General features: G+C 37.7%; 6 protein-coding genes across 8 annotated transcripts; 3 read left to right on the forward strand and 3 right to left on the reverse strand.

Moving 5' to 3' along the window:
- Positions 1-57,866: 57,866 nt before the first annotated feature.
- On the reverse strand, positions 57,867-61,736 carry FGF20 (fibroblast growth factor 20). Its single transcript, XM_062493528.1, is given in 5 exon segments — positions 57,867-58,186; positions 58,892-58,995; positions 61,202-61,517; positions 61,519-61,635; positions 61,638-61,736. Coding segments are annotated over 5 exon segments (882 nt in total). The 3' UTR covers positions 57,867-57,940.
- Positions 61,737-67,112: 5,376 nt separating this feature from the next.
- On the forward strand, positions 67,113-117,135 carry MICU3 (mitochondrial calcium uptake family member 3). Its single transcript, XM_062493529.1, has 14 exons — positions 67,113-67,397; positions 79,648-79,801; positions 83,440-83,471; positions 84,296-84,374; positions 87,774-87,821; positions 89,143-89,225; positions 93,024-93,095; positions 94,476-94,514; positions 96,865-96,960; positions 101,962-102,062; positions 103,585-103,756; positions 107,889-107,997; positions 108,909-109,066; positions 117,025-117,135. The coding sequence occupies exons 1-14, from the start codon at positions 67,113-67,115 to the stop codon at positions 117,133-117,135; spliced, it is 1,539 nt and encodes a 512-aa protein (XP_062349513.1).
- A 9,112-nt stretch (positions 117,136-126,247) lies between these two features.
- ZDHHC2 (zinc finger DHHC-type palmitoyltransferase 2) lies at positions 126,248-155,400 on the forward strand. Its single transcript, XM_062493530.1, has 12 exons — positions 126,248-126,410; positions 136,830-136,856; positions 139,844-139,938; positions 142,793-142,913; positions 143,834-143,903; positions 145,572-145,604; positions 150,420-150,540; positions 151,274-151,406; positions 153,352-153,478; positions 153,646-153,738; positions 154,800-154,909; positions 155,360-155,400. The coding sequence occupies exons 1-12, from the start codon at positions 126,248-126,250 to the stop codon at positions 155,398-155,400; spliced, it is 1,134 nt and encodes a 377-aa protein (XP_062349514.1).
- Positions 155,401-166,337: 10,937 nt separating this feature from the next.
- On the reverse strand, positions 166,338-188,994 carry CNOT7 (CCR4-NOT transcription complex subunit 7). Of its 3 annotated transcripts, none has more exons than XM_062492814.1 (7): positions 188,936-188,994; positions 188,154-188,360; positions 187,707-187,900; positions 184,568-184,729; positions 178,789-178,933; positions 170,800-170,910; positions 166,338-168,038 (listed from the first exon to the last, which is right to left on the reverse strand). In XM_062492814.1, the coding sequence occupies exons 2-7, from the start codon at positions 188,268-188,270 to the stop codon at positions 167,910-167,912; spliced, it is 858 nt and encodes a 285-aa protein (XP_062348798.1). In that variant the 5' UTR covers positions 188,271-188,360; positions 188,936-188,994; the 3' UTR covers positions 166,338-167,909. The 3 variants fall into 3 exon arrangements, with proteins under 3 accessions (XP_062348798.1, XP_062348799.1, XP_062348800.1); XM_062492815.1 differs by lacking the exon at positions 188,936-188,994 and adding an exon at positions 188,755-188,792; XM_062492816.1 differs by lacking the exons at positions 166,338-168,038; positions 170,800-170,910; positions 188,936-188,994 and adding an exon at positions 176,995-178,450 and having other exon boundaries at positions 188,154-188,844.
- Positions 188,995-189,323: 329 nt separating this feature from the next.
- Positions 189,324-203,504, forward strand: VPS37A (VPS37A subunit of ESCRT-I). The gene is made up of 12 exons (XM_062493531.1): positions 189,324-189,448; positions 192,905-192,979; positions 193,958-194,072; positions 194,922-195,022; positions 195,935-196,151; positions 197,118-197,188; positions 199,273-199,400; positions 199,490-199,548; positions 199,640-199,708; positions 201,648-201,791; positions 202,525-202,605; positions 202,800-203,504. The coding sequence occupies exons 1-11, from the start codon at positions 189,324-189,326 to the stop codon at positions 202,603-202,605; spliced, it is 1,185 nt and encodes a 394-aa protein (XP_062349515.1). The 3' UTR covers positions 202,800-203,504.
- A 7,593-nt stretch (positions 203,505-211,097) lies between these two features.
- On the reverse strand, positions 211,098-242,920 carry MTMR7 (myotubularin related protein 7). The gene is given in 16 exon segments (XM_062493532.1): positions 211,098-211,454; positions 211,894-212,020; positions 213,621-213,761; positions 214,912-215,112; positions 216,767-216,816; positions 217,624-217,749; positions 219,756-219,865; positions 224,589-224,721; positions 229,182-229,316; positions 232,090-232,218; positions 233,796-233,953; positions 237,512-237,674; positions 239,212-239,334; positions 242,467-242,470; positions 242,870-242,893; positions 242,895-242,920. Coding segments are annotated over 16 exon segments (2,007 nt in total).
- Positions 242,921-288,358: the final 45,438 nt, after the last annotated feature.

A 288,358-nucleotide genomic window follows, 5' to 3' on the forward strand; every position in this document is an offset into this window, starting at 1 on the left:
GAGTGATTCCAGCCACAAGCAGCCCCTGTGGCTCAAATCACTCATATATTATTTAGTTTGATAAGAAGGGGCATTTAGTTGTTTCTAAATAGAATGTTATTGTTGCAGAGCTAGCAAGAACAGTTACATTCTGTTAAAGAAGAATCTCCATTTATATGCACGTGTCTAGTCTCACATTAAGAAGAAGCTAGACAGATGCTTGCACAAATTAATTCTCTGTACTTGATTTTTCAGTGTGAAATATAAAACATGCTTGGAATCCCTGCGTTCTTAAAATTAGTAAACTAGGTTTGTGTGGGTCCTGATGCTGTTGTCATAAAAGCCCACTTCCACTTGATTAAAATGGGATTTACAGACATTTGGGGAGGAAGGGAGCTCAACACCTTTGCTAGTGATAGAATAGCAAAAGGGACAGACAGACTTCTAGGACTCAGTTAGGTGCCTAAACTAATACAGAATGGGTACATGTTAAGAGCCACAGGTTACAGAAACTAAAATACAGCAAAAGACTCCATTAGTTGCAGCTGTGGACAGAGTAAGGTCAGTACCAAGATATTGTCTACGTCAGTAGTAAAAAGGAACAGTTTAACTATGCCTGATACAGATGTGTCCTGCCTAGGGTGGGAAATTTTGGAGCTATCACCAATCAAAATATAATTACTTTTCCCACTATCATCAGATATTTTGCCCAAAAGCCTAAATAGAGTCAATAAAGGTATGATGTCCAATGTCATTCAACCTCCTACTTTCTTCAAACTCTGCCCAAAAATTGGAGCCCTGCTTTTTTATTATTCTGTCAGAATATTCTGTCATTCAACTAAATGCTGGAATTTGGAGATGACACAGAATAACTGAGATGTGTGCTGCTCTGAAGCACAGAAGTTATATTAATCACAGAGCATGTAGAATATCTGCCACCTGATACAAGCATATAATAAAACAATTAGTTTTCTAAGATGTATTTTAGTTTAACACTACAGGAAGACTCAAGAAGGAATACCCTTTTGGTTATAGTTCACATATCTATCTATATATATCAATATATATATCTACATATATATATAGTTCACATATATGTGAGATCATAAATCCCTGAAACAGGTATTGCCAGGGCTGAAGAAAAGGGTCAAAATCCCTTCACAAATACAAAGCAGATAACAGTAACAGAAACTTTCATCTCTCCTGTTACTTCTGGAAAAAGCCACAAACACCATTATTAACTGGAAGGGAATGTAACATTTTGACTGTGAACTAGCAAACCAGGCAGAATTCAGAGTCAGGGGACTTGGAACAAGTAAACCGAATCCAGCATGTTTTGGCTTTTAGAATCAACTTCACCTGCACTCCTTGAGCAAGGGTTTTCTAGCCATTCTGTTCTTCTGATGGTAAACACTACTAATCAAACAATAAACAAACTCTTTAGTTAATAGTAGTAGTTAAATAAAAAAAAAATCAACAATTCCAGTAAAAAGTGCAATGCACTTTGTATACTAAAGAAAATCCCTGCTCACCTAACATTTCAAGCTACTGATTAAAGTGAGATAACTCACCATTTATTGATCTGATAAATCAGGTGGTGTACTGTTGATGTTTGTACAATATTTCAACTTTCAATAGCCCTTTTAACCTAATTTATACAGTGTGGGCAGCCATTCTTCAGTATGAAATAATCTTTTAAACCAAATTGGGATTTAGAAAATATAAGGCATTTTCTTATACAACTCGGTGTTTGGCCACCATTTGATGCTTTGGACATTCCCCAAACAATTAATGACGAACAGTGACATTAAAGATTAAATAATATTTGCCATTTTACTTTCCTTAAAAAATTTGAGAAAATTCCCCCTGTGCAGGTTGTTTACTTTTGTAAAACTTCAACTGTATCAGTTAAAGCCAACCAATCATGATAACATAACAATGCTTTTCTCTTTCTCCCATCTCTCCACACACACACACATATATTTAAAGTCAATTATGTATTTTTCTTATACTTAAAATTCTATGTATCTCAAACAGATTACATTTTTTTCAGATAATCTGTCACCTATGAACTTTATCACAAATACTCCAACTTTCACGGAAGTGTCCCATATGCCACTCAAATCTCTCTAGTCATCTTGATGAAAATTCACACCCATTTTGCCCATTTAGAAGACCAGAGGAATCATTTGGATCATCCATAAAACACACTTGGTAACATTTAGCTGCTACAGGCAGTACCAGAAAGCTATGAAGACAGCCAAATAAACCAGCTTATATATAACAAAGTAGCATTGAATCAGGTAAATATCCCATTCTTGCTGACTATGAAATAGAGACAAATGAAAAATGAGACCAAGGAAGTGAAACAGATTTTTACTCTGTACTGAACAAGGTAAAAGTCCTGATAAAAGTTGCCCCACGTTGCCAGTAGGAAATGTAGATGTTGTGTTGTCTTTTTCTGCATTTCAGATTTATGATTTCATGTCAGAATATTGCAATTCCAACACTCTTAAAAACCAATTACATGTTTAGACAGGCCTGCACTATGTTAGAAAAAGATTGTGTGCACAAACCAACATTATTGACATAGTATAGAAAACATGAAATTTTATTTAATGCAGCCTGCAAGTTATATAAATTTTTGTTGATTTTAAGTTTGTACATGACTTTTTATTTTATCAGTTAAAATATTTTCTGATGAGACCATGTGCTACCTTTAGATCAACCACTTTAATATACTGATTTACATTAATCTGCAGCGAGGTGTACCATAGGAAAAACAGATATAATCCCATGATATAGTAGGTCTGTTGTATCCTTGACTAGCCCTGATGCAAGGCATTTCCTCATGATGTGTAGACAGCTCTGGACTTTTAAAGGGAAGACACCCTTCAACAAGGGCAGATCGAGTCACAAGAATGTGACTACAGCTATCTGCAAACCTAAATGCCATTTTCTATCCTTTCATTTTCACTGAAGCTTTGAAGTAAATACGAAAAGAGCCAGAACTGAGCAAATTACCTGAGGACTGAAACATTTTTGACATAAGTCTCAAATGCAGTTCAAGCCTTTTATACTTGTTCTTCGTTGTTCTAGTTTTGTTTCATCTCAGAATGTGAGTGATGGCAGTGATGATGGAAAGATTGGACAGCTGGCCCCTATTCCCTGTGTTGGATACAGATAGAAACACTGTGAGATGCCCTCTTTCAGGAGCCTCAGAGCCTGTTCAGCAGAAACATTTAACTATTTCTTTCTGAAGGAACTGTGCAACAGGAAGGATCCATTTCACATCCACTACTTCAGCAGATTCTTTATGCTAAAAGATTTCCTCTCTAAGTGAAAAGGCTGTAATTTCAAACCCAATTGCAAGTAATGTGCCAAACCTGCTGTGCCAACATGAAAAAATCTCAAATCCCCTTACTGCCATAAGTCCCAGTAAGAAGTTGCCCATTAACTTCTGCTTTGACCCATTCACAGAACACAGGAAAACGGTTATATTTTTAAAATTGTGCACTTAGTCTAGGACAATGAAATTTGAAATGAAATCTGACTTAGAAGTCAAAGCAATTACTTATTCCAAGTATCATCCTCTAGAAAGCTGTTTTTAATGAATTCTGTCTCTCTCTATCCAAATAATAGTTGCCCCTATCAGACTACTTTACCAGTCTGTGTTTTGCTTCAGTTACCACCAACCATATGTCCTATGGCATAAGAATAAGGACTCCGTCACAAGGAGGATGGAACCAAGACTGGACTCTCATATTTTCTGCCTCAGCATCTTTAAAATACATAGAGAAAAGTAATTGGTCTAAGAAACCAATATATATCTCTCCATTCCATCACTTACAGTTGAAGCAAGAAAAAGACCCTATTCACACTCCTGCTGGCACAGGCAAAATAGAGGAATACACTGAAAATTTATGATAATTTTTAATAACATTTTGACTCATACATAGACCATCACAATTTAGGGTTTTTAATACTACCTATAAAATGCGAGCAAATATATAACACTTGATGAATAGGGGAGTGTTTTTTCAACACTCTTGGTAATTGTGCATCCTTCTGGAATAATAAGGCACAATTATTAGATACATTATTGCTTGCCATGCTAGATGTAGCAAGAATGGAGATGTACCACCAGACAAGGCCCCTAAAAGAAGCAGGACAGTGCCCTCACTGTCAGGAAACAGTCCCAGGACCTGAGCAGGGTTTGGGTTGTAACTATCATTTCACAGGTGAAAATAAGACAGGTAACAGAGATGTTAAGTACTGATAAAAAACAAGAAATACCCGCAATATTATCTCCTTTTCTTATTAAAGTAATACTGGATAATAAGAATTCTCAAAAAAAAAAAAAAAATAAAAAAACTGCAGCAACTATTCCAATAATAATGTTAGGAAGTTGTGACACATTTCTCTCCTGCTTCCCATTTTTAATGTGGCTTCTGAAACCAAAAAGGCAGATGCATTATATTCAGCCTCAGTGTGCTAGCAAACAACATCCAGAGCTTAAGAACAGATAATATATAAAACAGCAGTGACAAACAGAAACTTAAAAGGAAACAGGGTAAAAATCATGACTATACACAGAGGCCTCTTGCACAGCTGGCATCTAAGAGCCAGACTCAAACTTTGAAAAAGAATGCAATCCAAATTCCTTCTTTTCACCGTGATGCCAGCACCTGACATGGTAAACTTCCAGAGATTGTGATCAGTTCTTTTATTCTTGCAGCACATTAATCTTACTTCAGAAATTGTGTGACTTTTTGGGTTATTTTGAAAATCAGAGAAGGAGAAGGAGAAGGAGAAGGAGAAGGAGAAGGAGAAGGAGAAGGAGAAGGAGAAGGAGAAGGAGAAGGAGAAGGAGAAGGAGAAGGAGAAGGAGAAGGAGAAGGAGAAGGAGGAGGAGGAAGTCCTGCTCCAAGGAATGTACAGTCTCCATACAAATGTAAGGACAGGAAATATGTAAAATGCCAGATTAGAGGACTACACTGACCTAGGAAATAAAGGAATTTTATCACTTGAAGAAGCAGAATAAGAGATATAAAGGCAGATGTACTGCTTGTGCCAGATTCCCTGGGATATCCAAATTGAATTTCATTTTACTTGTGTAAATCATAATCTTAACTAGATGATAATTTCTTCATACTCTGTTGTTTCTAACTGGGTTTTCCACTGAAAAATATTAAAGCGGACTGTTCTATTATTAATTTTCATAACATTTGCATTTATAGCTTCATAATGTGTCAGAGAACTTTACCAAATTAAGTTTAGCTTATCTGTAAAATCTGAAGCATAAACATGTTAAATCATGGAGTCATAGGACAGCGTGGGTCAAAGGATACATTTAAAGGTCATTTAGTCCAATCCCCCTGCAATGACCAGGGACATCTTTAACTAGATCAGGTTGTTCCAAATCTCATCCAAGCTGACCTGGAATCTTTCCAAGGATGCAACACCTCTGGTCAACGTGTTCCACAGCTTCACCACTCTCATTGTACAAATCTTTTTCCTTATATCTAATCTTATCATCCCTCTTTTAGTTTAAAATCATCACCCTTTTTCCTATTGCAGCAGGCAATACTAAAATAATTTCTTATAAGCTCCTTTAAGTACTCCAAAGCCTTCTCTTCTCCAGAGGTTATCCAGCCCTTTGATCACCTTCATGGCCCTCCTTTGGACCCACATGAGCAGGACTCCAGAGCCAAACACGGTATTTCAGAGCAGAGAGGGAGAATCCCCTCTCAACCTGCTGGCCATGCTTTTGCTGCAGCCCAGGGTAAGGCTGGCTCTGCAGGCTGGGAGTGCACACAACCAGCTCATGTCCACTTTTTCACCCACTGGTACCCCACGTGCTTCTCCACAGAGCTCCTCGCAATACTAATTTCATGAGTGCTATACAGTGGAAATTAGAACCCAATTTTCCTAATTTTTGATCCTGGGATCTCAGTTCAAAAGTAGGCAATTCTGAACAAGCAGGATTTGGAAAAATTAATAGGAAAAATAATGCAACATCTGTTTGGAATTCGGACTGAGAGAATTGTTCAGCTGATAATATTAGATGCTATTTTCTCCATTCTATTCAAAGAACCGTGGCTACATAACACAATTTAGTTACTTACATGCCAAGAAAAGGCCTTTAGGTTATAATTTTTCAGATTTGCTATAGCAAATTGAGACACATCTTCTAGAGAATTGTGGATGTCTTAGTTTACCAGAGATTGCAACTCCTCTTTATGTTAAAGTTTCATCATGAGAAAAAGGCAGTAGATATGTGTTTGATCAAATTGCCTAGAGCAAAATGGACTTTCAAATATTGCTTCAAGAAATAATCACACAAAAGCCCTTTCTAGAAATGTAGGAATCTCAGCAACTGAGGACCAGATTTCAAAAATAAATTACCCCCCAAAACCAGGAAGTCGATTTTTCCTTATAAGAAGCCATACAGGGCAGAGAAAAAAGAAAAGGAAGGAAATGAAAGGATGGAGACTTACTGATAACTTATTGTGGGAAACAGAAATACTTTGTTGATTTCAGAAAGGCAGGTGGATGAAGATTTGGCAAACTCTGTTTTTTTAACTCAAGAACATTTCTTTGTCATGTTCTTTTTTTTGGCAGGGATTGAGTTAATTTTCTTTCTAGTATCTGGCAAAGGGTGTGTTTTGGGTTTAGGATGAGAAAAATATTGATAACACATTGATATTTCAATTTTTGCCAAGTAGTGCCTGTACAAGTCAAGAATTTGTAAGTGTCTCATGCTCTGAGGAGGTGTACAAGAAGCCATGAAACAGCACAGCCAGGACAGGTGACCCAAATTACCCAAAGGGGTAATTCCAAAGAGCAGAACAGAATGGATAGTGATTCCCAAATGAGGGGTGTTTGCTACTGCTCAGGATGGAGAGAAAATAAGTTACTTAAAAGGGCATAAACACAGAATTCATTCTTTCCTTCACCCCCCACAATGGTTCTGTGTCTTCCTTCAAATCCAAACACATCTACTAGAGGCAGAAACCACTCATGATTTTGCCACATCTCTTCTGTGACAATGGCTATACCCAGAAGAAAGTTACATGGAGAATATAACCCAGGCACAAAGAAAGAGAAGAGAAAATATCTACATGCTATGGCATTTTAGGGCATATACCTAGGACTTTCTTAACAAACCTAAAAGGGCAACTCATCATTGTCACAGCAGCTCCTTTTCATCAATGAAACAAAGCAGTTAATTTCTGCCATGGATTCTAGCTGCATTCTGATTTACTGAATTAGCAGCACAGTAGGTTCAATAATTCCTGGCAAGCCAAGCAGGATAAAGAAAAGTCCAGGCTTATCATTCATCTTATACAAAAATACAGCAAAGCCAGCTCCAGAGCATTTCTCCATATTGAGTGGTCTTAAACCTGTTATGTTTAAACCACCTTATTTTAAGTACAAATGCAGTTTTGAAGATATCATACGTGGACTATAAAAATTAAGGAAGAATGCTATAAGTGATCTTATGAATTGTAGATCTATTCTAGACAACTGTATCTGCTCTTAGTCCAGAGATATTTTGTGTGAAATGAAATATCTTGCTTAGAAATGACCCATGCTTAAAGGTATTTAACAATAGAGAGCTCTATAATATTAAATCCAGATACTTTTCTATCCATTTTTAATTCCATATGAACACTGAAAATAGCTGTTAACAGTCATTTTGGGCAAATTTTTATTTTTTCTGATTTTAGCATCCACATTTCTTTCACCTAACATTTTAGCAGAGACTAATCACTGACAACCCTATAGTTTCTTTCACTTTCTGTTCCAACTTTTCTGGCAAGAAACTAAACCTCTTTAGTTCTTTTTCCTTGCTTTATTATTGTGCACAAGTCCTCATGCCCTCCATCATTAAGTTATTTTAGCTGCCTGCTTTTGATAACTTGATTTCACTTTCTAATTTTTTTTGCCATACCATATTATTCCTAGCATTTAGTGTCACTTATTGTGATACATCTAGTAACAAAATATTTAACTTAAACACACTGAGAAATTAGATATATTCCTGACCTTTTAATTTTTCATATTATCAAAATATTTACTGATGGCTTGCAGTAGAGGATTATAGAAAACACAGTTAGATCTTCATTCACGTGTAAGTAGCACTTAGCATTTCTTATGCAAGTTGTACTGTATAAATCAGATTTGCATTTTATCAGTTAAGGCTCATCTGCTTATACTTCCCATGCTACATACTGTCAAGTATTCAACAAATGCTAAAGATGGCCAAAATGGTTAATGATAAATGCTAGCACAGGGAAAAAAATAATTGAGCAGATAATTTGTTGTTACCAGAGGGTGACCAGAGTACAGGGTTTTGTTCCAAATTCTCCATGCATTCTCTTTTTCTAGTCATGCCATAACCACTTTTGTTTGTCTAGTCTGCCAGACTGTTAGAGCTAAAATGCTGAAGTCGGTAGTATGATAAAGTTGAATTGCTATCTATAGTCTTTTACTCAATTACTTGAAAGATGACGTTTATAAAATAGATTTACACTTGGTAAATTGTATATTTTAGAGCATGTGCCATAAAACAGATGGGTCTGACTGGCACAGTTACATTTAGTGACAGTGAAGCATATGGTAAATCACTCAAACAGTGGCAACTCAGTCAATTCAATTAACCAGGGCCCTGTTAAACCTTTTCAGACTCAAATTAGTATTGCTATCATTTCCATTAGCATTTGTAGCTAAATGCCAGATCTTCTGTTACATTTTCATGCCCTTGAAAGTTAAACTGCATTTATGGCCAAAACTCCGAATGTAAATTTAAACATTCAAGGATTTGCTCAGTCAGTAGCTCTAATTTGATAAGCATTTCTCCTTCAAGCTCTATCCTGAACTTAGAGAGCTTCAGCTGTAAATTCCTGTTAAACTGACTCTACATGTTTCAAACACAGGCTTGGAAATCACCCTTATTTTAATGGATATCCTTTATTTGAAACCTGACGTTTACTGAATAAGAATTTGCTTCTAATAGCTCAGTGCATTTGTCAAGCAAAGTCATGCAAATATTTTTGCTGTTCCTTCCCATTCAGCTTTGGCAGCTTTGTCTCCATCTGTGGCTGGAGGGAGCAGAGTGCCTTCTGCAGCCTCTGTGGGTGCTTATTTCTGCTGCTCTCCAAGTGGCATTATAAACAACTAGGCTACATTTGTCCAGACCATCTCACTGATTCAGATGAAAATTAACCTGGCAACAACAATAATAAAACAATAGGTTTCAGACATCCTCTAACTGCAAGTAGGCAGGACAGGCATGTGCAGCTTAGGGAGAAGAAGGGGGTGAGTCATTTCAATGGCAGATTGCAACGTGCCAGCTGAATCCATACCTCAGTAGGTAGATACATGTGTAAGATTTTAACATCAGCACTGACTGAAGTGCTAGCCTCTGAAATTAAGTGCCATCCTATCATTTTACACCTACATCCTCTTGCTTATTGAAATACACTTAGTAACCATTGTTAGAATTGACTTGGATCATAGCTATTAAAAATTAACAATGGATTTCCTCAAAAGTACAATCTGAATTGATAACTTCAAAAAATATTCAAAAAATGTTATGCTTATATTTGAAAAATATAGAAATAAATAAAAAATATGAGACATTTGAGGATTCCTAAAGATAAAAATCCAGTTGACTTCATTAGCATGCCTCATCTTAATTTTGTCAGGATTTCAGTTATGCAGACAAAAAAATAAAATATATTTCTTAATATGTTATTTCATTACAAGTGACCTCATTCTCCTGTCTTTAATGCACACTATCATTGCTGTTGGCTTTCAACATATTTGAAACAAGTAGATCATCTGCTGACATCTCCCTTTTGCTTTCACACTTAATAGAAAAGTAAGGTACCAGCTCTCATCCTTCATGTAACATAACACCCCAACTCAAAATTTATACTACTCTAACAGTTTGATTCCCCTCTAAAGCAGGACAAATACTGCTCATTATGTTTTGCAGGTGGAAAAGCCAATGTCTCTGCTTCTGTCGCCCTTGTCTTGCTATGCAGGGTGTAAAAGTTGCTACAATAGCATCTGGAATTACCTGGTCAGTAAAGAGTACAATGTAATAGGCACAAGGTTGAAAGGGTTCAAATTTTCAATAGAAGATAACTAGAATATTTATCAGTATCCATATAATTGAGATTTTTTTGGTGTTATATTTCCCTTTCCTTCAGTACAAGTGATTAAGTCCAACGCAAGAATCTGGCTCAGAGAACAGCTGCTTCTTGTGCAAACAAAACAAGACCATAAAAATTCAAGAAACGTATGCTGTCTAAAGGTATCTAAATAGCATCAAAAGTATATTTATACAGATATATATAAAAAACATGCTATCAATCTTAGAAGAGCTGTTTATCACTGCAGGAGTCCACAACATGAAACAAGCACCAATATAATTTCACCACAGGAGAGTATCATTTTACCACCACACTTGAGGAATTGTGGCTCACATGAGGAATAATACAAATTCGTCCATTGATGGAATAAATATTGTCATGTCAGAAGAAGTTCAAACATAACCTGGAGGGTCTGTGTGCTTTTCAAAATTCTAGCTGTACTTCTGAAGTAAAATAAGCAAAATTTTTGATATTGTATTAAAATTGAGTCATATCATGAAAAGTACTGCTTCATATTGGTGAGAGTTACATCAAAAACTGAATTCCCTCTTTGTAAAATAAAATTAATTTAAATGTAGCTTCAAATACACAAAAGAAACCATGTACACTTTTGAGCAGAAGTTCAAATATTGTTTATCTCAATATAAACTAGTAAAAAAAGTTCAGGAAATAAGTCCAGTATCAGAAAACTAGTGATATTAGGAAAGTTGGAAACTAAGGCCCAAAAAGGAAGCTTTTATAATTCTGCACTTACAAAATCTGCCTTGACAAGCAAAAATAATAATACATATGAACCCAGTAAAAGCAGATGTACATTCACTGCACATACTAAGAGTATGACAAAAAAAATTTGGAAACGTGTGAATTGCTTCATTCATCTACTATGATAACTCTGAAACCTATCTGTAGTAATCTAAAGATACCATCTTTAGATGGAACCTGCACCTTATACAAAGCTTAATATCATTAATTCTTCCTTAAGAGAGGTGTCCTAAACACAAAAATTATTTATTATCTTAACAGAATTATCAGTTTAATTTATTTTAAAATCCTAAATGCCAGTCGGAAATTAGTGGGGTTTTTCCCTCCTTTTGCCCTCCAGGCTTTCAAAACATTAACTCTTTTTTTTTTTTTTTTTTTTTTGGTCAGATAAAACTATTTAAGTACTTGAAAGTTCAGAATGAGTCTTACAAAATAAAATAAACAGACATCAAATAAGTAATGTAAGGGCTACTCTAAATGTCCTATTTTGTGTTTCATTTCAAAACCTCTGGTTTTCTCTATTTTTCCTAAAATTGATGTAAAATTTCCAGATTTTTTTATAATATGTATTTATAGTTAAATCCATGATCCTAATAATGATATTGAATCCAACACAGAGAACTCGCATGCCTTTTACCAGTCACCAACATTAACTATACAACACTAACATCAATAATAATTTATATTCTTTGACTTGCAAGGTATAATAGTGCTGTAAAAATAAGAATGATAGTGGTAACTGTTGTATTGCAACAATATTGTAAAAATGCAGGTTTATTGTAAAGCTCAGGCTTTGAATCTTTGTGACAATTACTTTGTCTTTAAGAACCTTACAACAAATGGGCATTTTGTTCAATTTAAAATTAAAATTACCATTACAGGGAAGCATTAACAGCTAAGAAAGGATGGGATATAGCTAACAGGTTCATTAAATTTGGAACTTTTAGTCTTGCTATCTCAAAAACAAAAAAAAAAAAAAAAAGCCAAAAAAGCAAGGTACTGAGAAGGAAACTTTGTCAGTAACTGGTCTAACAACATTACCTGGCATGGCAGGAAATCAGCATGTGGCAACAAGCCAACTTCTAAAGCTTTCATCAGCTGTTTTAATCACCAAAGATTATTATTCCAACTTTAAGAAGCTTATGTGATTTATCTTCATGGGTCTGACAAAAGAAAGTCAGCAGTCATTCCAAGAGAGGCACTACTATTGTGCTCTGTGATATTTTAGACTTTCAGGAAGTAGTACAATGTACATGATACATTCTGTGTAATCCTTGCATTCCTGATTGTATAAGACTCAAGAGAAAAGCTGTATGTGATGATGATCACATATTTAAGTGGGAAATTGAACATTATGAAGGACCAGTGTTCCTCACATTCCTTCAATAAAATAATTACACACTATTAAAATACAGAAGAATCTATGACTATGAAAGAAGAATGTTCATTCTTCCTCTTAGAAACATTACCACAAAGTCATGTTTTCTTAGACTTACATGTTTTCAGTAGACTGTTTTGAAAGGAGTACTGTAAAGAAGTAATTTTTAGGAAGCTTGTAAGAGAAATAATTGATGTACTTTTGGTAAAAACTACATTAGACTATGTGAAGAAAGCTTTCACTCCTACCGCTATTTTTATAGCAACCACAGACACAACTTTCAAGTACATTGTAAAATCTGTAATTCAGTGACCATGCAAAGCCATCTGGCCATTACTGCAAAATTCCTATACCTCTACTACCAGAATACTGACTTTGATAGTAATGCTCTTTAGGGTGTAGGTCCACCTTCACAACCTAGAAAACAGACTACTCTTGCATCATGCCTTGTCAGATCAAATAGCTGACTGAACCACAGAGCAAAGGGACCGCACACAAAGAGCTGCCTGTCAACACCTTGCCCCTTTTAAGCTGAAGTGTCTGCAGATAAAACTCCTGTCATTCATAACTGAGAAAACAGCATACAGTAAAAACAAAAATCATATCAGACCATTGACACTCTGTCTGTTTAACAGAGTAACAGCATGAACAGGAACAGCTTAACTGGGACTACATGACAGTCAGAGTAATATCTGCATTTTAAACCAAATTATTTGGCCTTTCCCCCTTTATTTCAACTTCACACTTTTTCATCCTTGCTTGCCCTACTCTGTTTACCTCCATCCCAAATTCATTTTATTTCATTACAACTGTTACTCCCCACAAAAAACCTCTGGGCTGATGTTTCCTACCATCATACTGCTCCATGTCTTCACCCATTATTACTGGTTCTAAATCAGCCTACATCTTTGTTCCAGCAGAAATTGCAGGACAGTGAGAGGAAGTGGAAACTGAGTGTGTTTAGATGTTTTGCATTTGAAAAACACTGCTGCAATTCATATCTATTGTACAGATTTACTGTTGCCTGTCTTTGGGATTGTTGAAATAATTCTTCTCCTCTGTACAGTTCCTCTTTTATCTTTGGTTTAATCCACTCTCATAAGGTGTTGGGACACTTCTCATACACAGGAGCCCAGCTCCAAAACTGATGGCTCTCTCATTTTTCACCTGTTTTATAGACAGGAATACAACCCCCTTTGCAGCAATTGCAATCTAAAGTGAAACTGTATATAAAGATGTGCCAACAGGCAGAAGCCAAGAAGGCAATTAAAACGCTTCATCTCAACTTCTTTTGAATTGTTTGGCAGGAATGTTGTGGACACTGTAGTCACCAAAATCAAGTGACAGCTGTATCACAAAAATATCTGCATGTACACCCTAAAAAACATTTAAAAAAAAAAAAAAGAAAGGAAATTTGTGGACCAAATTTCTAAATCTCTTTAGTAAAGAGTTAACCAGTAAAGAGCTTTTCACGAGAAAGCACAACCTATTCATAGTTAAATTTTGGTAAATCTAACATAAAATCACTACCTTACCTGAAATTGTTCAGAATTCACAGAATCTGGCATAATTAGTTGCTATGCATTTTCCTGAAAACCTTCCAACAGATTTAAACTTCAGCTTCAAATTACAAAAAGTAAACTACTGGGAAAAAAGATATATGAAACTGAACAGGAAATTTGCTTGCTATTTTTCTCCCAACCATTATTGTTACTACATTTGCATGTCTCATGGACATGGGGAAAATAAAACAATGGCAAACCTGACTACATCTGCAGTGAATGGCAAGTGCAAATGTCAGACCCTCACCAGGATTTGCAGTTTAGTGTCTAATTGGCATTCACAATCCCTTTATGTCACCTTGTTCCACTACAGCAGTGAGGAAGTCTGAAATAGAGCTACAGCTTAATTATATATTTCTGATTTTAAAAAAATTACTGGCTTCTAATTAATACGAGAGTAAATAACATTTATCCTGTGTGCTATTTTTAAATTATGTAAGGTCTACAACTACAGAATTTAGTTGTACCAACATATTGTTAACATACTTTGTTTCATAGAATTTACTTGAGATAGTCTGAGTTGAAAAAGCACAAATTCACCTATAAATGGAATTATAATTTGTATTTTCAGGATATTTGAACATAAAAATTTCTCATATACACCAGTGTATGACACACTGTTTTCTCTGCCTTTGCATCAGATTTCTCACAATCAAAATCATCTAGGATTTCCATTAAACATGTACATGTTTTTAAAGGAGCCTAATCTTACTTCAGTTTGAAGTAGATAGAGTTAGACATTAAAGTCTGCATGAATAGTCCATTTCCTATTAGGACTCATGCAAGCTACCTGTCCTCTGTGGCTCCAATTTTGCAGCTGTCATCTTTCCCAGCATTTGGGCGATGAAGGAATCTTTTGTTCTACTGAAAAGTGGTGCATTGTTCTCTGCTCAGGTGCCCAGAATAAAACGTATAAGGCAATACAACAAGCTTCTCTCCAGACTGGCTTGAAGTTGGATTTTTTCTTTCCCGTATGCAAGATTTTGCACTGAATGAAATTTTCTTTGTTCAGGTGAAGAAGAATTGCAACTTCATATTTAAGGTCTTGAAAACAACATAGGTTTCAAAATATATTTTAATGGCATTAAGTGTGTAAGCCATACCTAGTCCCTTCACATACATAACAGTAAATTTAATGGTTTTGCTTTCTGCATTTAAACAAAGATATCCAGGTAGTTTCCAAACTTTTCCAAAGCACTATTCATCTGCTTTTCTTTATTCTAGTACCTAATGAGAAATCCCAACAGTGCCCTTGGCTTGATCCCTCTTAACTGCTGCAGAAAAGGCCTTCACAATTACTTTTGCCTATTTCATATACTCTTGATATGTCTCGTTACAAGATGGGCTGCCTCATCACCTCTAATTCATATGGGCTGTGGAAGAAATTCCCTGTGAAACACATTTTGTTATTAATTTCTCTACAAAGCAGGCAGAACCCTCTAGAAAGAGACAAAGATTTCTCTACTCTGAAGAACAACTCTCTTCACTCTCAAGGGAAAGAAAACATCAAACTGCAGGTATAAGAAATGAATCAATGAGAGCTCAAGAGGTGAGAATCTGTAACTCAAAAACAGTGAGTCTGCACTGGCATATTTGCATATTGCCTTTCCTTATGGATGCCCTTTCAATGTAAATCTCTTCATTCTCCTCAGTTAATATGCTTTTATTTGCCCCAGAATTCTCTCGGACCACATAAAATGGATCATTTTAGGTGAACTAGGATATGTGCACCTTGATAATGCCAACAAAAACTTAAGTCAGAGAGGTCCAACTACTAATTGGTGTAGAGACACGGGGACCAGAGTAGACCTGGTGCAAAATAAAACATCCAAAACATGCACAACATGGTTTGTGGGTGCTCAGAAATGATTGGTTTTCTTTCTAGAACTGTTTCTGCTTTGCTGCTTATTAGTCCAGACATAGAGTGAGAGAAGCAGGCAACAAATAGGCCTTACTAGAACAAGTGTACTTGCTGGACAGCAAAAAGTGTTGCACATCATTTGATGAAACAATAAATGTCACGCAACTGACTGAAGTGGAAATCCATTACCTGCCAGAAATGCAGTTATCAGGAAAAGAGTTAAGGATAAGCTACCTTTGCTTTTAGTCTGTCTGGGTGTCCCTTTCTACTGAAAGACTCAGTTATTCTTGTTGTCATTTTAATTAAAAATGGCCCTTGTGAAAAAACTTAGAGGCTTTTGAAATCGGGAACTCACTATAAAGCAAAGATCTATGTACCCTCATCTCAGAGTCTTACACGACCACAGGACTCATTAGAGAAGCACTGCCATGGGATTATTGCATCAACCTGAAACAGCCCTCAAAACTCGAGGGACATGTCCCACACTGCAGAAAGAAGGCAAAAGGAGCACAAAGCATGCAAATAAGAGATGCATACAGTATTAAGCTCTTTAATTTTACACCCTTATGAGCTCCACCCATGCAGGTGCATATGCTCTGAATTAAAGAGTACATAATGTAAAAGCACTTGTGATGTAAGATCTGGTTAAATACTAACTATCACTTGGGTTCCTAAATACTAAATAGAATTAAATAAATCATGTTTAATGCAATATGTTCTGAATATAATACTAACCTCTGTGTCAGGATAATGTGGTGATGTGTTCTTAAATGTTACTGCATGCATTTCTTAGCTGCAGGCTGAACATACGTTCCTGCTCATCACTGCTCTGCCTATTTTGTATCAGAGCATGGTACAATGCAGGGTGTGTAATGCTATCAGCTCAGAACAGCAGTGTACTCAAACTGACCTCAGTCATGTGGGAAACAGAAGGTAGATACAGGTCATTAGGTAGTTTAGTCTAGCACTTACTGCTAGCAATATTTAGTATTTGATTATGTTCATCCTGGCAGGCTAGAGAGGCTATAAAATGTGGTTATGGTGAAACCACTTTTGGAAGATGCTTTCTGAATTTATGATCATTATGTTTATTTACCAGCAAATATAGATACAATTTATAAAACTTTCACAGCTCTGTGAAGCAATAAATGGCTTCTGCGTCTGTTACATTAATTAAAGTCCTTAGATAGCAGTAGCTGCTCAAACTCTGCTGCAGAGTCCTCTGTGGCACATTTCAGTAACAGACTCAGTGAAGAACCTTCTTCTGTTATCCTACAGTGATCATGTAGTTAGAGGTACAATGGTTTTGCTTGCAGGGTATTTATTTCCCATCCTCTTCCTGTTGTTTTCCAAAAAACTGATTACCCATGCAAACTGCAATATATTTTTCCTCCTTGGCTGCTGCTGTTTTTTCCCAGCTTGGAAACTGCTTATTTCTGGATTTGCTTACTTTTGAATTCTGGCTTACAGGTGCTCAGAAGGTTTTCTATAGCAATTAGTGGATTTATCTTTTAACTCATTTAATGCTAACACTAACTAACCATTCTTATGATTTGCCACATTATGTATTTCAGATCATGAATTTTGTAAAGTTCATTAAAATATTGGAAACACAAAGCTGGTAAGATCAGCCACAACCATACGTGGGAATGGTACGTGGAAGAAAAATTCTCCTTCAGCTGTACAGAAAGATAATAATCTGCTAACAGAATTTAGGAGAAAACTTCCAGTAAACACAGGCTTTTAGTAATCCTGCCTGATAGTGTCTCTTTTGTAATCCACCATCGGAATGGGTGAAGCAGGTCCTAATGGAGCCTTTCCCCCTGCCATCTGCCTGTTACATATCTACAGGGTGAAATCAGACTGGTTAGGCTGTCACCTCTGGCTCATGCCATTTCCACTCCAGATCTAGTGAGTGAAATTCAGAGAAATTAATTTGTCTTCTGCTGATTAGTCTCTGGTGTGAGGTATGAGAAAAGCAATCGCTCTTCTTCCAGTCTTGGCTGTCAGAGAGGGCAGATTCAGACTCCCTGAAATCCAATCTCATGGCCACCAGAAGGGGTATTGCTGCTCCTCATTTCTGTCTCCACTTGTGTGCTCCAGCCCATTCCTTTGCATTAGTGACTCTGTGGTTTCAGGGTGTCTCAGCTCAACTGACTGATATGGTAGAAACCAACTGATAAATTTCATAAACTGATAAATCAACAACTGGAACAAACAACTGTAAAAATTGGCTTTCTGTCAGCAAGTTAACTAATTCATCCTATGAACATGACTCCAATAAATTGATTCGTATTGATACAGATACAGCAAACATGAAAGATATGCCCTTTTGAAACTGCTGTAGAGAGTGAGGTGCGAACATGCAGCTAGCAACAAGGAAAAGGCACCTGTTTGGAAGAATAGCAGATAATTAATTGATATTTGAAGATACTTCAGGACGATTTTTGTTAAAAGTTGCCAGTACAATGAACTTACATTCTCAGTTTGCAAGGAAATGGAAATAAAATATTTATTATCTTTCTGCTTAGATAATGAATTTCAGTAAAAATTGTAAGGTAATATGAAAAAATCTTTTTAAAATTGTTTTTACTTTAACTGGTGATGGCTACAAGTGTTACTCTTGTCATTTCTTAGGGTGCTTGTGGCAACTTTGAGTAAGTATGGCACTGTTGATGTTTGAAAGGAAGCTCTGTTCATCTAACCATTCCAAGAAATTTATTAAGTGCTAAATATACATGGAAAGGTAGCTGCTATAAAATTCAGGAAATTACCACAGTTTGTTATTATGGAGACTGACTATTCATTAATATTTTGCATCTTGTCTTTCAAAATTTGAATTTTCCAAAAGAGATACAACATTTTGCACTCATAAAACACATTTCCAAACAAATTATCGGTCTATTTTTTATCTCTTGATGTGTTCAAGTTATTTTTCTGCATATTACTTATTAGTTATTTATTTAATATTTTGGAGGGAGGACTGCAACATTGCTTTAAATTTAGTTTGTAATCACAGAAAATACTGTTTGCATGAACAGCAGTGAAAAATCTTGGCACTTTTTCTGCAAAGATTTGAATTATCAAGAAGTGACTAACTTTGTCCAACTAGACACAAATATCAGCCTTCAATATAAAATCAATACAACAGGAATGAGATGAGAAATACATAACTTAGACCAAATCTGTAGTTGAATTAGTTCTTTTGCAAGCATCTGCCCATATTTGCCACTAAAATACTGATGAAAAACAGCCTTCCTAGGACAATTAGTACTCTTCAAGAGCATTTTTTAGCAAAAAGACCAGAACTGGGGTATGTACTACATTAATATTCTCATTTTAGCAATATATAAAAAACTCATTTTTAGTCTTATTTATTTCCCACATAAATTTATTCTTTTCCACTAGCTGCTGCAAGTCATCCCAATTTTGGCATTTATGAGGAATTTAAGGACAGTGGTGTGTCTGCAAACATTCAGCTTTTTCTCTGCACTAGTCAAATACGTTGAAAAAGTTACTTCTGTGATAATCAATGCATCTGCATGACACAGGTTTGTACTTCTTTTAAAAAGCAAATAGATGGCAAGAAATGCAAACAGATTAAATGGATTCTCTTTACAACATGCCATGAATCAGAAAGCAAGTCAGCCATAAAATTTGCTCCATTACATATACCACCTAAACATATTTCCATTATGGTCTGTGATTATTGTTTTGCCCTTCACACTGAAACTCCATTTGACGTGATGGAGATTTTAAGTCATTTCAACATGGGATTTAGACAGAAAATTTTAATAGTGTTACTGTTACCTCTACTCACTATAATTTTTAACTCACAATTTCTGTGCTTTACAAGCACATCTCATAGTAGCAGTCTGTCTTGACTCATCCTTATAGCCTAACATGGCACTGAACAACGTTTGACAAGATGGTAACTGAATATTTAAAGGTCAAAAAGTAAGTACTTCAGAATATTAATTTCCACTAGAAAGTATGTCTATTTTTAAAATCAAAGCATAGGTCTTTTTCAGCTACTCTTTCTTTCTATTGAGAAAAAAATATTTTAAAATTTTTATTTTTATTTATTAAAAGCCACAAATCCTAATTTCTTGAACATCTGCCTTCATAGGAATATAATCCTATAAATAACTCCCCTGGAAAGACAGTGACAATTTTAGTCCACAGTATTTGTGATTTTTTTTCTACAAAATTAAAGCCAGGGGAAACAGCAATATTGAAATGCAGAAACGCCAGTTCAATTAGACTGTTCTTATATACAGAGAAGCTTTCTGTTATAATAAAATTAGGTAACAATATTACATCATTTTACAGAAAAATAATGTCACATTACAGCCCAAGAAAGAAGTAAAAAGGAGAGAAAGGTTGGCTTCTGGTTAATTGTATCCTGGCCACATTTTCTAGCTTTATCTCTAAATATATAATTTGAAAATATTTCTGATTAGACCCATGGGCAAAAGCACATTTCTTTCATCTCCTGCACAGCCACATGAACATCATTCTGCATTTTGCAATCTTCACGTGAAACAGTTCGGTCTTCTAGGCTAAAAGGCTCAAAAATATCCAGAAGTGTGTGCATCAATCTCTTTACCTTGATCTGCAGGAGAAAGAAAACTACAAAGAAAAGCTTTGTAAGAAAATCTACATTCACATGCTCAATACAGAGAAGAAACAATATATGCTGACCACTTTATTTCTTTCATTCATTTTATTATCAAACTGGGCTTTTAATTCACATGCAATCTTCTGGACTAAACATTCACCTTATTTCAACTTTCATGACCAATCACTTTTCTATGAGAAGTGGCTTACAGGAAAGGAAATACTACTGAAATGCTAATCATCTGGCTAAGAACTAATGTTTTACACCTCCTTCCTTTGAAGAGAAATATATGCAAATCTACTGAAGACTTACAGTTGTCAATGAAAGAGTTTTGAGGTTAATAAGCTTTTTTGTAACCCTATCAACTTGCAATTCACCTCCATTTCAAATGCTGGCAGGTAATTTTTGTGCATCTCAACAGTTTTGCACTGCCAGGGCTTTAGTTTAAGCTCCTGTATTTTCTAAGTGGCTAACCATCCTTCTTTGATCTCTGTGAGGCCCTGCCAGGTGGAAGTTTTCTTAAATCCTTGAGCATATTTGGGCTCTGTTTGTCTTCACAGCAACTTCAGCAGTAAGTGTACACATGCATCCCCTTTTTTCACAGAAATAATTGCAGAGTTAAAGGTAAAAGTAGGAAAACATATAGCTTACCTCTCCTATGTAATGTAACACTTGTCATAAAGAAAATGTTAATCCTTCTTGCAAAAATATAAAAATTGCCTTCATTCACAAACACTCAAGAAAATAGCATTACTTTTATTATTGTAGTAATAACAAAAAGAAAGAAGTCTAACTTTATTTCTTTTTCTAAGCTCCAGAAATTCTACCAGAGAAAACAACTATGCTGATTCGGAGGCTTTTCAGGTTAGGAGCTCTTACTCTTTTTTGTGCAATAATATTGGAAATGCAAGGCAGCATTAAAGAGTTTGTGTATTAATTCTAGGATTACAGCTTACAGTCTACTGTATTTCTACTTTATTATTGCCATTGAAAAGTGTTTTTCCCCTCAAGATGTAGGAGGTTTTCTCATTCTGTTTTCTGGTGGTACTTTTTACATGCACTACTATCACGTGGATAAATACTTTCAACCAGGTTTCTGCAGTATATTTCTGCAGATTGGCTTTCATTTTGTAGTGTCACTGTGTTCTTATATTTTCTCACTTTTCTATTACCCTTCTCCAAGTTTTCACATTTCATTGAACAACAATAAAGAGTAACAGATTCATACAGGACAGGAAAGAGATTGCAGTGTAATTTCCAATTTACGTGATGACGCTTTTCCAAATTTCTGCCTTTAAAAGATATGGCCACAGTGACCAAACCAGAGGAACTATCTAATCTGATTTCCTCTCTAAAGCTGACAGCTAACAGCTGCTTAACAAGAATATAAAAGTGTGGATACTTATAGAATAACTTGCGCAGAGAAAATCTCAACACCGTGTTCATGAATATGTATAAGAATCCACCTGGAGAAGTTTCTGGATAAGCAAATTACAGAATACTTCAGATTTACAGTGACAGACAAACCTTTTTCCATCACCTCAGAGATTTGCCTTCATTTGAAACAATGGTTCTGTTGCTGAACTCAAATATAAAATAAAATTACTCTCTGACACATAACTTTTCATCTGTCAGATACAAGAGTACCTAATTAAACTGAAATCAGCTGTTACTTCAAATTCTACCTTTCATTCTCAATTTCCACTCCACAAATAGGAAAGCAGCCATGGATTTAAAATAATTCTCCAGAGATAAATGCGCAATCCAGGTATTTTTTCCTCTCTTTCAGAAGAACGTGCCTATGAGAAATATTTAGTGGTTCTTTAGCACTCTTTAATTATGCAAGATAATATTTGTGTAGAAAATTGAGCCCTTATTTGGTTGAATTTTTCCATGAGACTTGGCTGAGGAGTGTACTGATTCTGGCTAAGATGAAATTGATTTTTTTCATAGCAGTCCATATGGTGCTGTGTTTGTATTGATTATTGCCTGCTGCAATAGGATAATTGCAAATTGTTAAGGATACACCCTATACATTCTGATCTCTATCAGTTATAGTTTGCAGGCTGAGCTTTATAAAACAGAATTTACAATGAAGATATCATCATAGGAGTAGTTACAAATATACTTCTACACAAGCAGTGTTCATCACTGAGCAGAGTCCAAATAACTTATTCTGACCTTCTGATTTAGATGCTGCATAAAAAGGTAATGCTGCTTACCATGGCAAAGAATATTGACATATGGTCAAAAGTACTGAAAATTGCAACATCTATGCTGCTGTAAAAAGAAAAGCTGCCTTTTCTTTTAGTAGCTAATGGTATTTCTGTGGATTATACACTACAACTTTGTTTTCCTATCCTAGAGAAACATTCATGAACATACCAGAAGCTCCAAAGTTAATTGTCTACAATAATAGGCAAAATCTAAATCTCTTTCAAACACATTTTTCCTGCATTTTCCCTGTTTCTAAATATTATGGTCATTTTTACTAATGTTCTCTGCCTAGGTCTGTTCAAAACACTGATTTTTATGCATGCTGTTTAATTTCCTTTTCATTTCCTTTGGCTTGCTAATTTCTACATATGATTTTTTCAAACCTTGCCTCTCTATTTCTCTTACTAAAATCCGTGGGAGCTTTTGCAGAAAAAGAAAGTGAAGGTTAATTGGTATGATTCCATTTCCTGGGCAGCTCTTCCATTTCACCAGGAAATGACCAGGGCTTATGCAACAAAAGCCAGGTAAGAACTGTTATTCCGTTTCAGAAGGAATGTCATTTGTACACCGTGAACCAAGTCAAAAGGTTTACATTCATTTTCTTCATTAGTAAAATGATTCATGCTACTCTATTATTCTACTGGTATTCACATACCATTTTCACACCCTTACATGACCACCATCTCTCTAATCGCTGCAGAATAGAAGCTGTCCTGCAAACTCAGGAAAGGAGCTCCCTGCACTCACCCAGCTACAGAGGAGACCAGTCAGGGAGCTGGAGGCTAACGCTGGTGCCAGTAACCCAGAAGGAAAGGGAGTGAGCTTCATCCCTGCCCCCAGCTCCCCTCCTCATGTCTGCACAGGACCAGGAGCCAGCTCCAGGGCACAGTGCTGGCAGCTGCTGCCTCCAGGACAGGGAGCTGGGGCGCGTCACGGAACCTGGCTGGCAGGGAAGTGCCCGGCCAGATGCCCAGATAGGAGCAGGGCAGCTGGAGGTGTCCCAGCCATGGGCACGGGTGATCTCAGGTGCCCAGCCAGGCCATGCTGGGATGTTGATCCACAGGTGGGACCACCTGTCAGGACCCATGGCTGGGCAGGGCAGGGCTGCGGGGTGCTGGAGACAGGGAGCTGGCCAAGCAAAGAGGTTGATGTGTTTCTTCACGGAATCTAAGTGCCAGAGAAATTTTTCTGCAAATCACAGGATGCAAATCCCCAGAAGTGAAGCAGGACAGCTCGGGCCATGGATATACACGCATTACTTCTAGGTGCTCAGTGTGGGGATTGCCTCCACAGCCAAGCCATGGGGGAGCCAGCACTGCACCTGTGTGTCATTCAGCTGCCTAGTGAAGTCGATTTTTACAGCGGAATACAACTTTTCATTTAACATGGATTTATTACTCTGTTAAGCATTATTATTTTTTTTTCTAATTTTGAGCTGTGATACGATCTCCTCACATTTTTCCCATGCCTGTTGCTTAGTTTTGGAATACTTACATTGAAAAGATGTCAGATACGTTGTTTTATTCAAGAGTTGTTGAAGGGCAGAAAGTAGGATTAAATAGGGGACATACCATTCAGTTTTAAAAATGGAAAACGTTTAAACTCAGCAAACACTGTGTTTAACAGAACAATAAGATAGACCTACACATTTTTTCTCTTCAATCAAACATCACTTGTACTGTGTCTATCTCACAACTGAAGTTTCACCCAGTTTTCTTTCACCAGAGGCTGAGCAGAATCCTCAAAGGTTCTTTTTCTTTTGGAGAAGAGTTTCATGGCTGCAGTTAATATTTTTATTAAATAAATAGACAAAAATATATATCAATAAATAGTTTAATCAATACAAAGATATCATTATTGAAGAGAAATTCTAGAATTTACTGAGATATTTTCCACAAGGTGTCTGTTACTTAATTAAAAAGTTTTGCAATTTTCTGTATGACCTCCAGGTATAGCATTTCCACAGTTCATGAACAGTATCTAGCTCTTACCACTAATAACTCTATGCAAAATACAACTTATAGTTTTAAGTTCCACCCAAACACTCTCAATGACTTCAAAAATATTTGTATAGGGTTAATATTAAGATGGAATCTGGCCTTATATCTATAAAAAAACTACTAATTTCAGGGCATTTTACTAGAGATGAGTTTAACTAAACCCTGTCCAGGGTCTTTTTGTCTTTTCAGGAAAATGATCTATTGAAGCAACAGCATCAAAGTACATTCATGGAATTTATATTTCTCTTGTGAATATATTGCTCATTCTTAATTTTTGAAAGCAATACTACAGTGCCTTTATTAATAATTTAATGCCAGTTTTCAAATGTAGATAAACAGCTTACCTGAGATCCTCAAAATTTTTCCTGATGTTTCCAGTTTTCATCATACAATATCTTGTGAGTCTGGAGAATGACAGATGTAAGCTTATTTTTCCTAATTAATTTCATGAATACTCATGGTGCAGATACAACAGTTTAATAACTGTACAGTAACAAAAAATCAAGCAATATGTGTACCTTTTTGTTGACTAATGACAGCTTTAAGGGTTTTTTTCAGTTAATAGTGATGGCAACATTAAGAACAGAGCTGCTTTTTGGTTTGTTTGATTTTTGATCAGTGAAACTTATATAAGATGTTTTAAAATTCCCTAATATGCTGGATGTTCATTGAAAAATACTTAGGAATACATTCATCTTTACCCATACAACTGTATCTCAAGAGAGAGAATACTTCTGTGATGTTTTATGCTAAAACGTAGTTTCACAGGTGAGGTGACTACTTGCCCATATACTAGCATTCAGAATTCTCAGTCTACCTATTGAGTTGGATCCTTCATCAAATCAAACAGTGAATCAAAATTTATTGTTTGTAGAATAAAATGAGTCTTTAATCCCCTGAAAATTCATGTCTAAATTTTTTATTTGTTCATTAATATAACAAGGTACTGCTAACCTCAATATGATCATGATACAGATGGAAAAAAGCTGGATCATAGCTGAACAGATGAAACATCCTTGGTGAAGTTCTTTTTAAATGACATTCAGATACCCATAACAGAACTTGCCAATGGATTTCCCCTGTTTGTAAAGAGTGGTGTGTAGGCATAGCTGTTCGCCAGATCACACCAAAGAAAATCATAATCTAATCCACAAGAAAGATATATAGGCTTGAAAATTATTATTAGCAATTTTAGTATTTTTCCACTGTAATATTGTAATTGTGTTACAGTTGCAATAGTGTAGCACAAAGCCAGACACTGTTCTGGACGAGCCCAGTTACAACTTGTGAATTACTCTGGATAAACATAATGTACAGAATTTTTCCTGCTCTAGATGTCTGGTTTGGTTATTTTCCTTTTTTTTTTTTTCTCAATTGGGGTGAAATTGAAGAAGCTTGACAAAGTTACTTTGTCATAGGCATTATTACAGCTTTTGAGAAATCTTTTAAATACAGAGTTCTGAATTCGTACTACCTAAGAACCCCTTGTTATGTCTCATTTGCAGTCCTACTATCTTCTATATACAGAAAATACTGATTTGACTACAAGAGTCAGTATTTGGGAAAACGACTTCATGAAACTGAAATGAAGTGTTATGTGTGTATCAGTGAAGTCATGATGGTATTAATGAGGGAGAATTGCAAGCACAATTTCATACTGTAATACTATTATTCAACTCACACAGCCAGAAGTGAGGTATTTCTCTAGAATAGAATTTTTATCATGTTCTGATTTGTGACAGTTGTATTACTGAGAGTAATGTCAATACTCAAGAGATCATCCCAGTAGTTTCCTGAGAATTCACATTTTTATTGAACTTGTGATTAAGAGATTTGTTTCCATGTACTTCAGCAGAAATGTTAGTGCTTCTGAGTGAGGGAAGTTTTCTTCAATATCAAGGATGCAACTGACAAGAATGGGAAGAGAAGAGGAAAGAGAGACATAACTTTAATGAGCAAGTGACTGTCGCTTTCCCTAGACATAAATCTCTGTCTTGCCTGAGTCATTTCCTGTCACTTTTGAGCTAAAGGTGGAAATAATGGAAATTAACTAAGAGGCCTTTCATCTTTTTATTCACACAGTCTCAAATTAGGACTTTTTGCTGTTATTTTTACATTAACTCTGTAGATTATTTACCTCCTTTCCCTTTGGGTCTGTTCTGCGAATGGTCGACAAAGAAAGCAAGTCAGCCAAAGTTTCTATTCTTTTAACTTGGAAAATGACCCTGTGTTCTGCAGAACTCTTGAGAGTAGAAAGTAGAGAAATCTGTGGGAAGAGCTAGGTTTAGATCAGTTTAACTGATTAAGAAAATAGAAGGCAAGTTAAGAGTTAGAAAGATTCCCCATCAAAGAACAGCAAGTTCCCTAAAAAGATATAGGCAGTTCTGCTGCTTACCCATAAAATAGCAGGGAACCAAAGGGGTGTTCCCAGGGTCATGATAGTACTATTGATTCTTGGTGGTTGTTATTTTGTATTTTCTTGGTAGCAGTTTCTGTAATAAGTATAAGTAATAAGTAATTATCTCAAGAGAACTAAAGCTGAGAGTTGCTATGTAAAATAGAGTTCTGAGAACTCATCAAAATAGAAAAGCCAAAACACATGATAACTGGAGCATAGACCTGTCTAGCTTGGGAATGTATTGAGCACTGGGGTAAGCTAAACTTCAGAACAAGCACACAGATCCACATTCTTCTTCCAGGCTGAATATTGCTTACATGTTGGGGCATGCTTTCATTTACCCCGGAGCTATGATTGTCCAGATGTCCAGGTCAGGCACAGTTTAGAGTATTCTGTAAGTCCTGTTTAGGAGCATAATTGTGGTTTCATTAGTGAAATTCAGAAGATAGAGTGGTGTATCTCATCTAAATTTAGGGTGTGGACACCTTTCACATAAAAAATAGTGCACCGAGCTCTCAAAATTTGCAATGGATTTTTTCTAGAAGAAGACACTTTCACAATTGTAGCTGTCACATATAATAAATCCTTTCATTGCTTGTTTCTTGTAATTGAGCTTGAAAAAAAAAAACAAAAAAGAAGTCCACTATTTTCTCCAATTTTCAATTCCCTTTATAGCACAATATGCAAATAGTTTTATTGAAGGAGGGTGTGTCAAAAATATTAATTGAATTAATACATTTTAAATTTTATACAAAAATAGTAAAGTGTTGTGTTATTTTAGGAGCATTCACACTAGATTGTACAACATATATAAGAGTTCTAGTCAACCACTTTGATTTTAGTGGCCATTTGTTTTCATAACACAAATATTTGTGTATTCAATGAATTAATCTCATACCTGAAAAGCAGCACCGGCTTGAATATTCTATGATAATGCAAATACCAGATGAAATATGATAGGAATGAATAATAACGGTGACTGGGTCATGAAAGTAGTTAAATGATGGCTCTGAAATACTGTCGAGCAGATTTGTCATACCCTCACTAGAATACAAAAACCAATTTCATTTAACCTGACATAACTTCTGTTTATAGACAGGGTTTAATTTTTTCCTTAATGGTTTCAGGTTTAATAAGCTGTCTTTTTCTTAATGACCTTAGGAAAGCCAACCAAGAGCCAGCAGTTCCACATTATAACATCTCTGGTTTACTTAAAGCCTGAACACTGTGCAGATAGCTGCAGTAATGGCTATCTCAGCTGACCTACCAGTAACCCCTGTTTTGACCTGTGGGAATCACCCTCTCTCTAGAGGGCAAGAAGTTATTTCAATTATGGGACTCACTGATCCTTCTGTTTCAGTGGAAAAGTTTTAGGTAGAAAACATTTCTGAGGCTTTCCTGCCTTTTTTAAATGCTTATTTTCTCTCAAGTTTTCATTATGACACTACAAACAAGGTTAATTGTCCTTCCCTCAGGAAAAAAACCTGCAAAAATAATGTAACAATTCAAGACCTCAAATTTGAAAATTGATTTTTTCAATTTTCAGAAGTAGAAGGGAAAACAATTGCAATGTTTGCCATAATTGCCCACAGAGCTCTACTAGTTGACCAGCTCGGGAAATCCTGTATCTTGTTGTTCACAGTACTGATTGTCACTATATATTAAAGACCATGTAAATGTCTTCTTACAAAAGGCACAAGATTCCTTACTGTGTCAAGAACATTCCCATTTGCTGCAGTGTCTTTTTATTCAAAACAAACTGGCAGTCAAACAAGATCAACAATGTTATTAAGGTAAATATAACACATAAATATACCTTAACAGGTAAAGGTACCTAAAAGTTTTAACATCATTTATCCCTACTGCTTCCAAAGGCAGTTATTGATAGGTACATTTATGTATCTGACACAATTCCTTTTTCAGAATGATGACAGAGTTTGCCCTAAAACTGATACATTTACAAAATTCCTGATTTATACTTAATAGATCTTTGTGGGGCAAGGATGGAGAGAGGTTTTTGCAAAGACAAATTTGGAGCACAGTGTATCTGACCCCTAAGAATTTGACTTGTGTGGCTCAAAAAGACAATATATTTATTAAACGAGTAGTTTAATAGATAGTATTTTTTCAGAGCATACAATAGAACACCTTACAATAAAATCTTTTATGGAAAATGTGTTTAACAAGGAGGAAATCATATTCCCATACATATAGTACACTAATCCCTATTCTGGGGGTATATAAACCTGCTCTTGGAATTATTAAGTAAGAAGTAAGTTTTCTTTAAAAAGACATATTTTTAATAAATAAATTAAAGCTCATCTGTAGTTATTAGTGTTATAATTTTACCTTGGCAAAATATTATTCCTCTTTTATTTTCCTTTCATGGCATTATACTTTATGCAACAGTAAAGAAGAAGCAATTGAACATGAGGTATGTCAGCACTCAGTGCAAAAGCTCTGTGTTTAGCTGGTATTTTCTACTTCTCAGTTCTTTAAGTTACAACTTAAACTTATTTCATTTTTACTGACTAAAACCATCAGAACTTAGTCGTATTAGTGGCTCTAAATTAGGTCTGCCACTATAGAAGGAGTTTATATACAATTTAAATTTCTTTACCCTTGAATGTGTTTAAAGAAATTAAATAGGATACATAGAGAATCAAACAAAAATTCGTAATTTCAGATTACAATTTATTTCTTCTGGATGAACTCAGTCCATAAGGTTGCTATGTGGAGGGATGGGAGGAATATGCCAAATACAAAATGGAATTTATTGTACAAGTATAAGAAAAAACATCGAGAAAATATTAGTGCTTGTCCAGCTCAGAGTAGAGTGCAATTTTTCCTGTTGTTTTCTTTTTTCCCCTAAACGTTAAATAACTACATGCAATACTGTGGTTTATAGTCTTTTATGAAATTTCTTTTATGCTGTGGGGCATATCCTTTATATCAAATTTTTACATTTAATCATCAGCATATCATGCTTATACACCCTACTATTTAACAGCTCTAAGTGTCTACCTACTCGCAATGAGAGTAATGCCAGAGATTATCTCTGATCTGCATAGAAATATTCTGATATTAAAACTGATAAAACCAAAACCTCAGGCACTTGGCTGTGTGTGCTGCTTGTTGCCTGCTGTATTGAGTACACACAGAGGAGGTGGCAGGAGGCAGAAATAAGGGTGAGGTAGAAACAGGAGGGAAGATGAGGCAGGGGTTCTAAATCTGCCACTTTCTTACACCAGTTCTATTCCTGTGCCACAGCAGCTGCATTTTAGAGTACGCTGAGGAATTTCAGTACCAAGCCCAAGCTGCTTATGCTTCTTTGCTTCAAGGTCCTGCAGACTCACCCTTCAAAATAATATTTCATTTTCTCTTAAGCACAGTGGCATTTCCTACTTGTGTAGCAAACACTTTTAAAAGCTGACAAAGACTGCTCATTCCACTAAACTCCTGCTTTCACTGAGGATTCCTGTGAGACAGACTGTCATCTAACATGTACTTTTGACAATAATTCCTTTATTTTAAAGATAATGCCTTCCACACCAAAAACATGTTGTGACAAAAAGGACAATTAGTTGGTCTCTTCCTTACCACAGAAATAAAGAACTAGCACAAAGCCAGATGAATGGCTTGGGTTTTTTTCTGTAGCAAGCTGAGCATATATTCTTGCTTTTCTTAATAGAACCTGACATTATAACACTTTTTCTCTTGATTTCTCCATGATAATTAATTATCCTAATACAGAAAGTGTTTTATACATGAATACAGCAGGCACAACTTTTAGCTATAAACCAAGACTAAGGTTTACTTTTTCTCCTTTTCTAGTATCAAAGGTATTTAGGGTGCTTTTTTTTTGCTTCAAATTGATTAGACCATCACCAAAGTGACTGTGACTCATGTCTTTCTTGCCCTTACCTTGATTGATTATTTATGTGATGAAATTCCCCATATTTCCCACTATGTGGCATCAAATTTTTTTAGTGCCCAAAACAATATGTGTAATAAACCATTTTGGAAAGCATTTAATAGAAAACACATTTTAGGACAATCAAATCTTTAAATCTGCCTTTTCTTCCTCAAATTTCTGCAGAACCTAGGAAATGGGAGACCACAGGAAATTTCAGAGAGTCCTTAGGGAGTATCATTTTATGTTCATTGGTCCTCAATTCAGCAATGACAGCATAGTTTCTTCTGTCTCCAGGGAGTTTTCTAGGAAATTTTATTCCTTTGGTATCTGTGCTTCTGGTCCTGTTTTCAGCTGGGACATGAGTGTAGACCTAATCTTAGGTTCTGTTTTGTAGGAGCTGGTTGTCTACCACTGTCACATTGCTCTATCAAGATATCAATAAATTTGTCCCAGGTTATTAAGGCCCTAGAGAGGCCCTGTATCCCCCTGCAAATCACATCAATATTCATAGAATCCATAGGTAGTGTTTAATTACTTAATTAAAGAAGAGGACTTTCACCATGTAAACCTGATATATCACAAAACATGAAATTATTCAGGTGTCTTCTTACCTATGCAGACTAGAGAAAAGAAAATTAGAAAGTAGATTGTCTAGTAAAACAAATTATTGCTTTGATTTAAAAATACCATACTTTATGTGACTTATTTTTCCTAATGTAAAACTTCTGTGTTTAATCTCTCTTTTAACAATTCAACAGCCATAGCAGATTAATTGACCTTACTTGGATAACAATTCTTTTGCTAACAGAACATGTCCTACCATTTGTGATTTGAATAGAAAATCAAAGCCAGTACACATGTATTTCATCCAGTAAACATGACATTCCAGAATGTGAATGGGAACAATATGGGCAAATTCCTGCTTTGAAGTCAGCAGTAATCTCCAATAGACCTAAGCAGGCCACATTTCACTTGATGAGTTCTACAATCTGTCTCTAAATATGGCTGTAAAATCTGAAAGTAAATAATCGACAAGGCAGGTTAAGTTAGAATGACTTGACAAGTGTGAAAAGCATTAGAAATTCGTATAGCTGTCTCAATGTTTCCAGTGAATTTGTGTTTCATGATTGATAGACATTTAAAATTAATTAAAATAAATGCGAACTCAACCATTATAAGAAAGCAGACAAGCCACATGGAGAGAGCATATCCCACTTCATGATCTCGAAAAAGGATATTCATGCCTTTTTAAACAGTAGAGAATCCAGTCTTCAGTCAAAAATAGTGGATTTTTTGGTGTCTAATAAATTAATTCTCAAGAAAACAAGATGCTCAGAGCCTCTCTTATTTTTCATTCTCTTCCTAATCTTCTCCCTCCATCCTCAACTCTGTTCTGCATTTCCCTTTCCAATGTGATTTTTTAATGACTAGGAACATTTTCTATTAAATTTTCTTTTTCTGTAGGAGGTGAATTATTATAGCCTTTCCATCTTCTGTCTGGAAACCTGCTTTCATGAAAATTCATAGATCTTTTACACCTCTAAACCAGATTCAAAATTGTTTGAAATATATTAGGGTCTTTCAGTACACTCAGTGGTATTTACCCACAAATGCATACCTATATTAAGTTTGCAATCATTTATGTAGCAATGAAGGCTATCAAACATATTGGGGAATTTTTTTTTAATGTTATCATTTTCTGCAGATATGTAAATCTCATTGAAGTGCCTCAAAGAAATAGCAAGCATTTCCAGTATGTATTACAAGATGACTGCCAAGAATAATTTGAAGCGATCAACCACAAAAAACAATCGTTAGAAACAACATAAAGTTAAATACATTAGGCCTCTACTTTCAGAATTTACATTATAAAAATATGGGGTCTTACTCTGTTGTGGGCTGAAAACCTAGCAATGAAAACTTACTGTACTGGGTCCTGTGTATCTCACTGATTCATGAGATAGCCAAATAACTGCCTGTTTCCCACTTCTCATTGATTTTTTCCTCTATATTTTCCTTCAGATGTTTGAGTGTTTATAAACTACCAGCAGACATTCTTTAGAAAATTAAAAATTTTGAGGGTTTCTACTAAAACTTAAAGCTGGAGGCAGAGACTTGTAACACAGGAATAAACAGAAAAATCATCATTTTCATTTGGGTCAAAACTTTACATACCTTAGAGGAATTTGGATATTTAAGGATATAAAGAGAGTCTGTTGGACTGAAATACATCAAAAACTTTAAAAGATGTAAGGACCACAAACTTTTATTATTCTGATAAGCACAAAAAATACCCCCAGCATTTCAAAGTTCTCTGAATTCTGTCATTTTGGCTGGTTTGGGAGTTTATTTAAAAGTTTAGGACAAAGTGAAATACAAATTCTACAGGTCTGGTGTCTATTTAGCTGTTTACTGGAGTCTTATTTTAGGGCAAATACGCTCCAGGTGCTTCTGTTCTGCTCTCTGTCTACTCTCTGTTACCAGAATGTGACTGAAGTGAGTAGCAGCATTTAAAGTCTTTAACCTTTAGACAGTCCTAAAAGCATTCCACATCCTCCTGAACATCACATAAGCCAATGGGGTGTTATATGCACTGCACCTATAGCCACATCTGATTCCCAACATGCAAACCCTCACTTGGAGGCTTTGATAGACTGTTAGAAATTACAAGGAAAACAATATAAATGCTGCACATAGATTAGCAGATCATTATTAGCCCTTTCCACACTAAAAGCTGAAACCTCCTTGATCCTAGACTATAAAAAGCCTTCTGAAGCATTTTGAGTTTCTCTTTGATTCTTGGCCCAAGCTTTAATTTTCTCACAGAGCTGCAGCTCTGGGTTTCATTAGGGATATCATCTCAAATTCCTTTGTGCCTCTACTTGTTTGGAAGTGTTACTTGCACCCTCATCTTGGCTTGCTTCCCTACCTATATAAAAAGTTAACTGATTATATCAAAATGGTTTAAACCATGCCTGCTAATGAGAATTCTTTATTTTTTTGCAGCCAACTTGGCCTTATCACTAACTTGTAGTATTAAAAAAAGCTTTTCAGCTCTCTCAAAACAATGGATTTGTTATCTTGTTCTTCTCAAATTCTGTATAAGTATTTATATTTATGCTTCATTTTCAGATAGTTTATTTCTTTATGGAAGTTTATTTTCCTCTTTCCAACATTTTCAACAAAAATGTTATTTCTTATTTATATTTAATATGAACTCCATCTGCACATTTAAACCAAGAAGATTTCTGCTTTGCAAATGTGCACCAATCACTCCAAAATACAATGCATTAGCATCTGTAAATCAGTGTGAATAAATACATGAATGGAAAGTCTCACTTGCAAACTATTATTTAGCAATTTCTTATAACCACATGGTAAGCATATAATAACACCACTGTATATAGAGGGGTCAAAGTGGACAAAACCTAGATATCTTTCCAGGTTCTAGAAAGACTCAGAAGGGGAAGGAAAGAAAAACACAGGAACACGAGAGTCACTAGCAATAGCAAGGAGATGGAGATGTTTTTCTGATGCTAAATTGGATCTTGAACGTGAAAGCCTGACAGAACAGGAAAATTTACAATGATCAGAACAATGGGATGAGAAAAAAAGTTCATTGTAATAATAATAATGATGAAATTACTGTTTGTTTGACATAACAGCATTATGGATCCCAGATACCATGTCAGTGAAATACAGCCCTAGAGACACTTTTTATTTTATTCTAAAAATTTTTAATGAATTCTTCGACTGTGAAGTTACATAACTCATTAAAACATACTGGCTGTTATGGACTGAGCAAATGTAATGAGACAAAAGTTATTTTTTTAGTCAACTAGTCTCATAAAAGTATCATTGTTCAATCTAAGGTTTGGATTTGAAGCTACTTTATATCTCTTGTCAGACTTTCGTTAGTCTTTCTTAGCATGAGCTGTTTGGGGAAGCTTTCATCTGCAACAGCACAGCCTTTTCTGAGAATGATACTTTGGCTCTTAAAAAAATCTTCCACTGAAAATCTCCATGCTTTTATCATCAAGAGTAGAAATCTAATAGTTGTCTAGGCAGTGTCCATGATGTGACATATACTGCCTTCTGTCTCTGAAAAATTCCCTTCATTTTGGTTGAATTATAAGCCTTTCAAAGACTGCTGTTTACGCCTGGTCAGTCAAGCTTTCCATGATTCCTCCTGCCCTGAGCACACTGTTGCCATGAGATGCAAAGGTGTAACAGGACTTCTTTATGATTGCTCCAGCTAATAGCTAAATTCTGTGACACAGGACCCTGGAGCTGAAAGCAAAATGTCCATTTCTCCTATCCCCAAGTACCCTTCAGCTGGCTCCCACACAATGCAAGAGGAGAGGACACCACCTATCTTGAACACAGGAGAGTGGCAAGCGTGGAGATGCAGCTTGCAAGTCAGCAGAAGAGTGAGGAAGGCGCTGCAGAGTTAGAGAAATATGGGAGCCACAGAAGAGGCTCCAGAAAACACAAATCTCTGGATTTCAGAAAGATGCTAAAAAGCCAGGATGCTGAGAAAGACACATATAGAGGAGGAACATGAGGAAAACCTAATTTCTTTCATCAGAAAGCATGAATTAAAAGAGGAGGGATTTCAAGAAAATGAAGAACACTAATTCAGTTGAATCCCATGTTGAAGCCCATGACTCTTAAGAGAAGGTATGGAATATGATATCTTATAATTCATTTTATCTCTGTGGTGAGGTTCAACAAAAAACCTATGCATAGGTCATATCTCACTTAAAATCTACTATGAGCACTTCAGTGTGCCAGTAATGATTCATTAGCACAAACTCAGGTTTTGCACGATGCAGTTAGATACCCAATGAAAAATCCCAGTGACACATCTAGTTTTGTGATAGTTTGCAAATATAGTTGGTGAGCACTGCAATTATGTACATATTGCTTCCAAAAACTCAGATATTCTTAAAAGAATCGTTCTTCAAGTCTTATTTTTGGCACATAAAAATGGACACGGTAAATTTGGCTTTAATCTCTTTGTGTTTCAGTTCCATAGCTGCAAAAATGGGACACTCATAATACATTTTCAAGGGGAAAACAAAGATAGGTCTAGGAGCAGCCATGAAGCAATTAGCTGATGTGATAAGAGAACCAAAGAAATTCCCAGGAAAAGAAATTAATAATTCTGCAGTCAGTCAAGATTTTGGATGATGTAGCATAAATAAGGCCTGAGGCTAAACCACATAGTGAACAAGATAAAAAGAAATGTTGGATAACTATTACTCACTCTATAAGCCAGAGATCTCCTGGGAGAAAAGCTGTGTGTTACTGTGTAATTAAAGATTATATCATAACACATATGCACAAGGGGATTAAATAATAAGGTTGAGTGGGAAATGTTCATTCCTGTCTGTCCTTCTTTCCTGACTTTTAAAATTTCAGATCTACTACTTCAAATGCCATGTTAGAATAAAGAAACATTTGCAAATGTTTTATAAGGATAGTGAAGGGAACTTTTATTTAAGTATTGAAATTAATATTAGCATTGTAAGCAAGAACTGTTTAGTTATACATTTTTAAAAGACAAAGTAATATTATTCCAAAAAAAAAAAAAAACAAAAAAACCACTGAACAGTCAGAACAGTCATATATAGCTGAAGTTGCCTGCTTCTGCTTCAATATCATATTGAAATTCCACGTTGCATGTATTTCTCTTCTCCATGATGTTTGGTGAAGGAATTGCAAAACACATCAAACCATAAGTCACTGAGAAACCTGCTGCTCACCAGCATTCTTAGATAGCTGGAATTCTATCAAATCCTCTTTACCCTCTGTGTTTTCTTACCATTTGCTCTTTGATCTTCTCAGTCCGGTGGAATCCAGATAAACTTTCTGAGCATTTTCTTGGCTTTCAGATACGTTGCCACTATCATCTTTATAATGAATATCAGATTACACACATGAAAATCTGCAGAAAACTTTTCCAATCCGTCTGCACCTCTTTATTACCGGCATAGAAGTAGCTCTTGGACCAAGACAAATACAATATAAACCATATACTGAAAATCCAAGCACAGTTATTTAAATGATATTAGGATAACACCTTGCTTTGCAAAAACTTAATTATTTCACTACATTATTCAAAATTAAACAAAATTGGATTCCCTCTGAATATAAACTTAAGCTTCATTCATGTTGAAAACAAGAAATAGGGAATATCTATTCTCTAATGAGAGCCTTCTTGTGTCAATAATGTGAGTGATGCACTACTACTTATAAACTCTTCATCTCAAAAAAAATCACCAAATTATAGAATGGTCTGGGTTGGAAGGACCATGAAGATCATCTATTTCCAACTCACTGTTGTGGGCAGGAACACTTTCCACCAGATGAGGTTGTTCAGAGCTCCAGTCAACCTTGCCTGGAACACTTCCAGGGATGGGACCTTCACAACTTCTCTGGGCAACCTGGTCCAGTGCCTCACCACCCTCAGAGTGAAGAATTTTTACCTAAGCCAGTTATCCTCCTCTTTTTGCCAAGGCATGTATTGATTCAGACAACCCAACAGCTGGTTTAATGTTAGCGTGCAATGCAAATGTGAGTCCAGGTCTGGGATACCATCAACTGAATCAGAAATGTTGCTGTCCTGTGACACAGAAGGTTGAAGCATTTAAGTTCCTACTCTCAGATTGATTCCTTAGAATGTGTGAATGGGTGTATCTCTCCTAAGAGATGTTATTCTGGACCAGGTACCATGTGCCTGTGTGCTTCTAACTACAAGTTAAGTTGGAAATTTGTTATGTTGCGGCAATGTCAAATACATAAAGATATGCTGTGGCAAATTGGACAAAATTGAATTATATTTCTACACCTGAACCAAGTAAAACTTGGCTTAAGCACATGACCTAATAGGTTAATATCTATGAACACAAAACCAATACTTTCTCAGGAAGGCAGAAAATTCATTCTCACCCTTGGCTTTGGGAAAACCAGGTACATTCTTCCTTTAGTAAGCTGGATCAAAATAATTCATTTGGGAGAATTTTAAACAAATCTTATTTGTTGTTTTCTCTTCATTAAGCCTTCAGTTACTGCATAGTTTTTCTCTGCCTCTTAAGTCCTTTCCTTCTTTTAACAAATTAACTCCTCTTGCATGATTGGTAGCCATAAATAATATCTCACTTGTAGAGGGTAGATGCTGGCTGGATGCCAGGCACCCATCAAAGCCAATCACACACTTCCTCAGCTGGACAGTGGAGATAAAATATAATTAAGGTTTCATGAGTTAAGCAACAGGAAAAATCACTCACCAAATACCACCATGGCAAAAAGGGATAAAATTAGAGATATTAATTGAATTTATTACTAACAAAATCAGAGCAGGATAATGAGAATTAAAATACAACCTTCAAAACACCTTACCCCACCTCTTTTTGCTTCCCAACTCCACCTCCTCCTTCTAGCAGTGAAGGGAGACAGGGAATGGTAGTTGTGGTCAGTTCCTCACACATTGTTTCTCCTGCTGCTAAGGGAGAGAAGTCCTTCCTCTGCTCCAGCATGGGGTCCCTCCATGAGCTTCTCCAACATGGGTCTATCCCATGGGCAACAGTCCTCCCAAAACTGCTGCAGCGTGGGTCACTTTTCCATGGAGTGCAGTCCTCCCCAGAAAGGCTGTTCCAGTGTGGGGTTCCCTCTCTCCACAGGTCTCCCACGGGGTCACAGCCTCCTCTCAGGCATTCCCCTGCTCTGGTGTGGGTCTCTGCATCCCCTGGACACCCATGGGCTGCAGGTTCACAGTTTGATTCACCATGGTCTGCACCAGGGGCTGCAGGGGGATCTCAGCTCTGGCACCAGGAGCCCCTCCTGCCCCTCCTTCTCCACTGACTTGGTGTCTGCAGAGCTGTTCCTCTCACTTATTCTCACCCCACCCTTCTCTAGCTGCAATTACATCTGTGGAAAAACATTATTTTCTTCTTCTTAAACATGTTATCACAATGGCATTACTACCATTTCCAATTGGCCCAGCCTTGACCAGCACCCAGGGACTGGCTCTGCTGGACATGGAGGAAGCTTCCACCAGCTGGTGGAAGAAGCCACCCCTGTAGCACCCCCCCAACCAAAACTTAGCCATGCAGGAAGGAAGAAGGTAGTTTCTGAGGATTTGGGTAGGGTAACCATACATTTGAATGTTTCTTAAAGCTTTCCTAAGTGAAATGTTTTTCATTCTTTGATATTTGATTTTTGAAGAAATAATGTTTAAAAATTATTGTTGTACCTTAATATTTTTCTTCCTATGTGGATAAGCAAAGATTAAATTAGTAACCCTCAGACCACTTTAAAACTACACAAATTTTACTTTCTGCTATTTTTTCAATCCTGAATTTCCTATTATTTTCAAATACTGACTTTTCTCCACTCTTTAAATCCACTCTCTCTTTCTTCTTAGCTCTTTCACAACTTCAGCAATTCAGAAAGTATTCCTAAATGTTCAAGATCAAAAATAATCAACATATTTTTAGAATTTTTGTTACCAAATTAACAAGTCTAATAAAATTGAAATATTTGTGTCTGTCAACACAAAAAAACAGGTCTATTCTAACACTAAAGAGTACACCCCTTTCAGCACCTGAACTCAGTCTTAAATTTTTTTCTAATGCATTTTGCTGAAAGTTAATGAAGTAATTCTGTCAGTCATGTTCAGACATGAAAGTGATTCAAAATACAACATTTGCAACTTTCAGTTTAGGTTTCACAGGGCAATAAACTAGTTTCCTAATATATAGAACAATTGTTCAACTTGCCTGATTATCTGAGGAGAGGGATGATTCCCAAATGGACTGCTAAAACAGACATTAAACTGGCAGCTGGTTATCATTACCAAAATGAATAATGAAGTAGCACTGACATCTGGATGAGTTCTAGGCAGGCACTGATGTATCAAGATAATTTCTTTGTTTTAAAGACTGATCCTTTCAGTGTCACAGATACGATAAAATGCATCTTCACTAAACCTGTGAAGTGTGTTATGGAAACAAAGAATTACAGCAACTGCTAAAAAAATTTAAGGGAACTGAATCATAAATAAAATTTCCTCTCTCCATGTCCAAGCCAATTATTGGCATGATGAGATAATGCAGTAAATATCCCAATAAAATGACAGAAAGTCAAGTTTAACCCCTCTAAGTGCTTTGAGCATATGACAGAGCTGATAAAATCTTCCATATACAAAGTAACTTCTGGTGTGATGATTTGTCAAGACTACATAATTGATTTTCAAGGAGCAAATGCATTGCTTTATAGATTTCCAGTAAGATATATGACACAGTTTTCAATTTGGTTCAGTGATACACAGAATTGTAGAAAGTGACCTCACATAAGAATATTTTCATGTGTTTTGCAGTAACAGTGTAGAAACACACAGATACCATGGATTTCTTTTATTATTGTTAAATGCATCAATACATTATCTTTGCATACATTTGAAACAGCATTTGATGAGTAAAAAAAAAGGCAAAGCCAGTTGTGTGAACTAGTTCTCAAAACCTTGTTCTGTTTTACTCCAAGCATTATTTGGGATTTAAGAAGGGAAATGTATCTGGGTGTTAACAAATAGAGTAGATCACAATAAAGCATCTGTATTTTCTTCTCGCTGCTAAAACATAGATGTGTGTATGTAATACAATTTTCTATATATACATACATACATTATATATAGATAGGTGTAATTACTGCTTAACATTTTGAAAGGTTTTGATGGCTGTCTGAGGTCAAAATAAACCAGCTATCTGAAATTACTCAGAAAAAAGAGGACTCCATAATTTTCAAAGAGGCAGATTGATATTTTTACTCCTAGTGTCTAGAGAAAGAGTGAACCAGTTCCCCACTTCTCATACTGCTGTATCATCCAGGAATATGAGGATGCTGTCCTGAAAACCATTTCCACACCAAGCCAATAACTATAGTACAAATTGGAAAGTTTTTGTAGAACTCAGTTTAGGAACAAGTGTGGAAGGGTATGCTCTTACCTTCTAACAATTTAAATTATCAGACTAGTTCAAGCAACTTCAGGGAAAGACCTAAGGAAAAGTAAACATGTCTTAAACTTACTCTAAGTTTTTCCATGCAAAACAAAGTCAGTCATGAGCAACAACTGCATGAGAAATCAACTATTCTAAATTAGTTTGACACTCTTGCTGATTAAGTTTTATAATTTTTCAGAAGGCCTTATTATACATTCCTCATCACTTTACAAAAGTTAGAACAGTGGTAGGTTTTGTACATATAAACCTTAAGAGTTACATGGATAGGAAAAAGAAATTACTGTGCAGATTCTATTGACATTGAAGGCCCAATCTTCATATGAAGACATAAAAAAAGTCTTTTGCATATGTAACGGATTTTCAAGTTACACGAGCTTTTTATATCTTTCATTATTTATTCTTTAACATCGCACATAGAATTCAATTAGAAGTAAACTTTTATCATGTAGCCAAAATGTTTTTCATTTTGCCAGCACATCTATCAGGTTTATAAGCTAAGATATATAAAGTAGGCATTAAATGAATGCATTTTTGGGACACATTTTTCTGCTTAGTTATCATTAATTGCAGATTTCATTAATTGTCACCTTGCTATTCTTTACTTCTTATTGGTTGTTGTGGTATAGGGGATGATCTGCAATAACATAAACTATCAATTAAAAAAACCCCTCCTCCTCTTAGATTGATAGACATAGCTGTGCTAGTCTTTTTAAACTTAAGACCAGTGAGAAATAAATTCTGTTTTATCCTATTCAGCCAAAACAACAAAGCAATGGGGGTTTTCCTACAGATTTAATGTAAAAGTCCCCAGATGACAAACACAAAAGCCTAGATATCAAACAGGTTGAAAATGCTGATGTTTAACACCTGCACTGTGTGAGGGCCAAGAAGTAAGCTAAAGGCTTTGCTAACCAACACACCTGCTTGATAGTTATTAACCCTTTCATCTTCATTCTCAAATGCCTTGCTTATAATAGGAGAGGATTGCAATAGAACGATGAAACCAAAGAGATTTTAAAGCAGAAACTACATTCTACCTCTTGTCAAAATTTATCAAATGCTATTTTATTTATATTGAAGGGCTATCTAGCCTGACAGGTTGTCTTAATAATACTGGAAAGGATTATTTATGGCAACAAATCTATGGGAAAAAAATCATACAGGCTGTGTGGAACTGTTGTCTGTGTCTAGCATGTTTGAATTATCACATGGTTATATCTGACCAGGCTTATACTGCAAAACACCATGAGTGTCTCCCTGCTTTTCAGAGGCTGCAAGTGTATAATTAAAGACCATCCAGCCAAAGCTGAGCCCCAGTATCCACAGGGTCTGCTTTGGCAGTCCATAAGCACTGATTGTACATGCTGATGTACAGAGGGCTTATGCTTAATGCCATAAATGAAGGAACCTGTGTTGCAGAAGTTCTTTCATTTCAATATTCCCCAGTCCTTCAAAAAGAAGAACATTTGACTTTTTATTTTCTATTGTAATTAATACTAAAAATGAGGTTCACATTTTTAGGTACTCAGTCACCTTTAAGATAATCCACACAGGGTAATTGCCATTGTCAATAAAAGCAGTTTTCCTAACTGAAAACTTGTGTGGCAAGTGCAGCTAATATGTCATTTTAAGTTGATGTCACTTTCTGCTTCCTTCACTATTCCATGTAAAAACATCTTCTAGTATCTTCCATTACTGATTGGAAGGTTCCAAATTGATTACTGTGCACTGGGATATTACATATGGCAGATAGTTCTACTTAGAGCAGCAAGAAGGGTTGAGGTGGAAAGGGTGGACTCAACTAAGTACAGCTATAGCTGTGCAGTTTGCCCACAACTTAATTATACTGAAGAATGACCACGCCATTGAAGCAGCAGCAGCAGGACCTGTGATTTTGTTGGAAGCATTGGTATAAATTCTTCATGTTTAAAAAAAGTGATCCCATGTAATACCAGGAATTCTACTGGGTTTGAATGTGAAGTGTATTTGTATTTTTTTCATCTTTGCCTCCATGTAAAAAAAATCATCTACAGAACTACTCAGCAAGAGCTCTTCAGCTCTTCTTGATTCAAATGACACTTCAATTAGATGAAGAGCTGGCTATTGTTTGAGATAACATAATTTTCAAGTCCGAACCCCAGAAGGGAATAAATTAAGAAATTAATACCTTGAGGATGAATTTTCATCACTTCATATGGGTCAGGAAGCAATTCACAGAAAGTCTTCAATACAGAGGGTTTCTCAATAGCAATTTGAGAAAGGCTGACTGTTCCATAAAAGAAGCCATCTGAATGAAGAGCAGAGGATAACAGTCTTTAAATAGGACTTTAGGAGTGTTCAAAAGTAATGAAGTGTCTGAGGCTGAACACCCATGTAGCTGTTACTGCATTATCTGGGTTTGTGTATTCTTGTACTAGATAATGTAAAACAGCCAACTTCAGCTTCAGTGTTTTTCTTCACAAAATCACAGTCTGTACAATATTGGGCATGCGGAAAAGGGTCCCCTTAGGTTACATTACTTAAAGGAGCTACAAGATCTGACTCCTTTGAAAGGGTAACAGAGCAAAACCATCTACTTATAAGACCTCTCACTGTGACCGACAAACTGTATTCAGAGTTAAAACTCAGTGAAAGGCAACTCCAGAGCATGGAGTCTGACACTTCTAGACACAAAGCAGGAAGCCTAACTAGAGTCCCCCTCAAAAGAATCCAGAATCCATTATCAAGCAAAACATGGGCAAACATGGAGTTTAAGGAATCTGACAGATGGTTATTAAGATGAAGAGTTCACCCCTCCTTTCTTCCTGAGTGTATTTGGTATTTATTTGATAGAAACTCCTGTTCTCAGCAGTGATATAGCAAAAAGTTTTTTGATGCTCCAACATCATAGAGGTAGGACATGAAGCATTTTAATATTTATTACCTCAGCAAAGATATTTTGGTACCTTTCAGAAGAATATTCATTTCTCCCTTGTTAAACAAAATTATATCCAAAAGTTTGACAATATGTGTGTGGAAAAAAAAGAAAAGGCAACCAAAAATTTCTTTTGACTTACCACTTCCTTTAGCCCATCCTTTTAACCTCCATTTGAACTTTGGCAGTAGTTAAATTGTAGACTGATGCTTTAAATAGAGCTTAAAAGTGCTGACAGTGTTGGAATAAAGGTTTGAACACACTACTAGGTTTTAGTGTCTGAAACTTTTGATAATCTGGCCCTGAGTGTCATGGGTCTCTCTGAGTGGATTCCATCTGTCCCATAAACTTATGTATTGAAACATAATGCAGCCCTTTGATCTTCCTCATGTGAAGATCCTCGTGTTCCATAAAATCAACAAGATGCTCTCATTCACTGAAAACCCAGATCTTAGACTTGGTGATTGGCAAGACTATAATACTTGCTAGGGTATGTGCCTTTTCCCCTTTTGTTTATGTCAAGTTTCAGCTGCAGGATGACCTCACAAACACAGTTGAAATATCAGTCTTTATTATTATGACATGGTATGTTAGAATAAAATAGTATGCTATATGACCATATCATGACCTGGCCATGTTAGCATAATATCAACTGAGACTGTAAAATAAATACTAATGGTTGCACCCTGCAGTAAAGCACACTGTAATGAATTAACAGACACATCAGCAGTGTTGTTTATTTGTCTATAGTGAAGCGTTTTGATATCTCAAGCTGTTCTTCAGTGGGGTTTGTTAAACAAACATGACTACTAAGAAGGTTGCTTCCAATTCACATTGCCATAGTTACAAGCGGAGTAATTATTATAGTATATTCTCAATTATATAAATATAACTGAGTTCACAATTAGAAATTACACTGAGACTGAAACCCACTTGCCATAAGCCCACAGCACAATGCAGAGCAGACTCAAGTGCAATCTTTCTATGCTGAGACACTCAGCCCCACACCAAGAGCTGTCACCAAGCTGCTTAGGTCTTGTAAGACCCCAGAATCACCACTACAGGGGGAATCCAAATAGGGCTGGATCCCAGCTGGCCTCCAACAGTCCCAGAAAATGAAGCACTATGAACCTTCAGGGGATCCCCTTAACCTGCTTCAGCATCCACATAGCAGTGCTGCTGTGGTTGAGTAATTTTATGCAGATAGATGTGGGGCAGGATTTTCCCTTAGTGACTGTTCAAGTTCACTCAAGAGCTGCACTGCCTATCTGCAAACAGAGCCCAGGTGACTCTGCTCCCTGTATCTTCATCCCCAAAATTCATTTACAACCTTATGTGAACTAGTTGGTGAAAACAACTTCTGGCACTGTAAATACTGTGTTTAGGATTATATATCGCCCAGAAAATAAATCTATTATGACATGTGAAATGAAGTTTCACTTAATTTGGGGTTTTTACTTCTGATCTTCAGAGAAAACCTTATTCATTGTATTTATTTAGTTCACAGTTTTATTTAAATATCATCTGTATGATGTGTATTTTTCACAGCTGCTTCCCATATAATCAGCTGATTCTAATTTTTAAATATAATTATTATTAATAATAGTAACTATTAAAATTAATTAAAATACTGATTTTGTTATATTGAGAAATAATTGATAATGGTACTATTTTCTTATTATTAAAATGTTATTAATAATGAAGTTATATTCTATATTATGTTACCAAAAACAGGTGACAAAACTGTGAAATGCTTTTGTGTAATTTACAGTTATTTCATTAGATGGCAGTGTTACATTCAAAAACAAGAGTTTTATTCGTTTATACATGTTTTTCTATCCACCAAGAAAAGCAGTTGATTTTACATTACATAATAAACTGTGTATGTGCATATACATATTGGAATGTTCAAGTCTTACATCTGGAAGTGTATCGTAATATTAAATGCTAAGTGTTGATAACTGAATCAAGATACTATTCTACTTGCCAAAATGTTATAACTTTAGTAAATAAAATATTCTTTACCATCATCTTTAACTCCTATTATCTATTCAAGAAAACTGTGTTCCAGAAATCAGTGTAATCAGAGGAATTAAAATTTTAAACAATCTTTATATTTTCTTGATCCTTAGGACAGCTAAGAATCAAGTCAGCTCCAAACAAAAATTTGAAACTGTTTTAGTAAGTTCCTGTGAAGAGCTTTTATGATGCCAAGAATGATAAATTATTTCTCTTGTATTATGGATATCTATGCTGCCCCTTTGCTACACTAAAATCTGAATCCAAAGAGCCAAGACTTGCTATCTTACTTTTGAGAAAATCTTATATTTCTAGAACTGAAAGCATATCAGAGATTTTCTTTTCTGTCCTAATCTCTTTATACTCCTTTCCCTCGATATATCTATCAAGGAGGAAGGAGTATTAAAATAGAAAACAAAAAAAAAAAAAAAAGGACTTTCATGTTAACGTACACTAAATCTAAGATAACAAAATATTTGGTACAACTGATAGTGAAGTAAAGCAAGAAGTTGGAGGATGAAAGAATTATACTGGAAAATATCATTATCTTCTTGTCCTGGTCACATCTTCTGTCCTTCACATCTGGCATTAGACATTGTGTAGATTGATGGAAAGACACCCTCAGTCAACCTGATAGCACTGTTCATAGGCAAAACTACTAACAAAAATTATTCATGCTATGTGTATGCTTCTCTTCAGGATACAGATTGTTCTCAAATGCCCCAGATGCAGCCTTTTTTTCTGTTTTGGGTTTTGGTTTTTATTTTGATTGTTATTTTTGGTTGGTTAGTTGGTTGGTTGATTGGTTGTTTTTTTTCTGGGAATAAATTCTACCACCAAAAAACACAAACTCATTTCCACCTACAAAGTCTGTTCAGCATTTTAGTTATTCCATCCATGCAGATCTATATTTCTGTCAATAGGCTTTCAGTCTTGCTGGAGGAAAATGATAGTAAAGAACTACACTAGCCTTTCTTTAGCATTTCTTTATCATCAGTAAAAGTAGCAGCAGCACTTTTACTGGGAAAGAATAATTCCCAGTTTAAAAATGTGGTTTATTTCTCTCTCTCTCTCTCTCTTTGCAGTATACATGATGCCAACATGGTTACTGATGTACTATTCATTTGGATTGTACTTTTCTAGGTTTCAGGGCTAATACTGCAGGTGCCTGGTAAGAGGCAGCACCCTCCTCAATGCTGTATTGTCCTTCCATGTACAGAAGTCTCAGGCAGTGTGCTAAAGTGGACTGTTTTTGTCTCACAATATTCCTTAAGGGATTTCTATTTTTCAAATCATGGCTGATGAGACAAGCATTTTAAGAATCTCTGGTTCTTTAGAATTCCATCTATTCCTCTGGAAAGGCATGCTATCAAAATGCCATGTCCTTTTACTGGCATTTACCCTGAAGGCTGGGAAAGCATTTCTGTGAAAGGTGGAGTTCTGAGTAGCGCAGAATTACAGCAGATGTGCTACAAAGCCCTACCTCAGGCTACTTGTTATTTTTTGCACCCTATCTGAGCTGATTGGTTTTTCCCACCTGTGTGAAATTAGCATGTTTTCCTTTTTTTTTTTTTTTTTAATTACTAGTGTTGTGCACCAGTTCAAGGATATCATAGATTTGGCCACAAGTGTGTGTCTCTGATAGAAATACTTCTTTTGTGCTCTCTTGGTCTTTTCTCTATTAAAAATGGCATGATTTTTCACCCGCCACTTTTATTTTCTAACTTCTTTAAAGATATAGAATTCTCTTAATTTAATTTTCTGCTTCACTTTATTGGCAAGATACTCAATTCCAGGAAATTAGAAAGCAGCAAATCGACATTATTATTGTCCCTTCGGGAACAGTAAGACTACACAGAATGTGATGAGATGGTGTAAGTGCATTAAAAATAGAAAGAAAGTACACAGGTAAGGGAAGAAAATAGTTATCTTATAATTAAAGTATATGAAAAAATATTTTTACCAATCTTTTCCTGTTATTTCTGATCTACATGGCAAGGAACTCTACTTTTTCTACCATATCTTTAATCTAGCTAGCAGAAATATAACTTTTAAACGGAGGTCTTTAAAAAGATGAAAACCAGGATGATGATGATGATGATGATGATGATTAAAGGAAAAAGACATTCCAGGCTATGTTTTGTGAGTTTGCAGTGATGCATCAGAGGTGGCTAAAGTTCCCAGTGAAGCTGAAACTCATATTAATGGCTTTGCAGGGTGTCTTCTCATGCCATCCTGGCAAAATACCTTCTGGCAACATCATTGGACATAATCAGACAATAACTCAGTTTTTAAACACAATATTCTCACATTTGTATTTACTAATACATTCATGCTCCAAAATAAAATAATAAGTTATTGAAACTTTTTTTTTTAATATTAGAAAAACTTTAATGTGTTACAGAGCCATCAAAGGGATTTAGGAAATTTTAAGTGTAAATTGTAGACATGAAAAACTGTAATAACTCTGATGGTTTGTTTTATCTATGAATGAATGTGCCAGACCAGAAGTGAATATTTCACCCAAAGTTTTTAGGTTTTTGTATAATCAGGCATTGATGACAAAAGAACCCCATTACTATAAAATTATCGTTTGATCAGCATTCTCTATCAAATAAACTTGTGTTCCCAATACAGTTGGTAGAGTGTGAGAAAAATACCATTGTTTGCAAGTAATGACCTTTTTCACTATTTAGCTGGCAAATAAAATACAGCATTATGAAAACCTGCACCACAAAGAGGCCTCGGGTGCTGTAGCTCAGAGAATATGGAAAGTGAACATTCTACTGGATGTTCTTCAAAGCAAAAAATTCATCTGCCTTTTAAGGATAGGCAGCCAATGAGATCTGTGTCAGGCCAGACAGTTTCTGATCGTGCTTCCCAGCTATATAACCAAGGGCTAAACACTGGGAAAGCAGTTTTATCTCCGGCTGCCTTTGCCTCCCCTCCCTGCACGCACAGCCTTGCTGCCCTCACCCTGAGCTCACAGCTGGCACTCAGCACTCTGCGTGTCCCAGTCCTGCTCCTCCACCTGCCTCAGCTGCACCTCCTCGACAGGAGCAGCGTCAGTGCTGCAGGCAAAGGTAGCCACGCTGGCTGAGGGATTTGGCATGCCTTGGGAGGCAAGGCAATGCCTATCTTTGGAGTGGGAACATGTAAAAGCAAGGGCACAGCTGGTCAAAATCCAGAGCTGCCTCTGACAGTAAACACTAATCAATACAATCAACAGGAGCATAACCTTCATCGGAATAGTACAGGTCTCTCCCGTGAAACAGGAGAGGCTGGTTGAACAAGGAATTAAGGCTATAGTTTCTAAAATAATGTAAAAATGTATCATTAGGAAGACCTGGTTTTCTCTTGGAGGTGAATGTGCCTACAAAGGGAAACAGAAGGTTATGTATACAGAATAAAAATTGGTGACTGACCGATCAATCTTCGGAGAGAACCAGCTGCTTGGAGAGCATAGGTTCTGTGAACTGTAGGGACATGGGACTGGGTATAATTTACAATATGTTAACCCCATCCTGTCATTCTTAATGCTTTAAAATACTGTCTATTTCTATTTTAGGAAAAGAGAAGCAGAAATGTTAGCCAACTATGATTTGATTAGATGAGTATTCCCATATACTTCCAACAGACTTAAAAGAGATTAATTTCCTGCAAAACTGTATATAACTACTTTCAAATAGCATGAAAAAAAATCTTATACCTCATAAGTCAGTAGCAAAATGCATTAATTTTAACATCATTAAACAGTTAAGAATTTTGTATAGAAAAGCAGAACAACAGCCAATTTCCTTCACTTTTTCCAGCCATGTGAAGGAAAACCTGAACAAAAACAACAACAACAAAAGAACTTCAAAAAGCCCATGAGTCCGAAGACCAAAAATACATTTTTTCTGGTTATTTTTACCTTACTATCAGATTTCTTCTGCTGATTTGAATAAGTTACCTAGGAGAAACAATGCATAAAAGTCTGTCTTCAGATCTCTGATAGGAAATCCCCACTACAGCAATAAATATTGTATCTATGGCAGGCAATTGGCAAGCTACCTTAATCATGATAGTCCCTGGCTGACAATCACACAAAAGTGAGACCAGAAAGTATATCTTAAATGTTTCAGCACTTGGATTTTCCGAGCTACTCCTTTCAAGTTCTTTATGAACAACTTGTATCTAGATCAAAACATGCTAATTTCATCATCACTGGCCAGCTTCATAAAAGAATCATACAAAAACATATGGGCACACTCACCAACTTTTTAAGCAACCGAAACTTTCATACAGCTATTGAAGTTTCTTCATGAGATAAAAGCATTTTGCTGTTTTGAAACAATAGTACCTTTTTTAATACAAAAACATATGAGAGTGCTGTGTGTCATTCATCATCTGTCAACTTTTCATTTAAAACACTGTCAAGGGGCTGCCTAAATATGCAAAGGTAGCAAGAGCTACTACACTGCACAGCCAAGAAAGGTCTGGGGCTTGATCCTGAATGCACTAATAGCCTAAGGCAGCAAGAAAAAAAATATTAGAATACATTTTTTTAAAAATTGGATATGAGATGAACTTTATTTTTGGTCACTTGAGACAGTTTTGAAAAAGCATTGCTGAGCTGCAAGAGATCTGTTCTCAGAGATGCTTCCTAAAGAGTGACCTAAAGAAGGTGAGAGCAAATAGGGCAGGTTAAGGCAAACACTGCTAATAACCTGGAATTAAATAACTTGAGCTTTTCAAGGTGTATATGCCATTAAGAAAACCTACATTAATGTCTATATATTCCTTATTGTAGCTGTTTGCCCAGCACCATCACAGAATGGAGAACACTTCACATAGTTAAGATTAGCAGACACATTCTTAGATAAAAGAACTTACTTCCCCATTACAGTCAACTTGAGCAGTTAACTGAGGTTATAAGCCACAAAACCACAACCACTATGCAAAAGTGGGTATCTTGAGCACAGTTTTTCATAATGAATCAAATGCAATATGGTGCTGGTAATAGTACTTGAATGCAGCCATGCAAAACGTCTATCAGATGAGAACTTCACAGTACATGAGACAATTTCATACTGCACCTTACGCTGTTCAGCATTCACAAGCACAACACTCACCTCAGGAGACTTTACAATTCTGGAAAAGATACCCATGGCAACATGACCTAAAAGAAAAATTGCAAGTGACTAGGTACTATGCCACACAGAGTTCAGTGTCTGCAGTTTCTACTTTGTACATAAAATAATAGCATAGAATTAAGAGCACTTGCTGACCATTTGGGGACTGTTAAGTAGTGGATTTTAGATCACTGAGCAAAGTTTAGACAAAGCAAACTTCTCACAGCAAAATTCTACTGTTTTGGTTTTTTTTTTGTACAAAGAGGTATAAGGTTCTAGCAAGATTAGGGATTCCTCTGGCTTAACTGTAAATAAATCAATAAGAAAAAACCCAGATATCCAGACCACTATACTAAATCACAGTATGTAAGAACTACACTTCTGAAAGTTTGACTGGAGGGCCAGAAAGACAGCATAGCCTTGTGCAACCATGACAAGGAGTTTCCTGAACAGGAAAAGCTACCACCTGACATTTTAAAAATCAAAATCTGCTCTAAATAAAAGATGGAATACAGTAAGTTATAATCATCTTTGTGTTGAAAGTCACCAAAGGGATAGATCATTTTAATAGGGCCATTCTGGGACAGGTTAAAATTCTTGACAAATTATACAGTTAAAATTATATCTCTTACAAGATTTTTATGCATTTGTTTAGTTTAATGATTAATTAGACATCTTGTCACCTGATAGGTGTGAAATTAAAATATAAAGATTTAAATAGGTAAGCCCAAGTTTTAATAGCTAAAGGAAAAGGCAGAACAAAGAACAGAATGCAGCTATGAATTTTCATGCTGTCATTAGATGATGTTATTTTTCAGAAAGAGTAGATGGCCAAAGTGGTGCAAAATCTAAGAGATAAAGACAGTCTTTGTACAGCTGAAAAGAAAAAGAGGGGTTTTTTGGAGATCAAAGCTTGACAACCCACTGATCAGTAGGTTCTCTAGTAAGGAAGACTTACTAATTGTGAAGACCATCTCAGGGTTTGCAAAAAAGTCTTGAGAATATTCTATCATTTCACCTCCATCATATTTATACCAAGCTTCCATCCATATGTCTACAAGAAAAGGAAATTATATTTTCTGGCTTCAGCAAACTAGAAAACATAAAACCAGCCTCAGAAGAACATTGATGACTTGTAGCTAATACTGCTAAATGTTTTTATCCAGAAGCTTCAGCACAATAGATGTCAACTGCTAAAAACTCTTCAATGTAAGCATAGTTGCCTACCACCCCCTTCTGATTTCTCAGCCACCTACAGATGAAATTACCCTAAGGAAAACCTACTTGTCTTGAGACCCATGTTCATATCTTTTGCACTTTATAGTCACTGGAATTAGAGGTAGATGGATGATCTAGAAACAAACATGCCCTCCACTCCATCAGCCACTGAGACTGTCACTGTCAGGAGCAACAGAAGCACTTGAAACAAATTTGAAAAGCACAGTTAATAAATACATGCTAGAGTAGATATAGATGATATAGATTATATAGAGATAGATAGATAGATAGATAGATAGATAGATAGATAGATAGATAGATAGATAGATAGATTTAGAAGTTTACATTTGGGAGTCAAATGTGACTTAACTAATGGGATTTAAACAGGCCCTATTTGTAAATCAGATACCATTCATGACTTGAAGATACCCATTAAAGCGATACATGGTTTGTGATATTTTAAGTGAAATAAAATATGATTCATTTTTTCTGTAATTAGACAAAATGTATAAACCAAGACCTTACCATAGGAAGAGTTTTACTGTGCTCACTGACAAAAGACTTCCTTTCTAACACTTATACTCTTTTCCCCATAAACTGCCTTTACGAAGACTTGCCATAATAAGAGAACAGCAGAATTTTTTGATAGGTTCAAAATACAGAGAGCTACTGTCATCACTGTTTTAATTCACTATTTTCTCTTTTTCCTGCACTTCCAGAATGATTCTAGTGACTGATTATATTGCAGATTAAACAGCTATTTTGGCAAGCTGCCAACCAATTTCTGTTTGAAACTTAATCTCTCTCCAACCGGCAATAGAAGTAACTGTTTGACCTCTTCCCTGTTTGGATATTTTTTTCTTCCTATTTGAGCACAACTTATTGATAAAGATGTCATGGTTAAGTATGCCCCACCTGAGGAGCTTTTACAACTTTCTAGTTTTCTACTCATGAATCTCTGCATGTTAAGAAATCATAAAGGATTGTCAAAACTTATGCAAAGTTTTGTATCAAAACACTGAGCTAAAATTAATGCCATAAACCAAACTTCCCAGATTACCATTTAATGTCATATAACAACTTCAGGATGTTCTCCTTCCCTCTCTTACAATATATTTATTGCCATCTTCTGAGACAAGCACTGATGCTAGGAACAGAAACAGCAACAATTCCACCACAGCTGCTGAACACTCTACTGCAAAGGCAATGGTTTTAAGAGAAATGTCTGATAAAGTGTATGTTTATGCAGACATCCAGGAAGTGAAGAATCCCATCATCATATTTTTCCACGTTGTAAAATGTTTATTTCTCTTTTCTTCCTCACAAAAGGAAATAGCCCAGAGGAGAATTGATAGAGGAGAATCCCTACAATGTATGTCTGTCTTATTCTCCTTCAAGTGAAGTGCTGTCTCCCAAGGTGGTAGTGTCTTATCTCATGCAGCTGTTATGTTCATATAACATTTGAGTCTTCAAACAGACCTACTATTAAAAGAACTACCAAGTAATTGCAGAGATTGGAACGGTGATGAAGTCAATAGTTTTTCTCACATTAAATTAAAAGGATAAAATGCAGTAAAGATCTCCAAAAGGTCTCCTTACCTATAGCATCTCCATGAAGTATGGAGCAATAGGAGCAAAAGTTAAGCACCCTATCACCATGTTCTCATTGTCTGGACTACCAGGCTTAGTCCTGTATTAAGACAATAGTAAAGATATATTTATGTTGTGTACAATTACCTCTTCTTAGTTCTTTGCTGTATGGTAAAAGTAGTATTGTTAACCTAATTTGCAAAGCTATAACCAGAGCTCAGCACAGTGGTACTATTAAGATTTCAAAAGCAATGGAAAATAACTAAACTACACCCACTGCTCTTAGAGCTGCTGGTAAAGGCCTATATTTAGGTAAACTTCACAAGGTTACTGAAGCTAGATTAGATGCCTGTGAAAAATAAAAGAGTAAACAAAGCACATCATGTAATACAGGTAGCTGGAAATGAAAGCTATGAGGAAAGCGTACTGGTTAAATTACTCTCACATGGCAGAAGGTAAATTCTGCCCAACCCTGAAGTGCTATCAGAGTGCATAGCCATACCAGGGATTTAAATTTTCAGATAGAAGCACTGAAGTTAGCTGTCACATCTGAGTATAAAAGATAACATCAATAAGCTTATGATAGAAAACTTGAAGATATGGACAGGCTCAAACTGCTCCACGCAAACACAAAGGGCTCAGACCAATGAAAGGACTGTTTACCTTGTATCCTAGCTATCCACTTTTTCTGATTATATCAGCTTCTGTATTGAAAAAATACCCATTCCCAGAGGAACCCGAGTTCTCCTATATCTGATAGCTCTCAAGGCTGTAAAACTTCCACAGAAGACTGTTAAGAATTCTACTTTCTGCATTCTGATCAAGTGCCCAAAGATAAATAGAAGTAACAATTTCATTTCAAATATACTCAGAAGTCAAGGTTCCTCCTGGCTTTCAGAAAATCTTCTGCATGGCCAGTATGTTATTTCTGACACAATTTGGAAAACAGAGCAGCAAAAACCAAAATATATGAAGAAATACAGAACTGGCATGGAGCACTCCATTTCAAGCCAGCCCTGGGAGCAAAAAGCCATGTTTTACAGCTTGTAGGAGAATCCATGGGAAGCAGAAAGTGGAGCTGCAACTGCTGCAAACTGAATTAACTGTCTTGAATGGTTCTTCTTCCCTGGGAAAAAATAAAATGAATGAGGAAAGGCAGAAATAGGGCAGTCAATCATACAGGAATTTATTTCAAGATGTGGCATTTTCTCTTCCTTCTGAGATTTCCTCTGAACCTTGAACATTGCCACCTCCTTCAGATTTCTCTTGTATTAGAGCAGCCCACATCTTTCAGATTTATAGTTATTAAAATATAATGAGAGTTAAACTAAATCATTTATTCTACTGCTTAAACAGAAAAAAACCCTCCCTCTATGCTGCTGGGATTTTTGAAGTGGGAGTGAAAATCGCATGCAAAAAACCCCCAACCTCTGACAATTATATATTAATTTAAAAACATAAAAATTGCCCCTTTGAGGTGTTACTTTTGTATCCACCATTCTCAAACTAGAAAAATATTAACTGCATCTGAAAATCATGATGGACAGGATGTAACAGAGAGCAAATAAATATTGCAATCAAAACAAAGTAAGGAACCTCAATATATTTCTTCAATGGTAATACACAAGAATTAAAAAGGAGGCTGTGACAGCTTTTCAGTGCTCTGGAGGTTTTGTACAGTCATTCATCACCACTGTACCTGTTCCATTATATTTTGTTCAAGGTTTATTTGCATATATCTTAAATGGAAATGGGGCAAGAACATATCCCTCTACTTCTTCTTCACTTAGATGTTGGGTTTGGATCCAGGAGTTTCAGATGATTATTTGATTATTTATGATTATTTCGAGATATCCTCAGTTATTGCTATGGGCTTTATCATCTCTGTGAAAAAAAAGATGCACAGTGATGGTAAGAAGGTGGATTACAGCCCTTGACATCTTCAATGTACTTTTGAAAATGAACAGAAAACTGTAATCCAGACAGAGAGAATCCTTCCTGCTATGCTTTAAACACTGAGTGTATTTGCCAGAAATGCATGGGAATTACATCCTAAGCAGCAGGTACTTTTTTACACAATTTATATGGAATTAACTTCTTTTTAAGATGCAGAGGAAGAATGTTTCTATTTAAAACATGTACTTTTGTCTTAAGCTATTGATCTATTACTAATGGGACTCAATGTCACTCACAAATCATTACTTTATGCTAAACTGGAGTGCATCACAATGTTATTTTACTAACATGTCTCCAGTGCGCTGTAGATCTTCCACTTCCCATTTATAAGAAAATTTACATGAAACCTTTTATCTCAGTAAGTTACGTATTGCTAGCCACGAAGTACTGAAACAGGTTTTTGTGTATCTGCGTTTCATTTCTATTTGGGAGAAAGTAAAATTATTTTTTCAATATCTCATCAGTAACCTCTGCTTATCCACTTCTCACTACAGATTAGAAGAAATCCTGGCACAGCCAAGGTTATCGCAAGTGTGCTATATACTGGAAAATGATTTTCATTGATACCTTGGTTTTGTATAAATTATGTATGTGCAGTACTTGAACCATATACGATTGCATAAAACTGAATGAAAATGAGTTATCTCGAGGAGGTGCCCACTGGAGCATTGAAAACATGAGACCACCTCTGGAGCCCTCTCCTAAAGTGCCTTCCCTGCAGTTTTCCTGGGCCAGTCTTGTCCATGCAGGTGGCAATCATGCTACAGCAAGCTTCAGCAGGTTTAGGTCTAAATCATAAGTCTGTCATTAACCCTTTTTATTCTTGCAGAACAGACTTCCCCATCAGTTAATATTCAGATGAGTTTGTGCTTCATAACTTGACAGTTCTGAATTAAATTAGTATGATCTACCTGTTTTATAGCTGTAACTAGTACAGAGACACACCTCATCCTTGTTCTGACAGCTTTCACAGAACATCTTAGCCTGAAAATATTGAGTAGATGAGGACTTAAGGTAAGAACAGTGTCTTCTTAGGCTTCTCTGTACTCAGTAGAGAAACAACCCTCACTCAGAAGCTTTCCATACAGCAGTATCTGAAACTTTGACTCCGACCCTCCCCTTAACCCTATTGATAGGGAATATAATAAAAAAATGAGAATACTACATGAAAATTTCCCAGAGAGTAGCTACTTATCTGTTAATAAAGATAGTAGGAATCCTTTGGTCAAAAACCATCAAGCTTGTTGTGATTTTAATCAAGATTTCAAGAGTGAATATTAGTTTTTCTTCCAAAGTAACCGCAATACACTCTTCATAACTGTTGCAGGTTTGAAATGTTGCACATAGTGTGTTAAGAGATTCTCCTTTTAAAAATAACAGTAAACCAAAGAAAGTGAAGTAACTTTTAATTCCCTTTTTAAATGTGCATTTGAATTTAATACAATCTGTAAGGCACTCCCATAAGTAAAAAAAAATTAAACATTATTTTCCAAATAAGGACAATTACAAGGCAGTGGTATGCACATAAAATATAAACTTATCTGTAACTGATAAACAATGAAACATGAATGTCCAGGATTTGGAGGCATTGCAAGGAAATGTCATTTCTGTATCATGACACTGCTCAGAGTAAATATTGGCACTGTAAATGGTTTCTCATTGGGGTTAGGAACTTTCATTCTCTTCATATCCCAGTAAAAAATAAACTCTTTAATAAATAAATATATAAAATAAATATATGCTATCTGGAGATGTATAAATAGGTCCACTCTGAAGAAAACTTCCAGTTTTGACTACTATGTATTGACAACTAGTGTCCATCACTAAAGTGGAGCCTGTAAAACTTCACACACAGTTCTCAGGATTTATTACTATTTTACAGTCCATTTCTTTCCATTTCTCCCAGCCATTGTCCCATCCATATGATGTAGATGGCTCCTTGCTAATCTACAGGCCATAGGTAATCCAGACAGAATTGCCAAGAGTTGGTTATGTTTTAAGAAGTCCCACATCCCCCCTGGCGACTGGGCTACCAAACTACTCAGCAAGTCTTGAGGAGGCTGGTCCACGCTCAGCTTCAAGGCTTTGTCTCCTAAATCCAGTGGTTAGAAAACAGAGGCTTGCCTTTCACCAAGTAGGTTCTTCACATCCAGCATCCTAGACCTCTGCAGGTTCCTCATGCTGAAATTGCCACGAAAGCATGGGCAACAGATCCAGTTTGCTTTTGTGCCAAAGCTGCCTCTTTCCTCAGCTGTATCCTAACACATCTTTGTACAGTTCTGGAACTCTTTCAGGATCCACAGGCCGGGGCAAGAAATGTGTGAATTTCTGGTGTCTTTTGGACCTTGCCCCATCTCTGGGAGTTCCGTCTTTATTAAGTGCTACAAAGTACCTCCGCCCTGAATCCCCATGTTTATACACATTGGATGAGTAAGTGTTGTACCAGTTTTCTTCAAATTGTTCCCTGAAGATGCACTCAGAAGTTAGTGTCTCCTACAGAAAGAAAGAAAAAAGAAAAATAAGTTAAGCTGTCACTAGACATTTGAAGACATCAAAAAAAATTAAAAAAAACCAAAATGCTTTAGGCTTTGTGTAGCCTTACTGCTCATTTAAATGTCATCAAACCAAACCCAAGTAGAGTATGTAGATCTGACAATTTGGAAACTTGGTCCTGCACACCTACAATTTTGCATTTAAAAATAATTAGCTAACATTTACTTTAAGAAAACATTACTTATTTATGATTTGTTTAAAACTCATCAGACTTACAGGAATTATATCACGTAGAGTTTTGTCTTGGGGTATCTATTGTTCTAGAAATGAGATTTGGTAGAAACTCAACATAACAGAGCAGGAGGGTTTTTACATATTTCTTTGTGGTGTGCACCACTGCTCACATTTTAAACTGGAATGACTACAACCAAAGGAAGTGGAGAACCAGAATATTTTATCTGAAAATGTTTTAAAATTTGAAAGAAGAGTAGGACTAGTATACCCTCATAATTTTCTAAAAATCAATTATGTTTTGTTGAAGTACCCAAGGCTACACTGTGTACTTCAAAAGTACATTACACACTTCACACAAGAAAAGATGTTAGCATTTTGAAAGCTGAGATGAACTTCTCAAGGGGGGTGCATTGTGTTAGGAAGCAACCCAAAACCTAAAGATATATGAGCTGCTATGAAAGTGGTACTTACAGAGCCATAGAGTTCTCCCTTCTCATTCATTCCGAGGTAAAGGCCACTGTCCACGCCTCTAATACTGACCAGTCCCACTGCCACACTGATGAATTCAAGGATACCTGGAAAAAAAATTGCTTTAATTAATTTTGTATCCATTAAACACATAGCATACAAAAACTCAGCTGAAAACAAGTAGAAAATGCACATATAGCAAATGTGGCCTAGTTTCTTTGAAATCTCAAATACTATGTGAAAATGTACACAACGTTCGCAGGAAATAAGTCTGAGAAGCCTCATCCAGGAACATGAATCCTACATAATTTAAGAAACGTTTTTAAAACGTTGAATATGAAAGGATTTTATTCTGCACTGAGACTAAAGCCATTACTACCATGCTGTTGAAGTCTGTACACTATTTGCTAAACTGCCTAGTCAAATATTGGAAGATCAATTTCAATTACCTGAAAATATACTTTACTACTTCTACAGAGTTATCTTAAAAAAACACATCCATTATTAGGTCATTTGAATGGAAATCAAAGTACAGATGGGAATTTTATATAACAGAATCTACCCACAGAAAAAGAAAAGCATTTGCCAGACATCTTATCTAGCATATGGACCCATACCTCTTGACAAAACTTGCTGTCTTTAGTGAAGGCTTTTAAAGTACATAAAATATGCTGCTTTTTTGCTACTGTTTGGATTATAACATTATTTATATTACTTATGCCCAAAAATGTAATATATATTAATAAAGCATTACAGACATGAGGTACTATTTGAGGCCTGGATTTGGCGAAGGTAAGACAACATACTTAACTAATTGATATGCACAGATTACAGCACATCCAAAACATTAAAGAAAGGGAATGTGTGAACTGCTTTTTGGAAGTTGTTAACAGTGTAAATAAAGACTCAAAAAAGAAGTGCCAGAATCATATTTAAAATACTGCTGTTCAGCAGCAAAACCACAAAATGTTTTGAAAAACACTGAATCTAATGTAAGTAGTTTCAAATAGCGCAGCTGATTATGACTTTTTGTCTGTTTATTATTTATGATTTCAGGACAATTTTCACAGGCAGATGGACTATCTGGACTATAAAATAATTTAAAATGTCTTCAATTTTAATTGAGCTTTGGCAGGTTTCTTAGTAGTGTTAACCAACAGCAAAGAAATTCTTTAAAAGAGTAAGCATTAAAAACTCTATCACACATAAATCATCCTAGTTTTCCAGTTCATAAAGCACAAAGTCCCATAAAAGATTTGGAGTAATTTTGTCTTTCTGATATCATTTTCAAAGCCACCCTTTTCCGAAAGCATAATAAGCAGGTGATACAACCCACAAAGAAACCACATCAGACAAACCTGCCAAGAATAGTGGTAGAATAAAGGTAGTACAATTCTAAAAAGCACAGTGAGTGTTAGATCTATGGCTAACTTGATTTTCCTTTTAAAGCAAAGATTTATTTAATGTTTACACGCTGTAGGAAATCTTCCTTCTGAGAAGAACTGTCTGTTTGACTACTGCTCTTCTACTTCTTAAAACATCCGTGTGTTATAAAAGCAATTAAGAGCCATTCCAGCAGATTGTTTTGACTACGGGGAAGATGATAGGAAGCTCTTTAATCACCTTTTTACGACTGCTAAATCAATACACACCAAAACTCATATGTGGTTGACAACAGCAGGTTTGTTCGGATGTCCAGCTTCCACAACTACTTCTTAGTATTTACTCTCATATCACAGGAAATGTTTGTTTTGGGATTGTCTTCAATTCCTTTGGGTTCATTGCCAGAGAAAGCTGGCTGGGAAGCATTTTAAGTACTTGATCAAAAAGGCATTTTAGGCTCCTCTGCTTCAGCTTTATGCCTTGTGAAGCAAAGCAGTCTAAGGCAGCCCAAGGATCAGCATGCCCTAGTCTGTGACCTATACTGTTTCACAGTGACCCAAGAAGCTCCGATACCAACAGTGAATATACAAAAAGGATCAGTCTTACTCTCGACCATTCCCACTTAGCCCAGCGGTGTATGCATGTGCTTATAGACCCCCAGCACAGGCCGAGCAATGCCTATCTCCTGACTCACCTGGGATGCACAGCCTTCCCTCACTACCCTGCCCTGGGACAGACCCCATGGTCAAACGCCGGAGGGTGAAGCCTTTCTGTTTCTGAGGACTCATCCGCCTGCCTCAGCATCGCCAACATCACATCACATCTCCCTCCCAGGGGCACGACTGCTCCCGCGCAGGTACACACAGAGGCACTTACACACACCCCCCCACACCCGCACACGCACCCGCGGGGCCGTGCTTAGCCGCCTACCGAAAAGGCTGTGGTCCTGGCGGGTGCCGCGCACGCTGCCGTCGGGCAGGATCTGCAGGTGGAAGCCGGTGCGGCAGTACAGCTGCCGCCGCCGCAGGATGCCCTGCAAGTGCGCCAGGTCCGCCGCTGCCGCCGCCGCCGCAGCCGGGGCGCGGCGGTCCCCCCGCTCCGCCGGGGAGTGGCGGTCCCCGAGCAGCGCCGGGCGCTCCCCGGCGGGCGGCAGCAAGAAGTGGGCACCCACCGGCTGCCCCAGGCCGTCCAGGCCGCCCAGGAAGCCGCCCACCTCGGCCAGCGGAGCCATGCGGGCGCGGGGCGTAGCGGGCTAGGGCGCGGCGGCGGAGAGCGGCTGCCGGCCTCTCCCGGTGGGCATGTGGGGGTGCGCGGCGGAGCCCCAAGCATGGGGAGCCGGCAGGGCCGAGCGGAACGGAGCCGAGCGGAGCCGAGCCGTGCTGATCCGAGCCGGTGTGAGCCAGGCGGCGAGCTGCTGCTCATCAGCTTCGCGCGTGTGTATATATATACGGCGGTCCCCTGACATATGCTAATGAAGCCGCTGCGGGGAGGCCGCGTTTGAAATTGTAAACCGGCTCCCCCTCTGCTCGCACCTTCCTCTGATCTGCGGTGACGGCGGGGAGGGGGCTCCGGGCGCGCCCCCCGCGCGCTGCCGGGCGCGCACACGCGCGGCGGGGGCGGGGGCGCGGGCGCGGCCCCTGCGCGGAGCGGAGCGGGCAGCGGGGGACGGGCGGGAGCTGCCGGAGCATTACGTGGACAGGTGCAAGGAGAGGCAGGAGGGAAGAAGGAGAAAGGGCGTTACCTGAGGGTTAGACCTGCCCAGACACACATGAAAGAAAAAACCCGAAGATCTGACAGTTTTACTCCCTGTTTCTAAAACGCTAATAAAATGTACATGCATTACGCTTCCCTTTTATCGCTTCAACTACAAGGAGGGGAATTTCTAAAGAAATTGGCATAGGCAGGGAGGTGCTTTCCCCTCTGCAAATTCTCCCTCGCTTTTAATTTATCATCAACGTGACACTAAACTGGTCTATAGTATTTGGGTATTGACAGGAGGTCTTAAAAACATAAACGGGCAGCCCCATCGTTTGGGATAAATATTTTCAAAACTTGCAGAGAAGAAAGAAAGATTGAGAGGTGGCTCGTCTAATCCATCTTCTTTGGAGTTTTTCATTGGGCCTGTAGCCAAGGTCTGTGAGCATCATAAATTAGCAATATCAACTACTGAAAGATCCCTGTTGTAGTTTTACTATGTTTTGAATCAGTTTGGGACTTTTTTGCCCTGTTCCAGATAAGCATATGCTTTTTTTCATTCCCGAGTAGAACGGTTCACACAGGAAAATATATTTTGGTGGAAAACATTTTCACCAATGGTAAAACAAGGCTACGTTAAATCTAAGAGCTTGACTTTTGCCATCTTTCCTGCTTTTTCTGTAAAGTCTAATGAATTCTAGAGCTTAAATGGCATGACCTATCTTAGCATCTAAGATATGCAGTTCTTTGCCAATGTTAAAACATGGTATTAGAGTATAAAATGTAAAGATCTTTCATAGTTAATTCTTTCAAAAGTTCAAGAGAATCACTCAGTGGTTTAAGGTTTCATTTAAACAAAAACTTGCAGAGAATCATGAGAGATTAGTTCTCCCGTCTTGCTTCATGGTCTTTTCAGTCACAGTCTAAATCTGAGAGATCAAATGGATTTGACTGCTTACCTTTATTTGCTACAGAGAGTATAGGGCTAATTAATTGGCAGGTGCTTTAAAGCAGGTAATGTGACACCTTTTCATCATTGCAGTCCTAAGTACTGCCCCTGTGTGCACCTGAATTATAAAAAGGCTGCTTTAAAGCAAGTGATTTACTGTGGAGGGATTTAAAACTGAAAAAATTAATGCTAAATACAATGATCAGATAAATCACCTCAGAAGAGAGCACAGGCAGACCTGTTCTGAAGGCAGTTACAGATAGATGTTGTATTATTTTACCTTTCAGATAACAGGAGCCTGTCATGTGGTGGGACCCAAAAATCCACCATAATCGAGATTTCAAAGCACATCTGTGTAAACATTATCACATCAGTGTAAAACATCAACCAATGAGCTTTCTCTTTGAAGCAAATCTACTTAATTGTAGTGCTAAATCAAAGAAATAGATCAAAGTTGAATAATCTATATGGCACCTATTTCTCAAATAGCCTGTTCACTGATTACTCAAATACACCAAAAACGTTTGAAACAAACATCAAGTATTTTTATTGACATGACTGGCATGTCAAGATCAAACTGTTCATCATAGCTGTTAAGTTGCAGGACATCCACCAGGATGGTACAGTTAAGTGGAGGAGGCATATTGTTCTTAGCCTAATGATGCTCTCATACAGATACTGTTCCTGGGTCCAAGCAGTACCCTTGAGTTCTACAACAGTAGAGGGGTCTACGGTTCAGATAACGTCACTGTCTCCAGTAGAGAAGGGTTGGGGTTATTTTGAAGAAAAAAAAGTCTTCAGTCACTACACACTGAAAGACCCTTATGGCTAAATCTTTCCTGTTATATAATGGAAACATTTAAAGTAGAGTGGAATACATAACACCAATCTTTTCTGAGTGGAGTCTTTAATGTCTGGGAACTAAACCGGTTATGCTGTTTTATAAAGTACCAGAAAAGAAACAAAAAGATAAGATTTTGTGTGTGTGTGTGTTTGCGCTAGTCATGTGACAGGAAAAGATAACGCTAAAGATTTTTTTTTTTGCACCTTCTGAAACTATACCATGGGAAGTTAAATAATTTTGAAGAGTTTTTGTACAAGAGTACATAATTCAACTTAAAGTATACAGTACAATCTAATCGACTCCACGTATACTTCCTAGAGACGGCACTTTCAGTGTCATTGAACAAATATATATGTGGTTAAGCTCTTATTTCCATTGCAAGTAGTTAGGATTTCCATAGACAATACAATTACTGTGTATTTCCTAAGAATAGCGTGTTGTCATAAGCAAAACCTAGCGGCTACCAAGGGAGTGGAGAATGTAATGGACTGAGATCTTTCATAGATAGTCTGTATATATATGGAGAGACAGATTGGTCTACATATCTATAAAACTCCTGTTAGCTATAAAACTTCAGGTCCTACTATTTATAGCACCTGTGTTAATTTTAGAACTCCCTCACAACGGTTCTGTGCCAGCCATAAATTTTTTATGATAAAATATTGAAGAGGGAGGGTTCATGAATATATGAGAAAGCAAACATTTGCTGGAACAAAAGCCACAGAGTATCACACAAAGGGACATGTCCAGCTGGAGATCTCTATGTATCATGGCCAGTTTCAGATTCTTCCTAGATTTGGAGACAAAAATATGGTTCTTGGCTTTCAGGAAGGTGAGCAGAACATGCATAAGTTACAATGAGTGCCTTTCTAAGCATTTCAAGTCTGAGTGTAAGGGTGTATCCTTGTGCAGAATTCACTAGGAAGAACAGAACTTTTCCAACGCTCTATGTACGAATTAAGCCATAATCTGATGATGTAAAGCCTTTAAAATGCAATGCATGCAGATTTTAAAAACACTGAAAGCTCCCTCTTCTGAACAGGTACAGTAGCAGGTATGTATGTGTGTATACATACATGTATATTCATGTTTAACTATTCAAGAAAACTCAGATGAGGAAAAAGCAATGACGAATTTTTTTTTTCCCTGTGGGAAGGAAGTTTTACATTTCTTACACCTTCATGCTTTATTTCTTTAATTGAAGCCAGAAATTCATAGGGTTTTTTAAGATACATGATTTTACTGCCCATGTTTTTGTGGACACACATGAATAAACTCCTATATATGCAGAATGGAACAGAGAAGCTACTGCAATGAGCACACATTTACATGGCTACATCCAGTGAAAAAAAGACTGTTTCCATATATCAATATTCAAATGCCTCATTTGGCAGCTTTTTTATTAATCCTGTAAGTGAATAATTGGATTAAAGCAACCTTAATTTATTTAAATTACATGCTTTCTGAATCTGTGCATACAAGATGTTCAGACAGCTTATGTTTTTAGACTTGCTGCACAAATAAATTTTGCTCTTGTTCCTAAGCAAACACCTCACCAGGGAAGTTCTGCCTAAAATTACCTGTGTGTAATTAGTTGCACATGTGAATTGGATTTTTGAAGTGAAAGAAATTTTAGCCTAAATGTGTTATTGAAAACTCAGTAAAATGTGGCTAACTACTTTCAGGGAAACAGTGTATAGAGGGAGTAGTCATGGTTCATGACTACAGTTCAGGTGACTGATGAGCTCTTAACAGGTTTAATTTGGGACACCACACCGACCAAAAGTGGTTTCTCTTCCAGTCAAACCAAAAAGGTAGAGTATTTTAAAAAGGTAATTGTATTGGTGAATGACATCTCCTAATGAGGTAGCTAGGACAGATAAGATCCAAGAGCCACATTCTACAGAATTTTCTAGACTGGATTCTTAGTCATGTACTTGCAAAAAAAGTACTCATGTTTCAGTCATGCTAAGCATCAGAAACTATTATTGCCTTAATTCCTAAATGCTGGTCTCCATATTGGCCTTTAGTAATTTAGTACAGAGATGAAACTCAAGACTTGCATACAAGGATTTTTGCCTGGGAGTCATGCATATAAAGTATTTATAAAATAAAGCAGTAGATTATTTAAAAAAAAAAAAAGCACCCAAAGATCGTTTTTGACAGTTGGGAATAATGAAGTCAAGGGAATGACTTGATGAATTAATCGGCATACAATATTCTTAAATTTTGAAAAAAATGCAGTAAATGTATCATTCGGCCCAGATACCTGCCTTTCCAGCCATAGCTCTGAGTTAACTCAACCTTGGCCATGCTTGCAGTTGCGTGATCTGACAGACTGCCAGTTGACAAACATGGCCACACTTACTACTTGACACATATCATAACCACTGAATGAAAATGCATGAGAGTGTCTTAAAAGGTACCAAGTTATCATTTGTGCATTTTCCTAAGTCTTGCTCATAATAATATAAAAAGTCATCAGAGATTTGGTGAGGGGGGGAAGGGGGGGAAAGAATAAGTGGCTGAAACTTGGGGAAAATGTACTTATTTGAAGAAGAAAAAGACTGAAACTGTACCACTGCAAAAAAAGATTCATTAGGTGGGCTGTGTCTTGAAACGTTTGTGTGCAGTTTATAAAGTTTCAAGGTAATACAGGTGGTGATGCAGGCTGTAGCACGGAATAATGCCCTAGCATGAAATGCCTGCATGCCTAACATGCAATTTATTGCCCATCCGCATTAAGTAGAGACAAAAGACCACGCTCATCTTTCACAACTGGTCTTTATAACTAGTTCTTGGTAGTGCTAAGGAAGCTACCTGTCACCAAGAGCATTTATCAGAGGACAGGCTGCTGACATGGCAAGGACGCATCGCGGCATCGTGCGGCACGCTCCCCCGCGAGCAAGGCCCCGGAGCACCGCGGCGAGGCTCTGGGGCACGATGCTGAACAGGCGAAAGCGGCACCCACCGTGCGCGCACAAGCGCAGCGAGGCGCACTCACAGCTCTGCCCCGGGCCAGGCGGTTCCCACGCATCACCCTGCCCGGGCGCTTAGGGCTCGAACCGCGCGGATCCAGGTCCGTGCCGGTCCCTCGTGCTGGGGCCGGCGACGTCCTATCTCCGCTAGCTCGGCCGCGTCCCGCCGCTGGCAGGGCCTGCCGCCCCGCCTGCCGCCCCGCCTGTCCCGGGAGCCGGGCGCGCGGACCGGCGCTCGCGGGCGGCCCGGCGGCGGCGCGGGGCGGGGCGCGGACTGCAGGGCCCGCTCGGTTCCCCACCCCCTTCCCCGCTTCTCGCGAGGCTTCTGCCGGCACCGGGGGCTCGGTGCGGCGGGCGCTGGGGCGGAGCGGGGCTATGGCCGCCCTGCGCTCCCTGCTGCGCTGGCGCCGCCGCCTGGGGCCCGCGTCCGGCGCTCCGCCGGCCCGGCGGCTGTGGGGCGGCGGCGGGGCCGGGGCGGCGGGGCCGCGGCGGTGGCGGCGGGAGCTGGGCTGGGCGGCGGCGGGGGCGGCTCTCGCCGGGTTCGCGGGGTACCGGCTGTCCGAGCGGCGGCGGGAGCCCTCCCGGGAGCCGGCGGCCGCCGAGCCGGGCGGGGCCCGGGCGCTGCTCCCCATCCCCGTGGCGGCCGCTGCCAAGGAGACGGTGACGGTAGGTGTGTGCGCGGGGAGCCCGCTCTGCCGGGGGCGGCTCTCCGGGAGGGCGCTCCCCGGGCTGTGTCGCAGAGGTGACCCTGCGTGGGGCAGCCCCGGGCCGGGAGGCGAGGCAGGGCCCCCGCAGGAGCTGTCACCGTCGGGACAGACGGGCTGTCACCGCGGCGCGGCCGCGGGCACGGGCGCGCCTTGGCTGCGCCTCGCAGCGTGAATCCCGCGTTTCGCCTCCGGTGCTGTCCTAGCCGAATCTTTCCTTAATGGGAAACGCTGGTTTGCAACTGGAACAGCTCCTGGCAGCGCAAACCATGAGTTTCGGTTTGTACTTACGACAATTACCTTTCTAATATAAAATTTCTTGTAGAATGAAAGGTTGACACTCAACTTAGTAAGAAGTGACAACATTGTGACAAATAGCGGTTCAGTCGGACTAATTCAGGAAAAACACAGGTTGAATAACCAGGGGTAACAGCAAACAGTTGATGTTAACCTGGAAAATGAAGATTCCCCAGATAAGGATGAACTCCTTCACCGCAGCCTATGTAACATATGGTAATCATAAGGTTGGGTTTCTTTTTTCATTTAAAAATGTCAAGAGCTGTGATTAGGTGCTTTGTCAGAGTGGCATCTACTAAGACTGCAAGTCAGTGGTGCAAATGGCCTGCTTTCTCTCTACAGAGTTTATTCTATACTGTTTTTGAGAACATCTACGTTTTTTCAAAGGAGGCCTTGTGCCTAAGTATGAATGTTGTTCGGCTTTTTCCCCTGCATCCTTAGCTGAAAGGCAGATTCTGTTTGCAGCACCCTTTATGAAGGGAAGTTGAAGCTGATATTTTTGATTATTCATGGTCTTGTGTCTGGAGTGTGTTACTGTAGCACAGAGGACCTACGACAAACTGTTTCAGTTTTTCATAGTGTTTTGGTTTCACAGAACTATACTTTGTTCTATGTGGCCAGTCTTTAATGGTCAGTTTTCAAATATTGGTGCTTTCAAAATTCAACGAATTAGCTTGGATCTATGGTTGTGAATTTTCACACACATCATTATAATAGCACTGAGGTTGAAAATTAAGAACTAAGTTTATATTTTAATTATTGTAAAATTAAAGAAAAATTCTAAAATGTAATGCCTATGTATACCTGTTTTTGAAGACAAACACTGTCTTGAAGCACCTTGTTTCTGTATGGAAAAGGGCTCTAATTAATTTGTTTTTCTGTTGGCATAGCGGAAAGTTTGAAAGATTACCTTGAAAAATGTCCACCCAGATTTCGTGGGCTAAATCTGGACTGACATCTGAGAATACTACTTTCATGGTGCAGGTTTTTATTTTTGAATGATTGATCTAATTGATTTACAATTGCATGTTTCAATTAAAGCCCCTTAAAAATGAGGATCAAATAGCTGTGGAAATTTTGGTCTGAGGTAGTGGGTTCCTGTGCATTTTTTATTATTGACTCTTACTCCACAGAGTGCCTTGTGGGGTAAGACCATAGTTTGAAAGCAAATCTAGACAGGGAGCTACCATGAGTAGTTTGACCATGAGCTCTATCTGTGATCCATTTATAATTGCCCTTCAGACCTGTGATGAGCACCAGCTCTTTCACTACAGATTTCTATAACATTTCCAGAGATGGAAAAAAGGATGCAAATATTGTGTTCAAATTGCATTGAATGGTATTCATGGTATTCTACAATGGTATTGTATTGTAACATCCTTTGTTAGAAGGCTGAATTAGTGCTGCCTGAGTGGCAGTAACTTTTTTAATTCCTGATTTTGAGTGCTGAGATTTCAACTTTAATAGTGTGTAACAGTTTAAAAAGTCTGATAACTCTGAAAGTAGAAAATTCTGTCATAATAATTCATAAAGGTGTCGGTCTCACGAGGATTAAGATTTAAACTCTTGGATCTACTGCAGAGTGTGTTTAGAGTAATCATTGGAGAATTATAACCTGCACATTCTGTATAGATGAGTTTAATGGAACTGTGATGGATGTTTTGCCAGGATATTTTTACAGCTTTATCAGATACTGACCAACAAAGAATGATTAGACTAAAGTATCATGGAATCCTCTCCAGCTGCTTTTGGGTGTTTCTTTATTTGTGATGCATAAAGTCTGGCACTGTTTTCTGGGGTTTTCTAGGTTTTTCCTTACCCCACTTTCCCATTTCCCTAGTTCCCCATTTCATTTCCAATCTCAGGCTGCTTTTCATTCCACCAAAGCAAATCATACAACAGCTTTTCTTTTTCCTCCCTTCATCCAAGCCACACTCTTCTACTTCATCCTAATATTTTCATTTGCATTTTTCTTCCTTAACCATTCTAGCAGCATGCTTTTCCCAAATGTCATTTACTTAGATCATTAGAAGCAGGAAGTGGTGTCTCTGCTGTCAGTCTACAGCAGCTGGTAGAACCAATTACACTGAATGTTTTTTTGCATCACCCCTGGGGGACAGAATAACCACTAAAAAAGACCCCAGTACTGACAGTACAAGGACCAATCCTTGCAAAACCTGAAATCCTTTCCTTTAAGACATAGCCATAATATCTGGGTTTGTATAAACACAGACTTGACAGAGAGTCTTAAAATTTTTCTAAATGTTCTGGGAAGGAAATCTATCTCCTCACATAGATTTTGTGTTAATTAAAAAAAAATCAATTCTGAAACATTCATTGACAATGCATAACTTCATTTTTAAAGGCTAACACATAGAGAGCTTATAACTGAAAACAGTATCACAGTGTAAAGTATTCAGATATTCAGGGTAGTTATGGCTGTCTCACCTCTAGCATTGTGGTTATCCTTGGCCAGCAGGCACCACACAGTACCACACAGCCACTACCTCATCTTCTAGCAGTGGGATGGGAAAGAGATTTGGAAGTGTAAAAGTGAGAAAACTTGTGGGTTGAGTTAGAGACAGTTCAACAAGCAGAGTAAAGGTCACGCAGCCAAGGAAAGCAAGCCATGCAAATAAAGCAAAACAAGGAATTGATTCACTGCTTCCTGTGGGCAGGTGTTCAGCCATCCCCAGGCAAACAGGGCTCCATTCCATGTAAAGGAGACTAGGGAAGACAAATGCACTGAATGTGTGTGTCCATTTCCTCTGTCTTCCGTAAAGCTTTTTTACTCTGCACAATTATTGTATGGCATGCAATCTCCCTTTGGTAAGTTGGGGTCAGCTGTCCCAGCTGTGTCCCCTCCCAGCTTCTTGTGCACCTTCAGATGGCTCCGTGGTGGGACATCATGAGAAGCAGGATGAGCCATGACACTGTGCCAGCACTGCTCAACAACAGCTGAAATATCTCTCTTTTAGCAACTACTGGTCACCAATCCAAAACGTAGCACCTGTACTGACTGCTGTAAAGGAAGTTAACTATCCCAGCCAAAATCAGTACAATACCTGGTATTGAATTCCCATATGTCTTTTTTACTTCTTCAGAGGAATTTTTGTAAAAGTGTAATGAGCGAAATGGCCTTCTTGTTTCATCCAGGCAGCTCCAGTGGACAGCAGAATCGTTTCTTGATAGTCCTAAACACTAAAAAACAGGGGTTAACCTAGTTTACATTTTGACTCTTAAAGAACAACTTTCTTTTCTGGCAGGCCGCCTGCTTCCAGATAATGTTCATATGGCCTATGAAAGTATTTTGAGAGTTGTGCTAGTCCCAGTTAGTATCCCTACAGCTTACTTTTCTTCAGATTCTGTCACTGAGTTGAAATGATGCTTGGCAGTGGCGACAGAATATTTAAGTGTATAAAGATATCATACATATCTTGATAGTTGGTAGCTTTGTCCTACTACTGTCTTCTAGGATTTATGAGCCAGGAAATTTTAAAAGGGATTTAGATTTCAGGACTAATAGTGATAATTACACAGATGTTGATGGGACACCTTTTTAACCTGTTCAGAAATAAGACACATAATTTGAGACTAACTGGAAAAAAATGTATTTGAGACTTGTAAAGAAACAATATGTCAAAATGGTCTGCATATCAGTCTCCGTGTTCTATGAAATTGTTGCAGTATGAAACCTGATCAGCAACAGATTTGTGAGTTTATGTACAGATGAGTAAGAAAATGCTGTTTGCCAAAAGACAAGTATGCTCTGAAATGTGTCACCAGTATGGGGTCTGTGCTGTGGCAGGCTATTTGATCAGACAAAGATCGTGGCATCAGTGAAAAAGTATACTTGCTTGAACAAGCATAACACTTGAGGTGTTCTGGTGGAAAGTAAGATTTATTGCAGAAGCAGTGTGAAGCTAAGCTCGCTACCAGGATTACCTTTTCCCAGATGCTTTCTGAGAATAACTCTGGACCTGAGGTCTTTATATATGATTATTTGGTGTGAAATCTTGGACACTATAATAAACTGGCAGTTTTAATTCCAGAGGTGCTGCCACAGAACATTTCAGAACCAAAGTAAAATTTGCACACAGAGCTGCGCTTTTTATGTCTGAAGGTTCCAGTGAAGACTGGGAGGGCTTTGCTAGCAGGCAGCTCCTTTAATATTTAGGAGATGGTTATGAAGAACAAGAATATGTTTGAAAGAACTGTTATTTTGACAGAGTGACAGAGTTCCTCAGAGGAGTTAATATTTATCTTCTAGTTCCTTACTTCCAGAAGTTCAGTGTCATCAGTAAAACTTACTAAAATGGTCTTGGAAATACCAATGATGATCTTTGTACTCCTAAGAGACCTTTTGTGTAATCATGTTGTCATTATGTAAAGTGAACTCCAGGCCTCTATTTATTTTTGGGGGATATTCTCTGTGAATCACTTCCTTCAGAGGTGATTTCAGAATTTAAAGAGGAGTGGGGAGAGGCACACAGAGACCACATACTTCATCACATTTCTTGAAGGCACGTTAATTTCCAGGAGAAAGAAGCTGTGTACCTCAGGTGTTTCCAAAGGGTTTTTTCATAGTCTCTCAGCAGTACTTTTAAACCCCCACTTTGTGAAAATACTCAAAGGGTCAAGTGTTTTCACAGCAGCACATTTCTAAGTGCATTATGTCATGTGTTTCCATCTCTGTGAAATGAAGAACAAGGCTTTACCTCCAAAAAGTAAGGGATGCTCCGCTGGGGAGGAGGCTCTCCTGTCTGCTGAAAGAGAATGCTGTTCCAAAAGATGCAGAAGCATCACTTTTCCAAAAGCCATTTGCAGCAAATGCTATTTCATAAGTATTGTGCATTTCATGCCATAGGGCAAGTGCCAAATGTATGAAGATGGTTTGCTCTTTGGCTGATCACATCTGAAGCTCCTTACCAGCATAATCCTGGGAAGGATACTGCTTGCCAGCTGTAGCGAGAGCCATGCTGAAGGACGAGGAAGGTTTACCTTTTGTCCTTAATTCTGTGGTCCTCATAATGTTGAAAAAAGGATGGTGCATGTTTTGGATGGACAGATCCAGCTACTAGTGTGTTTTGGTGTTGTGTGCAGTGAGGTGTGTGAACATATGGAGCTGGATATATTGACTAAGGCTTCTTGAAGAACTGTTGTAGATGAAGTGGGTCCCCTGTGAAACTAATGCAAGAACTGATATATTAGTTACATTGTTGCACCAAGGATTTCCTGTAACAGAGTTATATCTGAACTTGGCCCTTTTTACAGCATTTTAGATGCATTCCAGCTTCCTATGCTTGTAAATACTTTAATGTAATAATGTCCTTGACTCAGTGAAGCAGGATCAACTAACAGAATTGTTGGCTGTACTACGTCTTAGTAGTCTGCTAGAAATAAAACTTCAGTAAGCATCAAAACAATTTTGTCTACTTTGGGATTTTCCCACACTGGGAACCTGACAGTTAACCTTTTGGCCACCCAGCATGAAAACAGAATTCTGCTACTTTTATCTACATGGGAGCATATTAAATAAGCCTGAAGTCAAATATAAACGAAGGAAGTTAGGAACAGCGTTGCTTTGAAAACCTTTGTATTTTAATAATTTGCACAGATTCTCATTGATGGAAGACAGATTACTTTGCAAACAAAAATTCAAAGAAAGCTACTCACTTGAAATAAATTAAAGATTAAACTACTGTAGCAAACATATTTTTGACTGCAAGCAAATATACCTTTAGTAGTAAATGTTGGCTTCTTTAGCTAAAATAGACTCTCCTTTATCTCAGTTGGAAAAAGAAAGAGAACACTGATTTGACTTGGAATAAAGTTGTGAGATTTTATGTGATACTGCTGGAACTTTTTGCCTCACATTCACACACAGAATATATATTTTTTAAATTATTTGTTATGTAAAACATTTTGCATTTTTTGTGGATATTCTCAGAATCTGGGAATCGGTGTATTATTCTGGGTTTTGACATTGGATTCTCATAGATTACTTCTGCAGAGCTTATAGGCATCAAATTTTTAATTTCCAAAAATCCCTATTCAGGATTCAAAAATCCTAAGTCTTTGAAAAAACTAGATACTTTGTCACAGAATAAAACTGAATTATTACTAATGTTACACAAGACTCACACTTGACAACATTTCTTTTATGTTTTTTAATAAAAATAGTAATGAGGTACTGCTTTTATCTTCTGCATTTTATTCCCAGTGAATTTGGGCCATATCAATGCCATTTTTTTATATTTTCAGGTAGCTCAGTGTCATAACTATTGAAAATTTTAACTATTTCAGTGTCACTGTGGGCTTGTGCCCTTTGTTGGGCCTTGCATTGTATTATGACAATGTAAAATTATTGCAAGGGTTTCACTGGAAGGCCATACAAGTTAATTCATGTTATACCAGATTCTGAAAGGAAATGTTTCTGAGGTAAGACAGCCAGGAAAATGAACATGGGACATGGGACCAGAAGTAGAGATTAGCCTGTACTTCAAGGAAAACTTCAAGGAGATCATGGAGACCTTTGGTGAGAGCACCAGTTTTTCAGGGCACTTTGACTAGTCTCAATTGATAGACATAGTACACAAAAGATGAACCCAAAATGGGAATGGGTTTTGAAAGCTGAATTTGCTTGATAAAATGTTTAGATTTTCTTCACTGATGTTTTTGCTGTGAGTAGAGTGAGAAAATACTGAGGAATGTCACTGTAAAGAGGTTCTGTAAGGAATGCTTTCAAAGTCGATTGACTTAAAAATGTAAATTGTCCATAATAAATAGCTTCATCTAAAGGACCACTGCTTTCTGATACATTGTAGTGGTATTACAACAAGTAGGGCTTCAGGTTCTCCTCTTTAAATAAAATACTTGCAGGAAAGAGTTTCTAGTAAATACACTAAGTCATTGAAACATGTTAATGAGGAAGCATTATCATAATATTTTCATTTGCATAATAAATTTGAAACTTATGAGGCCTTTCCCAGATATTTTAGGCTATTTGTAATATGTTTGTAGCATAGATTGACAACTGCACACGCAATCAAAGAATGATACACTTCCTTCAGAGAAGTCCCATGCCAAATTACTATTTGGTCTTGAATTTAATTTTTACTTACCTTGTCTCAATAAAAAGTGTTTCCCTCTGTTTCCTTTGCCCAAGTGTTGAATCTATTTAATCTATTGTAGAAAAGGCTTTGAAATATCCTTTGTGGGAGAATGAGGTGTGTGTAAACACAGTTCTGTGTTAGGGAACAGCAGGAAAATAGGCCAAGATAATTTCTTCTCTTCAGCTGATTTAAACACCCAAAACAGGTGCTGTGTTCTCTCTGCAGCCCTTCTGCATGAGTATGGCACGGGAGGATGGGGTGAAATGTGGAGCAACAAGGTGCCAGAGTTTGAGGAAGGGCAGAAGGATGATAACCATAAATTGTTTGATTACAACTTAATTTTTTTTGAGAATAGGGAAAAGAGAATATATTGTTTGAGTTCTTATAAGCTTCAAACTTGCCTCTTTTTGTTTGCTTCTTGTATAGTGAAGTTGAAAGGGTGGAAGGTTTGTTCACCATCTAGATTCTTGGTTTCAGCTGTGGACTTTCTCCCTATGTTTCTAATAACATAGCAGATAAATGTACGTGTGCAGGTAAACCAGAGATAAGCAGCTATTCTTAAAATTAAGGTAAAACTGCTATTAGGAGATTTGTGACTTTCTGTGTGATGGAAATGGGCATGTCTGTTTTTTAAAAGAGAATTGTAACGTGATACAAGATCATAGTAATTAATAGGCATGATCGCCCAGGAGGATTGGTAAAGGTGTAGCATTAAAAAAAATCTATGTCCATTTGTTTGTCAGAGAGATGTGCTTTCATGAAAGTTTTTGAAAATACTTGCTGATCACAGAGATATAGTCTGGATAAGATCTTGAAACTTCAAATAGAAATTGGAAACCTAGTGAATCCTGTTCACTCTTTCACCAACAGTACCTTCCCCGAGGTATTCAACATCTACTTTCTGTGTCCTGTTCACAGAATCATAGAATGGTTTGGATGGGACCTTAAAGATCATCTAGTTCCCACCCCCTCCCACCCTTGCCGTGGACAGGGACACCTTCCACTAGACCAGATTTCTCAGAGCCCCACCCAACCTGGCCTGGAACACTTCCAGGGCATCCACAGCTTCTCTGGGCAACCTGTGCCAGAGCCTGACCACCATTCTTTTCTTCACAGTAGGGAATTTCTTCCTGGCATCTAATCTTACTGTACCCTCCTTCAGTTAAAAGCCATTTCCCCTTGTCCCCTCTCTACGTGCCCATGTAAAAACTCCCTCTCCAGCTCTCTTGCAAACCCTTTGTAGATCCCAGTAGGGTGCTCTAAGGTCTCCCTGGAATTCTTCAGGCTGAACAATTCCAACTCTCTCAGGCTTTTCCAGGAGATGTGACTGTTGTGTCCATTGCTGCAGTTAAGATTGCCCAACATGGGCACAAATATGAAATAAATCAATCAAGAGCAATTGGCATCAATAAGATTTTCATGCTTGCCTCACTGCATTATCATTTGCAGATATTGGGGAAAATAGATGATGTTTCATTGTTCTGTGTTGAGATTAATTTCTGAAATGAATGCTTGAAGAAGTGTAAATTGAGGTAATACTTTAGAATGTCCTGGTTTTTAATTAGAATATTTGTTACTTCCCAGTAATTATGGCTTTTATACAGGAGAAAATGTTCTGTGTGATACATAAATTATTAACCATAATAGAAGCAGTAAAGCTCTGACAAGAAATTTGGATAAAAAATAATATATTATTTCCAAAGAAAGTGTTATTTGTCCGTTTCCCAGTTGTGTGCCTGGAGTCTTTTGCGGCCAAACTTTGCTTTTATTTGGACATTTAGTGTATGGACCAGTGATCCAATACATATTAAGCCTTGGTTATGTTTATTTAAATCCATGTTAGATCAATAGCAGAAATAAGTTGTTTTGATTCTTTCAGATAAAACCACAAAGTTCAAAATAAAGTGGTATTTTCACTCCTTGGTGTAAAATAATACTTAAGCTCACAGTTTTCCTTCACTTGAAGGAGGTGGGGCTTGCTGCTGGAACAGGTAGTATTTTCTTTTTTCATGATCTTGTGGCCTAGGTTTTGAAACAAATAACTCTTTTCATGGGGTAGATCCAGGCATCTATCTGGTATTAAAAATAACACCACCAAAAGAAAAGTTCTCAGTCAGACCTGTTCCCTTATGCAGTTTGACACTTGGAAAAGTGAACATAAAGCACCAGAGCAAGGTCATGCAGTATTGGGCCTTTAGGGAGGTACTCCTCTTTATGGGGATAGCCTGTATTCACTTCAGATTACAATGATTTTGTGCCAGAACATGAAATACTGGCTTTGCTACATACTCAGAGGGAAACTAGATTGAAAAATGAGGTAGAAATTAAGGCTTTGCAGACCTGAGTACTAACATGCATAAATTTTAAGCATGTCTTTAAAATTCCATGTTTCCAGCATGTTATTTTATACTTGTAGTAGTATAGAGTCCTTAAGATAATGTTGAAATATGTGTCTGAGAATTTAGCAAATGTTTTTCTGAGCATCTCAAGCAAAAATATTAAGCAGTGGTACCTGAGACAGAATTTCTTGAGAGGAAAGAATCTCAACATGTTCTCTAAATACTGACAGTGATGAAAACTAAAATGAGATTTGAGAGATATATTATCTAGAGATTTCTCTGACTGTGTATGATTGATTATGACTGATAACAATTGATTATACATAGAGTATATAATATGGCCTTGAAGGTGTTTCTTTTCTGAAAATTCACTTTGCAAAAATACTGCTTTATTACTTTTGTTTACAACCTGACTCTATTCACAAGCATATTTGTAATAGTGATGAAATAACATACGTATCAAAAAAAGAGATAGATTATTAAACTTCAAATACAGGGATAATCAGTTGTGTCACTACAAGTTCTATCAAAACAACTGAGTTGTGTACTTCCCATGTGAAGGCATAGTTTAAATGCCATTGGACTGCTGAAGGATCAGTAAGACCAAAATATTCAAACAGTGAGATAGGAGAGAAATATTTTGTCTTGCATGTGAGTATGTTAGAAAAGGATTCAGCTTCATTCTGTCATTTTAAGATGACTTTGTAGGTCTGGCTGTTAGGCTGTTTTTGTCTCCTCACCTTTAATTTGGTAATCATTTGAAAATTATAAAAAACATGAAGTCCTGGTTTAGAGCTGCTTCTCAGGCAGAAGTGCAGAATATTTGTAGAACAGTCTACTGAAAATTAAATTATTGTATCGACCGTTCTCTTAATCTTACTTTCTATGACAGGTTCATCTGTTGAAACAGAACATTTTCACACATGGAGCAATGATTTTGAAAGTACTAGAGACAGTTCAGAAAGAGAAATACACTGTCAATAGTCTTTTGTCCATATAGAAGGCTGGCTGGCTAAAATGAACTAGATAAGGTATTAAGTAGTAAGACTCCCCTATAAAACTTTTTTTTCCCCCCCAAATAGAAGGTATTTGACCTCTTCTAGACTCATTCATCTTTGATGTTTCTCTTCTACAAATATAATTTAATCTCCTAATTACTACTGAGGCCATAACATTTTGTTTGACTGCCGTAGTCTCATCAATGTTTTATTTTTTAAGGATATTGTTTGAAAAGCTGAAGAAAAGTAAGCCCAGATCTTTTACTACTCAGTATGAATGTGTCTTTGCTTCTAATTGCTGAAATCTGTAGTCTATTCTTGGAATGGTTTTGGAAAACCAATTTTTGTTTGTATTTGAAGACAGTTACCTCTTAGTGGACAGATAACTGTCTACAGTAGCTACTGTAGACATTTTCCAACTTATGTTTGGGTTTAGATGCTTCTCTGAAAAAATAAAGTGCATTTGCCTGTTTTCTTAGTTGGTAAAAGAAAACATGATATGAGTTAAATTGTGTGTTCCTTAGTTAAACAAATGGAGAATTAAATGACAGGAATAATGAGCAGGTTGGGAGATTTCATTGATAAAATGCTGCATTCCTATTTTAACATAATGGGAAAAGTGATTGCTCTTCCTTCTAGAAAACAGTTTGGGTTTGTTTTATTCATCTCTGAAAAAATGTTGATACTTTTATTTTCTTCAAGATAATGATTCCACAGAGAAGTTTGCTTCATTATGGCCTAAACAGAGTTTTCAGATAGTAGTTGCATGTTTTCTGTTAAAGGTTTGGCAGTGCAACAGAAAGATGTGAGAATTTAGAACATTTACAGTTTTGTACTACCGAGTTTCCATTTAAATCAGCTGGATGGGAAATATACCAGAAACTCCTGGCACAGACTCTCATGATTTGTGAACTGAATGCTACATTATACTTTTGTATGTAATTATGCTTTTCTCTCCTTCAGTTCTCCCAGATAAGGTAGCTTTACACTGCAGTATATTATGGATGCCTATAGTTGTCAACATCTGCACTCTATGTTAAGAAGCAATATAGAAAAAGTATTACTCTGTTCTCTTCTGGAGCTATCAGAAAGCTGAAATAGTTTTGGCAGAGTTGTTTGAAGTCTGCCTGCTGAAGTTACATTTATTTCCTGGAGTTAAAGTTGCCCCTTTTTCTATGATTCAGGTGCTGAATACTCTTTTTTAAAGCTTTTTCTCCTGAGGTTGGATAATACCACCAACTTCAATACACAAAGATTGTTGCTAAAGCTGTAGAAGACTGAAAATGATAACAGTGAAATCCCAATTGTAGTTTCAGATCTTACCATGGAAAAATACTTGGATGTGTTTGATTTTATGAATTATCACTTTTATAGTTACAGTTCCTTTATGGTGAATGTGGCAGTTGTAAATCAGAACCTTTTTCATAGATTAAAACTGCGTCCTTCTGTCTTTGAAGGTTACAGAGCACAGATCAGACCTCGAAGATTTACACCTGTATGCAACTCCACGGGAGCAACGGTTTCGTAGGTTTGCCAGTCTGGAATTTGAAGGACAGCTATACATGACTCCATATGACTTCATCCAGGCTGTTACAAATGATGAACCCAAACGTAAGCAGGAGTTTTATAATACTAAAACTGCTAGGGAAAATGCCCGTGGTGCGTTTCATTTTCCCATTTGCTTTTGATTCCTCCTTCTGGTTCTGATTGTAGTAAAAAGGTACTGCATCTTCAGAATTTTGTGTCCAAATGCATACTAACAGTATCCTGATTGTTACTATATTGTAACCATCTGCATGCTAGTTAAAAATTCTTGTCTTAAAGGCTGCAAACAGCTCAACAGTCATGAAAGGTGGCAAGTTAATTTGTGCCATTTGCATTGACAGTTTCTTTCTGACCAGGCCTGTATTGCTGTAAAACTCTTGCTTCCTCTTCTGTATAGTTTCTCTGTGAGCAGGCAGCTTATACGTTCTCTAAAAGACTTAAGATAAAACTATATCATGGAATTCTAAATAACATGCTTTGAGTAAGAGTTTTAGTCCTCCAGGGCATCAACTTTCTACACTTAAACATTGCGAGTGTTAGTGCTATGTGTTAATTAATGAGAAATTAACTATCAACTTTAGGTCATTTATTGTAAAATCTTTGCTTTAAGTATCAAAGAGTGACTAAATAGTAAGGTGATCCCTTTCTGCTCTAGTTTGATTTCCTGGCCCTCAGGCTTGCAGTGCATTGGTAGCAGCACACAGCTTCTGGGGAGCAGGAATATCTTTGCTCAGGTGTGACATGTATAATCACTCACCTTAGGTTTTCCTTTCTTCAGTCTACACCAAAAAGCTAGTATAGAGAACAGTCAAAAGCAGTGCTAAAACAGTCAGAGGAAGCTTAAAATACTGTGCAGATGTTGGATTTTTCCCCCTTTGTTCTCTTAATAGTAATGAAACAAGGAAAGAATTCAGCCATGGCACATCAGTGATCAAAACTTTTGTAACTTCCGAATAAAGATATAATCTCATTGTAACAGTGAAGACAGAAGATAGAGCTTAGATGGTGAAAACTTGCAAAACTTTGAAATTCTTACCAGAAAACAAATCTTTTTTTTTTTTTTTTGCTTTGCAGTTAAAAGAGAGGAAGCAGATTGCTTATCACACAAGTTAACACAAATACACATCAGCAGTTTTTTTCTATTTCCTCTGCTCAGTCCTTCAATTATTTCCTTTTTTATTAGTGTGGAGTTGAGTTTCACTGTCTGTGGTCATTAAGCATTTGTGCTATATATACTGGACATCATTAAAACATTTTGGTTTAACTCTCTTTTGTGACACTTTGCTTGGCTAGACCACACTATATATACGGTTTGCTATTAAATATTTTTCCATGCTAATGAAGTTTCTGCTTCCTCCTCTCACAAAGCAAGTATTCAGATTTTAAAAACAAAACCAAACCAAAAATCATGAAGCTCATAAGGACATTCTGTTTATCTCATGGAAAAACAGAAGAGATCTTGAGTTGAATAGTCAGGCACCCTTCTGAATTCAGTGTAGCAAATGTATTTCTATCAAAATCCTTTCTGTTCATCCAGTTCACCTCTGAGATCAAAAGCAAAACTAACCTGTGTGTCTTTTAGGTTTTATGGTATCAGAGATTACATGGCTGACATAACTATTTTAAAGGATTTTAACTAAGTAGAAGTGGATCACTTCATTCTATTGTAAGTCATATTGTCTGGGATATGGGGACAGAAGGCTGATAAATAGGAAGTAATAGCTGAAAGAGATGACCCACAGATTACCACATCCAGCTTCTCATCTCTGACTATGGTAATTTTTACCAGCATTGCCAAAGTACCACTTTGTCTTCTTGGGCAAGTCAGTTTTCTGTCTTGCTCTGTTGAAAGTAGTACAATTAAGGAAGGAAATTTTATAATAATACATTCTAAACTTTTTTCATTATTATTATTTTTGGGGTACTTTTATAAATAACTTTCAAGTTGTATATAATTTGGTCCATTCAGGTTGATGTATTAGACCATCTATATTTTGCATAATAAAAAAAAGAACGTATACCTGGGGTTTTTATGAATGAAGACTAGAAAGGTATTGAGTTTTGTCAAAAGCAAAAATGCCCTTTGAAGTATAATAATAGAAGCTCTTTATGTCTGCTTTATGGAAAAGCCAATAATACTAGGCCTGAATGATATTTGTGATTGAGTGAAGGCATCTACTGTGATTTACTTTGGAAGTCATGTAAACCCTACAAAAGTCAAGAGGGTGTTCACTCCCTTTTTTGATTAAACACTAACTAATATGGTAAGAGTATATTTTCTTTTCTAATTTACTCCAGGCATTTATGACAAAAAATATTAAATAAATGCTGTAATTAACTTGCTTCTGCCTTTATGGTGCATGCTTTCCTTTGGGAGCATTAATTATTTTTAAGAGTCATTCTTGATATATTTTTATAATCTGAATATGTGTTTATATATTGAGAAAGCAAATTAAGAAATGATGAAATATATTTTTTCCCCTTATTGCTAACTATAGTAAATTCAGCTTAATACTGAGTTGTAACAGGTGTACATGTATACTCATAAATCTTCACTGACTTGTCTAGAAAGAAAATATGCATGTAACATATGAGACTGGGAAATTATCTGACTGGAAAACTAGATATATTTATTCTCCAAGTTTTTTATGGTAGGCATAAACATTTATCAATTTATATGGCAAATGAGATTGTTTTAGGAGACTTTATTTTAAAAAATTAAACTGAAAAGCTCATGAAAATCCATTAACTAATATTATGATGTTGTATAATATAACTCCACCATAATTAGAGTGGGATTTGTCAACAGTCTTGGTGTAAACCTTTACCAAGATGTAAAATTAAAATTTCAGTCAGTTTCTAACCATGAACTGATGAAAGACCGTAGTGGGTAGCTTGTGTATTGTTTTAATTATTTAATAGAGCATGAAGTTCTTTTTGAGAAAAAGATTTCTAATAAAACAGCATGTTTTGCTCAATGAAAAGAAGTCTTTACCCACCAAAAAGTTATGGATTTGACCACATAAAAAGCTACTTTCTGGACCTCGTGAATTCTGGTATTTACAATGCCTTATCAAAATACTGAATCTGTACAAATGTTTGTCTTGAGAAGGTGGTGATGAACCTCAAGTTTGGAATTCTTGAGTTGTTATGGACAACTCCTGTTCAATTATAACTACCAAATAATTGAGCCTGACAGAGGCTGGAAAAGGAATCTGGGTTAGTAGGAAGGGATGAAGGGTTTCAAAGTAGTTGGTGTAGTTTCAAGGGCTTTTTTTTGTGTATTTGCTTTAAAAAGTATGAGTAGTCCATGAAGCAAGGGTCATAATCTGGATCTCCTTACAATTTTCATTTTGATACTACTGCTACTAAATTATAATTTCAGAATACTGATACCAGGGATTACCATGAATGCCCTCTATTTCCTGTTAAATGTTTTAAGGATGTATTTTGGAGGTTGAAAGTCTTTTCCCTCACTGAAGCAGAGCTGGATTAAAAACTAGATCTGAATTGGTTCTTTAAAGTTAGGACTTTAGGTATGTATTAAGTTAAAGGGTTTTTTATTAACATGAAGACAATTACACTGATAAAGTAAGGCATATAATTCTTTGTCTAGAAAACACAGTATAGATGTAGCCCAGTTTCATGACACCACATCAGCATAACGAAATTCTGTGCATTCATAACTACTTCTTTTGTTGCAGATGCTAAAAAGTGGCGATCCCTTTCAAAGCAGGTGAGCAATAATTCCTGTGTGGTCTCGTAACAATACATTTTGATAGTTTATTTCATTTGTGATGTAAATGTAGAGGCAGAGGAGAGTTTAATTTCTTCCCTTCTATCACTTCAGATTCAGCTGAATCCAGAATCTCAGATTCTTTAGCTGCTGTGCCTTTTTTGTTGGATTTACTGACTTTCTCAGGCATCTCTCAGTTTCTCCCTCCATCGATATCTGACTGCATTTTTTAGTGTCTAGGTGAAATAGGTATATCCAAAACTGCCTGAAATGTTTATGCCACTCTCACCTTTTTGTGGTGTTTAAGTGCCTCTCTTTTTTTTCTTTTTTCTTTTTTTTTTTCATTTGTACGACTGCAAAAGGACTCTGTCTACTCTGTCTGTTTCCCTGTATTTTAAGTAAAGTACATTCACATTCATGGGTGAAGTTTGCTTTAGTTCAGGTCGAGTGTTTTAAAAGAACATTTGCTCGGATTTTATATGAAAACCTTACTGAAATCCAGGGGGACTTATCCTTGGCTTCAGTCAGTATGAGCAGTGGTGAGTTATTTCAGCCACAAATACATTGAATGTCTTTCTCCAGCTCAGCAGCACTTAGTATTCATGCAGATGAGTAATTTCTTGTAATAATCATGTATGGAAAAATTTATGGAGTGCTTGGGTACTTCCAAAATCATTATGGTAACTGAAGTTCAATTAACCAGTAGATTTGCATGCAGTTCCTTGTCTTCTATATTGACATCCTAGAATTTAATCATAATCTATTAACTACTTCATTAAATACTGAAATGTATGCTTTTAAATTTTTTAAACTTTATTTTTTAGGAATTGAATCAGATCCTTATGGAGACACCACCGGTTTGGAAAGGGTCATCCAAACTTTTCCGTAATCTTAATGAGAAAGGTGACTGAGGAGAATTTATTTTCCTGAACCAAATTGTCATTCTATTAACTTTTTTGTGATGATGTACTTTAATCTGAGTCACATTTGCAAAAATAACAAAAGTGCTTGATGTTGCTTTCTACATTTTACACTGTGAAAGAGTTCCATATAATCTCTATCGTGCTTTAATGATGATGTCTTCCAACTATCCTCTTTAAGTGAGCAGGGACTCAAGAGTTTGGTAAGATGGTGTTTGGATATTTCAGGTTCAGTTTGTTACCATGAATGATCCCTGGGCTATAAACAGAATATTCTAGTAAAGAAACAATATCTCTACTTATTTTCAATATGTTCAGTTATGTGATTATTTCTAAAGACAGTAGTGGTATCTTCTATCACTGAATAAGTGTTTTGTACACAACACAAAGAGACAGTTTGAGATATGTTATATATTCATTTAAACTCTTCAGATGAGGGTTTTGATAGCTTTTAAAACTCATACTGTTGGTAAGCAAAGAGCCAAGAATCACTCCTGGTCTCCCCTGTTGTATTTTTTTCTTTCTTAATCAGCTCTATCACTTCACAGCAAAAAAACACGGAAATAAAACAATGATTGCTTTACAGGCATTTCAAAGCTTTTATGATGAATAATCCACATATTTCTTTGCTTATATTCAGAGTGGCAAAGGTGTGGTGGCATGTTTGAAATATTTTCAAAAGCAGACACAAGTACTTTTGTAAAAGAAAGACCCTTATGGCTGTTTAAAATAAGCATGCCAGCAACAGAATCCCAATCAAACATATGCTTGTAATTGATTAATATAGCTCAAATGCAGCTCAGATTTATTCAAGGAGTAAGTAGTATGGACATACTCTCAAAGGAGGCTCTCTAGTGCATGGAGGCAATCACTTTTTTTTTTCTTGAGTCTGCAGCCAGCACTCCAGAGATGCAGAAATTGACACATCTTTGCATTGTATTTCAGTGTACTTCTTTGCTCTAGGCTGCTTTCTATATAGTCAGGACAGTTGACTTTTGAAATATTAATTACATAAAAATTCAGCCTCATAATCTGTTAAATCAATACGCTTTCAGTCAAAAAATGTATCTAGATGTTGCTTATTAAGTCTGTAATAAAATGTCTACAACATGCACAGTCTTTATTCAACAATATCTTACTTCAGTTTTCTGCCAGTGGACTTCTACAGAAGTTGATGGAATTGGTAGGACTTAAGCTGTCAAAGTTAGATGGTAAAATTAGTATTAGACTTTAGTAGTTGGATATCTTTTCAGCATGTTTTATTAAAAAAGTGAGTTCTGTTGCCCAGTTTTATAGAAGATGCAAGAAAATGTGATGGGTACTATGACTGATAGTGTAAATTGGTGAAAGAAATGGAAATAGAATTCAGGTCTCTCCTTAGTTATAATTTAATCTTTATTTTTTTGTTTCTTACGCTTTTTGCTTTAAAACATGCACATATAAAGCAAGTAGCAAAAGCCTATGTCCATTTATTTTGCCATGGATTTATGTGATTCAGCAGAGGCACACAGATTTATGCCCATTGACCTTAAGGTTTTTTTTCATGTTTTACCTTTGAGTGCCCTCCTTCTTTCTGATCTTAGTATAAGTTTTTCTTTCCCTTCAATCATCATTTCAGAGCCTCTCTCCCATAACACTCAGAGCAATCAACCAGAACTATCTGTCTGCAAATACAATATGCCAGTACAAACAAAAGGAGAAAAGGCTTTCAACTCCATTTATATTGCTTTCTTCATACCTGTGATGGACTACTTGACAATTGCAGAATCTCAGAATCACAGAGTTAACTAGGTTCGAAAAGACCTTTGAGTTCACTTTTTTCCTGTTTTACAACAAAGAAGGTGCTATCAGAAAAACCTAAAAATACATATTTACATTTATTGACTGGCTATTAAAGAATGTTTTCCATCACTGAATGAGAACCTCTGAGGTATCTGGTTTCTTGATAGGTGCTTGTCCAAACAGATTCAAGCAGGCCTTTGAAAACTTAATTTCTGCAAGCTGCTGTATAAAATCAAGAAGTTAAAGCATGTATTATTTCAATGCCTGTATTTAATAATTGCTAATCTTCAATAATGTGAAAATTGAGGAAAAGAGTAGGTGGTATTAAAAAAACATAGTAACTTTCCTAACTAGATCTGCTAGCAGTAATAAAATACTGGTTCTGAAGACCTAAATTTGCTCTTGGATCAGAAGATGGGATGTGAAGTATAATGGAAGTAAAATCCACATGAATTATACAATTTTTTAAGTTTTAATTGTGCAGGTTTTTCAGTGCAAAAAAATTCAGATGACTGCTTACCTAGTTTGTCACATATTCAGTTAAGTCAGATTTTAAAAGATATCTAAACATCCAACGATGTGGCTGTTTTTGGAAAAACTTTTGCACCTGACTTGGACTGAAATCAAGGAGACAGCCAGCAACTTTTGAAAATCTTAGCTGATAGATATCTTTACTCTCAGGCATCTAAATACTTTTTTTTCCCCAGTCTTTTGAAATAATCTAATATTATGGACTGACTTAACACATATGGTTTTGGAGGACAGACAAAACCAATTTGTGAGAAATTAGGAACAGGTTTTCCTAGTTCAGCCTCGAAGGTCATTGGAGCTAAGGGCTTTTGGGAGAGCTGCAAGCCATTGTTTTCCATTCTTTCTGAACTATGAGATGCTTCTCTTCATTGCAGCTCTGGACATTCTGCAAGGTTGTCTCTTTACCCCATACTCCAGAGCTAGAAAAGCACAAATACAACATGTGGTACCAGACATACTGTTTGGGTATTGACCAGTTCTAATTTAAATTTTGCCTTAATCGGTTCTGAAGAGAAAAGGAAGTACCATTCCACAGTGTGGTTCCCTTTTGTAATATTGCAAAAAAAACCTGCATGAGATCAAGTTTTGAGTTAATGCAGCACATGCACTTACAAAGCACTTAATAAAGTCAAGAACTGTATTCAAATGGTGTGTATCAGGAGGAAGCACTATTAATGTTCTCAAAGTAAATGTTTTCATATAAAGAGTATTATCATTAGTTACTGGTGGGGTTTTTGGAAAGAAAATTGAATAAATCATTTATATTAGCTTTTCAGAGTCTATCCAGATTTTGTTTAGTGAGCCATGTTCCACTGACTGTCAATTTACTTGCCATGTTTAATGTACTCCTTCCCTAAAATACAAACCCAAACAAAAAGCCCCAAGTCATAGATGAATATTGTAGACAAAAAACTTACTGACAAGGTTGAATGGTTACATGCATACAACTATGAATATGCATATGCACATGTGCAAAACTTCTCTTTACATATAGATTTAGTGTTTTCAAATTTAGGATGTGAAGGCAAGGTGAAACTAATGTGGCATAACTATTTTTTTTTGTCTTCAGGTGTGATATCTTACACAGAATATTTATTCCTCTTATGTATTTTAACAAGTAAGTATTTTTGGAGAAGAAGTCTAAAAGATTCCGTACAATTTCAAAGCTCTGAATGTGTTGCTGTGTATTAAATCACAGTTCCCATGCCTGCATATAGAAAAACTACACTTTACATCTCTATGTTCCTCTGAACCTCTTTTGCCTTTCTGGAATGCTTTATTTAAGTGCATTGTTATCTAGAATACCTTTCAGTGACTTTTGAGGAAGCTGTGCCATATACTCCAGCTAAAACCCAGTTAAGAGCTTAAGTTTATTTTCTTGTTTGAAATTCCTACAAAATTTGTAGCTAAATTTACTGAAGTTCATAAGGGATACTTAATATAGGGAGAACAGAAGGATACACATTATTGCTGGTTGGTTTCACCAATTAGTGCATAATGGGTGAAGTCAAAGATTCAGTGGTGGAATATCAAGTATTTATGTCAGAAACACTAAAAAAATTGAAAAATTATTCTTCTATCTCCCATAAAATTGAAGTAAAATAACTTAGAGTAAACAAAGCCTGATACAGACTTTTTATATTTTAAGAGGTGTTTTATGAGAAGAAGCAAAGAATTTTACTTATCTTTCACTTATATGTAATTAAGTAATTTCTATTAGATTCATTAGTGCATTTTTTTTTACATGAACTGGATTCTTATTATGAATCAGAGCTGGAACTTGACCCTGAACCCTTAGTACCTTCCACTATGAGATCAATGACTCTTCCATCATTTCTTTCTAATCTGAATTCACTTTTGGCAATAATTCATTCATATGGCAAATTGGTGGGTACAGTGGATGTCCCCAAAATGTTGTCTGAAGGCTTTACTTACAATTACCTTCAAAGTTACCATGTTTCAGAAATAAAGTTCTAAGCTGATCTCAAATTTCCATGGCTCTAAGCATGTAAATAGGAAAATGTTGAGCATCTTTCAGCATAACTTTTTTTTTGACCAGAATTTGAATCCTGTACCTTTTTTTCAAAATCTTTAGTGTCTTTTAGAACACTGTTTTCATGGCAAAATTATTTTCTACATATCTATGTTTGTAACATAAAATGGACTCTACCCATGAGCTAACACCCTTTTATGAAATATTATTCTTGAGTACTTCATGTTCTATTTCTACTTTTGTGAGCATGCCTTCTGTTTGAATAACATGGGTTATACTGTTTTAGAGATGTTATGATTTGCATTTACTATATACACAAATATCCTGATTTAAATTAGTTGAGGTTCTGGCTTTTATGAAGGGACACCAAATAATTTTTTAGATTATTATACTTGATTTCTTTCCAAGGAAATAAATAATTGAATGTTTGGCATTTTTTTGGCAGAGCCACATGCAGGTTTTCGAATTGCTTTCAACATGTTCGATACTGATGGCAATGAAATGGTGGACAAAAAGGAATTCTTAGTGGTATGTATATTTTCAGTTTTTTATGTAATCTTGAAACTAATGTGATGATGCCAGTAGTCATGAGAATACTATCAATATTGCTAGCTGTTCTTCATTGAATGAAGTTGTTTATTTGCCTTATTTAATATAAATAGTTATTATAATGTAAACTGAAAATAGAAGCTCTTTCTTTGAGTGCACAGGAGTGTTGTATGCAATTATTTTTGAAGCTTAATTCTAGTTTTTATTCTGGATCTTTTAATTACTACTGTAATCACAGATAGGCTATTAAAGTAATAGAAATGTTTTTCATGGTTAGCAGAGTTATTTAATTGCTCTCATGATGAAAGGATTTGTAAAATAATCTTTTACTGGGAGACCACCTCACTTTGCCATTCAGTCTGCTGATAATCACGAGTGACCCAAAAATACTGACTAACATAATGCGACACTGTCATCTGTTTTGGACAAGATTTGTAATGAAATAAAACATACTGTACATATATCTAGTGTAGCCCATAAACCCATAAGCTGAAGCAATTTGCTAAACTAATTTTTAAGGAGAATATTCCTATGAGTGAAATTAATTTTGACCTGAATGATTTCATGTTCTTTGGAACAGATGGCAGGATACCTAGAACTTGGCAGTAGTTTGGTTGCATCCAGGGTTTTATTGCATAACTAATTTGAATGACAGTATTTTTTTAAATTAGAGCTTTACTCTGTTTAGAGCTTGGAAAAAACAGTTCTGTAAATTCATCTTATTAATTATTTAAGCCCAGTTTATTTTTTCAGGTTATAAATCTAAACAGTTCTAAAAAGCCCAGACTTTGAAGGAAAACTTCACATACTGTTGAGATTTGAAAATTAAGGAAAATTTGGCACTTGAGGGAAAATCTTTGAAAATCTTAAATCATCTACTATATATTCATTTTTATCATGATAAATCTGATAATTGCATCTTAAAATTTGAATCCTTCGTAAGTTTTTAGGTAGTATGATGCAGCAAGTTCAGGAGAATGATCTTTGTACTAACAAGATATTTTAGATTTATGTTAATTTAATTTATTTTCTGATTTCAAAAGAAATGAGAGGAATAATTAATGTGATTCTAAATAAATGCCAGTGATTGATCATTTGAAAAAAGAAAAGGAAACACAGAAAATTGACCACTCAAAGTTAGGGCTTCTGAGTTTACAATAACTGTATGGCTTTATGTTAATAAAGGTGCACCATAAACCAGAGATCTCTGAATTGTTAGTGTCCATAGGCAGCACCTGTCTGGAATTACACTGAAGCATACAATCAAAGTGAACATAGGTTTTGACATTTCTTTAGAAATTAACATTTAAAATGTTGTGGCTAGTGGTGCAGACAAGCTTTCTAATTGCAGACAAGCTTTTTAATTTTCTACTGAACAAGTACAGATGATTAATACAATAAAACATTTATAAGAATTGACAGATGTTGGAAAAAATATTTGTGTAAAAGACTGGCTCCAGAACATACATTTGGCAGCTTTACTCCCCTTGCTTGAAAATTGTGTGTCATATCCTGGGTGCCTGAAAAAAGGAGACTGTTCAAAAGATGCCATTTGAACTACCCCAACATTTGTAAAATATTTATCCATCAATTACAGGCAGCTATCACAAAATTGGTAGTAAATACTATTCAGCCTTACAAATAAAGAGACTTTGAAGAGCTTTGTTTAGGGATCATGTGTTATGTGATTCTTGAGGAAAACAGCATGTGCAGTGGAGAGTTGAAAAATACTTAATTTTTCAGATAACAGCTGTATTGTTTTTGTAAACTAATTTCACAGTGTTTGTGCTTTCCTCTTTGCTTATGTCATAGGGGTGAGGTCAGGGAACAGAAGGATTGTGTTGCCTTGTTACTAGAGATCTTGTGTTTGCTGCCTTCAGCAGTCAATCTCATTATCCTGTTTCAAACAATGTTCCTATGAAAGTAGTCCTAGACCCTTTTTGCATTCACTTATTTTCACTCACTGGAATCCTATAGCACTCTTTCTGAACAAAAGATCCATTCCCAGAAGTTTAGCAAGGGCTTTAATAATGCATGCAACAGAATCCTACTCCTTTTGCCTCTGTGGCAGGGGAAATACATCCAAGGATGCCTTGCTTTTTACTGACCTTTTTTGGTTTTTCAATTACTTCTACTCTTCTCTCCTGCTTGATGGCTTGTCACTTCACTTTTCACAAGGGATTTTCTTTCTATTTCTCTCTGTTCACTTAACTTTATTCTTTGCATTGTTCTGTGTTGCAAACTGCGTAGTACTCTATCCTGTCATGACTCTTTCCTGGTTGGCATAAGTTACAGTAACTTGTGCCTGTAGATTTCCAAAAAAATTTGAAAGAACTTACCAAGGTCTGTAAATTTATTCCATACTCAAAAACAGGTATTGTGATACACAAAATGTTCTGGTACCTATTTGCCTTGTAGGAAATTCCAGAACTCAGTGGTCAATTTTGGAAATTCATAGAATTTTTTTTATAAATTTGTTTGCTACTTAATCACTAAACATTGAATTCTTTGATTTCAGTGTTGTCATACCCCTGCAGTAAAGCTTGCTGATCCCTTTGTCTTAGTCATCCACCTTCTCTGAAATAAAGACATCCTGAAATTTGGTTTGGAAAATTTCCTTGCAAAATTTATCACACACACACTTTATGTTTCACATTCCAATCCTTGTGGAGCTCTGTGTACATGTCATTACATTATCAGGTTTTGCCAGACTTCTGGTAGGCAAAATTGCACCTTTGAAAGGACTGCCATAATTGTGTCTGTATGCCAAGGTGTCTGGTTCTGAAAATACCATATTCTAGATCAACAAATTTCTCAGATCAGAGTTTATTCCTTTTCCACTTCACTCAGAGGAAAACAAATGCTACACAAGAGAGTACGATATTTTCACATGCAGTTTTTTTAAAAGCTGAAGTTCTAGTAGATGATACCATAGTTAATACTGCTCTGTCTTACTAAAAACTGTGAGACTTTTTTCTAATGGTTTGGTAACATTAATTGGTGTTACTATAAATAAAAATATTTAAATAAAACAGACACTGGCAAAGAAAGATAAGTACAATCCAGTCTACTCTGAAGACTTTACAAAAATAAATATGCTTAAGAATCTGTATGTTTGAAATCTTGTATTTGAGGTTTTCTCAGAAGTCATGTTTAAAGCTCTTCATGTTGAGATAGTTGTGAAAGTGATGTTTTACAAGACCTGAAGGTATTCTTTGAACAGACTTGAAAAGAAAGGGTACTTGATAAATTACTCTTGAGTAGTAGTTTGTTGCTGCTGAAGGGGAATGTTTCACCCCCGCCAGGTGTTTCTACCCCTCCCTTGTGCCAGCAGGAGTAAGAACTGATCAGGTTGGAAACTAATACGAAAAAAATTGATCCAGCTGACTACATAACCACACAGATACTAATTAGAACCTGACAAGAAAGGATGTGCCTTGAGGTGGTGAAAAAGGGTGGAACTTCCCCTTTTTATATTGGCCAGATTGGCTAAATAGGACGTTCTTAGTATTGTGCTCCCAAGTAGAATTGTTACCCTTATTTTGTGGAATAGAATTGTTGCCCTTATTTTTCCCTTTCTGTATGGTACTTTAAGTAACAGAAGGAACATGAAGGCATGAGTATGGACAGTATAAATAAACCATCATTGAAACTCTGATATTTCAGTAAAGAACTGCTTTTTAATACTGTTAGTAATGTTCCTTATGATGAAGGATGCTGTTATGCATGTGAAAACAGGCTGAACACTAAGTATTAACAAAATGGTTTGGGTTTTAGCTCCAAGAGATCTTCAGGAAAAAAAATGAGAAGAGAGAAAAAAGAGGAGATGAAGAAAAGCGTGCAATGCTGGTAAGTAAAATCAGAAAAGTTGCATCTGGTAGGTTTGTTTTGTTTTTTTGTTTGTTTGGGTTTTTTTGTTGTTGTTTTTTTATGTAGGACAAAATTGTGTGTATATTTCACTGATCCCTTTTTTTAAGCACTAAATTCATATTGCTAAAATAATATGCATAACTTTGTATGATAAAAAAAAGCAATATTTAGCCTAAACTGCAGTTACTGGTAAAAAAAAAAGGGTAAGTGGCTTATATGAAGGAAAAAATCATATTTAAATACTTTAATATGTGTTATGACAGTAGCATTGATTCCATTTGGAGTTTAGAAATTTAGCAAAAAAGTGAGTAGTAATGACCCAGTGTCTGTAATGACAGAAAGTGTTACTGTCTATAGCAGTGAGAGATCTCAGTGGGAAGACCAAGGTATACACTTGCTTTCAGAACTAACTGAAGCTGTTCATGTAGACCTACTGATCCTGGTGCTTGTTGTCCACATAGTAGTTCTAAAATAAATTATGAAATTTTACAACTGAACTTAGATTTTATATTCAAATTTCATTTCCTATTAAATAATGCTTACAACCTATGCAAAATATATTAATCTGAATATATTTTCATGAAATATTGGGTAGCCACATAATGTCCATTTTGCAAATAAATAAAAAAGGTAAGTCAGAAATAAATGAGTCTGTAGTGGTTTGTCTGAGGGATGGCAGCAGTAACAGGTACTTCTTTTCTGTTGGAAAAGTAAATATCAGGGACAAATCTTTGTCAAGCAGAGAGCAGGAAAAGAAAAATGTTCATTTGCAATTTGCATATTCATGGTAAAATTCGTTATTATGAGAAACATTTTGACATATCAGCAGAGCTTCTCAGTGTCCATTATACTTTTGCCAACATCAATGCTCAGTCTCTGTTCTTTGTCCCTGAAACCACAGCAAGTATGATTTTCAAGAATTAATATTTTTTAAACCTTCCCTGAGAAATACAAGAAGGATTTTTTCTTCCCACCCTGAGAGACCTATCCTACTCAGCTTTTCAAAATTGTAGGTCAGTTGTTGAATCTCTCACAGACTGTTTATTTTGAACAAGGGAAACTTATACCTAAAGGAAGAGCTTTTGGAAAACCTAAAAATTGCAAAATGGCACATAAGCCCTGAGGGTAATCTCTAAAACTCTGCACTTCTCTTTCAAAAATTTGAAGAGAAAGACTGAAAAGAAACCATTTTTTTCTTCACTGTCATTTTGAAAAGAAATAAACAAAGAAAAAGACTAATAATATGTAAAGTAAAGGTTTGCTTGTCTTAACTTATTCTGTTGTCTTTTCTTTTCCCCCTTCTTTTGTCTTCATTCTGACATGTGATACTTGACTTGGCCCATTTTTGCTGTATGTCAGCGTCTTCAACTTTATGGATATCATACTCCTACTAACAGTGTATGTACTCTAATTATTTTCAATTGATGCAGTCTTCACCAGTGAGATGAAATAATATGCTATAAGAAAATGTATTGTATTTATCTTTTTCATCAATTAAATTATTTCTGCTAATCAGTAAAAAAGTGAGGAATTTTGACTTGCATAAAAGATTGTTTCATGCATGCTGAACATGCAAGCCTACCAGGAGGAAAGGTTGCTCTCTTTATATAAAATGGAGGGAACAGTATTTTTAAGGGAAAGTACAAAATGCATTTCAATAAACTGTGGACATATTTTTAACTAATGTGTGTAAATTAAGTCATCCTGCATGAATCATTTGATCCATCTCTTTGTTTCCTTGGGTATAGTGTGAATAATTAGTCAATTGAATCCTTCACCTCTTTGTTGCACCCAAAAAGAAACCTGAAGAGAGCTTTCCTATTTTCATGCTTCACCTACAGAACAAATATATAAGAACTTTCAGTGGTGAACTAGGAAAAGATTTCACAGAAAATATTTCCTGTATTATTTAGGTGACAGTGACCTTCTTTTCAAATATTTTTGAGGGATGAAAAGGAGAAGCAGCAAGAGATCTTCTGAGGTTTTTTTTATGTCTTCATCATGACCTGATTAATTTCTGTATCATAGCAGAAGTAAAACAGTTTTTAAAAAACAGACTGATTTGATGTTTCAATAGAAGAATTCATCTTGTAGCATTATTGTGATATTCCAAGTGGGGGGATGGAATGCAAGATAATTAGATGACTAGTGAAATTCCAATTTTAAAATTTGTTTCTTTATATAACTATTCACAGAAATGCACAGATTTATTTATTGTGAAGTTGGCACCTACAGTTTGAGTACTATGCAGGAAGGAAGTTGAATTAAAATGTGCAGCTGACATGATGTGCATACTGCAATGATGTGAGAACAATGAAGTAGATTATTAGGCCTTATGACTTAATAGATTTCAGATCAGGCTTTACTGTAGTGAAACTAGCTGGACAGTGATTGCCATATTCCCATGCTTCTTCCTGTTTCAAACTGAAACCAAACTGGTTAGGCATTCTACTTGCATAATTTTCAGCTTCAGTAAAAAAAACCTCCTTCTGGATTCCAGCCGTGTCCAAGCATTTTATCAAGATAATGCCCAGGTGTGTGCCATACTTTTTGCCCTCCTACTATCTGAATGGAGATCTCCATGTAAAGTAGACTCAGGTGTATAGGAATTCAGTGAATCCCTCATCTCCAAAAATTGATATTTTGGGTTTCTATTTCTCCTACTGAAACAAGAAGTGTAGCTGCCTTTTGTTTCCCTTGATGTCCTGAGGAGTTGAAGATACCCAGGTTCCAAGGGAATGCAAACCTAAAATGTCTGGGATAATCCAACATGCTGCCTCATGCATGAGGCCCTTTTCCTCACTTCATCTTACAAATCAGTTCTGAATTTTTAAATATCTTGAGGTTCATAGGCCATAAAAAGGAAGGATATGGTGATGTTTTAAATGGGTTAAATATTTTAGTGTTTTCATTTGCATAGGTTAATTCTTTCAAGTCATGTTCTGGTGCATACTGCATTTGTGCCTAAGACTGCTTTGGCATGTACTGCATGAGTGCTTTCACTGGCCAAATGCCAACCGGAACATGATAACTACAGTGTGATGCATGTAACGGAAATAAAATGTGCATGCCCAGAAGTGCTAATTCAATTGACTAAAGTAATTCCAGTAAGAGAGCAAATTCAGTGAATACTTAAAATAGATAGTCATAGAATTGTGTGCATGAAAGAATGTGGTGTTCATTCATGACATAAAAGTTGGATATTCAGATGTGGGTAGTGTTTTCCTGGTAAGTATGTTACAGTTGAAGTTGAACTTATTAGGCTTGTTTTTTGCCTTTCTTTGTTGGTGCAATGATGTAATAATAAATATTAGATTATTTTATATAATTAGTTGTATGATGATACTTTTATTTTAGCCAATGAAAATTAATTTCACAATTATATAAATTAATATTTTCTGGAAAAACAGAATTGATAAAACAACAGTGGCAAAAGGCTGAGTTTAAATGGCTATTTTGACATGTTCTTTTAGTAAATATTTTCACTTCTGGTTTCTTGAATTTATTTTGTTTGGGAAGATGGTCTGGTGATACTTTTGGCACAGCCAAGAGCATTAAGCAAATAGCTGTAGTAGACCAGTGTTCCTTTCATTTACAAAGTGTCATGTAACTGGTTAAAATGTCACTGTTTAGAGGGAAGAGAACCAAGCCGTGCTTTTGAAGATCCGCTAGAAAAGATTTTAAAGTTTATGAATGGTCATTCTATTGTTTTTTGTTTTTCAAACAATTGTGCTTCTTGAAACTGCAGGTTCTTAAAACAGAAGGAGAGGACCTTGTCCCCAGAAGCTATTGGGATACTTTGAGACGTAGCACAAGCCAAGCACTCTTTTCAGACCTTGCGGAGGTATAAAACAACCTCTCTGGTCTCTAGTCCATAAACAGACTGCTATTTTATTTATTCTGTTCTGATTGCTTTCTTAGGTTATGCACCTTGTTTCTTCTTTTCCTTTTAATTACTTTTTTGTTTTAAACCTGCAAGTTCTTAGATCGAATGCATCTGGTTCTATACAATGTGATAATTGGAGGTTGTAATTTCCAAGAAACAACAAAGTTACCTTTTGAAAGAGTTGGAAGATGAAGTCCTCATCAATCCTCACTATACCAAGCATTTTCTAACAGTACTAGTCATGACATTTCAAAGTTAGAGAAGCAATTTGGGAAACCTTTTTTCATTTAGGTGTGGTCCAGTAAAATGATAACTTTATTGAGAGTTGTAGCCCTATAAACTTTTAATCTTTAAGTCCTTAATGTGCTTTTTATGTATATTATCAGAGCCAATCTTCACAAGAAGTATAATGCAAAGATTATTTTAATATTGGAGAAAACCAGGAATGTTTTAAGGTAACCAGAACATTGGTCCATCATTTTTTTAGTATTGCACGATCATTATGGAGATCTAGAAATACCACTGAGCTATCATATTAATTTCCATAATGCTTTAAATCCTAATAATTCTAGGTAATTAAGATATTCCTTTGTATTTATCATTTCAGAGGGTCAGAAAACTAGATTATTTATGCTTTTCTGTGTCCCACACAGTGAGAGTGATCGCTCTGCTGGTAGTGGTATTAAAGAACATACAGCAAGTCCCCACTGACTCTGGTCTCAGAGTTCCATGTTTCCTAAGCAGGATCGTAATGAGAAAAGAACAAGGAACTGAAACTGACCTCCAGAGTAAAACAGACTTTTCCCCTGGTTTGGAAGCAATGTGTGCTTCACATTAAAAGTAATTAGTGTTTTGTCCCTGCTGTTCCTCTGCAGAAGCTATTGAATAACTTGAGGATTTCGGTGGACTTATTTCTAATTTCCAGGCTAAATTTACTCATAGCCCCTTTATATCAGTCTGTTGTTCATTAATTTTCATAGGGCTTTTTCTTCTTTGGTGTTTATCTTCTTACTCATGGTTGCATTTAAAAATGTGGTCATAGCCCTCTGTTTAAACTTATTTGAATTTTAATTGTGGGCCAAACAAAATAAGGTATTTGATTTTTCTTTAAATGTAGGACCTACATTTCCTAGGTATCAAATAAGCCTTTTCTGTATTTCTCTCAGCTTACATTCCTTTGCCCTTGAACAAAACAAAATGCAGTGTTACAACTACATGAGTTTTATAACAATATTTAGAGCAATATCCATAGTAATAAAGTATACATACTAGTCTTGCAGTAAAGCAGTATACCCAGCATGTCTTCCCTTACTTCTACATTGATGATCTGAATTGTTAATCCAGTTATTAATCCTAATTTATTCCACCAAATTTTAAAATCCAGAATATCAGTGCTCTTGTCTAGTCAGATAAGGAGACATAGAGGGGGGAGAAGTCTTCTTACTCCACTGATTATTCAGGAAGCTGGGGCATTGAGTTTTCTGAAGGAAATGTCATCTTAATGTACAGTTAGCTGTCATAAATTCAGTCCCAAGCATAGCTGGACTAAAGTTTGGTAATCTCTACACATGTTTAATTTGAAGAGAGAGAGGTTTTCTAATATCTGATGCCTCAAACTAATATCTGTAAATATAATTTAATTGAAGCTTAATAGCAGCTATAGTCAGTAGTGATTTAAATTCTCTATAAAGTGTAAAAAACCCCTGTCTGCTCACTTGTAAATCATGTTATGAAGAAAAATCATGTTCTGCATTTTCTCCACTGACAATTTCCCACTTCTTACTGTAATTATCTTTATCTTGCTCGGTTTGGGCCAGCTGGCTTTCATCCATTTTCTTATCTCTCCCAGGTAGTCTTGCATCTGAATAATACTATAGTTATTTGTAGTAAGAAAGTGGCATAAAGCAAGGTGACACTGGGGTCTGTGTTGTTTCATAGTCTTTTGAGAAGTCTATATGTAAGTTGAAAAGGAGAGTAAATAAAGTATGTTGCTATGGGAATCAAAAGGTCTCTTCGGAGAGTGAAGTTATTTTTCACAACTAGTTTTTTCTAGGACAGTGTATAATACTGTTTCTGTCCTTACGAATTTAGCAATTCCACCATCCTGTTGGAATATGGGAGTTATCACTAAATTCAGTTTTGGGATTTATTCTTAAATAACTGAGTAAAACTGGAAATCAGTAGGTTAGTTATCACTGTGGAAAAATCAAGAATTTGCAGTAAGAAAGGTCTTACTAAATCAAATCATAATATACATAATTATTGGAAGATGTTGGTAAAAGTGGAATCAATACTCATAAGCATTACCTACTTTTAATCAAACCTTGTTAATCAAGAACTTGAAATTAATTTTGAAGAATAGAAAATAAATAGACTTTATGCACTTTAGGTTAAGAAATAAAAAAGGATAAGATATTGCCATTATGGAGCAAGTCAATAAAGTGATTGAAACACTTGTCTTCAGCCTGTCTCTTTACCTGCATTTGTATTCCATTTAGTGTAAAGAGAAATGAGAAGGATTTTATTCTCATTTAAATTACTGCAGAATATATTTGATCAAAATTGAGGCTCATATTTGTATACATGGAAACAAGTGAGGGAATTTAACTTTCGCTGATCTAAAATAAATCAATAAAATTAATTTTATCATGAAAATAAATAAATTACTAAGGCTTCTGGTTTTATCCTTTACCACATTAAAGAGAGAATTTATTTAATGCTAGCAGTGCAGAAGGAGCACAGGAATAGTTTTCAGTTGCCTGCAGTTCTTCAGAGAAGCATATTGGGTTGAGTTTCTGCAGTGAGGTTTTTGTTTGGGTTTTTTTCATTTAGTGAGGCCAACCTAGTGGGAATTGTGAAAAGACTTACAGATTGTATTTTTTTTTAAACGGTTCTTTAGATATGGGTGAATGCAACCTAAGTCTAAGGTTTTGAAATGTTTTTGCAAGATGAAAGGCTGTAATTTAACATTTGATATCTTTTCAGTGTACTTGAGGGAAATTGTTTGAATGTGCTTAGGGATTTAATTGCTTAAAAGACATAAGAAATCAGGGTATCTGCATTTCAGTATATTGTGTCCTGCAGTGGAGGATAACAACATTAAAAGACAAATAGTGATTACTTTTCTGAATTAGTTTGCTCACTTGAAGAGCAGAGCTGTCTTAATTGAAAGGCGTGGAATATCTCTATCTCTATATACACTATGTCATCTTATTTCACCCTGGAGAAGAATATGAGAATAAAGAGGAAGCTAGAGTACATGAAATACAATCTTGAGAATCCTAAACTGATTATACTAAAGGACAGAAAAGTCTCATTTCTTTAGATTGGATGTTGAAAGTAATGGATTTGTGTTGTTACTGCCTTGTGTTTTCCCTTGTTATTGATACATAAATACTCTTTAATGAATATTGCACTTTATATTTTTTACAAATCAGTATATAAATTTGAAAACAATATAGTACATTTTAAAGAATGTAGGTGTGAAATGTTTTTTCATGGTACATGGTTTATCATGGTGTTGAACTACTGTATATTGTTCAAAATTTTTTCCTGATTTCTTCACTTAAGAGTTTCTTTGTTACAAATTTAGAGCCTCTTCAGTGAAGAAACAGACTTACAGGACTCTGAGCGTGGCTTGCAGGTTTATACATGTAGATCTTTACAGAGCTGTATAAACAGTTTTCTCTACCTATGGTAGATACCACAGGTTTATAATGTATCATTATGGTGATAAATTATTGCTGTTACATCTCCCAAATTTGCTAGGTCTCTATACTATGCCTTGTTTTGTACTGTAACACTAGGATCAGCAGGCAAACTTTACAATGGGTGGTAGCTTGCCTAGGAAGAGCAGACTGTTCTTCTATTCTTGGCTTTTCATAAAATCTTGTCTTTGTAAGAAAAATCAGAGCTTGGACAGGAGCTAATCCCTAAACAGGTGCAGTAAGGAGACTAAATACATTACTTTTTAAATTTCAAATGTTGGCAGAAGCATGTTAATGTCCGGAGGACAATGTCATGTTGGACTATTGTGGCTTATTCAAGAGCAATATTCAATAATTACTGAATTATTCTTCTAGCTCTTCAGTGTGTCAATAACTTCTTTTTCAAAGAAGTAAAATCAATGCTTACATACAATACTTAAGGGCAATGAATATGTAGTAGAAAAAGTGGAATATTATGCAAGCAGTATACACAGATGATAGTTACTTCTGTTTGGATTCCTGTTTACAACTTTTGCTATTAGAAATGGTCTTCCTTTTCTAATTCTGGCCTTCAAAAATCTGTTACTTATTAAGGAAGAGCTATTAATACATATTCAGATATTCCAGTCCTGCACAGAGACCACAACCCAGTAAAAGAGGAACATTCTTAAGAGAAGTAATCCAAATATTGCTTCTATATTTTAAAACATTTCATAGATCTGGTGTGTTTGGGCCGTAACATTTAAGATGTGGCTATCTGCGACTTACAGAAAAGAATCATGTAAAGTACACCTAACTTGATGTGTTTTTGCAACACAATCATGTACTTATTTTGAAACTTAGAATTAGAGCATATGAACTAATGTACTTTAATTTCTTTGTAGTTTCATAGTAGAAGGGAAAGGAGATTGTGTACAAAGGGAATTATGTCTTATGATTTACCTTTTTTTTCCTCACAAGTTTCTGGTTTTATTTTCCATACCTTTTCCCCCTTCACTGCAGCTTCCATTACATCATTCTCTTGGTTTAACTACTTTCTACTAAATACAATTAACAGCTACTGCTATTTTTGTGTGAAAATTGCATGGCAAAATTATTGTAATGGATTTCAGTACTAAAATCTTTTTAAGACTATAAACATAAAATATAAACTTTTAATAGAAAAGTCTATTATGATGATAGGCATTCTCAGATTATATTTCTGTCTCTAATACAATCATGGCCTTTAATTTTTTTTATTCTAATATTTAAGCGTGCTGATGATTTTTCAAGTTCACTGTCAGATACTACACTGCTTGTACACTTTTTTGGCAAGAAAGGAAAAGCTGAACTGAACTTTGAAGATTTTTATAGGTGAGTCTTAACTTCATTAATTTCTTATAAAAAATATTTGTATAGTTGTTCTAATTAATGTGTACTATATTACTATACACATAGCTTATGCAGGGTTTTTTATGTCGTTTATGTTCCCTTTGTGTGTGTTATATACACAAAGAGCAAAATAATACACTAAGTGGCCCAACAATAAAAAGTCCTCTTCCAGTGCTGCTGCATTTGCAGTTTTTGTTGGCACTTGTGTGTTTTGTTAGTTTGGGATGGAAAGGTTATACCACAGCCCTGTCTATAACGATAAGTAGGAACCTCTTTCTTGGTTTTGAATTAGTGGTCTTTTCCCCTGTTTGTCAGTGCTTTAAAAAAAACTTAATGTGCATCTCTGCACTTAGGGACACATTTAAATGCAAAATATTCTTGAAGATATCATTCAGGCACTTTAGAACAAGCTTCTTTGGGTAAAAGTTAAAACACAGTGGAATCTATTGGCTTAGTTATTGTGAGAGTAAATATAGAATTTAAAAATTCAGGGAGAATGCCATAAAACAAAACCATTAAACTGTATGCTTCTGCATAATTGGGAGAGATACAATGTTTAGCTATTGCTTCCTCTGTAAATACTCCTAATATCTATTGTCTTTATCATTATCACTTAGCTCTGTATTCCAATCAATCAGAAGTTTGCAAAATATTTTGACTTAAATGAGTAGTCCTGAAAAGTATTCAGTATTTTACGTAATATAAAAACTGTATCATTAAGTGAAACTATGACATAAGTTCAAAGTAGGAAGCAGCAAAGAAGGTAGTTTTACAAAAAGCATCTAGTTAAAATGCTATGGGTTGTGGTTGACAATGAGATGAATATGAGCTCCCAGTGCACTACTATGACCAGAGAACTAATTTCACCCTTGGCTGTAGGACTAAGACATCACACAGAATCAGGGAAGTTACTTTTTCCTCTTTATAGGTTGCTGTTTTTATATCTGGTGTCCAGAATATACTAAATGCGTTGTTAAGTTGGGAAAAGTTTATAGAAATATCATCAGAATAGTGAAGTGGGTTTTTTTTGAAAGGGTTAGATTGAAAGACTGCAAGCACTCATCATACTCAGCTTGTTAAAAAAGACAAAGGTAAGGTTAAATTTCAAACTGTAAGTAACTACATGAAGAATAAGTCTTAGGAATTAAGTTAGCACCATGATGGAATTTTGAATTTACCATATACACATAAAGATCTGTGACCCACTGAAGAAGAAAATTGGGCAAATACAAACTAGAATTAGATTACAAATGTGAGTATCAAGTAATTTTAATCCTTATTAACACGTTTCATCATTGTTGCATTGACTGAAAAATGTTAAGGTTGTTGCATTGACTTGAAAATACATCAGTATAGATAAGGGATTTACCAAATTTACCATCAGTGCTGCAAAAAGATAACTAATTTGTGTAACATCATTTGGCTCATATTCTAATAGTCTTTCAAGGACATGAAGTAGAAATATAAAGTATGACAATTTCTTCATGTTTTGTTTGTACTTTAGATTTATGGATAACCTGCAAACTGAGGTTCTAGAGATAGAATTCCTTTCTTACTCCAATGGGATGAGCACCATCAGTGAGGAAGACTTTGCCCATATTCTCTTGAGGTATACAAATGTGGAAAATACATCAAGTTACCTGGAAAACATGCGCTGCAGTATTCCTGAAGAAAAGGTAATTGTTAGCAGTGGACCACAGCATGCAGTCCCAGTGTCATTAAGATGAAAACATAGCTTTGTTGAATTACTTAGCACCAGGATTCTATTCTGATCATAAACTGCATGCCTTACTTGCTGAATAAAAAGTAGAAGAGTAAATAGCATAGAATTCTATTCTATAGGATTTAGCTAGTAGTATTGTTGAAGTTTAGATAGAATGTAACAGAACAGATTAAATTGCAAAATCTGTAAAACATTGAAAAGAAAAATTTTCTGGCAATGAATTACTAAAAAAACCCTTCCATCCTTTCTTCCTTCCTTCCTTGCTTTTCTTTCTTTCTTTCTTTCTCTCTCTCTCTCTTTCTCTCTCTCTCTCTCTCTCTTTCTCTCCTCTCCTCTCCTTCTCTCCTTCTTTCACCTTCCTTCTTGCCTTCCTTTTTCTCCCTCTTTTTCATTCTTTCTTTTGTTCTTCTTTGCACTGCCACTGGAATTGCATCTCCTCAGAAATAGCATCACATTTTATCTCATTGTTTTATAGTCTTATTAGTGGATTGTTTGTAATTATTGTTGGGTGTGTGGGTTTTTTTAATGGCTGAAGAGACAGAAATGATGATATAAACAGTAAAGGTCAGGAGGTAGATAGTCCTTAATTTGTTTAACAGCAAATATGTTGTCAGAAGTGTATCTGAGGGAAATGTAGTAGCAACTATGCATCCATGATAATCTGTAGGATTACGTTAAAAGTAGCCCTTCAAACATGGGATGTTTTGGATATACTTTGTTTGTTACAGAAGAAGATCAGATCAATCTGTCCTAGAAATCTAACTCTTTCAACAGCTATATCCTTTAATAGCATCAACAGCAAAGCTTGAAAAGTAAAGTAATGAAGTTTGAACAGTTTTGTTTTTATTTGAGCAAGGATATTGTCATTTCAGTTTTCACAGTAAGATCAGTCAGTTAACCTGATAGAAGCACACTCCCAAAAACCCAACAGCTTTCTGTTCAGATATCTGGATTATCTGACTCTTCTTGTGGTTGTACAGTAGTTAGGGCCACTGAGAGTTAAATATAGCTGGGAAAGCAAGGCTGTCTCTTTTGACCAGAGTAGGTGTCAGATGAAATGGTAAGATTGGGATCAGTGCTCCTGCTCAGTCACCCTTTCCAAGATCCTGGTCAGGGCACTGAGGTGCTCAGATCAAACCGCTGTAAAAGATCTGTGCAGCTTTCAATATTCAGAGCCAAGACAGTGCAACAGAACTGCTATAACTGCGTGGTTCCAGACAGAAATCTGAAAAAAAAAACAAACAACAAAACAAAACGATAAAAAAACCAATAATGTAAGTATCACTTGGGAAACTGAAACATAATGACAGTTGTAGTTATAGAGAAATACTCTGAATGTCAAAGGTGAAGTTAAGTAAATATACAGACACTTCCTTTTGAAGGCAAGGTAGTAGTCTTTGAAGTTCATCTCTAAGTCTTCCAATGTCATAGCAAGTATTCCACTGTAGTTTCCTCTTCTTGGTCTTTGGTGGGACCATCGGTTAAGGAAAACTTCCATGTAGAAAGCTTTGTCTCTCAGTTACAGATTTGCTTTTATGCTGTGTTCTGAGAATGTCCTGGCACTGGACAGGTGCCACAGATCTGTATGTCATATGCTATACTTCCACTAAGAGAAACAAGACATTGCTGTTTTTCATAACTTTGTATCATTAGCTTGGTAAATGTGCTGTCCATACTTCTCTTTTGCTGACCACAGGTTTTTAAGAATAGGGCTTTGCATCTTACTGCCATGGAGGTGTTGTTCAAATGTTGTCACATTTTTTGACTCGTCATAACACTGTAATTTGAAAAGTATAAAATTTGCTCTTTATTTCATGATTGTGATATGCTGCAACACCAACACTAACCAGAGGATTCCATTTAGAAGAAAAATTAGTCAACTCTGTAAAGTAATAGGCCCATATACTCTCACAGCTGGCAATGCTAATCTTTCATGGCAGTGTATGAAGAAGCCCCTAAAGCAGCATGATGATCTTTTGTCATATTGTAATCATGTTAAAATGTTCATCTGGCATGCTCCCTGTTCACAGGATGTTATCCTCCTTTTACTAACCAGATGCCAACCAGATGCCATGTAAACTGGCATCACAAATTACTATGGATATCAGCCCCTGAAGAAAGTCTGTGCATTTTTAGCAGCATTGGTACATTAATCTGAGTTTTCTTTGCTGTTGTAAAATATAATGTGTCCATATAAATAAAAAAGTTAGCTTCCTTTTTTTGTCATGGTTTAATCCCAGCCATTGACCAAGCCCCATGCAGCCATTTGCTGACTCCCCTACCAGCAGCATCAGGGAGAGAATTGGAAGGGTAAAAGCCAGAAAACCTAAGGGATGAGAAAGAGACAATTTATTAGGAAAAGCAAAAGTCATGCACACAAACAAGATTTTTTAGTAGCTTGACATCTTACACTTACTTTTTGCATTCAGAATTTTTACAGACAAATTGGTGTACATCAAGGATTTGTGAACCTAAAAATATCAGCTCAAGACCTTGGTGGATGTTCTCTACGACTATTGTTTTGCCATAGTACCTGAGGCTCCAGGCTGAGAAATGAAGTTTCACTGATCTAAGAATTTCAGAAATGCATGGCACAGTTACTCCAGTCCCCCATAGAATTTTCTGTCCAAACACAGTGCAAGAATAGAACTTGGACACATATAGTGTCAAAGGCAATGAAACAAAAAGTATTGAAAATACTAAGTTTTTGGGATAAAAAATTAAATAAGGTGGTTGTTCTGCTTGTGTATATGAGGGCTTCCTCACAATTGTGAAGGACCTGCTTGTTGAGAAAAGCAATTCATGATGGAGATGGGCCAAGCTCTCCAGATTGTTTGTAAATCTTAGCTAGTGGTTAGGTAGGATCACTTAAACAGGGGTTTACATCTCAAGTGTGTGGAGACCTATTAAATTCTTCTATTGTAACAATATGCTGCTCTCCACATTTTCCACAGTTCTTGCTGTTTCATGTGGGTTAGCATCCAACCTCTGTCATCTTCTCCTCTGGCACAAATTTACATTTGCATGTTTTCTGTGCTCCACCATATTGTAAAGACTATGTGTATGTTTGAGGAGACACATAGATCAATGTTTTAGTTTGAACAGAAAGGCTCACAGGTTTTACTATTGCCTTCAAGTATATTTTCAGAGACAACTACTTAAATAGGAGAAAAGAATAAAAGCAAATGGAAAAATAGCCAGGAATTATAGTTAAAGGAGTGCAGGGAGATCAAGATTTGACAAAGAATGCCAATACATGTTCAGTATGGCTGAGACCAGTGGGAATTTTATATAGGCAATGGTCCTGGCTTTGTTCAAAGTCTCATTTTCAGGTCTCTCAGAATTGATTTAGTTTATCAGATCTTTGGATCTCTAACTAAGATGAGAGAAGAACAAATGTAGAAGGAAAGAAGATGAACTCTTTTTAACAAGAACACTTTCAGTGAAACTTTCACAGAAGATATTCTAGTCTGGTCAAAATGCAATTGATTTTTAAAAAGCAGGACGAACCCTGAAGTACTTGCAAACCCTCAGCTGAAGAGACTTGGGTGTCTAAATTTGGATATCTAAAAATTTAACCCTAAAGTACAGGCTTAAGGTAGATCATAAAATATACATATATATTTATGGAAAAAAATCATAAATTTATGAACAAATCATATATTTATGAATCCACTCAATGTATTTATATGAGCACATACACTCACATATATATAATAGTGGTTTGCAGGTTTTCAGTAGAAAATATACTCCAGTGTTCATACAAACCTAGGCTTTTTATTCTCAGTATTAACTATCATATTGTAGTAATCCTGGAATTCTAAAGAATTGCCCTCAGCAATGGAACAGTATTTTTGACTGCTCTGGTGAGAATTGATGTCTTGTTGCAGTCACTGATAGGAAAGACATACTGCATTCCTCAAGAAAATCCACTTCTCTATTGATTTTTGCTACAAATCTCCTTTTTTAAAAATGTGTGTGGTATCTGTTCTTAAATGAAGTAAACATATATAATTGCAAGGTTTGTTTATTCAGTTGTTATTACTAATGATAGTCCTTACAGTGCATATTGTTCTGGTTTTTAGGGTATCACGTTTGAAGAATTTAGATCATTTTTTCAATTCTTGAACAATCTAGAAGACTTTACAATTGCAATGCAAATGTATAATTTTGCAAGTCGTTCCATAGGTCAAGGTAAGTATCTATTTTTTTGTAAAAATCCATATAAAATTCTTGACGAAAATGCAAAAATGTTTTGTGTTTCCTAATTAGTAGTTTTAATGTTTCCAGTAAAAGGCTAAAAATGCTAGGGCTCCAGCTTTGAGAGGAAATGGTTTGGTCATATCATAAGACGTGCAAAGTCATGTAAGTGATGGACAAGCTGAATGCAGAACAGTAAATCCTCCAATACAGGCTTGATGTCACCAGTGAGAGATCAGATTAAAGCAGATTAAAGCAAACAAAAGCGTCTTTACAGTGAGCATCTGAATTTGGCCTTCTACAGAGGCTGTAGAAGAAAACAGTGTCAGAAGTTCCAAAAAGAGATCAGATTTTTAACAAATCAGTAAGTGGGTACTGAAAGAACTAGGCATGTATGTACCTACTGCAATCTTTAACAAAACAGTTGTGATGCTTGGGGAACACGAGGTGAGCAATATGCAAAGTGGTCAGACTTGTGTGCTCCGTAACACCAGCATGGTCCTACCTCGTGTGGCCTTACCAAGGGATTGGATCATTTTCTCTGTGCTCTATTTTCTCAGGTTCTGGTTTGTGTCAAAAAAAGTAAATGCCATATATGTAACATAGGTTTAATTAAATTTATGATTTTCTGATTTTGTTATTGCACATAGTATAGTATATGGACTATTATCTTCTTTTTGTAAAATAATTGGCACCAATTAAGCAGTGTCATTTTATATCAGTTAATAACTAGTTGGTTTAGAACTGTGAAATTCAGTCCTTATTTTCACTTTTTTGTATTTTTGAGTATTTAAATGTGAAAACTCGAGTTAAAAGTTTACGTATATTTCATAATATGCTGTTCACAAAGTACTCTTAAATTCACCTTTTTATTTTATTTTTTTTCTGGTGTTCTCCTTACGTAGATGAATTCAAGCGTGCTGTGTATGTAGCCACAGGTGTGAAGCTCTCACCACATTTGGTGAACACAGTGTTCAAGATTTTTGATGTTGACAGAGATGACCAGCTGAGTTACAAAGAATTTATCGGCATTATGAAAGACAGACTCAATCGAGGGTTTAGGGTAAGGATTCTAATTTTTATAGTTATCTTAGTTGACTTTGCTACTTACCACTACTTTAGCACCTGTAGCACCTTTAGATTTCAAACAGTGCGTATTTTTAAAGACATACATTTTATGACATACATTTATAGAAATACTGAAGCAATCTGTAAGACAAAATCCTTCTTAAATTATTATTTTTTTTGTTAGAAAGCAGTACTTAGAGGATGTGATATACCTTTATAATGTGCAAACCAAATAGAAGAGAAATCCCCTGTATACTGTCATTTCTTCTGTATTGTGTTTAATTCTTACCATTAAGAATTTTAACAACGGCAGCAATTATGTCTGTATTGCTTGCAGAGGAAAGAGAATTTGTCTCTCTCAAGCTCAAGAAGTTTAGTTAAAGGTCAACACTTTTTATAAAATACCAAGTGCTCATAATGACAGTTGGAAAGAGTTGCAGCAGAAGGTAGTTTTAATTTTCAAAAAAATTAGTGAAATGGTGCTGAACAATGCTGTGTTCTAGTTCAGAGCTGATTTTAATAATTAAACCCTGCATCTAATACTCAATTATAATGAGCTAGAGGGCAGAAATTACTTGCAGTCATTTTTTTTTCTTCGTTTGACAGGTGTTAACATTTTTAACTGAATACAGAATGGTGTTCTAACTAACAACCTTATTGTTTTATTGCTTAAGACATAAATATTTAACTGTATTATGGTTCCTAAAGTCAGTATGTTATTTCTGTAATTTTAGGTAATTTTAGTTAGCTTCCTAAAGGAAATTTTAGAACTTTCTGTGGTGTTGAGTCCAATAGTTTACTTGTTATTTCTGTAATATTATGACCAAACATAAAATGTGGATAACAACCTCTGTATTTGTAACAAACTTCTTTCCTTGTTGGTCCTCAATTCCTTTTATTATGGTGTGGCAATGATGATTGTTTCACAATCGTTTCAAGCTGTTCACCTATATGTTTTAATTGTTTACTAATTGTAAATGTGCAGTGTATGTTAATATAACCAGCAAACAGTCTGCTTAATAAGTAATTCTTGTTCTTATTACATGTCTTTATTTCACAAAATGCATGACAGAAATCACATATAATTTTAAGAATCTATATCATGCAGCACTATTCGGTCTTACGTATATGCTTTTGCCTGGACCACTATAAAATATTCCATTGGACTGTCAAAGAACTATAAGGAATAGCCAATATTCAGAAGAATAACACAGTCTTTCATAAATTATAATTCTAATTTAAGTTAATACTAGACATCTCCTGGATTACATTGGAGACAATGGTGATTTGGTCCTGTAATTAAGTTAAATGCATTCTCTTCACTAATCAGTAGTATTACAAGACAATTACAGTAGTAAACTGAGGAATTACAATTTCCAAAAAGTTTTCATAAGTGTCACACAAACCATTTTTTTCCAAGAGTGGATAATAGTAAAAATTCTGCAAAAATCTGCCATCATAAAAAAAAAATTGCAAAAAATTTTGCCTTAAAAAACACCCCCACCCACTGCAGTCTTGGTTTAGAATGAAAAATAGAAAATGCCTAAGAACCTTTACCAGAACAAATTGGTGGAAAGTGTCATTAATTGCTTCCTATTGTTTGTATGTTAAAAGTTGCAGAGTATTTAATATGTCCTAAACAAGTAAAATTTGCCCTCTTGCTCCTACAAAGTGGAGGGCTCAAATGTGGTCTAGTGCTAAATCAAAACTAACAAGTTACTAACCTTTTCTTTATCAATAAATGTGTTTTTAATTCATATGATAATTCAGTCAGTTTCATTATACAGATAAAAGATCATAACAGCTTCAGTTTATTCAGTATTTTTCAGGAACATAGAAATCTTGGCCATGAGAAATCTGAACCCCTTTATGAAGTAGAAATGTCTGAATTTAATATTAAGTATCCCACAACTAATGTCTGCCAATTAACATAGTATCTGGTTATCTCTCTAAAAACATCCCCAAATAACATTTTCAGTTAGGCCTATGATTTGAAGTACGATTTTACAATTAATATCTTGTACATAGCAATTCTACCTTTTTAAAAGGTGTTTCATGAATTAATGTTTGCCCAGAATCTTGAGGCCATTGCAGGATTTGGTACTGGGACCATGTATTTTAGAAAAGGGCATTTTGTGGTTATATAGTCAGATAAAAGTGAACCTATTTAAGAGAAAAGAATCACACAGGTCCAATGAAAATGCAGTTCTGAAATGTCAGTCAGTACGTAGTAGGTTTGTCCTATTTAAAAGCTTAGCCTTGAACTTTAAAACTTCAGGAGGGTCAGGTACTACCTGTTATAGGAACACGATAAATGTTAATTTTAATACCAATTTTAGATACGTTTTTTGGAAAAGTAAATGTCGTAAAGGATTCGCCAAATGAAATTTTTCTTTTTCTGCAATTTTGCAGCACAACCTGAAACCTCGTTTCTAGGTGGAAGCAAACTCGTATGTTAAGCTGCCATCAAGTGGCCTGTCAGAGTATTGCCACAAACTTATTAAAAATGTTCAGACATGAAAAGCTTTTTTATTTGCTTACTGTTTAGTAAAATAAATAATTTCCCTCTCTTTTTCAAATTTGAAAATATATAAGAAGATTCCCTTTCCTTTATAAATTCCATTTTTAAACTGGAAGACATGGAACTTAATACCTAAATGATAAACATTTTGCATAACACATACTGTATCTCCTAGCTATTTGTCAATTAAAGCCATTTTTTTGTATTTTCATGATACCGTTGTCTTATGCTTACCCCTGGCTGCCTTCACGTGTTGTCTGCATCTGCACACTTCTCCATCTTTTGCTCCACAGGGCTACAAACCTATACAGAGGTATACTACTTTCAAATCCTGCGTGAGGAAGGAGCTCTATAGCAGATAAATGACGGTATGTGTTAGCCACCAGTCTGAGTGTGCTGGCATGCCTGCAGGAATGGCTGAATGTTGAACTGTCACTGCTTTGTTTCCTGTTCCAAAACTCAGGAATAGGTTATATGACTGCAAGCAATGCAGTAGCTCGAAGCATCACATTGTGATTTTGACTGAAGCAATAGAATTTTATCCTGGAGTTGGTAATGACTGACTCACGCTGTCACTGTTCTGTAAGCCAGCTGTGATTTTGTACTGTGTTTGAAATTAGGGAAAGTATTTTTTCATAGTTTCTGTTGCTGTTTTTTGTCTGTCCCATTACCTCTTCTAAAGTAATTTCTCAGGTACCTCTACCTAGTAAGTATTTACCAAGGAAGATTTTAGAGGCAGATTTTTCTGACTTTTAGTGACTTGATTGTACTTTGATTTATACTGCTACATTCTTGAAAGCAGAAAGCCTATGTTTTTGGCTCAATTAATGCTGTACCAACGATTTTGAAAAATTAGCACTGTGTGCACTTGTAATCACCATGGCCATTTTTGCACATGCACTACATGAATGTCCATTCATACAGTTCAGTTGTACTGTGGATTTCAGTGTAAAAACCAGGGTGTGCATATTCTGTAGCCATATTGTGGAACTGTTTGTCACACAGGAGACACAGACACTGTGTTAGTAGACATTTCTTGTCTTGCATAAAGGAAGAGTTTGTTCCTTTGCAGTTTAAGGGTTTTTCCTGTTTCCATGTAAAGAAATGTGCTCTGAGTCTGCTCTGAATGACCCTGTGAGGGATCCAGCACATCTTATTCTCCTGAGCCAGAAGGATTTGACTGCCATTCTCCTGCTGTTTTTAATTCTGAGGCACAATATTAAGCTGAGAGTTTTTTGTTCAATACTATATCCTAATACTGAAGCATTGTACTAATATGTGAGAGACAGAAGAGAAATCATGATCTTAACAAAGCGTCTGGTTTCTCCACTGGGAAGTGTAAATAACTAATAAAATAGTTTAAGTAATATTTTAGTATTCCAACTCACTAGACACATGAGAGGAAGTCATGGCTTTAGTTTAATCTTATGTGACTTTATATCTTTGAAACTTTTGACTTTCAAAGTTTCCTTTCTTCTTTTCTCATGTATTTTTAAAAACAGTTATTAGGAAAGACATATTGTAGTTTTATTATTAAGTATTATTTAAACTGTAAACTTTTCAAGATGTGGAACAGCTCTTACAGGAAACTGGCAAAATGCTATGCAGTCATGTTGCTTCCCTAATAATTAAAGTGAAGGGTATGTGACCAAGTGGAAGAAAATGCAGTGACACAAAGGAATTCAGTGTCTACTCAACAAACCTAATAAAACGATCTTCGTGACAGAAAAAGAGACTGTGGTAAAAGCATCAACACCTTGTCAGATCTAAATTCAGGCACTAAATCAATTAATTCATATGCTGACATGATGTAAACTGGGAAAAAATGTACCATGGAGATTTATAAAGGGAGATGTTGTTCATTCTGTATAAAGTCATTCTCAAAAAAATTTGAATTACAGTATGTCTACACCACACATTTGGAGACAGAAGAAACCAGGTTAGTTTTCAGGGCATGGACTTGGCTACAGGCAACCTCACTGAGTTAATGTAGAGGCTACTAGTTATTTTCCCTGCTCTTCCCACCTGGAGCTCCTGGATGTAACAAAAATTATTCTTGTACCCAAGCTTGCTTGCCTAGGTCTGTATCAAATACCTGTTGCCTGTGCACTGAAGAATACAATGTAAGCCTTGTATATTCTCTCTTCCCTGCTGACACATTAGTTTTCTAATGCTCTTCACTTGAGCAACTAGTTGCTTCTTGTCTCTAATCACAAGTCAGAATCACAGAATTGTTAAGGTCAGTAAAGACCTCTGAGATCAAACCCAAGCATTACAGTGACACAACCAGTTGTTAGCTGTTAAGAGTTCCCTTTTGTGCAAAACATTGCATAACTCATAATATTTCTTCAGATTTGTTGTAAATTTCTACTAATGGAAATGGAAGCTTTAACCAAGGCATGTGAAATTATTTGGCAAAAGTACTGTGGAGTAGAACAGAGATAGTTCTGTCTTTGTCACACATTGTGGAGTGAAAGTAGATTTAAATGATTCTAAAAATCATTTTTTGCCATTTAGTTTATAAATTGAAAAGATAATAAAATGGAATTATTGGAGATTTGAAATTGAACCATTTCAATAGGTAATTAAATTTCAGTCTGATATCCAAAGCAGCACATAAATGTACACGAAATACAAAAATCAGTTGCAACTACATCCTACAGTTAAGTGCAGTACAACTACTATTAATTTTACTTTTTTCCAAATATAAATGTACAGTTCAGTGTGCTTTGAAATACTGTGCTTTTCTATGGTAAATGTAGAACTCTGGTGATGGGGATTAAGATACTTGGCACACTTGCCATAGATTGTACCCTACTTTGAATCTGCACTCTGCAAAGCAATAAACAGCACATTGTGCTGCATGTCACATAGCTCTAAAATGCACTAATGCCATCACTCCACAGTGTAAAGAATGCTGTACCCTTATAATAAATAATGCAAATTTCTCCTTGGGAACAACTGTACAAGCTGTGTGTGGTCCCTGCAGGGCACACAGCCATTGGCAGGTACTCCTTTGCTTGCACTGCAGGGAGAACTGAGAAAACATGTTTGGAGAGAACTGCCTAACAGAGCACTGAGGAGAGCTCTGCTTTGAATGTCTTGTGGAAGTATTATCTAGGAAATTTCTAAAAAAGCCCTTTCAAAGTTAATTTCCAAAAAGGGATGCTGGAGACCAACTCATGAAGGGATACAAGTCCATCTAAAGTACTGCTTGCTAAACTGTTCATGTGCTGAGTAACTATAATAGATATTTAGGCCATAACTGTGATTTTGCTGACTACTGAAGTATTGTAAGTAATTATTATATCACTAATGTAAATCTAGAAATTAATTTCCATGTACTAATAATTTTCTGAGAATCTTAAGATTTTTTTCTGTTAAAATAACTGATTTCTAGATGTTCTGAATATTGTGAGTTTTCAAAATTTCTAATTAAAAGCTTTTAGGAAGTATATAGGAGGTTACTAGTACCTTGAGACTGACTGAGGAAGGAAATTTATTTTGAAAAAGACATGAAAAACTGAAGCATGGATTCAGAATCTCATTTCCAGCCATTTCAACTATAAATTGGTGTCTTCTGTAAACAGTTTATTCTGTCAAGTGAGATTAAATTTTTCATGTAGGTAATCCTTTTAAAGCTTTTCATTTCTATACTTTGCTAGTACACTGCAGTTGAATACATCTAGTGTAAAAGCTTTAAAAAAACCAAGAGACTGTTGCTTACTGTTTGAAGAGACTTTTGCTTACCTCTTGTCTAAAGCAGAGAGGTGAGAAGCGTGTGATTAGGCACACCTTCCTGATTCATCTTACAAAAGTAATTGGTAATTGCAGGACTTGGGCTTTTGATCGTAACCCTGACAAGAAGCTTAAAAACATCCCTGGATACAGTGGGAGGAGAATGTTCCAATGAAATGTGAAAGAATTGCAAAACATGTGGACAAGCTGTTCCTTCTGTGGATTTGGTACACTGACAGTAGATACAACAACAGTGCATACGCTAGAAATAAGTAGATGAACAGTCAGTGTATTTCAGCATTTCTTTTAATGGCTTTCATGAACATTTCTCTGAACTTGTTTTATCTAATAAAAAATAAATGCATATCATAAAGCACAGGTTAATGAACTGAATATGCTTTTGTTAAATAATGCACTGCAATTTGCAAGTTATGCATTTTTTCATTAGACTGACTATAAATATCAGCTAAAGTATGCATTCATCTGAGTATGGTTTCTAATATTTCATGTAACGTTTGCATCATATATTACTGTGGATAAAATTGTGTTCTAAATATCTACAACTTCTTTATAAACTTCTGTGCTTTTTAATTAAACAAGATGAGGGATAAGAACAAATAGATGTAGGCTTCAGTGTCTAATGGTGGATTTTAATGTACTGTAGTGTGGCAATATCTTTAACATCTTCACTCAGTTCTACCAAAGCAGGGTATTGGACAGTCTCACCATGTGTCCTGGTTTTAGCCAAGAGTGAGTTAATTTTCTTCCTAGTATCTACTACAGTGCTGTGTTTTAAATATAGGATGAGAACAGTATTGATGACAGGCTGATGCACTGGCTACTATGAGCAATACTTACACAGAGTCAAGGACTTTTCAGTACTTCACTCTACCTCCACACTGCAAGGAGGCTGGGTGTGCACAAGGAGCTGGGAGAGGAAACAGCCAGGACAACTGACCCCAACTTACCCAAGTGATATTCCACACCATGTGGCATATGCTCAGCATATAAACTAGGAGGAAAGTTGCTCTAGTTCTTAGTATCTCTCCATCTATGTTTTTACACTTACTATGAAAATATACCCGTAGAGTTAGGAACAGCGGAAGAAATAATGAGATCCAGTGGTAACTTCAGAGAGCATAGAGCTCAGAGCAGTGAATCTCCCAGGCCAGCCCCTGGCCAGTCTTCCATTCAATGGACAACTATTCATGTAGCTGAACTACAATTTAGGATTAAGGTAATCTGATATAAAGAAGCTTTCATGTCATCTGCCCATATGGTATTTGGCTTTTGCTGGTGCCTCAGTTCAATGAACATCAGTCATTTTCTATGCTTTTTATTTGGTGTCATAGGTGAACTTTTTAGTACAGTGTCAATACAAAGACGCAAGGAACAAAACTAGAGAGGGAGCTGGACATACTGAAATAAAGAGGAAATACTTTTTTGCATCTTTTAATATAAATAGGCTATTTGTTGAATGCTAGCTGTGTGCTGTGAGGTGAGGATGCCTTTTGAATACTTAACCTATTATGGATTTATAACTCTCATTTTACAAAAGTAAATTTGATCTCTTATTATTTTAATATTAAAACATCTATTCTAGTATGTATGAGTCTGAATAAAATTAAAGGTAGAATTAATTAATTTAGTGAATGGTATCTTTTTCCCAATTGTATGTTTTTCTCTTTTCACAGGAGACTCCAAAGTATAGTTGGAAGGAATATTACTCTTGTGTGATGACTGTAACCAGTGAGCATCTCAGAGATCTATGGAAGCAATTTCGGAGACAAGATATGCTGAGATAAAGGAAGAAAGCAGGATTATCTGCACTGGCTATAATTATTTATTCCTATGAATTCTTAATGAAGAACAAACTAAGCCAGGTGAATAGTGAATCTTCCAGCTGCTGTAGAATACACAGGACTTCTTTTCCACTTAGTGTAGTGATCACCACCTCTTAAAACTGCTTTTCAGTATGTATTTTATTTAATCGATGAGCTAACTATGCCATGTGAGTGGGAGAAGCCTTCTTTTATAAGAACACCTTTTGAATATTATTTTTTATTATTTTGAGATAAATTTGTCATTTAAAAGGAGACAAAAATATGTCTTACACATGGGCAGGAAGATGTTTGGCAGTGAAGAGAAACTGCCTGCATCAACTTAGACTGTGAATTTACTTTCAGAAGAGCACTCTTATAAGTTTGTGCTAAACTGAAAATGAGACTGCATTAAGTAGCATTACAATTACATGTGAGTTGAATGGACAAATTAAGCTCTTAGAGGCTGTTATTTTACAAAAAGTAAAGCTGTTACAGTTATAATGTGAATGATAGGTATTTACCTAGGAAAAGTACTGTATGAACTATAATGTTCAGATTCTCCAAGTCTTACTATGTTTATGAATTTATCCTTTAAAAATAGTACAGATTTTAAGATGTCTTACAAGCAGTGTGTCAAAGAAAAGTCAAAATGTTCAAATTCATGTAACACACACTTTGTAATATTTATTATAAATTTTATGGCCATGCACTGGTATGTTTCTGGTAGAGTACAAATGTGTTCCTTGTGAATAGTGCACTTTTATATGAAGTGGCACTGAGTCGAAATTACAGTTGTCTAATTTGCTACTCTGGAATGCCGTATCTGAAAAGTAGATAAATAGCTTGTGTTTGTGTCAAACAGAAAACCAAAACCTAACATGAATGCATGCACAGTACAGAACAACACTTAGTAATATTATTTGAATATTACTTGTTTGCTATTCAGCAACAGCATTTTTCCTTACTCCCTATTAACATTATTGCTAGGTAGTAGGAATTAAATCCACACAAACAGGAACACATATTTTTTACACCCTTCTTGAAAAAATCTGTATCTGTTTAGGAAAAGAATGTGCCTTGAAATAACTGCAGCTGAATACACACACTCTTAAACTAATGTCAATAAACTGTCATCAGAAGCAGAAATATTTGGTAGTCAGACAATCAAAACAGAACTAAAATAATGGTTTTAAATATCTTACTACTCCAAATCATGAAAGAAAATTTTTCAAAATTTTATTCAGTGCATGTTGCCCAATTAGCATCTTATATGTCATGTGAATAGATGTATGGTGTCTGTGTAACAGTGCACCTAAGTTTAGAAATGCTTAATTTATAGTAAGATATATCTCTGGTAGAAAAATCAAAACAAAATGAGAAGGAAGCTTTATTTTTTTTTAAGAAATTCCACACTGGGAATTGTAGAAAAAATATGTGCTAAGATTATCTGAAAAAGAACCCAAAACCCAAGCCAGTTCAGAAAACTATCAAAGGATGATACTTCAGTCAATATTTTGTGATAAATAAACTTCAAATTCCCTCCTTTGTGTCCTTAGACAGCAAAAAATAATCTAATAAATTGAGATAATGGTTCTTGAATTGATACAGCAGAACACAGATAAGCTGCAGTCCCTTTGTGATCATTTAGGGTATCAACTGTATTCAATGTATCGTCTTGGTACGCAAAACTGTCTCACTGCTTCTTGTCAGCATACACAAAATCCATTTTGCTACTTAGTAATGAAGGACAAAGAAAAGAGAAGAAAACATTGGGAGTCACTGAAGGGGTTCCCATCCTTCCTTCTCATTCATGACCACCCACTCACAGTGATCCTCCCCTTGGAGGAAGCAGCAGTGCAACCATCATTTTGCTCCTCCACTGCCCTAGGGAATCGTGCACTTTGCTTTTATGGCTGGCTTGAGGCAATTTTAACATTTTTCTATATATTTCCTATCTGTAGTTACTTAATACAAAATAGAATGTGAAAGTGTCAAATTAGTTTTGAAGACTATTTTTTCTTCATGTTTAATAATATTATTTAATATAAATATGAATATATACTTATAATATTCTTGTTTATTTCAAAATAAATGCACCTGAAACTAATTTTCTTTGCAGTGTATATAATTCAATTTTTTTTTGTCATCATAATTTTTTTTTTGGTAACATGAATGTGTAAGCACTTTGAATTAGAGCATCTCACCATCACCAAAAAAAAGACTTGTTTTTTCTTCTTCTAGTCATCTCTTTAGATAGCTTTGCTTTTCAGCCACAGAATTCTGCATAAAAGACCTGCAAATGCAAGGACAGGTGAAAACAAGGCACAGTAATGGCACACGCCATCTGCTGTAGAGGCACCCCTCTGATATGCAATGGTCACTGGGCTCAATAAAGCCTTATTCAAAATCTACAAAATTCCTGGTAGCACAGAAGATGTGTATGCTGCAACTCAATTACGTGAAAAGTTGCATAAATTAAGGCTTTGTTTAAAATGAGCTCTTGTTCTTTCTAAGTTGAGAAAACTGCAGTAATGCTAGTAAATATTAGAGGATGCTTAGGAGCTGCCCACAGATGCCCAGACCAGCTCAGATAAAATGAGAACTAGCAAACCTTCAGTTTTGCGTAGCCTTGTGACACTAACCAGCTTTTGCCCGAGGTGTGATGAACTCTCACCTCCTTGCAGAATATCCTTTAGTGCAGGCTGCTCCCTGATAATCTGCTGGTGTTTTAGATCCCAGTGGCAGTTTCCCTCTTTGCACACTTTAGCAGTAACTGCATCCACTGTAGATTCTCACTTTGTATGACATAGAACGTTATCAGCCTGAAGGAAAAAAAAGCCCCAAACTATTGAACAGTGACTTTCAGCATTTTGTTAGTCACACTGCCTGGTTTCTATAGTTATTTAATCTCTTCTTCTCCACCTAAATATCAGGATACTAATGCATTGAAATAAAGGGGAAAATAATGATACAGAATTTTTTTTTTACTTTGACGCAACATTGTGTGATACGATGATCATTACCTAGTGATGTGTCTTGCTCTCTTGTCCCACTGAGGATATATTCAAGACAGTTTCTAGGAAAAGAAGTCCAGGCTAATATTTGCAGAAGGAAAATAATCAGACCAAAAATTTGCTATTCAAAAGTGGATCTGGAACTAATTTGTAACAATACCAAGTTTGAATTCCCCTTAAAATCAAGCCAAACCTTACATGAATATTTTCTAATATGTGTGAGGTCTGAATGTACAGTTTTCTTCCCTATACCTGAGAATCCATGAAAGCATTTGGCACCCTGAACCTGTCAGCAGATATAATGCATAACCCTTGGATATAATGCATTTCTTTTCTTACACATACAATTTAATATGAGGGTTTGCTTTAATCTTGAATGGGTAATGATAATTTTTACCACTAGTTTGACTTACAAATTCCTCCCACAGACGAACATTATAATGAGCTAGTAGCATTCAATAAAAATACTAGTACCCACTTGAATTTTTTTTATTAAAATACATAATTTTGTATATATAAATATTCATAGAAACAGCAATTTATTACTTGTCTTTACTTAGGTTTTTTAACTCTAACCCTGATTCAGAAGATACAACCTAGATTCAAGAGAGTATGACCCTGTAAAAATAAATATTCAGGTATTCTAATCTTTTCAATAATATACTGAGTCTGAAGTTAGTTACCTAGGCTTTACAAAAAATGTCCTTGCACTTGGAAATTGTGTGAAAAAACCCACTACAAGGAGCAAAGACTGGAATTCAGAAGTATCTGCTGTTTCAGGCAGATGCCCTAAGAGGCTGCTGAAGCATTTACTTTCCCTGCAGTGTGACCCTTGCAGCCTTTTTTATCATTTCATGAAGACTGTGGGCAAACTACCAAAACTGGCTTGCAGTCTGGCAGTTAAAACATTTCCATGGGAAATAGAAAGAAAGAAAACGTGGCTGTTGCTGCGTTTTGTGCAGACATACTCTGAGGATCCACAGCAACAAAAAGCATGAACACAGGCAGGTATTTCATCCCTGGACAACAGCCAGACCTAGATGTATGACCAAGGCATGGAGTGGCTCAAGTCTGTCAAGGCATTTCAGAGCATAAGTGTAAAAGGAAGTTTTAAACTACCCTTTCTGGAAGAAGGAGTGGGGGGAAGAAAAAGGAAGTTATCAGATTGGTCATTTTAAATTTAGATGTCTGCTTCTGGAGTCAACCATTAAATCACATAATTTCTGCTCCAAAGGGCAGAAAGCACTGGAATGGTGCACACACCACAGGATAAGATTCTCACATACAGCTCTTGAAGGGTTTCCTACTGCAAGGGTTTTGACTTTTGCCTAAGCAGAGACCTGCTTTAGGGCACTGTACAGATCTCCACTGCATAAGAACTAGTACTGATTGGAACTGGTTTAGCTTTTCCCATGTTTCCCACCTTAAGTAACAAAGGGAAAAGCAGCAAAGGAATGAAAATTCCCAGATGAATGCTCTGGGGAAAAAAAACAATGCAGTGAAAAAATTACCACTGAAAATGACAGAAGAGTGGGTGGATAATAGGCCCAAACAGGACTTGAATAAACTTCCCTGAAGGCAGACTCTGACAAATACAGTATTATATCAATACAGAGGTAGAAATCAAGACATTTGAGGAAGGAATTGGAAAGGAGCTAAATGTTCCTCTCCTGTGGAGAACCAGGAAAATTGCCACAAAACATTAAGAAATAAAAAAATCATGCAAAAACAGTTAGGTTTGGGCATCCAAACAATTGCAAATAATTGAGTACCAAACCAGGATGAGAGGGAGAGCAATAAGTTGAATACATCTGGGCCAGCCCTTCAATTAAAATACATTTGACAGCTAGCCTGAGACGGGGAGGCTACATAACTGCTTGTTTTCATGTAGCCAGGAGCTAGGAGCTATACACAGATGGTCCCTAACTCCAGCTGGGATACAACATACATTTTCCAGGCGATACCTTACGCCAGAAATGTTGTGAAGAGATTTCTTTTCCTGTGTATGGTAAGTGTGGTCTGACACCCAAACTTCTGGAAAGAAGCAAGCAAGAGAATCACTGTCAGGAAGTGATCCCTCCTTGGATCCTCCCGGGATCCCTGCAGGGCTCCTGCTTCACCTAATGAGTGCTGTGTGCCTATCAGTCTGTGTGAATTCCTGCTTCTAGCTGCTGCTCTGTGTATTGCACTTGTGTAGGAGTAAATATGTGTTTTCCTGTCCTACTCTCTCTCCCTCCTCCTCTTGCTGCTCCACTAAGGACACGGTGGGGAAGGATGGATCAGATTGCTTACAGAGAGGAGCAGAGCCCCCTAGACTTGCAAAGGAGTAGTTTTTAATTAGGACTGCATACTAAGGGCGTCAAGATGTGTTCCTTCAGAAAGAGGTAGAATTTTCACTCCCCGTTCTGTATCTGAACCCAGCTGGAGTCTACCTGTCAGAGCATATGGAAGGAGAGAGGACCTGCTTCGTTAATGTCATCTGATCAAGGACTTTATCAAGTGGAATGACAAAGGCAGGAAGCCCAATGCAGAGATGTACAATGCACCTGAACACTCACAGTGACAACAGGGACAGCCCTGGTCAGCCAGAGTACTTGGCAAGGGTATGTGGAGTTGGGAGGATGCTTGTTTCGGAATATCAGCTGCACGAGAACCTTGTCAAAATGCAGTGAGCACCAAGCTGGACAGCTGGTGATTTGGGACCATGGAGCAGGTAAGAAGGTCTGGGATCTGGGCAGGGCTATCAGACAAGCAGGGAGGCTATGCCTGTTACTTGGGGATCTGCAACAATGCATGTGCTTGAGGGTAGAAGGGAGGGAGGTGTATGTGTTTTCACTAGTGACTCTCAGCCCTGTCAGCCAAAGTGGAGAAGGACTTGGCTCTTGGTCCTTGTGCGAGCCCAGTGCAGAGGCACTGTTGAAGTTGCTGCTGGCTGAGCAGGAAAGCAGCAGCCACCTTCACCAGCCTGGGATAGAGACACTGGGTCCCCATGCTGGGATCCAGCAGGGAAGAGGATGCCCAGCCCCAGAGCTATGGGTGGCGACCCCTTCCTTTAACATCCCTTTGCACAGCTGGGTACAGAGAACAGTCGGAAGTGGTGATGTTAGAAATGCCTAAATGTATGCCAGGAGAGACACATTTTTAAAAATCTAACAACAATAACTTGCATATACCTTGCCTGAGGGGAAAGCCTGAGTGGTACCACTTATGACAAGAACATTTTATTTCAATTTGCCGAACACTCAAGCTGCCTCCTCAAACCCCAGCTTCCTTCAGCCCAGCTCTTGACAAGAAAATCACCTTCATTTCCTCTCTTTTTCTTGCAAACATTTCATACAAGCAGCAATAAACTGTGCCTGAAGTAGCCTCTCTCACCGTAGAGACACAGCCCAAGTGCACTGATTTGGGAAAGCTCTCCATTAATATCTAGCAGCTTGGACTATCCCAGGATTTACTTCTGCCATAACACAATTCTCCTTTGAATATGCTTGCTCTTGAGTTTTTCTGATTACCTAAAATTTCTGCAGGTCATACCACAGAGGGAAGAAGAGGAGGAAAGGTACAAAAGAAAGGGTCTCTTGTGGCCCAGCTGGAGAGTGATGAGAGTCATGGAAGGAATAGAAAGTAACTGTGGACATGAAGGAGAGCTAGAGAACCCCTGTTCATGGGGAAAAGACACAAGGTCAGGAGAGAAGTGTTCTTTACAGCTCTCTGACCAAAGGATTCTCCAAGGATTTTTGTTCCATCTAAATTAAAGCGAAGTTTGCCTGTTTATTTCACCAATTTTGAACCAGATAACCATGATTTTGGTGCTACAGTAAAGCACACACTATAGGAATTATTCATGTAATTACTAGCATATGAAATATGAGAATTCTGATTACTGTGAAAGTTGAGCAGTGAGCAGAGGGTGGTAGTGGCCATGGAAAAGGTAGAATGCTGAACTACACAAGCCCATTTCCATGAAGGGATAATGAAAAGCTTCTGAACAGAAACTGTATGATATAATTTAAGGCCTTTCTAGCACACTTCTGGCAGACTGCCACCTCTCTATATGCATAATATTTTATAATAACTATGATTCAAAAAAATAAATTAGTACATTATAAAGTTTTCTCTAATATTTACTGTGTTTCCCTGGCATGTGTTGTTAATAAGGTCTGTGTCATATCCAGCATTTTAAAATGATTTACAGGAGAAATCATTTCATAGCCTCTAAGATAATGCAAAACCTACTTCATCCTTACATACACAGCATCCAGCTGCAAACTTCTCAAGGTACAGACATGTTTCCCTGGAAACACAGAACACACTAGATGCATTATCCTTGGTACCTGAGAGAGGTCACTGTCACATATTTCCAAATAAGTGCAAAAAGCCATCAAATGAATTAAATTGCCTTCATTTCTTTTAACTTTTGCCAGCAGAGCATGGGGTTTGCCTTCAGGCAGTGGTAATCTTATTCCTTATGCTTGCTTTTAAAATCTATGTTGAATAATCATAGATGTTTTCATTAAAACATAGCAAAGTCAGATCCTTTAAATATTCTATTAAAATGCTGGCTTAAGCGATGGCTTGCACATTAATTAAGGTTAAATAAAATACTTTTATCGTCCTCATAATGTTGGTTTCAGTCCTTTTATCTTGTTTTGAGAAATATAGCATGCAGGAACATAAAATCTAGTTTTTTTCAGTACTATTCACTGTATCTTTACCTTTTAATGTATGACACATAATCCCCCAATATGCAGAATCTTTTCTTAAATTATTATGTTCCAATCTTTTGGCGGCATATTTCGTTTGTTTCTCTACTGTAATAACCATATATTGAGGAGATGGTTTTGCTGAGCCCTTCAGAATGATATACAAGTCTTTCTCCTGAATAGGCAAAGTTGATTTAATGCCATGGGATAATATATAATTCCTCTCAATACGTCATCCTGTGTTGGACATTCACTCAGTTCACTGTGGCTAACTGAAATCACTCAGTTTGATCTTACAATAAAGAGGGTTGCCTGATTTTGCATCACATAAAAACACTGCAGTCATATGGTCAACTTACTTTTTTGTGTTTCTTCAACAAACATACTATAGCTACTCCATTTCCTATTCTGGAACCTGCCAGCACACCTACTATTGGTTCTGTCTTATTTTCTTCAGTATCTTTTTCCTCTCTCACAGCCTCTTTCTCAATCATTTGCAGTTGTATGCCTTCCAGATAGCGATTACTTATCTTCACGCATACTCTCCTGCGTGAGATATTAGACAAGTTTTTTTTTTTCAAAGTCCAAACACATTTTAATCAACCAGCTACTCTCCACCTACAGCACCGCTGACGCTCTGAGAGATTCCAGCAAATTGCAGAAATCCTAGAGGCCGTGCTCGACATTTCCGAGCTGCAGCGAGAATTCACCGACGATTAGGGTGCACAGGATGTAACGCAGGCTGGGTTCACTGTTAGAGGTCACACGCCTTTCGTTACGGTGAGTATAAGCTAAAGCCTTTCGGGAAGGGTGAGTCAGCACAACCTTCCGCCACCTTCCCCTGCACCAACAGCCACAAAAGCCACAAGCCAACCATGCCGGCACACCGCGGCCTCCCACCGCCTCCTGCCCGCCGAGGCACCGCAGCCCGCAACACTCGTTCACACAGCACTCGAAGCGCTATTCGCGAGCGAGGCAGCGCTCTTTGTAACCGGGTGTTTTAAAGCACTTGCAGGGAGTCACAGGCTCCGCTATCCCCGTTTCAGAGGCGGACGAGGAGGGAAAGCAGCGTCGAACGCTCCCCGCCCCAGCGCTCTCGCACGTGGCGCCCGCCCAGGCCGGAGCCGCGCCCTGCGCCGGGCGGGGCCGCTCCGCCGCTCCCCCGAACTTCGCCCGAGCCCCCCCGGCCCGGCACTGACAGCCCGAGAGAATGCCATGGGCTCTCGGGCGGCTCTTCCCCCGCGGCCCTGCCCGGCCCGGCCCGAGGGGAGCGGCGGGCGGGCGGTGGGAGGAGCGGCCGTGCCGGGAGGGTGGGGCCGGGGCGGGCTCCGGCGGGGAGCGCGGCCGGGGCCCGGGCCCCCGGAGCGAGCGGCCGGGATGCGGTGCGGGAAGATGGCGGCACCGCCGGCAGCCGGGGCGCCGGGCGCTTGGGGCGGCGTGCGGCGGCGCTGCCAGCGGCTGCTCTACTGGGTGCCGGTGCTCTTCATCTCCAGCATCCTCTGCTGGTCCTACTACGCCTATGTCACCCAGCTCTGCCTGCGTGAGTGCCGCCGCCGCGGCGGGGGGCGGGCGGGACACGGGTGGGCGCCGCCGCCCCTGCCGGGGGAGCGTAGCCGGGCGGCACGGGCACAGACGCGGGCACGGGCGGCCGCCTCTTGTTATTTTGTCGGCGTCCCTGGTTGCTGCTGCTGCTGCTTCTGCTGCTGCTGCTTCTGCTGCTGCTTCTGCTGCTGCTTCTGCTGCCGCCACGCCCGGACCGGGGCTAGGCTGGGCTGGGCTGGGCTGGGCTGGGCTGGGCTTGGCTGGGCTGGGCTGGGCTGGGCTGGACCGGACCGGAGCTCCCCCGCCCCATCCCCCCGGCCGGGTGAGGGACATCCGCGCTGCCCGGTACCATCGCGCAGGAGGAGAGGGCCGGGCGCTCGGGGCTTCTTCCAGGCGTGAGTTTCCCTCCATGGAGTGCGCGGAGTGCAGCCGGTCCCAGCCCCGCCACGGGAAGCGGGACTGGCTGTGCTGGTGGCCGAGCAGAGTTCGCCGTACACGGACACACAAACACACACACACACACACACGGACACATGGACACGGACACACACACACACACATGGATATACACACAAACACACACGTGGACCCATGGACACACACATGGACATACACACACGTACTGATCCATTTGAGGGCAGACAGGCAAGCAGGAATAGGTAACAGGAAATCCACGAGTCTCCCTATGCCACTCTTCTTTTGTCTAGAAAATGCCCGGCTCTCACAACTTCTTGATCCCCTCTTTGCCATCAGCAGCCTGCCAGTGCATTCGGAACTCATCCTGACCGCGCTCCTTGGCACCTGATCCTGAGAATCAGGCAGATTGCTGGTTTCGTACTGGAGGCTGTGTGTGATATCAGCATTTGTGTGAATTAGAGTGGCTGAGCCAGAAGGATTTATTAAATGACTGGCTCACCAGCCTCCCTGGTTTGGAGGGGTTTTTTCCTGATTTTGGTTCTGTTATGGTGTATCTTGTAGAAAACCACTGGATCTGATTTTTAGAGGCTAGTGTGGCATACTGATGTTTTAGTAACAGCGTCATAATAATGACACACAGGAATATGAGTTAGCTGTACTTAGTTTTCAGTTGTTCACCTTGAAAATCTCAGCAGACTAGTACCTAATCTTTTATTTGTTTTTTATAATTGTATATAGGAAACTGGTAGGATTTTTGTCCTATGGATTGACTGCTTGACTAAGCAGTTGAGGGAATAAAGAAAAAGTGATTGCCAGGCCTAGCACCTCTGTCTTTTGGGGCAGTATCAAGACTTGCTGTAGTTCATATATTGGAGGTTAGGATTTTTGCATTTTTTTTCTTCGCTAACACCATTCAGATCTAGTGAGTTTGAAACATCACTCTTCAGTAAAGTTGCTGTGCCCTCATGAGAGGAAGAATGAAGTGTCTACCTCGAGCACAAGGAAGTGAATTTTCTGCAGGGTTCTAGGAGCTGGCTGAGCAAGCCTGGAAAGGAGAGCTGTAAGCTGACACTAGGAGGGCAAGGGTGTTCCAGGGAAAAGCCACTGTGTAGTTAATGTCCTAATGAGTGCAGCCTTGTGGTAGGTACAGTAGGCTTTTTCTGGGCACTGCTGCTTCAGTATTCTACTTTTGTTTTTTATTCTGCATAACTGTGCCAGAAGAAGATTGGGTTTTATCTTACCTGAAAGCAGGTACCTCTTAAGGAAATTACATGCTTGAAACTTGCTTCAGACTATAAACTGTAGTTCACTAATCCTTGAGAATCCCTCAAAGCAAAAGGCCTGCAAGGGGAGGGGGAGGTAGTGGAACCCTGGGGCTCAGCTTTTACTGAATTCCTTTCAATGGAAAAGGGTGATTTGTTTGTTTGTTTCCCACCCACTCCCACACCTTCCAGTGGGAGCTGGCCCACCAGTTTTTCTAATTCAGCATAATAGTCATCCACAATCTCCAGTAATTCCATCTTCTATCTATATCTGCATGTTTTGCCTCATTTTTGGCATATTAAAATAAAATAAGCTTATGTCTTGTCTTACTAATGAATATTTAGTGTAAACAACAGAAGGCATAACTAACAACTCTGGGAATGAATGCCAACGGCAGGAATAGACTGTAAGCATTTCAGTGCTTTGAAGCCAGCCTGTCTATTCAGTGCATCTTTTATTCCTGCAGGACTGAATGTTGAAGAGGACATATATAGCTGGGTTTTTTTTCTGCAGCTTTCTGTCATTGAGGCTGACAACATACAGGGTGCAGTGTTAACTGTTGTGCAATAGGACTTAGAAAGGACTTTGCATTGTTGTAATATAAGTGGTCTGTTGGAGCTTTTAGTAATGAGAAAGTGTTTCAAATGTAGTATTTTGAATGGATTTGTTGGGTTTTTTGTTAGAGTTTATTTGTTGGATTGTTTGTGTTTTTTTTAATTTAATCTCAACTTTTTTAGAGGGACAATTTTTTTTTTAAGAAATCTACTAAGATGATTCCTTATATACCTAAAGCTGAGTAGTTACAGTATTGAGTAGCACTTTAGAAATAAAAAGGGGTTTAAAAACAGAAAAATGAATCCGCTCTTAACACTAGTATTGCCATGTCTAGAGTTCTGTCTCTTTTATTAGTGGATTCAGGTAAGTGCTCATGCAGCTTTTACCTTTAACAAGAATGAGAAGAATGAGAAAGGTGGTGAAAGTTCTTTCTGCTGGATGTAGAATGAATACTGAAATTAAATGCATGCATTATTTGGTCTTAAAACGCTCAACTAAAAACTGCTTACCCTTAATCCAGTGCCATTCTCTTGATTTTCGTCAGTATTGTTGCCTCACAAACCCTGTCTAGCAGTAGTACTTCTTTTTTTCCACCCTGAATAACTTTGTGTTTAAAATTACTGGGTCTTTAAGTATTCATTCCGTTAAAAAAATGTGTGTGTTTGTGAGAGCCTGAGGGATACAGATTTATTGTTCTTTCTCTAAGAGGGATGGGGAAATACAGGCAGTGCACAGTGAGCACAGTGAACTTTGATAGCTCAAGCTACTGAAATTTCAACCTAGGATACATGGAACAACAGTAACATGAAGTGCAAATGAAATACTTCACCCCAACACCTCTGTCCGTGTGTCTATACTCAGAAAATACACATTGGATTCACTGTTTATGAAAACCTGAAAGTGAACATTCAGTGTTTATTAAAATCTTTGCATACTTCTCATGCAAAGAAAAAGAATTATTCTTATATCTCCCTTCTTAGATACATCTCTAATTCAGGTTAGTAGAACCATAAAGGGACTTGGAGGAGTTATCCATTCCATGCTTTAGGTAAGGCAGAACCAGTAGTTACTTGCAGTTTCTGACAGCTGTTTGTCAGAAATGTTCTTGGCACATGCAGATACTGACATCCTTTTGTCTTGTTTTGTTTTCCTACCAGTTCATGATTTGGAGGTACATATAAAGAATGAAAATGTAAAAAATTTGACAGTGTTGTGACAGATGGTTTTTGTAAAAATAACAGCTTAGCTGATGGAAGGGTTATCCTGTAGAAATCCTTTATCCAATACAAAATGGATGTTTATATTCAGTTTTGATCCATTTTTACATGGCACTAATTTTAATTCAAAGGATAATGCTCTTGCTCAGAAAATGCACCTTGAATTTGTAATTTTGAAGAAGGAAGATAGATTTACTGTGGAACAAGCAAGCAATAAGCATTTTGTGACTACTCCATTGAAGGGAAAGAGAGGAAATATTGCCACCTGGTGAGTGACTTGCCTGATTTGGAAAAGAATAAATTACTTCAGCATACCTGAAGAGAGGGTACAAGAAGACATTCACAGTGCTGTCAGGAGTGCTTATAAGTCACATCTTTGTTTTTGGTGTAGAATATGTGAGCGGTATCTGTCCACTGCTACTTTCAGAATGGAACAGAAAGCATGGAATGACATCCAGCTACTAAAGATGTTAATGATCATGAAAGATTTTTGCTGGAGGATCAGATTGTTTAGTGTGGAATTGAGGTTTTTGACCCTGTGTGCCATCAGTGGAATGGAATTATAACAGGATCTAAAGCTGCTTGATTCATCACAGTTTAGAGGCAGAATTAATACATGCCCTGTGGGCTTGGCACTGTGTCATCAGGGCATCAGAAGTGGCATAAAATAAGAAGATAGAAGCTGATGAGTGGGGAAGCTAAAAAAAAAAAAAGAAAAGAAGACAACAAAAAAACCCCAAACAAACAAAAAAAAAAGTTAGACCCAGGATTTGGTCAGCTGGATTTGAGCTCCTTGCTCAGTATGTTCTGATGGATTAAAGGATTTATGGTACTTGCATCTTATGTCTTGTAACCTTTTAGAGTTTAGGTTTGGCTATAGAAACACAAGTACATTGTAACATTGCAGTTGGCTGTTGTCAAATGCTGATTAAATACCCTGTCTGCGCATTAGCTGCTATGGTACAAAAGTACTTCGGTCCAAGAATGTTGGCATTTTTATTCCATATTTTGGAAATACTACCTTGTTTTGTTTTGTTTTGTTTTTCCCTCTGCTGACATCTGTGGTTACGTTGAGAAAAATTTCAAAACTGGTGTCTGAAGTAGAATTGGCTTCTGAAGTGTAGCCAGCAGTGTTCCAGTGCATTTCCCAAATTTCATTTGAATGCTTTTTCAGACTTTCGGAGGCAGCTGCTATTCTACTACTCTGAAACAGAATTGAAGCCTATGTTAAAGCATGCCTGGTTATCACTCCAGGTAGTGCCCAGTGTATTTACTGTAGGTTTTGTGCCATGAGATGTAAACCATGGCTTGAAGTTGAAAACATGAGGTCTATAGTAAGATATAGTTACTGGACAATATTATGTTTTCAGATAAAGGTTTAACACTGCTTGATATATAACTTTAGGAGTTGTTCTTGTCAGGGTGTGGTTTTTGTTTGCTGAGAAGTGTCTGGCAGCACTGGCAACACAACAACAAACAACTTTGGTAGGGCCAGACGCTTTACATTCTTCAGTCTGTCTTTGTGACTTGGAAGGGAAATAGGAAGTTCCTAAAGAAGAAAGATTTAGTCAGTTCTCAGTCATTCCATATACAAAAGGTTTTGTGACCTTACCTGCAAAGGTACCAAACAGCAGCTTGATGCTGGACAGGGGGATGGTGATGCAGTTTGATGGGCACAGGGTTAAAATGAATCTTCTGAAACATTTGTAAATACCATGAAATGCAAATATATGGGTTATTGATGACTACCTAGGCCAACATTAAATATCCCAGATATATTTCCTTTTCCTTTGTTCTGAAACAAAGCACTGGTGGCACCTTGTCACTCTGAATCAATGCAAATCACTGCTCTGTCTAGCAGAGAGGCAGGTTTTTATTGCAAGCACTGATATTTTTACTAAAGGACTATTGCAGGCAATGACAGAACACTTGTCACAACTATAAAACACGTTTATATGTGCACAGAGCTGAATCAAATTGCGTATACAGATCAGTATTTTACAGCTTCAAATATGCTATAAAGGTAAAATATATACTTAGTTTTGTGAATCAGATCCAAGATGTTAAACTTCATAGAAGTTTGAGAGAATGAGCTATTTAAAGATGTGGCTGAAGAGTCTCTAAATCAGATGTATCTTGTTTTCCCATTCCAAAGATTTAAATATTTTAATAAGATACATAAAATATGATAGCAACATTTTATATATCCACTTTCATCACAGCTTAAAAAATTAATTGCTTTCTCCTGTTTTCTTTTTAATTTTTTTTCCTTATTTTTACATCTATCCATTACATTTACAGTTCAGAAACTTTGATTTTGGGTTTAGAAGTCAAGCAAAATTTAACATTACAAAACCAATGCACATTTTGATACAAAATATATCTTTCAAAATCTTTTGGGGTTTGTGATAGCAATGTGTCTCTAGCTATGTGGAGATGGATATCTACTTAGTTTTTACATGGTTGAGTGAGAATAAAGATTTCTAAAGAAAATGAGTGGAAATTGAAGAAGTGGGAAATCCGCTTGGTCTGACCCAGTGTGCGAGGTGCCTAGTGATGTGATATCTCTTCCTGGCAAACTGATTTGGTGATGGAAACCATCCTGGACTTTTTACAATTTTTTAAAACCCAGCATTCTGTCTTCTGTACAATTGTTCTCTGCAAGCGCAGGCTGCTTAGTGGCATTGACTATTGAATGTGCTTTTCCTGTTTCTGGCTGTTTGTGGCTTGGGGCAAGCAGAGAGCAATATTTCTGGCTCAGGAAATTGGCATCTACCTTGGCTGAAATCCTGCATCTGTCCCAGCCTGGTCCCTAATTCTGATAAGCACCATCTGCAAACTGGGTAATGAACCGGAGGGGCTCTAATGATGTGACAGTCTGCTGGTACTGAACTGTAAATGGCATCCTGATGCTTTAGCAGTGCAAGGGTGATTCTTAATGAAATTGGCCCCTGCAGTATCTCAGGGAAACAAAGCTGTGACTTTTTAATGATTTCCTGAAGACAGGTCATGTTCTTATAATTATTTCCATCTCTGAATATACAGGAGTATCATTCTATTTTGGTCCCAAAGGCATTTACCCTGTTTTCTTCCAGAAATTGCATAGTAGTTGGGATTGTCATGTCCTTTGTGTTTATTTTGGTCATCATAGACATAAATGCTTTTTACCCCTATTATTTCTGTGCTATTTGACTATCAGCAAGTGCATTTGCAGCATTTCAGCTGATATTTATTAATGACAGAATGCACAGTCTGACCTACTTTTCACCACAGTGAGTGTAACCCCTTGAAACATAAATGAGAAAACTTCCAGAAATACTGATACAAATGATTGTATTAAAATATATAAAGTTTGGTTTAAATAAACATATTGTTGGCTATTCAGAAGGCAGGGAAAATCACAAACATTTCTTTGATCAAATCCAAAATTAGAGGACTCTTTCATACTAGAAAATTATTTTCCATGCTCTTAAATGGTATGATTTTAGTGTGATCTTAGGGTAAATGCCTTGTAGTTACTCTAGAAAGTCTTTGTATCATGGTCATTTAACAAATGGAGAAAGTTTAAATCATTAAGAGAAATTTAAGAGTTTGATTTGTAAGAGCCATTTTTTTCCCTTTGGTCAATTCTGCCACATCGGTGTAAAACCAAAAGTTCTCTCATTCCCTCCCCCCTCAAAAAAAAAAAAAAAAAAAAAAAAAAAAAAAAAAAAAAACACAGCAACCAAACAAAAAAAAAAGAAAAAAAAAGAAAAAAACAACAACAAAAACCCCCCACACCTTCATTTCCTCTCTGGTGCTGTTGTATTGTAGCTGCTTTTTCATTACTTCTCACACACTGTACCTCTTCCAGAGAGCCTTTGTCAGAGGTGATTTAAAAAGGCATAAACAGGACTGGTACTACACTTACATACAGGTTATTGGATATTTTGCACAGTTCCTTTCTGTGGGAATGCTTGTTGGGCAGTGCAGCCAGTCTCCTTGTAAACACCAGTTGTAATATGTGTGGAAAAAAATGATGGTAAGATTGAAGGGTACTGGCATCTCTTTTCAGCCTTGTTCCTGTCTGCTTTGGTCTCTTACAGGGGTTGCAGCTCAGGAGTGTATGAAATAACTTTTGATTTATACTCGATGGCAGAAGAAGTTAAAATTACAAGATACATATATTATTTAAAAACAAAAAATTATGTTCATGTGTTCTCACCCTCCTGGGATTAACTGGACATCTTTGGGCACTTGTGCTTTAGTCTTCACAATCCTGACTGTCAGGAGCATTTGGGTTCCAGGCTTAATACTCCAGAAGGTGAGAAGACAGTCCTCTGCACAGGTGGAGACTCTGAAGAGTGCATTTCCTTTTGGAGGTGGACAGAAATTTTGGAAAGCTTTAGGTTTGATGTCTGGTAAAAATTACTATATTTGGATTTGTCTGTCCTTTGTGTATGTGCCCTCGTCTGTACTTACAGGCATTGTGGAAAATTTTGGACGTCTCAGATGCATTAATAAATTTTATCCAAATATAAGGGGTGGAAAAAAATATTGCAACTGCTTTCACAGCAATGTTCTGTGGCATTCCCTTGTAAGGAGGGGAAAATACCACCAATTATTGTGAAGGTTGGTTAAATAGATTTTGTTTTGAAACTGGTGATTCTGCAATGTATGCTCGGCTGTGACTTTTTAATTAGTAGAGAGTAGTTACTCCAAGAAGATGGGCAAAATTTCTGCACACTTTGCTGACTGTTCCAAGTGAAGAAACAAAATCAGAATTGGAATAGTGGCTAATATGTCCTAATCTGAGAACTCCATCACTTTTAAATTGCATATCAGCTCTGAAGATTTTTGTTTTGATTTTTGTTTTGTCTTTTGCAATTTTACATTCTTGTGTATTATTATAGGGGAGCATGTCTGCTCCTCAGAGTCAAGTGTATATACATGTTCCTTTAGTTTCTCTCTAGCAGTTGACTAAATGGATATTCAGCTTATCAAATTCTAAAGAGTTCAGAAAACTGAGGGCAGGATATAGTTTGCCTTATAGTGGCTTATGCAATTTCTGTGGTGTCTTTCTGATTTTTTTGAGGAACTTTATAAACATGGTTGATTACTGTTTTCTGTCAGGTAAGGTAGATGCTTGTTTTGGTAGAGCTATAGTCAAATCTCCATTTTAATAGATCTGTTTTATAATTACAGAATTGTGGAATAATGCATGTTTGAGAGGACCACAGCATCTAGTCCAGCCTCCTAATCAAAGCAGGGCTAGGTGTGAAGTCACACCAGCTTGTACAGGGTTTTATTGACTTGAGTCTTGAAAAATTTCACTGGTGGAGGCTGTGCAACATGTCTGGACAGCTTCCTCCACTGGTGGATGGTTCTCATGGTGGAAATGTTTTTCCTTGTATTGAATCTGATTCTTTCATTTCACTTTACACTTGCTGGCTTTTGTCATCCCACTCTGTGCCACTATGAAGAGCCCAGCTCCACAGTGCCTCTCTGGAGGTCCTGAATTATGAATTAAGAGTTATGTCTTCTCCAGGCTGGCAAGCCCTGGCTGTGCAGCCTCTCTTTACAGGATGAGTCCCTGCCAGCTTGGTTGCTTCCTCCTGGACTTGTCTCTGTTGTGTTGGGGGCCCAAAGCCCCGCAGTGTTCTGAGTGTGGTCTGAGGAATGCTGTGCAGAGTGGGATAAACCCTTCCCTTGACTGACCCTGCTGATGGAGCCCATGTGGCTGGTGGCCCTTTCTGCTGCCCACCAGCAGTCCATGGTTTCTCCCAGAGAGCTGCTCCAGCCCAGCAGACCCCAGGCTGTGTCGTTGCAGGGGGTTGCTTCTTTACGGGTGCAGGACTTTGTCTTTGCTGTCATGAATTTCATAAGGGCCCCATTGCTTCATGCCCCCAGCCTGTCATGGTCCCTGTGAAGGGAGGTCCTGCACATACCAGCTGCTGTCCCCAGGCTGGTGCCATCTGCAACCCTGATAAGTGTTCACTCTTCCAGAGCATTGGTTAAGATGTTGAGCAGCACTGGTCCCATGGTCCACCCTTGCAGTGTGTAAGGTGTGTTTAAATACTGGCTTTAACTTAATTCCCAAGCCTAAATTTAATCCATCAGTCAGGTGGCGTGGCTGTTTGGCTTCTCCATAGGTGTTGCCTTGTGCCTGCTGCTTGAAGAACAGCCTTGTGGAATCTTTTTTATTGGGAAAACAAAAGTGCATGACAGTTCTGTATATCTACAGTCCTGTTGTAGGCACCAGCAGCTTGTAGACTGCTTAACTGAGATGGATAAATAAATGTGTGGTGGAGTGGTTTGGGTGAAAAGAGGTTTTGATCACTTGGGAGTTTCTGATCTCTCTGAGATACCTGTTGCAGGATGGTTACTTTTAAATAATGTGACCAGGAGTGGAAAATGCAGTCACTGATGTGTGATACCTGTGTGCTCCCTTCCATGCCTGACATGCTTGCCCATTCTCACTCTCTTATTGTTCCCAAATCTTGTAGTCCACGGGCAATTTCTTAAAGGAAATGTAACTTTTGTCTACTTTCAGTTTTTATGTTTTGAAAATTTAAGGTATCATCAAATATTGCTGTCAAAACCAGTTCTGGAGTCTGGTACCTCCACTTCAAGAGCAGAACATAAATAAAGAGTGAAACCTATGCAACCAGAGTTAAAAGAAATAACTGCTCTTCAGAGGTGGCTTTTCTTGAATTAAATTTTGGCAGCTTCAGATAGATGGAGGTCCTAGTTATCAGGAAATGAGCCTGGGAAGAGGAACCAAAAAACCTTATAAGCAATTGATACTGTGTACCTATTCTTGTGATGAATGTACACAGCATAAAAGCTTCATAGTGTGTGACCTTAAACGTGTGTTGTTTGATGATTACTCTTCCATCTTTAGTTGAAAAAAAAAGTTTAAATACTGAGTTACATAATTTGCTATTTAAACATAATTTTTATTTCCTTTTTTCTTTTTTTTTCAGTGACAATGACAAATATCGGAGAAAAAGGTAAGATTTTTATTATCTGTTTATTGGTATAATTCATATATTAGAGTAGAACAGTAGTTTAGTACTCGAATTGAGAAACAGTATAATTCAAAACAATTAGATTTGTGCTTTTTTTGTTCCCCAGCACCTTTTATTATCTTGCTGTCCCTGAATATTGCCTTAGCCATTACAAGAGATGAGAAAAATCAGAATTTTTTTACTCTTCTCACTGGCTCTCTGATCTGTCAACTAAAAAGATCCTTACATTATGGTTTTTAAAAAAATCACTCATAATACAGAAAGCTGTTGTAAAAGCAGAATTTCTAGATGGAGGCAGTGTATTTGTGCAGATGCAACATACTTAAATGAAAGGGGACTTTTTTCTGCATTTTATTTTTAACATATTAAAAGAAATAGAATCCTTCGGATATGTAGCTTTGTCAGAATATAAGAAAACTGCCTAGTTAGCAGACATTACAGTTCCTACCCTGAAGCTGTAGCATGTTTAGATTGCTTTTCCAGATGGTATTTTAATACTACAGTGCAACATGGAAGTGTAAAGTATAGGGCTGCAGAACTTTTGGAGGAAGAGCTTTTTGTCTTTGTGTAATTCCAGCAGATTTTATTAAGTCATTGGCAACTCCCTCGCGTAGAAAACATGTTTGTCAATTAAGAAACATTTGCTTGAAAAACTTTTTTTCAGTTCAGTGATCTCATTCATCCCCTATATGAGTGTAGAAGTGTTATCTGCAGGCTTTGAATTTCAGTTTCTTGCTGCTCCATACTTTGTGGGAGGGGAAGAAAGTGAGTTGATGGGCATTGCTCACAAAGCACATTAAAATTACCAGCAAAATGCATTGGGAGCATTAAATTTCCTTATATTCACTCAAGGTCTTGGTGGGCTTCAGCCACTCAGAAGAAACTTACCCTGGCTAAACTTCTGCCCGAAGATTTTTCAGGAGTGAAAACCGGGCAAATGGGGCTCAGCTGTACTACAGATTGCCTAAATTTCCAGGCATCTCTAGCTGTGCTAGCTAGCTGTAAATTGGTTGCCTTAAAGCAAGGGATACACCATTTGGGTTGGGATTTGTTTTGTTTGGTTGACTTGGGTTTTTTTTTTGGGTGGGTTGGTTGATTGGTTTTGGGGTTTTTTCCAGAAAAGGTGTGAGATAGAAAGATTTCTGCCAGGTAACAGCAGACAGTTCTTCTTTAACAGCCCCAGGTGAAATGAAGTTCTTACACTGACTTGCAACACCCATGGGCCCAGCTGGGTAGCCCAGGGTCTCCATCACAGCACAGGGAAACTGGTGGGTGAGATAACCTGGGAGGAGTGACCAGTCAGCACCAGGGAGCTAAGGTTCAAGATCAAACGAGACGAGCTCAAGTCTTGTTCAGACTTCAAAGGGAAAAGCTTGGATAATGTCTTTAGGCATTAGGGTTTGTCTTTTTATTTTTAATATGTGAACACTTTTCTTGACAGTCAGTTACTGGGAAGTTCTTTGGCAACAATAAAATGCTTAATGCAGATCAGTAAATGCATCATGTGCAGAACTGAGTTAACTTGTCCTACTTTACTCTCACTATATGCCATGAATATACTGTTGTTTAAAAAAAATACTGATTTTGTTTGAGTAAATTAGGTTTTTTTAGAGTTGATAGAAATGTCCTGATAAAAATGGGGACTGTTTCTGTCCAGATGCTTATGCAATAATAAGATGGTCATTTAGGGTATCGTGCTTTTTGTGGAGTCCAGTTCCATCACTTATTTATGTTGATAAGATTTTTCCTTCAGTTTATAGATGTGGCATATGATTCTTTGCCCCTATCATTCCAAAAGTTATGTGCAGAGTCACTCCTCAGATTCTCTTAGCTTTTGTTTATTATTTTTAACAGCTTGGTGAATAAGAGTAAATATTTACAGTGTTCCTGCTATTTGAATAAACAAACTTCAGCGCCAAAAGTATTCAGTGTTACTTTTGAGGCAAAATTGTAAAAAGTAAGAACGTACCAGACAACTGTTCTTGTATTTATATGCACCATCATGCATGTGTTATAAAGAATTCTCTAGCCCTGAATAATATGGCATATAAAAAGTCTCCATGAGCTAACCATACAAGGGCAGTATTTCAGATCATGAAGTGAAAGTGCAGATTTCCCATGAAGTTGCTTTTTGAGGATATGAATATGTGAAAGAATACTCTTTTCTTGTCATTACAGTAAGTTAATCAGGGGGTGTGAGTTTATGATTTGCTTTTTACTCTAGTGACTTTCTTACTAGGGTGAGAGCCTTTAAATGGAAATACATATCAACCTATGGCAGACTCATTGAAAAAGTTACTGTTGCCTTCTGTATTCTAGTAAAACAACTCAGCATGGTAAATGATGATTCTCATCTATTTAAAGAATAAATGTTGACTGGCTGTGAAAAATATGTAGTAGTGAATGAACACTTGAGTTTAAAGGACGCATAGGTTTTAAAAAAACATGCAAGTGTCCTCCCTCCTAAAATCTAGGAAAGAAAATTAACTGGATATAGTTTCTGCTCAGGTATCATGTGCATATTCACCCAAGACTTCCCTCACACTTGTCATTGTCCCCTTACGTCCTCTGTGGGGCTGGGGCTTTTGCTGGGAGGAGGCAGAGTGGGGATTTGCATGGCTAGCAGTCTCCCTACAAGGTTTATAAAGCTAAAAGGCAGAGATGCATCAGTTAGTTAGGATTTAACAAATGTGTAAGGGACACTGCTTGCTGAATAACGATGGAGCTTTAATAGGTTATTAACCGTTTTCTTCAAACTTTAATCTGTGTAGACTGTATCATGACCTTCCCTACACAGTTTGTATTCGTTTTATGTAAAGTTGCAGTGCAGCATTTTTGTTGCAAAGCTTTTCCAGAGCCTCTGTACTTACATCTGTTAGAGAGCTATCTGTGATGCCTACAGGCACTGTTTGTAAGTACTACAATATCACTGGTCTGTTTGTATTAATTCTGTTCCCTTCTGATTTTAGTTGTGTGCCTGGTGGCTTACCACACATTTTTCATGCTGTTCGTCTGGTCATATTGGAAAACAATCTTTACGCTACCAATGAATCCTTCAAAAGAAGTAAGATAAACTTAATTTTTTTTTATAAAATAGCCTAGCCAAATGTCTGATTTTGTAGTGTTTTAATAACTTGGTCTCTGATCTCATCTAGCTTTGCACAGATGGCAGTTACAGCTTCCTAATAGATTGAGTCAGATTGCAATCAGTGTAGTGACCAAGACAAAAAAAGAAGTAACCATTTCTATAATTATTTAATAGCTATTTTAAAATGAGATATTTATGGTAGAAGAAAAAATCCTGTCCGGTTGAAAAATATTAATTATTTGAACTAGCAGCCTAAATCTTTGCCTTGGGAATATCAGACTTTTATGTGAGCAAAAGTTTATTTCCCTAACCCTAAGGCTTACATTTCTTGTCAGCATCTGTCTGTTGTCCTCTGAATAAAAACTTCTTCCACGTCTGTTTTGGTACAAAGGAGCTTTTGGATTGTGGTGGGAGTGCACAGCTGATGGTGGGAAGCCACAGCTGGCTAAGCAGGAACAGAGCTAGTCAAGAACAGCCACATGGAAAAAGAGGTCTGGGGAGGTTCTCCATCAATGACACTGATGGAAATTCTGCTCATGCTAGCTTATAGCTAGCACAGTTTTTTGGCCTCTTCCATTCTGTCTTCATCCAGAAGCCTCTCAGTCCTCAGTAGATGGTGTGTTACACAATCTCTGAGGTCAGGAGGAATCATGCTATGGCTGCCCTGTAGTTTGAAATACCCACAAAACAAGCACTTCCTTTGGCATGGACTCAACTCTAGCTGCTCTAAGTACCAGGTCAACCTGATATGAATAGCTTGTGATTTCTGCTGTCAGTTGTGCACAGGTTCTTTTCCAAATAGTTTTCATTCACCACTAGGATACGTAATTGTGAAAGCAAGTAGATAATTCAAACGAATTGCCATCTTCACTGGAGTTCACACTGCAGTCTTTACTACAACCTGGGGTGGGGAGGAGCAAAATAAATTAAAAACCTATTTCATTTGGTAATTACATAGCAAAATGTATGCATGTATATGATGACTGTAGTGTTAATTAGAAGGGTTTTCAAATCATTGGGCTGATGCCAATAAAAGCATTTTGACAAATCCTGCTACATGTAGTACAGTTCCAAATCCATCATGCAGTGCTACTGGAGAATTTCAAATAGGGTAGGAAAGGTATTGTATTTGAGTAATAGAAAGCAATGTGTGGTGTTCCTGTGTTCTTTGAATTTACACAGTGTGGCTGGCAGTAAGTGACATCTTTGTTGTTCCTTGTCTTTTTCCTGTTCAACTAGAGTGGTATTTTAAAAATTTAATTAGGTTATCTTGTAATGTTAAATTACTGCTTGGCTTCCATTTTATAGGATAAAGATGAAAAAGATGTATTTTCAGGTGAACTGAACTAGCAAATACTTGTTTGAAGACTGTAAAACAGATAAAGCTTTTGCATTTTGTTTTCATGAATACTGCAGCTGGTGCAAACCACACAGCTTTCTTTTAAGCTTATTTCAAACTTTTACATGTTAAGTAGGTTTTGATGGACTTTACTGTAGTGTGTGCCATTCTTTATTTGTGTGTGGCAACTTTATACAAGCATGAAGAAGGAAGTGAAAATGGTTACCCAGGCATGAAGGTTTTAGATGTAGAGCTACTCTGAGGAACAATATAAAAAGATGGAACAGTAGCTCTGTTTACATCAAATAAGCATTTAAAAAGTATTCTAAACTAAGTTTATGTAGTGAGAAATCTTATTTATCCCAATGTAAATCAACTCATATGTTGATAAGAGTATGTTCTTGCAAGAGAAAAAAAAAATGGTGATGTGAGAAACTCAAGTTAAACGGTGACTATCCAGCTTCAGCTGGAAGATTGTGGGCTTTGTCAGGAAGGGTGGAGTGGTGTCTTCTCTACGGAAGAGAATAGGCTCCTAACAGCATATTTCTGTCTGCTTTCTTATTTTTACATTCACTTTATTTTAGGAAAAAAAGAAAATCGATATTGTTGTAATAACTAGCCTTCCTGTAAGCATAAATGCTCTGCAGAGGGCTTCTGTTTCTGGCACAGGATAGAGACAGCTCTTCCTGCCAAATGTGGACTTATTTTCAAAGGTGATTTTTTGTATCCTGTTTCTCTGGTAAAGACTTCTGCCTGTTTCTAGAAACTACAGTGACAAAGCTGGCTATGTTGCTGTGCTGCAGAGGACTTTGGAGTTTGAGAAATTTGTGCTTCTTCATGTATAGTAAGCATCTCTCTCAGAAACTTTTGCCTTTTCAGCACTTGCTAGAGCCCTGTTTGTTACTGTTTTGGGCAGTGACTGAAGCTGGCATTTTATTCAGGAAGATACTCAAGATATGGTTATTTTGTTGTACCAGAGCCATGTCTTCCTTCTCTCAGCCAGTCTCTAAAGTAAAAACACATCCTAACACCTGCATGAAGAGAACAGAAGTGACAGATAATAAAAGGGAAAATGCCAGACACCAGAAGAGAAATAAAGCTGTCTTTTCTGCTATTACTAGTAGTGCATTTTCTTTCAGTGTGTAACTGAAGGTTATATTCATTCGTTAATATTTGGGATTACAGAAGTAAATTGACTGACCTTTTAGGGGAACTATAAGCTCTTGATATTTCTCTTGAAGAATGTTGCTCAATACTTCCAGAAGCATTCAGCATTGCATCAGTACCAAATCAGAAGTGTTTTTCATTTTGTCTTCAGTTGCCATAAAATAAATTAGTTGTCGTGGGAACACTGGGGCTTTTGCTGTAATATCCTGTACTTGTTGCTAATCCATCTTTATATAATGAATATTTATTCCTCTTTACACATCTACAGTTACATATTTAACTTGGAATTTGCTACTATTTCTTCTGTTTTAAAAATTATTCCAGTTTCATCTATCATATTCAGACAAGGAGTCCCTAGAGAGGGAGCCTAGAGGTGAATCCCAGCAAGAAGTCTTAAGACGGGCAGCCAAGGACCTTCCTATCTATACACGGACAATGTCTGGAGGTAAATTGGTGTTCAGGAGACTAACAGAGGCAGGTGTCTTAATGCAATACTTAATTTGAAAGGAGTTTTCAAGGGTTTGGATTGAAGGGAAAGAGTTTTTTTCGTATTTCATAAAATAACAAAGTGGTCCAAGAACTTTAATTTAGCTTTGTGCAGCTACATTTATTCAGTGTATAAAGATTGTTGGGAACTAAATTTCAGTGTACAATTTAGGATTTTAAAGTGGGTTGACAGTGCCTTACTTTTGTTTTCAAATTGGTATTAAACAGCTTGTGATACCAACAAGCTGCAGAAGAGGCTGTAGCAGTCATTAACTGCTACAGATTTCATTTATCATGGGTTAAAAAATTAAAAAAACAGAATCACTGTCTGCATGTCATGTATAGGTAGGTAGATAGATCGCAGTAAGAAACCATTACTGTTTTACTTGTTGGTTGTTCAGTTGCAAGAACAAGAGATCTTCCAAACTAAGAGTTAATCTAACCCTCCTCACGTTGTCAGTTTTTGAATGCTGACTAGGTAAGCAAATCCAAGAGATAATCTCACATAATAAATGAAAGATGTTGGAATAATAGCTTAAAATAGCTATGTTGTTGAATAGTCTTTTTACGTTTTCCAGTCCAGTGAGGGTTTTGTTGGTTGGTTGTTTTGCAGAGCTAAAAGGCTTGGTGGGGGAAAAAAATATTAGTATGATTAGCAGAGATTGCAAAAACTGAGCTTTTTGGGTTCAGTCTGATAGATACAGCATTGCAAGTAGTTGAAGAATGCTTTGGTATTTGCAATTGCTTCTGATCATGCTGAGATGCTTTCCTGTGGGTTCTACTGGCCTGAGCTGATAGTGTGTACTTTTGCACAGACTTCAGAAATCAAAATGTGTGACTTGTACGTTGAAATCTAATCTTGGAACTATTTTTCTTTAGCAATCAGATATTGTGACAGATGCCACCTTGTAAAACCAGATCGTTGCCATCACTGTTCAGTATGCGACAAGTAAGAATATTTTTTAAATAAGTGATTTTCTGAATTAATCCATTTTTCTTTCTTGGCAGAGAAGCTTTTATTTTTTATTAGTAGATTTTCAGGCTTAGTATTTTGTCAGACACACTTTCTTCCCCCCCTTAGATTTTCTTTCGTAAATTAAAACAAAATCTGTTTATTTCTAAGGAAGTCTATAGCTTAGTCTAATTCATTTCATTACTTCCTTGATGCCAGCATGGATTGCATGGTCTTATACATTCTTTACATAATGGTTAAAAATTATAAATATTAATAAAGAATTTTCCTTAAGAATGTAACCAAAATAGCTGATAAAAATGTGCTGCTTTTGTTAGAATCTGAATAAACATCACTACCCATCTCAATCGAATCATGATGTCAGTTATATCTTACCTGAGGTAATAAACTTAATATCTATTTTTTAGTGGATAACTTGCAAGTTACTTCTGTTTAAAGAAAGAAACAGCCAAGCATTTTTCCATTTCTAACTGAAGCCATAAAATTAAGTTCTTGGTTGTCTAGCACAAAAGGAAGTTCATATCCATACTCTCCAGAATTCTGATTGCTTTCTAATTTAATCTTTCTTTTGGCTGTTCTCTCTTATCCTTTTCCAGTTAGCTTGGATGTCTGTGTGTTACTGTACTCTGGCCCCACAGTGCTTTATAGTTCTAACTTTGGGAGAAGACACATCTTCAGAGGGTGATATATTCTTAGCTTTAAGGCTGTTCCAAATACTTTTCAGCTGATCAGATGTTCCAACATGATTTTGAGGTGGAGAAGACCTTGTTTTGACCAGGAAAGCAGTAGAGGCACTGAAAGAAAGACAGAGTTGAGACAGAAAGAGCATCTTGGTTGTGTTGTGTGGAATGATGGTAGCAGTGTAACATAGAAACATAGTCGTGTGTGTTTCTAGTGAAGAAAAATGATGACTTGTTATCCCACAAAATGTGAGTGAAATTTGCAGAATGCCATTAGTTAACATATTTTGTAGAATACTTTTGTTTTGTCCTTACCTTACCAAAATTTGCTCGTTTCAGTCATATCTGATTTTCTTGTGAGCGTTTTAATGGAACATTTTATTAACTTTTGCAATTGTATTATTAAATAAATTTTATTATTTTAAGAAAAAATATTACTATATATTAAAATTTGCAATTAATTAATTGCAAAAGTGTTTGGGATTTTTCATACAAGGTAAGCTCTTAAAAACCTTGTCTATTCACATAGAAAGATGTGTATATTTCTATAAAAATAGACCTTGTCCTTGGAAATATATTTAGTTGTATGACTGCATAATAATTGAATTATCCTAGTTGCTAAGGTTCTGCCAGAAAGTAAACAGTAGTTGAAAACCCTATTCAGATTGAGGACCAAATGGTAAAGTTGACCAAATCCTATAAGGTTGCATTTTCTTAAATCATAAGTTCTTGACAAATCAAATGTTTTCAGTTTGCCTTATCTGCCATTTCTACAGTTCCCTTGTAGGTAAACTGTATTATATGAATTTAAATAGATGTATTTATTAAGTAGATTATATAATATATAGTAAATGTGGATCATTCTTAATTTGTATGTAAGTAATTTAAATCTGGCCTGTAACTTTGCTTCTAACAATTTTTTTTCTTTTGGCAATACTTGGAATTCTGCTGGTGTTTTTTAAAGATGCATTTTGAAAATGGATCATCACTGCCCTTGGTGAGTGTACTGTTGGTTTTCTTTTCTTGTGTTCTGGTTTGGTAAAATACACTTTTGTGGGGTCTGCCATGACAATAATGCTTCAGCATCCCTGGAGGTAGATGCATATGTGAGGTTACTGGTCTTGCAGAACTGTTTGAGTTATTTACTGTGTGTCCTCTTTTCCTAGTTGTGACATACAAAAAGAAGTTCAATTATAATTTTTCTTGGACTTTAGAGTTTGGTACCTCTTTTATGTTTTTACCAGCATGGATGAAGTAGACTTCTGATCAGTGAGAACTTCCTTTAAGAATTGTATCTTTTCTTCATGGAGTTTCAATATTACAGTGCCTTAGTTGCTTTGAAGGGTGAAGTGCAACCCTAGGTTTAAAATGAAAGGGCAAGGCTATTCCCAGTTCCTTTTACTGAAGCTCCCAGGACAGCTGGAGTGGACTTGCTGGAAACACCCAAGTTAGAACTTTCAGTTTTATGGGTTGTTATTCTTTTTTTTTTTTCATTCTTTCTCCCCTCTGCCTCCCACCCTCCCTCATTTTGGTGCCATGTCAGCCCACACAGTGGTTTTGTTCTCCTGTCTTTTCTTAGCAGCCCTTGGAACCAGTGGATAGACAGGATGTATAATTAGTTTTCTGTCAGTTTGTCAGATGTATCTCACAGAAATAATTAAATATAATTGCTTAGTAAGGTCCAAGTTTAGAGGATTGAGTGGTACATGGCAGTTCCTCACCATATAAAATGATCAAAGAAGAATCCCCTGTGCTGGACAAACTGAATGGTGGATGGTACTAAGCAGTGGTTTTGACACTTTCTTATATCAAATTCTAGGACAGGGGAGGCTCCCTTCTGGGGCAGGAACGGGTGGTGGGCTCCCCCTGCTTCTTTTGGTCCTGACTACAGCATCTGCTATGATGCAATTGGATTTTAAGCATCTCATCTTGTTTTGCATCTATGTGGTCGATACAATTGAAAGAAATAGTTACCAGTGTGGGTAGAGTATTTTGCTGTAGGGATAATCAGCATGTGAAAATTGATGATGTTCAGCGTTAGCAGTGTGCTTCTTAAAAAAAACATCCACAACAACAAACAAGGCCACAACAAAGCAAACAGGTAAAACCATTGTGGAATAAATTTTTTAGAACAAAAAGGACAGTTTCTTTTTTTCAGCTTTTTAACAGCTGCCTTGTTGAAAGCTCTAAGAAAAGCAGGAAGCAGTTGCCAGGCTGTTCCTGACAAAGTATCAGTGAAAAGTCTCTATGATTATTAATATTCAATCCTATAAACACTTCTTATAAGCTTTATGGTCTCTTCAGGATTTTTTTGTGTTTTTCTGTCTTGAGACATTTACATGAAAATGTCATTAATGTAAGCTTCAATTTCAGAATAAAAATCCATTGTATCAAATAACAAATCACAAACAATAGTTAGGTTTTGTGTAAAAGGACAGTAAAGTGCTATTTTGCTAGGGCAGAAACTTTTAGAAAAAACATGTTTTCCTCTCAGTAGCATTTGCTTATTATGCATGTTTGCACTCTTCTTAATCTAACAACATAAACATACTCAGTCTGAGAGGGTATTTATACTGCTCATTGGTTTTAATCTAATAAGCAATGGGTGCAAAAATAAAAATACAAATAGAAAAGGTAATTGAAAAATGTGTAATGCTTCTTGATAGAGAGATGTTCCTTTTGTACTCCAAATAACAGAAATGCATTAGAAAAAGAGGTGTTGGGCATTTTTTCCTAATTTGAGCAGATCTTCACAATTCCTTGCTCACCCTAAAAGAAAGAACTATGTGGAAGAAATGAAAGAGTTTTGAAATACTGCAGAGGTGCTGATGAAGCTTTATAGTTTCCTGTACAGACCTATGTTTAAAGGTTCTTAGGGAAATAACATGGCTACCTTGCCAACTGCCAAGGATGCAGTTCAGTGTAATGGATGTGTTTTAGCCTTTCATAATTAGGTTCTCCTGAACATCATGAGGTTCTGGTTTGCTTTTCACATAGTGTTTTTTTGGTGGGAGCAAGCTGGGTGGAAAGGAAGGGGAAAAAAACTCATGTGATGCTTAGGGAGAACAGGGAAACAGCAATGACAGCTATCTCTAATGTAATATTCTGCTAGAAGAAGGATTTCTGGAGAGAGGATGGGTAAAAATAACCTATGGAAGGTAAGAAGGAGCTTCTGGAAGGCAGAAATAATGAGGGGTTGTCGTGTCCTAGCCCCAAGTCACCTGTCTGCTGCTCTCTGGGAGGCTTTATTTTGCCTGTCACTCCTGCACTAATGGAAGCACTGTGATAAATGGAAATATTTAACACTAACTGCTCTGAGAGGTTTAAGTGATGCGTTGATGATTTCTAGTGCTGCTGCTACTTACAGATGGAGCTGCAGGTGGGAATCCAGAGCCTTGAGGCATCACTTAAAATATTGTTTGTATATAGCACTCTTAGTACTAACAAGGTGTATTTAGGAGCACTTTAGGAATAATTCAAAACATCTCTCCTTTATCTTTTGAGTAATCCAAATAGCTTGAGTCTTCTGGACTCTGTGGTGCTTTTTGTTAAATGACTTGCATCACCTTCAGTGCCTTGTAAATTATTTCTTAGCCTGGAATTTTCAGTAAACTAACCCTTCAGACAGGAATGATGTATATTCTTGTTTTACTTGAAAATGGAGCATTTAAAATGTTAGCTGTAATCCACATTGTTATTCTGGACTGTATGAATGCTTTACTGCAATAACATACCATTATTTAGCCAGTTTTTGATATATTTTTTCAGTTCTACTCTTTCTCAGAAATGTTAGACTTCAAATCTAACCGCTTTGATTGAGGTTTAAGACTTGATGCTACATTCTCAAACAGTACAATTACAAAACCTTGTCAATCTTCTGATGAACTGTTCTTTTCCAGTAAGACCTCTGCAGTCTGGAACCTCATCAAAATTGAAGGGATCATAATAATTTATGCAAGTTTATTTTGACATGTGTACCACATGCCATTGTGCAAAACAGTTTCATCTTTGGGGAATAACATTTTGCTTGGTATTTCTTTTCTCACATCAAATAGTGTCTTAAGTAAGAACAGTTCAAAAATGAGTATCATGAAAGGACAGTAGGATTATCATAGAAAACCTGAACCTGAATTGTTTGCAGTTTATCATGGAATTGTCTACTTTGACATATTTAATGAAAAATCCCACTTCACTGTGAAGAATTTTATGTTTACTTTTCGATAAGAATAATGATGAGCTTAAAAATGTATCTTTTTTCTTTAATTAGAGCAATGTGTTGTGAGTGCTTAACTGTAGTTAACAGGAATGCTTTAGCTATTGCTGCATGTTTAAATGGCAATGCAAAATTTAATGTTTAGCAAGGTGTTATGTTTTGTCTAAACAAAACTTTGAACAAACTGACCCAACTCACTACCCACCCTGAGAATGGGTAACAGTAATGTACAGTGAAAATTTCTTTGCTTTTTTAAGACTTTACCGTTACCTGATTAGCATGTCTTCTGCCATTAGCATCACCACCTCCCTAAAGAAGAGAGCAGTTGTGGTTAACTTGCCTTGCACTTCTGGAAGCTAAAGTTGAGCTTCACCAACATTCTTTGGTTTTTTGGGCTTTTGTTTTGGTTTGGTTTTTGTGTTTTTGGTTTTTTTTTTTTTGTTGTTGTTGTTTTTTGGTTTTTTTTGTTTTGAGACTTATTTATCAAAACACAAGCATCTTTATGAAGGTAAGTCTTCTCTTGACTGATCTTTCTGGCAGCACTATCAGTTAGGTTTTTTCAAGCTCATATGAAGAAGAGTTTGTCAGGGTTAGTGCAAAGATAGCTTTGATTAGCTTCTCAGTTCAACCAAATAAAAGTGGAAGCAGTTTACCAATGAAGTGCCCATGGGGAGTGCTCCAGTTTTTCCATTTGGCAGATGTAATATCATTATATGTTTAATAGCACTCTGAAATTCATAATACATAATATTCTCTCTAATGGGAAGCTACTATGGTACTAAATGCACCCTCATCATCATAGTGTATACTAGTTGCTCATTATCATGTATAAAATTCTTTACAAATGGGAGACAGGTGATCTTAAAGCCCATAAATGAAAATTATAAAATGAGATGTATTTTAACATTTAGATGTGTTTCCAATGTCTTATTCCCTGTCATATTGTCACTGATATGGAATGTTTTCTATTCCAGAGTAGCATTTCTCTCATTATTTTATGTAAATACAAATATTTTTAGGAATCTCCTGTAAATGTTCTTATATTTGAGAATCTTACTAAGAAGTTTTATGGTATGAGAAGTTTTAAGTGTATAGTATGGGTTAATGAAGGAGGATCTGGATTAAATGAGACTGCTTTTATTCTCAAAAAATTCAGTCAAATTTCAGTTCCTGGTTTGTACTGACCCAGTTGACATGCAGTATGCCTAATGGTATAACATGGATACTTTCCTGCAAACCGAAAAAAAAAAAAAAAAAAACCAAAGCTAATTGCCATCACATTTACATTAAAGGTGCTGAGAACAAATTTCATACCATAAATTAGAATATAATCTCAGCAAGTTGTTGGAAGTGGTGTTACCTGGTAAAGTTCTTTGGGCTTTTTTGTTGTGATGGTGGTGGTTTGATTTGGGTTACTACACTGATTTGAGAATTGAAACTAAATCCATTCCAGTAGCTTGAGGCAGCAGAGATAGGAAGTAAAACTTGGTTTACATGCTGGCATAAATGTTTTTACAGTAAATAAGCTTAACTTAAATTGGATGAAAGCAAACTTCCATGACATTCATTTTTATGTGTTTTTTTCTTTGTTTTCATCAGGGTGAACAACTGTGTAGGATTCTCCAATTACAAATTTTTTCTTCTCTTCTTGGCTTACTCGCTACTGTATTGCCTTTTCATTGCTGCAACAGATTTGCAATACTTTATAAAGTTTTGGACAGTGAGTACTCTGCTCTACATATTGTCTTTAAGTGTGTGAAGTTAAATGCTGTGCAAGAAATCTAAGGGGACCTACAAAAAAGCTAAAGATAGACATTTTTACAAGGACATGTAGTGATAGGATAAGGAGAAATGGCTTTAAGATGAAAGAGGGCAGATACTGATTAGATATTAGGAAGAAATTCTTTACTGTGAGGGTGGTGAGCCCAGAGAAGTTATAAATTCCCCATTACTGGAAGTGTTCCAGGCCAGGTTGGATGGGGCTTTGAGCAACCCGGTCTAGTTGAAGGTGCCTCTGTCCATGGCAGGGAACCAAATGATTGTTAAGGTCCCTTGGAAGCCATTTCTGTTTCCAAGGCATTACATTGTAAACTAGTATCTCCTAATCTCATGTACAAAATTATAGCCTATATATACACAATCATCGCCTTCATTTTTTTTCAAATTATTCTTCTCTAAAAGACACTTCAAAGTTCAGATCTAAATTTTAGATTCTTGCTCTCAGTATTTATAGTTTCCCAAGCAAGGGCCTGTGTCTTCAACTTAGATGCTGTCACCAACCTAATTGCATGGCTGTCTGTACACAGAAGGTATATAATCAATTTATTGATATTCTTGTTGTGTGGTGTGTTTGTCTGTGTGCTGAATTTGATTTGGCTGAATAGAGGATTATTAATAATCAAATAAAACAGCTATTTCCCCCATTCTAATGGCTATTTTTTTTTTTATTTTAGAATGGCCTTCCTGATACTCAAGCCAAGTTCCACATCATGTTTTTATTCTTTGCTGCAGCTATGTTTTCTGTCAGTTTGTCTTCTCTCTTTGGGTATCACTGTTGGCTTGTCAGCAAGAATAAATCTACATTAGGTAAGTAGATTTAATGCTTCTGTGTTTAGGAACAAAAATAAATAATAAATGTATCTTATATGCATGGGGGTAATGCAGGAAGTGGGCAATTCTACACAGGTTCCTTGGATCTTAGTTAGAAGACTCCCGAGTTATTCTGCTCCCTGGAAATTTTGACTCTTTCTCTCTTGCCCCAAAGGGCCAAGTTATTAACAAACTTAATCTTCTTCCTCTCACTGCTTTCTATCCACAGTTTATTAACAGAAACTGAATAAACTAAATAAAATAAAATCAAGATAAATTTCTAATAAATGTTAGATGGACTACTGTGTGCTTGCACATGTAATGTTTGAATGCATGTGTGTCTGATCACAAAGCTTAATAAATAAAGTCCAGAAGACTTAAGTGCCTGTTCTCTACACCATGCTGGACTGTAGTAATGCCAATTTGCAATATAGTCATTAAAACTTCTAAATCTTGAAATGCTTCCCTGTTGACATGAGCTGATCTAAAGTAGGCCAGTGAATTGGCCTGTTTTTTTCCAGTTCTCTTTGGATTTGGTAATGATAATTAATGATTATTTTGATGATTAACAGAAAACTTTGAAAATGGGTGTCTGTACCAATGGAAGAAAGCTTGTTTACTTCAATATTTCCTCTAGGATTTTTTAGTTTCTTCAGTGTTCTAACAAATCATTGACTTTGAACGTTTTTTTACTGGTACTAATTTCTATCTGGGTATAAATACAGAAACTTTATTAAAGATGCTTATTTGAACAGAAATAAATTCATGTTCTGTTTATAAACTGATCTTTTAATTTTAGTGAAAAAAAATTTGTTCAGAGGTAATCATAATGCCTTACAGTTCTAATTCAGCATTTTGTGTTTTCAAAACAAATGGAATCCCATGCTGGTAATATAATGTGTTTCCTGCCTACTTAAGTAACTCGGGAAAATCTGAGTGTCTCTTCCCGTTTTACTTTGGGAAATTGCTCGATAAGTGAAGCCTTAAAATAATGAAGTAAGTATAAATATAATGAAGAAAGCCTTAAAATAATGAAGCCATGATAGCTTTAAGTGTGACTGTGCTTAAATCATCTGGGGAGTTCTTTTCCTAGCCTAATACGGGCATTTAAAAGGGTGCCCCCATCTTCCCTTTCCCCTTCTTTATTGTAATTAATGCACACTGCATGTGGGAAGTCGTTTCCAGCAGTTCATAGCTAAGGTTTGACTGCAGAAGGGCAGTCTCAGCATGGTTCTGACATGGTTTGTGGGAGCTGTACTGTCAGGACATCAGGACAGAGCTTGCCTGCTAGGTATAGCCAGTTAAGGGAATTAAATGGCTATCAGTCACTTGGTAGAAAGTGAATGAACTTTCTGCTTCAGGAACTTTGCAACACTTGAAGCTATATTTAGCTCTCTTCTCCAGAAATTTAGGTTGGATGGCCAGGGGGAATAATCTGGGTTTATGAGCAAAGATGTCTCTTTATGCAGTGGTAAAATCTCACTATATTTTCATACCCTGGTGTGTGAAAAGCTAGTCTTACTACTAAAGTAGGTTAACTTTTTCTTCTTTTACATTACTTTTTCTGTAGTAAACCCTTTGTTTAGGTTTTTCTTCCTTGAACACTATGTGTCTGTGTTCATAGTTGCATGCTGAAATCTTCATGTAAACATATCATGCCTTCTTTAAAACTGAGTTCCTCACTCTTCCTTGGCTTGATGAGGGAGGAGGGTGAAGGAGACTTCCACCCTTCCTAAGCCACTGGACTTGTTCCACATGCACAGTGCCAGTGTAGCACTGACTTTGGCTTCCAAGAGTGCACTCACTCTCTTTCTCAGCCATTTGGGCAGTACAGCCTTCCCTCTTGGGTGATGTTTCCTGCAGTGAAAGTGCCTAAGTACTGGTGGGAGACTTCAACATGCTAACCTGCAGAGAGGTCTGATTAATGCTTTTTCTTTTTAAGAGGTATTCAGAGCTCCCATATTTCGTCACAGAACAGATAAGAATGGCTTTAGCCTGGGCTTCAGCAAAAACCTAAGGCAGGTGTTTGGTGATGAGAAGAAATACTGGCTGCTGCCTGTGTTTTCAAGGTATGCTGTTCCTAATGTTTCATTTGTTTAAACTGTTGAATAATCAGGATCCGTAGAATTTGGCAAATGGTTAATTTTTTGAAATAAGATATAGTAACAATTTAATAAAAAAAGTCTTCAAACTTGAGAGATTTTGGTACATATGACACTAATTCTGAATTTTTCAGTTTAGGGGATGGTTGCTCCTTTCCAACTTGCCTTGTTAATCAGGATCCTGAGCAAGCTTCCACACCTGGTGGACTTAATTCAACATCCAAAAAGTAATCTGCTTTTTGTTACCCATTTCAAATAGTTGATTTTTTTTTTCCCTGTGCACACATAAACAGAATGATGTATAATATGCTTAAAAGTGGTAAGCAAATGAAGAGTATCCTTTTAATAAATCCAAGTAATATTTTAGCAGTTAAGCTGTAAATCAGGTAATCCTCAGATTTATATTTAAATGTATGGAAATGAGGTAGGTTGGTTCCCCCTGATGTGCTTTGTCTCAGTTCAGTGGCATCCTAGGACCTGAATTTTTCACACCTGCTTAACAATCAGTGTCAGCAGTATTCTTTATGCATACATATGTGATGGTTAGTCAGTCTGCCTGTGATACAAATCCATTGTCCTGCATGGTTTTTGGGGGACCTCTGGTTTTTATTGTCTAGTGAAAGCTGCTTCATATAAAGGAAATTATCCATAATGGCACTTGGTCCAAAGCACAGGAAGCTGAATATTGTTTCTGCTGATAATAGAACATGTTTTATTAATTCTTATCCTTAATTGACATGACGTCTTTAAAGTGTAAGAAGTATGCATATTCTCCTTTAAATAAATTCTTATTGCATCTCTGATGAAGCATTAATGTAAAGTGTGATAAGTATAGTGAATATGTGGGTAAGAAATTAAAATGGAATCATACTGACAATCTTTTATTCAGAAAAGAAATATATGACATTTCAGCTAGCTGTTTACTGATGTTTTATCTTACCCCAGCATTCTGTAGCTTACTCTAGGAAAGAGATTTTGAGATATTCTCTCCACTATTTATCATATCAAATTTGTTGTAGTGAAGAAGAATGTAGGTAAGAGTGCATTTGAGGCTGAAGTACACGTATTAATATAAAGCAGCTGTCAAATAAAAAAACCCTGTGCTTTTTAGATTGTGCTTGCACTTGTGACAATACAATGTCATGTATGTAATGATAAAAAGGTTGTGATTCATCGGACAAGAAGCAAGGTGAAGTAAGGAAAAAACTGCGTATGACAAACTGTAATGTGTGATAAGATGATGAAAAATTACTGCAGTTCACTAATGTTCTATTTATTGGCACTACAGTGAGAACCATCTGTTTCCTGCAAAGCCGTTGCGTGATTCCCAGAGCCACCTACTTACAGATACCCCAGCTTGGTCAGAAACTGCTGCAAAGGCTGAAAAGGGCAAAGTTGGTAAGGAGTTGACATATGCTGCAATGATTTCTGTTGTATAAACTAGTTTTGGAGGATATGGTGTAACAATGACCACAGTCACATGGCTTGTATTCCTGAACCAAAATTCTTGAAACTTTTTATTAATTAGATGCATGTAGGAATTTCCATGTGTCAAGCTGCTGTGCCTTTCCCAGTCAAACCTGACCAAGGGATATCAGAACACTAATACCAGTAGATGCTAATTATTTTTTTTAAGCTAGGCCTCATAGCACCATTGATAACAAATTGCTTATAAAAGAGGTGACACCTATTTGCCGCTAGTGAAAAGCTATGTAATAGACATGGGACGGAACTAGACTTGGTAATAGAGTAATGACATTAAAATTAGGGTTAATTCAAGGTTGTATTATTTGCTGAAATAGACATGAGACCTTTTTCTGTGGGAATACTATTTTTTTGTCTTTTAAGGTATGAGCAATCCTGCATTAACCATGGAAAATGAAACTTAATTTCCTGTAAAAGAAACATCTGAACATGTAATGAAAGGTATGCTAATATCCTCTGTATTTAATTTTTTATTCGATGATTCTTTACCATTTGAAGAATGCACAAAAGAAGATTTCTAAAACACTTCCTATTTTCTTCAATGAATTTTTGCCACATGTAGTAGCACATGAATTCATAGTTTTAAACTAAGCCTCCTACTTCTTCATGTTTGCAAATTGCTTTGATCTTTATACTCGTTTGATCTTTATACTCATTGGTTTTTAGGTAATAGGCCAATTTATTATTATTATTATTATTATTATTATTATTATTATTATTATTATTATTCCCTTTCTTTAGAAAGATACTTAAATTGTGAGTATTCAAGCCAATATTTGTAAGGCTAAGTTTGAAAATTAGGCTATTCATAACACTGAATGCAAAGATCATAGATCATAGCTTTGTCTGCTAAAACAGGTAAAAGTCTTATCAAATGATGATGCAAAAAGGATTTATTCTAACATATAAGCTATTGCTGTCTTGTTCTGAGTCAGGTACTGAGCTGCATCCTATTTAGTACTAAAAACCTGCTGCTAACTGAAGAGCAAATGTGTCCATATGAATTCCTGAGCGTTTGATCACCTGCTGTCAAAAACAGCTGAGTTTTCCTGGATTTCTTGCATTAATATCTTGCAACACAACTTCTCAGAAAGCAGGTTTGAGAAGCAGCTAGTAAATTCTGTTAGGTTCATAACAGGAGTTGACCTATACCCCGGATTGTGGAGAATGAACAAAATCATCACATTCAGTCTAGTACTTGAATATTGCTAACTCCACCAAAACTTATGGATTAAATTATTATCTTAAATTATTTTGTATTTAAAACTGTATTAAAAGTTTAACTGCAGCTATAAGAATTTCTGCATACCAAATAATTGGTATGGAGGAGTTGTTCCAGCCAGGTCATTTCTTCTCTGCTGTTGGAAGCACCTTTTCAGTCACCCTGAAAAAATGTGTCAAGTGAATATCCTTCATTTATGTGTGATATGACTCTTGGACATATTTTCATGGCTGTGAGGTTGTTCATGGTCCCTCATGGAAGAAATGAAAGGCATAGAAAGTCATCAGGGAACTGCAGTGATTGTTACTAGACCTGTTAGGAATAGTATTGCACTGTCAAGGCACATGATAAAATGTGTGCAGATACCAACAGATGGGCCCATGACTTGTACCAAAAGGTTCCTGGAAGCTCAGTTTGGTTCCGAAGAGAAATTTAAAAACCTCTTGGCCCTCACATTCTGGTTTTGTGTTCAGTGATGAAGACACAGAAGACACAGTTCCAGATATAGGTACATCTGCAAAGTTGATGATGATGTGAAGTGTTAGAGGTGTTGAAAATGTGGGTGTCATATGAACAGAGTTAAAGAGATGAGCGAAGGAAACTCAGATGGTGTCTGCAATTTTCACTGCTCTGTGTATGATACTTTTAATAGAATATGAACCCCTCATTTCTAACCCTTTGTTCAAAATGTAAAACATTGCATTTCTGCACTGTTTAATCCACTGATTCTTTCAACAAAACAACAGCCTCTGGAAAATACTAAATTACTTACCTTCAGTTAGTTTAATATCTTAACATGTCATCACTAATCAAGAGTAAAATATTGGAGACAGACTTTGAAGAAATAGATTCTTGGATTGTTACAGAAATACCATTAATTGCAACTGATTTTATCAGGTTAGAGTTCTGCTTTCTAAAGTCCTAACACTTTATTTACCGAAGTAATAGCTCTACTTTAATCTTTGAAGAGGTGTGTACAATCAAACATGTTCTGTGGCTGCTCTGAAGATGTTAAAAGTGGATGGGTTTTCCCATCAGTTCAGCTTGATAAACATTTTGTGCTCTTTTTAAATTATTTTCTTCTTTTAAGCCAGTCTGAGAAAGAGTTGTGTTTGCAGACTGATTACTCCATTCTGTGGGGTTTGGGGGCTTTGTTGGGTGTTGTTTTTTCTTTTTGGAAGCACCCATTTGAAACATGTTTTTTTTTAAAGAGAGACTACTTTCAAAGGAGGTTATGTTCCAAAGAGTAAGTCTAAAGTCACATAAAGGGGCTCCTGGAAGTTGTTTTTGAAGTTTTGAAGTTGTTTTTGCCTCACTTGGATTCATGCACTTTCAGACAGGTAGTAAGGACTGGTAATTCTCTGACACGACACTAAGCACCAGATTGATTGTTTGCTTAGCTCTGAGATGTTTCTATGTGGAAGTTAAAACTTTCTGGAGAAGTAACAAAAAATACAGGTTACGGTTTACATATATGTGACATACAGTTGCTGGAATAAGAGCCCTTATATAAAAACTAATTTTAGCTACTTTGCATTTAACTTCATTATATTCTTGTCAATATATGAGTTATATTTGTTCCTAGTGATTGAATAGAATACTTTTAATAGAACTGCTGAAGTCACCACAACAAAAACAAGTAATTTCATCTTAGATATGAAAAGTCCAGCCCACAGCCCCTGCCAACGTGTCAGAATTAGAATTTCTGTCCCACTGAAGGATCTGTTCAATACCCTGTATCCTATAATCCTTCATATTTCAGCAGAGGACTAATTACTGAAAGCACCAGATATAGTTTACCCTAATGTAATAGGGAATGTAAATGTAATAGAGAATTGTTTTTTAATTATGTTGGTATCTGGAAGTACTGTAAAAATAGCTCATGTCATTTTATAAACTGGTGACCTGCTTGCTGTGTACTTATCACTGTCATCCTGAAGTAGATTAATAACATACCTGTGAACAGTCTTACTCCGTTCCTCTTCAGGGTGGCATTTTTATTCTGCTGTTAGTCATTTTCTCGTTCAAGTTGATGAGACTTGTTACAATAACATAATTTTAAAGTATTCTTTGCTTCTAATAATGTGTTTTGTGACTAATGTTCTGTTCCAGTTTAAGAACAAGCTGTTGTTGGAAGAAAGATGCATTCTTCCAAATATCAGCCCTGTTGGCCAGCTGCTGCTGTCTGCTCCTCTATGGATGTGCTCAGAAAACAAACTGACAGATGATTACCTGTCTCCATGTCATGCTTGAAACACGAAACTAAACATACTACTTCTGAACCATATAAAGGATGTTTCAACTTAAAATTACTGGGTTTGAGTGGTGAAGGATGATTGAGTACTAGAATGTGGAAAAAAAGAAGAGTTTGAATTTACAATTGTAAAAATTCAATGTCTGGTTGTATTCTGATATTCAGCACAAGAAAAGCGTGACCTCCTTAGTATCAGTTCATGTTCTTGGCTTGGTTTTGGAAATTCACCTTTTAATTCAAATTGTTGTAAGTAGTTGACTTTAAAATCAAATTTTTGCACTACTGGCTCTATGAATAGGGAGAACAGTGAGTGTTGATTAGGAATAGTTTAGTGGCTTGGTGGACTGTATTTTCTTTTGAGCCCTTGATGAGCAATCTTTGAAGATAAGAAGACCTAAGTGAAGTGTCTGACTATTTTTGGAACATTTTTTGGAAAACATTATTATAAAAGCTGTTTTCCCTCAGATCTGTACTATCAATAGCTTGAAAAGTTGTTGACAGGGCAAATAATCCTTTGGTTAATTGAATGTTACAGTGGGCCACTGCTCAGTGGTGTGATAAAAAGCCTGTGTTCAGATGGGTAATATGTAAATGAAACCAGCCAGCTGGGGATTTTGATGGAAGCTTCACAAAATGGTCCTACAAAATGGGATTTCATTGTCCCAGTTAAAGCTCTTACTCTTTTGGGAAGCAAATGTTGGCCCTGAACTTGGATCCAAAAGGCTTTTTACCAACCTATGTTAATTACTGAGGGCCACTGTCTTTCATGCTCCTAACTTCCTATTAATCAGATCTCTCTTGTCTCAGATTTCTTTTTTCACTTTTTCTTCAAGACACTGCCTTTCTTACTGCATAACTTAATGAATACCATGTACTGTTATAACTTGTGATATTTGCATTTACAGGAAACGGATTTTTGATTGCAATACCAAAAAGCCAAGCGGCTGCATATAGGAAATCCCATTCAATTAATTTAGGAGCTAGCAGATTTCTTAGGATCAGAGTTTACTGACCAGAATAAAAGAGGAATTTTTGGCTTTCAAAGTCAAGGAAGTTTCAGCAACACAAATCTAATTGTCTTGTGCCTTTTGTATACACTACATTTATGGTATCAGTGTTTACATTTAAATGCAAATTTCTGTTCTGAAAACAACTTTAGGAGGAACTTAGTTATGCTTTCTAGGGGGCTAGATAAAAAGACAAGTCAGAAAAGAAAGGTGAAAACCTCTCAGATTACACTGAGTTCAGGTGAAAAAGGAAAGTGCTTCTGTTATCAGACCTGAGTTATTTATTAGGTTTGTTCACACTGTCAAGATGCCAGTCATTTGTTTAGGAAAGTGGCAGCAGGACTAAGCGATAAAATTCTGAAAGCAGAATATACTATCATTAACTCTTCTACCAGCAGGTAACTTCAAAGTTTGTTTTTCTTGGGTTTTAAGTGATAGCTGGTGTAGCAAAATATTGCTTTTTTTTCTCTAGTGAGGGAAAATGTATTTATTTTACCTTTTTTTTTATCTGAAAATTTTACCAGCCTGAAAACATCTGTTTATTGCCAGAAGTGCCAGAGTGTGAATCCCTTGATGTAGAACACCTTTTTTAAACTAGCATGAAGGTAGCATACAGTTTACATGATGCCTGCAGAGATCTAGTTACCAAAAGATTTTTTGCAGCTCTTTATTCAGTGTTGTTCTGTCAGCTTACCTCATATTCGTGTTTGTTTAAAGGCGAACTTGTCAAGGGATAAGGGGGAGAGGGAAAATATATTTTTTAACACTTCAGGTTCTCTAGCTGTAGAGTCTTGTTTTTTATGCAGTTAGTCACAGGGTGGTTTGCCATGGAGCATGCTTTTAAAAATACTGAGTAGGAAATTGAAATTCAGCTTCAGTGTATCTTGCGTCATATTTTTATGTAAAGACAAAAAATTTCTTCCCCAGCAAAACACATCATGGAAATGGATCTCTCTAATACAGATGTCAGTCTCTCTGTATGCAGGCCTCTGAGATCTCTCAGTAAGGCTGGGGATCAAAGTAGAGAAAGGACAGGGATAAGGGATCAGAAATCCTGGCTTCTCCATGTCTCAGAAGTCACACTTGGAAAGCACAATAGCCCTAAATAATCTGCAGTTTTGTTGCAGCCAGAGGCTGTCCCCCTCAGAGAAAACTGATGGAGCCAAGGGAAACAGACACCGATGAAGGGAGGAGAACAGGAAAGAAAGGATGGTAGCTCAGAGGTAAATATTGAGCAGCTCTGGGCATGAGGGCTGTAGCTACATTTGGATGGCCATGAGCTGTGTCTCCATGAAGAGCACTGTCAGCAGGCTTTGAGGGTTCCTGGTAGTTCTCTCTGTGTATAGTATGGACAAAATCAAGCTAATCATGCTCCAAAGTATAATTTCTGATGATATGACTGTACTCTTGGCTTTAAACTCTCTAATACTTTCTATAACAAAGTGAAAATTTCTCTTTTTGACACACTGACCAGTGTCAGTGTTACAATGCATGCAGGAGAATTTGTGGAGAAGTCAGGGTAGCAAGGATGCAATGTTGTTTGTCTGCTTACACTGATTCTTGTGTCCTTTATATTCTTGCTAGGCACTTTACTACAGCCTATTGTGTAATTTCTGTATTTTTTTTAAGGAGTGCTTTTTACCTACTGTACAGTTACTAATCTACTTTTTTGCTAAAAAGAAAATAATATCCCTGATATTTGTCTAGAGGTAGACTGCATTTCAAGCTTTAGTGGAAGCTGGATGACTTCTGCAGACTCCTCAGATGGACCTGAATCCCAAATGACAACAGAGTTAAATTTATTTTGTATATATGTAGACAGTCATATGAACCATAGCTCCCTATATGTGTAAAAAAATTCTTTTATTTGTAGGTTAGACTACATCCAAAACTTCTCAGAATCCAGAAGTAGTCCACACATACTCTGTAGCAGTAGATATACTGGTGATGGAGTACTCAAAGTCTTCACAGAGAACTATTTTTGTTAAGGAAATGGAACACAAGCTTTGTGAGCAGTTAGGATACAGCTGCTGTAATGCACTTTAATTCTTTAACTGGAGAGAATAAACACTGTCCAGTTTAGGTTACAGACTCCCAAGTTCTTTAGTAGGCTGTGACTGGGCAGGTACTGAATGAAACAAAATCACGGAGTGGCTAAGGTTGGAAGGGACCACCACTGGGGTTATCTGTTCCCTGCTCTAGCAGGATCATCCTACAACACATTGCACAGTATGAAATTCAGCTGTTCTTGAGTCTGTCTTGTGAGGGACACTCTGGGAAGGAAACGAGTTTGTTTCAGTGTGTGGAATGCTGTAGCTGTTTTTCATCTTTTTTGGACTGAGAGTTCTTCCCCTGGTTTGGTTGACTGGTGTGTGGAGGAGTGGGAGGAAATACATTTCTACATAAATTTAGTGTATAACTTTGCCACTTGTTAATGTATTGCTCACATAAATAAATGCTTCATGTTCAGCATGCCATGTATGTAGTAGTCATTGACACACTACCCTCAGTTTCACTGATGGTGTACCTGAACAGCAGAACATCATCTCTGCTAGGGCTTCACTACCAACAGAATTGCTGCAAATGTCCCCCCATACCTCTTTACCAGGAGTCTTGGACTTCTATTGGCATATTTCCTTTCTCCAAGGTTCACCTCACAACACATTTAACACTGAAAGAGGTTGAGAAAGGAACCAGTTCTTCTATCATCAGTCATCATTTCTGCCCCCAAAAAGGGCAGGGAGAGAAGGAAGAAGGGGTGTCTTAAACCCCCTATACTTTACAGAAGTGAGAAGGTACAAGAAAGGTAGCTACTAACCAGGATTGTCACCCACAGCAGCTTCATGAGGGTTCTCTGCTCCCTGCCAGGCCAGATTCTTCAGAGCTGCCTGACTTTCCCCTTTCCCAACAGTCTTCCTTAGGAAAGTGCTAGATCCACCTCCTGTGCAGAAAGGAGTGAGACTCTCTGCTCAGGGACCTCTAAATCTGCAGAACAGTTATTTAAAGATGAAAGCAACTTTTACCTCTTCCACTTCAGACATAACCTGCAGTATATGGTCCAAGCTCATTCTGTTTTTAAAACCCTTCCAAAAATAATGGTATTGAGCAGTACACATTGTCATCCAAAACAAGATCAAAAAAAAAGTGCTGCTATGCAGTGGGGGTGGTGGGATGTCTCTATTGCTACTTCACTTGCATCTATCACCTGCTTATCAGTGACCTTGTAGTAGGATGGGAAAAGCAGCAGCCTTCTGGCATGAAATTTTGAGCAAGTGACATCTGACATAACCAAAGGAAAGCCTTGCCATGTTCCCTCAGCAGTTTTTCAATTGTTCCTTCTTTAAATTTATCATCTTTTTCTCTTCTTCCCTTCCCTAGAAGTCCAGATTAAAAGTGTTTGATTGTGAAATGTACAATCACTACTTATGTTCACTTTATTATTCTCCCTCCCAAAGCTGATTTTCAGTAGGTAATTCCTTCATTTCTCCAAGCTCACCATTTGATGAGTGAAATACAGTAACTCAGTCATCCTGAAATCCCCTATTTGAGGCATTGATCACATCCTTCATCCATGATCACTAATCTCAAGCAGAGAGTCCCAGTAGTTTGAGTGCAGCAGTTGGAAGAGTGTGCCATGAGCCATCTCCCCGTTCTCCCCCTCTATGTGCTCACAATTCAACTGACTGGCATAACTGGAACAGACCCAACACTCCTGACAGTCATCACTTTATGAAGTCACTTTCCTTTTTGTTTTAGTCTGAAAATAGCATAATTCTTAGTTCACTGAAGAAAGAGTTCCTGTTATAAAGGCAAAAATGGGCAACACACACAGCCTGAACAGCAGGAACTTGTTTCCAGTTATTTTCTCTGTCACATCAAGACATTTAACTGGTCAGTATTTCAAAGATACAATAGTAAAAACTAGCAGCTTCACATAAAATACTATCATAGATAGTACAGCTACTGCCCAGAGCATGCAGAGGGACAAGAATGAAGCTCAGCTATTATATGATGAGAAATAAAGAAAGGGTATTGGCAATGCAACCTCAGCTCTGCTTCCCTGTCCTACAAAAGACACAGCACATTTTCTGTAACACAGCTTAAAAAGCTCATCTCCTGCCAACTTCTACCTGATACACAGAGAAGGGACAAGGCTTCCCTTCCCCTTTCTCTACTTCTCCCTCACATTATCCAACACAGTTAACTGAGGCAAGAGTCTTAGATGCACAGGAAAGAGCACTCTTGGGTAAGACAATTCTCCTACTTCAACAGAGGTAGGAAATAATATATATCTGTGGGGGCAGAAGGACATCAGCCTCTGCAGAAATCAAATCTTCACAGTTAGCATGAATGAGCAGATTTATTCCCAACCCAACACGGCTAAAATAATGCAGGAGAATCATCCTCGTTTTAGTACCTGTGTGAGAGTAGTGCAAGAGGGAAATAAACACCAAATAAGCACCTTCATCAAAGAGGGAACTAAAACAATCTCCCATGAATGAATCAAGGTGCACTAAACATCAGATATACTAGGAAAATAACTTCATGGTATGAATAGAAAAGTACACACAGATACTGATTTTACTCTATGTAAAAATCAGGATTTATTCTGAGATTTTGTTCAAACTCAACAATTTTATGAAGTTAGACAAATACCCACAATGCTACGGGAGGCTTTTGGCTTTCTTCACCATCACTGGCATGGTGTGAAATAAAAATGTTGAGAAGTCTGTTTTATTTAAAATTTCACTTAATTATTTTACAGGTTAATGAACTGCAATGAACCCACACCACTCTAAATCCATTGATATGTGATTATTAAACTTCAGGGAAGTTCTAAAAACTGCTTCAGTATAGAAGTGTTTTCTTTCAGTGCATGTTGGTTTGAGTCATTAGTTAATTCAAGGCTGAAAAACCAATTAGGAATTTAAAACAAAACTTATGTTCAGTTTGCTTTTACATTCCTAATCTGATCTTCCTCCACCAAGGGTGTCTTTCTTATTCCAGAATTTGCTAGGCATCTCAGGGACCTGGGATTCCTAAAGGCAGGTCCTAAGAGTAAAAGCCAAAGCAAAGAAGGCATTGATTAACTTGGCCTTTTCCATGTCCTTTGTAAGTTAGTCTCCTGCCCCCACTAAGCAGTAGTGCCACATTGCTCCTGCTATCCCTGTACAAGCTTTTCTTGTCCCTCACCAGAATTAATTTCAGATAGACTTTGCTTTTCTTAAATGAACCCCTTCATCCACACTTCAGACAATGTCACATGTCCTGCTTCCACCTTTCTGTGTTTTGAGTTGAATCAGAAGCACCTTGTTCATGAATGCAGGCTTCCTGCTAATTTCCTTGGATTTTCAGAGTAAGGGAATGAACCATTCTTGAACATTCAGATAAGGTACGAGGAATATCTTGGATGCCAGACTTTATAGGTCATCAGCAAATTCATATGGGAAAAAGTCCTAAATATTCTGAATGTGTTGCAGACCTATTTTCCTCCACCTCAAGGATGCTTCTTGCCTAGTTTCAATGAGGAAAGTAACTAAATGCTTAAAATAAAAATTACATATATTAAAAAAAAAAATAGTGACAGAGAACATAAGGTTCCTGGAACACTCATCTGACTCCAGAAGCCAAAAATACAAGTGGATTAAAAATAGATCAGATATAACAGGTTTTGATACTGCATTTCTTCTGACAAACCTACTCAACAACAGTGTGGTTTAAACGGATTGAGAATGGCAGAAAGAGAATTCTTGTCTCTGAGCAAAAAGGTGCATGTCTAGACAGCTGGAAATGTGCCCATGCATTAATTTTTGTAAAGGCAATTAAAGCTGGACACTTTGGAAGAGATTTCAGGCTCTGAAGTTTACACATAATGGTCCTACACATAAGAAATTACTTTTTTCATAATCTCTAAATTTCACAATTTAAATCACTCCTTAATGGAAACTAAATCTAATTTTGCCAAGGAAATGAATGATGCACAGATGTCTCCACTGCTGCAGTCAACTCTCAGATAGATCACAGTAATCATACCAAGAGTTCTCTCACAGAATAAAGTATAATCTGTTTAATGATGACCAACGGCTTTTGAGAAATACTTTTGTAACTGGAAGAAAACTCAAGAGTGGAATTCTTTGAAGTCAAATACTGGTCTAGTGAAAGGTGTCCCTCTACACAGCAGAGGGGCTGGAACTAGATTATCTTTAAGGTTCCTTTCAACCCTAACCACTCTATGATTCTGTGACAGGAAGCAAAGAAAAGTACAGCACAGCATATGGGATACTCAGCAGTCACTTCAAAAGCACATTCCCATCGGCACTAGAACTTTTACTGTAGGCACCCTTTGATCCTCGATTAAAAACAACAACCCATTAAAGTCCTTCGAAGTCATTCTGCTCAAGTTAACCAGATAGCTGCATCCATATGCTTTAGGCAAAGTTACTACTTTGAAGCAAATGCATCAAACTTCAGGGATTCTTCATTCCATGTCTATGCGAACTTTCCCTGGAGGCCGCAGTAAGAATTCATCCTGCTTTCACTATCGCTAGCTTAAAGCCAAAGACAACTGAAGTTAAAACAAGTCACCATCATCTAATGCACAATGGTATAAAAGTACTAATGGGATTAGGATGCCTCAGAAGTAAGTTGCAATCATACCTCTTCCAACTCAGGACAGCAAGAATAAAGTGACTGGAAACCCACGAACACAATTCTGCTCCGAATGTGAAATCAGTCAGGGAGCAGCGAGTTAGATCCCTCTGTATCAGCACGTAGAAAAGAGCTATCATGCCTAACAAAACAGAGCTGAACTGACTAAATAATCACATTCCAGGAAAAACTTTGCAACAAAACCACCAGTCTGTTGTTATGTAAGAAAACATTTCTTAGGCCTTTATTTACAAAAGCTTTAAAAACAAATACCCTCTGTTATGCAAATTACTTGTTTAAAAAGGACCGCCCAGTTACATCATCATAATTCAATGAGAAAAAGGTGTTTGATTTTTTGCTTTAAAGTACAAGATAAAACAGAGTAATTGGTGAACATTTGGAGATTTTTCTGCTATTGATTTCTGTGTCAAACACACGTACACGCGCACAGACACACAATGTCATGCATTCCATCATTCCAGGCCAGTATTTAGCTATTCAATACCAAAAATCCTTCCTGCACAACTGCTCTGTATATATGCTATGCAGAGGTAAGAACATACTTTAGGGTCCTTGAAAACAATATATCTAAAATATATTGCAAGATATACTCAAAAATAAACTAACATTACACTCCTCAGGTAACTTTATTAGCTCAAAGTTATTTATATTTTGTTGTCTTACAACAAATATCTGTAACATCTGTCGTAACAACTACAAAAAAGCATGATTTAATTGTCCTTCTAATTCAGTAATTCAATTAAATAGCATTTTTTCAGATCTTTGGGGTTTATCTTCAACTAAACTGACTTACAAAAATCATGAAATCAAGTACATAATAAATATGACTTCATAAAAAATATCTGAGGTGTACATTACTAGGATAAAAGCCATGAGGTTAATCAAGGGAAATGTGCCGTTACAAGACTCCTACTTTTCCATTATCCTTCAACTCTCAGCTTAATGGCAAAAAGGCTAAAGTCATAGCTGTTCTTTTCCTGAAGGGTGTAAAGCTGTTTTTTCAAGCCTCATTCCCCCATCACAGAGCAGTTTTAAAGCAACAGGCCAACTAGCAGTTGACATGTGCAGGATGTGTTGGAAGATGACCAAACACTAGTAAAGTAAGAGCAATTACAATGATTTCAGTAGTCTGTTTTGCTTGAACAAACAGATTATGCAGCAAATAAGACCCGTTGTGTGGGTTGAGATACCAAGGAAATACAGCTTGAAGCTGCTGAACTTGGCAGATGATTGTTTTCTAGCTGAGGGCAAAAGAAAAAACCAAAACAAACTTCAAATAAAACAGAGGATCTGACTCAGAGTCGCTCTCTAAAGTGCAAATTTGATGGTCCACAATCTTGAATAGCTAAAATGCCTGCATACTGGAAAGAACAGACATGAAGGGAGAAGTTAGTTATAATCAGAGCCAATTAATTTAGAGAAGGGAGGGGAAAGACAAAAAAACGGGAAGAACGATGTAACAAGTTTGCCAGAATATTCATTATCATTCAACTTTCCCCTTCTCTCTGCCACACTGATCCTATACATGCTTCTTTACAAATGGGCTTGTTAAGAGGCCAAAATGTAACCCAGAAAATTTTACGTATCAATATTAAGATCAAAATCTGTGATAGGAACAGTCAAGTTTAGTACATAGAAAGGCAGAAAAGAAAGTGTGCTGAGAAAGGGGGGAAAAAAGCCTTAATTGTCCAAGGGGTTCAATCGGAGATAAAACCTATATACAAGCATGTGGAGGTCAAAAAGACGGCCTTTCATTTCATGTCATGACTGCTTGTTGGCTTCTTCTTCATAAGCATTTCCTGTGCCATTTTGTACATAAGATGAGCCAGAACCAAGACCGTATAAGTGGCCACAATATTTGGCATCGTCAATGTGATCTTCAAAGAACATCTAAAAAGTTAAGGGAGACATGAATTATTGTAAAAAGAACAGGTTCGGTTTCAATAGAATAGTAGAAAGGCTTTAAAACTTTTAATCTTTTTAAATAAGGTATCAAATCCCAAGGTGCAAAAGATTATATAATTAGTATAATAAAACACTTAATCTCAGACATTATCATAATGTGTTATGACAGATATTTAAATCTGTCAAGAAATACAATCAGTCTTCCTGTGCACGTTTCCCAGTTAAATGGCCAAATGTTTTCACAATTTTGTATTTTTAGTCACCACTCATATCTGCAAGAGCAACAAAGATATTTCTCCATCTAATTTCTGTGGTGCTTCTTACAGGCATATGCTTAGCATCCATCATCAGTACCCGTTCCCTTACCTCTTCTCTCCTCAGTGTGGCGTTTCCACCATACTCTGTCTTGGAATAGAAATGTCCTGATTTATATAGGTTTTGGGGTGGGGAGGATGAGCACAAAACCCATTATGGAGTTTAGAGAAATGCAGAAAGATGCATTTTCAGCTCCTCATGGAGGGGGACTTCATTTAATGAGGAACAGTAAAATTTTGTACCAAGACTGCATTTACACATAGCAAGTCTAAATTGCAAATGGAACCTTTCAGTGGAAGACGAAATAAAGTCCATGGTATTCTGATACTCTGCCTTTCAGACTTGGGTTTTCAAACACAAAATCACAAATTATCTTGCAAAAATAAGAAACACACATACACAAATATTTTTCACCCTAAAACCTTGACAGCAATCCTGGACACCCCAATAGTTCACATTCCAAGTCACCATCAGTATCAGAAATCTAAGGCAGAAGTATGCAGGAACAGAATGGATGCAATACACAATCTAAACATGGACGCCTCTATATACTACACAGCTCAAAACTTCTCCCTTCAAGCTTTGCTTTTAGCAGGATGGAAAGTCCTGTACTGTAGGAATCAGACTCTAATTTAAAGTTTTACTGCCCCCAGCAGTTCTTAATGAAATAGAACAGGTAGGAAAAGCCCAAAATAACAACTCTACTGTTGTAATATCATCATTTAAGTATTCCTGATGGGAAGAAAAGGATCAGTAACTCTTTTGGCTGGCACTCCAAGACCCAGCAAGCAAGTCACATCTCCTTCACAGAAACTAGTAACAAAATTCTGTGCCTCAAAAAAGCACTGTAAAGTGTTCTTAGTCAGATGCACTTTTAAATACTGAAGTCTGCTGAAAAGTTTTAAAAATCTACATTAAATGCATTTCTCTCTGTTAACTACTGTGTTCTTATTTAGAAATGCTGTATTTGCAAAGAGTATTTGTAAGTACTAGGGAAAAATCATTATTAGTCCATGCCTATTGGCTTATTTAAGCAAGTGTGTTGCACTAAGAAACCCTCAGAGGTTTCTACTTCTGGTAAAAGCTTTCAGTAAATAAATTCAACCAGCTAGTTCGTCACCTAACACAAACTACATCTCATTAAAGAAAGTATCATCGGTTTGAACCTTTCATCTAGAAAACTAACTTGGAAGGCTGCATCCTAAGCATGATTATCTTATGCCTCCCCTTCTTTGCTTTGGGTTTTGCTTCAAATTGGAGTGGAAGTTTCACAATACTGGGCAGACAGCACGTAGCCACACTGGGCTTGGATCATACCAGAAACATAATCCTTTTTATTGCATCTAGAGCCCATGACCTGCTTGACAACTGTATTCCAGCAGAGGCAGAACAGAGTGCTAAGATGAGCAAACCAGGCTTAAACTATCATTCTTTATTATTCAGGTGCTGTGCCACTAATATTTGTCACAATCTTGTGGTCATTTTCTCCTTCATACAAAAGACTGGATTTCAGAAGGCAGACTTCAGCATGTAGGTAGTAGTACTTAACATTTTTAAACTATGAGCTTTGATGTTGCCATCTGTTTTGACGTGGTAAATGACATTGAATTGCTGGCAGAATGCCATGTTCTGATACACTGGCATTTGTTCAGTGCAACTGCTTTCCAGAAGAGGCCTGTTTGATGTTTGATTGTTCTGCTAATTCAAAATATACTAGTATTTTATTTCATATTTTATGCAGACAAGAAGCAAGGAAATGTGAAGCTTGTAAGACCTCACTGTCCTTGCTGTAAACCTTGAATTAACTGACCTTTAGTACATTAGTTAAACTGTGCTTCACTCAATGGCAAGGAAAAATAAATGCACGGAAATTCTCCAAAGCAGCCTGGAAGTCCTTATTTAATATATCTCTAGCCTGAAAATTTTAGCTAGAAGTGGTTCATCAACAATCCTTCCCCACCTCCCAGCCTGCCACAAGCAGCAGTACACACCAGGTGGATATTATACTGAGTAAAAGCTCAAAGAAAAAAAAAAATTGGTTTGACTACAGTCACCCACAAAGAAGTCTGGCTTCAGCAGTTCATAAATCACTGCAGCAGCCACGTAAAAAATGGCACCCTGCAAAACAGGTGAGGAAAATACCCAAAAACAAAACTTCACAAAAAATCCAAAAGTCAGGCCTAGGCTGGAATTGGGAAGAAATACTCATAGCAACAAAGGAAGGAAGCAGTAAGGCTGGTTTACACTTACTCAGGTAATAATGCAGCTGGTCTCACTTTTGTCAAGAAAGGACTGACCCCTGAAGCCCTTCAGAGACCTCCTTAAAATACCACAGACTTAACAGAATCATCAGTTCCATGTCATTATCACAGCACATTACTATCATGGAAATAAAAACAGTATATAAAAACCTACAGTAATAAAAACCTACTTCTCTCATTTTGAAAAAGGCCATTCCTGTGAGTAAAGAATCGGATCCTGCCTGATGCTGTGGTCCTATCCTTTCCAGCTCTAATTGCTCAGCCACTTCTTGTAATCCACCCTGAAAAACAAAACATTTTTGTTAAACGCTGAAAAAAGTTAAATTAGAACATGGAACAGCTGTATTTGGGAAAATCTGTTATACAGGCCATACAACCTCAGGTATATTTTAACATCTGCACACTAGCTGAAACAGTCATACTACATAAATGCATACCAGAAGTATCAAACAGTATTAATATTCTCTGTCAGTATTGACTAAATAAAGCAGTATCTGCAACCAACAAAACTAGTACTCCTTATGTTCTAGCTTCTCCAGTAACCAGATGTCATTACTTAACAATTCCTTCAAGATGACTGTTGATACAATGCTTTAAAAGGACAGACTACAGAGAGGCTGTGGAACACACCAAAGCTGCAAATCTATCTTCTCTAAAAGGTAAAACTTCTCCAGTTTTGAAGGCAATTTTCTTCTCAATAAGCTTATGTGAAAAATTTTCCCCTTAACTGCGAAGTCACTAAATAAAACATTATTTTAGTGTCCTCTCCAAAACAGTAATAGCTCTTACATGTGAGAGCAAAGCTACCAAAATTTGGTTTGGTTTTACACAGGTAACACTGATCAGCTGAAGGACAGACACATAATACTGTAACTGCAATCTTTTAATGCTGTGAGCACATGACTGTACAAAGACTCTTTTTCAAATTCATTAAGCTATAAAGCTACTGGCAAGACTAAAGCACATGCACAATCTTAAAGATCTAGAAAGATTAAAATAAAACAACCAACCTTTAGTGCTGTCATAAGCCTTGAAAGGCAAAAATGTTGCACAGAGGCAATGCTTTTAAATAAAGAATGTCTAGAGTTCACCCTCTCGTGCACTCAATCTGTCTCAAGTACAGGAAGAAAAGCAAGAAGATGCAAAAGCGTAACAGTCAAAACTTACGGAGCTATAAAGAAGCCCAAACTGAAAATCAGATCAAATATTATGAAAATTTCTGTGAATCTTATGGCAACATGTTTGGGTCCAGGTTTTTGTTTAAAAAGATGGAAGCTTCAATAATAACATTCCCAAATAACACCTACAAACTAACATGAAAAGCTAATATTGCTGTTGCTAGCTTTAGTCTGTCTTGAGCGGCAGAAAACCACCTAACAATACCTGATCACCCCTTCCACCACATTACCCTGACCCAGAAGCAAGCCTTTCCCCCATGCCTAAAAAAATATGTGAGGTGTCCCAGAATAACCTCCCTGCCATGCCCCATCCCAGTTACCGCAAAAGTACACCCTGTCCTGGCTGGAACCAGGACATTATCCATTTCTTATTCTATACTATGTCATGTCCAAATCTTATAACTTCCAACTATATACATCTATTCACACACACAAGCACAGATATAATTTCTGTAGTCAATGGCCTTCCCTCTGAAATGTCTGTTAATTTAGGTCCGTTACTGTGGGTTTTATTTACCCTAGATGCCTTCCAGGGCAGGAGGACTGGTGTGCTGTCAGCTCATTGCAAGCTGCATCAGGAGCTCATGAGTGGTATACATGGACCACTCCATACTCATTGGCCACAGTAGTTGTGGCATAGAGTGGCAGTGGCATTCAGCAACCAATATTATACAATTCAACATTACAAACTGTTCTCACCCAAAAATCAAATTCCCTTGAGGTACACATCATGTTTCCCCATCCCTCTGTGGGGAACGTATACCCAGGTCCTTGAGTAAAAACAACCTCACAGACAGGTTTGCCTTTGCCTGAGGCAGGACTAATCCAAACTGTCTTCCCTAACATGTTGCCCATATGCACAATGGGGATTTATCCTTTACTATGGTATGTGGAGGTTCTGATTGGGCAAGGCCAGCTCAGTTGGTGGAACCTCAGGTTTTAACTAAGCAGATGGCCTCTGCTTAAAGTAGAACCCACTCTTAGAAGGTTCCACCACCCATTGCTTTCAATGTTTTTAACAGTCCATTGTACCATCTAATTTTCCCAGAGGCTGGTGCATCATAGGGAATATGCTGCACCTACTTCATACCGTGCTCTCTGGCCCAGGTGTCTACAAGGCTATTTCTGAAATCAGTGCAGTCCACTTACTCCACATGACATCAGTGGCATGATGTGTGGAAGGGACTTTGCCTTCAAACATCCAGACCATCACTGGTAGTAGAGGTGCCAAAAGGAACTGTGCTTTGGTGCCAATCACTTCTGAGGCAGCTCAAATCCATCCATAAATGCCAGGATCTCTTCTTCAGCTGGGGCACAGAAGACCTCAGATCCTTTGTACCCTAACTCCAGAACCCAGAGGTCAGCCTCAAGTCTCTCCAGCTAATTTCTGACAGAGCCTCCAGGAAGGCCATTCTCTCCCCAGCTGCCATGTAGAACACATTTCACACCTTGTCTGGTGTGAAACACCAGATTGGCCCAAGGGAAGAACAATCTCCCATTTAATTTGTTCAAAAGCTTGTTGTTGTTCAGGACCCCCACATTCATTCTTCTCCTGGGTCACTTGATATAGGACTGGTAACTTGACTGTAGTCTGAAATACGCATCCTCCAAAAATTCACAGCACCTAGGAAAGCCTGTGTTTCTGTTCTTGGTGGGGGGGGGGGGGGGGGGGTCGGGTCTAGCTGCTATGTTGTTGACCACAAGAACTGGAATCTAATGACATTCATCTTGCCATTTCCCTCCTAAAAACTGAATACCCTGGGCAGATCTTTTGACCTGACTTTGCTTTTTGGCAAAAAGAGCCTTCAGGATGACCTGGATTTTCTCCCCTTTCTCAAAAACCTTCTCTGCCATGCTCCCCCATACAGTGTACTGCAAGTCTTCTGGAGCCTCGCCCTTTTCCACTGCAGACTGGATCGGTCCATGGCAACCGATGCAGCTTTGTTTCCACACCTGGGGCAGTTGGTCCCAGGTGTACTGGATGCTCCTCCAGCTGAAGGCAAACTGTGGCCTGCACTCTGCTGCCAAAGGAATGGAAAAAAATGCATTAGCAATATCAGTGGTGGTAATGAATCGGACTCCAGTTCATAGTGAAGTTCTAGCATATCCAGCATAGTAGCACATAGTGGTGGTGTGACTTCATTCAGGCCATGACAGTCCATTGTCAGTAGGCCATATAGGATTATTAAAGGGTGAGCAGGTCTTGCTGACCACTCCCTGGCTCTCCAGTTCACAAATCAGCTCATGGGTGGAGGTTATGGAGTACCTGGTTTGTGTGGTATTGTCGACAGTGCACTGCTGTGGTAGAGATTGGTACCTGTTGTTCTCTGACCCTCAGCAGTCCCAAAGCAGAAGGGTCCTCTGAGAAACAAGGCAAGTTACTCAGCTAATTTCCTCTGTCTCCACAGCAGCTATCCCAAAAGCTCAACAATGCCCTTTTGGGTCCTGCAGTAACCTATGCCAAGGACACATGGAGTCTCTGTGTATCTCAATAGCAGAGACTCTGGTCCATACTGGTAAGGCATGGGACATCTCTCCAGTTTGCTCGAGTATTTTGAATCTGTCTGCAGTCTTGGGACAGGCTTTCCACAGTCGAGGAGAAGGCTGGTAAGGAAGAGATGATCTTCATATTACTGAAGTCTGTCAACTGAAGGACTGTTTTTTCTCCTTCTCCCATTGACATCAATGCCAATGAGTTGGTGAATGACAATGGTGTGCTCCATACAACTTGTGCCACATGGATTATGTACTATGGACCTTAACTGGATCTACAGGGGACTTCTTGTTATTTGAGTCCTTACAGATCACCTCTAGAACAACTAATTCTCTCAGGTACTGGACATCTTTCTCCATCATTTGCACCTGCTTGGGCACACCACTGCATCATCCATGAGAGAATACCGTTCTCTCACACTTGACAGGAGTAGTCTCCAGAGGCTGAGAGCTTCTGTCCTCTTCCCAAATCCCCACCAGGACAGGGACACCAGATGCTTGGCTTCACTATAATGTAGTTTCACATTGTGGGCCAGCCAGCCAGCTCATCTGGGGCCTCCATGACTGGCAGATGAAATCTTTTCACTTAGCTCATCCAGGGACAGGAGCTTGGTGATTATCTCTGGCCCTGCCTCTTCCCCCTGTTGTGAGAGCTCCACCACTTCTTTATCCCTCACTATGTAAACTGATTTGGTCTTGGATTTCTTCTTCTGTGTAGGTGTAATTGTTACTGATAGGAGTTACTCTTCCAGTTCAGCTGCAGTTTGAGTGGTCACGGCACCTGCTGATCTGCTTTCCTCCTCTTCCCCTAAGGGTTCTGTCTAGCATTGGACTGTGTCCAGTAGAAAGTAGCCAGGGCTCAGCTCATTTCAGTAAGTTGATTCTTTATGGACTGGCCATAGCATTCTTCTTGCAAATATTCTGTCACTTTATCAAGGTCGTGTAGTGATACTCCCAAAACACAGGAGGAGAGAATCTTCAAAAAAAATGGCCCACTTTATCCCACATTCCATGCTACTCATGACTATCCTCCCTCAGACAGATCTCTGATTAAACTTCCTAGAAATCTCTGTACTGATTCTAGACACAGTGTTGACTGTACTGACTCTGAACACGGCATAGACCACACTGAGGAGACATAGCCAACATAGGAGCAAGAACATGTTTGCCTTAACATCCAAAGGAAATTCAAAACTCTCAAAAGCTATTCTAACAGGCCTGAAGGAGAAAAAGGTAGCAAAAAGCTGGGGAAAGCTATCCTCCCCTATTCTCCCCACAGACTAGGTATGATTAGCAATGGACTCCCAGAGGTAGTGCCAAGATAAAGGTAGGAGAGCAGCACTGAATATGCTGAATACCCCAAATGATCCTCATTGCCCTTGATATTATCATGCCATAAACATGACTCCAATTTACACAAACAACATACACCAACAAAGCAATCCTGATCTTAATAGCACCCTGATGGGCACATAGCACATATGTAGAAACATATATTGGCTTAGGTACCACACTCACACAAATAGACCAAGCAACATTGTGACCACTGGCTCTGAATCTAATGGGACAAATGATTACATGAAATTTGTTTCCAATTCACTCTGATCAGATCTCAACCCTTCATGTCCCACACTGGGTGCTAAGTAAGGCTATCATGGTTTAGGAATGGTATTCTCCAAGTTAGTGTTTCCACTAAAAGCACTTCAAACTACACTGCTGCTCATTCACTCTCTCTCCTTCCCCCCCCCCCCACCTTCTCCTGCGGCAGACTGGAGAGAAGAACTGGAGGCACCAAAAAATTAAGATCAAGGGTTGATATAGGAAGCATTTACTGGAAAACAGCAGTGAGACAAGGCAAAAAACAGAAATACCAACAGTAACAATGAGTGTGTGCAAGGAAAGAAACACTGTTTTTCACCCACAGAAACACTCAACAGTAATACCTGATCACTCCCTCCACCACACTACCCTGACTAGAAGCAAGCCCTTTCCCCAGGCCCAGAAAATGTGAATTGTCACAGAGTAACTTCCGTGTCAGAGCCATGCCCTCTCCTGGCTACTGCAAAAATTCACCCTGTCCTGGACAGAACCAGAACAGAAAATTATTAGATTGAGATTCTCTTTCAAGTAAGACTTTTGCACTCCAGATAGGTATGCTTCACTCTTGGAGAAGGACAAATTCTTCCCAAATTTTCAGAGTATCAACCTTCCAAGAAAAAGGCCACAGAATAATTTACATAATCACATAACCATGGGAAACAGCAAGTCTACTTCAAACTCTCATTTCACAGCACAATCAAACAGCTTACTGTTCTGTACAAATAAAAAGTTTCCAATGAGGTCTACCAAACTACATTACTTAGGATTGCCACTACTATCAGAAGGTTTAGAATTGTCTACGTGCTTTTTAGACTGTACTGTAAGCAGAAGTTTAACCTAAAATAGATTAATATCTCAAGTCAACTCTCAATCTGCATGCCAGAAAAGTCATAATAACAGACTGTAAATTCACAGAGTGCTTAACTTCCACAAAAAAAGCATCAAACAGATTTCCAGTTCTGAAGCCTATTTCCCCTTCCAATGCCAAGAATCTTTTTTGGGTGTGTGGGGGCAGAGAGTGGGGTACCTACAGCAGATCAGTATACAAAAATAACTCAGACAAGTCAATAAAAGACAACTGCACAGCTGTTCAGTTCACTGCAATTTAATAAAGATCAAAAGTGACACACATTAGGAGACAGCACATGCATTTTTAGAGTCACAACACTAAATGTTTAGTAATTTCTTTCAAGCTACTTCTCTCAGTACAGTTTAAGTCCACCATCATTTCATCACTGGTAAATTAGGGGGGATATGATAGTGCATTTGCCTTCCCCTGCTGTCACTATCAGTCTGCACCTTAGGTGAGTGGATCAAAATTTACTGCAGGAAAGCTGACCTACATATTCAGCTCTGGGAAAAAAAAAAAATAATCAACCTTGTTCTTTTGGTTTGCGAAAATACGACCTGTGAAGGTTTCTCTCGTCTCCCAAAAAATTTCAGTGTCTCTAAACAATGCAGGTTACACACAACTGTGCCTTAATTATGCCAGAAACTACAATACCCTCTTTTCCAAGCCCACTGGGAATGTCACCTCTGAATGGTGACATGGAACATCAATTTGTCACCTTTTCTATGTCTCTAAATTCAGAATATACATTCTGTTCTTGCAAAGTGTGTCACCAGATAGGCACCAGATGCTCTACTTTGCTTCACTGGGAGTGAGAAAACAAGAATCTTCTGGGGTGGGCTCTCCTCCCACCCCTAATTTAAGACTCCTGAAGCTTACAAGCAATTAATTTTTATTCCTGGCCTCTGTGGAGAAGAGGTATTTCTAAGATGTTCCCTAATACACAGCCATTTACCTAGATGATTATATCAATAACAATTGTATATGAACACAGGTAACTATACTTCTCTTACTAACTGGAAGGGTGATCTACATTTTCAACATTAATTTGATGAACAAAGGATTCACACAATTTACTTCCCACAAAAGTAGGATACTACTTAAAGTGACACATTCACTCATCTCAAAGAAACAGAAGACTATAAACAGTACACAGATCAGTAGCTCAGCACAATGAACTGGCAAGCCATTCCTTGGTTAGTATTTGATGTTACTAAGGTGAGTGTTCTCTTCTTTCTGCAGGTTTTCATTAAGACATCCTAGAGAGTTAAATTATTTTCCATAAAAGCAACAAATCATCAATTGCCTCAGATGAGTGATGCTCCTCACTCCAGCAGCAGTCCCGACTCATAACAGCTCTTTGGCAAGCAAAGCTGTTAACAATGCCTTTAGTATCTATCTTTCACTTGCTGTCTTCCCCGTCACACACAGCTCCAGTTCCCACTCGATCTCCAGTCCAATAAGGTATCCAAATTTTATGCTTGATAGAGTAAGCCAATTAGTAGCCCCACTGACCTGACAAGAGATTAGTTTCTAGTTCATTTTTTTTCTACGAGTCACATGTTGCCCCTCAACATATGTTGTTGTTTATCTTTGCTTACAGGGCCATCTGAAACATTCTTCACTTCGTTTCTTTTCCCAAGACACTTCCACATCTTCTCGCAAGTACCTCTGCCTAGATGACTGCAGTCCTTTAGTGGACTGCACAATAAGGAAATAAGATTATATGAGTCCCATCAATTCTTATGGCTATGGAAACAAAGAATTAATTCCAAACACAGGCTTATCATCTATCAACAAAGTATTGAAAACAGAGTTTCAACATGATATTTTAACTGGTAAGCAGTTATAAAAATTGATTTGTGCTCTTGCCTGCTTCTAAAAATCCCTCAAATATTAAACATATAAAGCTTGAAACAACAACGCTTAATATGCACCATCAAAGCAAAAGCAGACAAAAACAGAGAAACTATTTTTAAGCATGACATACTCTGTCTCAAAATGCAAAATTTATTCCAAACCATTAACAGATGACTTACCTTCAGATTTTTGCAGCTCTTCATGAGATATTTTACATCATAGATGACAGGGAAAAACAATCGCAGTATCTCAAAGAAGTCCAGCTCTTCCTCGGGTAAATTGGAGTTTGTCAGGATCTTGATCAGATAGCCAAAGTCATATCCACTGCAAATTAATAACAAAAACAATATAAGCAAGTGACTCAGAAGCATCCTTCCCACTTCCAACATCAAGACTCCACTGCACATTGACAGGATATTCTGCTTAAATTCAATGCAATCAACTTCTATGAAAGTTATGCAACTTCTATGAAAAAAACAAACTTCAGTATGAACAGCCCACTGCAGAGTCCAGAGAAAACATTTTACTTTAGTCTGAATGAGGCCAAGCGAAGACGCAAAAAAATCTGCCTACAGGAGTTCCACTAAACCCCAAAATAAGGTACGGCTGCTGGGTCTTCATCTGACAAAAAGAACTTTCACCAGAAAGACTCCTAAGCTGGTTTCTTTCACATAGAGTGGAGTTTCTCACTACAGACTAAGACAGATAGACTTCTACAGTTCTTGAAATCCAAAAGATTAATGAGTTTCCAGAGCCAGCGCATGTTTATGCCTGGAGGAAAGTCTAACCCTCAGCAACCAAGAGGAATTGTCTTTCAACTTTTCCAATTAAATCATCACACAGACAAGTAAAAATTTTAATAGTTCGTAGACTATTACTCTTTCTGGAGGCAATGACAGAGTAAGCTGGAAAAATTTTTGTGTGTACACGTAAGTCTGCAGGAGGCAGCAAGGTAACTGAGCAGTGCTTACTCGTTAGAAGAAATGGTACTATTATAGTGTGTACATGGTGAAGAGTTTAGGAAGGCTCCCTCCTCCACAGCTCGATTGAATTAAGAATACATAAGAATAAGGCATGGCAGTAATGGGGAAACTGTACTTTTGCAAAGAGTTATGAGAGGAAACAAGAGGGTTAAGCACAGGAAAGAGAAATGTCAGGTATTAAAGCAGGGACCAAACACCACAACAAAAAGCAGTGATAACTAATTATGCTTTTGCCTAGGAGGGCAGTGATTACAAACCAGATTATTGATGAGCTGACCATGAAACTCATCTGTTCTGATCCCTTGTACTTGCATGACTGCTTATACACTAAATGGAGAAGCAATACTTTCTCTTCCATATTATCAAAGTTTGCATTGAACCAGATAATTTCTTAGATTTTACTGACATACAATTTTAAAAATGCCTGTACTAACAAAGATGATGAAAAAACACAGCAGGGCTGCCTCAGCTGAAGGCTTTACCAGTTTTGCTATTCAAGGAGCTTTAGTGTAGAGCTGAGGGATGATTCAAGTGAGCAGGTAGCCACCACAAACACTGAATTTCTAAAGTAAGACTTCATGTTCATTCTTGATTACACAGGGGTCATACACAAAACCAAGAATTTTTGAATTTGGTAAATATTGGCCAGGATCTTAAACTGTGAGATAAGCAATAAAAAAGACCAACTGGTTAAGAGCACAAGACCACTGATCCTGCAGATACTTAGGATCCACAAAGAGTAGGATGTAGGCTCAAGGCTTCAGCTTGCACACTCAGTGTAAGTTTACTTTTTGAACCTTTTGTATACCATAAGGTTCTCTCATCTTTTTACTAGGAGTTTCTAGACAAAGGGTAGAAAAACCTTGAACATACTGGAGTAAATAGACTGTTTGCTTCAAGTCCATTAATACAAGATATACAATAGTTGTAGACTATTGCAGATCTCCCATGGGGGTTTCCAGTGCTCTAAGCAGGAAATTTCACGTTGAACAAATCCTGCACTGCATCTGGTACTTTGAAGCTGTGCTGGCCAGCCTCCAATCGCCACAGCAACAGCCACTGGCCAGGGAGCAAAGGAGCCAAAGATAAAGAAGGATTTCAGTTGACTCTTATAAAGTAAAAACTGTAGTTAACTTGGCAAAACAGTAGTTTAGAAGTCTAATTTTATTAGATTGTTTGAGGGGGAACGGACACGGTGGGAAAGCCTGTACCAGCATAAAGTCCTCTACAGAAGAAAAAAAAAACACGTTAGCAAAAAAGGCTGTTAAAAAAAGACACAAGAAACACTGATCAGTATTATGGAGACTCCTTTAGAGTCTACAGTTTATTAACTCACTGAATTCCTGACAATGATCATCCTCAAGGCTCAAATGTAACAGTCATATTAAAACTTTTAAAGCGAAAAAGCCCCACATTTGTGCTATTCCTCTTCAAAAATAAAGCTTTTCTGACTTGTCTTCAAAAGAAAATGTATAGGAATAAAATAACAGAAAACCGATGTTCTCAAACACTTCTAATTTCTTTAAAGAAGGAAGTACTTGAAGAAAAGTCAACATTTCTTTGCTATTCATATTGAGAGAGAGCAAGCTATTACAAATAGCAATTTTGATTGAGAATTACACATTTTTTTCTAGTTGGAGATTGTAGCAGATCCAAGCTTACACACATAAAACCTGCCACTCCAAGATTAAAATAGATCCAGTAAAACAAATTTGGAGTGGCCACTTCTGGATGCCAAGAGAATGCTAAGAAAGTCCATAGTGAATAATTATGTAATTACCTGCTCATTAAAGAAGTTTTCTTCTAATCACTAACAGTGATTAGTGGTTAGTTTATACCCTGAAGCACACAGGCTCCCTTGCCTTAAAAAACTTGCACCATTTCTAATATAATCACCTGAAATTTCTTAGCATAGAAAGCAACAATCCGTGGAGCTATACAACACAAGTGCTCACTCTTACAGACATTTCTTTTGTTTTTTCACTGAACATGGATAGCTCTAGGCAACAAGACAAGAATAAAGATCAAACATGCCCCTATTTCTTTCCCTTAATATCAAGAAAGAATTCAGATAGACAATTAACAATGAATTATACACAAGCACCAAGCCTCTGAAATAAATCAAAACTTGCATGAGCTGAGAAAGCTTTAGTTCATTTTATAACACTAACAGAAATAAGGCAACAGATTAAATTTTCCTAAAATCAGTTAAACACAAATGATTTTTTAAATACATTAACTTGGAACTTTGCAGCATCCCAACATCTCAGCTTTTGTTTTCAAAAAAGTATGTTTTCACAAACCCTCCAATGGCAGACAAAGGACGTTGCACACAAGTGGACACTCCAAACTTCAGCAGAGCAGAAAGACAGTTGAACATCCACAATATCAGCATTTGAGCTGTTCTGTTAAGACTGTCAAGCACTCACAGCTCTTTTGACTGTGAGAAAAAACACAAATTCAGGGCTTCTCCCCCCCCCAATGACTCAAATACGTTTTAGTGTGAACACACACAAGATTTTATGAAGTTGTCTATGAAGTTGCAATACACAAGAATTGGTGACCATGCAAATGTTTCTTCACTCATATCTGACACAACTGCGCATCCACACAGACTTGCCAACATGTCAGGCTGCCAAGGCAGCTACATCAAATGCAGAGATAAAAAGCACACAAAGAACTATGTGAGAAGCAAAGAACTTAGAAATGAAAAATACAAGTTCATAAAAGTTCAACAAAATCAGAGACTAGAAAATGAAAACCAAACCTTAACTTCATACTCTTGAGAAAGGAGTAATTCCCTTCTCCCACTTACTGTGGGACTCAAATTTTAAGAGTTATTAGTAGTTTAAGATTTTTAAGGAAACAGAGGCAATAGCAGATTCAACAACCACCAAGCACGGTTTTATCAGTTGTCAAAGAACTGCTGTGTGGAGAGCCTAAGTGGAACAAATTTTTAACTGAGCATCTTGCTGCTTAAGTTTCCACTGACAGCCCATAATCACAAGCAAAAACTTATTTAGAAACAGCCGTTCACTACTCTTTGTAGCACATTTTCTATGACCCATGCTCATTTACAGCTTTGTGCAATTTTGGTTTCCTCAGAACTTAACCCACTCACTCCAAGGTTTTGTGCTCAATATCAACAAGGTCTGAAAAAGCACAACTTTAAACACTCTAATAATCAGTGTTTGACAAATATTTGCCAAACAACTGTCTTAAGAGGACTTCTAAAGACACTTTCAGTGAAATCCACAACAGAAACTCATTTTAGCACAGATGAAACTGGATTCTATTAATAAAACCATTTCAAAAACTATTCATAAGCTGCACCAGTAAAAAACTGCATTAACCGCATATGGCTTGTACTACACTTTGACCAGCCTATTAGTCAGGAATTACACACACTACATATAATTATGCTCTAGAAAGAATCTGTAGTGTAGAAATTGCTCAGGTATACATTATACTAGGCCCTTAGTCATCAGGCAATATTGGAAAAGCACCAGTTTGAGGCTGAAGCTGCTTCTACACGGCATCCTCTGCTGAGGCACCAGTGACATGCATAACCTGCCTCCCCTTCTCTTCAAGCATCCAAGTCATATTACTGTAGTCAAGTGTAAATCACATATATTCACATAAGAGGTCATAATACTGTGTTTAGGAAGCTGAAAAAAACTTGGTACTAATTGAGTATAATGTTATAATTATTATAATTATAATAAGAAATAAGTATGACACTAATTAATGGCTTTTGTAGTTGTTTTGAAACAATTTAAGGTGTTCTTGTTACAGTATTCTTCCCCAAGGTGCTACTCTAGAAGCAAGATAGATTATTTTAGAGTGGTATTATGAGTTGAAACAGCTGTTAAGTGGAAGATAGAAGTGACACCTGTGCTCAGAGGATCCTTCTTTGTTTAACTGTCTTTTCTTTTAAACCTTTCTGCTTTGGAAACTCAGCCTATCACTTCTTTCCACAAAAAGAAAAAAATCTAAACCATGACTTCTGCATCAATGTTATATGCACCCTTCTACTACTGTTACACATTCCTTGCCAAAACAATTCTTATTTTTGAGTTTGTTTATTGCATAAATACTTCTCTAATTCCATGTGACTGTCTTTTCAAACTATTAATACTTATGAATAAAGATTTTTTTTTCTAGTTTCATCCACATACCACCCACCAGTACAACATGTTTTAGCTGAGACTAGTTTGCTTACAGCCTTGTTCATTCCCCTCACCTTATTGACTTCCAAAGAAGCCAGCATTTAAAGACATCAATTCAAGGGCATTACATAGCAATAAGCCTTTAAAGACACTGCTGCTTGCAAAAATTCTGGCATGTAGTTAGCAAAACAACAACTACTGGGTATGTTTTTAAAGTGTTTAATCTTATTAACACTGAAAAATCTTTTGTATCACCATGGATTCATAGAGATTTAGCATTCACATTTCTACTTGACAGATTGACTCCTTTGATGGAATAAGCAGTAAAATATATACATAAGGCTTATCAGGGATCTCCTTCCAACCCAAGTAATTTTGTCTGCCCAAATTAGCAGGAGATTTACAACAAATTTAAGAGTGCTTTATAGACCACTTCACTGATAATTCTCTCCCATGAATCAAACAGTATTTCCTCAAGGATTACTCAGGAATAGTTTGCTTTTGGTAATGTTTGTGTTATTACTTGCACGTGTACAGTGCCACCTGCTGGTTTAGCAGTTTTGTGCTTTTCAGCTTTACAATTTTCTGGTTACTGTATAAATACCAAAACTAAAAACACCTGTGCCTTCTATTCTTCCAGTAAAAAATGATGTTCGAGGTATTGCAGCAGAAATATTTCCTCAGTCTTACCAACAAAGATATGGGCTACATACATAGCACAAATTCAGGAGATGTGAAATCCAAGCTCTAGAACTCAAACACCAATAAGATGTTGAAACCTCAAATACTTAACATGCAGAATTTACCTATGAAAGGAAAGCCACTTGACTCCTTCACACAGTACAACTCCTGATGTCATGAGCAGTTCTGCAAAGTACTGTGTCTCAATTCCTTCTTCTTCATGCTTTTTAAACTGGATACCAGATGTCGTCAACAGTTCAATAGAGTCCTGAGCATACATATCTTCCCTAAAAACAGAGGGGAATAGTAAATTTCCACAAGCTACACGCCTCAATGAGCCAATATTTCATTTTTGTTATTCACTCCACAGACTTCACTAGCACAGAGCAGGAGCAGTGTAACTTTGTTCCAGGTTAATTACAAAACCAACCATTATTCAAAGATTTTTTTTTAACCCTCGTTATCATTTCACCATTCCCAGTGCTTCCATTCTTACTATCTTCATAAAAAAAATTAGTTCCTGCTCTTCTTCCAGTTACCTATAATCTCTCTTTTGCAAACCTACACATGAAAGAGCATCTATAGAACTTATTTGGTAAAATACCTGTATAAATCACTCAAATTGTGACAAATTGAATGTAACAGTTGAAGCACTAACACATTTCATTACAGAACTATGAGAAATACACTCCAGATCACAGTACTAAATTAGTTCTGTAAACAATATTTTTCAGAAGTTTGTGATTTAAGCTTATGCAAATGTTTAGACATGTTCATCAAAACTTGTGTCTCAACAAAATTGGAAATGGTGTTACCTGAATTCTAAGGATCGACTAGATGAAGTATCCTAACTATTCCTTTCTAAACAACCTGTTTCAACTTTAAAAGCCTATTTTGCACCTAAAATTTAAGAGGATGAAATAAAAATTCCTCTATGATTTCTTTGAACCTTTTTACCTCTGTTTTATTCCCTTCAAAAATAAGTGGGTTTTTTTGGTTATGTCTTAAGGATTTCATGCTGCAATTCACACTTTGGAGTTTATTTTCGCCTTAAAGTTTCATCCGTATCGTTACAGATAAATCTGTTACAAAACTGTTACTTTATCTGTTACAAAAACATGGAATGGTTAAAGGAAGAAAAAAAATAATGCAAGCAGGAATCTACTTAGAGGATGAAATTCATTTTACTGTCCACAACATACTTCTCTTCAGTGTACAATTTTAAACTTCAATAAACAATCAAAACAAAAAAACCCAGACAAAACAACAAATATATTGAACTTGACTATTAGATTCAGTCATAGACCTGTATTCTTTATTCCTAATAGCAAGTCATCATTCTTTAGAACACAGAGATACATGGTCAAGATGTGTTACATCTTTTTTCCTCCCTCCCACACAGCTGCTCGTTAGTTCTCCAGCTGAGGCATCAGCTTCTCAACACCTGTATGTCTATCTCCATAACACATTAAAGAACACATCCAAAACAAATGCACCATTTAACAAAAAAGGGGGTTTCATTCTAGTTGCTGCTCTGTACTAATCAGGTGCACAGTATGATTAGAGAATTATTTATGCTCTTTAAAAGCACACTAAAACAAGACCTGGCTGGAACCATGCACACACAAAAAATACCTTCTAGGAACAATCAACAGCTGTTTTGCCTTAGGAGGAGAACACTTGGCACAGTGCCACTTCCCAAAAGCATGTTTAAAAACAGACAAAAATAAGTAAGTTTTCCATCCACGCTAAAAAAAATTAATTTCTCAGCCTCCTTACCAAGTTTGTATTTTTCTATAACCCCCACATTAACGAGTAACAAGGTAATTTGGTGATTACCTACATCTTGCCTTACTAAGCTGTCTTATCTCTGCAGCATCTGGCACAAATAGATGGAAAACTACTTCTAGCTTCAGTTGTTTGATATTAAATAGACCTTTGAAGCTCAGAAAATAAATTAAGTGTAGCACTTCTTCAGAGATCAATTTTGGAAGTTATTAATTCACTCCTTTTTCTCCCATAATTAGTAGGATTGGTATATTCTTTTATTTAAGAAAATGGGTAACTTTCATCCAGCATTCATATGGCCAGGTAAGTTCAGACATACCAAAACACTAAATCTGCACTTACTTTTCTTTCAAGAGACAATTCAAACAAGACTAAATAGAGCATGTCACTACTCAGATCAAACTGATTTATGACAATCTATAGCACTGCTTGTTTAAAAGAGCACAGAGATCAAGAGAGGCAGCAGCAGTTTTTCTCTTAAGAACCCCAACCACTTTGAAAACAAGTCTTTTCATCTGCAGAAAAAATGAAGGTCTGTTCTCTAAAACTCTTTTGTAGGCTGTGAGTTTAACTCATAAATATAAAGTTATCCAGTTCCCAACTTGTAACATAACTGCCAAGAACCCCAAGGCTTAAACACACTTAAATGTGTGAGAAGTGTTCGCACTGATATTCAATTCAATAGATAAACAACATATGAAAACCTATCAGACCAATTACATTTACTTCAGAAAAAATAAAATAATGAAACTAATAATTCTGTCGACCATCAGATAAAGTTATAATTAGAGTACCAGATAAGCATTTGACCCCCGCAAAAAAGTGAGGTTTATGCTTAAAAATTTTTATCACTGATAAAAATCACATTTTGAAATAAAGTTCACGGTATTATTCCAATATAGTAAAAGTCAGCTTGCTTTTTAACCAACATGTTACATATACATAATGCATATAATACATTTTAATACAATTAAACATATATATATTTTTCTATAATTATCTATAATTTATATATAAAATAGTTCAGAATGATAACATCTGACACTTTTTTAGTCACTTCAGTAACTTCACCTTTTTTTCTTCAAGTGTTGGTATTTTCCATTTAAAGTATGTAAAGAAACAACATGTGACTTCTATAACAACTAGTAAGAGTTAAACTAAGTTGAGGCAGAAGCACTCTTGAAATGCTAAACATGAAAACACATAGCTAACTCTTGCACTGTGTATAAAATGCCTTCCACAATTTTTTTTTAATCTGCTAAATATTTTTGACCAAGTTACCAACAGTAAGACAGACTGCAAAGAAATGTGGGAAGAAAGCACCTTTGGCTGACAAAACAAACAACTTGACTCCCTACATGAGTATTTATGGTATTCAAGCATTACAATGAGATAGATACCAAAGATGCTACAGTATTTATAAATTTTCAGTAAGTCAGAAACATACATTTAGCAGCATGGAAATTGAATACTTACGTTAAGTTAAATTTAAAATTAAATTGCCAAGTCGAAGTTCCTGGAGGGTATTCTCCTTGCTCATTCATAAACGTCAGTCCTAGCTGAATTATTTTTAGCAAGTCGACATTGCAGCGTAAGAGTTGGTACTGATAGTCTGCGTTGCTTCTGAATTCTCCAATAGGCCTTGCAACTACTCCTGGAAATTCTGTGTCCTGCAAGAGCAGAATTAAAACTTGAACACACAACAACCATACAGATCTAACCATATCATAGCTAAAGAGTACTGTGTGCAAAATTAACTTTTAAAAAGATAAAAGATTAAGATCCAGATGTTTATGCAGCGTTACTTCAACATTAAGACTTCCTTATGCTTTCAAATTTAAAAGGATGACCAAGCTGACTGACTTCAGCTGAAGTCATGATTTCTACAGTAATTTGGTAGACAGACATCAAGCACCCGCTTACCATAGCTACATAGTTATACTTCCGTATAACTTGACGGATTTTCTTCATCTCTTCATCCAAGTTACAAGCCCAAACTTCACAGATTCTTTGGCTATGGTCTACGGTAGCTGCTGGCATAGTGGGGGGCTTTAGAGACCATACATCAAAAGTTACACTTGACCGAGGATCAGTTTCATAAAGAGGACTTCAACTGTTTATTTTTTTAGCCTGCGAGAGAAAGAAAGCAAAGCATGAAAGTGTAAGTTTTTACTCTTGGTTAACCTGGGAAAAAAAACAAAAAAACAAAAAAAACAAAAAAACACGCTCAAGCACCACAACCACGCTTTATCCTTGCAGATTCCACAAAACCAGGACCATAAAGCCGCCAAAACCACAAGACTTTCGGCTACGCGGGCTCAGATTACTATCGGAAACTAAACCCCTATAGTTTCGTTAGGGACTGCTTCCTGCGCAAGGGCGGCAAGGCGCACTAGTGACACAGACACCGGAGACACCCGGCTCCCCAGGCGCTCCTGCCCCGCGGCTCGGAAGGGCGCGTTCCTGCGGATCCCTGGGCTGCGTGCAGCAGGGAACGAAGCGGCAAAAGAGAGTCACGCCATACCCCGGGGCACGGCGGGAGGCCTCCCGAGGCGGGAGCAGCTCCTCCAGCTCCTAAGGGCCGCGCTACCCCAGCGAGCGGCGCGCGGAGACCGACACACGGTCGGCCGGATCCCCGCGCGCGTGAAAGGCCCCGGCAGCGCCCGGAGGAGCTGCAGAGCCCGGGGGTCCCGCAGGGCTCGTACCGGTGTCCCCGCGGCGCCGTCTCCGCTCACCCCTGGCGCTCCGGCCGGGCCGCGGCGGGTCTGGGAGGCCCCGCGCGGCCCCGCGAGCCGCAGGAAGCGCTGCTGCCCCCGGCGCCGCCGCCGCGCGCACAAAGCCATTACATCATCGCCGCGCGCCGCGCCCTTTCCCCTCTCCCCTCCGGCCAATCGCCGGCCGCGCCGCCCCCGCCCCGCCCCGCCGCTCGGGTCGCGGGCGCGCGGCGCTGACGCGACCCCGCCGGCGGCGGCTCCGGGGCGGGGCGGGGGCGGCGGCGGCGCGGCCGTCGCGCGCAGGCGCGCGCGGGAGCTCGGTTAGTTGCGCGCGGTGCCGCGGGTGCCCTCGCGCCCCTCCGGTGCCGCGGCGCGCGCGATGAACTGGCTGTTCCCGCTCGGCAAGGGCGGTGCCGCCCCCGCCTCCGCCGCGCCGCCCGCGCGCACCGGCCTCCAGCAGCAGCGGCAGCGCCAGGTCGAGTCCCTGCGTGCCGCGCACGCCTCGTGAGTGGCCGCGGCGGGCGCGGGGGCGGGCGCGGGAGGGCCGCGCTGTGTCACCCGTCCCGGGCTGGCCGCGGTGGGGCCGCGCCGCGTCGGTATCGTGTCGTGCGTCCCTCTGCGCACACGCGGGAACCCGGCTGCGCCCCGTCCCCTCCCCGCGAGGCCTGGCTGGGTCCGTGTGGGCAAACGGGGGCCCCGAGCCGGCGGCGCTGCGGGCCGGGCCGGCCCCGCCTCGCGCTGTCCCGGGGCCGAAGGGTTCCGCCGGGCGGGAGTGCGGTGGACCCCGCTGGAAGACAGGGTGATGTGGGACCCCGGCGGGCTGGAAGGAACAATTTGGAAACTGAAAGTCAAAGTGGCTGTCGGGGAGGCGTTCCCGCTGGCTTTGGTGTGGCCTGGCCGGGTGATCGGGCACAGGTCGCCGTCCCCGGTTTCACCTGTCGTTGACCGGAAAGCCTCCTATGGGGTTGTAATGTCTTAAAAGAGATGCGACTGCTTCTTGGGATAAAACCTATCTGGAAGCCGCTTATAAAAGCGTAGTTCATTAAAAGTTGAGAGTAAAACATAAAGCATGAAGGAGCTGTGTGTCACAGTGGCTTGCCAGCAATGGCACAGTGGCATATCTGCCCTATGGGCTTTACGAACTATTTTTCCTGGTGTTCGGTGCTACTTGCTGAAAACTGGCTGCTCCTTGAACGCTAGTTTTGTTTAGGTGGTCAGAAGAGGCCAGTTGTGTTTATTCCAATTCAACATCCACAATTTTTAAAGCAAAACACTTTATCTTGAGGTACTCCCTTTTGGCAGTATGCCACCTTGTTTTGCGTAGTCTTTTAAAACTTCACATTTTAAAAGGAGATCCACGTTTCGTACATTTGAAGTTTTAGTTGCAGTGAAGTAAGCATTCTACTGACATACGACTTTTTAGGATTTCTGTAGAACTGGAATGGTAGCTGCCTCCAAAATAGTTCAGAACAAGGACAGAGAATATTTCCTGTTGCATTAGACTGACGCTAGGAGTGGAAGAGATACTAAATGCATTTCCATGTTTAATAACTCCAGATAGTTTGCATTCCTAATATTTTGAATTATCACACAGGAAACATAAATGTGATGGTATTCTAGGTATTGTTGCATGCATAAACTTAAGTGTGTTTAGAGCCAATTTCACAGATACTTTTGAGACAGTTCACTTTTATAAGGAGCTGTTCCTATGGGCATATAGGAGCTTAGTTAAAAGTTTTTGTTGGGCTGCCCTTGTTTGGCCTTTTGTTCATACCCACTTTTTTTTTTTTAATCTGGCAGCAAGGTGAGCTCATCCTGAATTAAGTCCTCAAAAAGGGGATCAATTTTTGTCAGTCAGCTTGCTGAAATGTTTGCCACTGTTTGTGCAGGCTCAAGCCCAGGCAGAGAGGGAATGGATGCTGTAGCCAGTCATTGAGGTGATGGGTAGGGACATGGTAGCTGCCCAAATGTCATTCATTTATGAGAATCATTGTTGCTCTTCACCAAAATGCTCAAAATTCTTGGTATGGTGTAGTTAACTAAGTTAGTCAAGTTTGGTTTGTGTTGTCTTAGGTCATAAAAGCTCAGGTATGTGTGATCTTAATTTCAGTAAAGCAGCTAGCTTTCCTTTGCAGTCCCTCACAGGTTAGGAGCTTGAAGTATAACCTTTCCATTCAAAAATTAGTTTTCTTACTTCTGCTGTTGTTCTAGACAAAGCTAAGAATGATTGATTTTTCCAGTGCACTCATTCCCTCTTGGGGAAGGGGCAGCTAAAGTTATTCATTCGGGGTTTTTCCTAAGCAGGGTTATAACCATTTGAACAGTTCAATGAGATTCCGGCTTTTCTTGTTCCTCACTCCGTGTCCTCATCTTATTCCCCAGTTTCCGTAGGTTGTGCACCTGTGAGTGGAGCATAATTATATACCTTCTCAAAAGGATTTTGCAGCAGGCTAATGAAAAGTGTGACAGATGATTACAGGGCAGGAATGTGCCTGAGAGATTCTGGAGAGAGTCCTTCAGTTAAGAATGAGAAGGTGCAGATAGTGGTGTATGGTGTAACACAGTAGAACCCTTGATTTGAATTCTCCTTTGCTGAAGATATTTGATGTTTTCACCAAACAGCATGTGTGATTTCACAGGGAAAGAGCAAATACTGAGTTGTCTGTGAGAGGAATAAGATGGGGCTGCAGAAAGCAAGGTTCATAGCCAAGTTAGTGTCTCAACTCCCATTTGTTCCCCAAGCTCTTAAGGACAGTCTTAAATTCTATGCCTGAATAGTGCTTTGGAAGGACACAAAACACTCCCAGCACTACTCTTAACACACATTTGTAGGTAATGTGTTTTTGGGTTTTTTGAGAGAGGACTTGTATGGAGCGTACCTGGCAGAGGATGGAGGAGCATTTCTGAAGTTGGATCAAAAGATGCTTTCTGGGAACACCCATCTGCCATTATTTGCCATTGGAGCTGTGTTCCCTCCCCTGTATAAGGGAACCTTAGGTGACCGAGAAGAATATTTTTAACCAGGTGCAAGTAGGAAAAATACATGGAAGAATAATCAGTCTGCTTTTACAGTTGTTTTGATTCATTATAAGATGAAGCTAATTTTCTGCCCTTCTGTCTCTTACTCTCAGCTTAGTTCATATTGTTCTAGAAATTCTGCTTCCGAGCTAAGTCTTCATCTCTTCCACATCCTCTGGGATGCTCTCTTTCTAAATAGTCTCACTGTGCATAGAAATTGTAGAATGGTTAGAGTATTGAAATCACCTTCCTATTAATGCAGCTCATGTCAAGATATTTCTCAGTACTTTACCTGTTGGAGGAAATTTTGTAAGGCACATCTGTGCTTTCACGGGGGCCTAGGTCTTGAGTGTCACTGGAGCTTTACATTGTTGCAAGTAACTCTCCTCCAGTCCTCCAGATAATTCTTGAAAATACTTGTGCAAGTGCTTTGAGCTTGGTGTACATAGTGAAACTACAGTTAAATACTAGGCTAATCTATTAAGGAAGAATGCCTAGTCTAATAAATGTTTTACCTATTGATCTGAAGGCAGTGTTGCAAAGCAATACTTAGTTGTGAACCTGGTGTAATGCCTTGGCAAAATAAATGTTTAATCAGATAAAATTCAGTATATTAAAAAAACACTGATGTGTTAACACAATTAAGCTAGTAAGGGGAGAAAGATAAATTGAGATTGCTGTCCGAAGAGGGAGTAGTGTGACTTCTACTATAGTTCCTTTGCTTGTGACCATGTATGAGGTTTAAATGTTAAGTCCACTATTTTTTTTGCTTTAATTTTAATATTCAATATAGGATGCTGAAGACTATTCACTTACTCCAGCATTTGTAATTTTGTTCTTACAGGGCTTTTCAAAACTAAACTGAGGTCATGCTTGTTTCTTTTAGACTTTTAGCTGTTGTATTGACTATGGAATGGATGCTAACAATTTCTTCTTTGACAGCATTGCAGAAATACAGAAGGATGTGGAATATCGACTGCCATTCACTGTAAACAACTTGACAATTAATATTAACATGTAAGTAGAGTGAGCTGTGTCTATGTACATCTCAAAAATTAAAATTGTTATTTAAAAAAAAAAGTGAGAATATAAGCAGCTCCCAGCTCATAATTAATTTCAGGAACCATAACTTGGATTTGTATTAGTCATTACAGTGATCTGAGTGAAACTGGCCCTGTACAAGATACAGATGTTCAGCTGAGAGCAAAATCATATTTTGCTGTTCTCAGTTCCTAAGATAGCTGTGTGATTTTAGTTAAAGGTAACTAGGGGGAAATGCCTGAGGTTTTCTGATAACTTTGATTCCCTACCAATGAAAATAAACTCAATTAGTAATTTGTTAGTCTCCTGTAACTCCAACTTTTACCCTGGTGAAGCCTCTGGATCATAACGCAAGTGATTTATTGTAATATTTCCTGTGAATTTACTCTGGGGGAATGCTTTTGCTCTGGCAAATGTTGATAGTATTCTTTTCACAAGTTTTATATTACTTTGCCCTGAAGAGTTGGCCTAATATTCTTACAGGCTGCACTGCATTATATTTTTAGTAATAATATTTGCATTTGAAAATGTTATGCTACAGCTTCTTTGTTGTCCATCAGTTCGTCAGAGCATGTGCTAATAACACCAAGGCTGTGGGTTCAGTGCCTGTATGGGGGCCATGCACTTAAGAGCTGAACTCAGTGATCCTTGTGGATCCCTTCCAACTCAGAATAATCTGTGATAATTGCTCCTTTGTTACACTACAGTTTTGCTCAGTAAATGCTCTCTTCAGTTTTGTGGAAGTCTGGTATTCCAATCTCTTGGACTTCTAATTTTGTGACTGAATTATCCTTTTGTGTGCTTCATTCATTGTGTACTTATCCATAACTGTTCTCATAGAGAAGTAAGTTTATGTAATTTAATAGTACTTTTTCTTTGCATAAGAAGCCTTCTTATGCACACTTTATCATGAAGTGTCACTGTAGTAATAATTAATTATTCTTGTATTTGCAGTTTGCTTCCACCTCAGTTTCCTCAGGAAAAACCAGTCATCAGTGTTTTCCCACCTGTAAGACATCATTTAATGGACAAGCAGGGAGTATACGTGACTGGTCCGTTAATAAATAATGTATGTATAATTTGTAGTTTCACACAGATCTAGTCTTAATAGCAGTTTTAGTACATGCCACACCCAATTATTTTTAATAATTCTGGTAAAAATGATTAGTATAGCTCCTAATCTATTTGAAACTGTTTTTCAGGGGCCTGAAAACAGAAATTCAGAAGTGTTCAATATACTTCTAGTTATTCTTTTGCTGATACGATTACTGACTTGAGTATTCCATGTATCTAAAACTGTTTGAAGTTATGAAGTCTTAGAAAATGACTATCACATTTGTTTGGTAATTATTATTTGTACAGTTCTTCCAACTACATTCCAGTGTATTCCAAATAAAGGAGAGGGATGCTTTAAGACCGTTTTGTAATACAGTTCTTTCTAGCCTAATCCTATTAGAATGGCATCAAGGTTTTAGCTCGAATATTCAGGATTTTAATATGCTGGTCTTTTTGTCAACAAGATTGTCAGGTTTTTTTTGAGTGGTTGGAGGTTCTGACTCTTTTAGAATGCAGTTAATGCCTTTGTCCTCAGATATTTTTTTTCCTCTTCTTTTGTTTGCGGAAATGTAACTTGGTAACTAAAGTGGAGGTTTTGGGTTGTTTAATAGAAATCTGGTACTTCATTGACTCTGCACTGATAATGGAATATAAAAAGACTTCTCAGTTTTTGTTCGATTTTGAGTGGCTTTATCACTTAATTTGGAGCTTGTGTATACAAGTTTGGATTAGCTGGTATGTCTGAAATAGCTTTTCAGCTCTGTCAGGTGGATATAATAAATAATCAAGCTCAGCATATTTTGGAACTCTTGGATTCTAGACATGTTTTTTCTTCTTCATGGGGTTTTGTGTGTTTTTACAGTTTACAATGCATTCAGATCTCGGAAAAATTGTTCAGAGTTTACTGGATGAGTTTTGGAAGAATCCTCCGGTTCTAGCTCCTAGCTCAACATCATTTCCATAGTAAGTTAACATAATAAATGGAACTATGTCTATTAATTTTTTTAAAAGCGACTAAGCTAATTACAAGGAAGGCAGGGACAGTAGTAATGTAATAGATATACTGGAAGAATTAGATTCCCTGTCCTTGCACAATTTCATGTGTATGCTTGCTGACCTGCTTGTTTTGAGAATAGACACTAGATTTTATTGAGTTACTGTGTCAACATGCCTGATGTAACTTTATATATGTTTTCTTGAAAAAAGAATTGTTTACATTATCAGATGAAATCTGGAATTTGCCATAGCTCCTGATCTGGGCAGTTGTGTTTTTTCATATTCTGTCTGTAATCTCCCAGGCTTAGGGTAGTTTCTGTTGCACCATGTGCAGAAGAAATTGTGTGCTTTAAAGAATTGCATTAGATTCAAATTGTATCAGTACAGCTGTGGTTCTCATGGCTCACAGTGATACTGTTTACATGGGGCTGCAGTTGTGAATTTAAAAAAAATCATTCATGTTAATTAGAAGTAATTACGTGTATGTTGCACAATTTATTAAATACTATACCATAAATAAGATCTAATGTATGACACAGATGTTTTTCTCACAACTTTAGGATGGAAACAATTTAAAATTATGCTGTCACAAATTTTTGAGAAGTAGTTTTCTCATAATTAACAGTGTGTGCATTTGGCTGTTCTACAAGAATGTAGATTAATGGAGTTCTATACCATGCTGCAGTATTAGACAAAAAGACTTACTACTTTGGAAGTAACTGAGAACAGAATATACAAAGTTTATGGCTACTTGAAAATTCATTCTTATGTCTTACATGTAGTCTGGTAATTATAATTCAAATGTGAATTCTGAATTCTGATTCAGAAATGTGCTGTAAGCAACTGGTTGCTCATGGTTGTGGTTTTGTTTGTTTTTAGCCTTTTCAACAAACCAGCTGGAATGCCTCCTTTTGCTCCTCAGGGGTTTCCATTTCTCCCTCCATATCCACCTCAAGAAACAAACAGAACAATGGCAACCATGCCCGTTTCTGAATCAGTTTCTTCAAGCTACACTACAGACAAGCCTGCTGCTCCCTCCTATGGCTTGATTGCTGATCTGCCACTGCCCGTTCCGACAGCAGAAGCAGTGCTTCAGGTCGGTGTGCTGAGTTTTGCCACTTAAGCTCTCAGACATTGGGTATAAGTTCCCTTAAGGGCACTCGGGGCATTGCTGTAAAACTCAAGGAAGCACTTGAGCGAGTGCACTTCATTGTTTTGCTGGTGCTACTGAAACAAAACTGTCATTCTGGTTTTGATGAGAATTTTTTAGACTTGAAATAAGAGAAATAAGTTTGTCTGAGTTTCAGAGAAACTGGCGTTATGTGCAGCTGTGCACCCACAGTGCAGTTGTATCTCCAACCACAGAAAATGTTTTTTTCTTTCCTGCTCAGAGCCTATTAGGTGAGGGCAGTGTGCAGTCTCAAGTCTTTATTTGTAGTGTTTTATCTTGTATGTTTATATTCAAGCTCCCTATTGTAATGAACACTGGAAGGAATTCTATTTTTAATAAAACTTTGTATCTAAATGTTTAAATAGTCTTTAATATCTAAATAGTCTTTAATCAAGTCATGTCCAGAAACAAGTTTTCTTATGCTTGAAAGGCATTTTTCTGGCTTTGTAGGATTTAAATTTTCTACATTCTATGGAGACAGCTGTTTTTTCCTTGTCCAAAACTTTTCTTCCCTGAGGGATTATAGCTTTAAAAACCACATGAAAGAGATCAAAGTGTCGATCTCCTTCTCTGTTCTCGCTTCCCTGAGTTTTACTATTCCTGTGTGTTTCCTCAGTCATCCAACTGTTTTCAAATGAAGGACATGGCAAGAGAATTATTTTCCTCCAAAACTGACTCATCTTTTATGACATGTCACCTCAAACACCTTCAAGGATTTTGTTGCATTGGTTGAGTTGTTTTCTGTTCAGATACTAGTGCTACTGCTTCTTACTGCTTTTCCTGCTTTTCTTGTTGCTGGAAAATATTTGTCTTCAGTTTTTGATTAATCAGGTTAAATATCAAGAAATTGCGCTTCAAAAACCTACAGAGCATTTCTAAACTTTGATTCAGGTTGGCCAGAATGGATTTACATACAAGATGCCTGATGTTCCTGATACGTTTCCAGAACTCTTAGAACTAAGGTAAATTTTCAGAAGGTAGCTGAACTTTCCGTAGCTATTAAAAGGCAGTTACTGCTGGCCTGTATCTGTTTATTGTCTGAAGTTTATAAACATCACTGAAAGGGTTTTGTAGAAATTACAGTTAGGAGAACTACCATGTACCAAAGTATTGGAGTCAGAAAATAACCCTGCTTTGTATTCAAATGCACTGCTTCTTTAGGGCTTTGTCAGCATGAACAGTACTTGATTCAGCACCAGGAAAAGACATACTTATTTTTACTTTTTCTAACTAGCAGTGTTCTCCTGTTTTCTGAGGCCTTGCCAGGGACTTAATTTCTAGTAATTCAATAAGCATAACTTTTGAAGGAGGAAATGAGACAGCTTGGTTCACAAATTACATTCTCTTAAACCCCAAAGGACTGTAGTGCAAGGTAAATGGTGAACTGTATTGTGAGCAGCTCAAAATGTTCAGGGGAGGGTGGGTTAGACAAATCCAGGTGGTAAATGTGCAAGCTGTCCCAGTGCAAATCACTGCTACATCCAAATACTTTATACACATTCTACACAAATATTTTCATCACCTTGTCATTATTCAAACAAACTGTATTAGTTATTATCCCAGCAGCTTGCTCATATCTAACAAGATAGATTCCTAGATAATTTATGTGGGATAGAATAGATTACAAATTCGCTCTAAACTCCTTCAGATCTCACATCTTTCTGGTGATGGTGTAGTTAAGCAAGTGAAAACTCTGTCCTTTCAACTAGGGTGGCTTTTTCTTTTCCTTTGACACTTTCCAAAGAGCATGTATAGTTTAGCTAAATTAGCTTTTACGTTCTGGCAGCATCCTTATTAAATAACAGCAAATTAAGATTTTTGCAGGGAAGTGTAATTTGTTTAAACATAGCATTCTAACGAAGCCTGGTCCTTTCCAGAAGACTGGATTAAAATTCTATTATTCTTCTGTTGGTAGTTGAATGGAATGACAGTGGTATTGCAGTTGGTCTGAATAGTTCTGTTCTCTATAGGTGGCAGGGTTTTAGTAATGGGGGCTTTTTGAGTGACTTTTCTGAGAAAGGGTCAGGAGCTGCCCCTGTGCTAGGCACAGCTGATTTGGCACCAAGCCCACTGCAGGACCACTGAGTCCATTCATGAAGCAGGCTCTCTGAAAACGTTTTAGAAAGAGCAGAGGCAGTGAGGATTGAGGGGAGGAATGGAAAAGTGTGATAATCCCACAACCACCAAGGTCAGGGAAGGAGGGGGAGAAGGAGGTGCTCCAAATGCCAGAGCAGTTACTTTTCCACAGCCCGTGGAAGTGTTTTGGAAAAGACCACAGTATTGCAGGTGTTTTTAAAATATACCCTGTAGCTGTGAGAGGACTATGCTGGAACGGTTGTCCACACTGCAGTCCAGGAAGTACCGCGTATTGGAGCAGGCAGATACGCCCCGAAGGAAACTGCAGCCACGTATTACCCAGACTGGAATAGTCTCTCCTGCCAGGAGCTGATTGCAGTCTGTGTGGGGAGCAGGGGTGAAGTGTGAGTAGGAAGGAGAAGCAGACATGAACTGTTAGAGACTGACTCCTACACTTGCAATTCCCCCTTGCCCCAAGGAGCAGGAGGCAGGGGGAGGTAGTGTTGGGAATTAAGTCGAGCCTGAGGAAAAATGGGGCAAAGTGTTTTAGTTTTTGCCTTTCTTGCTTACCATCTTACTGTAATGGACAATAAATTCAGTTACATTTTTCTGAGTATGTTTTGTGTGTGATTGTAATTGGTAAGTGACTTCACTGTTTTTATCTTAACCCCTGAGATTTTTCTCCATGGCCTGTTGAGGGAGACTGAGAGAGCAACTGAGTGGGCATCTGGTAGCTCGACACAGTCAACCCCCTATAGTGGCATTATGGGAAGTAAGGCTTTAACATACTGTTTTTTAAATTCACTGCTGCATATAGTAGAGCCCACAATCCAGAAGAAAGGGGAAGAGTAAGTTGTGGTCAAGTGTCATGTATTTGTAAAGTCCCAAAAAGTGCAACAAACTGTGGTAGAAATTACTTTAAATGTGGTGTTTTCAGATTTATATGCACTTTCTTTCTGTTGGAATACAGCATATCACAGTTGACCAGTATGAATGAGCAAGAGGAGGTGTTACTGGAACAGTTTGTGACTCTTCCACAACTGAAGCAAGTCATTACTGATAGAGATGAGTTAGTGAAAAGCATTGAAGAGCTGGCAAGTAAGCTGTCAAAATGTTAACATGTGGCTATGTTCTGTGAACTAAATCCTTTTAAAAAAAATAGTAGTAATGGTGGTTTTATTTTCCAGAAAAAAACTTGTTGCTGGAGCCTAGTCTTGAGGCAAAAAGACAGACAGTGTTGGATAAAGTAAGTGAACAGTAAAATCATCTTCAGAAATATTAGTGGTAGTATCTGGGGTTTTGTCAAAGTGATAATATCTTTTTCTTCTTCCTTCCAGTATGAGCAACTCACACAAATGAAAGCAGCCTTTGAAAAAAAGATGCAAAGACAGCATGAACTTAGTGAGGTATAATTCCTACATGTCATCCTTTAAGAATGCTTCAATAAATCTGAAGTTTTGATTTGTATCTTTAACCATAAGAATATTCTTATGGTTAAACTCTCATTTAATATAAAGTAGATTAAGTATTTCATCAAGTATGAAAATAATGGGATGATGTACCAAAAAAGTTAAAAGCAAAAGAATGGGTTTTTTGGTTGCGTTTTTGCTTTTTACAGCTACAGTAGAAGCAAAGTTGGAAGAAAAGAATGATGTACATCTAGAGCTGTTTAGTACAATCCTGGTCCAAACCAATTTTAAGAATAGAATAATTTTTAAAGAAGGCTTGTTCATTTAATGGTACTCATTTAACATAATGAGTTTGGAAAATGTACCAGATGAAAGTGCTCAATAACTTCAGGAACTTAAATTCTGCAATTCACTGGGCATGCTTACTTAAGGCAGTATGTTGTATGTGCTGTCAAACCTTGCACATCCTGCAGTGCAAATAGGGTAAGGTTATTACTTCGGAAAGTAATGAAGGAGAATAATTTCTTGGTACGTTTACCAAGGTATTCATTAGAAGATGTAACTTCTAATAAACCACTCACTTTCTGCACCAAAATCTTCATAATTTGCAATACTTGTTACCTGTGAATGGAGCAGTCCATCAAATTTGCATGCATAGTGCCTGAATTTCAGAATGCCCCCAAAATAACAAACACACAAACAAAACCAAACAAAAAACAACAAACCAGAAAGTTGCATGATGGCAAACCAAACTATTTCATAGGCGTTCTAAATTTGTTAAACGTTTCCTCGCTTGAAAATGAAAATAGTCTGACTCCTAATGCCTCCTTTGATTTTAAAGTGGGCAGATGTAGTTGATGTGGATAATAAACCTTCTGTTTTTTCAAGAAACCACTTAAAAACAGGACATAATATCCCACTGCTGTAGTCCCTTTTGTTTTTTCTAAGTTAGAGTTGATGATTCAGTTTAATGATGGATAGGAGGCTGAGAGTTGAGGAGTAGCAGCTGAATTTTTCTGCTTTTTTCCACATATATGCTATATATTCATTAATTGATGTTTGCTGTGTACTATATGGTGTCTCCTGCTCTTTCCTTCAAATTTCCAAACAAGTATTTTTACTTGTACCATATGTGAATTTTAGTCATCTTTTATTAGAGCAAACTCTCTGTATTTTGTACAAGATCAATTTAACAGCAATTTTTTGATTACAGTAAGGTTTTAAAGTACAGAAGTAAAAGATTTCTGATGGGGTAGATGAAGGTTAGGACAAGTGTCTAAAATCTGTAAATATCTTAATTTTGCAGTTCTGGCTCTGTACAGACTGCTACTGGATGTGAATCATCTCCTGATTAACTGCCCAGACATATTTGAGAAAAAATAATGAAATTGTATGCAATAAACAGAAGTAAGGTTTGAGGTTTTTAAGAGCAGAAAAATGAGTATACTGGTTTAGATTAACAGCCCATCTACTTCTTGAGTAGGTGCTTTTTGCTTTCCTGTCTTCTCTGCAATCACTTCAAGGGTATTTAAAATCTGAACAGTAAGTACTTTTTTACCTTTTTACACTTTCTAGGTTCACAACTGATTTTCAAAAGTAAGGTCTGTTTATTGAAGACACTTGAAATATTAGTTCTACTCAGAAATCATTGTCAGAGAATTTGTCAGATTTCCAAGCTGGATGCTTTCTACAGTGTAGGGTGAAAGTTGAAAACCTTCATTCAACCTAAACTAGCAACATTTTTCTCATATTGAATCCTTTCTAGTTTAACAAGCTGTGCTGTAACTCGGAGATGGAACTTCATCTGATTACTTAGGATTTTATGTAGTAATAGTGCTCTATCCACATATTCCATATTTGTATAGTCATCTGTCTTCTTGGAAATACAAGTTTTAATGGACAGGTTAATTTTACATTGGACTTTTTATTTTCTTAGAGTTGCAGTCCAAGTGCTCTGCAGGCCAGACTTAAAGTAGCTGCTCATGAAGCTGAAGAGGAGTCTGACACTATTGCAGAAGACTTCTTGGAAGGCAAAACAGAGATAGATGACTTTCTTAGTAGTTTCATGGAAAAGAGAACGGTATGTAATATACAAATAGTTCTAAGCCAAGACATGTACAGCACACAGTGAATAAATTTAGGACTTCTTTTTCGGAGTTTGAACAGTGCTGTGATACAGAACAGTGCTCTAGTGAGCTTTGACAGAAGGAAAAAAAATCCTTACATGGCTTCAGTCTATTTAGACTATAATCTGTCTTCCAAAGACACATACTTTTAAGATGGGAGTGCAGAGGTCTCCTGCATTAGACCCAACTCATGTGTTGTTGCAGATATTTTTGTGCCAATTTCTTAAATATCTTGTATAGATATAGGGGAAGATAGCCACATGGTAAATTTCAAATTTGGAAGATTGACATAAACTGACATGTTTCATTAAACAACGTTAATGTTTAATTTATTAAATTTCTTTAACAAATTCTGTTGATGGCTATCGTCAAATAAGTAACCAAGGTTCAAAAACCTTTGTACATGCTGTGACAAAACTAACTGACCAAGTAGTGTGCCTTTCTTTAAAGATGCCCAATAAATGCATTTTGTAACATTGGAAACAATCCTCTTATAAGCAGTTTTGGATAGAAGAATGTTACTGATACAGACCATTGTTCAGCCTGAAGCTTGGAAGGGAGGTGGGTCAGGCAGGTTTTCTCTCTTTAAAGAGAGCCTGTAAAATAGCTAAATCATTGAGGAGAAACTGTGGTATGCATTATAAAAAAACACATTTAGAATTCACTCTTGTATGTCTTGTTTCATAGCTCTGCCACTGCAGACGAGCCAAAGAGGAAAAGCTTCAACAGGCAATAGCAATGCACAGCCAATTTCATGCTCCCCTATAGGTAAACTTGGTTTATTAAACAATTTACCTCCTTGTTACACACCTGGTAACTGCAAATTGATTTGTAACAATGCTTACTATTCTAATAATACTTTCTGTGGAAGTCAAGTATGTTCTGCATCTGTTGTTACTTGTATTTAAAATATAACCTCTGGAGAAATTGAAATATCTAATTATGGAAATTTGTCTTTACAGACTTCCTGCAAACTACACCTGACAAGAGAACGAATGAAAAACCCAATAAAGCACACTTTTTAATAACTATTATTTGCAAATAAGCATTTCATCTTATCTGGTTGTATTTATAGAAGAGATTGTATACAGAGTTGGGATGGTTTTTGTACAAATTAGAATGTCTCTTTATATTCTCATTGTACTCAAGAATCCTTCTATTGCAATCTTTGCATTAATTTCTTGTATTTATTGTTGATAGTTATAATATTTAAGTTCCCTGCTGCTATACTCCATTATTCAGAGATTAAATATCTAAACATGTAATTTTGACTAGCTTTTTACATTTTTATAAAAACATAATTCATATCTTTTGTATTTTGAACTTTAACATAGATTTGGCTTAGTCTGCGGAAGACTTTAAGTGTTGATAGGACTTTGCAAACTAAAAAAGTCTTTAATGAAGATTGCCAGTGGATTCACAAGCTGTCTTTTCTTGAAGCCAAAATATTAAAGAACAAGTTTTTTTACTTCTGAGTAATAGTAGAAAACTAAGTATAGCTTGTACTGTGTTTTGGATAAGTAGACTGGGGATTAAGCAAAGGATATGTTGCAACAAATTATACTGGAATCAAAATAGAGTAAATTATATCTGCATAGATCTGGTATGTTACTTAGTAGCACTGATGCACTGGTTTCAAGAGTGGCTTGGTACTTACCACTAATTAAACACAATTTTCATCTAACAATTTCATTTTCTTTTTTTTTGTTCATAAAACAATAATAATCAAGTCATGTTCCTGTTTATGTTTTATGCAATATAAATATGTTCATCATGAGGAAGTCTGAAACACTTTATAAAAACTAGTTCTGAAGTTCTTGGGAAAATAGGTTTTTTTCCTGGTTTTCAGAAACAAAGAAACTAATTCAGTTGGAGTTGCATAGTGTCATATGGTAAGGCAACTGATCATATTTGGAAGTGAAACTTAATTCTGCACTTTAATCAATGAATCTTGTCCCTAATAAGCTGACAGTCTTGGGATGGGGGTATATCTATTGAGAATGGATAGGACCAAATGCAGTGTTCTGTAAGACAAAAATACAGCCCCTAAATGCATGTGTTTTCTCTCTTGCTATTGCAAGAATACACATTCTTTTTCTTAACCTTCTCAATGCGTTAGGTTTCCATGGGGACAGTCAAGGAGGAAGGAGGAGGAGGAGAATGAATTGTACAGTTTTAAGAGTTAAATGGGATGCAGTGCTGATTAAGTAATGTACCAAAATTCCTACTTATTTCTTGTCAGGAAGCAGTCTGGAGATAAACCTCTTAGCCAAGACTGTGTGTTACCTAGATAGGATCATAGAACATGGCAGGTTCAAGTCTCATGCTACAGTCCAAGCATGTGCTTTTCTGTATCACTGATCTTCAGTCCTAAACTTAATAGTCTCCCAGCAAAATATTTCTTCTGAATATTTCTTCTTGATATTTCTTCTGAATGAAGAAGATTGAGTAAGGAAAATCACGTAAATGCAAGAAGTTTGTTCCACAGGCTAGTGGGTCTTCAGTCTCAGCCCTGTCATTTGTTACAGTTGTGTGGTTGTCCTAAGCTGTTGCTTTTCAGGGTGAGTATTTTGTAGGACTTATTTTAAAGCTGATCCAAATTCTGAGATTGGATGTCCCAAGTAGATCTGTGGTCCAAATCAAAGATGCTTCGGTGTATGAAAAAAAAAAAATCAGCGCTTCATAAGTGGAGTGGTTAAGCAATAATTTTAGAGGATCTTATTCCAAAAATGTGTTGCTTGTATATTGACATAGCACTCTTGCTAATGTGCTAACTAAAGCCTTAGATATGTAAGCATCCAAGTATGAGGATGTATCGCAGTAGTGTGATTTCTACAGCTCTGGAGAAGAGTTAGATGTAAGTCATCACTGTTACGATCTTGGCAAAATCCCACCTATTCTTGTGCTGAGTTGTTGTTTCTGATCTCTTTCTGAGCATCTAGTTAACACTCAAGACTACACACAATTCTGTACGGAACTGGTTTTTTGTTGTTGTTTTTTGTGAACAGAGAAAGGCATGGATGACCAGACATTTGGTGCACTTGCTGTATTGGGCTAGTATCTTCTTTATATATTTTATAGCAGCATGGGAGGACAGGCTTCTGTTCTCATCTGCCAGGTATTATGGTGCTCTGCTGTCACGGAATACTTTAGCCAGGTCACCTTCAGGGGATGTTCTGAACACTTCAGCTTTTCTTCGTGTGTTACTTTTGTGAGCAAATTTTCAAATTGGGAACTTTTCCATGGAGTCTTTCTGATGGTAGTAGAGTAGAATCTACAAGAAAATGTCACTGTTCAATGCAAGTTTAGTGTTAGTTGTTCAGGAATTTGAAAGTTAAGTTCTCTTTTCTCCCTTTCTATTCCTTGATATCATTGTTACTATTTGGATTTTTTTCCCTTATTTTTAGCCCCTTCTGCAGCCACAAACCCATCTTGTAGAAAAGAAGCACAGAAGTTTCAGTATTCAATGATGATGTATACCAGATTAGCTGCAGGAATGCTGTCACATCCAAGAATGTCCAGCCTGTTTCTGGTCTTTAAGGGCCAACCTGCTGCTGGTTGGGATGGATTTTGAGGGGTTCTTTGTTGTTTTTCTCTTTAGTCCTACACTGGTTTTGCCTTCCTGGGTCTCCTTTTACCAGAAGACTAGGTAGAACACTGCTAATACTCTATCAGAGCTAGGTTTTTCTGCTTCTAGCATGCTGGTAGCTCACTGTTAAACACATTCTTTACCTCAATTTTAGCCAAAATATGGAGTGTAGGTGTAAATCCAGTTTCCCATAAAGTGTAAGAGAATAGCAGCTGCTTTTAGATGCATAATCTAAAGATTTTTGAAATATGTCAAGTGAACTTTTAAGCAATCTGGAATAACAGGCTATGTACAATGACTTGTTTCTTGGGAGCCTTGCACAATGTCATGCTCAGGTGTTCTCCCAGTGACAAAGTCAACTCAATGAACAAGAAACACAAGAGTTAAGAAGATAGCTTGGCTCAGATGTTTCAGTAGTTTGGGGGGGAGCGTACCTTCTCTGTTGTAATTGCTAATTGAGTCTGGAGTTTGCCTACTTTGAATGCCTGATCTTACTGCTAAATCACAGAATGGGTCAGGTTGGAAAGCTCTACACTGGGTCATTTGGTCCAACCTCACTGCTCAGGCAGGGTCATCCTAGAGCACATGGGACAGGATTGTGTCCAGATGGTTCTTGAGTATCTCCAGTGTGGGAGACTACAGCCTCTCTGGGCAACTGTTCCAGTGCTCAGTCACCCACACAGTAAAGAACTTCCTCACAATAAGCTGGAACTTCCTGGGCATCAGTTTCAGCCTTTTGACTCTTGTGATATTGTTCAGCACCACCAAGAAAAGCCTGGCTCCATCCTCTTGACACTCTTCCTTTCAGATACTTACAGAGACTGATGAGGTCCCCTCTCAGTCTTTGCCAGTCTAAACAGGCCCAGCTCCCACAGCCTATGCTCATAAGTGAGGTGTTCCACTCATCTGCTGGACCCACTCCAGGGGCTCCATGTCTTCATTGTTCTGAGGAACCCAGAACTATTCTTCCCCAGGTGCAGGGCCCTGCATTTGCCTTTGTTGAATTTCAGAAGGTTCCTCTCTGCCCATCCCTCCACTCCATTGAGATCCTTCTGAAGGGCTGCACAGCACTCTGAGGTATTGGCTGCTCCTCCTGGCTTTGTGTCATCAGTGAGCTTGCTGAGGAGGCACTATGCCAGCCATCACTGCAAACTGAGAGACTATCATAAAGTCAGTTCTAAGCAGTATGTATTATAATTCTGTTATTTGCTCTTTATGTACTCTGGCAGCTTTGCCACCTAGGACCAAATGTGGAAGTTAGAAATCTCACAGTTTTTATACATGTCTAAGTTCTAACTACTCCCTTCAAATACTAGAATAAATTTTTATAAAATAGAGATTTAAGAGACCTTCAGGTAAAACTCAGTTAAAACTCCGGCAACAAAGTCAAGTACCACAGGCTTAATTACTCTAAATATTAAATGCTGTAATGTGTTAAACCTACAAATAAAGGCTTTAGGATTTTAATATATCTTGTAGTCATCTAACTTACAGATATAGTTGCGCATTGCAGGGCTTTTTGAGTGGATACATTATTGTGTTGGAAGTGGATGTAGTACAATACTCAAGGACAAATTTTTATCTTCATGTGCAGTGGTTTGAGCTTTTCCTGTTCAACTATTTCAACAGCAGTAGTTCTTGGAGCTACCTGCACTAAAATGGGCTTTAAAAACCTGTATTGCATATCTGGCTTTCAGGAATGCCTTGTTTTGGTCAGATACCTGTTGACATCACGTTTCTATGCAGTAGTAAGCTATAAAGAGAGCATATATTTCAATAATAAGGGAGTAGGAATACTTCAACATAAAGAACTGTGTTCTTTAATCTTCAGAAAGGAAATAAATTTATCTGAATAACCTTAGCAACAGATTTAGTCCTTGTCTGAATTCAGTTGAATTTCTGGTGGACCTATAAGGTCTCATTAGCTTCTTTACAGATTGATTTATATTAAAAGATTAGTACATTTTATTTTAACATTTAACAATATTTGATTTGCTGGTTTCAGATGCTGTACTGGCAATTTAAATAATATAAGTAAATTTGAATGTTTATTTTATCTTCTTATCACCACGCTCTGGCACCTCTCTGAATTCAGGGTTTGCAGTACACTTGACTCTAGATCTTTGGCATATTTTTCATGTGTCTTAGTACTGTCATAAGTTGACCTACTTCAGACTCACCCATCACATGTTCCTCCCTTCCCAAATGAATTGTCAGCAATTTACCTGTCCTTGGAGGATTTTTCAGTCGCTGTGTCTGTACTACAGTATAAGGGTGACCAGCCAACCTAAAAGCTGCACTCAGCCTTCAGCCTGCACCCAGAAGCAGCCCCCAGCCTTGGCTGTGTTTGTGATCTACTTGAGAGCTCTTGCACACAGGTCAGGGCAGTGTCCACATAAAAGCATTAAGTTAGCTGGTCAACAGTGATGACATTCTTACCTTCATTGCAAAGGCTATCTCCACTTCATTGCTGCTGTTTAATTGTTGGTTTGTGTCATTATAATAACATCTTTCATGCTGTAAACCTGTTCCCTGGCTTGCCTCTGTCTTCAAAGAACATGGCTCCCCGCCTTACTTGCTGATTTTACAAAGAGCTTTCCTTCCCTGCCTTCCTCCTTTTACTTTCTGTTTCTCCTTTTATATTTTTATTGATACTGTGTTGTTGTGCCCTCCAACTGATTAATTTTATTTCTCAGCTTTTTAGAATCCATTGCCAGTTTACCACATTTGTTTCTTGTATAGTTACCAATAAAAGCAGCTGGCAAATAGTTTTCCTTCTGTGCTTCAGATGGTGATCTTCTGTAAAGAAAGCTTCAGCTGTTTGATCCTGTTGCCTTCAGTGTCCCTTAGAGGCACATTTTGATACTAAACAGCAGCCTCAACTTAATGAGGCCTTTCAGCAGTTTAGTTTACCTATTTCAAATTACAGTGAGGTTTTTGCAGTGGACCAAATTTGCTAAGATTTGCAGCAAGGCTACAAGAAAACAGTTTAAAAAGTTAATAGAGAAGCCCTTTCATCCTTTTTTCACATTTCCTAAAAGAAAATAAATACAGGGGTATAACATGCTCCCATATAATTAACACAATTGATGAGAGAGTCTCTGTTTTTAAGTTATCAGTTGTAGATTCCTCCACAACTGCAACTACCGGATTCAAGTATAGGAGTAGGGAAGATAAAAAAAAAATCCCTTGATCTCAGTGACAAAGGGACTCTTTGGTAAATGAAGAACTCTTACAAAAATCAGGAAAGCAATCCTTTGTTTTGTTCTCTGGTGTGAAATAATATTCCATAACACCTGAGTGTTTATTTGAAGGTGTTTCTCATTAGCCTGATAATGCCACAAATACATACAGTACAATGAAAGCAGTAGTAATTAATGCAAAATTCCAAGGACTAAAAGACACATCACAGAGGGTTGCTAAGTGAAGGCTTAATAAAGAAAATGTTAACATACTAATATTTTAGTTGTAAAGCCAGTTACAAGGACTTGCATAAGCAACACAAAGACCGTGCTTTGAATGTGCATATCTTGCTCTTCTGCATTTATTTCTAGACATGTCTAGTTGAACACAATCTCATCATATACAATTTTGCATTTTAAAGATGTACAATAATATTGCCCATTTTCAAACTGATTTTTTTGGCAGAATATTTGTGTGTTTTGTTTTTGTAGCTGACTTTGCAGCATGTTTCTTTAGTTTGAGAAAACCCATTCAAAGTTTTCTTTAACGCCACAAAGATTACCGGCTATGTTCAAAATATGAGATACTTTTAAAAGTGCAGTTAAAATCAGGGCTTTTAATTTATTAAAAATTCATAAAGACTAAAAACCAGAAGGCTAGATTCTCAACAGAATATAATTTGTAGTTGTTTTTATTTGTATTGAGCTATAGCAATTTATCAAGTTGAGGATCTGGCCTTTCCAATATAACATTAGATAAATCTTGCTGTTAAGAATTATTTGTTCAAAGACAGCAGCTCCCTTCAGAGGATAGTAATAATACTTAAGTTTACCTAGTCACTTTTAATAACATGTTCACAGAACAGAATGAAAAGCCATTCCAGAAAAGCAGACTGTATAATAAAATCTAATGCTAAATTGAGGTATATTTATATAATACAATTCTTTGTGTAGGTCTGCACTTGAAGTAGTGTGAAATGCAATCAAAGTAAACTTACATTATTACCACTTTGCTCTACTAGAGTTCAATTTTGCAATGTCTCCAAGCAGGTAAAAGCAGCCATATTAATTATACTTTTAAGTGCTGGCTTTAAATAAAATTTTAAAAAATATCAACTTGAAAGAGTTGCAGCCTAATGTGGCTGGCCACCTTTTTAGTAAGTTTCAAGACATTCCAAATTTTGAACATTTTTTAGTTGTTTACTTCTGAACTGCTGATTATGAAAACTATTACTCCTATTCTTAAAAATATCAGAATTCTTAAACTTTCTGGTGAATGGTGATTCAGTCCTTAAATTATTGTTGCCATGCTCTGTTCAGGTTGGCAAATACTAAGAAAGAAATTTTTTGCAAGGATAAAAATCACCAATTGGTTATGGTTAGTTTATTTTGAAGAACAAAATTTGGAAGAAATATTCTCTTTAACAGTACCTGTATGGGCATTGCTCTCATTTACTTACTAATTCAGAGTGATGCTTCCGTAAGCAATTTCTGTAAGTGATTTTTTATTCCCTATTCCCTCCACTGTATGTACCTCACTCCCAGTCAAATAAAACATTTTCAAGCAGGAAAATAGATTGAAGCACTGGGGATTTCATCACCTTTAAAATTTTGTATCTTGTGTAGGTGGTTTGGAAGAAGAGTTAGATATAAACAACTTGTTAACAAAACATACAGAGGCAAGAATAAACCACCTCATGTACATTTTGTTACAAAGGGGTGTTTCAGCACAAAGGATGTGTGAGCATTGTTATATTCCTTGAAGTTTTGGTCACAGAAACTACTGAACTTTCAACACTGGTTGAGAATTGAGTACAAATGGGATGCATTCAGATGAGTACAAATGGGATGCATTCAGATGCAGCAGCAGCAACTGCTTATTAATGGATTTTTTTTTTTTTCAGCATCAAAGCTTCCCCAAAGCAAAATTTTTCCCCTAAGCCAGGGTATCCATTTGTTAGTTTTACTTTGCTGTAAAGGATTTTAGTAGGAGAATGTACAAAATAATTGTGTGAACCTCTTGTGAAAAAAAAAAGCAAAGAGTATACATAATATGTCTGAAGGCAAATGAGCTCTACAAAAATAAGTTTCAACTGCTTCACCAGTGAGGCTAACAGTAACACATCTTCAACCTTGTGTAAGAGAATATGTTGGAATTCTGCATCTTAGGAAAAGAACTATTATCCTGTCCAATGAATAATTATGGAAATGTACAAAGTAAGGAATAATTATGTATAGCATTTGTTAAACAACCACCATATTGGCTTAATGAAATGTAACAGCAGATATTGCCTTTCTTTAGTGTTATGTCTTAAAATCAGTAGTAACTTGTTCTGCTTAGATCTTTACTTACACAATTGCACAGTTCCCTTTCTTTGGATTATTTCTTTAGGCGACAGACCACTTCTATTCTTCATCTGGTGAAAAGATGTAATTCCAGACTTAGTAATAATTTACATCATCTGGATTCTTGCTGCCATGAAGGTATTTCAGCCTGCCAGAAATACAGCCTCATCAGAGTCTTTGCCACTGTCTTCACTAGGCAAGCAGCCACCCCCACTTGGGGATCTACAGCTTAAGTCCTCCACACCAGACTCCTGATCACTGTTGGCTGAGAGGTCAGGATCAGAGCTTTTCAGGTTGTCCTGCGTCAAAATCAGGGCAGAATCTTCATCCCCTTGAGAAGGGCTCCGGGATGGGAATGATTTCAGATCATTGCTATACTCCTGGGGAGTGTTAGCTAAGCTGTTGTCGGAAGTATACAGTCCAAACTGTTTGCTTCGGTCTTGTTGCTTATGCTTGACTTTATTATCACCTGATTGTGATTTCTGAAGATTTGCCAATCTCTGAAATAAAGGAAACAAGGATACACTTAGGGCCCAGAAATCCTCTTACATGTCCTTGCTCTTTTTCTTTTTAAATAAACTTTCAGAGCCCAACCCACCCTTTAAAACTATTTGCCTTTATAGAGTATGAGAAGGACACCTTTTGTCACAAACCAATGTGTAGCATTCTTCTGAGCTACAATTCCCTCTAAGTTACAGAATTTTTCAGTAGTAGTTGTGCACCAACACAGGTAAAATTCCATCCTTAAAGCAAAAGAAGTCCAATTTTGTGTCTTAAATGTAAAACCTCCACAATAATTTGTCTCAGAGCAAAGATGATCGCTGAACATCCTCCTTCCAGAAAAGGATGTAGTGTGTAGGGGACTCTGCAGCATATGGAGCTGGGTTTCATTTATCATCAGTTACCAAGTCTAGGGTATCAAGCTCAGCTGTTTATTACCTCTTGTAAGGCTTCCAGCTCTTCTTCCAGCTGCTGAGTTTCTTCCTTCACTGCCATCAGATAATCAGTAACTGACTGTCGAGGATGCAGCCCCTTTTCAAAGCGGTTGTACATACCACTCCAGAACCTGGAATTGATGGAAAGGTCATGAATTTTCCCATTTGGTGAAGCAGCTTCATGAGACTTAAATGCACACAACTCTTTTTTTCCCCAGACACATATTCTCCTAAATGATCTATCCATGCTTATTCATCATTATAGTGTACACACATAAGTTCATAGGCTATTTGACAAGGTTCATGATTCTTTTGCATTTTCTCCATCCTGAAGGTGCAACTCACAGGCATCTGGACATAGGCAGCTCAAACTAATTCTGATACACAATAGAAAGAAAGGTGAATGTAGTTTATATCACAACTGAGAAAGGTTCACTGAATGCAAAATTTCACAGGCTTTTTTTGGTATTATTTTCTTGTTCTATGCTATGGGGTTTAGAGCAATGGTACCTGTAAAATAGCCAATGGTTAAGACAGTTTTTCATATTCATAGTTCTCAATTGTTGTTCTACTTCCCATGAACTCAACTTTGAAATTCTGTATTAGTCTGGTGCTCCTCCTGTCTTGCTTGCAATAGAGCCATGGGCAGGCCCTGAGTGTGTAACCAGTTCAGCAGACAGGTTAAGTAGCCGAGCCCTGCTGTCAGCTGCAGCTGTCTGGACAAGTAGCTGACAGATATTTTTGGAGCACGTGCATGCTACTTGGTGGCTTATTATTCCTATTCCAAGTCTATTTAAATCACATTCCCCCTTACGTTTATCATCTGATAGCTCATGCTTGGAAATCTTTACGCACGTAAGTAATTCGATTAAAATCAACAGGATTACTTATCCATTGGAGGGAGGATCTGCTGTGTCAGTACTTCGTTTATAAATCTCACTATCCCAAAGAATATGATTAATGACTATTTTTAAATTGTTTTAAAGTGGATGTGTCCTGGTATGGTAGACATGAAAGAATTCAATTTCTGTCATTTAGGATTTTTATTGACTTTTTAACAGGTGCTATTACTTGCAACTGGAAAACAAACTAATCAGTTTTACTTAAATGACAGTTTTAATGAATTTCTTTTCAGGTTCTCCCAATGTATTTTAAGATTAATGGCACAATTGATTAACTCAGAATGTCAATAGTAATATTTCTGAAGTGATGGTGTTTTGTTATATTTTGAAAAATATCAGGAAAAATTTAACTTCATTTTACCTGATATAACAACATAGGGAAAGTCTGGGGGTTTTTTACAAAATACGTATTTTAGAAATGAAATAATATGAAAAGATCCTTTTTACTTTTGACAGCAATTGATCCAAACTAACATCACAAAATCTTGGAACGGAAGAAGTTAAAGCAACTGTAAATTTAGAAACAACAGACGAGAACAGGACTGAAAGAGGCATTTCTCAGTGGAAGATGGGAGTAACCATGAAATTAGGACACACAGCTATCAATATAGCTTTAATCTTAAGCTTCTTTTCTGATTAATACTCTGTTGTGGAATGGTGCAGAGGTGTTGGCTGACTACGAGCACACTAGGAACAAACACACTGCACCTGAGACTAAATTTTCCTTCTACAAACGGCCTTATGGAACAAGACATACTTACATACAATACCAAGGCATTCTGTTCTGTACTAACCCATGCTACAATTCCCAGCAAGTGATACTACCTACTTGTACAAGAAGTTGCATGGAGCTATCCGTGGGTGTAGGGTTCCTTGGGTTTGGCTGTGGTCTGACCTGTATAAAGGATTCAGGTAATCGGCACGGTTTTTCCATAAGTGAGCCCACAAAGAATATGTTCGTTCTTTGATTCTGAAAAACAATACATTAAATAAAAATATATTTAAGCCTTTCTTACAATTCAGGGATAAATAAAGCTTAGATGCAGCCTTCTTGTTTTCCTTACTTCCAGTTTACAATCAGCTTCCTTACCAGAATTAGACTTGAGTTACAAGCATAGAGAAACAGAGATCCATATTCCCTTGTTGGTCACTAAAAGCAAAGTCTCATCCATTTCCCATGAAGAAAAGCAGCTGGAGCGAGTAGGTGGAGAGACTGATTCCTTTGTGAGAGGATCATTTCCATAAAGTGAGCTTTCAAACTGATCTCTACATCAAAGAGATCCCCCCATTTAAAAGCACTCCTATCCTGCTGAGCTGCAATTTCTTGCACAGTTAGGTGTTGGGATGTGGTGATGTGTGAAGGTTTTGATTTTAAATGGACTGTGGCACTGTGGCTGCTCTGCATTTGAACAGTGAAAGGGACCAAATGGCAGCGGCCAGCAGTAACCAGCACCTTCCTCTCATTGCTACTGCTGACATGATCAGGCTGCTTGACAAAAACAATGAATATCATCATGTATCGAGGACCCAGAGCCCTAGGAAGCAGATACAAACATGAGCACTGCCAGGAACGATGGTGCTGCCTTTGTTTGGGCCTCAGGGCAGGTAGATTAATTCATAATTGCTTTGAGGCGGGACAGCAGAAGGACAGTCTGCTGACTCAGTCCTAGGGAGGGCTACCAGACAAAAAGGCTGTTCATAAGGAAGTACCTAAGAGAGCAGGACTAAAATGTCCTGACATGAGATCCAAAGACAGGTTAAAACACAGAGAAGCAGTAACTCTTAAACTGAGAACTTAACTAGAGTTACTATCATTTTATACTGGAGTTGTAGGGCCAGCTTGCCTTGTGTTTTCTCAGGGCTGCAGTAAAGGCCGGCCCACATGGCTGAAGGCCTAATGCTCTTGTCAGTTTTCACTAATCCCTGTCAAGCACACCATGGATTATGCTCCCAGCAGAGCTACACTGCAGAGGATGAACTTTTTTTGGTATTAATCTGTGTTGCCAGAAAACAACAGGCTCCCTGTGCCTTACAAAACACATATATGCAAACTGGAGAATGTCTGACTGCTCAATGCACAACTACCACTAAATACACTACTAAAGAAAACATTTCCATACTTCAGCTCTCTTCTCTCCTTCTGGCTGTTACACAGGAAATTCCCAAACTGGCAGGAATAGATGTGATGCTGGATGTGAATGAGGAATCTTTCATTGAATTCAAAGGCACAAGGAAACTGTTCCATTAGCTGCCAAACACATTCAATGAACTGGTCAATAACAGGCGATATCTCCTTTGGATCTCCATCTAAATTGCCATACCTGAAACAAGACAAGATACATCCAATTATAACCTGAAATCCTGTAACTCTAAGGAAAACAAACACCTCCATTTAGTGTGCAAGTTACATCATAGGCATTCATTTCTAAAATCTCAACTACTACTATATTTTTACTTACAAAAATGATGCAAGAATAATGAGGTAGAAGGGAGGCAGAATTACAAACAAAAAAGCCTCCTTTATCTGGTGTCTTGTTACATGACAGATACAAAAAGCTGGCTGCTGCATAGCCATGTTTTAATGCTATTTGTATAAATTGTACCCCAGTAACATATGTTATCAGAATAATGGCTACTATGACTTAATGACAAAAGTGTGTCTGAAGACAGTCTCTTAATAGTAGATTATTCCCCAAACTAGAAAACTGAGCAGGAGAGCTACATTATAATCTCAGCAGAAAAGAGGTTAAAGCTGCCCTCTCTTGGTGAAATTTCTAGGAAGGAGGGAATGTTTACATGCTACTGTGACTGTCAAGTGATCATGAAAGTTTCTGTGTATAAAAATGCCTCTTGGAACTGCTTGCAATGAAGAAAAGGAGCCTGAAAATAAAAAAAAAACATGTAGAAGTAAAATGTACTTTGTAAGTCTACAGAATAGAAAGAAGCATTTTCAATCAATTATTCTGCTGGGGGCAGGGGGCAGTTGGGGGATGTATGTGCATTTATATGTACACATGCCAACAGAGTAGAATTTCATCAACATCTAAAATTGAAACTTCTATTACCATCAAAGAAAATACAGGAATACTGCACAGCAAACCAAAGCTATCAGTGGTTATTGCATTTCATAATACCTTTTACCACTGATAATCATAAACAACCAACAGTATCATATAAAATGTAGTAATTCCTACTGAAATTTCACAGATTCTGTGAAGATGCACAGATTTTCTGAGTTTTGTTGGTTTTTTTTAAACTATAACAAATGTATATTAAAATCAAGCAATAGAATGTAATTAACCCCAATATAAAAATTGCATTTTTAATTTTTAAAGAAAATAAAAGCAAAGTCATGAAAGAAAGAAAATGTGAAAATGTGTCCATGTTTAAATATATTAAGTCTTCAAACATTTTCATTGCGTTATAGCATTTACATTGGATCAATGTTCAAAATAACTTGTCTAACTAATAAATTACTTTCCACTTTGCCTGACATTTCTGAGCAATCTTGCTGAGTTTTTTTGGAACAGAGTGTAACAGGAGGAGTATATTTTATGTAATCGATAACTCACAGACAAACCTAAAATTAAGTATTGCTTTGGAAGATGTAGAAGTCCCTTTGATGAACGAGGACTTGTGGGCAGCCTTGGCACTACTAGAAGATCTGCTGGAGTCCAAAGGGATTTTGCAAGCCAAATACACACTACTCACATGGATCTCTTAATGCTCATAGCAACTACAAGACCAGCAGGCAGGAATCCCCTTAATAGTCTTGGAGTGAATATATAGAAATATTTCACTATGACTTTTCCAGGCAGCTAAATTACATAGCTGGAGAAAAGGGTATGGCAGTTTCCTGGGGCATTCTCTTGCTATGTTTTGTAAGGTAGCAAAGAAGCAGAACTGGAATGACAACAGATACAGACTACATAAACATATGCATACAGAGAGAGGAAAACCTTTGCACTGCCTTACCTGTGGTTAAATTTGTGACCAAAGGAAACCCAGTCTTTCTCAATTAACACCTAAAATGAGAATATTGCATTCAATGTTGTGGAGTGGAGCTGACATGCTGAAGCAGGCAGAAGGGTGGTGTAAACAAGCAGTGTTGGAATCCTTGTTAATTCTTAGAATAGGCAGAAAAGTGGCAGGCAAGAATGATGTGAGCAAGCAATATTGGAATCCTAAATAATTTTTCAGAATTAGCAGAAAAATAATGAGCTCATATGAGCGCTGCTTGCCAGCTCAGGGAAGCAGCACTTCACGGATGCAGAGAGGGTGCTAGTATTTCAGCACAGCTTCAAATATCTTGTTTCATTGCTTTCTAAAATAGAACTTATAAATGTCTCAAACATCTTTTAAACATGTGACCAGTAACTTGATAACCACTTCTAGATGCTTTACTACTGCTGATTGACCTGTTTTTCTCCAGGTCATTTCCAGCTAGATTTTCCAATATAGCTGCTCATTGCAATCTAAGTCTAGAAAAGACACACTTCTTACTCTCAAAATTAAAATGCTCACTGTAAATGAATGCAAATTCTTGCTTGCACAAAAGCTCTTTGGGCTGTGAGAAAGTGTCTTGGTCAAGGTTAGGTAAAAAAAACCTAACATACGTGGCCAACTGACCCCCACCTTGAATAACGTTTTGCAGATAAATTGGGAAACTTTTACATGAACATATAGAAGCCTTCCTTCCTACTTAAAAACCAAACCAAACCAAAACAAAACAAGGGTATATTTAAGGACAGTTTATTTCCTATTAAAAACAAAGATATTCATTTTAAGTGATGCCAAACTACTTTATTTGCTCTGTGAAAGAACCTGCTTACCATGAATCCCTTCATAGTTCTGTAATATGGATCCAATAGAAGGCTTGCTACTGAGCAAACCTGGGCTGTCCTATCCCAGCCATCAGAGCAGTGAACAAGCACACTCACACCTTCCTCAGCCACAGCCTAAGGATACAGAAAAAGTCAGAAAGTTCACAAGCAGGGAGGAAGACAATGGAAGAGAGGAACTTTGAAATAAGAGCCACATAGAGAGTAATAATTTGGGAACTGGGAAAACTCATTCATTTCTCACCCTACCACAGAATTCTTAAATAAAGTTGAGTGTTATTCGTCTCATTAGAAAATCAGTGTTATTCCTCTAATTTGAAAAGTTGTAATTCACCCCAGGCCATGCAATATGGTGGTTGAGAATTACCTGTTTATCCTCCACTACAGGAAGATGTGGGATTCCTTCCAGTTAAAATACATCAATCTGTCAGAGCAGACAACCACCTACAGCAGATTCAGATGCTCCAACACATCCCATGCCACTAACATGCCACTAAAAGAATAGCCATACTTGCAATATGGCTCTTAATTTTTCATCTTGATTGTAATGTCATTAAGGGCAATGTCTGCTCCCAATGCCATCACTAGCCTGGGCATTATTGCAATACTCTGCATTGCACTGATGACATGCTGTAAAGGCCTGTGGGGAAGCCTGTGGTAGTGGGAAACTTCCACATCTAATAAGCAAGATTTTTATCAGTATCTTTAATGTAATAACCAGGGGGAAAGGAATCCATTTTGTACATAAACACATAAAGAAGAAATTGTACTGAGTTCTCCAGAGTCTGGTGTTGTATTATTTATAGAACTTGAGGGTTGGCAGTTGTTTTTTTTTATTCTAAGGGTTTTGGCCTTTGTAATTTCTAAAGAGAATTAAATTTAGGAAGTAGAAAATAAAGTAGGTTAGGAAAAATACTGTTATGAAAAAAAACCAACACATTTATGTTAAATTTGGGCTTAATAGGGAATGAGGAATAATAATAATAATAATAAATTATCTATGTTTGTCTCAAGAGACAAGTAAATTCTACCAAAATAGAACCCTGTGGGCAGAAGACCAAGGACTGAGAACTGTACAAATAAGAATGGCTCACAATGCATGTCTGAGAAGGCACTAAGCTAGCAAGCATATGCACAAAGGATAATAAGACTAGTCACTGGGGAAAAACTGGCAACACTAATGTAAATTACCTTATTTCTATGAGATAATGAAAAGTAGTAGGGCTGGAAGTGTATTTATAATATGTGTATTTATAACAGCACAGTTGCTGTTCAGGTAAGAAACTACAGTTGGTTACTGAGAAGGAAGAAGCAATGCAAGAGAAACAAGTAGTTAGTGAGGAGGGAAGCCCATGAAGTTTCATCTGTATAGTTGTGTGCAGTAGGTCACATGAATAAAATGGCCAATAAGAAATTGAAGTCTCAGAAATAAGAACTGAAGCAGTAAAAGGCAGAGCACAGGGCAAGGGCCAACAAAATTAAATCTTATTGCTGGCAGATTGCAAATGTCTACATTACTTTGGGGAGGGAGTAGGGGAAATAATTTCTTATTAAAAACAAAACTGTTTTTTGGAAGATTTCTTAAGTATATAAAAGTAGAAGCTGCTAGAGAGGTTGGCCATAGTAATACACAAGAGTTGGTTCAAGAGGTGAATTTGGTTGGTTGCCTGATAACTCAGAGGGGATAACACAATAGCTATATATTGTGTATAATATAATGTCATATACATTATATATAAAGCTATAGGTATGTATTACCACTACCACTTCCACAATGAAAAAGTCCAGAAACCAGTGGAGGAGGCAGGACAAATAGGGAAAGAAACAGTAACAATCTCTGTTGGGGAGTAAAGTAAGGACATTCAATTCTCTGACATTACAAGACACAGGCTAGTAGAGGCTACAGTACAAAAGAACACAAGCTCTTTTTACTATTTTAGAAAAACCTTGACACAACAGAACCTAAGAATCATCTGTCCTAATACACAAAGCATTGCAAGATGGGCTTTTTTCAAGTATAACGTCACTGAAGAGATAACAGAATTTACCCACATGCTGAGAATTTGGTCCTCATTTTCTGTATCTGGTTACTCCGAGTTTTGTTCTCATTTTACACACTTTACCTTCGCAATAAAAATGCCGGCATCCATAATGGCTTTGATGTGCTTCAGCCAGCCAGAATTTTCTAGGCCCCACAGAAAGTCGCTCATTGAAGGTGATTTCAGCTCACAAACTGCAAAATAAGATACATTTTAAATGTATAGTAATTAGAGTCCCTTAAGCTTCATTGACTGTTCAGCCTTGGAGTTCTCTCTTCTTCAGATATCTGCTGTGTAAAACATGCGTCTTTTGAAAAGAAAGACTATACCACTGTCAAGCTTTGAGAAACATGTATATTTAAGAAATTGGATTAGGTCAAATTTCATGAATGTCTTGCTTTAATTTAAAAAGAGAAGCTGTCATAAAGTCCATTGTGAACAAATCCAAACCCATCCTTCTGTGAAGCGTGTATTTTCCAAGACTGTGTTGGGAGTGAAGTTTTCAAACCCTGGGATGAGTTCATGTATTTCATGACGAGGGCTTGGAAACAGAAAGCATTTGATTTCTGCTGTTGGACAGGCAGACAGACACCTGAATGGTGCCACTGCCTACTACTCCCAGCATCACCACAGGTGGTGGTGGTTGAGTTAGAGTGGTTCACTCCACATTTCTCCATCCCCGAATTAAACCTTATTAAAGCTTCACTTGGAGTCAAAAAGTATTCTGATGGTGAGAACAAGACATAATCCATCAAGGAAAATATTTTCCTGAGAATCTTCCAAACCCTATGCCACATTTGAAGAAAAACATAATTGTTCAGTTTTTACTCCAGGTTTCTATTCTGCTGTATCCAAGTATCTATTTTTTTATAATAAAGAGTTTGTGGCATGAAAAGAAAGAAAGCAATCAGAATCTAAGTAAAGTACCTCAATCTAGCAGAACAAAAGCTCAATGAAATTTGGTGCAATCTATTTTCAACAGTAGGACGCCAAATTCACCCCATAAATGGACTACATCTTTATTTTGATCCAATGTAGAGTTATACTGTCTTTTAAGGAAAAAATATATTGGCCAGTGAAATTAATTTTCAGAGTATAGTGAAAAACATCATGGCTTTTACTGAGTTAATGTATGAACTGTCAGTTACTAATGTCTTAGTAATGTCTTGTGGTCTGGAAATCTTAAAAGACTCAGTTATTTATGGCCATTATGGCCCCTGGCATAGCTTTGTTTTCCTTCAGTGTAATTTAAATTTAATTTTACAAGCCAAAGACAGAGTTCATACCATATCTGAACTATCTGACTATCCTGACTCCATTTAGTTCAGAAGCAAAATAGCTTAATGCGTCCGTACAAACTCTTGCAGTGTTTATATGTAAAGCCCCTTCCAGATGGTTATTTTAAAAGTAGTTTTTGGAGGATATTTATAAAGATGCAGAGATAGCAGCACTGAAAGAAAACAGCTTTTCACATGATTAATGTTCCTGTGCAGATGGAAGCATGACCAATTAGTGGCTGAATTCTGGCTGAAGCTGCTGTTTCTGTTTACAAAAGCCCAAGGTAAGGCTGAAACAGTGCTTTGCTCATTCCCACTCCCAAATTTGAGTCAATATTTACTGACCACTTCACTGAGCAAAGTTCATACTGTCCTAAATGCATACACTGTAAATTTCACATGACTTTGGCAACGGATCTGGACCTTAATACTGAGTTCAATTATGAATTCAATTATGAGGCTTATCCTAAAGGGAAAAGGCATTTCCATCTCAGCAGAAAAGGTACCAAAATCTTTGAGACATATGGCCTGCTTCATGCAGAGTGTATGCACAGGAAAGTCAGGAGCCATCAGGCAGAGCTCTGAGAATTCCAGGAATGCACCCATGTCCCAGGATGGGAGGAAGAAACAGGGCACATGCTGGAAACTGCCTCTTCTACCAGCAAAAGTATCAGAGGGCTATGCTGGACTAGTCCCCCCATTTCTGGCAGGATAGCCATAAGGAGAGGAAGGAATAGTTACTGTGGGCCAAACCCACAGGTTTTCTTACTGGCCGATCTATCACAGAAGTCCAAGGATCAGAGGGCTGCTCCTACATCAGCAAGTACTGCTCCTGGAATGAGGGGAGGAGAAGCTCATATTTGCTGTTTAAATACAGACAGGGAGCATGTGGGGCCATCACCTCAGTGCACAACACGCGGGAGTCAGGTCTCAGCTGGCTCCTGGATGTGCAGCACAGCCCACCCCATCCCAAATACCAAACAGCAGCCACAGGCAGACCTTGGACCTTTATCAAGAAAAGTCCCTGTGTAATGTCCTTCTAATATTAAAAGTTATTTCAAGGAGGTTTGTGCACAGGATCAAAGTTATCTCAAGGTTCTTCATGTAGACCCATCTCTAAGTGGAGAAAAATTAAAATCCATACTATACGAAGGGCAGTAGAGGATTTTTTTTTTTCTCTGAAAGGAAATTCTATCCTGTTGAAATGCATTTTATTTCCACAATACAGGTAAATCTCAGCATTTTTTGCATATTCTGAAAAAAATCTTACTCTAAAAATTTTATCGTTTTATAATGCTGGTATAATTTGCCAAAAATTAACATTACACCAGGGTAAAAAAGATATGTTAAGGTGAGATAAATTGGCTTGAATTAAAGTCAGTAAAATCACAGAGTTGAAACCAATTTTTTGCCTACTCAAATAAAAAATTGATATTTTTATAAGTATAAATTAATTTCCTCAGCTTGTTCCCCCATCCCCCCCCCCCAAAAAAAATAAATGAATACATTCCTCATGTAAGTGCATTTTCTAATGGAAAACTGAATAACAATTTTTTTTCACATTTTCTCAGCATCGAAAGTTATTTAAAATTTTATCTTGAAAATAATCTGCAGTCTGGCATGTGAAGATCCTTTGCTCTTCACTTCTGCTTAGCACCAGTAAATTGAATGAAACTGGCCTTGCATTTCTGCAACACATCTGGCCAACTGTATGTTGATGTCCTTTTTCATGCTGTACACTTCCAAGCAACAATACAGCTCACATTAAACTAAAATTAGTTTTAATCAGCCTCATTTGTCTTTTCAAAGGTTTTTATGCACCTTATAAAGTCTTGCAGCAGATTATGAGTAGCAGACCCATTCTGTAAAGTTTACAGTGTGATGTTTTACTTAAGATTCACACAGATACAGTGATATTGCTATCTTATTTATGCATTCTTTTAATTATTTATATTTATGCCAATAATAATGCATTAGTAATTGATAATTATTGATATATTATTGAGGTATTCATTAATAAAAATTTAAAGCCATATTAAATGTGTGTTATCATAATCCTTGGCAGCCTTTTTGGTTCTAGGTCTCATTGTATGCTCAAGTGAAATGTCACCAGAAAAACAGATTAAGAGACACATGCAAATGAAAAAACACAAAAAGTACATAGCAGCTTACATAAGGAAAGCCCTAGTACACTGAAAATCATAAGATTTATTTTTTAAAAGTCCTTAACTTCTCTGATTTCTAATCTTATCACTCAAGTTGCTACATGAGAGATTTCAACACAGCAAATATAAAACCCAGTAAAAAAAAAAAAAAGCAGATGTTTTAACCATATGGCTTATTTGAAAAGAGATGCTAACAATTTGTGCCCTCCAAGCAGCCTGAAGTGTTAAATACATCAGAAATTAACCTTTTTACATGCAAGTTTGGGCCATGGGCTGGTCTCATGAACTTTTGGCTCAAAAATTATACACAGCACTGCCCATGCAGCCAGACTGGTTGTTTACTATTTTAACTTTGATAGTCTTGAGTTGAACAAATAAAGGGACCTGTTTACTCACCCAGCCTCTCTCCTAGGCTGAAAAAAAAATCTGTTTTCCCATCTGAGACCCCTAGACCAAGAAAATTCTCATGAAAAGAGGGGATGTTTTACCTGCATCACATTTTAATGCTGGTTTCCATAAAATGCTCTCATTTGAAAATAGAGCATGGCTTCCCTATAATGGAAAATTCAAGCCCTTCTTAGATTTCAAATTTACATTTGCATGCACTCAATGGGAGACAGATGAAGAGTAAAAGAGCATGGGCAGAGCATCAAGTCAAGAATAAGATAGAGGGAGATGATCCAGGAGGTGATGGAAGTTGTTGTCAATGAAGTAAATACAGAGACATGGTGGAGTGAATACTATTTCCTATTTTGTTGTTAAAAATCAACAAGCCATTGAGGGTCAAGGATGGCTAATTTATCATTGTTGTTTGTTTTTTCCCAGATGACCTCTAAACAGTTATGTACTAAAAATGTGAAAGAACAGCATTGCTGTTTCATATACTGCTAAGTATTTATAAGGCAGTTGTTATTTATTCCCATGGGATATTGAAGGTAATGAGTTGCTACACCCATTGACTGTGAATTTTATTAATAGATCTAATATTATATGTTTTATACCTGGCATGAATAAGTTTCTATTAAAATTCACAGTCTAAAATGCATGACTACCTTATAAAAAAATCAAACCACAGTTTTTCTGAGCTTTAAAAAAAAACATAAATGTGCCTTTTCCATTAGCCTCAAAGTCAGCTATAAGTGTTTGTTTTTTTAATTTTACCATCAACATGTAAATTTAAAAGAAAGACACAGCAGCAGTAAGATGACTGAATTAAAATTAATTTTATCATTAAAGTAAATTATATCTGGATTTCAGGCAGGAAACAAGGTGTTTTCACAATTAAGAAATCACCAATCCATATTTGCCATGATCTCCATTGCACAAGTCCCAGCAGGCAGCTGCATGCAGCTGCAGCAGGTAAATAGTACTTTCTATACTCTTTTTCACTGCTGCTGATTTCAGAACACTTATTCTGATTTCTCTGACAGCAGGATCAGTTCTTTCCTCTAGTTTCCAATGAAGAGGAATATTACCTTCAAGCATTTTCTGCAGACTATTTCTCATAACATGGATGTTCTCAATGCCTATGAATTGAAACTTGATATTGGAGTAGTTGTCTTCATTTTCATATCCCTTCCCTGCTGCTCTGTTTGCCATTGCATTGAGCTGGAAAACATAGGGAAAATTGGATGAAAACCAGTAGCAAAATCTTTTCAAAACAAAAACTTGTAGTCTACAGCAATTAATCAGAGGGATTTAAGCCAGGCACAAATAGGAAGCATTTGTCACAGTGTCAACACAAGGGGCTATGACTCGGGGATCTGTTCAGATCAGCCTATTGCAGGGTGCTGGGTTGCTGAGTCTCTGATAACCCTATTTCACACACTTTGAGTGAAACTTTATTAGTGAGGTTAAACACAAAACCCCCACAGCATAGGCAGGATTACTCTGCAAGAACATAAAGGTTTTCATTCTAAAAGGCCGTTTTGATTTTAGATTGGATCAGCATTATGTTTACTAGCAGAATGTACCCAGGAGGTGGCAGTGTCTCATCTGCCATGCCACTGGTTCATAGCATGGGCACACTAGTGTTGTCCAAGCTTATTTTACTGTTCCAATCATCCAAAAGCTGATACAGCTTACTTCTTTGAGGCTCTCAGTAATGAAGAGGGAGCTGGAGTATTTTTTCATAATTTTCTAGTAATTTGGCTCTTGTTATGTAAGACTACAAAATTTGAATTGACAACATTACCACAAATACTTTAATCTGCAATACACTGCTATCAAAGGAGTTGATGTACTTCAGCAAAAGTACTTTCAGCTGGGAGTTGTTTTTTCTTAAAATCTGTTACTTGCTTCCTGGCATGGGAAAGTTACTAAATACTTCTTTAGTTCAGTTTTCCCAAGCATAAAATAAAGGGTGTAGTTAATGTTTATTTTCCCCCCTTTTAGAACCCTTGGGTGGGAAGGAAATCTATCTGCCAAGCTCCTTATCCCAAATTTTGATCTTTGGGCTGAAAACTAGAGCTGATAAAAATTAATTAAGTACTTTTATAAGTCTTTTTAAGTCTTTTAAGTTATTCTTTTGCTAAAAAATAATACCTATCTACTTTTTTCCTAAATTTCCTATAGCAAAATCTCACTGTACCATGGAAAGGAATCATCATTTTGCATAAAGTCCATGCTTTTATGTGAAATTCATGCTGTAGGGCTGGGGGAACTTCAAACTTCCCAAGAAATATGAAGGCTGTGAGAGAGACAAAGCAGCTCAAGCAGCAGAACCTCTGTGCCTCCAAGCACAACTAACAGCTTTTGCGCAGGAGAGATTTAAGAAATAAATAATAAAGGACATAGACTTCATAAGACACCAACTGGACACAATGTGACTCATCTTCATTTCAGTGAGAGCCAATGCTCATGAAAAAGTAAAAAAAAAAAAGTCTCTCTTAGGCATTGCCTAGGGTACAAGAAGCTATGCAGATAACTCCATCTCCAGTTTATTTCCCAATAGTGCAGGCAAGACTATTGATTCACTGCTTCTGTGGTCACATCTGAAACTCACAATAATACATTTTAGTACTTAGCTAATGGCATCATGGGATATACAAGAATGTCTCCTTTGCTGACCTCTTCTACTCCAAACAGACATAGTCCCAGTATTCCATTTTAATTTGGAGCCAATACACATAATTGGAGACTGATTGTCTGATGCCATTTACCCTCCAACCAAGATGAACAAGCCTAGCTTTTTTATGTTAAATGTCAAAATAGGTTTCCAAGGACCTGATGTCTTAACTTTCAAAGCAAAGAGCTAAAAAGTTATATTTGTGGACCACCATTAGGAATTGAAACATTTCATTAATTTCCTGACTCAACAGAAGGAACCATACTCTGGAACCTGGGCAAAACACCAACATTTTTGACTTATACAAATCTTGGGCAAAATTTCTTTTAACTTGTAGTATGCAATTCAGGAAAGAGCAAAACAAAAAACTCCATTCTTGTCTATCAACCAGAAGTCTTCTGATGTTTTGACTATCAGTGGACAATAAAAAAAAATACAGCCTGTGAACTACATGTCAGTTAAGGACAGAGTCCTCTGTGTGACTTGCTACAAAGATATAAATTATCTGCTGAATCCTAATCTTCCTCTTTTTAAGCTGACATCAGTGTTCTTGTATAAACAAATGAGGCAGTCTCTCTCTGCAGTAGCCTACAGCTTCAGGAAGAAAGATCTGTACACATGAGTGTCAGCCACCACAAACCCCTGAAACCCTAAATGAAAAACATCTATCTTCTAACTAGCACATAACATAAATGTGTTACTCAGCACATAAATACCATTAACTGTTCCTGCAGCTGAGAAATTTTGCCACAGATATCCTTTCTTAAAGGACAATCTGAAATAGAACTCTTTGAAAGTAAATAAATATAAGGTTAAATTTGCAAGGCTGACACTCATTTATTTTAAATACTGTCAGTTGCCAAACTTTGCAGCTGCCACAATATTTACTAACAAGGTTTCCACATCATCTACCAAAATTCCATCTGTTGCTCCTAAAGTAGTTGTTGCAAAGCTATCTAAATTGTTCATGTCCCTGATTGATCTCAGTGAATATTGAAGATATAGTCTGCAAAGGTAAAAGACTCCACTTGCAAGGTTTCCTGGCACTTGCTTTAATCTGGAGGATAACCAAGTGAAGTCTTTTTAGAAAGATTATAGAACTAATGTGTTTTACTCATAAACAGTAACTCTACATTAGCTTCTTCTGTGATCACATAGAGGAATGACAGTGGCTTAAATAAAGTTTCATTTGGTCATCCTGATATACCCAAATGAAGTGGAAACAAAGCTTTCTTCCACAGACAAATCTTTTGTTTTGAATATTATGAAGTGCAATGAGGGAAGAGCCCTTGGTAATGTTGAATTGAAGGATCCATCAACATTCTTGATCTTTGCAAGAAACTGGTTGTTATGAGAAATGAGGCAAATAGATTTTTAGCCACCTATGGGAATGGGAAGCCTTCCTCCAGACTTGATATCTTACCTTTATGTTTGTTAAAGGTTCCCTGAGGAATGCCAGGAACTGCTTCCATCAATACCTATCCGTTGCTATATGCTCTACATTTATAAATGCATTATCAAGTACAAAATTGTAACAAGGCTGCATTTGGCATCTGGGATCACAGGGGCTTGGTAGATCTGTCCATTTTTGCTGCACAGAGAGAAGTAGGAATCTGGTATACAAATTTCTTTACATCAAAACCTTTTTTCACGAAATGGCTATTTGAAAACAAACAGTCATCATCTCCTGACTGGCTTCTGAAGAATGATATGGCATTCTTGGCTAAGTGAGCCTAATTCAGTTTCTCCACAACCTCCACAAAGTATGGGCTTTTTTCACTGCACACAAAAGGTGTCTCAAAGTAATTTACCAGAAAAAATTAAAGGACAGTTCCTTCCTGTTACAACCTGGTAAAACATTATTAATCACCAAGTCAGTAAGTCATTAGCAAAAAATTATTATTTAAGCCAGTCAAAGACTGCCTTAAATAGGGAAGGGTACCAATACCATCAGGCAGGAAACAAGCTGTAACAAATCACTACACTTTTTTAATAGAAAACTGTAAAACAAGCATTATTCATGCAGCTAGGCCTGTACTTCAAGCCTGATGTCCTTCCTGAACACAATGGTACCAATCCTGTTCTGGTGCTCATCACAATTCACTTCCTTCAGCACCACAGGTAAGCTGATCCTGTACCTACAAGGGATTTTGTGGAGATTTGCCTCTTTAGTTTCTTTTCTTCAGAGGCTTTGGTAACTTCAAGAGGAAAGTTGCTGATAGTATAAGAGAGAACATATCCCTATCCTCACCTCCAAATACTGAAATCTATCTACTCTTTTTCACCTTGAGCTGTTTGCTAGCATGGCAATTTGGAAACAATGTTTTTTTAGATTCCAACCTCTTCAGCATCATTATTGAGTTTCTCTATTTCTCAGTAGAAAATTTTTTTCTAAAGCTTTTATCTTGGCCAGAGGCTTTTAATCAGTTACAGATATGGCATCTTATGTCACTATTTATCATATTTCAGATTATCTCTCAAAACCACCAAAGTGCTGGAGATATTTAAAGATCTCTTCCATTTCTGTGATCTCAGCAACTTGTCTTGCCTTAGCCTTAGCCTTAGCGCAGATGTCATTGGAATTTTCTCACTTCCAGGAGGAATCATGTATGGAAAATTACAGTATAAACAGGCAGAGATTTGCAACATTACAAACAACTGTAAATACATCTTATGATGGGAATTATTTTTTGCCTGTCTCATCAGAAATATGCTTACTTGATAGCTCCTTTGTGTGTGTAAACAGTTACAATTACACATTATTTACTTTTCTGTATCTTGACATTTTACTAAGAACAAGAAAAGGGAAAAAGGTTCAGTGTAAAGGAGAAAATTCTTCCAGAGATAAAAATGTGGTCAAGGTTTCTAGTTAAGATCCTGGAGTTACACAGGTGCAACTAATATCAGAAGTGACTTCATCAGTCACTTTGGTTGTGTATCTTCCCTAATGTGTTCAGCCCAGACTCCATCTTGCTATGTGCAAGAAATTTAATGTACTTACTTTGGGCCGAGTGTCAACAACATATATGAAATCACTTCCTGGATTGGCCTTTCTAATGGCCTGGAGCATCTGTTCATCCTCAAGGCATCGAGCACTAAAGCCAGATAGAGGCTGGCTGCTTCTACATATGGAGGCCTGCAGAAAAGCAGACAAACAAACAAAAAAACTAATATAAATTAGAAATTGTTTAGCATCCAGAAGCATTAACAAAACCAGATCATTAGATCTTTGCATAGATGTACAATTGTCTGAGAGAGGTAGAATGGTAAAATTAATCACATGTTAATAAATGCATTATTTTTAATTATGTGTTAATACATTATTTTAAAAAGGCAAGGAAGCATTAAAACAATATAACCCTATTGGTCCAAGTCTAGTCTTGAATCCAAATTTTAGAGTTTAGAGCTATTTTAAGTATTGTATTTCCCTAATGTGGAATAACTCCTGAAAGGTAATATCTTGAGGATGGGTACAGCCTTGAAATCATGAGCACACTGATTTAACATAAAGTATAGGTTCTTTTGCACTCACACTTACCAGGTACAAGACTGATTATATCCAACCTACACCAGTGCCTACTTTACTAAACAGCATGAGTCCAGGAAACAAAAATGTGTAACATGCAACCAGATCACCAATGATCAGATATTTTTAGCACTGACATTGGAAAAAGACCTCACTACATAAGAAGTGGGTCAGGCAGCCTGACTCCTGTCAGGCTTGTATTAAGCAGGGCTATTGAAGGAGGCAGGAGAATTTCTCCACAAACCCATCAAGATCACCTTCTTTCCAGGTGAAACCAGGAAAGAAAAAACAAATATGAAATGGGTGGGCAGGGATATATCTGATTTTGCTAGGCAGAGGACAGCTAGATTTATAGAAGGCAAGGGGATAATACATGCAATCTCTAAGCACTGAAGACAAGCATGAAGAGAATCTGCCTACTGAAGGTCACAACCTGTGCAAGCTGTCCTACAGATTATTTATTGCTGTGAGAAGGGACATGCTTTTTTCAGACACAACTTTGAACTATCAGTAGTTAATCAGTAAAGTACAAGTCTTTAAGAGAGAAACCCAGAATTGTGTGAGACCTTGTTCATACTTTATTAATGGTTTTGCAAACAGGTTCTTGTTATTTAGTTTAGTCTTCTGATCAGCACATAATCCAGTGATTTATTACATGCTTATTGCATAAGCTGAACAGATCGTTCCAGACTTTGATCTTATCATATTCACACAGACTGTGTAAGACACAGAAGTGTCACATCACCACTGAATTTGTCAGGACAGAGGAGCTATGTGAAAGTTCTGTTCATAAAGGACTGAATGAGTGATACCTGTCTCCTCTGCATGCAGCAGGCTCTTCCCAAACTGCAGTTAAATCTTACCCCTTTCCTGCCCATTACTCTGTTTACTAGCAACTCATGGCAACCTCCAAAGTCACAGGGAGGTATTTCCTCCAACACTGCTTTTCCTAGCTATTTAAACTATAAAGGATTCAGGAGTAAACACAATACTTCAGACCTGGTATTTTGAACATTAACATTATTTTGAACTTCACACAGCAGGGAAAATATTCAGGCTGAAATATGAAATTCATCCAAGATGAATTATTATATATTGTAATCTACCTGACCCTGAGACCTTTTCTTTCACTGAGATTTGGAAATGTCCAAGTGTTTTGATTCCTAGGTATCTATATTTGGGCATAGTTGATTGTGCAAAGTGATTAACTCTGAAAACTTTGACCTTAAAAAAGTGTTAAAAATAATAATATGTAATTTATGCAGAGTTTGTATTTATTAGTAAATCTTCCTATTCTCCACTTCATAGATCCATATGGAAGTAATGTTCTGATGAAATGCAGTGTAATAATGTCTCATTCCTTCCTTCTGAAGCTTAAATCTATGGTAAGGGCTGCTATAAAGGCAAGATTTCCATGGAGATTGTAACTTATGATTCATGCTTGTGACATTCTGCAGATGCATTCTGCATCCTGTGTGGCAAAAGCTACAGATGCTCTGTAACCCCAGACTAGCTCTGTCTCTTGGAAGGTCCTAAGCATCCCCCAACACTAGGGAAGACATCTCAATTCCACTCTAGACTGAAGCAGGAGTCACACAGGTCTCTTGACAGTACAAAGGGGAGACATTCTCCTAACTGGTAGTGACAGCTGAGCTCACCCAATCCCTAAGGGGCTGGAGCACAAATGTAAAAATGCCCAGTTTGGGGGATCCTTCAGTCCAAGGGTCTCCTTGCTCACCTCAGCTGCCAGAAACAGACATGCTAATAGTCTAAGTGTAGGGCTTTTTTTCCCAAATGGTTACAGAGAAGTGAAGCAAGTCCGTGCTCAGCCCTGAGAATGTTTGCTATGGAGGGGAAGGTGAAACTATTCACTCTTGCAGACAAGGAGAGTCTCTTCAGCAACACCATAACATACTGCTCAGCCAAAATATAGTAGCTCTTATATCTGTCCTTTCTATGTCCCTTCACAGATCTTTTCTTGAAAATCTGCTCCTGAATCTCTAACTGATGCAAGTATAGTTCTACACCTCCTCAACTTATTCTCAAGCTACCAAAGCCAAAATTGCTCAGTTCTTCTCCCAATCAGCTACTAAGCTGCCTGCTACTGGCCTTCACCCCTCTGCCACCCATGTCTCAGGACCTCTTGTACTACTCTACTTCCTTGTGATACAGAGGTCACATAATTTTTGTGTTAGCTGGATTATGAAACTGGGTTTAAATGTCTGCATTAAATGTCTATTAATGAACTAACCACACTACCCAGCCTACACAAATATTTTTTTTAATTAAATAAACACTGATTTTGTCTTGAAAACCTTACTAGAAGAATTATGAGACAAAGGCCAAAATAAGCAAACACTTTGAGTTACAAATTCACACTTACATTGTTACCCTTACAGTAGTAGGAAAGAGCTGGGAAACGCCTTCGGCTGCGAAATTTAGAACTCCCCACTATGATGTGTGCAGTTGCAGACTTTGGTACATAGACTTCTGTAGGATAGGAGTCACAGACCTGTGAAAGGAAACTCTGCTTGGTCTACAAAGTACAAATAGCATTAGCCATTTCCACAGCAAAACAAAATACCAAAGAATTCAAACCTCAGGGAATAGTCCATTATTATTGTATACATATCACTGACATTGCTCAAAACATTATTTTGAAGCTGGAAAATACTAATCCTAATTTACAGATGGCAAAACAGAAGCAAAGGGCTGTATTTCCAAGTGTTAATTCATGTATTGTTCAGAACAGACAGGTTTAACACTCATTCATCCCAGAAAAGATTTATTGTTATGTATAGCAAGGTTCTATTTACAACTGCAGTATCCTCTGTAGCAGAATTTGGGAGTAAGGATGGGAGTGGGAGTTCTCAAACATTCTGCTGGAATGGGACAATAATGAAAGGGGACAATAGAGCCAAATTTTCCAGAAAATTTGATAATAATAAAAAAAGACAAAAATAGGGACATGGAGACAAGAAATTAAGTCACAGGAAATGAGGTTACCAAAAGGCAAGCAACCCTGACAATACCTACCACTTCTGAGAGGAACCCAATGAGCCTGCAAAAGAAGCCCCAAATTCCCTCTGAAGACAAGTAAGACCACAGATGGAATCCTGTTTTTACCCCCTTTTCCTGATATTGTCTGTAGCATTCTGACTGGGGTCAAAACGATATTGAGTATCTCCCTTTGACTTTCTGAGATGACTAAAGCACTAAAGATGCCCAGGAAGAAATTATTTTCTGAGTCAAGAGATATGTAATAAAGGAGAAAGGAAAGAAAGGGCATGTGGTTACAGTTAATGCTGTGGTGAGCTGGATTTTATCCATGATGACATTTTTCCTACACTTTATCTTAAAAGAGGTCATACATTTTTTTCTACTTGCTTTAACAGAAAGAAAACAAAGCCAGACAGCACATTCAGTCTTCTCTGAGAATGTCACAGTCCCTCCTTAACATGGATATGTTCCAGCAACAGAACCAATGGAGTGCATGGACAAACTTTCTTCAAAAATGTCTTGGCTATTATTTCTCAAAATTAATTAATATTCTAAATTCTTCAGTTGTACAAGACCAAATGAGGCAGGACAGCAGGCAGCTAGGAAGATATATGACCTATAAGATGACTGTGAAAAACACTGACAGTCAATCACAGATTCTTTAAAAGGAGTGTGGGAACAGCCAGTGAGGAAAAAATATTGCCAAGCTCACTATCTGGAGCAATTTCTTTTCGTATAAAGACTACATACTAATTTTACATAGACCTATATGTTAGGGAAATTCTTATTCACACACATAGCCTTAGGTATGACTTAAACTTCTTCCCAGGCAGCTGAACTCTAACATTTAAAACACCGTGAACATATTTTCTGTGCTTCATTTCCACATCTGTTAAATGAAGACACATCCTTTCTCTCACTTTCTGTGTGCCATTTTGTGTGAAGTAGTAGAGGAACTGCACCTTACTACATGTGTGTACAGTGCTGAGCACAAAGAGATGCTGCAACTAAGCACTATGGTGGTCCTCAGTCAGGCTGCTGGTTTATTGCACAGACAGCCTCTGTAACAGAAAAATCACAACAACTCACTCCGTAGTCTCTGTTTACATCACTGATCTGCCAATAGCTGTTTGGAACACCCATCCGATTATATTCTTCATGGAGGTCCACAAGCTTCCAGCCTTGTTCTCGTTCTTCTTTATCCAATTTTGGGTTGAAAGAGAAGCAATATAGTTCTTCATATTTCACTGGGAAAAAAATAAGCAAAGAAACAGAAAGAGTAAATGACTTCAGATTTCTCATCCTGAAGTCACACTTCAAAACTAGAACTTGGCATTGACCTTGATGCAGCTTCCTTTCAAAGAGTACACTTTGCTTTACAAAAGCCCATATCCTGGTTTATATCTACTGTCAAGAAAACTTTGGAAGTACAGGCTCTTTTGTTATTTGTATAAGTTGCGATGTACGTGCCTTAATAGAAGTGTTTCTTAAAATATACTGTTCTGCTAGTCTTCAGTAAATTTATAAAAACCTTCCCCAGCACAAAGGCAAAATGTCAGAAATATACTTTCATCCAAAGAAAACCAAAGTCAGTGCCAGAGTAAGCACCTGTTCTTCAAAAGAATTTGCTATCTAGAGGTAGTTTAGGAGTCCCTTTATTAATGTAATATCTATCCTGTGGCAAAGAAAAAAAGATATTAATAATGGACTATGCAGCACATTCTTCCAAAAATTAAAAAATCTCAGTAACTGTCCATAATTAGGAAGGTTTCCAATAGATCCAATGAAATCTAGTTTTGTGGACTGCAAAATTCTGTCCTTGAATTATTAGCAAATGCATTCAAGATACACATGGTGTAATAGCTCAAAAGAAGCATATGCTAATCATTCATTTTATCATGACCAGGAAGTTAACTAGCTATGCCACCTGTACCACATATAAAAGTTTGGTGGTGCTGGAGTTTTAAACTTTTTTTAGGAGTGTATCTGCATTTACTGAGTGCCTTAATCCTGGTGACCAGAGGCAGCCAGACATCTCTGCCATTGAATACCAGCTGTTACTGACATGAGTAACTATCCAGCATACAACTTGATACTTTAGATATTGCTATGTCACAAGGGCATATTTCATTCTGCTGCTCAAAGTTCCTTAAAGCTTTCTGATCAACAGATCTTTAACTTTAGAACTGGAGTAAATCACCAGCTGAGTCCTCACTGATTTCATAGTTGTCCACTGATATATATACCTGCTCTACAATCAGCAAATTTAAACACAACACTCCTCTCCTAATAATATACCTAAAAAGCAGAGTCTTACTACACTGCTCTGCACTACTGTGTTCTGCACTGAACAGAGCTTACAGCTTTAAAAATAATAAATACAATGCCCCCAATGACAATACAAGGCTCCTCTCTATTTCTATAGAAAGTCTTCACTTTTATTTTGATTATGTCTTCTCAAGGTCTATTGTAAGTTAAGATTTGCCTTTTTAAATTACATTAAATTGTTTGTATAGATACACACACAAAAGTATGACCAGAAAGAAAGAAAACTTCATGTTAATTCTGACAGGAACATCCAAAAAATCAATGAAGTCTTAAGTAGGGAGAAAAAAGAGTATTTCCACATTTTCCAGCAGTTTAAACTCCTGTATTCTCTAATTTCAAACTTCTGTCATGGCACAGACTAGGAAGAGTGTCTGGTTTATTTCTCATCTGTTAAAGTTTTAGCACAGTTCACAAATCAAAGCTAATATTTTGGTAGCAATGTGAGCTCCTGTTTTCACTGCTTGGTTGTCAGAAGCATCTGGATCTTCTTTCCAATGGATCTGCTGTTCACAGGTACAAGAAAAGCCTTTAGAAAACTACCTATGTATCCAGGTTATTTATGACTGAAGTCTGCCTCAACATTTTAAGTATTAGGACATGATGGTATCTGTATGTAGTAACAAAAATGTTCATGTATTACTAGTTGGTGCCTTGAAGGTCAGTTACCACATCTTTGCCAGTACTTTTAGGACCTTTCCCAATCTTTCAGCAATTTTGCCATAAACATCTTCAATCCTGCTATTAAATATGCAGTATCTTATGGTCAGCTTAACAAAATGGCTTAATTAAGCAGAAAGGCCAAATTCAGCTGACAACTTGACCTTATTAAAATTATAGCAAAAATAAAATTAAGCATAACCTTCACCTTCAATGTAACTAGGACATCAGATGGCATAGAATATGTTAAGCCAGTATACAACATGAGCTTCTCTCAGGAATGAATGAAAAGAACAGGCAGAGAATGGGAAGTGGAGCCCAAATAGGTCAAATGATTTGTCCATGGAGTAAAGCATAACTTCTGATGCTGAGTAACCATATTACCTAATGAAAGCACATCTTCATGCCCTGACAAAATGACACTGAAGAGCACTGTCAGGTACAAATGACTCAGCTTGAATCAAAGCCTTCTAATTTTGAGTAGGTAGGCAAGATTTTTTCCTGCCTCAAATCACAATCAGATTGTTTGCTGGAGGAGGAAAACTACTGTGCAGCTGAACTATGCAAAGAGCAAATTCTGCAGTGCTGTTACTGCATCTTCTTTGCTCAGACCTTCTTGTCCACTGCAGTCAGTCACTAAACTTGTGTTCAGCATCCTCATCTACTCTTCCTTTCATCATTCTGGTGTATAGCAGCACACACACCTCCTCCTGCCTCCAAGAAAAAGGATTACAGAATCACATGCCTTCCAGCATACATGAACATGTACTTGCAGCTGAGGTGCATGGAATGAATCCAGATTTCCATCAGCAGAACCACTGATTGAATTTTTCAAATTGTTTTAAATTTCTCTGATTACTTTCATCCTGCATCACTAGCTTACCACATTATTTCTGCTACAGATGTACAGTACTACTGCTACTACTAGAACTTTATAAAAAGTAGCTGTGCTGGTGTACTGTGCAGTTTTTTTGCCCCCTACACAGTAGATAAAATCGGTAGTCTCCTAACAAGAAAAAAATTAAAGCTAGTTGTTGTCAGCTTTGTAAAGACAACAAAAGACAATTTCTTTGCATACTGTTGAAATAATAATAAAGAACAAAAGTTGGTGTTATATTTCTAAAGTTATATCTTTCAATTAGCTAATCCAGAAGCTTTGTCAGTTGGGTCTCAGGAGAGCTAAGTGCAGAGAGGAGCTATAATGTAAGCAATCAAATGTTGGTCTTTGGCAAAACATTTGTTTTTTCATTGAAAAGGGGAAAGGTTTCAAAAGGATCTTGAAATGAATTCAGAAACACATAGTGCATATTCAAAACGTATATAATAATAGGCCAAAACACAGGCAGCCCAGTGAAACAAAACAACTTGCTGCAAAACCTTTCACTAATTTTGTGAAATTTCTGCATAGCATAAAAAGTCAAAATGCAAATCTTGACAGGACCACTAAATGTATTGTAAAGTTTTTGTTAAAATAGGGACATAAAAGTTTTCTGAATTTAGAATATTCTCCTAAGTTTACATTTACACAAGTCATCCAGCAAATGAGTTGCACATCAAATAGCATTATAATGTATTTTATGGCCCATGATGCCCTAGAGTATTATTTTAAATAGAGGTTTATGTCATACTTTATGGAGTGAACAACTTGTTATAATGAGCTTTCTCTATTGCTCCATAAATTATTATATCAATATTTCTCTCAAAATACAGCTCAATTTTTTCTTAACCTACAAAGGACAAAGATGCACAGATGCATTTCTTCCATTAAATTCTCCCTCTTCAGAAAGAAGATTGATTTTTGTGCTCTTTTCTTCCCATACCTGGTCGAGCCAAACGTATCAGAGATATGTAAATGTCATGGCAGTCTCGTTCCTGAGGGATCACCAGCTGGATGACCTGGAAGTTCTTGCAGCGGATCAGTAATGGGCAACCAGTGGCAGTGGTGGCTTGCTTCTCAATAGAGGAAATTTGGCTGTGGAGAACCTGAGGGGAATCGAAGAGTTATGTTAGTCAAATCTTTAGGAAGAAAAGGAATTATTTATAGTGATGTACCAAAGCAGGCACAGTAGCTCCCACTACAGTTTCAGAAAACCCTCATGCTCCTCCTCTTGTAGTTGGGTTCCTATCTCCAGCTTCAGGCTCAAGCAGCTTGATACATCTCCTGCAGACAAAGAGGCATTTCTGGAGTGTTTCAGCTGCTCAGACATCAGCCTGCTCACATTATCCAAAGCTTTTTGTTTGTTTGCTTTAGTGTAAGCTAGTGGTTGTCAAAGCTCTTTTCATCTATTTGCACAGTGAAAAGATGAACCAGCATCAGTTGCATAAGGCTAAAATATTGTGCCTCCTCGTGGGTAGAATGGTAATGTTGATATAACTTTCAATACGGCATCAAATGAGATGAAACATTACAATAAAAATCTGGTCAGGAATAGTAATATCAAAGGAAGATGTAGTTAGTGCAAAAATGGACAAGGACTGCATAATTAAGCTGCATAAAAGACTCAAATACAGGGCACCAAGCAATAGCTGTACTTATATGTGTACATGTGTGCTGATTTGGGCTGAGTGGGGCAGAGTTAATTTCCTTCACTGTGACTGACATGGGGCTGTGTTTCAGATTTGCACTGAGCATGGGGTTAATAATACAGAGATGACTTTGTTATTGCTTACACAGAGCCAAGGCCTACTGCAATGCTGGCAGGGAAACTGAGAGTGCATGGGGAGCTTGGAGGAGACAGCCAGGACAGGTGACCCCAGCTGACCAAAGGCATATTCCAGACCATGTGGCATCATGCTCAGTATGTAAAGTGGAAGGAACAGGAAGAAGGGTGCATTTGGAGTGATGACAGTCTCTTTCCCAAGTCACTGTTGTATGTGATGGGGCCCTATGGGAAGCAGTGAATTCATTCCTTGTTTTGCTTTGCCTGTGTGTGTGGCTTTTACTTTCACTATGAAACTGTCTTCATCTCAACCCATGAGTTTTCTACCTTTTATCCTTTAGCTTCTCTCCCCGATTCTGCTGGTTGGGGGAGTGAGTGAGAGGCTGTATGGGGCTTGGTCAATGGCTGGGGTTAAACCACAAGAAAATGTAATGTATGTTGTCAATCAGTCAAAACACTACTTTATTAAAAAATTAAACTATTAAACCAACAAAATCACTGATTCAGCACTAGCAGTAAGGAAGAAGGCCAAGAACTGACAGAGCCAAGGAAGCAGTTCACATTCAAGGTGTTTCTCTTCCTGGATGTTAGGAGCAACAGGTACAGTTTTCAGCAACTCTTCCTCAGTCAAGCACATCTGGTATTCATACAGTGAAGGCCCTTCTACTCCTCTTACTGTACTGTAATACCCAGAATCCACTGAAAATTTTTGAAAATTACTAGGCTGGAATTTCACATGCCTCATAAAAGCATCCATATGACCTAATTAACTATTTTAAAGTGTTTTGGAAGTAATTTTCAAATTACCATCAGTAAAGTGCCATGCACTTACAGATAACTGAAATAATTAAAATTCATACCCAGGTTTCTTTGCGAGTTTCAGAACCATTCTCCACAAATATGACATGGGTTGCTGTTAAGTATAAGGTTCCCACCACAGCTCTTCTTGAAGACAAACGATCAAGTAACCTAACGTTTTCCACCTATACAAAAAAGGAACAGGGAAAAAAAAAAGAAATAATTAGGCTATGACAGAAAGCTCAGTAGTGAGAGCTCAATGTTCACATTTCATCTATTATAAAGTTCTTTTCAGCACAACATTAAATATCAAAGAAGTATAACTATATGAGAAAATGTGATTATATTATGTGATCTAATTCCAGATATTCCTTAATGTTCCTTTTTTCCCTTCTCTTGTGGTGGATACCTCTGTATCCAAAAACCTGTTACTTAGCACTTCCAAAGACAATTTCTCACTTGAGCTTCTCCTTGTGATCTAATCTTACCAAGGCCCTGTGACAGAAAGGCAGGGCCTGTCCTTCAGCTAAACTCAAGCTCCATTCAAGCCATTCCAGCTAAATTAAAAGAAGAAGAAGAAGAAGAAGAAGAAGAAGAAGAAGAAGAAGAAGAAGAAGAAGAAGAAGAAGAAGAAGAAGATTGATGATGATGATGATGATAATGGTAGAGTGTCTTTCTTCACTGGGTCTCAATCAGGCAAATTTTCTCTCATGCAAATCTCTGTTAAGATTTAAAATAATGTTAAAAGAGTCAAAAGAGTTTAAAAGAGTTAAAAAGAAAGATTTTGATGTTGGTCCCTACATTCCTGTTAGGGCTGACAGCAGAGGTCACACTGGAAGTTTTTGCCTTCAGTAACTTTCCAGTGGGACTCAAGAACCCCACTTCCAGTGCACTCCCACCTTGGGCACAAAATGGGCGTTCTCCCTTTGCTGCAGAAGACAACAGGAGAGTCCATAATACGTTATTAACTCTCAGATCACCAGCTTGTGACTCGTACATCACCAGTATTTTGTATGTGGTATGTACTATTGGCACCTATTAGGGGTAGGAACTAAATGATCTTTAAGATCCCTTTGAACACAAACCCTTCTAGACTTCTATGATTTCTGACTGAGAAACCAGAATAACAAAACAATCAACAAATTGGATTCAGTGGAATAAAACCTGCCCAAAAGTTACCAATTTGCTACTATGGGTTTGATGGATCCCCTACCACAATTTTAAAACTAATGTTAGTTGATTTTCCTGGAAAGCAGAACACCAGCATCAGAGAATTACATGTTTGCTATGTGTATTCCAAATACATTGCACTATTTAAAAAATAGGAATAAACAAGACCTTAAAATTAAAGTTTAGTAGCAAAATAAGCCAGTTTAGTAGCAAAATGCTTAAAATCGAACTATTATCAAAGCAGAGTCATCTCCCTCAAGGCTAGTTATAATCTGTTTTAAACAAAACTATTTATTAAAACAGAAAAAATCCTGCAAGAAAGCAGGGATGAAGTCTCTTCCCAGGGCCATCTACTTCAGAGGTCATTTATTGGCTTGAGAAGGAACGGAAGAAATACAATATTAACCCAGCAAGCATTCAGCAGCAAGCAAAAGAGGAGGGATGATACAAAAAACATAGGCAGTGCCCTTCTGAAAGGAACCCACAAAACCAATAAAAATCATCATTGTCTGGATGAAGAAAGGTCCCTATACTGCAGTCCAGCCAGCAGGGACTCTGCTGCACAGGCACAGATCTTGCACAAGGCACTCATCACCCACCCCAGCCTACAAAGCAAGCAGGCGTGGGCCATGAAACACAAGCAAAGCAGGCATCCACACAGCAGGCAGGGCTGAGGGCTGAATTTCCAGACCTCCTAGGTGACATCCTGTCCCACTCATCAGTCACAGTCCTGTAACTGAAAAATGATAACCAACAAAGCTCCTCTATGGCTGTGGTTTGTTCTTTTTTTTTTTTTTTAATAGAGAACTACAAATAAATTAAAGGTTAGATCTGAATGAATAGGAACAGTTGCAGTAAGAGCTGTGTGGTGAGTCTGATTTCATCAAAGCAAATGCAGTGGCTGCACCAGGAGTGATGAGAATTCACCTCTCCCTACAGTTTGTCTCTCAAGAACAGATAGTTGCAGCAGCTGAGGGAAGAGTGTGAGAGGCAGGCATGTACTCATGCTCCTTCAGGATTTCAGCCCAGATCTGGGGCCTCCCTAAGATGAGGTCACACTTTTTAATAGCCATAATTGTGTTTACATTCCATTAATTTTATTAAATAACATTTGGTATATCTGCAACTTATTGGCAGCTGTAACACCCTGTGAGAGTGAACTTCACATTTCAGCTATACATTGTCCAATAAACCCCCTTTCTCCTGCTCTTTTTGAATCTGTCACTAGTAATGTGCCACACGTGCTGTTACAGATCCTTCCCTCCACCCTCGTGTTCCAAGAGTGAAGAGCACATCTTTACATATCTGTGACCTTTATGGAAGCAATTCCAGACAAGCTCTTCCACACTTCCGATTATTCTGTGTGAGGTCTACTTCCTGAGAAAAGCCCTAAAATGCAAACAGAATTCAAAAGTTGAATGTACAACAGGTTTTTGTGGTTTGTGTAGTGGAATAGTGATGTTTGCTGTTGTGCTTTTGATTTAAAGTTCTCAATCATTGCTTGCTTTTTTGTCCTCTGCTGAACACAGTGGGGTTTGGGTTAGTTTTGGGGGTTTCTTTTTTTTTTTAACAATTAACAATTGTAACTCTTAGTCATGCCTGCATACATAAGTTAAGATCTAGCCCTTCATCTTATATTTATTAATGATAAATTTAGTTAATCAGTATAATGAGGCATTGCTCAATCTTAGAAATCATTCTGCTGGTCAAAGGATTCAGAGAATGAGCCTCCTTTCTTCTTCTGCACTCTCACAGTCAGGAAAAGAAAGCCATGTGCAGCAGCATCTTTAAACCTAGAGAGTTTGGGAATAGAGAGGATGGGAATATGTTCATTTCCACAAGAGGGGAACACACATTGCAATAGTACTTTGGAAGAAGAGGAGTTTTTCTATCTAAAAAGTCACAGCATGCTGAGAAATCAGCATTAATAGCCAAAATTTATGACAGAAAGAGATAATAATTGTTTTTCTTATTTTTTTTTCCTATAAAACACTGCTCCAAGTTTCCACCTAAGCAACTGTAGACTTTATTGGAGAATGTAGGAAATTATGTATGTACTGGCACATGTCAGGAAAAACCATAGAGACTGTGCACGTCTGCCTCACCCAAAATGAACAGCTGGTGTGAGAGATCAGATCAGAAAACACAAGTCTGTAAAGCTGAGAGCTGGAAGACCACAAGGAGTTAAAAGGAGAGCAATAGCCAAGGCAGTCAGAGAGGGGCATCTAAGTAAAACTTCAGTACAATAATTTAAATAATTAATTTTAAGCTCTTGCCTATCTCTTTTTTCTTCTTCCTTTTTTATTTTTTCTCCTGATGTCCTGATGACTGTGGTTGTCTAGGCCTAAAGAAAAGACTACCAGGAGATTTATTTCAATTACTACGATGGCTTACATGGAGATAAATAAAGTTGCCCAGAAACTCTATTTCCAATGCAACACAGATGACAGAAAAAAGGAGGCAAAAATAGAAGTTAAAGGGAACACAGATTAAGAACAGATGGAAGGCACTTTTTACTCAGAGAATAAACATGACAAATTACTTATGAACAAGGTTGCCAGGAGGTCATTCAAGAAAAAATGTCATATTAAGGAAAATCATGGGCCAAGGTTTTATTTAGGCACAAGTCCCACTGGTTTCAATGGTACTCCCACCTAAGGAAGACCAGCAAGTATATGACCCTGAAAGCATCTGGAAAAGTTTGTGTGCCAAAATGTTATTCCTAAAAATATTCATCTATCCTTACTTGTTTTCATTTTTAGATAACTTTTTCAATAAGCTTTGACTGCATGACCTATTTTGAATATGCAACCTTCGTTCTCACTTCTTTAAGCTGTTTCCAGACACAGCATCACAAAACAGTGCAGAAGTTACCACTACTATTTCAGGCTGCTCACATGGGAAAGTTCCACATGGGAAAGCTTTTTCAGATAAATGGAGGATCACTTCAGACTGTAGGCTCAGACTGCCCATTACCACTGAGCATCTTGAAGAAGCTGAAAAGCCTATTTGTCAACCAAGAACAAAAGAGATCATCTCCCATATCACCCAGTGTTCCCCATTCCTTTAGGAGGAACCCTGACTGAATCATCTCCTATAAGTCCTTATCCCAAGAAGGAGAAAGGCCAGAATACCCTCCCAGCCAGGAGAAAGCTGCCAATTAAAGGTAAGCAGGGAATGTCCTCAGGAGCTTCTCTATTGTTCACAGTTGAATTTCATTGCCCCACAAAAACCTGTGAAGAAACGTTTCATGTAAAAGCTGATAAAGTACCCTGAAATTTGGCTGTACAAATGAGTTTCAATGATTCTTCAAGGATAAAGAAAGGCCACTCTCACAAACATCTCTGCTGATGAAAAAAGTTGACCCAAATCCAAGGCTGAGCCCTAAGGGCATGCTCTTAGCCCTACAAAAGCTTCTTGTCCATCCCCTTGGGCTCCTAGACTGACCAGGGATTTCTGCTGCCTTCCCTACTCTCCTTATGAGGTTACACACATGAGTAAAACAAGAAGAAACTGCATCCTGGGAATTCATGACAGGACTTTCACTGACCTAAGCACTGTGGGCAGACAAAAGCTAAGGGAAGAGCTTGTGAAAGCCAAAAGCATGAGCCTAATGAGAAAAAAGGAGCACAGCTGGTATGGTTTGAGGCCAAGTGGAATATTTGAGCTTTCTTCACCCTGGTTGACCCCCAGCTATCCATGTGTTTAGCTTAATTCCTGAGAGTGAAAAAAGACGACATGTAAAAGACCAAATGCTATTACTTTCTTTTTCCCAACACAAAGATAGTAGTGTTGTACTTGATAAACATAATGTACAATAAGTGATCTTTTTTTGCATGATTTTGGAGCAAGAATAAAAGAAAACTGAATTGCCAATTGATGCTGCCTTTTAATGTGGTTTCTATTCTATTTCACAAGAATCATAAAAACTGTACTTGGTGCATGTTACATTTTTATATTTCCCTCCCTGAAAAGATCTCCCAAGTGCAGTAAAATAATGCACAGTCTATGAAGTTAGATGGTTGCATATGTCAAAAGACTCAAACAAAGCCAAAACTAAATCATTAAATTTGGCACCTTAAGATATGCATTGTTAAATGTTTCCACTGGGCAAATCTGGTAGGATGGGGGAAAATATTCAAGAAAAATCTAAACATGTTTAATTTTCTAGAGAACCAAAGTGAAATGTAGGAAAATACCTGAAAAAAGAATAAGTAATGATTCATAATACCAAGACAGAGAACAAAGTACCTAATAATTTGGTTTAAAAAAAAAGAAACTATTGTCTGCTAAGTTCTATAAAAAGAGTGAGGTCAGCACCACATTATCAGATACACCTGAGTAGCAGCTGCATAATGACAGCAGTAAAGAAAAACCTATTACGAGAATATGGAGCATTACAATATGGTGTCTACGTTACAACACAAGGCTCATGCATAAAGTTTTGGCTTTCAGTCTGTATTAGATCTCATTTATCTAGAAAAGGAGAAGAGAAGAACTGTGTGTGTTCTATTAAAAATCCTGTCTAAGAGCTTTAATTTAGGAAAAATAGGGCTTCCTCAAGATAGTAAATCTTAATACATTTGCCAAATTTGTTTAGATTTGTTTCTGAAAAGATATATATGGAGAAAGAATTCTGCATGCAGCCAAGGTATACTGAAAAGAAATATATCTTTAAACTCCTGTATTTGATACGGGCTTTTCTGTTACATGTTTAAAACCATGCCCTATTCAGCAGCCTATTTTAGAGCAGCAATACCAAGCTATTTCAGCTGTGCAGGCCACGAGAGATTTGGATTAAAAATTGATTTGTAGGACTCCCTTTTGTGGTGGTAGGGACCTGTCTTTCTCAGCAGAGTACACCTGCACAGCAGGAAATATCAGTGTGCATTTTCTATTGCAAATAGATCATTCCTTTAGTTTACAGACAGCAATAGCTGAAATACCACCCCACTTGGGCCCGTTAACAGCAGGCCTAGACATTCCAGCCTTGACCACCCCAAAGTCTAACTTCTTAAATCCTTTATTCCAACTTCAGTCTCCTACTACACATAGAAAAAAAAATAAAATCAAAGAGGACCCTGCAGATATGCTGTCTTAATGATTTTCAGTACTATTTTTCAAGTGCAGTAAGGTTTAGTTAGTGGTTTAGACATAAATACCAAGACAACTAATTAAAATACATGACTACCCATGATTTTTAGAGCTTGTTTTGTGACTTTATCCAGCTACCTCTTTACTGAGTGTCACATTATTGAAAATATGAAAGTCTGTGTGAACTTCTGACCATTTTGGACTCAATATTTTGAGAGTAATGGCTGTTACAAGATTTTGTTTAAATCGAAACTCACACAAATAAGAAGGTAGCTTGGTGACTCTAATTCAAAACAAATATTTTATAGCACAATTCCAAACAGATTATTTAAGCCAAATCCCACAATATGTGGATATTTTCTGCAGTTCCTATTTTCATTTTATCCACCTCCAGTCTGATGTTACCACAGAACATTTTCTGGCATAGTATACTACAGAGCTCACTTGTAATTAAATTTATCCTTTGGGCTCAAAGTTTCATAGCACAAAGATGGAATAAATAGAACCCAAAGAAACCTAGATTGCACTCTAAATAAGGAAGATTTATTAATAAGAAAAAATCCATCATTCACAAAATCAGAGTTAAATGTGTCCAAGATTAGTGTAGGTGTTTTAATGTATTATTTAACTAAAACAGTGAAATAGAATGCTTTATTTGATGCCATTAAACATTACCGGACCCAGAAAAGGCCAAACAATTTTTAACCATGATGTAAAGAGTTATGAAATCAGAAAACACCAGCTGAATTTTAAGACAAACTGCTCTAAGTTGTATATTTAGAGAAAAGTACAGAAACCATCTTTACACAATACTCAGAAAGCAGAAAATCAGCTTGGCACTTCAAAGACATTGCAGTCATGTATTTGCTGCAACCTGATATCCCAAAACACCAATAAAAGGCAAAGGCCATGCCAGCCTCACCTCCTCTACCTTTTCTAAGTAGCAAACTCAAAAAAACAAAACAAAAAAACAAACAAAAAAAACATTTAGCCATACTCTAGTACTATAGTGAAGTGCCTGTGGCACTTCCTTCCCCATTCCCAGTGGGGAAAATGACCAGTCCATATCCCCAAGTGTTTCCTGGTATCACCACAGGGCTGCTGGCACTTCTACATAACTGAAATAAATCAAACTTTTCCAAAAGGAATTGTAGCTCGGATACAGAGAATGTAACTATAATATCACATCCTATCTTCGTAGAAGGCACACAGAGAGCAGAGGTAGAATATGCCAATTAATCTTAAAAAAAGGTTAAGAGATCCAGCAACCCAGAACATGCAGCTGGAGAGTAAAGACTGGGCATGCTGGGTTCAGTTTTGCTATTTATCTATATAGATACCTGGACAAATATTTTGCCATTTACATTGTCATGTATAAAGTGGGTATAAATTATATGGGTTTCCTGATGGACACTTTGTGAAAAAGGACATGTTAAAAAATTTCATTAAAAAGCAAGAATTATGGAAAGTAGATTGAAAACAAAAGCAAACACACAGCTCATTTACATTCTGGAAATTTATTCTCTGAAGCAACACACCTGGTAGAGATATTTGTCTTTAATGTGGGAGCAGATCTTAAATTCTGTCTGAGAGAGGCATCATTGAAAGGAAATACCTCACTGTAACATCACAAAAATGAAAGCACTTGAGCAACTCAAGTCATCCCAAGTATTTTGTTAACACTGAGCCAAAGGAATTTCTGGGCGAAGTCCACTGAAGACAGCTAGTACATCAGGGATAAACTGATGTGTTCTTTATTATAAGGCCATTAAGTAGGCCTGCTGCCAAACACAAACTATATGAAAAGTTACAAATAAAATAAAGTAACTGATTAGCTACAGTGCATGAAGTTGCCCTATGAGCATATCTACAGAGATCTGTGTCTATCACCCTGTCCATGGCCAGACATATCTCTACACATGCTCATAAAACATGCTTCTAATCTTCTCAGAAGTATTGCTGATCTCTTCTTTTTCTGAATGCTATGAGCTATTTGTCATGTTTTGGGTTTGGAGAGCTATCCTAAACTATCTTGCTGTTCAATCCAAACTCATGTCAGCCACTGGTTTTACTAATTTTTGATTTTTAAAAGGGTATGGGAGTTATATATAATGCTATTCAGCAATGAAGGACAGTATCCAACTCTTAAATTACAGCCTTCATATATAGGATGGTACTTACCTTGTGAAAATATAGTGCCTCTGTCAGTTCATACAGACCTACATCACGTACACATCCTGTTTGCTGCCAAGAGTATAATGATAGAACAACAGTGGTCAGTACACCAAATAGTGTGTGTTAGCAGGTGGATACACACAGCCTGTTGGGAAAGCACCAGAATGGCTTTTGCAGTGGGAAATCCTACTCCAGAAGAGTCTTGCAAAACAGTGTGTGGGCAAAAGAGACACATAGGAGCTTCAACACAGACAGACATAGTAGAATACCTCCAGGAAAAACAACCTAAAACATATCTACAGAACAATGGACTGGACATAGGAAAGAGGTCTTGGGGTCATTGATGACAATGAAATGTCATTTCTCTGAAATTATCAGGATCTGGTGGGTTGTGATCAAGATTTAATGTGAAGGTGTGGATAAGGTGAACATGAAATTTTTATTGAACAAATCCTTGAAGCTAGAAGGAAGTAATACTGAAGGATGCTACTCAGGACTTTTCAACAGACAGAAGAAGGTAATTTTTGTAAAGCCACGGTATCTTCTGGAACTTGCTCCCATGCAGGCTGTGGAGCCAGAGAGTGTAATCCTGTCTATAAGGAGCTCTGGCTAATTCACACAAAGACATCCATAAATGGACACTAATGGAACAAGGAAAAGCTGGACCCTAATACAACTGTAGACGTGGAGAAGCTGCAGAATGTGGCCAGGTATAAACGTTCTCTGTCCTCTGTCACTCTGACACAGAGTAGTTATCTTAATGAACTACTGATCCAACTGGTATGGAATTACCTTCTGCTTTCTTAATATTTGTTATGGTTTATCAGATTAATATTAACATTTATCAACCATAAATCACTACAGTCATATTTAACTTAAAATTAAAAGAATTGCTGAGACCTAATGGGTGTCACGTCATATAGACCTCCCTTTGAAAGAAAAGCTTTTACTTGGGCCAAGAATTTTGTTTTCAGATATTATTAAGTTTATTAACCTGCTAAGGATGGGATTTATCTTGATTTTCCATTTGGCTGGGTTTGTGAATCAAGGAAAGTGTCATTATTCTGAGATTAATACCTTTGCACAGCAGGGCAGTCACTTCTCAAATTTCTCTCAGGAGAAGATTGTATGGAGTCAGGAAATGTGACACCAGAGGCTAACACATGATACTGTGAGCTTTCCCTTACCTATTTTTACCTTACAGGCATTGGAAATGATTTAATGTTCAGTTCCAAATTATCAAAACCAAATTCAGTTAAAAAAAAAAAAAAAAGCCCTACAAGTTCTGGTGACTGATTTTAAGCTGAGGGGTTTAAAAAAAAATCAAAGGTGTCAATTCTGTTAGGCAGCTGTAGATACACTGATTTTTCAGTGTATTTAGGAGTAACTGGAGAGATGAAGTATTTCAGTAGTGACTCATGTTGATTTTCTACATTTATGTTGGAAATTTTGAAGAGCTTTTGTACCCCTTGTACCTTTAAATCCTGCCTTCTAAACTGCTCTCTTATAACAGATACCTTTTAGCATAGCTATAATGTGAGAGACTGCCAGGATCCAGGACTGCAGAATCACCTCACTCTGAGTTAAGATTTTCAGTGACCTGAGGCATTGGCACAGTGCCTTCTCACAGTACCAGATACAGAAATGGGCTTTACATATGCAGAGTAATATTTTCAGGACTTGGCTGTAGAAAAGAAAACAGATAAGTTTCCATTGCCTGCAACAGGGACTTGCCTAGTTCTTCCATTCACAGCAAATACAAACATTTATTTTTTGGATGTGTTTCTACTGTTATTAATTTGTTTTCAACATTTTTCTCATTCACACTTTCAGCATTCTTCAGCAAATAGTCAGGAACATCTGTGCAGACGACTTCCACTGGTTGAATCCTACCTGCAGGAGGATACAGTCATACTATTCTGAAATTCTTCCTTCCCAGAAAGGCAGATAGCAGATCATGAAATGAGATGAAAAAAAAGCAGTTGTTATAAATGCCTATCTTCTTAATAGATTTACAACTTAACACTTAAAGGCCAAGAAAAGATAGACAAATAACAAGGCCTTAATCTCAAATTCATGTCTTCATAATAAATATTGAAAATAAATACAAAGAAATTTTTAATTTCAGGGATTGGGTTATTAAATAAATAAATAAATAAATCCCATCCCATTTAAAATTAACCTATTGCTGTGGTTCACTTTTTTGCTATTACCTTTAATCTAACCCTTTCACGCGTTCAAACTGTATCTGTTTTTTAGAGCAAGGCGGCAATTCTGTTTACAAATACAGGCCTAATGCCCAGAAAGCTGTAAGAAAAAGACGGATTGCGTCGGCTAAAGATCAAACATATGCGTAGAGAGACTACAGCAATTCATCACCGAGTCTGAAACCTCGGGGCGAACGAGAGGCGTGTGAAAAGCAGGTAACCCCGCTCCCGCCCCGGATCCCTAGAGCCCTCGGACAGTGCCTGCGGTAGCACAGGAGCGGAATGAGACCCCGGCAAGCCCACGCCGCAGAGCAGCGCGCCCGCCTCCCTGTTTCGGGCGCGCATCACGCGTGGCAAACCGGCCCTCAGCATCATCTGGAAGGCCGTGGAGGCCGGCAGGGCTGCGTGCGAGGCTCCTTCGAGCAGGAGCAGGGGGGCCGCCCGGCGGGACCCACCTTGGGCATCCGGATGTGTTCCATGGCGGCAGCGCCGGGCCCGGCCGAGCTCCTCCTGCACCGCAGCCAGCCCGCGCACCTGGCCTCTCCCCGCTGCCTCCGGCCCTGCTCCCCAAAACCAGTTACCGGGCGTCAGTGATATATTTGCATTTTGTGTTTTCCTCGCCTTTTCCGGCGCAGATGGGAAGGAAGCAGGGAGGATTTATTGCCGGCAGATGATGTGCCCGCGCTGCGATGCCGGCAGGTCGGCGGCTGGCTCCACCTCCCCGGCTGCTGCCATGCCGCCCCGGCCGCGGGGATGCTCCGTGCCCGGCCCCGCCGCCCCCGGCCCGGCTCGGCCCCGCCGCGCCCGCAGCCTCCGCCCCGCGGGCACCGGGGGCGCGACCCGCCCGCTCTGCCGTCTCACCGAGCATCAGCCGCATCGCTCTGCCCTTTCTTCCAGGGGAGATAAGATCGGAAGCATAAAGCGAGCTCTGTCTGAGATCGCCTCCCCCCATTTTGCTCGTTCCCTGGCCCAGCATATACAGTAGCTCAAAGACAATAGCTGCGCTTACTGAAACTGAACACTGAATTTTGTTTATCTCAAGCTCTGTGTGTCTGTAATTCACGACTTTGCTGCATCCTCAAATTTGCATAAGGGAGTATTTTCCGTGACGCACAGCTTTCAGCCTTATGCCAGAAATTCCTTTCCCCATCTTTTGCTTTACCCATTACTGGAGATGTGTTTCCTCCTGAAGCAAAAAGAAATGATGCTGAGATGGTTTTCCCAGTTTACCAGTGTGAAGAAAAAGAATGGGTATCTCACCATCTTTGAATTGCTATTGTATTCAGAGCAAAAAGGGAAACTTGTCAGCGTTTATACCAATGTGCAAATTATTATTAAAGTGTATTAAAGTATATTATTTCAGATGCACCGTAAATATAAAATACCCAGGTATTCTATATTGATCAAGGTATTCCAGCATTTCCTCACAAGTAGGAATTAGCCTCATGGAGGCATAGAAAGAAATGTGGAAACCTGTCAAACAAATCCCACAAAGGCCACAACAAGAGGACTCTGAGCAGCAGAAACTCTTCACATATCCTCTTCTTGCCTGCAGAGAAGAGAGCGAGCTTAATTTGTTTTGTGAGGGCTTAAAAATATGTTGAAAATAACACAGGGTTACCAAAAACAGAAATGTATTTTACCCCAAGGGAAAGGGACCAGTGGGTACATCTGAACTGGTTCCAAAGTTTCTCCAATCCTGCCACTTTCTTGCTAGTGAATGGCTAGATGAGGGGGTTTTTTTTCTCCATTCCTTATTCACCAAACCCAGGGCATCAAGAGGGATTTTGTTTTATATCAACTCTTAGGTTAGAGGAGACAGAAGCAGTACTATTATGAATGGAAAATAAGTCACCCCGGGATTTAACCATTCTGCTTGCTACTCCCATTTTGGCCCATTTCTTCCCACCTTTCTCTCATAGTTCAGCTGCTGTTTGGATAGCATCCATAAAAGTGCATAAAGTGTGGACCTCACAAGACTCTTGATCAGTGGCATATTTTTATTCTCTATTTTAGCCCCGAGCATCAGAATCAATTAAGAATTAACCAACCATGGAATATGTTTCCTTTGTAGTTATGGCTGATGTGCTTCACTGTATGTATTATCTTTTGGCATTACCATCAATGAGTAAAGTTGGAAGGAAGTCCATTTATCCTTTCAGTCCCCAGAGATGCTTTTACTCTTGTACATCTTGTGATTCATCACAGGCAAGTTCAAGTTGGTGTCAGGAAAACTTTCAGACGTAAGTGACAATGCACTTTAACTCTGCTTCATGTTCATCAGTAGCTGCAAAGCCAAAGCATTGCTGTTCATGTGGCAGTTGGTTGCTCAACATCCTGACAGAAATTTTGGCTTGTCTTGGGCTGATAAAATAATTGATAGGTGAATGCAACTGTAAGAAGAACTTGGGTTTAGATAAAAGTTATATCTAATGTAATTGTCATGGAAAGCTTCAGTAAGCACAGCCTTCTAAAGATTGTCTTATATTTTTCATTTGCACTTCAGGCTAACGAAGACTGCTGCCTCAACAGTATGGAAATTAAGTCCTCTGTAAAGGTATAACCAAAAATGATTCTGTAGATTACTGCTCTGACATGGATTAAGTTGTAGAGACAGGAAATCTACATTGCCATGCCTGCACAGGTTTTGACCTACCTACTGAAAGTGCCAGTAAAGTTCTTAATTTATTTTCCATTAAGAAGGCTGGTCACTGAGAACTAGAATCATACCAGTGTAATTATTTTCTACATCCATAAGTAACAGAGTCAACTTTAAGGCGCATCCAATAAAACCTGAAAGCACATTTCACTTCCAATATATTAACATTTCTGTTATATTCAGTGGAGTCACCCGAATACTCAGACATTTTGCATACTACCTGCCTGACCTGGATTTGAACCATCATGTTATATGAGGAAGACTTTGTGGATTTATTTGTGTTTCTCAATTATATCTTACTTGTTTAAGGGTAGTTTCCTTTGGACTGCATTTTAATATAATACAAAATCAAAGAATACACTTAGGTACCTCTAATACTTATTTTAAAGTTTAGTCTACAGGCTTGTAGACATAAAATAACTATTGACATGTAGGGAAGAAAATAACTGAAAATTGGTGGTATAACAGCCTTGCTGGTGGAATAGCTATAGCCAAGGTGATGGAATCCTCCAACTAGAGAGTCTGGTACATGGGATGAAAATGTGGAGATTGGGCTCAGCCCCTGTTACTGTGGGCTAAAGGCAAATACTTTGAGTGCAGCCCTGGGGTTGCAGATAAGGAAGGGAGCTTTAAGAAACCCAGCTTGACATTTCACCAAGGAAATGCATTTGGACCCACTGATGGCAAAAAGTGGTTTCTGTGCATCAAGTCTTTCTCATGCAAGTATTCGTAAATTACTTGTTGAAAATTACGCACAAACCAAATAGGACTATATCAAAGCCAACTGACTTTCTTGTCAGTTTGCTTCTAATTAAAATATCCAGTAAGTTGCATGGTAAAATAGAATTTTTATAGTAGAAAAAGGGAAACAGTATCCACTTTTTACCATAAAATACTGTGTATGAATACATTTTCAAACATAACTTATCTACACCAGTAATACACAAGAGTGTCATGTAACTACTTTGTAGTTTGAAAATTCTTTTCCTCCATAATTTCACAGTACTTCTTTGCTGGTTTACACTCTTCATAAGATAAAAACTGCCTCTATTATTTCGTAGAATTATGAAATCTTTAAGTTTGGAAAGGACCTCTATGATAATTGTGTCCAGCCATTAATCTGAACAAGTTATCATTAAACATAATATCCAACCTAAACCTTCTCTGGCATGGCTTGAGCCCCTCTCATCCTGTCACTTGCTGCCTGAGAGAAGAGACCAACCCTCACCTGGCTATAACTCCCTGGAAGGGAGAGTGGTAAGGTCTCCCTTGAGCCTCCTTTCCTCCAGGGTAAACAACCCCAGCTCCCCCAGCTACTCTGCTCCTCATAAGATTTGTTCTTGTTATTTCCTTCCATCGGGGTTTTTCATGCCACTTGTCAAATGATAAAGATTAATTCAACTGGAACATGTTTACACCCGAGATAATAAGTACCACAGATTCAGAAACAGTGTGTCTGTTTACATTTGTTTCATAACTTTTGAACTTTTCTAGGGAACATGCAACCTTCTCCTGGAAAATGAACTTGGACACACATACTTCACCCCCAGTTAACACAGCAGGAACTGCATGTGACAAGGTAAGGGATGCAAGGAGCAGCTGCCACTTTATTGTTTAACTTGACTGTTACTAGGTTTGACCTTTTAACTTTTCCTTCTAGAATTGTTCAAAGTCTTTGATTTCGCCTTGTTATAAAATATTGTTACATTGTTATAAAAGCTATTTTTTTCCAGGAAAAAATACCAGCCAACCTCTGGAAATTGGAATGGTTTTGATGCTATTCTATTCTTCAGATAAACTAACTGATATTTATATCATACAACATAGACCATATAACATTTTGATACATGATATATGATGCATCCCACATGATATCTGGCCAGGTTTGTGATAACTGTAGAGAAATACATAGAAGAGATATAAAATGGACGAAACTCCAGAATTATTCAGAATATATATCTAGTTACTCACATGATGATTTCACAAATTGAAAAAACAGGTATAATTACACCAAAGTGATAACTCTTGATTGAATAAGAGCATTTCAAAATGATTAGAATGCTCAGTCCTGTTGCTCTGAAATGCTGCATTTTTCATAACAAAGCATGTTGACACAAACAGCTGGAGATACAATGGGGAAAGGTCAGTTTTGATGTCCTGGAGCTGGTATTTGTCATACCACGCAGAGCAGTGAAAGGAAAGCTTAGCACTTAAAGGTAGGGGTCAGTGAGTCAGTTATTACAATAGGGATTGTAGGAGCAAGAAAGAGAGAAGCGCTTCTCAATATAGCCAGTAGAGAAATAGATTCTTCCACAAGATGATTTAAAGCTCCTAAACTCTTGAAGTGGTGAAATACTGCTTAGAGATTTGCCTCCAAACTGTGGCATCTGTCATACGCTGACTACCTTTACACTAGGTTGTCCCGAATCTTAGACAGGAAATACTCCCTTAAATGATTTTAAAGAATAAAAATATTTTTTAAAACAAGACATATATAAAAGCACCTTTATCTTAGACCATTTCCATTCAGTCAGAGGCTCAGCAACAATTCAGGAGAAGAAAATAAAGATATAGAGTTGAAAGGAGACTGCAGCTGTGTGTAGTCTGAAGCAGTATTGTTCAATAAAAAATAACATCATGATAGCAAGGCAGCTTCCAACACTTCCACAAAGAAAATTTTCTTAGCTTATAGGACCATATTAATGGTCTGCCTAGAGCATTTTTCCCAACATGAAGAAAAAGATATGGATGTAATATATTTGGTTTTAGGGAAAAAAGACCAGAGAAGAAAGAAAAAGTAGATAACAAAGGAAATGTATTAACTGGCCTTTGTATAAGAATTAGTAAAGCTATGTTTAAAATACTGAAGAGTTTGTCTTGAAGCTCTCTATTGACCTATGATGATCAGAAATCAGTGAAGTAATTGTGACTTTTATAGTCATGATAATGCATGGATGTGTGATAGTTGTAAATTAATTTTTATTACTCTCCAAATTTTACAGAAACTACAACACTGTATGAAGTGAAATTTTAAAAAAAGGACAGCTGTTCCCAAAATATATAATAAAACTCTCACTGAAATGCTGTTTCATACTTCAAATTCACACCACATGATAATATATTTTTGAGAAAATTTGTTTCTCTCTGCCTCAAAAAAGAAACCTTAATATTAGGGTTTGGTTTTTTTTGTTTTGTTTTGGTTTGGTTTGATTTTTTTTGTTTTGTTTTGTTTGGTTTTAATAAGGTGCTGAAGCCAAACACAGTTCTTCAAATGTCTCTGCAGAATAGTTTCAACTGATGTGATTCTTACCACCTGACTGACAAGCAGCCATCACAATAAGTGGCCAGAATTAGTTTTGGCTTCCTTGAGCTTCTTGAAATCCTTCTGAATTTCAGGTGATTGCCTTGGCCCCTTATCTACCATAGGATTATTGAAATAAACTGACACTGTGAAAGCTGTCAGTGAAGTATCACTAAATGTCTGTGGTAAAAGGTTCAGAACACACAGTAATCTTTAAGCTACAAACAAGCAATTTAGTTTTTGAGAAATAGCTGATTAAGCAAGGGTCATAGAAACCTTAATGTTCAGAGTGAAAGTCTATTATGAATAAATTCACAAGTGTTTTTACAAAACTTGCCATTGTTATACTTGAGTTCACTTTGTTTCACTTAGTCAGTATTTTTCAAGTTCCATTACTGCGGCTCAGGTTTAGGGAAAAAGTTTAATTTTGGGGTTCTGAAGAAAGTTCAAACTGCTTCTGGTGCTCCTGGTCTCTGAAGCTCAGGAATTTTCTTTTCTCTAACTCCTGAAATTTTCTCACCCTGTGTAGTATTAAATTTTTGTTCTTTATCTCTGTTGATTATTTTCATGAGAAGACAGCATTTGATGTAATCTGTTCCCAGAGTGGAATGTCCAGAGTATTGCTAAAGGATACTTTTGCTCATTGGTTACAGGGTTCATGAATTATTATGGTTGAATGGTCTTCATCTGAGTGGAAAGGATGCAACGTCTTGGAAAAAATATCTGTGAGATGAGATGTACCATTAACTTCAGATAGTTCTGGACATAGTTGTACAAAACTGCCCACTTTGAGTCAACAGTTATAAAAGCCAATTAGTTAACAGTTAGCTAACTTAATGGCTATAGTCAACTCATAAAGCACATGTCTACACTGTGTTTTTTGCTGCGTGCCACAACATGAGCCTCTGAACTGGGTTGTTACTTGCCATCTTACATCTCTGATGCTGCTAATCTACATCTGTACCAAGGAAACCATTTACATCCTAATGTCTCAAGCTATTCCACACAGGGCAGACCTCTCATGTCTGTGCTCACTAGCCACCTTCTTTGTGCACTTTATACATCACTGGGTTAGGTAACACCAATGCTTCTGACTTGTCCTTCCTAGTCCTACAGAAGAGCCTGGGCTTTGGTTGGAATCCCCTGTGGTATCCTCAGAGGCAGAAAATATTTTGTCTCTATAAAGCCAGGAATGGGACCTTCTCTGTCCCATAGGCATCTCCTTTCTTGCTGAGAATGAAAGTAAAGATTACAGCACAGTAAAGATTTGGGCCAAATCCTGAAGTGGCTGCTCTCTGGCATGCAGAATTTAAGTTTTTCAGCACACTGTTTGGTAGTTCTCATAAGAATTGAGGGCATCTCAGGGCGTTCCTGAGAACACAATGCTCTCAGAAACTTTTGGGATTGTTTCAGAGGGAGAGAGAGAATTGCACTTGGCAGTTTATGTTTCTACACTGTCAAAGAGAGCTCATCTACAAAAATTACCTCCCAGCAGTTCTGAGTAAGTCTGAGGTGGATTTAGCTTCACTGTCTCTGACTATGTCTGGTGGGCAAAAGAAGAGAGAGGAAGAAAGAGGAAAAAAAATTGCCAGATTGACAAGGTAGAAGGTAGAAGTACTTGTGGACTGGTGTTAAGGAACATGTTCCCTGCCTTCTTGTTTCACAGAAGTTGCACTTCAGAAGTGTCTGTCTGTATATTGGTACATGGAAAATAAATTTCAGAGAACAATTTCTCTACACTTCCAAGTGTCTAAACCTAGTTTCTGTACTGTTAACTCTATTATCTTAGAAAAAAATATATTAATTGAATTATTTGAAGTCTTAATCTTACTTCTGTGTTTTGCAGGAGGGAGAGTTCAGCATTTGTAGAATTATTCAAGAAAATACTGGGATACAAGATAGCTTTATTTCTTTTAGATGTTTTGGCTTTTAGTGTTATTTTTTTCTTGTCAAGGTTTCTATTGTTTGTTGGAAAAGCCCTTTATTGGAATGTTTCCAAAATCAAAGGAGTCAATTCATTTGTTTCATATTCCAGTAAACTTTTAAATGTTTGTCTTTAAATCTGCATTTGTTGAAAACTATATTTATTTTATTTGTTTGGCATTTGTTTATCTTCTCATTATAATGCAGAAATGGGCAAAAGAAGTATGGCCCACATGAGAGAAACACAGAGACAGTAAGAAATATTTCCAGTACATGGAACTTATAAGAGACACAAACCTCAAAAAAATTTACTTCCAAAAAACCAAAACTTCTCCAGATGTCCTATGGTTAAACATTTATTTGAAGTGAATCTTTAGAAATACCAAAGGTCTCTCTTCACAAGCGAACATTTTTGGCATGACTAAAAACTTTGTAAAGTTAAGAAATATAAAGGGATTCTCCACTGATTTGCCTGAGACTTAATTGAGTTGATTAAACAGTGCAGAAATGCACTTTTATTGGGGAAGGTGTGATATTTTTACTAGGCTGTCACTTATTAACACCCAAGTACATTTTTACCTTGAAGGATAATATGCCACTGTGATATTTAGTTCAATATGATAATCAAAACATAATTTTTGGTAACTGACAGGGAAGATAAATGGAAGATATGAAAAGCAGATGCCTAAATGAAACTTCATGGTCTTAATTTTTATTGCCTGAATATTTTTCCATATTTTATATTGGTAAATATATGACATTGGTATGTTTTGCAGTTAAATAAACAATCAGTCAAACAAAGCCCTTGAGGGCTTATTTAAATAGAAATATGTGATGTGGATTTAGTAGAGTAGAAATCCAAGGTCTGTGTAATTTAGAACCTTGTGTAATTTTCCTGTTGGTAAATCACACGTGGTCTCCCTCACAGCAGAGACCTTAGTTAGATTTTGATATGGAAATAACCATAGGCATAAATCATAATAAACTCCATGCTACAACATTTCTAGGAAACAAAATTTCACAGTCTACACTAACTCCATCATAAACTCATTTTCCCAGCATTTATTATATTAACAACTCATAAATTGATTCTATTTGCCATATGATCCAATACATTACTATTAATATGAGAAAGTAAATTGCAAGATGAATTGCAGACTAGAAGGCTGGAGTTTGTTCATACTTTTGAGAAATCCTTTTGTGGGTGCTTTTCTTTGTTATACTCTTTGTTGATACATATTGAAGGGATTAGGAGTTCTGGCTGTCATCTGGACAGTTTAATGGGCACTCAGAAGTTGTGCAGTCAGATTCTTCACTTCCTAAAAGATTTTTCTATTATTAAGTAGAAAAAAATTGCAGGATTAAGTGTTTTTTTAGCCAGTAACCCTCTGCACTTAAAAAGTGTGTCAGCTCCCTCTTCACCAGGTGAATAGAGGAGCCAAATTACATCTAACAGGCAGCAAAGGCATGAGCACTGGAAGTCTTCAAGAAAAGATACACTGAAGTAGCACTGCCAGCAACAAAATGTCCAAATAGATATATGTAAATCACACTGCCCAGGGCCAAGCCTTGCTCCAAAATTGACTGTACCAAAGTCAACCTGCCAAACTGCATTGTCCCACAGGTTAGAGCAAAACTAAGCAAGGAGACAAACAGCTTTTCTGCTCTGGGATGTGACATAGCAGACAGTGCTTCTCATTATTTCATCTGCTGTTCTCTTCTCAAAAGCACACTAAGGTTTTGCATCACCTTGGTAACTGTAGATCTTGGAGCAGGTATTTCAAATACCCTAAAGACAATGGCAGTATGCCCTCTTGCTATGAAAGTCCCATCAAGTTGACCTGGTCCAGAATTCCATTCCAGAAGATGATTTCACAACATTGAATTAAATCAAGACTTCTAAACACGGGTTTTTCATCAGATTTCAATGTCAGATATTCTTTGGAGCCTGGTATCTATTATGATATTTTCCCTGAGACTTTAGACCTACTCAAAGGATGGAAAATGCAGTAGTCAGACATAACCAGTTCGTACCAAAAGAAATACAAAACTATATTTTATTTCATCATTTTCTACATGAATACTCTGAGGTTTTCATTTTGGTTTTTTTTTTTCTTGTAGGTTTCTTTGTTGCTGTTGTTTTTAATTTGCATTTAACAAGACTGTTTAAGTCAAAGGAATTGTAGTGTGCTTGTTCTTACTGGCAGTAGAGTGTGAGGTAGCTGCTTTTCCTCTGTATGATTTTGCTGATCTGTTCAAATTGAGACATTCCTAGTTTTAAAATAAAAACTAGGAAAAAATAGCTATTTTTCAGATTTTTTCCAGCTGTCTCTTCTCTTAAATGTAACCTTTGACAGAACTAAATAGTGGCAAGTTTGAATCCACTTTTTAAGAACATCTTGGTAAAATTAGTCTTTTTTGGGGGGTATGAATGAGAACAGCATGAAAGTTCCTATTCAGCAGAAGGAGTCATAACAAATGTATCAGAGTATTGTTGGGAGGAAGTACACCAAAGTCTCTTTCAAGCAGAATTTAAAAAAAAGACAAACAAAAAAACCAAACACCAAATAAAAAAAAGCCATCAAAAATAAAAAAAAAATAATTAAAAAAACCCAACAAACTCAAAAAAAACCCACATAAGTAGCACTTAAGAATAGAAATATGTTTCTGTTATTGTTGGTGGATGACACATTGTATAAGACAGCTGCAAGTCTTCACTTCTCTGAACAATCCCCATCCTCCTTCACCCTGAACTACTCTTTCCCTTTTAATGGAAGATTTTGTTTCTTGATTAGGAATCTAATTTTGCAATACGCTGAAATTACCCAAACTGAAGGTGCTTTAACTGGGAGGATTAAAGTCATTAGAGAATCACAGAATCATAGAACATGCTGAGTTGGAAGGGACCCAGAAGGATCATCAAATCCAATTCCTGACCCTGTCCAGGACACCCCAAAAATCTTCCCAGGGGCTGTGCAATACGTTATGTTCTGGTTTGAAAGACAGGTATTTGCTAAGAAAGGCAGAAGCCTTCTTTTGAAATGAGGAGTGTGATCCCTTTTTTTACAAATTATTATAATTTTGGAATTAAGGCCAGGTGGTGGAGTCACTTCATTCAATGCACGATAGTCCACAGTCAATCTCCATTCTCAGTCAGACTTGTGCACAGGCCAGATGGGGCTGTTGAAGGGTGAGTGGGTTTTGCTGACCACCCCTTGGCCCTCCAGCTCACGGATCATCTTGTGGATGGGGATCACGGCATCTCGATTTGTCCTGTACTGCCTGTGGTGCACTGTCGAGGTGGCAATTGGCACTTGCTGCTCCTTCACCTTCAGGAGTCCCACTGCAGATGGGCTCTCTGACAGTCCAAGCAAGGTGTTCAATTGCTTAATGCTTTCTGCCTCTACAGCAGCTATTCCAAAAGCCCACCCGAGTCCCTTTGGGTCTTTGTAATAGCCATTCCTGAGGAAGTCTATGCCTAGAATACACGGTGCCTCTGGGCCAGTCACAATTGGATGCTTCTGCCACTCCTTCCCAGTCAGGCTCACCTCAGCCTCCAGCAAAGTCAATTCCTGTGATCCCCCTGTCACCCCAGCAATAGAAACAGGCTCTTCCCCAACATGTTCTGATGGTATTAGGGTGCACTGTGAACCAGTATCAACTAATGCCCTATGTTTTTGTGGCTCTGATGTGCCAGGCCATCAGATCCACACCGTCCAAAAGACCCGGTTTTCCCGTGCCTCTCCCTGGCTAGAGGCAGGGCCCCTCTAGCACCGGTTATTATTTCCTTCCTGGGCATACATGTTGGAGGTTCCCTCAAGGGGATCTGACAAATCATCCTCCCTTTTGTAATACCCTGCATCTTGGTTATGGGAAGTTGAGGCTACCTTCACTTTAGTGGAGCTCCTTTGGTTAGTGTTTCCCTCCTTGAGTTGACGCACCCGCGCTGCCAGGGCAGAAGTGGGTTTCCCATCCCACCTCCTCATGTCTTCCCCATGGTCACGCAGAAAGAACCACAGGTCAGCTCGTGGGGTGTATCCTCTCTCCCTAGCTGGGTGACGTTGGGCTCTAACTCTGGCATCTGTGACTCGCACTGGTGCTGCATTGACCTTCCTCATCTCCTCCCTCACCCCTCTTATCTCCTCGTTGAACTCCTCTCTGAGTTCCCTAATCACGGCAGAGACCTGAGCCTGCATTGGGCCATTCATTATACTCTCAAAATTTCTGAGCTTATTGGCAACAGAACCCACTGTCTCGTGGTTGGTGTCAGCATTAATGGCTGCAATGAATGTGGTGTATTGAGATGGCCCCAGGTGTGCCAGATTCCACAACATCTGCCCTGTGCACCTGACCTTGTCGGGGTCATTGTCATGTTGTCCACCCCTCCCAAAGAGTACCTCCAGTACTGCCACTTCTCTCAGCTGTTGGATCCCCTCCTCAGCGGTCTTCCAGAGCATTCTATGGTGGTGGTCCTGCATTCTCTCTCTGTGGACAAAACTCTCTCTTACACTCATTAAAAGCCTGGCTCCCTTATGAATACGTGATCCACACCTGAGTCCTGGGTCAGGGGTCCCAAATTCCTTGCCTCAGTACCATCCAGCTGCACACCTGTACCCATAAGGTCCCAGACCCGCAGTAACCACGTTGTAAAAGCCTCACGGCCCCTTCGTACAACGTCTTTACGCAGATTATGGAGACCCTTTTATGACAGGGACTCTGTGACGATCTCAGCCTCTGGCTCCCCTGCTGGTTGTGAGGGCCCTGCTTTCTGATCCTTATTATCCAGGTGCTTTGTTTTCACCTTAGACTTTCTAGTTTCCACGGGGGCAACTACTGCTGGCTGTGAGTGCCCTTGCAGTTCATCTGGAACCTGGAGAGATGTAACATTTGTGGGTTCCACTGCTGCACCATCAGGTTCTCCCTCTTTAAGGCAGAGGGAGAGTTTCTCAAGAGCTGGAGAAAGGTACTCCTTCAGCATCTGGCCCATCTCCTTCACTAGAAACCCCACCCACTCTGGATGGTTCCTTTCTGAGGTGAGCTCTGGGGCAGAATCAGGCTCAGGGGCAGAATCCCTATTTCCTGGGGTAGGTATTAGGGTTGTCATCCAAGTCAATCTCCCCATATCTGAATGCTAAACAGAACAGGCATATCAGCAACACCAGCCACTGAATGATATTATCATTTAGAGGAGATTTAAACGCTTAAAAAATTCATGGAGTAGACTCAAAACACTGGGTAAAGGGCTGGGACAAAATTTTTCTTGGTGCCATATTCTCACAGTACATACCATTATTAAAGTAACCCCAAAAACATACAGTTAGGGTGTGATAGCCCTGAATCCATGTACCTGCCTTCCAGAGGGTATGAATCCATGAATTCCTCACCTTATCAACCCACAAAATGAACTGGATAATAGTTACAGTAGCCTGAGTTATAGGACCAATGTTCAGATAAGGGATTGCAAATGGGAGAGATAAAGCTGTGGCCACATGGAGCCCAAACCACGGTAAGCTGGACAACATGATGCCACCTAACACAAAACTGAGGTAACTCAAGAACTGTTACTCCTTTTTCACCCTTTCCTCTCAATGCCCTCGGCCCCCGCATTGGGCACCAAAAATCTGTCCTGGTTTGAAAGACAGGTATTTGCTAAGTAGGGCAGAAGCCTCCTTCTGAAATGAGGAGTGTGATCCCTCCTCCCTACAAATTATTATAATTTTGGAATTAAGGGAGCTCTCAGGCAAAGATATGGGGATAGGAATAACAGTTCTTTACTAGTATATCTAACAAGACAAACAAGAACAACAACAGCTATGAAATTACCCACAAACAGAACAGTAACTCAGTCCCAGTGTTTTTTGGCTGCAGGCATCTTTTCCCTGAGCTGCAGTTCCCGGTGCTGGGGGCGGGCGGGTCCCGCAGAGCTGCAGGAGGGCTGGGGGTGATGGCAGAGCTGTCCCAGGGGGAGAGAGAGAGATGGAGAGAGAGCCCTCCGCTCACGGTGTGGGTCCCAGTGCTCAGCAGAGTGCTGGATGGTGGCAGGTTACAGCGAGAAGGCAGCAGGGCAGGTCCGACAGCAGCGAGGATGGCAGTGATGGGTCAGAGGCGGCAATCGTCCTTCTCGTCCGAACTCTGCGGGGGAAATGGGCCGAGCCAGAGCCTTCTGTCTGCTCTTCTGGATGTTTGGATATTGAGGGGTTTCCCTCTTCTCTCCCTTCCCCCCATTCCCCTGTCTTTAGGGCTTAATCAACAGGTATCTTAGCATGACAATGGGGAAAATTCCACAGAAGGAAAAAGGAAAAAAACAATCCTTAACAGCTTACAAAATTTAAACCTGAATAAAAGGCACTTCTCTCTGAACAGGTTTCCAGTTAGTACATCTAGTCAATGAATGAGAACTTCTGGGTTGGCACCTTCAGTACTGCAATACATACAGTCTTTGTCACCTTTTACTGTCAGGTTTAACATAAGTTCCTCTTACAGCAAGTGTTCAGCGTCTAAACCTCTTTCTTTGGTCTTTGCATGACTTGAGTTGCAACAACAGTGAACTTCTCATTGTATCTTTGTGATGTAGGGGTGAAGGGGTCAGCAAAACTCTCTTGCTTCTCTTATCACTCCAATGCACTCTTCTTTTTGAAAAGGAGAGGAAAAACAACTAACTTGCTGCAAATCCATCTATGACACAGTTCACATGAACCCACTTTAGGCCCACTTAAAGAACTTCAGGGGCTAATTTGGAAAACTCCACAGGCCATTCAGTGCATCTACACTACACTGCTGCTCTGACTGCTTTTCTGAAAGAAGGAAAACGAGCTAAGTTAGAAGCCCGTAGTTCTATAGTGTGAATATTATGTGTAGTGTTAAAGACGAGTAACATCAATCCATCTCTCTGACACTGCTGAATAACAGTCCTATCAAACAATTCTGATAACAAGCTGGGCAAAACTCAGCATCAAATTCAGTGGGAAGCTGCTCATACAAGCTGAACTGCAATGATTGTCTGAGCCGCTTTTGGATGACCTTCACCACTTTCTGATTTCTCTGAGAGGAGCTGGCTCCCACATTGCATTGCCAGATCTACCCCCACTCCCATATGTGATCATCAGTCCCTGTGGACAAGACTGACACAGCTTGTAGAGGCTAACTATTAATGTGCAGTAACACTTCTGGCTTCTATACTGGGCATGGGAAAGTCCACACTGAATAGGCTGATGTATTGGAAGTGTGCCTAGCAATACAGAAAGCCTGAATTTTTTTATTATTTTTTTTATTCCATTCCATTTTTCAGCATTCTTGATTTTATGGCAAATTTCTATGTACTGAATAGAAATCTGATGGCTTATTTTTCCCACAATACTGGAGAGTTTATAAAAAGTGTAGTAGTCGGGAACTGTACCTCATCTGACTTTTAATGGCAGTCAATTTTCCTTACTAACATCTCAAGGCCGTGAATATGGCTATGGAATTAAGGGGGGGGGGGGGGGGGGGGGAATGGAGTGAAGAGAGGGAGAAAGAGAGAGAGAGAGAAAGAAAGAAAGTTCCCAGTTTTTGGCTGCTGCAAAGAGAAAGTGAGAGCTTCACCTAAACAACACACTGCAATGTCAGCACAACATCTGCTAGAGATCAGGGAATCCAACACAAAATGGTGTGGTAGAAATCCAAGATCCCCCCTCTTGAACCCAGTTACTTTAGTAAACCAAGCAATATGCATTTTCTTTCTTTCTACTGCAGCTAGTTTCCCTTTCACTTGTGTGGTGCCAGAGTTAAAACGTAATGGTTTTGCTATGAAATCCTGTTTCTTTTTCACTTTCCTCTACTTGGGCTTTCTGTAATGTTTTGTTACTAAATGTCTGAAGTTCTGTCATATGAAGTTTCAGTATTAGCAGTTTGATTGTTTTAGCATGGACTCACAGTTTCTCCTTTTGAGCAATCCTTTCTGAATTATCTCCCTGTCTAAAGGTTCTCCCACTTGAATAAAAGACTTAATTGCCTTCCATTTTTCACATGTCCACAAGCCAGCTGTTTAAAATATATGAACATTTTTCTACAAATCTGAAATTGCACATGAGAAGATTAAATCAGCTTTTTGAAGCTGTAGTTCAGACACAAAAAAGCCAACACAATCCTAGTTTGAATGCCATATAGAAATACAGGAAGTATTAGTGTCCTGTAGCCAGCATAGAGGAAGGAGGAAGCTCCTATATGAGAGTCTACAATTTTTTTTCATCCATACTCAAGAAATAGGAACTAACTTTGAATGGGTGTAAGAAAAGGCAATCAGCTTGATCACGGATATGAAGAACCTACTACACAAGAGAAGACTGAAGGCTTTTTGCTTATGATCCTGACAAAATGAAATCATAGAGAGAATATGGCAACTTCCTCAAAACATATTTAAGAAGAATAGGGAGAGGGAAGGTTATTCCAACTAGAGGATGGTACTGACAGCCTAAAAAAGGAATAAAAATATCAGTCGTCTATGGATTCACCTGAGGATGAAACAGGAATATCTCCTAACAACAGAGCAGTGAGACTCTGAAATTCCCTTCTAGGGAGATAACTCAGAGCTTTTTAACTTCAATAACCAAAAAACTGCTTATATAACCCTGGTTATGATGAGTCATTCTGTTTTAGCATGTAGCCTGAAGCATCCATCCTGAACACAGATTCTCGGTTTTGTGAAATTTGTATATTTCAGGCCTTTTTAGGAAAAGACTAAGTCATAAGTTACAGGGAGAGAGCTGCACCTTTTCTGACCTTTACATTAACAGTCATTTACTAGATGAACCATAATAGCTTCAAGATTACAAACTGCTTCATAGCCATTGTCATTAGCTTTAGCTGTAGAAATCTGCTATTTTTAAGCAAATTGGATACCACAAAACTTGAGACTGGAAGGTCTTCAATACCAGGATTTATAGCTCTATATTACTTCTGACAGTGAGCAGTGATGAACAAATTACCCTGCAAAGAACTGCTTCTAGACCAGTACAATCTGTGTCCAATAGGCACTTGCAGGGTGTTAATTTCCATGTCCTACAAAGCTTTTAGAGCCAACCTATTAATCCTCATAGTTATAGTGTTGTTGTAACAAGTTTAGTTCAGCTCTGTGTTAGATATCTTGCTTCTTTGGGTCTTACTAACACAACCTCTTTTTTTTCCCCGCACTCTTTTTAATCGGGAAATAAATCAAACCCATGAGTGCTCACCCTTATAAAAAGCATACATAAAAAATAAAAACACAAATTGTCTTGAAATCATTGTGCTGAAAACATTAGGCCTAATGTTTCCTGGGCAATGCAACAAACATAGATAGTGTTCTCCAAAACTACTTCAGTAATGAAAATACATCCACCCTTTTAGAAAGACAAAGGACTGAAGGGGATCTTCTGAATATCATGAAGCTATTGTGAACTACTCCCTTATATGATCTTCTTCATAAATCAGCCAGCTCCATTTTGAGACCAGTTACTTTATTTCCCCTCTCTACATATACCACTAGTACAAAAATTTAGATATCAACTCATATATCAGCCAAATATATTCATGGGCTTCTTGTGCCAACATCTTCTTGTGCCAATATCTTCTTTTGCCAACTTAAACAATTCCTCTCTCTTCCCAAAACTTAGCCTTTTAAATATATGCTGAAATCATGTCTCCTACTGGTCTTATATCTGCTGTGATAAAAACCTTCTTTTTTGAAGGTATGTACTGCAGATTTCAGTATAATATATATGCATCTCAAAACAGAATTTGATGAGGGCAATTGTCTTGTGACAGAAGGCAGTTCTTTGACAAGATATTTCTTTGTAGTTTCTGTGTATTTAGTAAGCTTACTATATAATGTCTTGTGCATCAACATTTTAACAAATGTAAAGATCAGCCAAAGAATAAGAAATTATAATGCAAAATTAGATATACACAAATGTATTATACAAATACTCACTCACATTTAAAGTCATGATTCACTGCTTTCTACATGGTAGATTGTTTACTCCTCCTGCACAAGTGGCTACAGGCAGGACTCAGGTACATGAGTGGGTGGCTAGAGGGGATAAAGTATAATTATTTATATCATAAGAAAAATAAAGTCTTTATCACTTGTTGGTTAAATTAAGCTCAGCACATTTCAGGTATCAAAAGAAAAAATAATAATATTGCATGATTCATACTTTTTATTCAAGAAAATTAATAGCAGTGGTAGATACAAATCCATCATATGAATAATCCCCTGGTGGGTTCAAAGAATTTTGCAGGATAAATTTTCAAAGATCATGTCATTTCTTACTGATGAAGAGTAACTGCGGGAGTGGAACAATACAACCATTTTGTTGGTATGTTCTATTGTATTGTTAGGAACAAAAAGTGAACTAAAAGGTCAAATGCAAAATTCAGTGGCAGCTGTAGGAAGTTATCTAGGTGATACTTTTCTTTGAAGAAAAAACTTGGAGATCAATGTTCTAAATCATGAAGAAAAATTCTGTGCAATATCCAAAATTTTGCATTCTTCTTTACCACTTAGAATTTTAGCTTAATCCCATCAAAAAGCTGCAAACATGTAATTTTAATCAGCTTTAGAGTGCGTATATGCATAACGTATACTTAGTTATAAAGTATACATATCAAAACATTGATGAGCAAGGACATATTCAATGTACCTAGTCATAGAATCTGTGGCATTTCTAAAGTCAATTACAAGCCTCAGCTGTAAACATTATTTTCCTTGGGGAATGTTTCAGCAATTAATGAATGCTGTTGTTATGCAGAGATGGAGCAGAGTGTGCTGACATTATGGTTTCCCAGTGGTATAAGTAGGACTGAATGATTCAGAGAACTTTCTTCCCACCATGCTAGGCAGAGATGAACTTAAAAATGTGTCAGTATATATTTATACTCTTTCTTTTCCAAGGGCAGAAGGGCTGTTTAAGTCTTTCACATCTGGCTGCTCTCTCCCACCCTTTTCCTGTGGGAAGTTCTTCTCTTACATCTTCAGCCACAGAGAAGGGGAAGAATAGCTGTTTGGGGGACTACACAGCAACCCAAAGGTCAGTGAAATCTTTCTGGGAAAGCTGATTATAAGTATTACTTTATTCTCAAAAGTGATTTTTAAAATTTTGGTCGGTTTTCTGAGTGGCAGAGACATGCTGAACCACAGAAATGGATTTAGGAGAGCTGGAGGTTGTGATAAGCAGGAGCTCGAGGATTCAGTGTAAAACTGCTGAACTGAAACTGAAACGTATGGTGAACATCAAAGTAATAGACTGTTAATTAAAGACCAGCGCCATTGATATAGAATTACCTTTGGCATTAAAATTAACTATCTGACTGAAACATGTAGAGCAGCTCATGTTTCTCATGATGTGTCTACAGTGCACAATTGGCATGGAGTGTTAAAGTGCCTCCAGACTTTCGGAGAACCAAGTTTACAAGTCAGGAAAAATATAATAACTGAGGCACAAAGCTCTATATAAATAGTTACCAGAATCAGGAATCAAAAACTTTGTAAAAGATAACCTTAGTATCCTTTACACAGAAACATGCAAACCTTTACATAGACCTTTGTTCTCAAGTGAAGACTTTTTTTCAGGAATCCCAGAAGCTCAATGAGACAGCTTTCATATCTGGTTATTCAAGTCCTCTTTATAAATCACAGGCAAGGTACTTTCTTCTCCCTAAACTGAAAGTTTGGATTCTTCAAGACAGCTGAGTGTCTGAGGCCATTAAGTCATACAGTCTATGTGTTCTGTTGATGTTGGGAAAGAAGAAAAGTTTATGGTTCAGAAGCTATTCTGAGCTTGCAGAACTGATGATAGTAACAGTGCCCAACAGCACCACTTTTACAGGACCATATTTAGTTCTAGTTTAGGCCTTAGCATTTCAATTCTGCTGCAACACATTGTAATTCTCTTTCTGCTGCTCCCCATACCAGACAAGCTGCATGAACAGATGCTAATTTTGTACAGAACTCCACTGAGTAATGCATGTGATGCATAAATGCATAAGTAGTGCATACAATTACTGAACTTAACTAGCAGCTCTACATAGATCAGATTGAAAAATTTGCAGCTATTTCAGGGCTCAGAAAAAGTCAAAAACCAAAATCACTATCCCAACTTAATTTAAGAGATTACCTCCTTAACTTCTCTCAGACAAATTAAGGTGTCAATTCGATGCACAGGTCAGGTGGAAAAGTAGAATAGATGAAAAGAAGCCAACCCTCACAATCCCATAAGGCACATTTCTTTCTCTAAATGGGCCAAAACTCATGCTGCCAGTTCAGCTTCAGCAGGTCACCTAATACTATCTTACTGAGGCCACTCATGTGATTCATTATGGATAATCAAACCCTAAGCACTTAAGCAAATTCTGGTCCCACAAGAGACTATGTGAGCCTGTGAACAGAGGCTGTTAAGCACTGGTGAGTATGTAAGCAACCTGCTGAAAACTGAAACAAAAAGTAAGTTTTCTTTGCTGATGAGGCTGGGCAAAGCATGCCTTCCTTCTACTTTTAAAAGTTTCATTGACATGACCCCGGTTGCTCAATGCCTGAGACTTGCCATAGGTTGCTGGAGGTAGTTATTAGTTACCTCAGTGTTGTTCACTGGAAGACAGGAGATGATTGCAGCTTTCCTGCCACTCCCCCTCACACTCCCCTTGGTACATCCCCTTGAAGTCTCAAATAGCTGCTTTAGGCAGCTGAGGATCAAGTCCTGCTAGAACTTTTTCTTACTGGGGAAAAGCAATAATTCATTTTTGACTCTACACAGACAAGTTCTCTAAAGAAAATAAATACCCAGCTGTTAGAAATTGTAATCCAGTGCTCATACAAATATTCCTTTAAATCTTCATACTTCTTTTTTTCCCTGCAAATGGGTAGTTAATTACTTATAGAGATACACTACTTTTCCATTATTTATTTAAATGCTCTTTTATTATTGTTCAGTCTAACAAAATAGTGATTTTTATTTATTAACACAGATTAAAAATATTTATTGGCTTTTTCTACCTTTGCAAACTTTGTACCCCTCTTTGTTTGTGTTTTCAAAGTTTAAGGACAATCTATCCTGCATAATAAAAGTCCTTTGTTATCTAATGGCTAAATGTAGTCCAGACAGCCAAAACATGAACCTTCTGCTCTGCTACATAATTCTGTCATGGCCATATCAGCATTAACCTGTTTGCAAGGAAGAATGCCTTCATTTCTACAGCATTTACATTCCTCAAAGAGCCACTCTGAATAGCTTTGCCATAAGCTAGGTGATGAAGAGGGAGGAGGCTAGAGCTTAGCCTACTCCCCCCAGGTCACCAGCCAGCACAGCTCACAAGTACATGTTTAAACTTCAAGAGATTAAGTTTACAATGTCTTCATCAAGCATATTAGTACTATCTCTTCAACATTTCCTCCTGTCAATAGGACACACAGGACACTAAATACTCAGAACTGAAACAATAACATAGAAAAACACCATGAAAAACAGGAAGGTGAAAGGAACGCATTAACAGAGGATAATGCTAGAATTTTCAAAATGAGAACACAGACTTAGGTTTTGATTGCTTTCACTCAGGTAGAAGATGAAGAGTGAGGAAAGAAAGAGGATGAGTAATTTTTTCATTTTGTTTTGTACACATGATAAAAATTTCCTTGCATTTATCAGCCAAAGAATGAGGTGGAGAATGGTCATTTGATATTCATGCGATAAAAGCACATACAGCAAGTACAGCAAGAATATTCTGGGTAACTGGAAATTTCACAAAAATAATTTTCACAGATTTGGTAAGACTAATTTATACTCTTGCACTCAGTTATTTTCACATCTGACTTCTCTCACAAAATGTAATCTGTAGATTATTAAGTGTAACATTTGTATTTACAAATCCAGTCACTTGAAAATGACCCTTCAGTGGTATTCAGAGGACTTTATGTGTCACATATATAATTTCCTGACATGGATTGGAATATTTAGTCAGAACTGTTGTTCTGCACACATGGCAAGGGATTTATGACTGCCAATGCTTTGGTTAAATAGGCTGGCCTTAGTCACATGATTTCTCCAAATAATTGATGTGTATTCTAAAAAAAATCTTTACTGTATTACTTACCTTACTGACGTTGCTATTTCTTGCTAGGCTGAGGACACTGTACCTGAAATGTTCAGAAAATGCAAGATGGAAAATTCTAATGAGAATTTAAATGTAAAAGTAGTCCAACCACAATGGAACACAACATGAGTGGTTAACAGAATGGTCCATGATTATTTTTCTGCAAACAGAGAATAATTTAATTTATAGTCATAAATTGACTTATGAAGTGCTAAGTCACTAAAAACTCACTCCTCAAATATGTTTTCTGCTCTTCTTAGCTTGTCAGATTTGCCCTCTATATGATCTTCTTCTGCAAGAAGAAAAAGACTCATGGAATGAAAACTCAATCAGAGTTATAGATGTCAGACTTCTTTCAGATTTACAGTTCTGAAAGAGTTTCCCTGTCGAAGGAGAAAGACAAAATCTAGCCAGGTTAAAGATGGAATTTAAGCTACTTTTGAAAGGAAGTTCCTGAAAGTAGGGATGCATGTGTGTGGGTATATGCATATATAATGTACATATTTACATATATATGTACACACACACCCCATATACGGTGACAGAATGTCATAAAAAAGAGACAAGCAGATCCATAGCCAAAATTTGTAAAGGTATACCCAAGGATTTTATGTATTCATAGAATCACACAGAGTATTCTGTGCTGGAAAGGACCCACTAGGATCATCACAGTCCAGTTCCTGGTTCTGCACAAGACAGTCCCAAGAGTCATACCATGTTCCTGAGAGCATTGCATCTTGAACTCAGACAGGTTTGGGGCTGTGACCACTTCTCTGGGCAGCCTGTTCCAGCGCCCAACCACCCTCTGGGTGAATTTTTTTTCCAAATGTCTAACCTAAACCTCCCTTGACACAACTTCAGGCCATTCCACCAGGACCCATTGGAAACCACTGGAAAGAATAGGTCAGTACCTGCCCCTCCACTGTCCCTCATAAGGATGTTGAAGATTGCTGTGACATCTCCCCTCAATCTCCTCCAGGCTGAACAGACTAAGTGACCTCAACCTCTCCTCATATGTCCCTCTTGACCCTTCACCATCTTTGTAGGCCTCCTTTGGATACTCTCTAATAGCTTTATATTCTTATATTCTGGTTCCCGAAATTGTGCACAATATTCTATGTGAGGCTGCAGCAGCACAGAGCAGAGTGGGATATCACCTCCCTGAACCAGCTGGGCAACTCAGATGATACTGTTAAAAAGAAAGGACCTAGGTAAGTAGAATATATGCAGAGAGAAAAAGATGATGACTGCAAGATTTATTCTGGCTATTCTCAGTGTTAATCTTAGCAGTAGATATTCTTAGCCTAAGGCTATTCTTAGCCTTAAGATGAGTTTTTAACGGTATCTGGCTGAGAGAAATTATTTGAATTATTTAGGCTGAAGCAGAGTGAGGCACTAAAACTCTTCAACCTGTGGATGCACAGAGCTGCCAAGTTCCAGGTATCCAGGTATCTCAAACAAATATAGCAAGGCTTGTAGGAAAAGGCAGTGCTTTACAACACCGGGATGAAAAGAAGCTGCATTGTACTTGTACCCATCCTGCGGCACTTTCTGCTGCTCTCAGATAAATGTTGCCTGTGATGTCTTCCAAAGCAAACATAGGAAGTGTTATCTGCTAGGACAGACAGGGCAGCTCTTCTACCTTCGTTCCAAACACTACCTGGAGTTTCCTCACAAAATCCCACCACGTGCTATTTGAAAGGTGCCTCGGAAAATAGACCCAGCAAGCGGCAAAGGGCGTTTGGGAGGCGGCCGCTCCTCCCGCCTCCAGCGTGAAGCCAGGGCAGGCACCCACCCGTGTGAAGCTGCGGGGAAAAAATGTTTCTGGGGGCGGATCATTCACGAACCCTTCGCCAGGGCTATTCGCGTGCAGAACATCAAAGCACTCGGGGCAAAGCAAGGTTAGAGAAGCCCGTGGTTGCTGGGAATGAGAAGTGGGAGAGGGTCGCGGGCGGGACTGCGGTGGGTCTGTGAGGGCAGCGGGGGTGCCCGCACAGGCTCTGAAGCCGCGGTGCCGGGGCCGGCCGGCCTCCCTTACCCGGGGTGTACGGCGGGGAACGCGGGCCGACCCTTCAGGGAACACCGCCATCCCCGCTGCGCTCAGGAGCGGACTGCCCCGGCTCCTAAAGGGAGGAGAAGGAGGAAGGGCAGGCAGGGGTCGGCAGGGTGGGATTTGCCCGCACGTGTGGGAAGGGCGGGCATGGGGGCTCCCTGAGGGGAGGAGCGCCCCGGCTCCGGCTGCCCGGAGAGCCCCGGCGCTGCCAGCGCAGCTCGGCGCAGCCCGCAGCAGCCGCAGGGAGCCGTGCCCGGCCGCGTAAGTGGCTCCCCTCCGCCGCCTTCCCTTCCTCGGGACCGGGGGGGGCGAGGGCTTGGAGGAAGCGCCGCTGTCGGGGCCTCTCAGCTGGCTTGGAGGTGGTGGGGAGGTGTCCGAATTCCCAGGTCCAGCGAGGCTTGTGCGGCCGGAGGGCGCCGATCCCCGCCTCGCTCCGAGGAGTTATTCCTGGCGTCGGGCGGCTTGTGCGGGGAGGGAAGCGAAGGAGCTCTCCGCTGCCTTTTAAAGTCCGCCGTCGGGAGAACGGCGCTGGCGTTCCCCTGCCGGCCCTGGAACGTCGCTCCAGCGCCGGACTGCCGCAGCCGGGGAGAGCGGGGGTGGATGTGGCACGCTGGTGGATGTGGGGGTCGGGCACAAGGGGAAAGGCTCCTGGGGCTCCCGGGCACGAGTGGGACCTTGCCTGCTGGTCCTGGGGTAGCGTTTGCTGCTACCGTAAAGCTTTGGAGGCGTCGATGTGTGAAACGCCCCTCCCTGGGCTTCTGACAAGCTCGGCTCAAGGCGCTGACTTTACCTGGAGGTGCTGTCCCTGCAGGTGTTACCCGTGCAGGGTTTTACTGACGCAAAGCACACTGTCGCAGTGCAACCCCAGTTCTATGCGTTTTGGAAAGCTGGGGAAATCACACTTCAGTGGAGAGCCTGAAGTAGGTGCAGGTCCCTAACTGTGGTAAAACAAGTTTAGGAAATGTAGGATTGTTCCTTTCTGCCAACTTTGCATGTTTAAATCTAGAAATGTGTTTGTAGTATATATGACCCTACAAATAATGCTACCGACAGCTGGAGAAAATCCAGCAGAACATAATCCTTCCGTTTTAAAATATTTTATATCAGTTGAGATTTGTGATACCGTTTGGATGGTAGAGCATTATCAATCTGTTGCAGGGTCTAGGTCAACTCCATTAATTTGGCTGAATTACATTAGTTTTGGGGAAGCGGGGGTCTCAGACCAGTTCTACCAGCACATGTAGTTTCTGCTGATTTTTATGCTGGTGCTTAATAAATCATTGCAGCAACTTACCTGTGAAAGGAATAGAAGTTTCCAGAAGTTTGGCCTAAGGTGTGGAAGGACTTCCTTCAAGCCTACTCTCTGCTTCAAGTATACTAATACCCAACACTATTTTAGAAGCTTTCAAACTTTTTTCTTTATATTCTTCCTATTAAAATAAAAACAAATCTATTGTGAGGCATTTGGATGTTTCAGAGATGGAGGATGTAAGACAAGGGATAATGGCATATAGAACCTGTATATATTGAAACAAGCTGATGGTAGTTTGTTTATGCTAGAAAGACAAAACACATTCTGTAAAAGTTCCTGTAGACACTGTGCAGACTCAGTACACAGTGGGTCTTGGATTTGAATTTGTATTAGACACTGAGTTCTGGTTTGTGTTACCTAATGGCATTAAAACATCAACAGTAAAAATAGGCATTGTGCCTATGCAAGAACTAAGTTTGTTTTCATTGACATCTATGATGTACTACATGCTCAGACAGAAAAAGACATGGTGCCTGCCTGCCCTGCTCCTGCAAACAGATCTCCATGGCTGCAACTGATTCCATTTGACTCTGCCCCTGCCCACATAATTCTTCTAAACCCCAGTCCACTGGGTTCTGATACAATTTGGTGCAGAAATAAAACAGCCTCGCAGAGACATAAGTAGCTATATTGGTACCCTACAAAAATTGCAGTGATGTTTTGTGTGAATGGCATGCATTTTTACTCTTTTACCACATGTTGTGATTAAGATTATTCATGCATGGAGTAATCTTCTGTCTAAGTGATGTTACTAAAATGCAACTTTTGACTCTTCAGGTGTGGGTGAAAACTGGCCCTTTGTGAAGTTTTAATGCAATGAAGTTTTGATCCTGAAGTTCAGTATGTTGGTAACTGTGTGCATGCATAAATGGTCTGACCAAGGTTCCTGACCTCAGTAAAAATGAACTTGATGAATGACAAGGTAGCTGTTTCTAGCCTTGTACACATTTACAGATTAAATCAAAATGAGTTTCAACTTTATTAATAATCACAGAATCAAAGAATATCCTGAGTTGGGAGGGACCCACAAGGGTCATTGAATTCCAATATCTGGCCCTGCACAGGACAGCCCCAAAAAGTCACACCAAGCGCCTGAGAGCATTGTGTTAATAAATTAATGTACTTAGCATATTTTAGTTAAGGCTCTATTCATGACATATAGCCAAAGGTATATAAGGCTAGCAATGCCATTTCAATGCATTTGTGACTTTGAAGCAGAACTTCATGCATTCATATTAGCTTTTTCCATACTAAGAAATTAAAAATAATTTTATATGTTCTGAAATGATAAAAAAATATACAGTATAGTAAAAAGTATTTGGAGCCATGTTTCTATGTCTGTAGATTTTCATGTGTCTGAAAGCGTCCATCTTCTAGATTCCTTTGCCATTTAGTACATTGCCCTTGATCATTCAGTATCATGATACAATTCTGATCCTCACGCTTCTCAATTCTTCATGCTTTTGTTCATTCTCCAGCTGGGGAGAACTTCTTCCCACTGGTTTGGTAGCTGAGAGATTTAGTATTGGTAAGTCAACTGACAGGGTTCTTGGAATCAAACAGTTGAGCTTTCAGAAAAAGACAAATGTGTCCTCCTTTCTGGTGGGAAAAGCATTTGTATAAGTGATCTGCCACTACAACTCCAGTGAGAGTTATAAAGGTTACTAGTAAAAGTGGCTTCTGGGACTTAGTCATTGCTGAAAATCATCCAAGATCACAGTACTATCTTGCCTGATCTCAAAATTCTTATTTATCCAGTGGACATACTCCAAGGAAAAGATCATTTAGAAATGCACCAAATGTTGTCCTTATCTTCACAATTTCCTGCATCACACTGCATATGTGTGGAAAGAGATTTCTGAATGGATGTATGATACTGATGGGAAATGTGACTGACCACAGGATGATTCCAGGACATCTTATTCTACACACAACTGGAGAAGAAATTACCTCAAATAAAGCATTCTGGTTGCAAGATTATTGTTGCAGGTCTCTTAACGCCAATATATGATCTACTGCAGTTACATACATGACTATACCTCCTTCTCACTTTATCATGAGCTGAACCCCTGTAAAAATGAGGGTGGGCAGGTTGTGACAGTCTGAAAAATTGATAGTTTAATGGCCGCTGCTGAGACTGTGTTTATTGAGTGTGAAGAGGTGCTACTGGAATAGCATACATAGAGAGTTGTCATATCCATCCTTTCTTTACTGTGGCTGTAAAGATTCTGCCCATGGACTCCCAAGTATGTGTGTGGTGGCTGTGAATATGTGTAAGCAGCCCCCCAGCATCTGTTATAAAGAATTAAGCAACAGACTGGAGTAGAATATTTTATGGTTCAACTTAATAACAGAGGTCTTCACAAATAAATATATCTCCATTCACATATTGTAAAGATAGTAGAATCTCTAAGACAGATGGAGCCTCTCAAAGTTTTGGCCGGACAGCAATGAACCTTTTAATAGTATGGAATAGTAACACCAGAACTCTGATGACAGCTCTCTGTCTTCTCCAGTTTGGGTTATGGCTTCTAGAAACATTATCTAAAAATAATTTACATAAAAATCCAGGCCATAGGATGTCTTCTACAACACTTACTTTGCAAGAGTATAGTCTCTCATTAGTTTCTGAATGGCTGCATGTGTCTGACAAGTAGTAGTGAACCAGCCATGCAGGGAAAAAATTTAGGAAACAATCCTCATCAATAAACCATCACATTATCATCATTCTTATTCACTGGCTCTGGTTCATCCCTTTCACTTTTGCAGTCACCATTTCCTACCACACACAGTAGTTAATGTAGGTGACCCAAAAGACCTCCATGCAGTTGCTATAGAAAGGTGGGTTTTGGTGCCCTCAGCTCCCTGTGACAACTCATGAGAAATGCACTGGAGTGCACACAAAGTCTGCTGTTTCTGATAAGTAATCAAAACAGGCAGAGTCAGTGTTGGTGATTCAGTGTTGTACTGTAGTTCCCTCTATTGCCAATAGCAGGGTAGCCTTTTTGTGATGGTAACATCAATTTTCAGATTTTTCTTGCATCGTTGTTCTCACTAAATTACCTTATTTCTGAAAATTACATTGTTAGATGTGCTACTAGAAAGGGATGATCACATTAATTCAATTAACTGATTACTAGAATTTTTGTGAATTTATCTGTTGTAGCAAGGTAACAAAACATAGAAAGGTGTCGACTGGCAAAATGCAAATAAACAAACTTCTGCAGCGAGCTTAACTAGGGAATGTTTGTCAGTTGGGATTGGACTGAAGGAAAAGACAAATTGTGCCAAGATAGTTTGTCAGATTTTTGTTCCATCATCTGTATTTAATGCACAAATTTACTCCACCGGTGCTTTTTGCTTTCCAGAATATTTTTCTTTGAGAAATGTATGTCATAAATTTATTATTGCTTTAAAGAACATTGTGCTTTAGGTGACTTTTTTAGGGGGAGGGAGATGGATTCAGCACAATCTAATCTTCATTTCCTTTACTGTAGTAACAGTGAATGATGTAGGTAAGATGTTCTATAGCCATGTGAATTCATGTAGCTGATCTCTGCTCCTTGCCCACTTTGAGGTTAGTTATTCTTTGCCTGGAGTTGAATTGGAAGCGGCTTGACAATGTGGGAAAGCGATTGTGCGTGTTTTATTTTGTTTGTGCAGTACCATGCACATTGTGGTTATGAAATAAATAATAATTGAAACAGAACTTGGAAGGGATTATTACTGTCCTTTTTCCAGTTTCCTTAGACTGAGAAACATCTCAGTCTATTATTTAAGGAAATATTATTTAAGGAAATTGAAACATTTGGATATTGTGCAGATATCTGGTTACTCCTGTGAGGGCCTAAATTAATTCCTCTGAATACCCTCTTCATGAATTATTTCATCTGATACTGATTTTATTTTGCCCTCAAATGTTTTTGGACAATCATGCAGTTGAGAGAAAATAATGGGATGTGACTTGCCAGGAAATATTTTCAGCACTGTGAATTAGATGAAAGTCTTGCAGACACATACAATTAGCATGCATGTGTGATTCTTTTCAAAGGTGCAATGCTTCAGTGTGCTTTTTGGAGCCAGTAGTTTAATGAGTAGGCAGTATTTTTGATCCTTGTAATGAAAATCTAACTTTAAAGTAGTGGTAAGTCTATGAGTACAGTCAGTTTCAGAATTTAGTTGCTCTGTTCTTGCTGCAAGGATTTGAAGAGGAAGAACTTCTTAGGGTAATATTGAAGAAGTATCACAAAACATCAGGTTTTTTATGTGAAGTAATATGTACATAATAATTTACATCTTCTGTGGTTGTTTTTCCTCAGCAATATGTTTTGAGAAAATCTTGATGCCTTATCTCTATACACCATTTACCAATCTGTGCCTATCCTCTTTACAAAGACTCAAGGAGGCACGAGTATGCACAAGGTAAATTGCTATGCTGGCAAGCTAGTAAGAGAAGAATTGCACTTATCTCGAACTAGATCAGTAAAAAGATTCAATATTAAAAATTCAAATATATGAATTACCAAGAAGTACATGGTGCTTGGTTAGAAATACTATGAAATTTGCAATTATAGTATTCACTGTCAGATGGAGAAGTCCAGAGAAATAGAAATTATTATTTCTTAAAACATCATCTATGGGGAGACTTCCTATAGTATATAATAGACCTGCTTTGAGGTTTTTATTGTTTTAAGGTAGCCTTGCCATCCTTTGACAAGTATTTATAATTTTTGTTAGTTTTATTCAATGCCCCAAAACAAAATTGGTCATAACAGTTACTATTAAAAAGATTAAAATGAATCCTTCCTTCTCCCAAGGAAGCCTCAAAGGTGAGTTGCTGTTCCTCATATTCTCAGAGTGCTGTTTTAGCTGTTTCCCAGCTTCTTTTTTTCAGTGCAGTAAAGACTGCTATACTTCATGTTTACATCAGTTTGTACAGAATAGCTTCATGGTTTTCTGCTGAGGGAAATACATGGTTGGTGCAACACAACAGCTAGGAAAATTATGAGAGTGACCATTGTGTTTGAAAGGCCACTTGGAGTGTGTGGAGGTGGAGCAGTGGCAAACTTGTGTTATGCTAGTTACATGAGAAAAAAAATGCTATGAGGTTCCTTGTGGTAGTTTGTAGCTGAAGCTGAGCTGCATAGAGAAGCAATGGTGACTCACATGGTGTTTGCTCCTGAGAGTTTGAGCAGGTTTGTTTAAGACCTGTGGCAGATCCAGATCACCTGAGTGCTCCAAGTTTTCAGTTGTATTCTGCATAAATCCTTGTGCTAAAATAGAACATACTTTATGAACCATATCAGGTCTCTGGAAAATTGCAGGAAAATTTAATTATCAGTAGAACATTCAGTGCTGGCCTGCTTACAGAACACTAGGAAGAAGATCTTACATCGTGGTGTTTGGCTTTACTCTTGCTGCCCTGACAATAAAATAAATAGGTTAGAACAATCCCACAATGGACACCAAAATTATTAAACTGCATACTTTGGACACCAGAAGTACTTAAATACATACTTCTGCAGGAATGACATGTTCATAAGTATGTTTTATATGGAAAGTGTTGTGACTTCACAATTCATGTTTTCTCTGTTTCTTTCTTTATTAAGTATATTTTATTATCTAAAACCAATACAGAATTAAAACTTGCTTAACTAATTAGCAACAATAATTATTTTATTTTCTGAAGTGCATGACAGTCACGCAGAACTTGAGTTCATGGATGCTCTAGGCCAAGATCATCATGCAGATTAATCAGTGATCTTCCACTGCCCTCCCCAAACACAGGTACTCCCAAAAAGCATACATTCAGATTTTACAGCTTATTTTTATTGTAGGCTTGCCAATTACAATATGATATTAATATGTGACTTTCCTATCAGTCTTGCTTTTTGTTCTTTTCTCCACATTTGCTTAGTTTTTCCTGCTCTCTTTTGAATGCCCAACCTCTGAAACTGTGTAAGCTTTTTCTGGGAATTATGTCAACCAGCTATTGCTGAGACACCTTTAGATTTTGGGGGGAATTACTATAAATTTTCAGGAGTTAAAAAGTAGGTGTTTGTGAATCATTTGGAGAAATCCCATTTGTTCCATGAGAATTCCACTTTCATCATCATGGTAGGGCCTGATACTGAAAAATACCATGTGGTAGTAATTTATCATTTGCTATGATGTGTTCTGGTAGAATGAATGTCTTAGACCAAGGAGGGATTTGTTGTATGGATTTTGCATGGTAGAGAGAGAACAAACAGAGGTAAAAATCAGCCCTGTAATTTACTTTCTCTAAGTGAAGGAAATCTGTTCTACTTGTCTTAATATTTATTCCTCAGTGGAACCTAAGTTCCACTTTTCTGAGTGTCCAGTCCAGAATGTTTTGCAGTCTCCCATGCAATGTCCAGCTCTTAGAAATAATTTATTAGACAGTTTAAATTTATTTTTATGTATGTGTCTTATTCTGAAGCAATTAATTTCAACATCAGACTTAATAACCCTATATTGTATTCCTAACTGTCCCAGTTACAAACATTTATGAACCTTCATTCAATTTTACAGTACTCTGCAAAGTATTCCATGGTGTTTAATTGCCTATATACTCCACTTCATTAGTTGTCTAAGCAAATAATTTTAGAGTTGTATTAAATAAGAGGGTTTTTTTCCTATTTGGCAGATTTTCTGTCCTGTGTGGTAACAGATGGGTTGCACTTAGTTCAATGAACCAGATACAAAACGAGCAGAATTTGCAGTTAAATACTGTTTATGTTGCATTTTTATTCACACACAATAAATTAAGTCAGCTTCCTGATTATGTAAAGTTAATGTTTACACTCTTTCATTGAAATTAATTTAAATGTATCCACTGTGCTCTGTGAAACAGGTAATTTTCTGGGCCTGGATGGGCTCATAGGTACAATTTGTGCATTTTACTGAAGCTGTGTCAGCATAAGGGACTCTTATGTTGTGATCCAGGCTGCTATCTCTTGTTCCTGCTCCTGTAACCATCCCTCTGTGCCTGCACAGCTGCTTGTGGTTCTTTGCAATGAACTGGATTATGAAACATTAATCTTTTTTCTCAGGATACTTTTGATTGAGGATCACTTCCCTACTCCAGCTGGAATGGCCACACACGTGGCTGTGCAGCCACAATTAAGGAACGGACACAGAAGAGAGAACAGACTGAGTAGTGTGAGCTGCTTCAATTGTACCATCACTGGAAGAAACTATTTAACATGCTCCACAGAGCTGTAAAACATATCATAATTTCTCTTACACCCTCTGATTTTTGTCTTCACTTCCTTTTAGACTATCTTTGTCACTGAAGAAAGTAATTGTTGAAAAAATTTCACCATGACTGTGGTATCCCTCAAATTTTTGAAGTAAGTTTTGGCACTTAGAATCATTCTTTCCCTGCAACAAAGGAAGTGCTGTAGAGTTCCATAGTTTTGTTCTTTTAGACTGGAACTAAAGAAACTAGTAACTTCAAATAAGAAGATATCACTTATCAAGAGCATTTTTAGTGATACTCTTCTAGACTAGCTTGGTGAATGACTTTTATGTGAAATGATTCTGAATGAACGATTTTGGATAGTTCCTACTTTTAATCTGTTATGTCTTTACTATAACTGTAGCTCCTCCATTGCATATTTGATGCCATTATGATCTCTGTTTGGCATTGTAAATAGAGAATATTTTCATAGGAACCAGTGAAATTACCAAAGTGGCAAATACCTTTATTGTCCCCTCCCCATCCCAAACACTATCTCAACTCTCATTTGCATTTCTTAGTAGACTATTATAAGCTATCAGAATTTCTCTTAAAAAAATTCTTCAAAATTATTTTAATGTGCTTTTTCATGAAAACAGGCAATATTACAGCATATTTGTCCAAACAGCTATGTGATGAGTGGTACAGATTACTCTTGTAGAGGGTGGTGAATGTGTTAAATATCTTTCTTAAAACTTCATAAATGAACAATGAAATACAGTATTTTAGCTTGGCCAAAACCTAGATAATAGAAGTGTGGCTTTCAGTGTTCCATACGCTTTCTAAGGGTTTGATAGCAGGCATTGCTTATAGCACACAGACAGTGAGTTGGCTTAATCACAGCTGTTTGCAAATGGTTGAAAGGCAGCAGAAAAACAGAATGATGTGAATGCTGTTTATAGTGTTCCCTGGAGGGGCAGCTTGGGGTGGCTGGAAAGAGACCTGGAACCGTAAGAGAAGAAGCTCTCCTGGTACTTCGATTCCTTCTATGTTCAGGGAAACAGGACTCTGAAAATACACAGCAGGGCATGTGACATATGTGACTTTGAATTTCATCACCTCGCTGGAGGAGACTACAAACTCTGGAAAACATCATCTGAGTTGAAAGGGAAAGTTGCAGCAGTTGGAGACACACTTACAAGTGCTATATGTAGAATATTCTCTGATAGTAAACACCCCCTTGAAAACACATCCAAAGGCTGAAGGAAGACCTGAAACACTGGCATAAAGCAACTTTATTCACAATGCTACTTCTGTGGTGTTCTCCTGGACAGCTAGCATGGCTGCTGGCCTGAGTGTGGAGAACTTTTGCATTTCTCTTAGCAAACTTTGAAAGCAGGGTTTCAGGAACCACAACAAATAAGCTTCCCCAAAACTAACCTGGGAAATAAATCTATGAATTAGGCTATAGAAGTTGTTTCCCTCGATATGAAACTGAGTCAGACTTGCATAAGGCTGAATATTTTACCATGGATTTTTACTGTGGAGGCCCAGGAAGGGAAAGTTTGAGTGGCCCCATCAGAAATACTGCAGTCCTTGACTTTAGTATTTTTTTGTGGCTGATACAGTTCTGCTGAAATGTATTTGGCTTTAGTATTGCTGATAAACTGGGTAAATTACTGGGCAGAAGAGAAAGGTAAGGTTCTGAGAAATATGTTTTCTTGCCTAAAGAGGTGAAACTTGATGTTTTAATAGCCTTAAAGAAAGGGAGATGTGGGATATGCTTCAGACTAAGAAGAGAAAAACATTAGAGTTAAAATCCCACTCCCAAGGTCAAAAAATCATCGACAGTATGTAGCATGTGTTTAAACTGATGTTTCAGAATATGGTCCCACACCAGGCTGCAACTGTGAGGAGTGGCTGTGTGTGTCTTCAGGCTTGTACAGTGTACCAGCTTGCTTTTGGGTGATGGGAAGAAGGTACTGCCTGTATGTATGCCTGCCACAGCCTTTTTGTTACACTGTGTACTAAAAAGGCATATACCTGTTCACCCTGTGAACCAGGTGGACAGTTACCAGTAAGAAATTTATAACTGAAAGGAAGGGGAAGAAGTCTGCTTTGTTTGGATTTAGATATATGAGCAGTACTTCCTACTTGAATTCCAAGTTCATGTGTTAAGCATGTGATGGGGATGAGCTTTTATAATGGTCTTCTCCAGAAACTGTGGAAACAGAAGACTGAAATAAGAAAGTAAATTAATCCCTCCTATACAAATGCAGATTTTATACACTGTTATGAATCATTTATCACCAACACTGCTGTAGTGTTATATTCTAGACTTTAATCTTACCATTCAGACTGTTGTGGCCTTTCTTGAGAATAATCTTGTCCTTATTTGGAGTTATGGATATACTAACAAGAGTTGAAATGTTATAAATCCTGCCTACAGAAATTAATCCTTCTCCATATGTACCCTGCAGTAGTGCTGGTACAAGAACTTGTACAGCTCTGTAGTAAATTGTATCAGGAAAACTACCTGGTTCAAAATTGACTTAGTACCTACCCAGTTGTTATTATGTGTCCATTCCCCAGTTTATTTCACTTTTTGCAGCCCCAGAAATGTTTATGTTGGCCCAAGGGAAGAATGCAGGAGTGAGCCTCTGGCTAGGGTACACCACTTATTTTTGGTGGAAATGCTGGCTTCAAGTTTTAGTTACAGCTATGCTAAAGCTGCTGATGAAGCGATGGCAGCACAGAGCTTAATTGTCTGTTCAGCACCTTTGTATTCAGGTGGGTTGCAGACCAGCCTGCAACTTTTGCACCTGAGCATTCAGTATTACCTGTGTGCAGTGGCAGTGTCTACTTCAGCAACTGGTGCAGCTCTGCAGCAATGAAGCTGCAGAGGAGAACTTCTGATGCTGTGGATTCACTGACCACACCACTTAGATTTTGGTATTTGCGAGACAGTTGGGAGGATTTCAGGTTAGTTTTTATTTTGTCCCATGGGCTGAATTTCCATTACCACTTGGAGTGTACTTGGTTGCTGTTCTGGAATACATATCCAAATTTCCTCTAATATGAAAGGATGTCTCAGGATTGTTCCATAGACTGAACCAAGGCACAGTGAATTGTCTGGATTACAGGGAAAATATCTTTGAAAACATGCATCTGAGCAAAAATACATACCAAATGTAGCTTGGCTCTGCTGTAGATGCTTCAGTCAGACAATTGCTCTGTGGTATCAGTGGGGTTTCTGTTGTTGTACATGACTCTCCCATTCTTTCTGATTCCAGTTCAAAATTTGTTTTGGTGACAGTTCAGCAGCTAGTCCCACCTCGATCTCCAAAACTCTGAGACTGGTGCATTCATTCACTCTTTGTTGATGGCAATGGTCAGAAAAAAGAGATATTTTGCAATACATTTTATCACCCGTCTCTATCTGCCTTGGCACTATTCTATGCAAATTGAACTAAGCATGACAACATGAAGTCTAAATCAAATAAAAGATTTTTGGTTGGACTGTTCTTGTTGTGCACATATTTTCTCTTAAAATTTAGGATGCAAAAAAGGGAGTTTCTTACTCCAGACTGACTGTGGATCTTCTGCTGATGGAAACATAGAATCATAGAATACCAGTTTGGGAGAGATATCAAGGGTCATCTGGTCCAACCTTTCTCAGTCTAGACAAGCACAGCACCCCATCCAGCTGAATCTTAACAGTATCCAACACTGGGGAATCCGCCACTTCCCTGGGGAAGTGATTCCAATGGCTGAATATTCCTGTGAAAAATTTTCCTCCTGTGTCGAACTGAAATCTCCCCAGGAACAAATTGTACCCCTTATCCCTTGTCTTTGCCATGAGACTCCATGCAGAAAGGGAGTATCCACCTCCATGAAGCTTTGCCAAAAAGATGGGTGTAAAGACAGTGCTTGAAAGTGTTGCATTTGCTGTGTAAAGAAACTGTTTAATCTGAATAATCAAAAAAGCACCAACGAAAGAAACCTGGATGTGTGTTTAGCAGATGAACTGTACTGGCTTTTTCCATTCTTATTCTTATTTGGTCTTGTTTGACCAGCAGTAGCTACACTGGAGCTTCTCGGTATTTTGATAGTCAAGCATTATGCATCTCTAGGAAGAGAGATGAGCCCGCCAGCGCATGCACATTGCACTGCTTAACTCTACTTTTCTTATGCTATTGATTTTTTTTTTAGATTAAGCTCTAAGGCCTTGTTTCTGAGCTGAGTATTACTGCAGTATGAATAAATGCGGAGATATTTTATCTTAGCACAGTTGAAGTTTTTTGTTTCACTAACTGGGGCTCAAACTGTATTTATAGAGAGACTTGTGCCATGTGGCTACAATCTGTAGTAAATTCAAGTGCTTTTATGACAAAGCCCTAATTTTGCAGGGATTTCAGTCTTTTTCATTATGCATAAATTTGAATTTCTGGATCAAGCATAAAGAATTAAGTGTTTTCTTTTACTTTTTAAAAAGAAATAAATCCCGACTCTTCCTTTTCCTCCTGTTCTGGAGCTTAAATATTTTGGCAGCATTGTTTGAAATAGTTCTAGTTAAACCAGTTTTGGAAGATAGTTTTGCAGGCTGCAGTGAAGTAAAGCCAAAGTTTTGAAACCTAATTGTAAGCTAAAATTATAGCTAGAAAGAAAAAAAAAAGAAAAAAAAAGTATTTGCCTCTTCCCTTACCTCCTTTTTTCTTCTTTCTTCAATTAGTCAAGCTGTGCTAGACTGCTAGAAACAGTACTCAAACTTCTCATGGATCCTACATTTCTTCTGCCTGAGCCTCAATCAGTGTAGACAGGAAATAACATAGAAAAATAGTTATTTGAAAAAGTAGCTTATTTTTAATTTTATATTACATCACATCACATCACATTTGGTGAAATTTCACATGCCTTAAAAATTAACTTGTGTGGAGTCTGTAGCACTGCAGATAACTGATCTTTTTCTTTGCTACATCAGTTCTTGCAAAATAGTTGAAGCAAAGGCTGTTTCTATTTCCCTTGATACCTTCCAGCGTTGTACAAACACAGCTACTTTCAAATGCTTTAGTTTATCTGCTGTTGACTTTAGAAGTACAATTTGTAATATGATGGGATGACTCCAGGATATTACTTGTAAAGTTTGTATATAATAGATTGTGCATCTTTTTTTTTTCCCACAGTGCAAATGTCTAGACTCTTCAGAACCTTTGTAAAGCTGTTATCCAGACAAATTAGTTCCATGAATTTGAGTCACATCAACCTCAAGAATTATCCAAATAAATGGGGTCACCAAGTCATTTTACTGTTAGCTGTAATACAAAACTCTGCTTAAAATCTGTGAAGCTGACAGAAAATTGCTTATCAGATACAGCCCAACCTTTCTTCTTCTTTTTCTTCCTCAGTTTTACTTTTTTCTCTTTTTGTTTCCTAAGAAGATTTTCTGTTAAGCTAAGTGTTAAAAATATTTCCCATTAGAGTGGGTGTTCTGTTGCATAATAGTTTTGGCTGTCTCTGGGCATTGCTAAATTGTATTAAGTATAGATGTCATAAGGAATAATTTGTGGTTAACATCTGATGGCCAGCCTAAGAGTAGAAGTCCATGTAATACCCACTTATATTCTTAGGGAGATGTTCAATTAATTTTGGGGAAGTAGCGATGTCATAATCCTTAGGGTCAGTATCTTCTTTTTGATCTTTTATACTGTTCCAAAATTCATACCAATGCCAAAAATTAACTCCTCCTCATCCATGACTTCTCATCCTGTTTTGATTGCATTTTTTAAATAGCCTTTGATCCAACATGTTCTTGTTACTTGTGGTTTTTTTGTGTACCATATACTCAGTTTGATAAATTTTGAACAAAGGAATACTCTGAACACAACTTATACTCACTTAGAGTCCATATCCTCACTTTTACACAAGCTCTAACAAATGTGCTTTGTTTTACTTCCAAGCAGTTAAAACTGTGACCATTATATTGTTTGGTCTTTTGTCTTTTGTGGAAGGAAGGA

Source organism: Cinclus cinclus, chromosome 5 (assembly GCF_963662255.1).
Source record: "Cinclus cinclus chromosome 5, bCinCin1.1, whole genome shotgun sequence".
Taxonomy (NCBI): Eukaryota; Metazoa; Chordata; class Aves; order Passeriformes; family Cinclidae; genus Cinclus; species Cinclus cinclus.

Bases quoted from the DNA above. Each gene is read 5' to 3' on its own strand.
- ZDHHC2 (XM_062493530.1), top strand. From the start codon at position 126,248: ATGCGGTGCGGGAAGATGGCGGCACCGCCGGCAGCCGGGGCGCCGGGC. The intron at 139,939-142,792 runs GTAAGATAAACT...AAATTATTCCAG, and splicing joins CAATGAATCCTTCAAAAGAA to TTTCATCTATCATATTCAGA. The intron at 150,541-151,273 runs GTGAGTACTCTG...TTTTTATTTTAG, and splicing joins ACTTTATAAAGTTTTGGACA to AATGGCCTTCCTGATACTCA.
- VPS37A (XM_062493531.1), top strand. From the start codon at position 189,324: ATGAACTGGCTGTTCCCGCTCGGCAAGGGCGGTGCCGCCCCCGCCTCC. The intron at 192,980-193,957 runs GTAAGTAGAGTG...TTGTATTTGCAG, and splicing joins TTGACAATTAATATTAACAT to TTTGCTTCCACCTCAGTTTC. The intron at 199,401-199,489 runs GTAAGCTGTCAA...TTTATTTTCCAG, and splicing joins AAGCATTGAAGAGCTGGCAA to AAAAAAACTTGTTGCTGGAG.
- CNOT7 (XM_062492814.1), bottom strand. From the start codon at position 188,270: ATGCCAGCAGCTACCGTAGACCATAGCCAAAGAATCTGTGAAGTTTGG. The intron at 184,730-187,706 runs GTAAGTATTCAA...CTCTGTTTTTAG, and splicing joins AATTTTAAATTTAACTTAAC to GGAAGATATGTATGCTCAGG. The intron at 170,911-178,788 runs GTAAGTCATCTG...TTTGTTTTTCAG, and splicing joins AGAGCTGCAAAAATCTGAAG to GGTGGATTACAAGAAGTGGC.
- MICU3 (XM_062493529.1), top strand. From the start codon at position 67,113: ATGGCCGCCCTGCGCTCCCTGCTGCGCTGGCGCCGCCGCCTGGGGCCC. The intron at 84,375-87,773 runs GTGACTGAGGAG...TTTTGTCTTCAG, and splicing joins CCGTAATCTTAATGAGAAAG to GTGTGATATCTTACACAGAA. The intron at 109,067-117,024 runs GTAAGGATTCTA...CTCTTTTCACAG, and splicing joins GACTCAATCGAGGGTTTAGG to GAGACTCCAAAGTATAGTTG.